The following is a 288358-nucleotide window of genomic DNA, read 5'->3' on the forward strand; positions in this document are numbered from 1 at the left end:
GGATCACTGGCCAGAGCTTGCACAGTATGCAATTGAGCTACTGGCCTGTCCTGCATCCAGCGTTCTTTCGGAACGCACATTCAGTGCTGCTGGAGGCGTGGTAACCGATCACAGGGTGCGTCTGTCCACTGACTCGGTCGATCGACTGACCTTCATAAAAATGAATGAGTCTTGGATCACCACCAGCTACCAAGCACCTGATGCTGATGTAACCGAATAATTTTTTTTAAAATCTCAGATCCCTTCAAAGACTGCCTATGCTGATGCTGAGTGACTATCCCTGAGTAATTATCCTCTTCCTCCTCAATCATCACGCTGATAGCTTGTAAGAACATTTTTGGTTCTGGGTGCCACCACCAGTGCCTAAGGCACAATTTTTCAGCCCCTGTTTAACAGGGGCGTGTAATTACGATTTTTGATGTAATACTTTGCAGCAGGGCTCGTTCCTGCATTCCAACTAGAGTGTCTGTGAGGGGTTGCAGTGTTGTGGCACCAGCACCAGTGCCTAAGGCCCAATTTTTCAGCCCTTGTTTAACAGGGGCGTGTAATTACAATTTTTGATGCAATACTTTGCAGCAGGGCTCGTTCCTGCATTCCAACTAGAGTGTCTGTGAGGGGTTGCAGTGTTGTGGCACCAGCACCAGTGCCTAAGGCCTAATTTTTCAGCTCCTGTTCAACAGGGGCATGTAATTACAATTCTTGATCTAATATTTCACAGCAGAGCCCTGTGAGGGCTTACAGTGTTGTGGCCACAGCAACACCTAAGGCCCAAATTTCTGCTGAGTATATAGGGCAGGACCCTACTTTCAAACAACTAACTTACAAACAACTCCTACTTGCAAACGGAAGGAGACAACAGGAAGTGAAATCTACCCCTAGGAAGGGAAATTCTCTCCTGTAAGAGTTAATATGGGAAAAACATTTCTCCTTTCCACTGATGCTTTCCAATCCATTGGGACAAAAAGTGAGGTGAAATCTTCTGAAGAGGAGGAAAGACAGCAAAACAAATGTCACAGGGGTGATAACCCTTTCCTATGTTTTCCAAAAAGCTTAAAAAAGATTTTTTGGCTGGAGCTAAACACGTTAAAAATGTACCCGTTCAAAATTACAAAGAGATTCTACTTAACAACAAACCTACAGCCTGTATACTGCTGTTCAGAGTATATAGGGCCTGGTGGCCCCACACCTTTCCTTATTTTAATTTGGGTGTGGGGTTCCCCTTAATATCCATACAAGACCCAAAGGGCCTGGTAATGGACTGGGGGGTACCCATGCCGTTTGTCTCACTGATTTTCATCCATATTGCCAGGACCCGACATTACATTAAACCCGCAAGCAGTTTTAAATGAGATTTTTTCCTTTAAAAATGACATTTGGTGCAGGGACTGTTCTAAACACGGGAAACACGCGTCACTTTACAGGCATACTATAGACACCCCTCAGGTACGATATTTAAAGGAATATTTCACTTTTTTTTTTTTACTTTAAGCATCATTAAAATCACTGCTCCCGAAAAAACGGACGTTTTTAAAAGTTTTTTTTGCATTGATACATGTCCCCTGGGGTAGGACCCGGGTCCCCAAACCCTTTTTAGGACAATACCATGCAAATTAGCCTTTAAAATGAGCACTTTTGATTTCGAACGTTCGAGTCCCATAGACGTCAATGGGGTTCTAACGTTCGTGCGAACTTTCGGTCCGTTCGCAGGTTCTGGTGCGAACCGAACCGGGGGGTGTTCGGCTCATCCCTAGTTGTCATGTACCAAATAATTCAGCTGCTTTAGCAATACCATCTTATAAAAGAATGGATATTGTTTTATAATAAAAAGCTACTGAAATCTTTGAAATGTATAATAGTCATTTTGTTTTAGATTTGGACTGAATGTGTAAGGGTTGGATCTTCATTTGTAATTTTTGTACTGCTTGTATTCCTAATTATTTTTCTTAATTTTATTTGTGTTCGTTTTGTTTTTTGGGGGGGGGGGATTTTTTTTGGTGTAATGCGTTATGGTGAGTTTTTGATGTTTTGCCACGTTCCAATACAGTTCCTTGAAGAAAAAATGCAGCATGCTCTACTTCTGTTGAGTGTCCTGGAACACACTGCAATAGTGAGAACTTTGTCATTGGAATCCATGTAACCTACTGTCCATGCCAGTACATCTATGTCCATTTGATGCTGAAAAAAATTACCTGGACTGCATGTGGTGTGAACCAGCGGGGTTCCACCCAAATTTTGAACAATATCTGTATGTATTCTCTTCCTTGCCTAGATGCTGACATGCCGTTTAAAAAAATTTAAATCGCCGTAATTACTTTTTATTTTTCTATTCTTCTTTGCACTTCCTGGTTCTCCTCCCGTGGGAGTAGGCGTGTTTCTAGCCTCTCCCAGACTCCTGGGAGCTAGTCTCAGGCTTCCCAGGATGCCACTGAGCATGTGGGGGAACGAGCAGTGAATGCTGGGAGCACAGCATTCACCACATCCAGGAAATAAATGCTTGTGGGCTTCAAATGCCCACAATGAAGATGGAAACCGCCTGCAGTGAATAATATAAGTTATTCTTTCCGATGAAATCTGACACAGGCAGACATATTACACACAGTATGTGAGTATGTAATGCTGAGAGGAAAAGTTTGTGAATGAACTAAAAAAAAAAAAAAAACGATAGATAGGTGGACCCCCGCTTTAACCAATTTTGGTAATAGTGAACCAACAGAATCCAGAACAACATCAATCAGATTGTCTATAGCAAACAATTGTGTAACTCAAACAGATCCCTCCAGATAACAGTTTTGCTCCTACATAAATTGGAGCTAAACTGGACTTTTTCAAAAATAGAACGGAGGAGCTGAAATGCTATTAATAGGTTAATCCACCAAAAAACTGATATCTCAGTTACAGATGAGAAGGGTCATCATATTCTTGGGAACTCCAGCAGCAACATTTCCCCACCATATCTATTGGTGCCAATTCTACCCACTGCTGGGTGCTCCAACTCTTCCCATTACTTTACCCAAATTATAAAATAAATTAAAACAACTATAGGCTTTGGGGGTATAAAAGTGCACTTTCCCTTTAAGAAACCATTAGGGAGTTCAAAGCCCAATTCTAGACAAAGGGTCCATCTGAAACTAAAACAAATTAGACCTGAACAGTCTACTAAATGCAAAAATATCACTCTTTGAAGTGGCTTTTTCACACTTGTACAAACTTGTTTTTGTTTTTTGCACCAAGTGTTGGAAAATAAAGGAAGACTGTTTTCTTGGCTGAGGATGAAGGTGTCAAGGAGGATGGTAAGATCTTTCTTCACTCTAAAGAAAGACAAACAGGATATACTGTCCAATGCCATCAATCAATGAAGTGACAAACAAAAGGCTGGCTTTAACCTGGTCAGGCAAACATGAAGCTGGAGGGCAAAGTATCAGTATAGGAAGGCCAGTGTAACAAAGGTGCTGGACAGTGTGACAACCAACAGGCATCTGCTTCAGCCTACACCTGGAGTTATAGGAATTATAGTTCACTCATGTTGAAATATTGCTGATCTCCGTCCATGATGATTCTACTACAAATCGCTTTCCTCATCGCTGTGTGTGGAAGGAGCCAAAGCCAAGAGCAAACGTAAGCCAAAATTTCACCTTAAGTTGTTATAGTCTCATTGTTTAGGGCCCATGATTTCAGTGTATCTGTAGCTGTAGCCTTAGCAGACCCATAGATGAGGAGGGGGGGGGGGGGTATCTAGCCATCTATCATAGGTATCATTCATAAGTCAGGAGTATCCACCCATAGGTGAGGGGTATCCACACATAGGTTAGAAGTATCCTCTCATCCGTTACTAGTATCCATCCATAGTTTTGGGGTATCCATCCACAAGTCATCAATATCCACACAGGAGTATCCTTCCATCATTCAGGGTTGTCCATTTGTAGGTCAGGGGTATCCATCCATAGATTAGTAATATTCACACTTAAGTCATAGGTATCCACCAATCATTCATTTGTATCCATCCATAGGTAGGGGTATCAGTCCATGGATTAAGGGTATTCATCCACATGTCAGGGACATTCATCTATAGGTCTGAGGCATATACTCCTAGTTCAGATGTATCCTTCTATAGGTCAGTGGTATCCATCTATAAAAGTCAGAGGTAACCATCCATAGATCAAATCAGGGAAATCCACCCATAGGTATGGGGTATACCACCAATGCGGTATGCCAGGTTGTTATTGTGGGCAGCAGATGTATATTATCTGCATGTACAATGGTTGTTGTTTAATAATGAAGGTTTATTAAAATGTTATCACTATGAGAAGGACTCTTAGGAGGAGATTTACTAAAACTGGTGCACACAGAATCTGGTGCAACTGTACATAGTAACCAATCAGCTTCTAGGTTTAAGGCTCCATTAACTTTAGTGCGTCTCCAAAGTCGCATAATTTCCAGGGTGACTTTGGTGAGCGACTTATGGTGTGACTTTGATCCCACTTTACATTCTCTGAACCAAAGTCAAAGTCGTGCAGTCAAAGTAGTGCAGGCACCTTTTCAAAGTCACTGCAACTTTAAGACACAAAGATTTGAACAGATGCCATTGAAAAAAATGGACTTCGACTTATCATGCGACTTTGATGTCCAAAGTTGCATGACAAGTTGCACAAGTGTGTGAAGGCAAAGGTAGAAGTTTGGTTACTATGCATAGCTGCACCAGATTCTTTGTGCACTCATTTTAGCCTCAAGTCCCCCCATCTGTTGCTTTACAGTGATCCCTGGTTGGTGGCTGTATGACAGTAGGAGCTCTGCTCAAAGCTTCAGTGGGAATACATGGAAATGCTTCCACACAGTGAAGGCCATGCTTGGGAATATTCGCAATTATACTTTTCCTGCATACTAAACTATTTTTTTTATCTTTTATTGACTCCTATAGCTGATATCAGTGCATGCCAAATTATGCTTATGAAACTGGATTCTAATTTTTTATTTTATTTTAAATGCTGATTTTCTATAACTTAAAAAGAGCATTGTGGCAATAATAAGCTGCAAGATTCCATCTGATCTATAGAAAAATAGTTTGTACAGTACTATTGGTCATAACTGAAAACTAATTTTATTTAGTGACTGCAATGCTAGTCCTGCCTTGATGATTTGCCCAGGCAGGAGCAGCATTTAAAAAACAGTTTAGGTTAAAATGAATGCATGCATTGCTTGTTTTGAGACCCGTCCTCCCAGCTGTCTTGGTACAGATTGCCCCTCCAGGCTGTTTGGATTGTGTGCAATGTAGTAACCAGGGTCATTTTTATGGGGTCACAGGGCTGTTGGTAAGGAGTTGATAGGAGTCAGCTCTTCTTGTCCATTAAGCTGGACCTGGTAATCTCAAACCATGCAAAACGTATTACTAATGTTCATATAAAAAACACCCCCTCCCTTTAGAATGTAAGCTCTACGAGCAGGGCCCTCCTATCCTTTCTGTATTGAACTGTACTGTAATTTTGCTGTAATTGTCCGCAAATACAGAGATTGAACTGTTTACCCCATCCTCCAGGTCGTTTATGAACAAATTAAATAGGATTGGTCCCAGCACAGAACCCTGGGGGACCCCACTACCCACCCCTGACCATTCTGAGTACTCCCCATTTATCACCACCCTCTGAACTCGCCATTGTAGCCAGTTTTCAATCTATGTACTCACCCTATGGTCCATGCCAACGGACCTTATTTTGTACGGTAAAGTTTATGGGGAACTGTGTCAAATGCAAAATCCAGATACACCACATCTACGGGCCTTTCTTTATCTAGATGGCAACTCACCTCCTCCATAGAAGATTAATAGATTGGTTTGGCAAGAACGATTCTTGATGAATCCATGCTGATTACTGCTAACGCTACCGTTTTCATTACTAAAATCTTGCATATAGTCCCTTATCATCCCCTCCAAGAGCTTGCATACTATTGATGTTAGGCGAACTGGTCTGTAATTTCCAGGGATGTATTTTAGGCCCTTTTTAAATATTGGTGCTACATTTGCTTTTCTCCAATTAGGAACAATGGTCTGGCAATTACTTGACCGAGTTCCCTAAGTACCCTCGGGTGCAAGCCATCTGGTCCCGGTGATTTATTAATGTTTTAAGTTTCCCAAGTCTAATTTGAATTCTATTCTCTGTTAACCATGCTTCCTGTGATGTGTCATGAGGATAAACACTGCAGTTTTGGTTACTGAAGCCCCCCGATTCCCTTGTGCAGAATGAGGAGAAGAATAAAATCAATACCTTCGCCATCTCCCCATCCTTTGTAACCAGATGTCCTTCCTCATTCTTTAAGGTTGTGGAGAAGTTTAAGGCAAGGTAGGGTTATAAAAAAAATATCCCAAGCTTTGAACATCTCACGAAGCACTGTTCAATCCATCATCCAAAAATGGAAAGAGTATGGCACAACTGCAAACCTACCAAGACATGGCCGTCCACCTAAACTGACAGGCCGGGCAAGAAGAGCATTATTTAGAGACGCAGCCAAGAGGCCCATGGTAACTCTGAAGGTGCTGCAGAGATCCAGAGCTCAGGTGGGAGAATCAGTCCACAGTACAACTATTATTCATCCACTCCACAAATTTGGCCTTTATGGAAGAGTGGCAAGAAGAAAGTCATTGTTGAAAGAAAGCCATAAGAAGTCCTGTTTGCAGTTTGCGAGAAGCCATGTGGGGGACACAGCAAACATGTGGAAGAAGGTGCTCTGGTCAGATGAGACCAAATTTGAATTTTTTGGCCTAAAAGCAAAACGCTATGTGTTGCAGAAAACTAACACTGCACATCACCCTGAACACACCATCCCCAGTGTGAAACATGGTGGTGGCAGCATCATGTTGTGGGATGCTTTTTTTCAGCAGGGACAGGGAAGCTGGTCAGAGTTGATGGGAAGATGGATGGAGCCAAATACAGGGCAATCTTAGAAGAAAGCCTGTTTAGAGTCTGCAAAAGACCTGAGACTGGGGCGGAGGTTCACCTTCCAGCAGGACAACACAGCCTGAGCTACAATGGAATGGTTTAGATCAAAGCATATTCATGTGTTAGAATGGCCCAGTCAAAGTCTAAACCTAAATCTAAGTGAGAATCGGTGGCAAGACTTGAAAATTGCTGTTCATGGATGCTCTTCATCCAATCTGACAGAGCTTGACCTATTTTGCAAAGAAGAATGGGCAAATATTTCACTCTCCTAGATGTGCAAAGCTAGTAGAGACATACCCAAAAAGACTTGCAGCTGTAATTGCACTGAAAGGTGGTTCTACAAAGTATTGACTCGGGGGCTGAATACAAATGCACACCACACTTTTCAGATATTTATTTGTAAAAAATTTTGAAAACCATTTATCATTTTTCTTTGACTTCACAATTATGTGCCGCTTTGTGTTGGTCTATCACATAAAATCCCCCCCCCCCCCCAATTTTTTTTTACCTTTTTGTTTGTAACATGACAAAATGTGGAAAATGTCAAGGGGTATGAATACTTTTTGAAGGCACTGTATTAATAGTAAAAAGGTCAGGTCTGAGCATGTAGGCCATTTACAAAAGTCTGAAGTGGGCGATTGGGGACAAAGGGAAGGTAAATTTATTAAATACCTTCTTCAGCTCTGTGTATATAAAGGAGCAGGGGGGAGCACATGTCCATAATGGGGATAATATTGGCATAGCCCCAAATGTACAACTATGGCTAAAATTGATTATAGTTCAGAAATATTTAGACAAAATAAAGGTGAATAGAGCACCTGGACCAGATGGCATCCACCCACGGATCCTTAAAAAATTGAGCTCTGTCATTTCAAAGCCATTGTTTCTAATTTATAGGGACTTTTTAATGACTGGCATAATATCCCTGGGTTGGCATAAGACCAATGTGGTTCCTATATTTAAAAAGGGATCGAAGTCTTTACCAAGTAATTATAGACCTGTTTGTTTAAAGCGGAGCTCCACCCAAAAGGGAAAGCTCAGCTTGTTTGCTCCCTCCCCTCTATCTTGAAAAGAGATTAAGGGGGATGATCAACATATATAAATACATAAGTGGTCCATATAGTGAACTTGGTGTTGAGTTATTCACTTTAAGGTCCTCACAGAGGAAAAGGGGGCACTCTTTACTCCTGGAGGAAAAACGATTCAATATATGCTCCAAAAACGGAAAGGCTTCTTCACAGTGAGAGCTGTAGAGCCAAAGTTTCACAGTGAGAGCCCTCAAGAGCTGGTTCTGTCCAGCTCAGTAGATTTCTTTAAGAATGGTCTGGATTCTTTCCTAAATGTACATAATATAAAATGTATAGGTAAAATTGATCCAGGGACTATCCGATTGTCTCTTGGGGGATCAGAAAGGAATTTCTTCCCCTGAGGAGCAAAATTGGATCATATTTTGCTGGGGTTTTAATTTGCCTTTCTCTGGATTAACTGTGGGTATAGGATTGTGTATATAGGCTGGTATAATTTTTTTCCCTTTTATTGTTTGAACTAGATCAGGAAGGCAGCAAGTTGGAGCAGTCTCCACTTGTTGCCAAATGTTGGAAACAAGCCTGAGGTTACAATCCCAAAACCAATCCCAATCCCAACCTGACTCTGAGGACCTCCCAGATGTGAAAGCCAAGCAAAGCGATCTCCGAGTGGGGTAATTTTTAGCGTAGGTGGGGGGGTTGAGTGGCCCACAGCAAAAGAATGCAAGTATTGCAGGGAAAGATTGTTTTGTATTGTGAAAAGTGAACTCTGCCCACTGTTCAGGTAAATCAATCGTAATCTGTTTACACAGAGACTGTTTACCTTCAATGAGGGTTCTGATTTAGGATGGCCATACAACAGGAATCAGGCGATTCCTGTGAACTGTCCAAAATTCGAGCTATGAGTGGTGAAGGGGATACCCCAAAACTCATGGGTTTCAGTAAAATTTTGACTGCTGATACCAAATTGAAAAGTGAATGTATTTATTATACAAGCATGTAGTTAGACCTATGTGCAGAGAGAGCAGCATAATACATGGTGTTGGATTCAGTATTGCTCTAACTGTAATTCAATTTATATGTTCTTCAATGGATAGGACCTAGCTATCCAATATTTCTTTGAAGTTCCATCTGTATCTCTGGTGAAACTCACTGGGATGCGAATAGTTGTTCACATAGGCTTGTCACTTCCAGTGGCTCTTAGGGGGAATGTGTCTTCAAAGACCGAGATAGCAATCTTCCCAGCTGGACAAAATATAAATATAAATGTAAATATATATCCAATATATCTACTTAATCAGAAATAAATGTTTGATAAACAAAATGGCTATTCCACTTTCCCTCTCAGTGGCCATACCAACAAGACCCAGATCCACAAATTTCAAATGAGAAATTGATGGGGCCAGGTGGATAAAAGGCAGCTGAATAGAGATTTCAGGTAATCAGCTGCAGTCACTGTCTGGGTATTCTGGCAGCTGTGTTGGCTGAATAGCCAGCAGCGGTAGGCTAAACATCTGCACTGTTTAGCATGGATGGGAGAATCTATGGATTTTTTTCAGCCAGCCGGATGGGAAGAATTCTTTATGGCTAGCTTAACTTGACTGGGTGTATGTCAGGGCTGGACTCAGCCCTTCCTTCTCTGAGCTGGCCGCTCACCTGTCAGCTCATTGTCAGCTCCTATCTCTCCACAGTTACTCAGCTGTTGATGATATCCTCGTCAGTCCTGCCTACTTAAGCCCGTCCAGCCCAAAGGATCTCTGCCTTCACCTTGGTCAACATCACAGAGCCTCTGTCAACATCTCCTGCGTTCCTGTTTAAAGACTTGCTCTGCTGACATCCTTCTGGCTCCAGATCCTGCTTGCTGTTCCACTTCATTGATCCCAGACTTCTGGCTTGGCTGACTATCCATTCTGGTTACTGAACTTTGGCGATGTTTTGACTACCTTTTATTATTAAACAAGTGTGATTTAACTGTACTTCTGTCTCGGTCTATGGTTTCTGACAGTAGACGAAGGCCATGCATTCAGAGGATGCATTCAATCCACTTGTTGGTAATATTTTTTCCAGATTGGATGAACTGGATCACCGCATGGATCAGTTTGCCATGGCGTTACAAACGCTCCTGAGTCGCACGGCTCACCAGGAATCTCCCACTGTTGCCGCCCCGGTACAACCTATCTTGCAGGCTGTCCCTGCTGATGTTCCAGTCTCTGTGCAGGCACCTGCCTCAAGTATTACCTCTATAAGAGGTATGTCTGGTTCCGCTCTGCTTCCCCAGCGATTTGGGGGCGATCCAGTCCAATGTAGAGGTTTTCTTAACCAGGTTGAGATATACTTTGAGAAGCTGCCTCAGGCGTTTTCCACGGACAGAAGCAAAGTAGGTTTCGTGATATCTTTGCTTTCTGAGAGAGCCTTGGCCTGGGAAAACCCTCTAAGGGAGACACAAAAACCTGTTGTCTTGAGTTACCCTGAGTTTGTGGCTTTGTTTAAAAGGGTATTTAACGTTCCTGCACGCTCCGCTTCTGCTGCCAAGTACCTCATGTCCATCGAACAGAGTACAAGAACTGTTGCCGACTACGCCATTGATTTCTGTAATCTGGCAGCAGAGGATGTGTGGACAATGAGACCCTCGTGGCTGCTTTTTCTCATGGTCTCTCGGATACCATCAAGGATGAGATGGCAGCCCGAGATATGATATGATATGATTACGATGGCGCCACGCACGCTACGTCACTTCCTGGTAGAGACAGCTGGAACGCAGGTGGAACGCAGCGCGCTGCTGCTGATTCCACAAACACACACTCAGCGTCCCTTGCTGTGCTAGCCGACACATCTGCCCATTACTACCAGCGGCACTGTGTGCAGCCTGTGAGATACATTTAGGCTATCCAGGAATTTTATAAAAATATATATTTTTATACATACTTTTTAAAAGCTGTTATCGTTTGGATCAAGTTGTTGTGTCTCAAATAAAACCCAGCGTTTTTACTACACTATGGGAGCCTATATCTTTTTTCCTCTATGAGGAGCCAACCACAGAGATAACATCTACAGGAAGGTGAATTACCCCAGACCTCTGGATGAGACCGGTGGAGCAACCGTGGTGGGCCTAAAGATAAGCGCATTGCCCCCGTGGGGGCGAGGGGATCTGGTGAGTGGGGACACTTGAGGGGGAGCACGAAGTCACAAGTGGAATTTTTTGAACACTCACAGTCACCAAATTTTTTGAACACTCACAGTCACCGTGTTTATGTCAACTATTATGAATGGAAATTCAATCTACCTGATGAACTATTAGCTACACACAGGTGCAGCAAGACCTGTTGGAATACTCGCATTCACTAATTTGGGATATTAACCCCGAGGGGGGTTCTACATATAATTATGGACTATCACTAAGTCTTTATGCACTCATAAAAATACTTGTTTATATATATTTTTTATTGCATATGTTCTCACTGCATATATATATTTTTTTCCATATGGTTTATAATTGAGGTTATGTGCTTTATTAAGGTCTATACCAGTATTAATATATAGGACGGGTAACTTGGAGCTAGTAATCTAGCATACACTTAGAGACTTGCACATTAAGGTATATTTACTAGTAGGAAACACTCACTGATTAAAGATGAGTCATGTTTCTGGCAGGATCATCTCGCTAAGTGAAAAACAGCCTGTTTATTAGTCACGTATTCACAGCTCACTGAGCATTAACATAAAAATTTTTAATTTTCTCACCACCTGGCACCCTTACCCAAACTAGGAAGCGCCACTACCCCTCTTCATTCGTATTATTTGCAGCCCGAGATATACCTACTGAGCTGGAGAAGTTGATCACGTTTGCCATCCTCATTGATTTCAGACTCAGAGAAAAACTCTCTTTTAAGGAGCACTTGCGGAAGCCTCCTGTACGTAGGTCTCCGAGCTTTGCAGTCCCACTCGTGCCTCCCTCACCTCCCATGCCTCCTGGTACCGAGTCGGTCAGTGAAGGTGAACCCATGCACTTGTGTTTCATGTGTCTCTCTGCAAATGAGAGAACCTTTAAGAGGTGGGAGAGATTGTGCCTTTTATTGTGGTCAGGCAGGTCACTTTTTGAAGTCTTGTCCTACCCGTCCAGGAAACACCCGAACCTTGAGGTCCTGTCACAGACAGCCCTTAGGTGACGTTGTTTCATCCCCAGTTATCCAGAAGGATAAGCCCCTGGTTTCGGTCACCCTTTCTTGGGCTGAGTCGTCCATCGAGATACAGGCTCTAATCGACTCTGGGGCTGCAGGCTTGTTCATTGATGCTGCCTTTGTATCAAAGCACTCGATTCCGCTGCAGTTGCGTGACACTCTACTTGCCATTGAGGCTCTTGACGGGAGTCCTCTACAGCCTGCCCATGTGACTCATGAGACAGTTCCGTTGTCCATGGTCGTAGGGGCTCTTCACCATGAGATAATCCAATTCCAAGTTATTTCCTCACCTAAGTTTCCGCTGGTTATTGGTTATCCTTGATTACAGAGGCACAACCCCTCTTTTGATTGCCTGCGTGCTGAGGTTCTCTCCTGGTCGCCACAATGCAGTAAGACATGCTTCCAGAAGGTAGCCAAGGTCCTGTGTACCTCTTCACTCTCCTCCCTGCCGGAGGAGTACTGCGATTTTAGCGATACCTTTCACAAAGGTCAAGCCGGTAGTTTGCCTCCACACCGGCTGTATGATTGTGCAATTGACCTTCAACCTTGTGCCATACCCCCTCGTGGCCGGGTTTACCCTTTGTCGGTCTTGGAGGATAAGGCCATGGAGGAGTTTGTTGCAGACACACTTTCTCAAGGTTTCATCCGCAAATCCTCGTCTCCTGCTGGCGCTGCTTTCTTCATTGTAAAGAAGAGTGGTTCACTGAGACCTTGTATTGATTATAGGGGTCTCAATCGTTTCACAATTAAGAATGCCTATATGATTCTGTTGAATTCAGAGTTTTTTTGACCGCCTCAAGGGAGCAACGGTTTTCACAAAGCTTGATTTGAGAGGGGCATACAATCTCGTGAGGAATAAGGAGGGTGATGAGTGGAAAACAGTGTTTAATACCAGAACAGGCCATTATGAGTACCTTGTAATGCCTTTTGGCCTTTGTAACGCTTCGGCAGTTTTCCAGGAATTTATTAACAATGTCCTCTGAGTTGTTGCCGTTATGTGTGGTGGTTTATCTCGATGATATCCTCATATTTTCCAAGTCTCTGGAGAGCCACCACACAGATGTCTGTCAAGTGCTTCAGAAACTAAGAGAGAACAATCTCTATTGTAAACTCAGCCCTTCCTTCTCATAGCTGGCCGCCACCTGTCGGCTAATTGCCAGCTCCTATCGCCCCACAGTTACTCAGCTGTTGATGATATCCTGCTCGTCAGTCCTGCCTACTTAAGCCGTCCAGCCCAAAGGATCTCTGCCTTCGCCTTGGTCAACATCACAGAGCCTATCTCCTGCGTTCCTGTTTAAAGACTTGCTTTGCTGACACCCCTTCTGGCTCCAGATCCTGCTTGCTGTTCCACTACATTGATCCCTGACTTCTGGCTTGGCTGACTATCCGTTCTGGTTACTGAACTTTGGCTATGTTTTGACTATGTTTGTTCTTTTTACTTTTATTATTAGTCCTGCTGATCCCTGTACCCTGCTCTACTGACCCCTGGTCCTCCGTCCTGACCCCTGTACCCTGCCTTACTGACCCCTGGTCCTCCATCCTGCTGACCCCTGTACCCTTCCCTACTGACCCCCTGTTTTATGTCCTGCTGACCCCTGTACCCTGCCCTACTGATCCCCCTTTCCTTCATCTTGCTGACCCCTGTACCCTGCCCTGCTGACCCCCTGTCTTCTTTCCTGATGACCCCTGTATGCTACCCTACTGACCACCCGTCTTCCATCCTGCTGCCCCTGTACCCTGCTCTACTGACCCCCTGTCTTCCGTCCTGCTGACCCCTGTACCTGCCCTACTGACTCCCTGTCCTCTGTCCTGACCCCTGTACCCTGCCCTACTGACCCCCTGTTTTTCATCCTGCTGACCCCTGTACCCTGTCCTACTGACCCCATGTCTTCCATTCTGCTGACCCCTGTAGCCGCCCTACAGACTCCTTGTCCTCTGTCCTGACCCCTGTACCCTGCCATACTGACCCACTGTCTTCCATCCTGCTGACTGCTTTACACTCCCCTATTGACCCCCTATCCTCTGCCCTTGTGATGTCCCTCCTCTACCCTGCTGACCCCCGTACACTGCCCTGCAGACCCTTCTCCTCTGCCATCCCTGTCCACTACACTCCTTAAGCCCCTCCCACTGTTAAGTGTTTGGCCACAACCACACCTTACCACGGCGTGCACAGTGCGCCACTAATTCCTTCCTCTACTAAGTGTCCCTCATTCCAAAGTTCAAATGTTGGGATGTATGGATAAGTAGAGCATTTTATATACTGTACAACTATATAGATCAGATCAAAATGAGGGACAAATGCGGAGGAAAGAGGGACAGAGGGACTTTGTTCAAAATCAGGGAAAGTCCCTAGAAATCAGGGACAGTTGGGAGCTATGCAGCTGGATGTTCACTGTTATCAATTTAGGAAAAAGTTGGTTAACTGTCTGCTCTTTTGCCCAGCTCTCCCTTGCAGTTTAGGCATCTCTATCAGATTTCTATAAATGAATCCATTGGTAACATGTTTTGTTTGTCCTTGTTTTAGAATAGCCTGCGTCTCTGTGTTAGGGCTTCGGAGAGTCAGTGCGCCAGAATACATTTTTCTGTGTGGCCTCGTTATTTCTAATTGGGCATGGCATCAATGTGTTTAGTTGCTGTGACCACACGGTCCACAGAATTCCATTGTCCTTTATGATTAATACTAGTGTCATTACTGGCCCTTATCTTAGATATGCTGTGCTAAGATGGATGACATGTAACAGTTGTTTTTATTGTTACAGGAAATGCTGCCTGCCACACAAATTTATTTAGCTTTATAGGTTGCAGCATGTCCCCCAACAACACTCCATTATAGCAAACGTAACAGATAAGGGCTCAGATAGCATACTGCTCTCGGCTGAGGACTGCAATCACAGAGAACCCCCTGAAAGTATTTAGAATGCGCTTATCTTTTTCATGAAAAATTTCTTTGCCCCAGAAGCGCACTCCTAATTTTTTGTTCACATGCACATTATTCTGTTTTCTCTGTAGGTACCTGGTGACAGGGCCCCGACTATGGAGAATTGGAGCACAGGAAACTGTAGTCATTCAGGCTTTTGGGCAAACTGAAAATTTCCCAATAAAGATTTCATTGCTCAGTTTCCCAGATAAAAGGACCACGTATGCTGTACAGAGCATTGATCTGACTCCAGCCAACAAGTTCCAAGGACTGGTCAACCTTCAGGTATGTGTCTGCTCTGTTCTTTATAACCGATTCAGTTAATTTAAACACATTTGTTGTTGCTAGTATCCCCAACTTCCCAAAAGCTCTAAAGTGGTGAATATACAGCCAGCGTGTTTCCTGATTCCAGTGCCACACTGTCTCTGAGCTCACTGCAATACCCACACAAGAGGCATACAGACAGGATTAAAGCATAACCCCACGAAAAGAAAAATTCTCCAATGCAGTGGGGCTGTGCCCGCACTGCATGGATTAACTGCTCCTTATGTCCTTATGTCGAATGACTATACTTACCTCATCCTTCGATCCTCCAGAAACCCATGCCCCCCACTTCCAGCAGTGCATTGTTCCTGCCCTTCTCAAATCCAGAGTCGGTCTATGGGCATGATGATGACATCAGGATTAGTCTATTCACAAGACTAGCTAGTGGGCAGGGGGGACAGGAGTGCCTGGGACTGGTCTTGCACTTGGAGGATCAGCAGATTGGGTAATTATATCTCCACTCTGAAATCCCTTAGATGAAAACAAGCTGTTAACCCATGCAGTGTGGGCACTGTCCTACTGCACGGGAGAACATTTTTTTTGCCTGGAGCTCTTCTTTAAGAGGTTACACTGTATTGAATCATGCAACAGAAGAATGAATCCCTACGCCAGAAGTATTTTGAAAATCCTGCTTAACTTGCTGCAATGTATTTTTGTATTTATAATACTCAAATTAAAGTATAAATAAACACTCACCTTGTAAAACAAATCATTCAGTTTAAAATAGAAAAAAAATGGCAAAACATTTGTGAATACATAAAAAAATTGTAAAAAACATTATAAATAACTTGTTTCCACTTTTTTATAAGTGATCACATGCCCTCTGTTCTCAGCTACATAAGAGTCCAAATATTAGGGTGATATTACCGCGCCAGCTCCTAGGATTATAAGCAGCCAACACAACAATCAGACAAATTGTATAGTGAGATGTAAAATAAAGGTGTGGCGCTAATAAGTCTAATAATTAAAAAATGATCAGCATGAAAAATCTGTGTGCAAGAAAAGTGTTTGAACATTAAGTGACACTCAGAACCTCCAAACAAAATATATGTTGAAATATATATCAAGATGCAACAATGCACAAATCTCATAAAAATGTGACGTGTAAACAAGTGAATGAATGCGAGGGTATACAAATGCTAATAGGAGTACTAGTGAAATAAATATATTTGAAAAATATATATAGATGTGTAACCCTTAATCACAACGAGTCATACACGATCAAATGGGGAGTTCAAATCCAATTAAATGTGTTATGAATGCACGTGATAAATCCGTAAACTTGAAAATTACAAATGATGCAAAATTGTAAAACAGTGATAAAATATCTAAAGTACAAAGAGTGTAAATATCTACAAACAGCAAAAAATTTTACATATGTTAATATATATAGAAAATCAGTGTTGCTAAGAAAAAAGTGAGTCCATATGTACAGAATTGTTGTGATCTCAAATCTTTTTATGCTTCTCAAGTGGCTCTAGGTAGCGAGCTGATATTCAGGTAAATGCCTTCACAGTGGTAGTATCAAACGGTAAGGAAAGATGAGGTACTCTTACCAGCAATGGTGGACTCACACGCTATAAGTGATGAGTCAAAAGCGCTTATGCCGCCACGCAGTAGATGTAAGTCCGGTCCAAAACGATGAGATATTCCTGCTGGAAGGAGAACCTGGACATCTACTGGCTGGAGAGAGGTGTCCTGAGCCTGAATGCCTGGTTGTCTTGTTTACCGTCTCACTCTGAGGTGTCCATAAACCTCTCAATGAGAAGGCAATTCTCAGAATATAGAAGAAAAAAGAGAGTCTCCACATAGTGTAAATCCAACAAAGGATAAGGGATTTATTGAAAATGTATCTTCCAACATCCAGTAAAAAAGGTCATGACAAAAAAAATTCGATTAATTTGAAGTGATAAAAAGCATAGTAAAAAGTGGCTGGGGTGGGCAAATAAACCCTACACGTTTCGTCCTCAAAGACTTCTGCTGGGGTATGTGCCACCCTGCCACCACCATGCTTATATATGAATAACAAAATAAAAAAAATAAAACACCTGATTCGCCTATGTGCAACCTAACTTCCGGGTTAATCAGCGTGCGTACCAATTGCCGATCAAGTGATACGGTAATGAGCCAATGAAATGCAACCCATATTGACCCGTGACCAAGCCTCTATCTCTTTCCCCAATCAAACACTCCCGGCTGTCAGGCGTATCACCTGCTCAACAGCCAATAAGGTACTAGCAGTGAGTCACGTAGCGCTCACGTGACTGCCGCTGTGCCTCGACACAGTGCATGTCTGGAGCTCCATCATCACTGGGAACTGGAAGCAGGAACACGGTCATAGTAGGATTGGAACGCATATGCGCTTCAAATGGCTCAAAGGAAAGGGAAGTAAACACCAGTTCCATAAATTGGTAATAACATATGTACGATCTATGTTACAACGTTGCAAAAGGTAATATATATATCTGGAAGTCAAAACGCACAAACCAGACAGCAATATAATAAACAAAAATAAAAATTCCAAAATAAAATCAATGTAATCCCACCAATTATATAGCGTAAGGAATATTGAATAAAAAGATAAAAAATCTTTTCTACAAGGAAATTTCTCTTCACTAAACACTAAATGGCTCATAAACAGTGTCTCTATAGAAATGAATCAGAAGGCATGTCTAACTGGCATATTTGACGCTGATCCTAACAGAGGGCAGGATGTCATCAAAACTGGATTGAGCAAGCACTAGAAAAAAAAGAAAGAAATAAAAGTGATCATGAAAGTGTAGGATCAGGATTGATTGATGAAAACAATGATTTCCCAGTCAATGTTAAGTCCATGTGGTGTGTAACATTTTAATTGGTGTATCCAAAAAGTTTCGAGCTTAGACACACCCCTAACATTGGACTCCCCTCTCCAATGGGGCACAAATTTATCTATTATTTGAAACTTGGTCCCCATTGGATTTTGATTGTGGCAAAATAAATAATGTTTGGGTACGCTATGGTTAGTGCGTCCCTTAATGGCTTTTATGTGTTGATTAACCCTTATGGCAAAAGTACGTATCGTCCGGTCCACGTACTGCTTCCCACAAGGACAAGTTATAAGGTATACAATATACCTAGTTGAGCAAGTCACAAAATGCTTCATCTGATACTCCTTTCCAGTAATAGTTGATCCAAAGGTTTCAATTTTTCCAGGTCTGCAAGCACTGTGTTTGCATACATTGCATCTCCGACATAGAAAGAAACCTTTCATGTTGTGGAAAAAAGAGGGGACAATGAGAGGATCTATTATATTGGGTGCAATTTGTCCTTTTAAAGACACGGCACCCCTATAGACTACTCCTGCTTGTTCTGGAAGGATGGGACCTAGTATTGCATCATTCCTAAGCACCTTCCTGATCCTACACTTTCATGATCAGCGTCAAATATGTCAGTTAGACATGCCTCTCTGATTCATTTCTATAGAGACACTGTTTATGAGCCATTTAGTGTTTAGTGAAGAGAAATTTCCTTGTAGAAAAGATTTTTTATCTTTTTATTCTATATTCCTTATGCTATACAATTGGTGGGATTACATTGATTTTATTTTGGAATTTTTATTTCTGTTTATTATATTGCTGTCTGGTTTGTGCGTTTTGACTTCCAGATATATATATTACCTTTTGCAACGTTTTAACATAGATCGTACATATGTTATTACCAATTTATGGAACTGGTGTTTACTTCCCTTTCCTTTGAGACATTTGAAGCGCATATGCGTTCCAATTCTACTATGACCGTGTTCCTGCTTCCGGTTCCCAGTGATGATAGAGCTCCAGACATGCACTGTGTCGAGGCACAGCGGCAGTCACGTGAGCGCTACGTGACTCACTGCTAGTATCTTATTGGCTGTTGAGCAGGTGATACGCCTGACAGCCGGGAGGGTTTGATTGGGGAAAGAGATGGAGGCTTGGTCGCGGGTCAATATGGGTTGCATTTCATTGGCTCATTACCGTATCACTTGATCGGCAATTGATACACATGCTGATTAACCCGGAAGTCAGGTTGCACATAGCCGAATCAGGTGTTTTATGTTTTTTTATTCTGTCATTCATATATAAGTGTGGTGGTGGCAGGGTGGCACGGTGGCACATACCCCAGCAGAAGTCTTTGAGGACAAAACGCGTAGGGTTTATTTGCCCACCCCAGCCACTTTTTACTACGCTTTTTATCACTTCAATTGAATCGAATTTTTATTGTCATGACCTTTTTTACTGGATGTTGGAAGATACATTTTCAATAAATCCCATATCTTTGGTTGGATTTACACTATGTGGAGGCTGTCTTTTTTCTTCTATATTCCGAGAATTGCCTTCTGATTGAGAAGTTTATGGACACCTCAGAGTGAGACGGTAAACAAGACAACTGGGCGTTCAGGCTCAGGACACCTCTCTCCAGCCAGTAGATGTCCAGGTTCTTCTCCCGGCAGGAATATCTCATTGTTTTGGACGGGACTTACATATACCGCGTGGCGGCATAAGCGTTTTTGACTCGCCGCTTATGGCGTGTGAGTCCACCATTGCTGGTAAGAGTACCGCATCTTTCCTTACCGTTTGATACTACCACTGTGAAGGCATTTACCTGAATATCAGCTCGCTACCTAGAGACACTTGAGAAGCATAAAAAGATTTGGGATCACAACAATTCCGTACATATGGACTCACTTTTTTCTTAGCAACACTGATTTTCTATATATATCAACATATGTACAATTTTTTGGTGTTTGTAGATATTTACACTCTTTGCACTTTAGATATTTTATCACAGTTTTACATTTTTGCATCATTTGTAATTTGCAAGTTTACGGTTTTATCACGTGTATTCATAACACATTTTAATTGGATTTGAACTCTCCATTTGATCGTGTATGACTCGTGTTTAAGGGTTGCACATCTATATATATTTTTCAAATATATTTATTTCACTAGTACTCCTATTAGCATTTGTATACCCTCGCATTCATTCACTTGTTTACACGTCACATTTTTATGAGATTTGTGTGACTTCGAGTTTACGCTCAGTCGCATTGTTGCATCTTGATATATATTTCATCATATATTTTGTTTGGAGGTTCTCAGTGTCGCTTAATGTTCAAACACTTTTCTTGCACACAGATTTTTCATCCTGATCATTTTTTAATTATTAAACTTATTAGCGCCACACCTTTATTTTACATCAGCTACATAAGAAGCTCAGAGAGCTAGGGGATGAGAAACAGCAGTACACTGGCCTTCACAGTGAATGACTGTGCAGGTGGGCATGTCAGGACAAGTCTGATCATTGGAGGAGAGCAGGCAGAGTTCTCAGCACAGCTAGAGAATTGACCACACTGTGCTCTCATGCATAGTGTGGTCAGTTTTTTTATAGGAAAGCAGGGGGAAAGCAGGGGGACTGGCAGGAACACCAAGTATTTTACAAAGGAAGCAATGCAAAGAGACCACTATACTTTTTCATACAAGTACATGGTACAGCAGGAACATATCAGGGATATAAAATGTTGAGTTTACATATTCTTTAAATTTTAAGTTTACCTTTATAGGAAATCTGTAAGGTGACCTTACACTGGTCCCCCTCCCCATCCCCCCCCTTCAGTCCTGATGTACTGTAGTCCCGAGATCCTGCTCTGTTAGGGACCGAAAGGCCGCTTCACCTGGTCTGGGAATTCGAAATCCCGTGGCTTATTCTCCTTTCCGTACCTCTCAGCGTGTGCGGACAAGAGACATTCTAATTGGTCAGCACTGTCACACGAACGGCGCTGACCTATCAGAACCCATCTAGCCTGTGCTGTCAGCCCTGCGAGGAGAGGAGAGAAAGGCAGGAGGATTTCAAAACCCTGGACCGGTGAAGCAGCTTTCCTGTCCCTGACAGAGCAGGTTTGTGGGACTACAGTACAGCGGGACTGAGGGGGATGGGATCCAGTGTAAGGTCACCTTACAGATTTTCTTCTTTAAAGTGACCTGAGGGGATTATAGGACTTTAGCCAAGCTGTCAGGTGAATGTGTGAACAATTCAATGATCGGTTGCACTTGGCTATTACAGATATTCATTCAACTATGAATATATATCATTTGCTGACTTCCATTTCTTGTTTTCTGCAGATTAAGCCAAAAGATTTACCGCGGAAAGATGGCGAAATGCAGTATATCTACCTTCAAGCACAATCAAAATCTTTCACCAAAGAGGAAAAAGTGGCAGTTATTTATGAGAATGGATTCCTTTTCATCCAGACTGACAAAGCTGTCTACACGCCTGACCAATCTGGTAACATCATGAAATGCTCCCCTCGCCTGGAGGGAACCTCCTAAATAATCTGTACTCTTATATTTTTATGTATATGTAGACAGGGCAGCCATTTTTGCTCATTTCATATGTAGGCTTTACTTTCTGCCTAGTGATTATACTTTACTGATATACTGACTGTACTGGGTAGTCTGCAAGTGCGCATTACAGATCTGTGTGTAGCATAGATGTGTGCAGCCTATGGCATTAGGGTGTGCACCTCAAAGCTCAAACACACATGCGTGTGTGTATAAATATATATATATATATATGTGGCAGTAGAGCAGTGGACGATGTCAGTAGAGCAGTGGACAGTGTCAGTAGTTCATTTTTATTATTTTTTTTATTATAACTTTTTTACAATTGTATTCTTTTTTACAATATATTTTTTTATTATTATTTATTTATTTTAAAATTTTTTAGTAGCCCCATTGGGGGGCTTTGGTGAAATACCAGGGGTTTAAACAGACATCTGATGTCTCACTTTTGAAATGGAGAAAGGGACTGAGGACAGAGATTCTTCAGTCCCTTTCTCTGCAGACAAGCAGCAGGGGGAATCTGCGCAGCACAGCATGATTAGGGTGTGCTCAGGCACACCTGGCACACCCATGTGCACGCCTATGGTGTGTAGACACCCTGCTCCAAGCAGAAGTGACTAATTAAGTTTAGTTTACTGCATTGTAATCAACCTGAGTTTAATTTATAGTTCTGCTTTCTGTTCATTTCCCTAAGTTTTGGTTATTGTTTGCTTCTTTGTTCAGCTGGGATGTGTCCCCGGCCATAGTGTAAGAAGATCGAATAACCAGAGTTATAAATATGCATATCTCCCTGGCCAACTACTGGGAAGTTTATTGCCAATGGTGCATTCTGGGGAAAGGTATATGGATAGTCAGCCAAGCCAGAGTTCTATATATAGTTATATATATTTGGGGGGACCCAAGTTTTCCAACAAGCCCATTTGACAGTAGTCGATTGTTCTGGGTGCGTTTGCTATATATGTGTCAGAAACTATGAAATCAGGCCGAGACAGAAGTACAGTTAAAATCACACTTGTTTAATAATAAAAGTAAAAAGAACAACCATAGTCAAAACATAGCCAAAGTTCAGTAACCGGAACGGATAGTCAGCCAAGCCAGAACTCAGTGATCAATGTAGAGGAACAGCAAGCAGGATCTGGAGCCAGAAGGGATGTCAGCAAAGCAAGTCTTGAACAGGATCGCAGGAGGTAGTTTTTGTGATGTTGACCAAGGCGAAGGCAGAGATCCTCTGGACTGGATGACTTAAGTAGGCAGGACTGACAAGCAGGATATCATCAACAGCTGAGTAACTGTGGAGAGATAGGAGCTGGCAATTAGCCGACAGCTGAGCGGCCAGCTCAGAGAAGGAAGGGCTGAGCCCTGACAATACGCCCTTATCAGAAAATCCACCAATCAGGAAATGGAGCCTTATGCAGGAGCCAATCAGGAAACAGAGATGTGTTGTTCATGTGGAGGATTTCTGGGCAAGCCTGGACAAGTTCTAACTAACTAGCAAATGCCATGGTCTCTTTAGTGGTGTCTTCAGGTGTATGCAGTAGGCATAGCCCCGCATTGGGCACCAAAAGTGCAGTCGTGGTAGGGTTGAAAACGGACATTTGCTCCATATTTTTGCATTAACTCTTTAGGCACCAAGTGTGGGTCACATGAGAGGACTACCCCCGGGATGGGTTCTTTTGGGCTATGCTAGGCACCTGGAATAGGGTCACTGCATTACACATGGGGTACCTGTGCTCTGTGCCATTTCCATCAATGCCCTGGGACCGGCCGAGATTGGATCCATCTATGGCCGGCTTAAGGTGCTCTGCAGACCTAAAGCACCTTCTGACCTGGGGTGAAAATGCTACCCCTTCATAGATACAGTGCAGTAAGTAGCATTTTCACAATAGGACAGGAATATTGTTATTGGCAGCATCACCAAGTGAAAAAAAAGGAATTAAAAACTATTCAAAAACAGAAATCAATGCAGCCACCCAGGGCTGCTGACAAGACAGTACAGCCAGCCCTCCTATACTGGGTTGGGGCCCCATTAGTTCAAAAGGGGGCCCAGGCACCCGCTGCTCTTCTCCCTCCCCCTGCAGTGCTGCCAGCTTCTATTCCTCTTTCTCCCTCCGGCTACACTGCAGGGGAATTGGTCCTAGCACATTTACCCCTTCCATCTGCTGTCCGGGCCCCTGCCTTTCCTCCTTCCCCCTGCCTTCCCTCCTCTCCCGTCAGCAGCTACTGCGGGCACAAAGGGAGATGTTTCAGGATAGAGAGTGGGGCCAGTAAATATGTAATTTGCTGGCACTTTCCTTTCCTGAATGAACACAGTGAGCGATCAGTACTAATCACTCCTGTGTCCATTCATCACTGAAGCATAGTAAACAGTGTCTACTATGCTTCAGTTTGTGAATGAGCAGGAAGCCTCAGAGCGTTTCCCATTCATAAATCTGTATCGCTGAGGCTGCAAAGAAAGGGATTGATAAATCTATGTCCTCAGTCACTGTCAGCTATGAAGGGGGGGCCCTGTCAGGTAGGCTGTTAGGGACCTGTGATTTCTAACAGCCCTGCAGCCACTACATCTCAGGACTGGTAAACTGTAATGCATTAAACTTTTGTTATATTTAAATATGCTTTTAGATGGACACTACATAGATAATGCCTCAAACGTGAGAGATTTACCAAAGTGTTAAATGGCCTGAAGGAACACAAAGTATTCCCATGTTTGCTTCAAGCATCCAACCAAAAAAGAAAAGCTCTACTATTTTCTACAGCTTATTACTGTTTTTCTAAAATACATGCAGGTTCTCTTGGTTTCATGTTCCCTCACTTGTCACTTTAGTAAATCAGGTCCATAGTGCAAGTCAGATATACCCTTTAATGTCTATTTTTTTATATTCACAGTAAAGATCCGGGTCTATTCCATGGATGAGGAGCTGAGACCAGCCCGCCGCCGGGTCACCCTGACTTTCTCGGTAAATTGTTATGTTGTGTTTATTCATCTCATTGGAGTATAAGCAGTATTATTACAGCTTTGAGCCCTGCTAGAGTCCCCTCCATAGTGGGGCTCAGGAATACCGGCAAGAGCACATGAGTGCAACATGCAAGGGAAGATGGAGGTGACATTTGTTTGCATCACTGTGCAATTCACATTGCTGATGTGCAGCAGGTGATATTTAAACCTAATGCTAAAACCTGATGAAGCCTACTAAAGCATTAAAGCTACAGCCAGCACTTCCAATAAAGTAAACGTTACGATAGAGAGATAGATAGACAGACAGACAGACAGACAAATAGATACATACTTCCTGGCTTTGGCTGACTGAAACCTCAGAAAAGGGCTTCCAATAATAGAGTACTCTTTCCTGAATTTCATCTTGAGCTAGTGAACTCTGTAAGCAACAAGCACTTTACTACAATAGGGAGCAATAGGGAGATTCTACCAAATAGACCTAAAGCTCACCTACTGGCTGAAAAGGAGAATGCAATATAATAATATGCAATATTATATATATATATATAGATAGATAGATAGATAGATAGATAGATAGATAGATAGATAGATAGATAGATAGATAGATAGATAGATAGATAGATAGAGATAGATATAGATATATATATATATATATATATATGAAACTGTAATAAAAATGGAAACCATGTACAAAGCCACTATACAGTCCCTTTGCAATCTTAAAATATCACATACTTTTCCCAAGAATGAGCTGAAAGGATCTTAAAATGCTTCAGAAAAGCTGCTGTTGTTTTGCATCCATTAAAATCAATGAAGCGATATCCATATGTTTAGCCCTTACAGAATGAGTGGAATAATGGAATGTTGACCTGTTAAACTCCCTTTAAAATAGATTGTGTTTATAATTTAATTGACAGGATCCCGAGAAAGTCAAAATGGACATAATAACGCAAGATGATGTCACAGGTGTCATTTCATTCCCAGATTTCAAGATTCCGGCCAATCCCAGGTGATTATTTTGGCATTATCTGCTCAGGAAGATTCAAAAATGTAATTTTATAGAAATATTTTCATCAGACCTGTAAATCTACATAAACAGGTTACCTTCACGTAAAAGGTTACCAGCTAGTGTGCATACATTCCTGTATCTGTGCACAAAATGGGATATGAATATTTCTTTTTACTTGTGCTATGATGTTAAAGCAGTCTACTGCTCTCCCACACTGGCCATTTTATGTTAAAGGTTCCCATACACATGGGATGTTCCTCCTCTGAACTTTTAGATCAACAAACAGGTATAATTTTGGACAATTTTTTAGAGGTAGGCCAAAAAAAAACCCCCACCTCCAAACCCGAAAATTCTTTTTAAATGTCTTTCCTGTGCTTCCCATCAGTGGGCAGCTTTTTGCTTCCTTTTTGCCCACTTCATCATAACCTGTTGTGGTGTTATCAAATGCAAGCTCATATTTGCTGTTGCTATCCCCTGGAGCCCTCTGCCTATTTTACCAATTTCTATGCTCTGCCTTTGCTTGGAAAAACTATCTGTGAAGGTTGTCACTGTATATCTAAGAAAATATTACTACCATTTCTTTACATGTGCGCACTGCACACTGGTCACAATCTGCTCCTATCATATCATACTAAAGGGATGTGTAAGTGGCTATTTAAAAGGCCAACTGCCTTGGGTGGCAGTGTGGCACCCCCTCCCCCAAAACTATTTATGGTGTTAATTGAACCCTACAAACAGTAGTCCTTCACCACGCACGCAAGTTTGCTATTTTGCCAGCACATATGAATAGGGCAATGTCCTATGAATATAAGTTGCACATGGGGGTCTTGCTGCTGATAGGGTTTAATGATCCCCAATAAGTAGCTGGTGAAGGGGGCACTCTGTTGTGGATTTGGTAAGCACTGCTTTCCTTTAGTTCCTTGAGACATTCAGCACTAAGTTCCCACCACCAGTTATGACTCTGTTCCTTACACTTTGTAATTTTTGGTGTTTTTTTAATGTATGTAAAGGTAATGCTTAATTAGTGTTGGATGGAGGAGGTAAGGGTTAGACTCTTTGCTGAGTTTTTATTGATGTCTGAGATGCCACTTGGGAGATTGACTTCTCTATCTGCCCTGGTGAAAATGGTCACAAGACTGTAAGTGAGGGAATATCCAAACATTTTTAGTTGTCATCAGAGCAAGGGCTGAGGTAAAATACTCCTAAAGGGGAGAAATATTCCCAGGATAACTCTCTAAGATGGAAATTAATTTTGTAGAGATTTCCTCTCATTTCCTGTTGCATCACATGGCAGGAAGTGAGGGGAAATCTCCCTAATGGGCCACAGACTGAAGAAAGGAATTTGATAGAGGGTTTAAATTTTGGCTTTACATACCCTTTAACAGGGCTTTTTTTCTCAAACAATAGGTGCTGGAACTCAACCACGACCCCCAAAATCCCTGCCCCCACACACACCCTCCAAATCACATCAAATAGTGGGTGTGGTCATATTTCACAAACAGTAGAAGGGTCTTAAAGGGGCATTAAATATCAGGATTGCATTACATACAGAGTGCAGAGTTCATGGGGGTTACACACAGAGTGCAGAGCTGTCGCTTGTAAACACAGAAACTGGACTTCTGTGTTTACAAGTGATTGTGGTGAGCAGGCACCAAAGGGCCTGAGCCAGAGGTGGTGGAACTGAGTTCCACCAAAAAAAGCCCTGCCCTTTAATAATGGAAATGTACACAACACAAGTATACATGTTGAAAATGTTTGTTTTCCTGCACTGAAAATGTTTGTTTTCCTGCATAGATATGGTTTGTGGAGTATAGAAGCTGCCTATGAATCCGATTATGTAACCTCCAGTTTGGTGAAGTTCGAAGTAAAGGAATACGGTATTTTATTTCTGAAGATCCTGTTAAATTAGAACTGCACCAGTACATCTCAAAGGGATCACACAATTTCCTGTGTGCTGAAACATCATATCTTTCATTCTGGGGTTATTAGGATGGGGGCTAAACGGTCTAGTTTTCCTTGTGTATATACAACATTTGTTCTGAAGCTAATGTGGGCTGCACTGTACATGACTATACGGTACAACCAAGCAAAGGTGATTCCAATGGGCATTATGTACAGATGTAATAGTGGGGTAGGCAGGACATACAAAGGGGAAAAGGAAAGTAATAAATATAATAAGCAGCATGAATGAGGCCCCTTTCACACATACAGACCGTTTGTCGTTTTTTTTATCCATCCGTTGAGTTATGAAAAACGGACATCACTGCATCCTTATGGATAAACAGATGTGAATGGATGATCATCCATTTACATCTGTTTACATTCACTTTACATTCACTTCCGTCAACATCTGTTTTTTGGAACGGATCAAAGCCCTATTTTTTTTCCAGTAAAAAAACCCCTGGATCAGATGAAAAAAAGTTTGTAAATGACAAAACGGTCCATTTTTGCATGAAAAACTGGCTTTGGGACTCAAGTGGCTATGCACTGTAGCTGGCGGACATAAAAGACTGATGTTAAAATGCATTAAAAATAGATAAAAAAACTGATGTAAACATCCATTTTTTTGTTGTTGTTATTTTTTAAACTTGACTGAACTGATCCGCATGTGTAAAAGGGGCCTAAGGGGAACATCAGCTTTAATCACAACCAATAAAAAAATATATTCCATCTCCAAATGATTCTCCTATGAATTCTGTATCCTAACATATCTTTTTATGTCTTGCAGTTCTACCAAGGTTCTTTGTCACCATTAAACCGGAACGCAATTTTATCAGCTATGACACTTTCAACGATTTCTCTATCACTGTAAAAGCAAAGTAGGTTGTGACATTATAACATTGTTTTTTCAGAACAGCTACACTGCTGCCCATAGCTTCAGATTCCATGTGTTATCCTCTTAGTTTAAGTTGAAGAATAAAAGCAAATCTGTTGCTACAAAAAAAAAATGAAAAAAAAAAAATGAACACATGTATTTGTGTGCTGCAGTATTCACAAATCAGCTGGAATGACTCATCACTGCATTTAGGCCCAATTCACACCTTAGCGTTTTGTAGCTCGAAGCGAAAAATCACAATGTTTTAAATGATCCCTGTTCACACCTGGGCATTCAGGAGCCTGTTGCTTGAAAAATTACAGGAGCTTCTTTTCGGGTGTTTTTGGTGTCATAGGCCTCAAGGAGAGCACATGAAAAACATGGATGAATGCGTGTTATGCATATTTTTGGGGTGATCCTATAATCAAAGTTTAGGGGGCAAAAACACATGCTGCTGCCCCAAAGTAGCTCCTGTGGGACACAGCAAAAATCACAAAAGATACTTGAAAATTGCCTGAATATGCTATGCTCCAGTGTGAATGTAGCCTTATTTCCAGTATATCCTGCCATGCACATCTTTTCTAGCACGAGGCTCAGTAATATATGATCATTTACTAACACTGTGAGGTCCTTGCTCTGCCTGACCCTGGTGTGCTCACTAGACATGTGCAGAACGGAAAAATTTGTTTAATTTCGAATACATTCGTTATGTCACTAATTTCGCCTCAACGATACTTTTCGGAATTTGTTTAAATTAGTTTGGCTAAATTTTGTTTTTTATTAATTTTCTAACGAATTCCAAATTTTCTGAACGATTCAAATTCATATTGGTCAAAAATGATCGATCTATCATCAATCACCCAGCCTGCCGCAACTGCTGGACTTGAAAAAAGAAAAAAAAAAAGTCCGGTCTCGTCGAAGGCTTCCGCCGACTGCCAGCTCCTCCGTCTAACAATTCTTAAATAGCTAAGGGGCGGGACTACCCAGCGATGTCACCGGGTGGCCCCGCCTTATTGTGACATCATCGACCAAGGCACGCTGGGTTGTTGATGTCACAAGGGGGCGGAGTCACCAGATGACATCAGGTGACTCCGCCCCTTAGTTATTTAAGAAATGTCAGGAGGAGAAGCAGGCAGTCGGTGGCAGCCTTCCACAAGACCGGAAAGTTTTTTTCTTCTTTTTTTGGGTCCGGAAGTGTGGCGGGTGGGGTGATTGATGATGGTACTTCATCTGGGGACATTGTTTTTTATTTTTTATCAAAGGAATTGTCAAAAACTAGTGTTGTGTCTTTACTCACTTTTACACTTTTTTGGTGAATGGGTAGGGGTACTCTGTACCCCATACTCATTCACATAGGGGGGACGGGATCTGGGGGCCCCCTTGTTAAAGGAAGCTTCCAGATTACGATAAGCTCCCTACCTGCAGACCCCCACAGCCACTGCACAGGGTTGCGGGGAAGAGGCCCTTGTCCCCATCAACATGGGGAGAAGGTGCTTTGGGGGGAGGGGGGCAAAGCCCCCTGCCTGACCTGCCAGGCTGCATGCTCAGATAAGGGTCTGGTATGAATGTTGGGGGGACCCCACCCCATTTTTTTTGGACCCCACCCCATTTTTTACATTTTGTCATGGGGTTCCCCTTAAAATCCATACCATCCCCCAAGAGCCTGGTATGGATTGGGGGGGGGGGCACGCTGTTTGTTTTCTGAATTTTCTATACATTCTTTTGTTTACATTCATCTGTCAGTGGGTAAGCCCACTGACAGCTGATGAGTCATCGGTTGTTAAGGACACAGTGGCCTGGCTTCCTGGCCCGCTCCTTAACAACCAGCTATTCTTCAAAAAGAATTCAAATCGGTCGATCATTTTTCGACCGATCCGAATTTGAGTCGAAATCCGAAAATTTTTAATTAATTAGAAAATGAATATACGAAATTAAATTTAACGAGTTTCAACAAAATTCGTTATGATTTAATTTGGAGATTCGGATGTATCACTTTTCACCTACAAGAGCACATGTAATTGGACTTTTTTTCATTTATTTTATTAATTTTTCCCCTTTTCTTATGGACTTAATGTGGATTTATTGAATATATTATTTTTAATATCTTTATACATATATATTGTATGACATTTGATCTTATCACAGAGTATTTATGGGTTGCGCACTTATATAATTTTTGCATATACATATTCTTACTAATCAAAAAACATGCTTTTATTAAGCCCTCTCTGACCTCTGTAGCTGCAGACACTGTATAACCTTATCCTCAAAGCTCAGAGCAGAAGTGCTGAAGTTGTTCAAGTCATTCTCTCAGCATCTCCTCTCACCCTGCTCCCTCTCCCAGAGCACCTGTCCTGCTCTGTATTTAAATCAGAGATTAGAAGAATGCGTCACCTAAGGCTCCATTCACATCTAGGCATTGCTATATTTACAGCTGTTTTTTCTGGCATTTTTGCAACGTTTTTGCAGCGTTGTGCAGGCATTTTGATTTGACAGGTGACCAATGAAAAGCAGTAAAACACCTGTAATCTGCCACAAAATAAGCTCATGTAATTTTTTGAGCGACGGGCGTTTTGCTTAAGGCGACAGAATGCTCAGATGTGAACAGGGGCCAATAAAATGAATGGGATTTGTCTTGTTGGGCGTTTTTAGAGCTGAGGCTTAGATCAGAAAATCAACCAAAAACGCCTAGATGTCAACGGAGCCTAAGGGAATAGGAGCTGAGCTGTTGGGAGAACTTTAGTATTTCTGCTGTGAAATTTCAGAATGAATTGCTCCACAATGCCACTACTTCAGAGGTTAGTGAGGACTTGCTTCATAGCTAGATTACTGCTTGTTAGGAGTATATAAATACTTTGATGCCCATAGCCTGGCCAGATGTTTACTTTAAGGATTGAACTAGGAGGGATCATTGTGCTGTTGCCTTGTCTTGATTTTATTTATTTTTTTGTGTCACATTCACATGAGGTTATTTCCTCTCATTTTATAGATATTATTATGGCAGAATAGTGGAGAAAGGAAAAGCCTTCATTCGTTATGGGTTACTTATAGGTGGAGAGAAGAAGTTGATGGCAAAATCAATAGACGTGTTGCAGGTAAAAGACAAAATAATTGCTGACCCTATAGTCCAGCAATGCAGTAGGTAAAGCAGAATTACACTGTATCTGAGCAGCACAAACCAAAAATGCTATTTAACCACTTGACCACTTGGCACTTAAACCCCCTTCCTAACCAGACCAATTGTCAGCTTTCGGTGCTCTCACATTTTGAATGACAATTACTCAGTCATACAACACTGTACCCATATGAAATTTTTGTCCTTTTTTCATACAAATAGAGCTTTCTTTTGGTGGTATTTAATCACCGTTGGGTTTTTTATTTTTTGTGCTATAAAAGAAAAAAGACTGAAAATTCTGTAAAAAAAATGAATTTTTCTTTGTTTCTGTTCTTAGCAAATTAGTAATTTTTCTTCATAAATTTTGGCCAAAATTGATACTGCTACATATCTTTGCTAAAAATAAGTACAAATTGGTGTACATTGTTTGGTCTTTGTGAAAAGACAGCCTAATCTAATTTCTTGAGACCCTAACATGCCAGAAAAGTACAAATACCCCCCAAATGACCCCTTTTTGGAAAGAAGACATTCCAAGGTATTTAGAAAGATGCATGGTGAGTTTTTTGAAGTTGTCATTTTTTCCCATAATTCTTTGCAAAATCAAGATTTTTTTTCTTTTTTTTTTCTTCACATAATTGTCATATTAGCAGGTTATTTCTGACACACAGCATATGCATACCACAAATTACACCCCAAAACACTTTCTGCTATTACTCCCGAGTATGGCGATACCACATGTGTGAGACTTTTATACAGCGTGGCCACATACAGAGGCCCAACATGCAGGGAGCACCTTCAGGCGTTCTGGAGCACCCAGGCCAATTCTGACTTTTCTCTCCTACATGTAAAAATCATCATTTATTTGCTAGAAAATTACATAGAACCCCAAAACAAACTTTTTATCTCGCACGGTATTTGCGCAGCAATTTTTCGAACACTTTTTTTTGGAAAAAAAACAGTTTTATGCTTAAAAAAAAAACAAAACAGTAAAGTTAGCCCAATGTTTTTGCATAATGTGAAAGATGAAGTTACGCCGAGTAAATAGATACCTAACATATCACCCTTCAAAATTGCACACGCTCGTGGAATGGCGCCAAACTTCGCTACTTAAAAATCCCCATAGGCGACGCTATAAAAGTGTATGGCAGGGTATTGCAGAGTATGGCAGAGTATGGCAGGGTATTGCAGGGTATGGCAGGGTATTGCAGAGTATGGCAGGGTATGGCAGGGTATTGCAGGGTATGGCAGAGTATTGCAGGGTATTGCAGGGTCTGGCAGAGTATGACAGGGTATTGCAGAGCATGGCAGGGTATTGTAGAGTATGGCAGGGTATGGCAGGGTATGGCAGAGTATGGCAGGGTATTGCAGAGTATTGCAGGGTATTGCAGAGTATTGCGGGCTATTGCAGGGTATTGCAGGGTGTTGCAGGGTATTGCAGGGTATTGCAGAGTATTGCAGGGTATTGCGGGGTATTGCAGGGTATTGTGAGGTATTGCGAGGTATTGCAGGGTATTGCAGAGTATTTAAGGGTATGGCAGGGTATTGCAGAGTATGGCAAGGTATTGCAGAGTATTGCAGGGTATTACAGGGTATTGCAGGGTATTGCGGGGTATTGTAGAGTATGGCGGGGTATTGCAGAGTATTGCATGGTATTGCAGAGTATTGCGGGCTATTGCAGGGTATTGCAGGGTGTTGCAGAGTATTGCAGAGTATTGCAGGGTATTGCAGGGTATTGCGGGGTATTGCAGGGTATTGTAGGGTATTGCAGGGTATTGCGGGGTATTGCAGGGTATTGCAGGGTATTGTGAGGTATTGCGAGGTATTGCAGGGTATTGCAGAGTATTTAAGGGTATGGCAGGGTATGGCAGAGTATTGCAGGGTATGGCAGAGTATTGCAGAGTATTTCAGAGTATTGCAGGGTATTGTAGGGTATTGTAGGGTATTGCAGAGTATTGCAGAGTATGGCAGGGTATTGCAGAGTATGGCAGGGTATTGCAGGGTATGGCAGGGTATTGCAGAGTATGGCAGGGGATTGCAGAGTATTACGGGGTATTGCAGGGTATTGCGGGGTATTACAGGGTATTGCGGGGTATTGCAGAGTATTGCAGGGTATTGCAGGGTATTGCAGGGTATTGCGGGGTATTGCAGGGTATTGTGAGTTATTGCGAGGTATTGCAGGGTATTGCAGAGTATTTAAGGGTATGGCAGAGTATTGCAGAGTATTGTAGGGTACTGTAGGGTATTTTAGGGTATTGTAGGGTATTGCAGAGTATTGTAGGGTATGGCAGGGTATGGCAGGGTATGGCAGGGTATTGCAGAGTATTGTAGGGTACTGTAGAGTATTGTAGGGTATTGTAGGGTATTGCAGAGTATTACAGGGTATTGCAGGGTATTGCGGGGTGTTGTAGAGTATGGTGGGGTATTGCAGAGTATTGCAGGGTATTGCAGGGTGTTGCAGGGTATTGCAGGGTATTGCAGGGTATTGCAGGGTATTGTGAGGTATTGCGAGGTATTGCAGAGTATTTAAGGGTATGGCAGGGTATGGCAGAGTATTGCAGGGTATTGCAGAGTATTGCAGAGTATTGTAGGGTACTGTAGGGTACTGTAGGGTATTGTAGGGTATTGTGAGGTATTGCGAGGTATTGCAGGGTATTGCAGGGTATTGTGAGGTATTGCGAGGTATTGCAGAGTATTTAAGGGTATGGCAGGGTATGGCAGAGTATTGCAGGGTATTGCAGAGTATTGCAGAGTATTGTAGGGTACTGTAGGGTACTGTAGGGTACTGTAGGGTATTGTGAGGTATTGCGAGGTATTGCAGGGTATTGCAGAGTATTTAAGGGTATGGCAGGGTATGGCAAAGTATTGCAGGGTATGGCAGAGTATTGCAGAGTATTGCAGGGTACTGTAGGGTACTGTAGGGTATTGTAGGGTATTGTAGGGTATTGCAGGGTATTGCAGAGTATGGCAGGGTATTGCAGGGTATGGCAGAGTATTGCGGGCTATTGCAGAGTATTGCGGGCTATTGCAGGGTGTTGCATAGTATTGCAGGGTATTGCAGGGTATTGCAGAGTATTGCGGGCTATTGCTGGGTATTGCAGGGTATTGCAGGGTATTGCAGAGTATTGCGGGGTATGACAGGGTATGGCAGAGTATTGCAGGGTATTGCAGGGTATGGCAGAGTATTGCAGAGTATTTCAGAGTATTGCAGGGTATTGTAGGGTATTGTAGGATATTGTAGGGTATTGCAGAGTATTGCAGAGTATGACAGAGTATTACGGGGTATTGCAGGGTATTACAGGGGATTGCGGGGCATTGCAGAGTATTGCAGGGTATTGCAGGGTATTGCAGGGTATTGCAGGGTATTGCGGGGTATTGTGAGTTATTGCGAGGTATTGCAGGGTATTGCAGAGTATTTAAGGGTATGGCAGAGTATTGCAGAGTATTGTAGGGTACTGTAGGGTATTGTAGGGTATTGCAGGGTATTGCAGAGTATTGTAGGGTATGGCAGGGTATGGCAGGGTATGGCAGTGTATTGCAGAGTATTGTAGGGTACTGTAGAGTATTGTAGGGTATTGTAGGGTATTGCAGAGTATTACAGGGTATTGCGGGGTGTTGTAGAGTATGGTGGAGTATTGCAGAGTATTGCAGGGTATTGCAGGGTGTTGCAGGGTATTGCAGGGTATTGCGGGGTATTGCAGGGTATTGCAGGGTATTGTGAAGTATTGCGAGGTATTGCAGAGTATTTAAGGGTATGGCAGGGTATGGCAGAGTATTGCAGAGTATTGTAGGGTACTGTAGGGTATTGTAGGGTATTGTGAGGTATTGCGAGGTATTGCAGGGTATTGCAGAGTATTTAAGGGTATGGCAGGGTATGGCAAAGTATTGCAGGGTATGGCAGAGTATTGCAGAGTATTGCAGGGTACTGTAGGGTATTGTAGGGTATTGTAGGGTATTGTAGGGTATGGCAGGGTATTGCAGGGTATGGCAGAGTATTGCGGGCTATTGCAGAGTATTGCAGGGTATTGCAGGGTGTTGCATAGTATTGCAGGGTATTGCAGAGTATTGCGGGCTATTGCTGGGTATTGCAGGGTATTGCAGGGTATTGCAGAGTATTGCGGGGTATTGCAAGGTATTACAGCGTATTGCAGAGTATTTCAGAGTATTGCGGGGTATTTCAGAGTATTGCAGAGTATTGCAGGGTATGGCAGGGTATGGCAGAGTATTGCAGGGTATTGCAGAGTATGGCAGGGTATGGCAGGGTATGGCAGGGTATGGCAGAGTATTGCAGGGTATTGCGGGGTGTTGCAGGGTGTTGCAGGATATTACAGACTATGGAGGATGGCTGGATGTGACTGCAATTGTCACAGCAGCGCTGTGGGCACTACAGATCCAGCCCACAGTGCTGCTGCCATCCGATCTTTCCCCCTCTCCTCTCACACTGTACCGATCGGTACACAGAGGGGAGAGAGGAACCGGCGTCATGACATGATGCCGATTTGTTTACAAGTGACCGCTCCGTCATTTGATGGAGCGATCACGTGGTAAACGGCCGCTATTAGCGGCCATTTACCATGATCCATGGTGCATCGGGTCCTCTGGACCCGGCAGTCATGGATGTTCTCAGGTGCGTGCCCCAGGGGGCGCGTAAGAGCGGAATTCTGGGAGGACGTCACTGACACTTCCTAGCATTTCTGGCCATGCACATCTTGAATAAGGGGCAGATGAATCATGTAGCATTTACTTCCTGGAATCCATCTGTCCTTAGCTTAGGCATGCAGGCAGGCAGGAGGGTGTGCTCAGCTGAGAAAACCCCTCCTCCCCTCCTAATGACTCCTGGGATGTATGACATAATTTGCCTAGGCATGGAAACCAGGAAGTAACTCAAGAAATGTAAAAAAAAAAGTTTAAAATGGGCAAATATATTATACATTCCTATACATTTTTTGATGCTAGCAGCAAAAGGATTACAAATAGTCAATGTTGATTGAGAGAGTATAGTTCCGCTTTAACCGCTTGCCGACCACCGCATGTACTTATACGTCGGCAGAATGGCACGGCTGGGCAAATGGGCGTACCTGTACGTCCCTTTGAATTTGCCGCCATGCCATCGCGCTCCCGCTGTGAGCTCTGTGAGTAGGATCGCGGGTCCCGCGGCCTCGATGTCCGCTGGGATACCCGCGATCGTCTCACAGAGAGGAAGAACGGGGAGATGCTAATGTAAACAAGCATCTCCTCATTCTGCCTAGTGACACTGTCACTGATCATAGCTCCCTGTGATCGGGAGCAGAGATCAGTGATGTGTCACACACAGCCCATCCCCCGCACAGTTGAAATCACTCCCTAGGACACACTTAACCCCTCCCTAGCCCCCCAGTGGTTAACCCCTTCACTGCCAGTGTCATTTTTACAATAATCAATTTTATAGCACTGATCACTGTAAAAATGACAATGGTCCCAAAAATGTGTCCAAATTGTCCGAAGTGTCCGCCATAATGTCACAGTCATGATAAAAATCGCAGGTCGCTTCCATTACTAGTAAAAACAAAAATGTATTAATAAAAATGCCATAAAACTATCCCCTATTTTGTAGACACTAAAATTTTGCGCAAACCAATCAATAAACGCTTATTGCGATTTTTTTTTTTTAACCAAAAATATGTAGAGGAATACGTATTGGCCTAAACTGAGGAAAAATGTTTTTTATATATTTTTTGGGGATATTTATTATAGCAAAAAGTGAAAAACAATGCGTTTTTTACAAAATTGTCGCTCTATTTTTGTTTATAGCGCAAAAAATAAAAATCGCAGAGGTGATCAAATACCATCAAAAGAAAGCTCTATTTGTGGGAAAAAAGGACATCAATTTTGTTTGGGAGCCACGTCGCACGACCGCGCAATTGTCAGTTAAAGCGACGCTGTGCTGAATCGCAAAAAAGTGCACTGGTCTTTGGGCAGCAAAATGGTCCGGGGCTGAAGTGGTTAAAGGACTGGAAATATATAAAATAGTATAATATGTGATAGCACACTTTAGGCTTGATATAGTAAAATGTGGTAACTCTTACTACATATGTTGTGGTAAGAAAATCCACTGTCTATTTTATTACACAATGGGATTTTCATATTTCTTATAATATAGCAATCCTAATAGAACAAATAAGTACTTTTGCTTTTGTTTAATTCAGTGATCCAGTGACAATTATGCCACACAATAGACCACATAATAGTGCCTAATTCTAATAGTTTTAACACACAGATGACCAATGGGGAGGCTGTATTCAAATTTAACAGTGAGCGCTCGGTGGCGGAGCTACAGTACTCTTCGCTGGAAGACCTGGAAGGGGCTCTCCTGTATATAACAGCAACAGTGGAGGAAGAAGAAGGTAATCAACCTTATAATAATGTAATGTGTACTGAGTAGAGCGGGGAACACCAATAACAGCTGTGACAAACAGCCCCTGTCAGTTGTGGATGGAGTGTATCTGCCACATAGGATTTTGCACTTCATGAGGTAAATGGGTGGCAGTGAGAGGTTTGGAGCACGGTGCAGGCATAGCTCCCAACTGTCCCTGATTTCGAGGGACTGTCCCTGATTTCGAGGGACTGTCCCTGATTTGGAGTAATGTCCCTCTGTGCCTCATTCCTCCTCATGTGTCCCTCATTTTGGTCTGATCTATATAGATGTATATAAAATTTACTCTTCATCTATCAAAAAGTGTTTCCCAGTGCTAAACCTTTCATCCAATTTCTAAATTGCTGCATTTGTAAATTCCAAAAGCCAATATAAAGGAATAGTAGTGGTAAAAAAGCACTTGTGGGTTTAACCAATCTTCATTTTTTGTACAATTCTCCTTTAAGGGGGCATGGCAAGGGGTGTGTCCTACTCTGTTTCCCTGAAAATAAGACTTAGGCCCCTTTCACACAGGACGGATCAGGGTTGATCCGCCCCGTGAACATCCGCTGCTCAGCGGGGATCGCTTCGTTTTCCCCAGCTGAGCAGGCAGATGACAGGGCGGGACCCACACACTGTGCAGGGACCGCCCTGTCAGATCTCCGCTCTCTCCTATGGGGGATCGGAGGAACACGGACCGTCTGTCCGTGTTCATCCGATCCGCTCTGCAGACGGATAGAAAAATAGGATTTTTTTCCGTCCGCAGAATCGGACGAGAGCGGAGCCGGATGACATCGGGTGTTTGCGGATGTACATCCGCTGACACCCGCTATCCCATAGGGATGCATGTATGTCCGTATTTCATCCGAAAACTTAGGCCTTAGGCCCCTTTCACACTTATACAACTTGTCCCACGATTGTGTACTGCAAAATTGTATGACATTCTCCATGATTTTCAATGACTACCATTCATATTGGCACGACTTTAAGTGGTGCCGACTTCAAAGTAGTCCCTGCACTACTTTGGTCCAACTTCCATACGATTTGTACTCCATAGACCTCAATGTTAAACCCTCAAGTAGCATGCAAATCATACCTGAATAATATAGGCACGATTTCAGCACTACTTTGTAAGCACAAGCTGAGAATGGTTAATGCTAAAGTTGTGGCAAAGTCATACAAAGTAGTACTGCTCCCAAATCGCGGTAAAATCACGTCAAAATCGTGGTAAAATCATGGCAAAATAGCAGCCACGAAATCGCGTTAAAATCGTGTGACTTTGAAGTCGTATAAGTGTGAAAGGGGCCTTAGCGTGATTGTCGGTGATGGCTGCACTATAAGCCCTACCCCCCAAATAAGCCCTAGTTAAAGTCCTTGTAGGTCTTATTTTAAGGGTAGGGCTTATTTTCGGGGAAACGGGGTAGGGCTTATTTGGGGGGTAGGGCTTATATTGCAGCCATCACCGACAATCACGCTAGGTCTTATTTTTGGGGAAACAGGGTATGTCTGCATGCTTTTGCTGATAGATGTCCCTCATTCCTATCTCAAAAAGTTGGGAGGTATGGGTGCAGGGGGGATTAGGAACTCTGCACCCCCCCTGGGCTATAACTTGTCCTTGCCTGGGTTAATCAGTTGTTGGCGCTGAGAAAGGAGACAAGCAGGCTGTGAGGTAACATGTCTGCAGATCTGAAGCAGACCCAGTGAGACCTATTTACTAGCCAGGAGACTAAAGCCTCGTGCACACCATAAGAATATCAGGTGAATGATTGTCCGATTTTTTTTTTTGCATGCGTCTCATATCGGAAATGAAGAGGTTACTTAACTTCCCGTACGACAGAATACAACTTCGGAAGTGATGTAATGTTTTGAATTGTATTGTAATATATTCTTTCGTTTGCGATTGTATTGAATTAAGAATTGAGTTATCCAATTAAATTATATTGTAATATATTCTTTCGTTTCCCATTTCAAACTGTACTGATTAAACGAAAATCAGATGTTGTGTTCGCGTACTATAAACATTTTCTAGCCTGCACCTTCAGTTTTTGTTGTCAGAATCGGCTCCCGAAAGCACTATACTGATGATCAGATAGTCGGCAAATTGTTTGTCGTACGGACATTTTTTAACGTTTTTCTTATCGTGTGGATGGGCCTTTGATAACCGTTTTGCTTAAAGTGGTTGTACCTATTTTTAAAACTTTTACCTACAGGAAAGCCTATAATAAGGCTTACCTGTAGGTAAAAAAAATATCTCCTAAACCTGTACGGTTTAGGAGATATTCCCCTCGCAATGAGCCGCTGACTGCAGCGGCGCATGCCCAGCAAACTCCGGACCTTGCCGGAAAGAAGTCTCCCGCACGCATGCAAGGGAGTGACGACATCGCAGCTCCGGCCACTCACAACGCCGGAGCCGCGATACCCGGAAGACACGCTGAGGGGAAATGTCAGCTCCCTCGGCGTGGACCGGGTGAGATACTGACGCCTTGTTCTAAGGTAAGTATCTCATAATGAGCTAGTATGCGGTGCATACTAGCTCATTATGCCTTTTCCCTTACAGGTGTAGGTTTACTACCGCTTTAACTTTTATTTGGACTGTGTTTCTTACCCCTGTGAGGGGATCTCCTTGTTTGCTGTAATTCTGACCAATAAATACAGACAGGAAGCCCTTAAAGTGGAAGTTCAGCCTAAAACGAGTGGAGTTTGGAGTGTGACTGTTTGAGGTTGTGGACAGGTGTCTTTTATACTGATAACAAGTTCAAACAGGTGCCATTAATACAGGTAATGAGTGGAGGACAGAGGAGCCTCTTAAAGAAGAAGATACAGGTCTGTGAGAGCCAGAAATCTTCTTTGTTTGTAGGTGACCAAATACTTATTTTCCACCATAATTTGCAAATAAATTCTTTCCAAATCAGACAATGTGATTGGATTTGTTTCCACATTTTGTCTCTCATAGTTGAGGTATACCTATGATGACAATTACAGGCCTCTCTCATCTTTTTAAGTGGGAGAACTTGCACAATTGGTGGCTGACTAAATACTTTTTTGCCCCACTGTATACTGACGGCGTCAGTAGAGCAGTGGATGGTGTCAGTAGTTTTTATTTGTATTTTATTTTTTATTTTTTACCATTTTTTTTTTTTGGGGGGGGGGGGGCAATAGGGAGCTTTGGTGAAATATCAGGGGTTTAAACAGGGGGAATCTGTGCCACACAGGGTGATTAGGGTGTGCCCAGGCACACCTGGCACACCCTGTGAGCACGCCTATGTAGATAGATATATAGAGTGAGTAAGCATTGTCACCCTAGGACAGGAAGCATGTTATTGGCGGGATCACAAGGTAAAAAAAAAAATGAATGCAACCACCATATCTAAGGACTGGTAAGCTACAATAACATTACATTGTTCTTCTTCAGTTTAGAAATATGTTAAGCTTCTTTTTGCAAAATGACATATACATTTCCTAATTACTGGTCTGTGCACATTCAGACTAGTCATTTATCAATGCTTATAACAGTTATAGCATTAGAATATTTCACGCTGTAAACCTAGCTAAGCGTATATTATCTTAATTATTAATGTATCCACCAGGTGCCCAGTCCGAAGAGAGTGAGAACTCCAATGTCAAATATGTTTTAACGCCCTACAGGCTGACACTTATAGCAACACCTCTGTTTGTGAAACCAACACTGCCCTATCATATAAAGGTGAGTGCTACAAAAAACTGTCACTGATTAAAAATAAACATTTTCATAAATGTATATGATTTCAGAACAATGTATATACATTGGCAGCGTTCCTGCCACTTCTGAAATGTGTCCCTTGAAGGCTTTTTTTTAAGCGGCGTCAGGTAACTTCTGCGATTCGCGCTGGATCTCCACAATGGTGTGTGAAGTGAGAGCATGTTGTTTCTGGCAAGAAACTCACTTGTGAGGAGAGCTTGATGACAGGGTGCATTGTTGTCCTGGAGCATCTCATTTTTCCCGTTTGCTCTTTGTTCTAAAGTGGCCAGAATAGCAGCAGTTGCACAGCTCCTGATGTATGCAGATTAGCAGCAGTTGCACAGCTCCTGATGTACACAGGACAGTGTCTTTTGGCACACTGACTTATGAAGGCCGGTGCTCCCTGTGACTGTGCGTGCAGTCTTGTGCTGCCATCTGTTGGCATGTTAAAAAGCTAGTCTAGAAAACTTTCTGATACCACTTCCTACATATACACCAGTAATTAACAACACAATACCATATAAAGAAAAATAATCGGCTGTCCTCCTAAAGGAGTGGGAGGGGACGTACCCCCCTCCCACCGCCTTTCACCGCTCTTCCCGGGCTTCCCATCCCACCAGGAGACCTGGGCCACCATTCGGCGCATCTGCCGCCTAGGCTGAGACTCCAACGAAGCCGGATTTGGCTCTGATCGGGTTTCCGATGTAAAATTCCGTAAGCAACGTCACTTCCAGTTTACTTGGCTGCCAATGGTACCGATTTTAAAAAATGACCATATTGAGAAATGCAGATTTTGCTGATCTGAATACTTTTAAGTGCAAAGGAGCGATTTGGGGTCCCCCGATTCCTCCATAAAGAGTACCTGTCTCTGCCTATTACTGTCACAAGAGATGTTTACATTCCTTGTGACAGCAATAAAAGTGATCAGATTTTTTTTTTTTAAAGGGACAATGTTAAAAATAAATAAGGGAAATTTTTTTTTTTAAAGCACCCCCATCCCCGTGAGGTCGCACAGCAAAGTAAACGGTGTTGAAATAAAACATGTGAGGTATAGCCGCGATCGTCAGAGTGAGAGCAATAATTCTAGCAAAAAACCTCCTCTGTAGCTCTAACCTGGTATCTGTTAAATTTTTTTAAAAGCGCTGCCTTTGGAGATTTTTAAGTACCGTAGTTTGTCGCCATTCCATGACTGTGCGCAATTTCAAAGCATAACATGTTAGGTTTACTATCTATTTACTCGACGTAACATCATCTTTCACATTATACAAAAAAAATAAATGGGCTAACTTTACTGTTTTGTTTTTTTTTTATTCATAAAAGTGTCTTTTTTCCCCAAAATTTGCTTTTGAAAGACCTCTGCCCAAATACCGTGTGACAAAAAAAATTTGCAACGATCGCCATTTTATTCTGTAGAGTCTCTGCTAAAAAAACATATATAATGTTTGGGGGTTCTAAGTAATTTTCTAGCAAAAAATTTGTATTTTAACATGTAAGCAACAAATGTCAAAAATAGGCTTAGGCATGAAAGGGATAAAGTAGAGTGATTATTAACCACTTCAGTACAGGACACTTAGGCTCGATTCACACCTATGCATGTTGCTTTTGAGCGTTTTTGGAGGTTTTTTTTTCATGCTTGCCACATTTTTGAGCAGCGTTTTTGCGGCGTTTTTGCCGCGATTTGCGTTTTTTTTGTTTTTGTTTTTTTTTTTACAGTTTTTTTTTACAGTCTAAAAAAAAAAATAAAAAAAAATAAAAAAAAAAACGGCAAAAACGCATCAAAAACACTGCAAAAACGCTGCAAAAACGGTGCACTTGCGTTTTTGATGCTTGTCCATTGAATTCTATTACATGCAAAACGCTGCATTTTGCATGAAAAAAAGTCCCTGACCCTTTCCAAAAATGCAGAGAAACAAAAAGGCATTGATGTGAACATGTTCCATAGGAACCCATGTTAAAAAATTCCCGTGCATTTCTGCAAAATGCAAAATGCATCAAAAAACGCCCTAGTGTGAATGGAGCCTGATACACCCTTCCTGCCCAGACCAATTTTCAGCTTTCAGCGCTGTCGCACTTTCAATGCCAGTTGCTCAGTCATGCAACACTGTACCCAAACAAAATTTTTTAAATTTATTTTTCACACAAATAGAGCTTTCTTTTGGTGGCATTTAATCACCTCTGGGTTTTTTATTTTTTTGCGACATAAGTGAAAAAAAGAGCTAAAATTTTGAAAAAATAACACTTTTTTTAGTTTCTATGATAACATTTTGCAAATAAGTAATTTTTGTTCATAAATTTGGGCCAACATTTATACTGCTACATATCTTTGGTAAAACATAACCCAAATAAGTCTGTGTGAAAGTTATGGAGTCTACAAGCTATGGTGCAAATCATTAAAAATTGATCACACCTGATGCACCGAGGCCCTGAAATGTCAGGAAAATAAAAAAACAAAAACAAACGACCCCTTTTTGGAAAGTAGAAAGTCCAAGGTATTTAGTAAGAAGCGTAGTGAGTTTTTTAAGTTGTAATTTTTTCCCACAATTCTTGAGATAAGGAAGAAAAGATTTTTTTTGTTCACAAAATTGTCATGATAACAAATTATTTCTCACACACAGCATATGCATACTTCAAATTACACCCCAAAATACATTCTGCTACTCCTCCCGAGTATGGCAATACCACATGTGTGACTTTTTTACAGCCTGGCCACATAGAGAGGTCCAACATGCAGGAAGCACCGTTAGGCGTTCTATGAGCATAGATTGCACATAAAATTTCCTAGCTTTTGAATGTCCTGGAGCACCAAGACAATTGAATTACCCACCCCAATGTATATTCTATGAGGCATTATGAGTCTTTTGAATGGTTCATTTTTTTCCAAAAGTCTTCGAAAAACGTAGAAAGAAAATGAAAATTTTTTTCTTTTACACAAAGTGGTCAATTTATAAGATATTTCTAACACACAGCATGTACATAATAGAGCCTGCTACTCCTCCTGAGTATGGCAATACCACATGTATGAGACTTTTACACAGCCTGGCCACATAGAGAGGTTCAACATGCAGGGAGCACCGTCAGGCGTTGTGGAACATAAATTACACATAACATTTCCTAACAACCTATTACACTTTCGAAGGCCCTGGAGCACCAGGACAATGGAATTACCCACAAAATGACACCATTTTGAAAAAGCAAACACTCCAAGGTATATTCTATGAGACATAATGATTCTTTTGAATGGTTCATTTTTTTTCCACAAGTCTTCGGAAAACATGGAAAGAAAATGAAAACTTTTATTTTTTTTTACACAAAGTTGTCAATTTATATGATATTTCTAACACACAGCATGTACATAGCAAAAAGTACACCCCAAAATACATTCTGCTACTCCTCCTGAGTATGGCGATACATCATGTGTGAGACTTTTATACAGCCTGGCCACATACAGAGGTCCAACATTGAAGTAGTACCTTCAGGCGTTCTAGGAGCATAAATTACACATATAATTTCATTCCTTCCTATCACACTTTTGAAGGTCCTGGAGCACCAGGACAGTGGAATTACCCACAAAATTACTCCATTTTGGAAATCGAACACACCAACGTATATTCTATGAGGCATGGGCTGCAGATAGGTACTCGGGTACTCTGATGAGCTGCATATAGTTACCCGGGTAATCTGATGGGCTGGAGACAGGTGCTCGAGTAATCTGATATGCTGCAGATAGGTACTTGGGTACTCTGGGCTGGTGACAGGTATTTGGTTACTCTGATGGTGACAGGTACTCTGATGGACTGGTGACAGGTACTCGGATACTCAGATGGGCTGGTGACAGGTACTCAGATACTCAGATGGGCTGGTGACAGGTACTCGGGTACTCTGGGCTGGTGACAGATACTTTGATGGGCTGGTGACAGGTACTTTGATGGGTGGTGACAGGTCCTCATTAATAGGGGGGGGTTTACACTGTAAGTGGTAACGAGCTGTTGCCACAACCTTCTCCTCACACACGATCAGTGTGTGAGGAGGAGAACCCGGTAACAGCTCGTTACCGCGGTTTGTTTACATTCTGTGACCAGCTGTGATTGGACACAGCTGGTCACGTGGTATAGAGCCAATTTCATCGGCTCTTTACCGCGATCGGGGATGGGCTGTGTCAGAGTAATAAGCCTTGTCCCCGATCGGCACTCTAGGGGAGCGCACGAGCGCCATGCACGAGGACAGTGCATGTGACCGGCTGTGGTTGGACACAGCCGATCACGTGGTAAATAGCCGATTTTTATTGGCTTTTTACACTGATCTGGGATGGGCTGTGTCCAAGGGACACGCCTCATCCCCGATCACCGTGCTGCGGACCCCCGAGGGCCCGCAGGAGCGGTGAATAGCAGAGGACGTCATATGATGTCATATGACGTCATATGACACCTGCCCAGGATGGCAGAGTGCTCCTGCGGACGTCATATGACTATAGGCCACTAGGGAAGTGGTTAAAGAAATTAATGATAAATGTTTTTTATTATCATATTAGAATATTGTATTCCAATATTAATCACTGTTGTATACGTATAAGTATTATTGGGAAGTAAAGTAAAGTAGTAAACCGCAAAACAAAAAAATCATTTCAATCCAAATCATTTAGTGGAGGGGAGATTATGGTGTGGGGTTGTTTTTCAGGCCTTGGCCCCCTTAGTTCAAGTGAAGGGAACTCTTAAGGCATCAGCATACCAAGACATTTTGGACAATTTCATGCTCCCAACTTTGTGGGAACAGTTTGGGAATGGCCTCTTCCTGTTCCAACATGACTGCTCACCAGTGCACAAAGCAAGGTCCATAAAGACATGGATGAGTGAGTTTGGGGTGGAGGAATTTGACTGACCTGCACAGAGTCCTGACCTCAACCTGATAAAACACCTTTGGGACGAATTAGAGTGGAGGCTGCAAGCCAGGCCTTCTCGTCCACCTCACAAATGCGCCTCTGGAAAAATGGTCAAACATTCCCATAGACACACTCCTAAACCTTGTGAACAGCTTTCCCAGATGAGTTGAAGCTGTTATAACTGCAAAGGGTGGGCCATCTCAATATTGAACCCTATGGACTAAGACTGGGATGACATTAAAGTTCATGTACGTGTAAGACCTTTCACACTGAGGCGCTTTTCAGGTGCTTTTACGCTAAAAAAAGCACCTGAAAAGCTCATGAAAAACTATTTCAATTCAAATCAATGAATGCTTTCACACTGGGGCAGTGCGCTGGCAGGGCTGTGAAAAAACGTCCCCTCCCCATTGAAATGAATGGAAAGCTCTTCAAATACGCCTGAAAAGCTCTTCAAAAGCGCTAATTTTTTTTACTGGCAGTTTAGAAGTGCCTCGGTGTTAAGGGGCCTAAAGGCAGGCATCCCAATACTTTTGGCAATATAGTGTATATTGAGCAGTTATTGAGAACATAGTTTAGGGTGTAGCTGTGCAGGAGTAAAAATGGTTTCTTTATTTCAGAACAACAGATGCCTTGAACCTTTTGAGCCCTTTTACACTTAGACCGGTCGCGGTAAAGCGCCGCTTGTTTTAGCGGTGCTGCAGCACCGATTTGCGGGCGGAAGTGTATCGCTTTTCAGGCACTTCAGCAGCGCTGCCCATTTATTTCAATGGGCAGGGGCAGTTTAGGAGCAGTGTATACATCGCTCCCAAACTGCCCCAAAGACGCTGCTTGCAGGACTTTTTTTCTGTCCCACAAGCTCACCGCCCCAGTGTGAAAGCACTCGGGCTTTTACACTCTTTACAGGTGCTATTTCTAGCGCTAAACGCCTGAAAACTGCCTCAGTGTGAAAGGGGTTTTAAAGTGAACCTTTCATCATGCTTCATAGTTTTCTGCTGGAGGCTGCTTTGTTTCACTTACAAACGGCATACTGATTCCAGGGAAGTGACACTACAAGTCAAATAACAGCCTAAAATGACTCAACTGAGGCAGTGGCAGACAAACAACTATATGCTTTTATGACATGTAACCTTTTTTATATTAAAGAAAAATGGGAATAGAATAAGCGTTCTATGGAGGAAACAAAACACCTGTGTGACTGGTTCACTTCACTTTAATTGTGTCTAAAATTCACTAAATTGTAATTGTTAGATTGGCTGGAATGCTTTGGAAATTCAGAACACAAATGTAATATATGGAGTACAGTGTAAGTAAGAAATTCCTTCTGTGCAGAGAAAGGTTAGCACTGTATGCAGTAGATAGGTGATCTCATGGAAAGTAGAGTTGGACCCCTTTTTAGAATCCACTTTGCTCAGCAGGGGATCTGTTCACTGATCCCCTGCTGAGCAGAGAAGAGCGGTTGGATGGCAGGTCTATGTCTGCTCCGTTTATGCAGAGCAGATATGCACACAGCCTGCTCTGCTCTATGGGTGGTCAGGTGTAAATGGACCGGCTGTCTGTTTACGCCTGGCTGCCCTCTGATCCAATCCACCTAGGCGGAGGGGAACTGATCCCCTATTTATTTACTTTTTTAGGGGACTGGATTGAATTGGAGGTAAGCGGGTGTAAACGGACACAAGTCTGTTTACACTCGCTGGTCCATAAGAATACATGGACCATCCAATCAGGTCCGCCTGAAAAACTGACAGGCAGACCTGATTGGATCACCCATGTGAAAGTGGCCCTAGTGTAAGTGGTATGTACAGTCATTACTGCATGGAGTAGAGAGATGGGCCCTCATGGGTTTAAAGATGTTTGGTTTTGTAAGCCATAGACAGTTGGTATTGTGGGGAGTGAAGAGTTGCCATAGTTTATAGTAGAGCTGCTATTGCATGGAGATGGAGTAGAGAGAGATGGGGCATCATGGGATATAGAGATGGTTGGTTCTGTATGAGTTGAGAGATGACACTGTAGAGAGTAGAGTTAAAGTGTGGGCACCATGAAAAAATGTTTATTGGTACTGTATGGTAATGAGTTGGCACTGTTCATCTTGGAATAAAGTTACTTTATATAGATTAGAGAGACAGTATTGCATTTTGTAGTTTTGGTAGCGGATTGCATATATAATAGAGTTTTCTGATGATCGGGAAAAAATGATACCAGGGTACACAGTGTACAGAAATGACAAATTAAGAAGGGAGATGGAGTTGTCATGTACAGTATCTCACAGAAGTGAGTACACCCCTCACATTTTTTGTAAATATTTTATTATATCTTTTTATGTGACAACACTAAAGAAATGACACTTTGCTACTTAGGGGTGTACTCACTTTTGTTGCCAGCGGTTTAGACATTAATGTCTGTGTGTTGAGTTATTTTGAGGGGACAGCAAATTTACACTGTTATACAAGCTGTACACTCACTACTTTACACTGTAGCAGAGTGTAATTTCCCTAGTGTTGTCACATGCAGAGAATGATTTAAGTTACAAAAATAACTTTCTGCCATTAGAACCAATTCAACTAGGGTTTTTAGACTGTGCTTACAAACAGGAGTAGAGTTATGTTTGACGCACTGATCCAACCAGGGGAGATCATATTATAAATCTACTACTGTCAATATGAATCAGTTGTGTGATACTGGGGTGGTAGAAATTTTTGGTTCTAGTGATCACTTGTGTCTTTGAATTGATAATAGAACAAAAACTGTAAACTTGTAAAACAAATGTTTACATTTCAAAAGGACAAATTTTGCTGTAGAAGTAAAAGGGACAGCAGTTAGTAATAGGTGGGCAGGCACTATCAAAGTCTAAAATCCTGGAGGCAAAAAGATTATATGTCAGGCAAACAAGTAAGACTAAATAGAAAGGAAAATGATTATGGTTCAATACAGAAGTATGTAGGATAGTAAAGAGGAACATATAGAACATACAAGGTAACAGAAAGTGTAACTGATAGCTGATAGAAATGTATATAAAAGAAGATATAAAGAGGCCATACATTTTATTAGAACTGCTAATGGAAAGAATAGGAAATGGCTAAATTCGTTGAAAAAAGAGACACAACTTTTTTAGGTTTATCATTGACAGAAGAAAAGATACTATGGGATTACATGAAATAAAAACTCAGAACAATATTACTGCAGGGGGAAACCTGGATGTAGGGTATAATACCATCTCTCTGGGCAGTGTAGAATAAACTCCAAAGTAGTGTAGCAGACCTTGCGTTTAACTCTCAGGATTAGCTTATGGATGGGGTACAAGAAAAGTTGGACACCAGTCACTTTAGTAATTTTAATGGTTTGTGTGGTAAAAGAACTCTGGAAAGAGGGTTAGGGGCACAGGATATCCAAAAATTGAATACAGTAGCTATGATTTTCTAGTTGCAGTTAATGTAGACATTTAAAGAAGTACAGCCAAAGCTTTTTTGGCTATACTTCTCCTATAGATCACAGGAGTGCAGTTCGTTCGGCACTCCTGTGATCCGTTTTCAGCTGACAGCGGGCTGAAACCTGCTGTCTGCTGATGTCACAGAGCCGATCTGAAAAGATCCTCGACCAAATGTTTGGGATCCACCCAGGAGCCTGGACCGCCACCTGGCTCAATCTTCCAGCGATCCACTGAGAGCCTGAGCCAGCCTCTCCCGCCCCCTCCACAGCCCAGTGCTCCAGTGAGCCCTGGAGCGGCAGAGCAGAGAGCCAGAGACTGACAGTACCAGCTTTCTGCTCAAAGCAAAGGGGAGAACTGAGTGATCATCAGTTAGTTCTCTCTGCAGAGCTGGTGGGGGATAGATGCGGCATTAGGAGCAGAATTCAATGAATCTATGAGATCAGGCACTGTCTGTTGTTAAAAGTCGATAAATCATCTTTCTTCAAGCAGATTCTCAGCTCTTGACCATTGGCAAGTAGTTACAGGTTCCTAAATTGATACGCAGATGAACAGTGTCCACTGGTAGCAACTTCTCCCAAGAGCTCAAGGACAGGATTCCTCCAAAGATGCTCTATACAAGCAGCCATCATCCTGCTTTTCTCCCTATGAATTATACCTGTAGCGCTGACTCCTGGAGGGGCTACTGGAAAACAAATATGTCTCCCTTACCTATTTAGAGGCTGCCTGTCCTGTGTTCAGTCCTAGTAGCACACTCACAAAATTCAGGTTCAGGCTAGGGGTGTCTTTTTGAAGTTTTATTGAAGTTTTATTGAACATAGGCAGGAAAGAGGGATGAGGGAGCACACACAGGTATTTGAGGACAGATTCCTTTAAAAATCCTGTTTCAGAAGCATTGGACCCTATAGCAGCAGCCTCACAGTAATGCTGATAGTGAAGGATACAGCCATTCAATCTGAGACCCTATGCAAACAGTCACAGCCCTTAGCAGCAACCTCTGGTGTTTAACCCTCTAACGCTTGCACACCTGGAGCTATAGGCGAAAGGCCCTACCCACAATCATAGCTCCCAACTGTCCCTGATTTCAAGGGACGGTCCCTGATTTGGAACAAAGTCCTTCTGCCCCTCCTTCCTTCTCATTTGTCCCTCATTTTGGTCTGATCTATATAGATGTATATAAAAATGCACTATTTTTACAAAAAGCATTTCTCAATGCTAAACCTTTCATCCAATTTCTAATTTGCTGCATTTATAAATTTCAAAAGCCAGTATAAAGTAATTGTAGTGGTAAAAAAAAGAACTTGTGGGTTTAACCAATTATTTTTTTTTTTTGTATAATTCTCCTTTAAGGGGGCATGGCAGAGGGTGTGTTCTATGCCTACTAGGGATGAGCCGAACACCCCCCTGTTCGGTTCGCACCAGAACATGCGAACAGGAAAAAAGTTTGTTCGAACATGCGAACACCGTTAAAGTCTATGGGACACGAACATGAATAATCAAAAGTGCTAATTTTAAAGGCTTATATGCAAGTTATTGTCATAAAAAGTGTTTGGGGACCTGGGTCCTGCCCCAGGGGACATGGATCAATGCAAAAAAAGTTTTAAAAACGGCCGTTTTTTCAGGAGCAGTGATTTTAATAATGCTTAAAGTCAAACAATAAAAGTGTAATATCCCTTTAAATTTCGTACCTGGGGGGTGTCTATAGTATGCCTGTAAAGGGGCGCATGTTTCCTGTGTTTAGAACAGTCTGACAGCAAAATGACATTTTGAAGGAAAAAACTCATTTAAAACTACCCGCGGCTATTGCATTGCCGACAATACACATAGAAGTTCATTGATAAAAACGGCATGGGAATTCCCCAAAGGGGAACCCCGAACCAAAATTAAAAAAAAAATATGACGTGGGAGTCCTCCTAAATTCCATACCAGGCCCTTCAGGTCTGGTATGGATATTAAGGGGAACCCCGGCCAAAATTTAAAAAAAAAAATGACGTGGGGTTCCCCCTAAATTCCATACCAGACCCTTCAGGTCTGGTATGGATTTTAAGGGGAACCCCGCGCCAAAAAATAAAAAAAAAACGGCGTGGGGTCCCCCCAAAAATCCATACCAGACCCTTATCCGAGCACGCAACCTGGCAGGCCGCAGAAAAAGAGGGGGGGACGAGAGTGCGGCCCCCCCTCCCTCCTGAACCGTACCAGGCCACATGCCCTCAACATTGGGAGGGTGCTTTGGGGTAGCCCCCCAAAACACCTTGTCCCCATGTTGATGAGGACAAGGGCCTCATCCCCACAACCCTGGCCGGTGGTTGTGGGGGTCTGCGGGCGGGGGGCTTATCGGAATCTGGAAGCCACCTTTAACAAGGTGACCCCCAGATCCCGGCCCCCCCCCTGTGTGAAATGGTAAGGGGGTACATAAGTACCCCTACCATTTCACGAAAAAAGTGTCAAAAATGTTAAAAATGACAAGAGACAGTTTTTGACAATTCCTTTATTTAAATGCTTCTTCTTTCTTCTATCTTCCTTCATCTTCTGGTTCTTCTGGTTCTTCTGGCTCTTCTGGTTCTTCCTCCGGCGTTCTCGTCCAGCATCTCCTCCGCGGCGTCTTCTATCTTCTTCTCCTCGGGCCGCTCCGCACCCATGGCATAGGGGGGAGGCTCCCGCTCTTCTCTTCTTCTTTTCTTCTCTTCTGTTCTTCTTCATTTTCTTCTCCGGGCCGCTCCGCAATCCATGCTGGCATGGAGGGAGGCTCCCGCTGTGTGACGGCGCTCCTCGTCTGACAGTTCTTAAATAACCGGATGGGCGGGGCCACCCGGTGAACCCCGCCCCCCTCTGACGCACGGTGACTTGACGGGACTTCCCTGTGACGTCACGGGGAATGCCACAGGGAAGTCCCGTCAAGTCACCGTGCGTCAGAGGGGGGCGGGGTCACCGGGTGGCCCCGCCCCCCGTTATTTAAGAACTGTCAGACGAGGAGCGCCGTCACACAGCGGGAGCCTCCCTCCATGCCAGCATGGATTGCGGAGCGGCCCGGAGAAGAAAATGAAGAAGAACAGAAGAGAAGAAAAGAAGAAGAGAAGAGCGGGAGCCTCCCCCCTATGCCATGGGTGCGGAGCGGCCCGAGGAGAAGAAGATAGAAGACGCCGCGGAGGAGATGCTGGACGAGAACGCCGGAGGAAGAACCAGAAGAGCCAGAAGAACCAGAAGATGAAGGAAGATAGAAGAAAGAAGAAGCATTTAAATAAAGGAATTGTCAAAAACTGTCTCTTGTCATTTTTAACATTTTTGACACTTTTTTCGTGAAATGGTAGGGGTACTTATGTACCCCCTTACCATTTCACACAGGGGGGGGGCCGGGATCTGGGGGTCACCTTGTTAAAGGGGGCTTCCAGATTCCGATAAGCCCCCCGCCCGCAGACCCCCACAACCACCGGCCAGGGTTGTGGGGATGAGGCCCTTGTCCTCATCAACATGGGGACAAGGTGTTTTGGGGGGCTACCCCAAAGCACCCTCCCAATGTTGAGGGCATGTGGCCTGGTACGGTTCAGGAGGGAGGGGGGGCCGCACTCTCGTCCCCCCCTCTTTTCCTGCGGCCTGCCAGGTTGCGTGCTCGGATAAGGGTCTGGTATGGATTTTTGGGGGGACCCCACGCCGTTTTTTTTTTTTTTTTTTTGGTGCGGGGTTCCCCTTAAAATCCATACCAGACCTGAAGGGTCTGGTATGGAATTTAGGGGGAACCCCACGTCATTTTTTTTTTTAAATTTTGGCCGGGGTTCCCCTTAATATCCATACCAGACCTGAAGGGCCTGGTATGGAATTTAGGGGGACTCCCACGTCATTTTTTTTTTTTAATTTTGGTTCGGGGTTCCCCTTTGGGGAATTCCCATGCCGTTTTTATCAATGAACTTCTATGTGTATTGTCGGCAATGCAATAGCCGCGGGTAGTTTTAAATTAGTTTTTTCCTTCAAAATGTAATTTTGCTGTCAGACTGTTCTAAACACAGGAAACATACGCCCCTTTACAGACACACTATAGACACCCCCCAGGTACGAAATTTAAAGGGATATTACACTTTTATTGATTGACTTTAAGCATTATTAAAATCACTGCTCCTGAAAAAACGGCCGTTTTTAAAACTTTTTTTTGCATTGATCCATGTCCCCTGGGGCAGGACCCAGGTCCCCAAACACTTTTTATGACAATAACTTGCATATTAGCCTTTAAAATTAGCACTTTTGATTTCTCCCATAGACTTTTAAAGGGTGTTCCGCGGCATTCGAATTTGCCGCGAACACCCCAAATTGTTCGCTGTTCGGTGAACTTGCGAACAGCCAATGTTCGAGTCGAACATGAGTTCGACTCGAACTCGAAGCTCATCCCTAATGCCTACATACTTGTGCTAATAGGTGTCCTTCATTCCCAGCTCAGAAAGTTGGGAGGTATTCTCACAATGTCCAAGGTCAGCTTCTGCCCAGCATTCCTACAATACTTTTCAGTGAAAGGGTTCCATCTCCAGCCCAGCTTCTGCATGTAGTGTCTTCAAGCATGTTTCCGTCAGTCCAGCTTCCTTCAGGCCCTCAGCCTTAGCACCTGCCGAGCCCTAACAGGAGTACCTCTTCTGTATCACACACATGCTACCTCCTGGGGTGGGGAGATCCCAGGAGAGAGAGCCCCGATCAGACGCTCCCAAATATTTATCTTCTCCCCAGCCACAACATCTGGGTAGGCCTCCCAGGGATTGGCTAGGGTCCAATAAACCTCCATAATCCAGTGATTGATCCTCTTACACTATTTCTGGAGCATTCTTCCAGAGGCAGGCAGAGGTAATCAACTGCCAGGGGATGAACTTTATCAGACCCAACAAGCATATTGCAGCTCAGTTGGCTACAGCAGCATAGCTCTCAACTGTCCCTGATTTCAAGGGACCGTCCCTGATTTGGAACAAGGTCCCTCTGTCCCTCATTCCTCCTGATTTGTCCCTCATTTTGGTCTGATCTATGTAGTTGTATATAAAATGTACTATTTATCTATCAAAAAGTGTTTCCCAGTGCTAAACCTTTTATCCAATCTCTAAATTGCTGCATTTGTAATTACTAAAAGCCAATATAAAGGAATAGTAGTAGTAAAAAGCACTTGTGGGTTTAACCAATCCATTTTTTTGTACAATTCTCCTTTAAGAGGAAGGGGGGGGCGTGCCTACATACTTTTGCTAATAGGTGTCCCTCATTCCCATTTCAGAAAGTTGGGAGGTATGCAGCAGACCTATATGCCAGCCATAAAATTAGCCAGCCCAGGGCAGTTATCACCTCTCACACTAACTACTGGAGACAATTTAACAGCAGAAATAATCAATGTTCCTAACTTAGGAGAAACCTGTCGAGCACAGAAGAAATAGACAGCCACTGTTGCAAATTCACACTAAATTTAACTAGGGTCCTTACAGTAGTAAACTGTGTGAACAATTATTTCTGTTCAGTCTTCTCAAAAGTAAATGGCATTTGAAAATCTAGTTGAAGGATCATATTAGTTCTAGCAGTAAAGGTTAATTTTCAGAGTTTCTAGAGGCAGTGGGATCAGATTGTGGGTAGGGTGCAGCGTACTGTTCCAGCAGCAAGAATACACTCAGAGGCCGAAGTGGATGAGAACAGTACATTGTGAAAGTTCCAACAATGTATAAACAGGCCTGTTGGGTAGGCACAACTGACCGGAGCCCATTGCAAACAGTAGTAGTTATTATGGAAAGATACCAACAGCTTCTGCGGCGAGAAGAATGCAGCCTGGCTGGTCCACACCCAAATGGGAGGCTTCCTAAAAGGGGATAGAGTAGTCCCTGCGCTTTCCCTACTCTTCAGGAACCTTTCCCTGCCACTAAGCACTGTTCCTGCCAGACAGGGGACCTGTCCCTACACTAGCCACTCGCATAAATCGTGGCAAACCTTAAATCTTAAATAGACTCTGCCTGACCCAAGATGGCCATCGAAGACACGTGGGGTGCCAGTGTTCCGTCAGATATGGAGACTCGTCAGAATTGGTAATGGAAGTGACGTTCCGTCGCCACCATCTTGCTACACCCCGCACAGTAACGATACACCGAGAAGGGGGCAAGCGGACATCTTGTTACCAACACCGTAGTTTTAAATTTTACAGTTATTTTTAACAGGAAACACAGCTTATAAGGTGAAATAAAGTATATAGAAATCCGACGGACTGTTTAGATGTTGAATTTTAAAAGCAGCGGCAAACCTGCTGATCTCACGGGTTTGCTAATATGACAGAACACCTCTGCTTTTATAATTCAACATGTAAACAGTCCGATGGATTTCCAAACACTGTATTTCACCTTATGTGCTCCATTTCCTACACAGTGCTCTGTAACTGTGTGGAGCTGGTACTGTTACCACCATTATGGTATGCTCTGGTGTGCACTGTCAGTATGTTAAGAGAGAGCTATGTGGGACTGCAGGACAGGTAAGTAGTGGATTGTTTTTGAGTGCCCCATTAGACAACCAGGATATATAAGGGAAATTTGCCCACTAGACTGCTAGCATTTGTGGTTGTTACAGGGGTCCCAACAGAAGAGCCATAGGGGGGCTTGCAATTTCTGATGGCAGCCCTAGTTATAGCCAGCCATTGACCATCCATATTTGTGGCTGAAATGTTTTTTGTCTCAACAGTTGATGGTTACTAGTGCTGCCCATACACTAATAGATTTTCAGACATTTGATGACTTGACAAAATTCAATTGAATGTATTTCAGAAAATGTTAGTTTTTGAACATTTTGGAGTGAATGGACAGTCCCTGTGAAAAATGTGTTCATTCAAGAACAATTTTCTACCTGTGCCTTCTTATTTTCTTACCACCATGGTTGAAAACAAGCATCAATTTGACCCCATTGACAACTGGAAAATTAAACAAACGTTCTTAAAACTTACATTTTTTTTTAACAAAAATTCTACTAGTATATAGCCAGCTTTAGTAGTCACTGACTGTTTTATGAAGTTAGACTCTCACTTGTGACCCAGTAATTAAAGCATAGAGTGTGGGAAGAAGGACTGTGGCATATGTGTGCCATGTATTAAGCGAGTAGAATTAGGGTTTATTTAACCAGGTCCCTTTTAGACCCTCCCAACGCAATTTGTTTACCCCTACCATTTAGCATGGCATGCTTTACCACTGTCGTCCGGGACACAGGAGAGGGGGAGTGAATACCTGCTCCTATTCTCTGACAATAAAAAGTTCTGACAATAGGGTAAATATTCCTGGAGGTGTTTGTAACATGGAACATGATTTGGCATTGCTAGAAGATTGGTCAAGAAATGGAAACTAAAGTTCAATTTGTAATGTATCTACAACATAAATGCAAAGTAATGCACTTTGCCTCCTCCGATAGAGTACAATGGTAAGCAGTAGAGACAGCAAATAGTTTTCTGGGAAGCATCACTAGAGGATGAAGGAGGAAGGAGGTATTGATTCCCCCTAATATAGGTCTTTACTTAGGCTGGACATAATTAATCTTTTTTTTCATTCAACCAGTGGGTTGAATGAATAAAGAATGAGCTGATTCCCCCATCCACACAGTCGATGAGGATGGGGGAAACCTTTTAGCTGAGCTATTGTATTCTGACTGTGGGGAGTTTTCCCATTGTCAGAATACAGTGATCAGCGTTGCCGGCTACAGTCGGCAGCATTGATAGATCAGGACAAACCCAACAGGCTGGTTGTACATAAGTTGATTAATACTGTAGGTTGACTTGTGTACAACCAGCTTGCCTATACATGGATCAAAATTAGTTTGGTCCCTGCTGAACCGGCCGAATTTCCTTCCATGTATGATTACCTTTAGATCTCATTTAGAACACTGTGTCTAGTTCTGGAGACCTAAAAAGGATTTTGATAAGACCCAAGTCAAGCAATAAAAATGGTGAATAATATACATATATACATATATATATATATATATATATATATATATATATATATATATATATATATATATATATATATATATTAGGAGTGATTGTAGGAACTTAATATGCACAGTCTTGAGGAAAAAAAAAGGAAGACATGATTTAAACCTTTACATTAGTGGTTTGAATAAGGTTCAAGAGGGCAGTATTTTCAATACAAACGTAAGATCAAGAACATAGGGACATGACCCCAAACTAGCAGGAGGAAAGTTCAAAGCTACTCTAATGCCTCGTACACACGATCGGACTTTCCGACAACAAAACCGTGGATTTTTGTTTGAAGGTTGTTGGCTCCAACTTGTCTTGCATACACACGGTCACACAAATGTTGGTCAACAATTACGAACGTGGGAATGTGGTGATGTACTAGACGTACGATGAGCCGATAACAAGGAAGTTCAATTACCAGTGTGCCAACCTTTTGGCTCTTTCTGCTTGATTCCGAGCATGCATGAACTTTTGTGTACACACAATCGGAAAGTCCGACAACAAAGTTTTATTGGCGGAAAATTTAAGAACCTGCTAGCCAACATTTTTTGGCAGAAAGTCCGACAACAAATGTTCGATGGAGCATACACATGGTCGGACTTTCAGCCAACAAGCTCACATCCAACATTTCCCATCGGAAAATCCGACCGTGTGTACGTGGCATTAGAAAAGTATTATTTTATTGAATGAGTAGTGGTAATTGAAGGCCACTTGGTCTTTTTCTGCTGCCCCTCTTCCATACAACTTTATTTCTATTATGACACAGATATATTAATGACTACAAATATGGACTTTCGTAGGATCTGACACATTACGTACCTTATGAGCACCCACTGCTGCCTCCCAGTGATGGTGCGCTACCTTTAATTCTAGTTTTTATTATGACACAGACTGATGTTGCTCAACTCCAGTCAGCAAGGAACCCCACCAGTATATGATTCTCATTTCTCTTTCCTATTTATAAATTCAAGGAGGAGGTATTTACTGCAGTTCTCTTACACAGGTTATTATTAATGTAGCTGAGCCCATACCTGGTAGTCAGAAAACTTTGCTCTGTTAGTGGGCTTTGGAAAGCAGAGAACCATTGGTGCATACATCTGGTCAGTATGGTGTAAGGAGATGGAATAGAATGGCATACACATTTGGCATGGTATTGTGCAGAAAAACAGGGGTGTATTAGGTAGTCTGAACAGTCTGGGGCAGAGCACTGGTACAGTACAGTACATATACCCTGTGCTTATTTGTGGTACTGTTCACACACTTCTGTCTCATCAGGTTCAGGTAAAAGACACTTTGGACAACCCTGTATCAAGGATTCCCCTTGTTCTAACTGGTGAGTTCACCCAAGAAAATGGTGAATCTACTCCTGTTGATAACGGTGAAGCAATAACACAAATGACTGACATCAAAGGGACATCTATGTTTGTCATCAACATCCCAGTAGATGTCACAGCCCTGGAGTTTAGGGTGAGTCTTACTAGATCATAAATAATAAGGGGACTGCTTTCAAAGGCTTCTATAATACGTCTTCTTTTCTTCTTCTCCAGATCAAAACAGATGATCCAAATCTTCACGAGGAAAACCAAGCACTGGCTAAGTTTGAAGCCACGTCTTACAAGTCACTGACTAAGAGCTACTTGTACATTGACTGGGCAAGAGAGAGTAAAGTCCTCCAAGTCGGCGGTTTTCTAAATGTCAATATATTTCCAAAAAGCCCTTACCTACACAAGCTAACACACTACAGTTACTTGGTATGTCTTAGATAGATTTAAAAGACTTGTAAAAAGCCAGTTAATTTGGAGACTTGAAGGAACAAACTTGCTTCACATATTTATGTAGTACACACACGCTCACCCTCTCCATCACAAAGGCCTGCCAATACATATTTTGGAGCAAACTGACACAAACAGATAATAGTAAGAGCAACTGAACCAAGGACCCTAGCACTGCAAGTGCAGGTTTGCACAGTACAATGAGGTTTTATGCTTGATGATTTTAAACTAAACCTTTTTAAGGACATATCACTTTGTCCAAAACCTGTTGAGTTGCACACAGCCCAATCTGCAGCAGCCAAGTATAAAGAACATGGAAGTTAGGTAGGGGATATATGGCCATATAATGTGGAGGCAACTGCATTGGTTTTGTAAGAGCTGTATACTGAGCCATACAGCCCTTAGCTGACTGCATCTACCATCCTGCATATGTGACATTCACAGGAAATCTGAAGACCTTAAATTCTGTATTAATCTATATACCAAGCAGTTATTGGAGGATACAGTAAGTCTTGTATAGTCTTTCTTGGCCAATGTGTGGTCACCGTTACCTGTACCAAACAAGAAAAATTATTCTTGAAGCGCGCATTAGATTACCTTTTTACTTTCCAGTAATAGGACCATATGCTTAAGAGTAATTGAGATTTAATGCCATTTCTGTTATCAGTGCCCAACATCAATAGCTAGTTGTCAGATAATTCTATCTTTTAGCTTTCTGTGTCAGATTATAAAGTACAACTAGAAATTATTGATTAATGCCTCCATACATTTTCCTAGTCTGACAATGAACAAACTAGTCTTATGAAGTTATCAACTCATTATCTGCCCTGATATGATCTTTTTACATGCACAGATGGTCATGAAAAATGGTTAGAATTTTTAATATAAAATGCTTATTTGTGTTATGGCAGTCAATAAGAAATCAAATAATTGAAACTGACAGCGAAAGAGTGATCACATTTATTCCAAGCCAAACCGTTCCTCTGCTTAGTCATCACAAGCCAAAACCCACATTTTCTCCATAAGATTTCTATAATTTGATGACTGGTGTGCCTCTGCCTTCATAGATCATATCCAAGGGGAAGATCCTCAAATATGACACAGTGGAACGGCTTTCTGGCTCTGTCTCCCAGTATCTAAACATCCAAATAACAGCGAATATGGTTCCATCCTTCCGTCTACTTATATACTATATCGTTACTGGAGAATCAACTGCTGAGCTTATTGCTGATTCCATCTGGGTGGAAGTCCAGGAAAACTGCCTTAATAACCAGAAGGTAAGCCAAAAGTATAGAAGATAATCACATCACAAGTTTATAGCAGAAAATGGGATGACATGGCATGCTACTGCTTGTAGTTCCTCTCCAGGCTAGGGATGAGCCGAACACCCCCCTGTTCGGTTCGCACCAGAACATGCGAACAGGAAAAAAGTTCGTTCGAACATGCGAACACCGTTAAAGTCTATGGGACACGAACATGAATAAACAAAAGTGCTAATTTTAAAGGCTAATATGCAAGTTATTGTCATAAAAAGTGTTTGGGGACCTGGGTCCTGCCCCAGGGGACATGGATCAATGCAAAAAAAGTTTTAAAAACGGCCGTTTTTTCAGGAGCAGTGATTTTAATAATGCTTAAAGTCAAACAATAAAAGTGTAATATCCCTTTAAATTTCGTACCTGGGGGGTGTCTATAGTATGCCTGTAAAGGGGCGCATGTTTCCTGTGTTTAGAACAGTCTGACAGCAAAATGACATTTTGAAGGAAAAAACTCATTTAAAACTACCCGCGGCTATTGCATTGCCGACAATACACATAGAAGTTCATTGATAAAAACGGCATGGGAATTCCCCAAAGGGGAACCCCGAACCAAAATTTAAAAAAAAAATGACGTGGGAGCCCCCCTAAATTCTATACCAGGCCCTTCAGGTCTGATATGGATATTAAGGGGAACCCCGGCCAAAAAAAAAAAAAAAAATGACGTGGGGTTCCCCCTAAATTCCATACCAGACCCTTCAGGTCTGGTATGGATTTTAAGGGGAACCCCGCGCCAAAAAAAAAAAAAAAAAAACGGCGTGGGGTCCCCCCAAAAATCCATACCAGACCCTTATCCGAGCACGCAACCTGGCAGGCCGCAGGAAAAGAGGGGGGGACGAGAGTGCGGCCCCCCTCCCTCCTGAACCGTACCAGGCCACATGCCCTCAACATTGGGAGGGTGCTTTGGGGTAGCCCCCCAAAACACCTTGTCCCCATGTTGATGAGGACAAGGGCCTCATCCCCACAACCCTGGCCGGTGGTTGTGGGGGTCTGCGGGCGGGGGGCTTATCGGAATCTGGAAGCCCCCTTTAACAAGGTGACCCCCAGATCCCGGCCCCCCCCCCGTGTGAAATGGTAAGGGGGTACATAAGTACCCCTACCATTTCACGAAAAAAGTGTCAAAAATGTTAAAAATGACAAGAGACAGTTTTTGACAATTCCTTTATTTAAATGCTTCTTCTTTCTTCTATCTTCCTTCATCTTCTGGTTCTTCTGGCTCTTCTGGTTCTTCCTCCGGCGTTCTCGTCCAGCATCTCCTCCGCGGCGTCTTCTATCTTCTTCTCCTCGGGCCGCTCCGCACCCATGGCATAGGGGGGAGGCTCCCGCTCTTCTCTTCTTCTTTTCTTCTCTTCTTCTCTTCTTCATTTTCTTCTCCGGGCCGCTCCGCAATCCATGCTGGCATGGAGGGAGGCTCCCGCTGTGTGACGGCGCTCCTCGTCTGACAGTTCTTAAATAACGGGGGGGCGGGGCCACCCGGTGACCCCGCCCCACTCTGACGCACGGTGACTTGACGGGACTTCCCTGTGACGTCATGGGGAATGCCACAGGGAAGTCCCGTCATGTCCCGTGCGTCAGAGGGGGGCGGGGTCACCGAGTGGCCCCGCCCCCCGTTATTTAAGAACTGTCAGACGAGGAGCGCCGTCACACAGCGGGAGCCTCCCTCCATGCCAGCATGGATTGCGGAGCGGCCCGGAGAAGAAAATGAAGAAGAGAAGAAGAAAAGAAGAAGAGAAGAGCGGGAGCCTCCCCCCATGCCATGGGTGCGGAGCGGCCCGAGGAGAAGAAGATAGAAGACGCCGCGGAGGAGATGCTGGACGAGAACGCCGGAGGAAAAACCAGAAGAGCCAGAAGAACCAGAAGATGAAGGAAGATAGAAGGAAGATAGAAGAAAGAAGAAGCATTTAAATAAAGGAATTGTCAAAAACTGTCTCTTGTCATTTTTAACATTTTTGACACTTTTTTCGTGAAATGGTAGGGGTACTTATGTACCCCCCTACCATTTCACACAGGGGGGGGGCCGGGATCTGGGGGTCACCTTGTTAAAGGGGGCTTCCAGATTCCGATAAGCCCCCCGCCCGCAGACCCCCACAACCACCGGCCAGGGTTGTGGGGATGAGGCCCTTGTCCTCATCAACATGGGGACAAGGTGTTTTGGGGGGCTACCCCAAAGCACCCTCCCAATGTTGAGGGCATGTGGCCTGGTACGGTTCAGGAGGGAGGGGGGGCCGCACTCTCATCCCCCCTCTTTTCCTGCGGCCTGCCAGGTTGCGTGCTCGGATAAGGGTCTGGTATGGATTTTTGGGGGGACCCCACGCAGTTTTTTTTTTTTTTTTGGTGCGGGGTTCCCCTTAAAATCCATACCAGACCTGAAGGGTCTGGTATGGAATTTAGGGGGAACCCCACGTCATTTTTTTTTTTAAATTTTGGCCGGGGTTCCCCTTAATATCCATATCAGACCTGAAGGGCCTGGTATAGAATTTAGGGGGACTCCCACGTCATTTTTTTTTTTAAATTTTGGTTCGGGGTTCCCCTTTGGGGAATTCCCATGCCGTTTTTATCAATGAACTTCTAAGTGTATTGTCGGCAATGCAATAGCCGCGGGTAGTTTTAAATGAGTTTTTTCCTTCAAAATGTCATTTTGCTGTCAGACTGTTCTAAACACAGGAAACATGCGCCCCTTTACAGGCATACTATAGACACCCCCCAGGTACGAAATTTAAAGGGATATTACACTTTTATTGATTGACTTTAAGCATTATTAAAATCACTGCTCCTGAAAAAACGGCCGTTTTTAAAACTTTTTTTTGCATTGATCCATGTCCCCTGGGGCAGGACCCAGGTCCCCAAACACTTTTTATGACAATAACTTGCATATTAGCCTTTAAAATTAGCACTTTTGATTTCTCCCATAGACTTTTAAAGGGTGTTCCGCGGCATTCGAATTTGCCGCGAACACCCCAAATTGTTCGCTGTTCGGCGAACTTGCGAACAGCCAATGTTCGAGTCATCTCGAAGCTCATCCCTACTCCAGGCTATTAAACTCTGATCTCCTATACCTGTTCTGTATCTTTCAGGTTAAACTGAGCGTGCCCAGTGATACCTTCAAGCCGAAAGAAAACGTAACGCTTAATGTGAATGCCCTAACTGGTTCCATAGTGGCATTGTCTGCTGTTGATGTCTCTATTTTTGATGTCACAAAAAAGTCCCAGAGACCTCTGGAAAGAGTTAAGTAAAAAAAAAAAAAAAAAAACTAGTATAACTGCTTATGCTCTGCAGAGACAATTACATAGTTACATTTTCACTGGATCAACTTTACCTATATATGTTAGTACCCAGTTATATTATGTACATTGAGGAAAGAATCCAGGCCTTTTTAAAGAAATCTACTGAGCTGGACAGAACCACCTCTGGAGGGAGTCTATTCCACATTTTCACAGCTTATACTGTGAAGAAACCTTTCTGTATTTGGAGATGAAATCTTTTTTCCTCTAGACGTAAGGAGTGCCCCCTAGTCCTCTGTGATGACCTTAAAGTGAATAACTCAACACCAAATTCACTATATGGACCATTTATGTATTTATACATGTTGATCATATCCCCCCCACCCCCCACCCCCAATCTCCTCTTCTCAAGAGTGAATAAATTCAGTTCCTCTAATCCTTCCTCATAAATGAAAAACAGCAAATGAAAAAAAGACAAAAGCTTACACCACACAGTCTTCAAACAGAATCAGGGGCTAAATTCTACATTGTCTGCAGCCTTGGTAGTACCTTCCCCCTATTCTTTTCCTTGAAAGATTGTAAAACTATAAAAGTTGCCTATTATCAGCAATGTTGATTTATTGCTTGTGTGTGTAACTGCTCCTCATGATCTGGGTGGTGTTTCAGAAGAGAAACTGGTTGGCATCTCTATCACCCTTATGGTTGATAATTTACCTGGTTTATGTGTTAACATCTTATTCAGCCTAGTATATGTAGTGGCTGGTTTATTAGGAAATTGTATGTATGGTGCTATTTGATTGGGGATACTTAAGTATTAGGTGGCTGGAAGACAGAATCTATTAAATGCCTGGACGTGTTTGTGTATTAAATAAGGAGAGCATTACGAGTAAATAATTTCACCATAAAAATCCCTCATTCCCAATATGAAACCACTCTATGGTGACGGAAAGCTCTGCTCCCTGTATTTTGCTGACTTGGCCCTGGCAGTCACCATACAACGGCAGCTTTTATTGCACATGGATGGAGCTTGTATTTTACTTGTCATGTAATCTTTCACTGTCACTGTTAATTTCTCAGCCATTAGCATCAGTTAGGCTGCATTATGTGGCAGGCAATAATTATGGTACAGCCACAAATTGCTATGTTGACATCTTTCCATTGTGGCAGGTTCTACGCAAAATAGAGGAATCGGACTTGGGCTGCGGTGCTGGGGCCGGCCAGAATAACGTGGATGTCTTCCAAACAGCTGGCCTTACATTTTTAACGAATGCCAACATCCAGGCTACTCAGAAATTGGGTAAGGGTGAAGTACAAGAGCAAACCGCAAAAGTCAAATAATTTCTATTGTTACATGAGCATCTATTTTAATCTATTTTTTTAATGTTCACCTTTATGGCTGTTCCACAAATGTGTGTGAATTAGGCATCTGAAAATTGTAACTCACATATGTGCATTGGAGAAAATTGGAGCATATGGATAGGTTATCTATCTCTAGAATTATTTTCTCCCTCATTGTACAGTATACAGTACAGAACCGCCTTACACTTGCCCCTGCACCTGTCTCCCACTGTAGAGATCTTGAAAAGCATCATCTTCCCCCTGCATCCATTTCCCACCCTGGAGGCATTGAAAAGTATTACCTACTCCTTACACCCATTTAAAAACAATTTGAGCAAAGTGGCGCACTGAGCTAGATGGGAAGGAGTAAGTGAAGAGGGTATAATTGTTAATACAAAGGACTAAGGTAAGTCCAATCGGTTACAGTCTTTGATACTAAAAGGGAGGGGGTGGGGGAGGAGAAACAGTCCTTGAAGAACTCATCCAAAAGGTTACACTTATTGTGCAGAGTATTGCAATAAGCGCTGGAAGCTTCTTGGATGCAGTAATACAGCTTTACTTTCATCAAGAAATATATTACATGTCTTACAGCATGGAGAAACATGAACAGGAAGCAGGAATATACAAGTACATGCACTGAGATAGACAATACATCCTGTTATATAATAGAAAACATGAACTATACACTATAATACAGCGCCACCTGCTGCATAGATAGGTATAATGTATACAGTATTGTCAGTTTATTAACAACTTTACATTAGATGATGTTGTTCTTTTCCAACACCCCTTCTCAACAGCATGTACTTTGTCAAATTATATTCAGCTTCTTCTGGATATAACTGTGACGTTCTTTCAATAAAGGCTTGGTGAATGCATCAACAGTCATCGGTCATTGGTTTTGACATGTCTATCCCAATGTCCACAAAAAGTTGACGAATCCATATTGCTTCTTGACATGCGTGTGCTGCTGCAATGTACTCTGCTTCAGTTGAAGATAGAGCGACAGTTGTTTGCTTTGGATTAGACCAACTTATGGTTCCTTCCCCATACTGGAAGATGAATCTGCTTGTGGATTTGCAGGCTATACAGTCCCTGGCCCAATCAGCATCCACATATCCAACCAGTTTTGGATTTGATGTTGCTGGTAACCGTATCTTCCTCTGAATTGTTCCTTTGAGGTATTGCATCATTCTTTTTACTGTGTTCCAGTCACGCTGACAGGGAGCTGAAACTTTCCTGCATAGTATGCCCACTGCCGCGGCTATGTCTGGTCTTGTCACAGTGGCAACATATAGCAGCTTACTGACTGCTCTGCAATACATATCATTGTTGGGTAGCAAGTTTTCTGCTTCATTGCTCTTTTGATGGCCTGGTTTCATAGTTTTCACTTCCTTTGCATCTTGCATATGGAATTGTTCCAAGATTTCAAAGATTTTCTGAGATTGGTTGAGAAGATAATTTCCATCTTCTTCTCTCTCTATTTGGATTCCCAGATAGTAGCTAATGTTCCCTAGCTCTAGTTCACCAAACTTCTGGGAGTAACCCTTGGCAACTAGTCTGGCTTTGTATTTGTGGATATTCCCTTCTGCATCTGACTTTACTTTGAAAGTCCACTTACTTAGTATAGTTTTGCTGTTAGGCCGGAGCTCTGTGAGTGTCCAGGTTTGTTTTCTTGAAGTGACTTTAATTCTTCTTCTGCTGCCTTTCTCCATTTATTGGCTGCACATTTTGGCAGTTTCTCTATGTCTTCCCAGGATGTTGGTTAAAATATGTTGTGTGTTTTGACAGTGTATGACAGCTTGCGGGGTGGTATCCCCTTTGTAGTCGAGTGGATCTTCTGACTTCAGGCATTTCAGCAGAATCTGGTGGGGAACTTGATTTAGGCAATGTGAGTTCCACCTCTTGTTCTGACTCCTGCAAAGGTTTGCTTTGGTCAACCTTTTCTTCTGGTTTGCTTGGCAAATTAACTTCACAGCTTTCAGGGATCAGTGTGTCTAGTTATATAGTTACATAGTAGGTGAGGTTGAAAAAAGACACAAGTCCATCAAGTCCAACCGATGTGCATGATTATATGTCAGTATTACATTGTCAATCCCTGTATGTTGTGGTCGTTCAGGTGCTTATCTAATAGTTTTTTTAAACTATCAATGCTCCCCGCTGATACCACGCCTGTGTAAGGGAATTCCACATCCTTGCCGCTCCTTCAGTAAAGAACCCTCTACATAGTTTAAGGTTAAACCTCTTTTAATCTAATTTTATTGAGTGGCCACGTGTCTTGTTAAACTCCCAGTACGGTATTTGTAAATTGAAATCATATCCCCTTTCAAGCGTCTCTTCTCCAGAGAGAATAAGTTCAGTGCTTGCAACCTTTCTAATATCCTCCAGACCCATTATTAGCTTTGTTGCCCTTCTTTGTACTATTTCCATTTCCAGTACATCCTTCCTGAGGACTGGTGCCCAGAACTGGACAGCATACTCTAGGTGCAGCCGGACCAGAGTCTTGTAGAGCGGAAGAATTATCGTTTTATCTCTGGAGTTGATCCCTTTTTAATGCATGCCACGCCATCCTAGATTCCCCCAGAGGTTCTCCGGTCAGTGTATAGCTTGCATTCATATTTTTGCCAACCAAATTAATTATTTTACATTTTTCTACATTAAACCTCATTTACCACGTAGTTGCGCACCCCATTAATTTGTTAAGATATTTCTGTTTAGCTTAGTATCGTCTGCAAATACAGAGATTGAACAATTTACCCCATCCTCCAGGTCGTTCATGAACAAATTAAATAGGATTGGTCCCAGCACAGAACCCTGGGGAACCCCACTACTCACCCGTGACCATTCCGGGTACTCCCCATTTATCACCACCCTTTGAACTCGCCCTTGTAGCCCGTTTTCAATCCATGTACTCATCCTATGGTCCATGCCAATGGATCTTATTTTGTACAGTAAATGTTTATGGGGAACTGTGTCAAATGCTTTTGCAAAATCCAGATACACCACGTCTACGGGCCTTCCTTTATCTAGATGGCAACTCACATCCTCATAGAAGGTTAATAGATTGGTTTGGAAAGAACGATTCTTCATGAATCCATGCTGATTACTGCTAATGATACCGTTCTCATTACTAAAATCTTGCATATAGTGCCTTATCATCCCCTCCAAGAGCTTGCATTCTATTGCTGTTAGGCTAACTGGTCTGTAATTCCCAGGGATGTATTTTGGGCCCTTTTTAAATATTGGTGCTACATTGACTTTTCTCCAATCAGCTGGTACCATTCCAGTCAGTAGACTGTCAGTAAAAATGAGGAACAATGGTCTGGCAATTACTTGACTGAGTTCCCTAAGTACCCTCTGGTGCAAGCCATCTGGTGATTTATTAATGTTAATGTTAAGTTTCCCAAGTCTAATTTTAATTCTGTCCTCTGTTAACTATGGAGGTGCTTCCTGTGACGTGTCATAAGGATAAACACTACAGTTCTGGTTACTGAAGCCCCCCTATTCCCTTGTGAAGACTGAGGAGAAGAATAAATTCAGTACCTTCACCATCTACCTATCCTTTGTAACCAGATGTCCTTCCTCATTCTTTATGGGGCCAATATGGTCTGTCTTCCCTTTTTTTACTGTTTACATACTTAACCGCTTAACAACCGCGCTATAGCCGAATGACGGCTACAGCGGGGCTCGATAACTCTGGGAGGGCGTACATTGAAGTCCTCCCAGAATCACGCCCCCTGGTGCGTGCACGCGGAAGTATCCGTGACCGGACCCGGTGCATCACGGATCACGGTAAATGGCCGCTGACAGTGGCCATTTACCACGTGATCGCTCCGTCAAATGAACGCTTGTAGTATCCTCTTCAATGCCTCTGGGTGCTGCTGGGTGCCTGGGACCCATAACCTATTGTGGAGAGTATTGCAATCTTGGACACAGTAATACGGCTTTGCTTTCATGGAGAAATATATTACATGTCTTACAGCATGGAGAAACATGAACAGGAAGCAGAAATATAAAATATATATATATATATATATATATATATATATACACACACACACACACACACACACACACACACACACACACACACACACACACACACACACAATATATCCTTTTATATCATAGAAAACATGAACTGTACACCACCTGCTGCATAGATAGATAGATAGATATAATGCATACAGTATTGTCAGTTTATTAACAACTTTACATTACAAGCTGTTGTTCTTTTTCAACAACACCGTGTCTGATAGCTTATAGGAGTAGAATCAACTCTGTAGGAAATCAAGGGAAGAAAATCAGTGCCTACTAAGTGTAGTATTGTAGCACAAACAGGTTTATTCTGAAAGTAAACAACTCATATGTTAAGGATCTTGGACATGGCATATAATGGGGAACCACATCCCCCTGACTTCACTTCCAAGTCCACGTCTGAAGCTGTCACTGGAGTGCCAGCGTCTGACTGCTACTAAGCCGGGGAGCGCCGGGAACCATTGGCGCGGCCGCAGCTCCTTACCAGTTCACCTGAGATACAGCAAGACTGACCAAAGACACAGCAGGATAACATTATTATATGCCATGTCCAAGATCCTTAACATGTGAGTTGTTTACCTTCAGAATAAATGTGTTTGTGCTGCAATACTACACTTAGTAGGTGCTGCTTTTCTTTCCTGAAATTCCTTACACCCATTTGCAACCTAGGTGGCAAGTGTCATCTGCCCTGTAGCCTTTTCCCACCCTGATAGCAATAAAAAATATAATCTGCCACTTCTCATTTGCCCCCTGCCCCCTCCCCCCCCCCCGTATCTGGTTTCACTGCAAAGCATCATCTGCTCTCTGTACCCTTTTCCCACCCAGATGGCACTAAAAAGCATCAACTGCCCCAGCACACATCTCCCATCCATGCACTGAATAGCACCACCTGCCTCTATACTCATCTTCCACCCAAGCAACTTTCAAAATTTGGCCATAAAAAACAGATATCATTAATAAATAATTCTCACTGGAAAGCAATTGTTTAATTTATTAACCGGAAATCTTTGTCTCATGCCATCCTTGGGGCTTGTTAACATGTGAGGATGGGGGATGGTAAAACCCCACAGTTGAGCCACGCTTTTGCTGCCTCCCCACCCTTCCAGCCACTACCCCTTGTAGCTGCAGAGGCCTTGGGAGCACACATGCCTCTGCCGCAAAGCTTTGCTGCGGTAGGAATTTTACCCCCTATAACTTTTGGATGGCGTAACACCCGCCGAACGTGACCTATTCAAGTGAATGGGGCCTCTCTCAACCTAGCAGTTGCAGCACACTAGTGCAGTGACCAAAGGGGGTTAAAGCAGACGGTGAGGAGGTGATGCAACAGCTCCACCCCACCTTTTAAATGCTCTCTGAAGATGGTTCTCTCCTACAGAATAGGATTATTTATGTTGTACTGGGAGACAGCACAAACCATTCAAAACCCAGACTGCCCTCCATTGGCACCCCCAAACCGCCTCATCTGAGCCCCCCCCACTCCCTGCACACCTCCTAGGTCCCACTTAAGTAACTTGTGGATCGGGAGTAGGTTCAATAGGCGCCCAATCAAAGTGTAAACCACATTGAGCGATAGTGAGGGATGCCTAAGAATACCCACCCATGGGCACCTCGGAGACAAAAATCAATAATACTAAGCAGGCCCTTGCTCAGCTAAACTGTCCCAGAGTCCATGCATGTGTATTGTAACTGTATGCTGACTATGCAAGTACCAGTGCTAGAGGGTCAACAGCTGATGAGTAAAAAGAGGGTCAACAGCTGACAGTAAAAAGTTTGCAGTGGATGTGTTTGTATAGCCTATACTTTACATAGCTCATGGCGAAATAGAGGGCAAAAGGTACCAGGATATATTGCCGGTATTTGCTCTCAACAGGGCCTCCGGTCCAGCCTGTGCACGGTATAAGTCCCACATGAATTATGTAAGCACAGCTGTTATGACCAGTAATCAGGGAGCCTTAGTGGAACCAACTGGTACTTGCAGATCCATAATGTCTGCCTGACATCTGTAGCTATATATCAGAAAGTCTGACTGTCATCCGCAGTGTGCTGAGCTGCTATTCCTCTGCTATTCCTCTGGTAACGGCTCCGCTGCCGATGTCCCACATCTCACACGCTACAGGGTGTGGGCCAGGAACCTTAATTACCGGTTGGCTCCACTGGGGCTCCCTGATTACTGGTCACATCAGCTGTGTGGGGGTGGGGGCAGTCTGGGGTTGGAAATGGGGTGTGGGGGTCTTCTGGGGTGTTTGGGGAGTGTCCATGTGTGTGGGTTGGTTGGGATTGGCGGGGGGGGGGGGTACGGGGCTTGTGATGCCATTGTTTTTTGATGCATACAAGTAAAATTAATTACTAAGAGTGGTAGCTCTTTGGATGTTTGTTAGTTTGTTATTCTGTCCTTTTCTTCTTTTGTGCCTATGTAGTCTTGGTCATTATTTAAGGAAGCACCACTAGTTTATTGATATTTAGGTGGGATTCCCTGGACCAACACATCTTTTTGCTTGCATAGTGCTTTGGTTGTCATTCTACCCACAATTCCATTTAATTTTCTCAGATTGGAAGTGTGATGCAATATTAAGAAGCAAAAGATCGATGGAGGATGAAATCAAGAAAGAAGGTAATTTGTTTTTGTTTTTTTGTTTTTTGTTTTTTTGTATACCAAAAGAGTGAGAATATATTTATTTGCTCCCCCTAATCCCCCCCCCCCAAAAGGGAAAAAAACCCCACAAAAGGAACCCAACCCCTCCCACCCTCCTCCCATCCCCTCCCACCCTCCTCCCACCCCCTCCCACCCTCCTCCCACCCTCCTCCCATCCCCCTCTCATCCCCCTCCCATCCCCCTCTCTCTCCCTCTCTCTCCCTCAGCCCTCAGGAATCCATGATTATCATGTATCTCTCCGTGTTCCTGAACTTAAGCCATTTCGCCCAGGTCCTGAGGTATTTTTCCCGTAGGCCCTCCGTCGGGTGGATTGATTCTTCCATTCCCCTTACCCATTCCACCCTTGTTATCCACTCCCTTAACCTTGGGGCTTCCGACCCCTTCCAGCAGCACAGAATTAATGCTTTTGCCGCATTTAGGAGGTGTGGGACCACTGACTTGCCATATTGGGGTGTCTTTTTCTCCGAGTCGTGGAACAAACACGTCCATGGGTTCTTATTAACCTGCTCCCCCGTTATTTGCCGGATTTCTCCCAAAATTTCCTCCCAATACACCTGTATTTTGGAGCATTCCCACCAAATATGCGCAAAAGATCCGGTCGCCCCACACCCCCTCCAGCAGGTTGGGGGGGTCTCAGCGTCATACTCGTGCACCCGCTGGGGTGTCCTGTGCCACCTCGTTATCACCTTATAGGCCATTTCATATGTCCGGGAGTCTCTTGCCGTTAGATATACCATTTTAAAGATCTTACTTCTATGTTACTCGTCTTTTAGGTATCCTATTTCTCTTTCCCGCTTCTCCAGAAAGGCAGGGTATCCTTTACTCGCTTCCCCCCTTAGTACTCTATACACTTTGGATATACTACCTTTCACACTAGTGGGGGTGCTTAATAATTTTTCTATAGCTCTTAATTGGTCTCTTCCTCTCAATGGTTGTGGTAATGATTGTTCAAAGTGCTGTATCTGGGCATACCTCCATTTGTCCAGTGGTTTATTCCCCCATACCCGTGTAATTTCTGTGTAAGTGCACAATCTGTTTCCACTCATCACATCCTGTAATTGTATCGCGTCTTTTTTCGCCCACCTCGTGAAATATAAATACTCCTCGTCCCCGGTAAAAAATAATTGGTATGCAATAATGATATCAGTGGCGAGTTATATTCCCAGTGAAATCTCTTACTTACCCCATCCCATATTTTAAATGTGTTCCTAGTCAAAAAATTGGCTCTATTTCCCAGCTCCCGAAATTGTGGAGGAATCCATATAAATTTTTCCCCCACTCTGTGCAATTTCTATATTCACCCAACTTTTCTCCTTTTTACTATATAACCAATCAGTGATCCTGGAAATAACAATAGCTTGATAATATTTTTTAAAGTCCGATGCTCCCACCCCTCCCTGTTGTTTTTCCTTCACCAAAGTGTCGTATGCTATCCTAGGACGCCTTCGTGCCCAAATAAACCTTAGAGTTATAGTCTGTAATTTTTAAAAAAACGTGGAAGGGAGAGCTATTGGGGTCATTTGGAAGGTATAGATTAGTATGGGCAGGACAAACATTTTTACCGTGTTTATCCTGCCAATCCACGACAGAGCTCTATACCTCATCCTGCCTAATAAATCCTTAATTTTATTAAAGTGGGGTTCCACCCAAATTTTGAACAATATCTGTATGTATTCTCTTCCTTGCCTAGATGCTGACATGCCGTTTAAAAAAATTTAAATCGCCGTAATTACCTTTTATTTTTCTATTCTTCTTTGCACTTCCTGGTTCTCCTCCCGTGGGAGTAGGCATGTTTCTAGCCTCTCCCAGACTCCTGGGAGCTAGTCTCAGGGTCCCAGGATGCCACTGAGCATGTGCAGGAACGAGCGGTGAATGCTGGGAGCACAGCATTCACCACATCCAGGAAATAAATGCTTGTGGGCTTCAAATGCCCACAACGAAGATGGAAACCGCCTGCAGTGAATAATATAAGTTATTCTTTCCGACGAAATCTGACACAGGCGGACATATTACACACAATATGTGAGTATGTAATGCTGAGAAGAAAAGTTTGTGAATGAACTAAAAAAAAAAAAAAAAAACGATAGATAGGTGGACCCCCGCTTTAAGTAAGGGAATGTAGTTAGCAGCAAACAGATCCCCCGGTGTTGATGTTAATTTTATACCCAAGTACCCTAATTCCCTCTCACACCATGCAAAGGAAAGTCCCGATTGAATTGCTTTCTGCTCCCTCCTAGGGATTGATATGCTTAAGAGCTCTGATTTACTCATATTTATTTTAAAGTTTGTAAATCTTCCATAGAGCTCTAACTCCTTGAGCACCATGGGGATTGTTATTCTAGGGGAGGTAATGTAACAATAAATGAATGCCGCTATTTTATACTCCCCTCCACCCACCCTTATTCCCTTAATGTCTACATTTTTGCGGAACGCCACTAAGAGTGGCTCCAAGGTTAAAACAAACAGGATCGGGGAGAGGGGGCAACCCTGTCTTGTCCCGTTAAATAACTCAAGGGGAGAAGACAGGGTTCCATTTACTCTAATTCTGGCCTTCGGGTGTCTATATAACGACAGAATCCATTTCATCATCCTCTCCCCGATCCCTAAATGCCTCAGAGTTTCAACCATGAATCCCCAATCCACTCTATCGAAAGCCTTTTCGGCATCGATTGACAATAGGGCCGCTGGTATGTTGCTCCTAGATACTTCCTGCATTAAGAAGATTGTTTTCAGGGAATTATCCCTCCCCTCCCTACCAGGTACAAATCCTGTCTGATCATTGTGTATCCACTGCTTCAACCCATCTTTCAACCTATCCGCGAGTATTTTGGTGAAGATTTTTGTATCTACGTTTAATAACGATATTGGCCTATAGCTTCCCGGGGATGTTGGATCCTTACCTTCTTTCAAGATTAGGGTGATATAAGCTAAAAGGGACTCTTCCCGAGTCTCTTCACTCTCGCCTAGGGCATTTAGATGCACAGATTGCACAGATTGGGTACCAAAATTTAGAAAATGTTTTATAGTATGCTATGGAGTATCCATGGGGGCCTGGGCTCTTTCCCAAGGCAGTGTTTCTTATCGCTTTTTCTACTTCATCCTGTGTTATAGGAGTCTCAAGGAACTCCACCTTCTCCCTTTCTGCCCTGGGAAGGTCTAGTCCCCGAAGGTACTCCCTTATCCTTTCCTTCTTAATTTCACTCGTCTCCTCTTTCCTTCCTACTTTATATAGGGCCCTATAATAAGAATAAAATATTTTGGCAATCTTAGGGGAGGAGAATTCTAAGTTCCCCTCCTCATTTCTTATTTTAGATATAAAAGTCCTACCCTTTTTTTCTTTAACCCTTCTTTCCATCCACTTTCCTGATTTATTACCCTCCTGGTACATATCTCTGTTGATCGTGTAGAAAGCGCTCCTCCTTTCCTTATCCAATAGCTCTTCCAATTCTCTTCTTTTCCCTATTAACTCTTGCTTTTCTGGGATCCCCCTGGGTCTTGTACTCTGCTCTAATTCCTGGATCTCCCTATATAAGCTTGTCCTCTTTTCCCCCCTTTCTTTTTTTTCCCCGCTCCAATGGCAATCAAGATTCCTCTTACTGTATATAACTCTTATGCGCTTCCCAAAGTGTGGCCCTAGATATATCCTCTGTGTCATTTATCTCAAAGTAGCTCTTCAATTCCTGTTCTATTTTCTCTGCTGAGTCCGGGTCTTGGATAAGAGAGTCATTCAATTTCCAATTCATCCTAGTCTGTGCCGCGCCAGCGATCTCTACCTGGATTTTCACCGGCGCGTGATCTGACAGGGTGATTGCTTTAATTTCTGCTGCCTTCAAGTGGGGGACCAACTAATGTTCTATTAATATATAATCTATTCTCGAGAATGATCTATGTGCAAAAGAGTAAAAGGTATAATCGCGTTCCTTTGGATGACATATTCTCCACGCATCCATTAACTATAGACGCATTAACATTTTTTTTTAGTGTCTCACCTTTTGTACTGGGCTTTGTTACGCCCCTTGAGGTGTCTATCCCGGGGTCTATGCGTCAATTAAAATCCCCTGCCAATATTAGTTTACCTTTTTTAAAGGTCTCCAGCTTCATCAAAACTTTTCTTAGGAATCTCTCAGGGTTCCTATTAGGAGAGTAAATATTCGCGACTGAACCACGTATCGAAGAGTTTCCCCTTTATGAAAAGGAATCTGCCCCCTGTGTCAGCCAGGCGCCCATCCTCTACAAACATCACTGTCTTATCAAACCCAATAGCCACTCCCCTTGAATGTGTTGATCCTGCATCCCCATAATACCACTTTGGAAATTGGTGTGATGCCAATCCCCCTCCTGAGTGCTTAATATAGGTTTCCTGCAGGAACACCACATTTGCTCCCAATAACTGCAATTCCTGATTAATTTTATACCTTTTTTTTGCTGTATTCAATCCCTTCACATTATAGGTAACAAAATTTACTACTCTCATGTTTCACCTCGAGAAAGAGCGTCCGGCTGACCCCGTGGGGCAAACCCCGGAGAGGAAGAGAGAAGGGGAGAAAAAAAAAAAAAAAGAAGAAAACCCCCCCCCCGGTCTGAAACAGGTCGCCTAAAGCGGCTGGACAGACCCCTCGGTTCAATATATGGGTCGGGTGGAGTTCATTGACTTGATGCCACCCTACCCCCATATTTCCAAATGGGCTTACGACACCTGTGCCCCCAGGCCCACCCCGCTCCCCCCCACCTCCCCGTCACACTCAGTTCGCGCTGGAGGCTTCCCATATTCCCATATCCCCTGGTCTCAATACTACATAGATTCTGCGTTGTTTATTAAGAGTCAACCCTTCTCCAACCCCCTACTCTTCTTGCGGGTGCACCTCCCTCCCCCTCCCCCCAACCTGGGAGAGGTGGGGGGGCAACACCCAGCCTACTGCAGAAATCTTCCAGATCTTCTGGGAATCTCAATACTGCTGTTTGCCCATTTTTCTTCCCAATTAAGCAAGCTGGAAACCCCCATTGATAGGATATCTCTGATGTTTTCATTAGCCCAGTCAATGGCGTGCGATCCTGTGGGCTCTGTCTTTTTTTCAATGGGTCTGTTATTTCCTTTTCCAATAGGGGGTTAAACAGTTAAAAATAGTGCCTGTAAAGCGCCTGAAAAACGCCTCCCCTGCAGCCCCAGTGTGAAAGCCCGAGTGCTTTCATACTGGAGCGGTGCGCTTGCAGGTTGTTAGAAAAAGCAGCATCTTTGGAGCAGTTTAGGAGTGGTGTATACACCGCTCCTCCATCGCCCCTGCTCATTGAAATGAATAGGCACCGCTGCCGAAGCGCCTGCAAAGCGCTTCTGCAGCGATGCTTTTCAGACGCATTTAACCCTTTCTTCAGCCACTAGCGGGGGTTAAAAGCACCCCACTAGCGGCCGAAAAGCATCCACTAAAATTATGGTAAACCGCCTCTAAAACTAGCGAAGCTTTACTGCTAACGCGGGCCGCTGGCAGTGTGGAAGGGGTCTCACAGATCCCCGCATTCCCCCCCCCTCCCTGTCAGAATATAGAGATCAGCACTACAGCCATTGACTGCATGCACTGATCGATTCGTTCGACATAAGCCAGTTATCAAACCTGTCTCTGTTGAACAGAGAAGAGTATACACAGACTGAAATTTGGCCAGTTCAGCTGGATTTTTGGTACATGTGTAACCAGCTTTATAGAGGTGAGGGGTGGGAGGATAGATAAGCAGGGGTTTGTGTTCTTTGTAATTCATCTGAAATGAAGTGGGCAGGGCTAACAACGCATGCTTAGGAATTCAGAGCCAAACATACATTGGAGTCGATTTATTACAGGCAAATAAACTGCACACTTTGCATAGCTTAGTGAATGTGATAAAGCTCTACTGACTTCCATTATCCAATCACGTGCAAGCAAAAATAGTGTTTTTTTAATTTTTCTTGCACCTGGCTGGGCATTTGGAAACTGAAGCTTTACGACCAGGGCTTTTTTTTAGCGGCAATGCAGGGGAACACAGTTCTGGCATCACAAGCACCACCAGCATTCAATGTATGTAATGGCAAGGGGTGCTGGGTTGTGCTAGAGAGTCTATTGTAGCTGGCTGCTGGGGGATCTATTTAGCTGGTAGGGATCTTTTTTGCGTGGGGGTCTATTGCTGCTGGGTGGGGGCTGAGGTGGATAGCTGAGTGCTGAAAGGCACTTCACTGGCTGGATGTGTTCTTGAGTCAATTCAAACCGGTACATTTTCACATTCCATGTTTTCATATCTGGATGTCCTTTTTGAATTCCTAAATAAATGTACATGTTTTCCACTTACAGCCAGCAAATTCCAGAATGAAAGTGTTAAAAAGTGCTGCATGGATGGTGGGTTCAATTTAATAAAGGAAAATGAGTGTAAGAAAGGAGTCGAGCGAGTCCAGAAACTGAAACCAAATTTCCAAATCTGTGCGAAAGTGTTTGCAAAATGCTGCAAGCTGGCCGAAGGGCTGAAAGCAAACCTAGACAAGGAGAAAAAAGAACTACAACTTGGAAGAATGTGTAAGATTTGTCCTACTGTACCAGATTATTGTTATTATTGTAGGTTTGTATAACTAACACATTCTGCAGTACTGTACAGAGCACAATATCCTCTTCACATACTGTAAGTCTCTAAAGCAGAGGAGCTCTTACTGTCTACAGTCATACTCTATGATTAATTTATGAATCTTTGACATAATCTGCAGTGCTGTACAAAAATACTAAGCCATTCTCATCAGTCTTTGCACCAAAGGAGCTTACACTCCAATGTTCCACCACAGTTACACACTAATATTATTATACATTTATATAGCTCTTACACACTAATATTATACATTTATATAGCTCTGGCATATTCCACAGTGATGTGTTAAGAACACTAAAGGATTCCTATTTATCTCTAAATCAGAAAAGTTTACACTCTAATGTCCACACCACAGTCATTATACATTTACAGTATATAGCTATTCACATCATCCTCTGCAGAGGGCCATATATATTAAGGTCTTTACCACAGTAGAAGCTACAGGTATATTGTATTCAAGTTTAAATATTGCTTTCTCTTTCAGATATCAAGACAATCTTCAATTTGGATGAACCAGAAATTCGCAGTTATTTCCCAGAAAGTTGGCTGTGGGAGGAGCACGCCATTACGGACAGGTACTCAATGTGCTATGTACACAAAATCCTGAAGGATACTACAGGTTTTTAAGACATTGAATAGAAAGTCCTGCTATGTGTTATCCTCAGTAGTGTATATAAAAATAGCATCTACATGCCTGTCAAGTATCTGCAAGCTATACCACAATGATACACTGTGCCAAACATAGGGGAAACAATTGTAGATTCCCTGAAAATACATTGTTATTCTTCTTGTGATCAGTTTAGGCATACATGTTGCGTAGCAGAGCTCTGCCTTAAACTCATTATTCATTATGAAAATCTGTGACAGATCATACCTTTATGAAATAGGTTGTATTGTTAATATTGTTATATATTCCACTCTAAATTCATAGGATTGTCTGTTTCCCACTAGAAGTAGCAGTAAGAAAGTGGATATAAGTCTTCCAGACTCTCTCACTACATGGGAAGTGCAAGGAGTCAGCATGTCTGATAAAGGTAAATGTCTGAATCTCAGTATATGGACCTCCTACTGGTGAACTACACTAATACTCCATTTGGATATTATCTTCTAGGTATCTGTGTTGCTGATCCGCTGACATTTACCGTATTTAAAGACTTGTTTTTGGATGTGCAACTTCCCTACTCCGTTGTACGAGGGGAGCAAGTTCAGATCAAAGTGATCGTTTACAACTACCAACCTTACAAAGTTATGGTAATGATGGCACACATTTTTATTTTAACACTGGACAGACCTGACATCTCCTTCATGGTTACATCCATAAAAGTTTCTAAAAGTAAACCTGTCACACCAAAAGAGTTTAAAAAAAATAAATGAAATTCCAAGCAGATGGCCCTACAGGGCACCCTCATCCCCCACACTATCCTGCAAACTGTTATCCTCAGTTGGCAATTAAGAGGTTCCCCGTTTGGTTAGAGGATTGTGTTACTGGGGTGGGGGAGTCAAGAACTTTAAGTAAGGAATTCCTGAACATCTGGGGGCTCCCAGGGAAGTAGCCTCCATTGGGGTACTAATGCTATGCTACACATAGCCACACACATTGGCGAATGACTGACCTCAGATCTGATTATTCCCTTAATGAGTATGACCCACCATACGACATAATGATCACTTTTTATTTCAAATTGGATTTTATTTGAGAATGTTTTTTCAGTAATATAATTTTCTATAAAACTACTTTCATTAATAAACAAAATGCACAATATTATTAAAAAAAAAGAGAATATGAGTTCGTTCAGTCACAGATACAAATCATTGTTTCATGAAAATGTCTAGAAATTTTTTTTGTCCAATCGATTGGGCTTGTTCCAAAACAAAGACAAGGACAAAAAGCGGTGCCTTCTAAGTGCAGCAGTTAAATAGTTTTAATGATGAAGTAAATGAATGGCAAATACACTCACAAACAAACAATGGAAATGGGAATGTCACATAGTAACGATGGAAATGGGCATGTCCCAAAACAAATACAACCAGTCTACACATCCATTTAATATCATCATTATGTTTTTTTGTTGATGGCATTAGTTTAAGATGCTTCTGAGATTAGTCAGAATTCATTGACAGGTGCACAGTTAACCTCCTTCTGACCTGCTTCAAGCCGATTTTCCATTCCCCTAATTTTTATTAGAATGTAACCATTAGGCTATATAATACTGTTTATCTAGGAAATATACACATTTTCCAAACTTAGCATGACAATATTGCCATACTCTCTTTCCGATGCCAAGACTTGTATGGGAATGTAAAAACTGCTTGAAGCAAACACAAGCCCGCTGACACAGGTCTATAGGGACTTTTGCCAACAGATTTTGATGGGCAAATGCAGAGTGCTTTTGACATAGGGTTGAGGTGCTTCTGAGATCATTCAGAATTCATTGCAGATGCATTTGACCTGCTCAAAGATCAAAACCTTTTGAGCTCTTGGTAAGATTCTCTAAGTGAAGGTATGTTACTGTTTTGTAGTTGTCAGGTACAGTCTCACTGATGACAGAACTAGCCTGGGGTTGCAGCTGGTTCCCTGTGAGCCACTCTGTAGCATCTACAGAGATAGATGTTGATTTAGGGTCACCAGTTTCACATAGTATGAACTTATGAGTATTGTAGTACAAGATCTCCCTCTTACCTGTTGAAGATTCGGTCCTGCTACCATGAATAGTAGTTATAGATGTTGTTTCACTGACGCTGCTGTAAGATGATTCTGTGATGTAGGCTTAATCGCTCAAAGAAATTTTCTTTGTCAAAATGGGTATCTCTTTTGAGTTACCAATGCATGAGCTTTTGCGAGATGAACAGATGTCTCAAACTCTCACAACAATATTTTTACAAGTATGCATTCTGTTTTATATGTTTGAGTGAATTGAATTAACCCAACACCTGCTCAAAGGTAAATAATATACAAATTATACAATGTAAATAAGAGCTGCATGTTATAAAGCAAAAAGCTTGACAATGAAGAAACTGAAAATTAATTAACCGCGCTCAATAAAATATAATATATAACGTGCATGTGCATCCATAAAACCATTAGTATTGTGATAAGTGAATAAAGTGCTATAAAGTTCCAACAAAATCTCAAAGAATCTCAACAAAGGTAAAAAAGTGATGTCCCATAGACACTCTGTGTAATGCAGCAAACACTTCTGTGTTCAGAGACACCCGTGTCTAAGTGTATCTTCTCTCCGCCAACAATCATATATGCATCCTACTCACCAGAGCGTATTGACCCCCATTACAGGTAGTCAAAAACAGCATGTGTGATTTTTTTTTTTCCTCTCCTGCTCCAGTGGCATCAGGAGGATGGTCCTCAGTGGCAATTTTGGGGCACACCCCAATGGAAACAAGACAAGCCACCAAGAAGCACCAGAGGTTGTAGAGGGGGGAGAAAGAACAATAAGGAAAAGAGATCAGTAGGACAGGGTATTTGCAATTTGAGTGACACCACATTTACAGACCATGAACTAAAAATACTCTAATTAGGTCTACAGTTTGCCCCAGAAAGGTTCTTAACAAATTTAATGCCTTTATAGACATAGAAAAATTCATAAGGAAACTTAATATCAAGAAACATTTGGAAGAGAAACCTACTTTAGGGGATACATCCACCAGGGTGTATAAGGATAGTGGTTTGAGAACTCAATCTACATTTAACCCCCAAAAAAGTCCAATCAATATTTAGAAGTTTTTAAATCTATGGTAGAACAGGACATTAGAATGGTTAAGAACTAATAGGAAAGGCAACATCTCCAAAGGTATACAAGCTTTAGAAAAAAGGAAAAATATAGTAATTAGGATGGCTGACAAAGGGGGGAGAATTGTGGTTCTCTACAAGGCTGATTATGTTAAAGAATTAGATAGATTAGTAAGTGATTCCAATACTTATAAGAAGTTGAAAAGCAACCCAACCAATAAACTTAGACTTTTACTAAAACGATTGGTAAGAAAAGCTCATAAAGAAGGAATACTAACTAAGGAAGCCTGGTGTGCCCATGTTACTGGTATTGTACCAATTGCCAAAGATTCAAATAAAATCAACCCCCCGGGAGACCAATAATAAGTGGCATTAATTCACTGTTCTCACGTATAGGTGAATATGTGGATTTTTTTAAGCTGGTTTAGCCACTGGTACAGGAATACCCATCTTACCTAAGGAATAGTAAGAAATTAATGAATTTACTGGAAGGGGCTCCTGTGGGGGAGAATACTCTAATTGTAACCATCGATGTTGAATCATTGTACATCAGTCTGGGACAAAGGGACATACTGGCCACCACTAAGAAGGCTCTAGACAATAAGTCAGAGTTTAGAACTAAGCAGAAACAGTTTCTGGTAGATGCCCTAGAATAGGCTATGGCCAACAACTATTTTTGGCATAACTGTTCATATTTCAATCAAATAAGGGGTGTCGCAGTGGGCGTCAAGTATGCGCCCAGTGTGACCAACTTATTGCTAAGTCAATGGCGAGAAAAGGAAATCTTTGGAAGTTACATACCAGAGATGACCTTTTATAAAAGATATATTGATGACCCTATTGTTTTATGGGAGTGTACAGAAGACAGCTTGATTCATTTCCTAGAGAACAGCAACAAAAATGCATATGGCCTAAAGTTTACTGGTAGTTAAGATAGATACACACAACATTTCTTAGATTTGGTTTTTGGTAAAACATAGTGGATATATTAGTACAAAAACCTTTTTCAAAGAGACAGACAGGAATAGCTATATTCCTACAGCTAGCTGCCATCACCCTAAATGGATAGGTGGTATACCTAAAGGGCAACTGATGCGCATTAGGTTTAATTGTACAAATATAGATTATGTGGAATAGTCGCAGGTACTTGTCATAGGTTTAAAGAAAAGGGTTATAATAATAAAGATATTTTAATATCTACCCAAAATATGGTTAAAGATATGGATAGAAATCCATTGTTAGCCTATAGACCAAAAAAACTTAGGGGGAAGGAGAGTTGGCCTTTATAACTAATTTCAACCAAGATTATAGGTCATTAGAACATATAATCAAAAAACACTGGCCAATCCTGCTTAGGGATAGGACTCTTAACAGTATCCTGCTCAGGAAACCAAAACTTGTATATCGGAAAGCTACTAATATAAGGAACACGCTAGCCCCCAGGGGTCAAGTCCTGGGAAAAGAAGTGTGGGAACCCCCCCAGACCCCCCCCCCCCCCGACAATGTAAAAAAGTACCTAAAATGTCTGTATCTTTGCTAAACAGTGCAAATATCAATGTTTAACTATAAACATGTAGCTAGTGCTATTAGCAACGTGTTTAAGTTAAAAAAGGTCAAAAACCATATTTCTCCATTTACATGAAGGTCAGGTTAATATAACCCAGCAAGCACAGCGTTCCCCCATACATCAGAGTCTGTAGGATCTCCCTTACAGTGCAAGGGAACTCTGACATAAAGGGGAATGCTGCAGATCATGATCTAAAGGGGAACTCTGATATAAGCGGGGGGGGGGTTCTGGTGAACAGAGACCACCTAATATCAGAGTCCATTGCATTCCCCTTTACATCAGAGTTACCACTTACATCAGGGTCTACAGCATTGCCCTTTACATCAGAGTTTCCCTTCACATCAGCGTCCACAGAGTTCCCTGCTGCACTGTAAGGGGGAATCCTGCAGACTGATGTAAAGGAGAAGGCCAGGAACTCTGATGTGGGGGGGGGCTCTGGTGACCAGAGACCACCTTCTGCAGAGTGAATCCACTAAGGTAGGGGAGTCCTGATACAAGGGGGAACCTTTATATCAGTGACCCCCCCCTCAGACTGGCCTGGCGGCGCTGTCACTGACCTCCTCTCAGGTGCACCGTGCTGGACTCAGTCAGACGGCTCCAGCTTAGCGGCTCTGGCTTTCTACTATAGTCTCCTCTTCACAGTCCACACATGTCTGACTCCTCCCATAATCCCCATCCGGACGACACTTCCACTCTTGACTTCTCTCCAGACTCCCCCTCAGAGACTGCAGACATGATAAAAGACAAGAGATGGTCAGGGATTGTGGACATGATGGAAGAAATGGTTATAGGCTGTGGACATGTTATGGCCAGAGGCTGTGGACATGATACAGGAGGTGGACAGAGGCTGCGGACATGCTATGGCCAGAGGCTGCGGACATAATACAGGGTCGGGGCCCCCAGGCAGCCAGGCCGCAGGCAGGAGGAGGAGAAGTCGAGCACTGCGCTGTGGGCAGCCGTGGATCTGAGCCAGCCAGCACTGCAGAATGCCGCCAGGCCAGAGAAGGAAGTGGGACTCATGGGGTGGAGACTGGAACAGAGTGAAGAAGATCAGTGTGAGTCCCTGGTTGCAAGTCCGCCGCGTCCGGAAAAGGAGAGGAGGTGGGTGGACTCACAGCACTAGTGCAGGGCTTGCTCTTCTCTGCCTCACTCTGAGCCTCTGAATGCAATGTCATTGGTTGCATGACGCCGGGGGGGGGGCGGCCCTAGCAACCAGTTCTGGCAATCAGCTAGTAGGATGGCTGTGTGTCCTCATTTCATTCCGGGACGCTGTATTGTCCCGGAATGGAGGTGACAGGACACACATGTGATATGTGGGACGTGGCTGCTAATGAAAAAAGTGCAGGAACACCGTTCCCGTGTGTTCCCGCAGGACTCAAGCCCTGCTCGCCCCAAATATTCCTGATGCACCAACAAAAAAGGTAACATTTTTAGATTTGACAAGTTTTTTTCATTGTGAAAAATGGAAGGCATGTAAAACTATAAAAATAAGAGAAGGAAAGTGTCATCTTTTAAATCAAACAGTACAGGGAAAGAATATAAAATAAATACATTTATCACATGCCAATCCACCTACGTTACCTATTTAATTTTATGTTTATATGGATTGCAATATATTGGCCGAAACCACAAGGAAGCTAAGTATTAGGATTATTGAACATGTGAATAATATTAAAAATGGATTCCTCAAACAAAGTCTGTCTAACCATTTTAGGCTCCATCATAATAGAGATCCTAGTTTAATGTATTTTTGTGGCATCGATAGGATTGAACAACATTGGAGAGGGGGGTAATATGACACAAAGGATCTCCCAAAATGAAACAGAATTGATTTTTGAGATGAATACATTATATCCTATGGGTATTAACATAGATATTGTTCTAAACTGTTTTTTTTTCCATCTATTAATTGCATTTTGTAAAAGGTGCTCCAATAGAACTCAATCCTGGTATATGTATTAAGATTACTGGCTGGTGTATACAGGCAGACCCCTAGTTACAAACATCCGACTTACAAACGACTCCTACTTACAAACGGAGGGAGACAACAGGAAGTGACAGGAAATCTAGAAAGGGAAATTCACTCCTGTAAGGGTTATCATAGGAAAAAGGTGTCGCCACTGAAGCTTTATCATCAAGGCTTGTTTCCACAACAACCCAAAATTTTCAAAATCCAATTGTCATTGGGACAGAAAGTGAGGTGAAATCTTCTAAACAGGGACACAGACAGCAAAACAAATGTTACAGGGTGTGTACCCTTCCCTATGCTATCCAAAAAGCTTAAAAATATTTTTTTTGGCTGGAGCTACACTTAAAAATGTACCTGTTCCAACTTACATACAGATTCAACTTAAGAGCAAGCCTACAGACCCTATCTTGTTTGTAACCCGGGGACTGCTTGTATGTGGATTTATAATATTAGTTTCTGGGTGACTGGAAGTTGATTTTCTAGTATATTTATGAAGTGCCATATGAGAATTTAATAACAGGACTCAGGTGCGCTACTGATGTCTGTCCCACCCGACTACAGGAAAAAACTTTTAGCCAAGGTGTGTGTGTGTGAATAGTGTCTTACAAACACATATACAAAAAAATTATAATTAATAAACACAAATAAATCATTATCGTGACAAAGTCCCCTTGAGGAATGGGTGATGGAAAACTAATAATTCAAATGGGTGCTTTTCCTAGATAGAGGAGCCTCCTTTCCCAGCCGATGCCTCTTATGGAGAAACGCCAGCGTAGGGTGGAGCTATGAAGCCTGACGTCACCACACAATAGCAGTCTAGCCTCAACAGAGTGTACTGCTCCAGCATCCGTTTTTTTGATTCTTTGCCAAATGTTTTGATGCCGATCGTGGTTTTAATAAAATAAGTTTTTATCTTACTGCACCATGGAGGCTTTTTTGTTCTTCTAATCCCCTCTCATACATGCGGAACCGAAGCCGGCCGGCTACCTCGATTTCACAGTGCATGTGAAAGAGTGCAGTTTGTGCAAACAGATCAGCTGTTCTTCCGATCAGCTGTTCCAGCTCGGATCAGCTGTTTCAGTCCACTGGACATCGCCTATGCCAGTAGAAGTTCATATACGGATGGATACCTGAGTTTGGAGGATTTTCTTCAGCTGTTCCTGCCTGTAGGATCCACTGAATCTGAGCCTGTAAGACCCCCGTAATAGGGGTCCCACGCATCTGGTAAGCGGCCGTCCTTTTTCATTTCATCCTAGGATCCTAGTACCTTTTGAAAGAAAGTTTCTATCTAGGAAAAGCACCCATTTGAATTATTGGTTTTCCATCACCCATTCCTCAAGGGGACTTTGTCACGATAATTATTTATTTGTGTTTATTAATAATAATTTTTTTGTATATGTGTTTGTAAGACACTATTCACACACGCACACCTTGGCTAAAAGTTTTTTCCTGTAGTCGGGTGGGACAGACAACAGTAGCGCACCTGAGTCCTGTTATTATATTGTTAAAAATGAAAATTCTTGTTTTTTTTGAAGGTTGCAGCACTTTAGTCTTTTGTTTCAATTTTTTCTTTAGATAAATTCATCTAAAAACGGCAACATTGTTTATATAGATTTTTGTTTCACATTAGTTTTTGTAACAATATTTTTATTGTTATTTCACTTCAGGTAAAAGGATAATAATTGGGGTTAGCGCAGATTACATGTGTTACACCATATGAGACTTCATGATTCTATTTTTATTTTTATTTTCCTTTTCTAAATAATTACCTGCTCTGGACACTAGAGGTCTCATTCGAGCATAAACAAAGAAACAAATAAATAATACGTTTGTAATTGAGAATTTATATTTAAAATAAATAATTTAAAATTTTTTAAAGTTGCAGCAATATTTGCTTAGAAATGGTAGGATAATAACTTTACAATGTCTTCTCACTAAACATGGCAGAGTTTCCCTTTAACAGTTTGTTGATCATATATATATGGATTGAGAGCATATTATAGGTGTGGATGGTTAATAATTATTTTTATGGGAATGGAGAATGAAATCCTTTTCTGCAGGGTTGTGTCAGCGTGTCGGTGGGTAAAGAAGTCTGTCTTGTGAGCGATTCCTCCTCCAGTCGTTATGGAAGTCCAAGAAGTTGTCGTGATGAAATCCATCCGTTGTCTCCAAAGACATATACGTACAATCTCCTCCCTCTGGAGCTTGGACTTCATCCCATCATCTTCACCCTGCTGGCTTCCAAGAGGGAGATTGTGATCAAGAATCTGCGCGTGGTGGTAGGTGCTTCATTGGAAAATAGTTCCCCTTTTTCCCCCAAACTTCATAAACACATTCTTTTAATGTGAATTCACCCTGCTACAAATCAGCCCAAGGTAAACTGATCCTATGACAAAACAATACATAAGCAGAGGTGACCTTCAGTGAAAGTACACATAGAAATCTTTAGTGGACCCAGAGGTGTAAGCAGCTGTAGTTATGTACAAATCTCCTAAGCAATTTGAGCCCTAGTTCAGTAACCAGTAGCATTGTCTCATTCTTATTGTTTTATGGCAGTCCTAAAGTGAGACAATGTTCCAGGGCAGTGAAGAGGTTGAACCAAACATAGAAGGTTAGCAGGCATTGTTTATACGTGTTTAGATCTAGATGATAAACATATACATGTTTTTGCTCCTTTTTTATATGCTTTCATTATTTGGATAATACTGTAGTGTTAAACACCCATTACATTTTTTTCTTCATGACCTGGAAATTCTTTAGCTAGGTAACACACCGAAACGCAGAGAAGAATAATGCAATTTTGCCTCATAGATCTCTGATTTTAACATATTAGTTAGAAGCAATGACTTATGCCCCGTACACAGGATCGGATTTTCCAACAACAAATGTTGGATGTGAGCTTGTTGGAGGAAAGTCCGACAGTGTGTATGCTCCATCGAACATTTGTTGTCGGACTTTCCACCAACAAATGTTGGCTAGCAGGTTCTCAAATTTTCCGCCAACAAATGTTTGTTGTCGGACTTTCCAATCGTGTGTACACAAGTCCACACATGCTCAGAATCAAGTACGAGCCGGATATATAACTAGCGTTCATAATGGAGATATCACGTACGTCTTGAACATCACTACGTTCGTAATTGTTGGCCAACATTTACCTGTGTTTGCAAGACAAGTTGGAGCCAACATCCTATGAACAAAAAATCCACGGTTTTGTTGTCGGAAAGTCCGATCGTGTGTACGGGGCATAAGACTGCAATCTATGAACAGTCTGGCATAGATATACAGTATGAACAATATAGACATTGATTTCATCCTCATTTTCTGAACATTGTCTCTCCTCATTAGACAGGCAGAAGGAACTCTGGGTCTATTTTCTGCGTTGTCACACTAGTCTGCCATCATTTCAATTCCACATTTTGCAGAAACATTTACAATCAGAATTGGTCTAGTAATAACTGATTGTGACTCTTCTCTCTCAAAACAGCCAGAAGGAATTCAAGAAGAAAATAGTATGGGATTTACTCTGGATCCACAGGGAGTTCGCGGTATGTTCTGACATATGTCTTTTTGGAATTTTCCTAAAGTGGTCTTCCCAGTCAAAAGGTTATTTCAGTTATGGATAGATGGAGTCACCTTGCCATAGATTCTGGCATGTTTCTGTCCATCGTAGGTACTCCAGCTACTCCTGTAACATTCTCTATAATATAAAATAAAAACCCAGAAGGGATGGGTGTGAGATAATTGGTGTAGGCAGGGCTTTTTTTCAGTGGGAACGCGGGGGAACGCAGTTCCGGCAACTCCAGCACTGAATGTATGTAATAGCATGGGGTGTGGGGTGTGCTGGAGGGTCTATTGATATTGTCTGCTGGGGGATCTATTGTCACTGGTGGGGATCTGATTTTGTGTGAGGGTTTATTGTTGCTGATGGGGAATCTCTTGTTGCTTGGGGGGTCTTATGTTACTGGCTGCTGGGAGATCTGTTGTTGCTGCTGGGAGGGGGGTCTAATGTTGCTTGGGTGGATATTTTGTTACCGGGTCTGTTATTTTGTTGTGGGTGGTTCACTGTTGCTGCAGGGAATCTATTGTTGTTGGGGAAGTCTGTTGTTGCTGGCTGCAGGGGATCTATTTTACTGCTTTTCTTTTTATCATTACCATGTTCCATATAAATGATTTAGCACCACAAAATGATACTTGGTTCTGTATTCTCTAAAAGGGGCAGTACTGGTAGGAGGGGAGAGGGTGGAATCAAGGGACAGTGGTCAGAGGTGGGGGGGTAGGCGTAGGGGGCAGAGACAAGGGGTGACTCAGACGGGGGGAGTTCCTGCACCTATTCTCAGAGAAAAAAAGCCCTGGGTATAGGCGATGTGCAGAGCCAGGACTCAGCACAGAAACCCCACCAACAGAGTCCCTGAGATACAGAAGAAACTTATTTTTATTTCAGGAGCTTCCGCCATGTTTGTTTTTGTGGTCATTTTCATTTTTATGGTAACTAAAAACATCCTATGTTTTCATTTGCATTCATTCAGGGGGTTAGATTATGTACACTTCATATACAATTAGAAAGTGAGATAAGTAGTATCTGAATGGATCTTCAAGGGAATCTGTGCTTTGTCAATGCAAGGCAATGTAACCGAATTAATTTAATGGTGGCCAATGCAGCTGCACATACTCCCATTACCTTCATCCCCCTTCAAATTCACTTGGACTGTGTGAGCACAAAGAAGAAATAGTGTGTAAGGACAAGGTTTTGAGTGGCCATTAACCAAAGACCACATGAAAGTGAATCACATTCTTCCCACACCCAGAAGTACCAGCTATTTTCTTTGATCCAGATGCGAATACTGGGTATATAAGAAAGAGCAGGGCAGGTAAGTATAAGCAGCTAATGGGGTTGCAATTAAAGCTATAGTGCTTTGTACTGCAGCTAATTGAGAGAGGATGGAGTAGCAGTCTGAGCCAATCAGCTCATTATTGCTTTGTAAAGAGCTGTCGGAACACTTTCTGGAGAGATCACCAGAACCATGTGAATTAATCAGTGTACTGCTGCCCCTTCATTGTTCATCTTAGGCTGGGGTTGGGTTCTGGACCAGGCTGTACAATAAACTGCAGTGTAGTTTCCTGGGAGGTCCAGGACCTGGCTGTGCTGTCCAATAGGGGTGTTTTGATTGCAAGACTGAACAAAATCAACAAACCTTGGTGGGTAAAATACATCACCTATATTTAATTTAGAGCTGTTTGCTTAGAATTTGAATTATACAGAAATCAGAGAAATTCCTTTATAAAGTCACAGTAAGGAGTCACAGGCAGCACCACTCAAAAGTTCTGATCTTCACTAATAGGACCCCAGCCTGGTCCAATCTGACATATACTGCTATATAACACAAATTGTCACCCAGACTCTTTAGCCTTTTCTCTTGCCTAAGGTCAGCTAAACTTCCTTTGTATTTTAATAATTTCAGGAATAATGAAGAGGAATCAAGACGTGGCCTTCAAGGTTCCATCGAGCATTGTGCCAAAATCAAAGATCAGCCGCATCCTCTCCATCAACGGTAATCCACCTATTGCATAATTTCCAAACGTTTGGCCTAACAGCTGTTGAATTACCAGTGTAGCGCTACCCCCATAGGAGCCGTAGAATAGTATAGGACCTCTGTGCCTACTCTGACCTTCAGAACAGTTCGACCCTTCTGACACTTCAGGTTTAGTAATGCGTCTTGCAAGCACACTAAAGAAATTACTAAATAAACTAGCTTTTAGTGTAAAATAAAAAAGCATTAGGTAAAAGTAATAAAATAGAATTCTGCTGTATTGACACGACTCAACTTAGTGACAATGTCAACAATCAGGTGTATCAACCGCTGTAGACAGGTAGATAAACAGCTACAGATGATAACCGTAAGGTAACTGCCATAAAATGAACTAGCTAATCGGACTCAGCTTAACTGTAACAATAGCCCCAACTATGGCAGCTTGAAAGGGAAGTTACTGCATCAGGAGGCTATGCTGCCACAGAGCACCCAGGGATTTGCTAGGCTTAGGCTGTAGTCAAGGAAGAAAAAGGGAAGGAGGATAGCAATTCTGAGGAATGACAGTACCCTAATGTCCTTATAAATAATCTGCAAGGGGATTATAGATCTTTACTGGCAACATCGGGGCCCTATTATTATCTTGGAGGCACTTTGCGATAATGCTGATGGTTCTGCTAGCAGAGAGGTATTTATGAATAATGTATAGTATTCCACTGGGTGGGGTTCTGTTCTCAGAATACAAATAGTACAACTGGGCTTGCTCTCAGATTGATGTGATATGACTGGGCGCACGGCCCTCTCACCAATCCTCAGATGTGGCAGTAATCCTGCTGAAACTTCTGTGCTGGTGATGATGGTCGCTTTGTAACTGAAGACATACACTGCTGCACCGCTGAAGATGTTTACTGGTGTGATGACAGCTGTGTCGCTGGAGAACTGCAGCTGAGGAAGGGACAGTCGCTGTGTAACTGAGGGCCTTCCCCTTGTGAAGACGCTGTTACACACTGATGTGCGCACTACGGCCCCGCACTGCCAAGTGAGCAAACCTATCCATCACAATTCCTTATGAGGCCTCCAGAGCCTCTTTATGCCACAAGGCTTCCTGGGAGTTGCAGTTTAATTGGGCCATAATACAATGTTAGAAGGTAGTTTCAGTCCTACAAGTCCCGTAATCCTGTGCTTCTTATTCAGTGGTGATCCCCCTCTAGTGATGAAGAAAAGGCACTAGAGTATTAAAGCAAAGTGAAAGTCACTGGGCACAGTAGTGTCTCCTCTTCTCCATACCTGTGTAGCCCAGTACCTAGCTACGCCAGGATAGTAGAATGGCCCCTGAGCTCCAACATATGATGTACAGTATATTATAGGCCTATTACATCCCGAACGGCTGATGATATGAATAACTGTCATTGGATTTGAGCAATAAGGTTAGAAAAAGCCCATTAAGTTCCACCTATTCCACATTTTAGACTGTTCTGTACTTTTTATACTGTCCCAAAACACCATTAAAAACATTCTTCATAGTTTTAAGTGGAATGTAGAAGGGCTGAATTATCTAAATATTTTTTGTTGCTATCTGTGTCCCCATTTTAAAGATTTTCCTTTACTTCACTGTCACTGTGACACCCTGTGTATGGGGGTGTGGCTAGGTGTCACCAAGAAAAGAAGTGATAAGCAATCTCCCCAAAGGGACACAAAGATCAATACAAACCTGGTCAGGAATCTCACCCTTCATCACTCCATCTCAAGCTTTAAAATAAAATGAACTGCAATTGGGCTTTAACAACAAAAAATAAGTGTGATTCATCTGCCCCTTGTTAATGTTATGGACTACAGGTAATATTCTGGGCGAGGTGATCGACACCATTGTGAGTGGAAAGAGCATACAGACTCTGGTCAGCATTCCGAAAGGCAGCGCAGAGACAGATCTGATGAGAGTGGCGCCCATCTTCTATGTCTACCATTATCTGCAAACAAAAAATGAATGGAGCCTGTTGGGCCCTAACACCTTCATGATTCAGATAGAGATGCAGAAGAAACTGAAGGATGGTAAGTGTGCTCAGCACTGTGCTGTGTGTTTTATTGTCTTCCATATCCACACTCTATTCATTTCTTCCTTCCAGGAGTTTCCAGCATTCTTGCCTTCCGCAACGGTGACCATTCCTACAGCCTATGGAGAGACAGCGACCCTAGCACCTGGTACGGGATAATGTCCATCTTTATGTCTAGATTGATTGTTTTCTTTTTAAAAAAAATAAATTTCAATGCGCAAAACAGAAGGACAGAAACAGAAGGACAAAATAGCAAATAATTGCTGTTGTTCTATAATAGTTTCTGATGTACAAAATACACAAAGATATGAATATTAATCAGCCCAACATTCAACTTTACAGTTTGCATCTTGTTACATGATTCCAACCTTACAGTCATGCTGCAGTGTTTGAGTAAGTCTGCAGATAGCTCAGAGAGAGACCAAAGCTGGAACCAGGGAACACACTGACTGCATCTCCACAGGCTGATATTGAGAGCTTGTTAAAATAAACAGTCAATATTACTAGCACAGACTATAACAATACCATAGCACACACAATTTTGTTACATTGAAGGCCATAGGTGTGCACAGCCTATTGCTTTAGGGTGTGCACCCCAAAGCTCAAACACATGTATATGTGTGCATGTGTATATATACTGATGGTATATAGTAGAGTACTAGACAGTAGTAGTAGTACAGTAGAGCAGTGGACAGTGTCAGTAGAGCAGTGGACAGTGTCAGAGCAGTGGATGGTGTCATAAGGCAGTGGTTCTCAACCTCAGTCCTCAAGTACCCCCAACAGGCCATGTTTGCAGGTTTTCTTACACAGGTGCTTTAAATCAGAGTCAATGGCTTGGTATTTTGGACAGCTATTTTATATAATTCTTAATAGATATTCCCAAAACATGGCCTGTTGGGAGTACTTGAGGACTGAAGTTGAGAACCACTGGCATAAGGGAAAATATTGGTGTCAATGGGGCAGTGGATGGTGTCAGTAGTTTTTATTTTTATTTTTTTACATTTTTTTTAGCAGAAAAAGGTATTTTTTTAATTTGGTGAAGTAAAAGGGGTCTAAACGGGGGGAAAATGTGCCATACGGAGTGATTAGGGTGTGCCAAGGCACAATGGCACACCCTGTGCACACACCTATGTTGAAGGCAGAATATTATTCAGTGAAACATTATTAAACAACAGGGAAATCACATTTTATTTTTTTCAAGTTGAAGCTCTGGACATACCAGCTCATTATTCAAAATAGCACCACATACCTGTACCTCCCAACTTTTTGAGATGGGAATGAGAGACCTCTATTAGCAAAAGTATGTAGGCATAGGACACACTCCCTGCCATGCCCACTTAAAGGAGAATTAACCAAAAAAAAAAATTTGTTAAACCCACAGATACTTTTTTACCACTACTTTTCCTTTATATTGGCTTTTGAAACTTACAAATGCGGCAATTTGGGAACTGGATAAAAGGTTTAGCACTGGGAAACACTTTTCGAAAGATAAATTGTGCATTTTTTTTACAACTATATAGATCAGACCAAAATAAGGGACACATGAGGAGGAAAGAGGGACTTTGTTCCAAATCAGGGACAATCACCCGAAATCAGAGACAGTTGGGAGCTATGGCACCACATAAACTGAAAAAAATATATCACATTCTAAACCTAATCCAGACACTGACACTCAGAAAAGTCAGAAACAAATCACACATTACTTGATCTAGTTTGTGAACTGCTGCATGTCCACACTTGTAGGTGACAGGTTCCTTTTAAAGGGTAACCACTTTCATGGGGAAAAAAATTGCAAATAAAAAAAAAATAATATAGTGTATACAATCGCGACACAAATCATATTGTAATTGAATGTTATTAAAAATTACCTTTCCTTTTCAATCTGCTGCCGCTGTAATTTTCTATCAAATGCAATGCAATAGGGCTGCCTGTACTGTAGGTGTTCTGTACATAGAATGTTTACAGAACTCCCCCCCCAGAAACATAATTTCCTGCTTGTGTGATTGGCTCATTGATTTTCCCCAAAGTCTGCACTAAGACACAAGTCAGATTTCAGGCATCCCCTGCAACTCCCGGTCATAGCTGTTCCTACCTGAACGGCGGCTCATAACAGGGCTTTCACTTTACATGATCATAATCAGGTTTCTGAATTGCCTATATACCCTGACTACCAGCAATTTGGCTATGCTGTAAAATCCTCCTTTTAAACTATTGTTATGGGATTTGTTATCCCTGCTGGAGGCTCTTTCTGCTTTAAAGTTTTCCTTACCCAGGAACTTTTTTTAGGCTGGATTAATCCTGAGATACTTGTTTTACTACTCCGCCAATCTCTCTGGCGGTTACCAGTCATCTCAACCTGTATTGTTTATTGATACACCAGGTTTTACCAAGATCACCAATTACTTCATGGTCAATTGTCTCACATCACTTTTTTGTATAGTTAATATAGCGTCTACTCTATAATCTATTTTCATAATATCGCTAATATTCACTAAGTCTTTTTGATGCTCCTGAAGAAGGCGCGTAACATGTAGAGCCCAGGATATGAGTATCATCTTAACCTGTTGCATAGCCTACTATTGGAATCCAAAACTTGACTGTGGAATGAGTGGTTCTTCACCTCCAAGTTGCTTATGCTAGTTCCTATGGCTATGTACAGTATATACCATTCAAACCTGTTATACTGACTTTTTCTATTGATATATTTTTTTTAGTTTTTTTCTATGTATAATAAATGAAAAAATTTCATTTTGGTGAGATACTCCCAAAAGGAACATGTCTAAAGGGATGCAGACCCAGCAGCTTTCCACATTAGAGCCCTGCAGGTGCACAGCTGATTGATAATTATGAAACCACGCCCATTAGACTCACTTTCCCACATGGGCACAGACAAACACACAGGGATTTCTTAAGAATAACAAAAGGTAGGAATCTGCAACAAAGTTTGTTAAAATTCTTATACTGTACATAAATCACCCAGGGGGAATGTTTTTTTCTCAACAAAACTGGAATTGCGTTTTAACAAGGGCTGTGATCACACTTCATTTATTTCTCAGGTTAACGGCCTTTGCTCTGCGCACCTTTGGAGAAGTTCAGAAATACGTATCCCTGGATCACATGTCTGTTTGTAACAGTCTGATCTGGCTGATCGAGAAATGCCAATCCAAAGACGGATCCTTCCAGGAAAAGTCATCATCAAACCCTATCAAACTGCAGGTGACAAAACACTAGCAATAAACCTTTCACTGCCCAGGGGAAGAGTAATATCTGTCTATTTCTTTTCCTCTTTATCTGGCGTCTAACTATCTGTGTCTCGCTATCTGTATGTCTATCTATCAATCTACCTATCTACAGTATCTATCTACCTGATGTAGCACTTACCCCTCACAGGAGCCGCTGGTAATGAAGGGTCCTCTGGTCTGGATCGACTCTCTCTTAAAGAGGAAGTGAACCCATAAAAAACTGTTACATTTCTGGCACATGCAGTGGATGCCCACTGACACACTTGGTTGTAGACTAAGGGCCAGTTCACATCAAAGAAATGCAGTCCAGATGCAATCCAGAAGCATTTCTGCATACGCGTTTTTGATGCGTTTTGGATGCAGTCCAGTGCATTTTTTCCCCCCTCTTTTTTTTAACCTTAAATAAAGACATGTGTGTTTCAGTAAATTTTTTGTGCTGTCCAGTGCATTTTATATGCGTTTTACTGCATTCCAGTACAGTCCAGTGCAAGAAAAATGCATCATGTTCTACTTTTTTTCTGGAACTGAAACACCCTGGAACTGACTGCACTGGTGTGAACTATGCCATTGGAAACCATAAAACCTACTTTATATGCCTTTTTAATGCAGAAAAAAATGCACTGAACTGCATGTGATGTGAACTAGCCCTAAAAACTATTTACACTTGTGTGTCTTTAGAGTTAGTAAGTTACCAATAATGCACATGAATAAGGTAATGAGCAACTCGTAGGTGAATTAGGTAAATTAACTAAATCTATTATGACAAATGCAATCAAACAAGGCATAAATCAATGAACAGATAATTACACAGAATTAGGGGTACTAAAATGGAAGAACAGTCAATATCCCACTGTCTGACAACTCGAAACACTATAACAAAGTCAAGTTGAACTATAAAGGGTGCAACTAGATTCTCTAGAACAGTATGAACTAACTCAGAGGAATAAATTGGCCTTGTGTGTACCTTCTACATACAACCCCAATAGCGGATGGGCATATGCCTTTCTAGTAAAAGGGGTACCCCTGAAGGTCGAGGAGAGTATCTGGCACCTAATAGTCAACATTGGCCAGCTTTCTTTAGGTGGCGCATGTGCGCAGTCTCTTTAAGAGTGCTGGCTATGAATGTACAGTATATGGGCGGCTGAGTAATTGACAAAGGAGCGCGCATGCCCATTGGGAGCCTCGCGCATGCTCGGAAACACGTCGTGTATCCCCGTCCATCTGAGCCATCCTGGTGACGTCACACGCTCACGAGCGCCTTGCTGGAACGCGGAAGTGCCGATCCAGCTCAGCAGCCCAGCAGCCTGCTTCTCCGTGTGGAGGTCTGCGGCCATCCCCTCGGAGTCACATCGCAGCCTACTGCATATGGACTCAGGACTAACCCAGGATGGTCTCTTCACTGATAGCTGCAATCAATTTACTTCTATGTAAGTGTGAATATGTGCCTTTTATTCTTTATTAAATACTTGCACCCAGAGGCGCTTTCTTTTGGTTTTTTTTTTACACTCATATTTGGCCATGGCTAAAATCCATGGGGGCGTGGCCTTCCCAGACCCCCTTCAATACTACCAGGCAGTCCACCTTGCCAAGGTATTAGCGTGGTGTAGAGACGAGGGATATAAAAATGTGGGTAACGATTGAACAATCCCGTGCTGGGATCCCTTTACAATGTTTGCCATGGTTACGCCCAAGATCTCTTGAAACCTTGTGGCACTATCCCCTCATATGGGCAACCCTTCAAGTTGTACAACAAAGCCATTTTTTTCTCCAAGTCAGAACTGGAGATTACTGGGCTTTACCCAGTATTGGGAAATCCAGCATCCCCCCGGCCATACTGATAGCCGCTTTAAACAAATTTTTGGGCAAGGTAAGTTTAGTCTATGTGCTTACCTTGTAGACTCCAGGTTGAAGACAGTGTAAATTTGCGGCCACCTCAAAATAACTTAACACACAGCCATTAATGTCTAAACCGCTGGCAACTAAGTGAAAATGTCCAAATTGGGCCCAATTAGCCATTTTCCCTCCAGGTGTCATGTGATTCATTAGTGTTACAAGGTCTCAGGTGTGAATGGGGAGCAAGTGTGTTAAATTTGTTGTTATCGCTCTCACTCTCTCATACTGGTCACTGGAAGTTCAACATGGCACCTCATGGCAAAGAACTTTCTGAGGATCTGAAAGAAGCGTTTAGTTCAACCTTTCTGGCTGTGGATCCCCTTGAGGATGATACAATGTAGTTCTTTATTTCTGAACTCCCAGCATGTCAACTAGCTGCTTAATGAAGCCGCTTTCAAAGCTTCTTCCTTGATCAGAGTGAACTCTTTGAGGCAGTCCATAGTGTACAAAGAATTTCTCCACTAGCACTGTCACCGCTGTGACAGCTCGTTGATCTTTTGTGGGTAAGGCTTGGGCGTAGCGTGTGAAGCGATCTGTCACTACCAGTATGTCCCCTTGGCCATTAGTGTCAGGGTCCAGAGTAGAGATGTAAAATTTCTGGACATTCTAAAGTTTTGAGAAAAAACATTTTCCCCTTTTTTTTTTTCTGAAAGAAAATAGAAAATTTCATAAATTAAAAAAAAAATCAGTATGGAGTAGTTTTACAAACTGTAATTATTTTGATTTTCAGGTGTGATTTTATCTACAAATTAAAGTATTGTATATATTTGTGAGGCAGCAGTTTGCACCACTTCCTTACTTGAAGATGCTGCTGGTTCATCATGTAAACTCTTCAGCATTATCTCCCTATACTTCTCGGGAAGAAACAATTGCCATGTCTCCTCCAGCTCGTCCAAGGCGCCCCTTTAGTAGACCACCTTGTCCCGCAAATGCAAATGATCCCACTGTTTTTGGAGTAACCTGGCTTCTTTCGAAGAGTCTGTAGCTAGTAGGAGCTTTGGGTGGCTTTTTTGTAAGGCTTTCAAGGTTTACCCACAAAGAGGGTCTCCTTCTTGCTCTTTCCTCAAGTCTCTCTTAGAGAAGGTTGTCAATCCTTCATCTCTCACTTGAGTTAGCTCGCAGTAACTTTGGGACTCCATCGGTGGTGGCTCCAATGGCTTCAACCCCGGCTGCCCCTTCTGCTTTGTCTCTATTCCTTGACACCACAAAGCATGAACCCTCTCTGGGTGTAATTCAGTCTAGTCGTCTTTGGGAGTCACTGGATTGTGAAACCTTCTTGACAAAGTGTTCTTGATTCCAGAACAATATATTTTTTTCCAAATAGTTTTTATTGAGAAGTTTTTTCTAAAGTTACAAAACACTCAACAAAACGCATATGTAATGCCCGGTACAAAAGGATTCCAGCCACGACATCTGTTCCCTATTAACATCAAGTATTGGTGTGGAAGACTTTGGCAAGGTAAAGCCAAGAAAAAGAAAGACATACTGTATATACAGTGCTCCGCCAGCACATAATGATATCATTCGACCACATTCTCCACTCCTCACTACTGACCTGTACCACGTCACACAATCCTATGTAACATATAATGTATACTGGTAAGGATAAGCTTGAGTACTCCTATAGTGCTCGTCTATAACTCCCCGAGTCAACATTGCAGTAGCCTGAGTGAGACAAGCAATAAAGGAGCTAAACCCAGTACCGCTAACCATGGCTCCCATAGTTTAAAGAATTTATCGGGGTTAATCCCTGCATTGGTACACCTGATGCTCCCTCAACAATGCAGTATTAACTTGTGTTTGACAGTCTTCAAATGTAGGGTAACTAGGAGACAACCATTTCATAGCAATCGTTTTTTGAGCAATAAAAAATAATTGAGATAATCGTTGGGTAGGAAATAAAGACACTAAGGGTACTTTTTCTAAGATGTTCTGCCAGGAGTCATCGTATACAGCACCTAGATCCCTTTCCCACCCACTTCGACCTGGGAGAACGAAATGAGCAAGGAAATTACCTAAAAGTTGTTTGTACAAAGTAGATATAAGGTCTTTCTTTGTAGAGGTTCTTGCAAAGGGCATAGATTGTACATTAAGATTTATTTTCTGAGATTGTGTGGCTAGTGCTTGCCTTAATTGGAGAAATTGGAAAAAACGGGAAGCCGGGAATTGATATGTTTCTTGAAGATCCTGAAATGGGCGTAAAGTATTTTGATTATATATTTGTTCTACAAACCGTATTTCTTTAGTATACCAGTACCCAAACCTCTCTAATTTGCAAAATTCCTCTAATCTGGGATTGTCCCATAAGGGCATATATACTGAAATGCCATAGTTATTCATAATACATTTCTTTTCTTGCCAGACCTTTGGCCTTTCCAAACCAGGGTGCGAAAAATTACATCTACTGTTCAAAACCACTTATATGGTATCTAAATGGGCGAGATGTGTAAAATGTAGTAGTTGTGGAGCCCAAAACATTTTTACAATGTTTGGACACCCAGCTATGGACAAGGGCCATTTCGTCCAAATCTTACTTTTGGTTTTAATTTTTTTTTTTTAAGAAGTGGGACAAAATTACACTGTAAATAGTCTTCCACTTTGGAGTATATCCAAATTCCAAGATATTTAAAAGATGATACAAACGCAATTTGATGGGCACTCGGTGGGAGGACCGAAGTTGGATTGTCCAGAGGAAAGAGAACGGATTTGTCCCAATTATTAGTAAAACCTGAGAATGATCCAAAGGTTGGGATCAGGAACATAAGAGAAACAAGCGAATGATCAGTATCACCTAAACATAGACGGGCATCATCCACATAAAGCGATAACCCAGATAGCAAGCAATTGCTGTAATTTGCAGGCTTCACAAGTTCGTTGCACAATTGCAGCAAGTCCGCATTGCATGACTCCAGATCAACTTTCTTTGCAAACATTACGCAAGTCTGCTGCAACTTCTGTTTCACTTATGTTATGCAATAGTTATCCCACCACAGGGGTCACTGTGACTTGCAGAGCTCTTGCTGTAGACTCACCATTGCAACTTTGCTCTTGCTAGAGACTTGCCACACAATATTGCTACAAATTGGAAAGAACTAGAACTTGTGCTTGCTAGTAAAAATGTGCAGCAAGTTAACAAGACTTACAATTCAACACTGCCCACAAATTTGTGGCAAGATATCCTTGCTATCTGGGAACTTATCTATCTTTTTACCACTTCGAAATCCAGCAATGGAATCTGATTGCCGTATTGCTGCCACCAATGGCTCTAATGCCAGGCAAAGAGGGGTGGGGACAGAGGAAACTCCTGTTGGGTGCCTCTGACACAGAACCATTAATCTGCATACAAGCACTCTGTTTTCATTGCAGTCTAAACCATTAGACATGGCTATAACAGTGAGCTTGTGAGCCTGTGAGCACTTACAGCATCTGATCGTAAGCCCCCTTGCAATCTCCCTGACACACACCCTGAGACGGGCTGATTACTCCACACAAGGTTTGCCATCGAGTTCCTCGATGAGGAGCGAACTTCAGCTGAGGAAAACTTGGATTTACACATTTGCAGTTGCCCTTTCCAATCTCAGTGACTATCAGCAGTGACACGGACACGTAAATATGTCATATACATACTGCACACACCTGCAAAGCTACGATCTGTCTCCACAGAATTAGCAGGTGAATCTGTGTGTTCTGGCGAAGTGATGTGTCAGTCAGCTGATGTCCATTGCATAGACTCTTCCGCAATATGCTGGAGCTAGCACCAGTGCACGATATCGGTCAGTCTATCATTATCGGACAGACAGGGTCTGCTGCTACATGCACGTTATATAGCTGATCTAGTTCCACACTGCTGTGATGGCAGCCAACACACCCATCTCAGCATTGAGGTTTAAATGGGGTCACTTTCTAAAGACTGCATTCACCCCTGCATCTCCTTTGTTGAGTTGGTCTGCGTTCCTTGGGACTGTTTTTTACTTTTTTTTTGCCAACCAGGGTACTTCCACTTGCTGGACCACGTGACCTTGCATCTATGGTACATGTAGTCCTCCCCCCCATTATCATTGCCTCTGTAGACATGCAGTTATGTGGGTGTATGTGGATGCAAGAATGATGTCATGACGATCACTATGGCTAGACAAGGTTGTCTGTTTTAGATGGTGGAGGATTTTATTTATTTATTCTGTTTTTGCTACAATAAAGTTTTTGAATTCAATTTTAGAACTGTGTATCTGTACATTAATTTTGGTACTATATCCCTGAGGCTCATTATAGTGGTACTTTGAACTATTCCTTCTTCTAGTCTAGTTCCATTGTTACAATCTGCATACAAGCCCTGGGGGCAGAGTAAAACAGTTTAACCCATCTAATAAAGGGACTGCCTAATCCGAACAGTTCCAAAACTTCCAACAGGTATGGCCATTCTACGCTATCAAACACTTTAGCAGCATCCAGGGATAAGAAAGCTTTGTCACCAAAAGTTTCTGTGGGGACCTGAAAGCTTGGAATCTCCTTAAATTGATGGCTGTGGATTTGGTGGGTATGAACCCCCGATTGATCTGGGTGCACTTGACTCTGCATAACAGTGCCCAATCTGGTTGCCAGTAATTTGACACCAGTGTTTAACCACTTGCTGACCAGCTCACGTACATTTACTGGGGCAGGTTGGCTCTCCTACACGAAACGACATACCTGTACGTCGGTCTGTGCAAGGAGGATAGCGGGTGTGAGAACGCCACCGCGGGAGCGCGCCCGTAAGTCCCGCGGACTCGATGTCTGTTGGCGACCCGTGATCAATGTGCACAGAGGCAGAACGGGGAACTGCCTATGTAAACAAGGCGATTCCCCGTTCTGCCTAATGACATGCCAGAGATCTTCTGTTACCAGTAATCGGGAGCAGTGATCTCTGTCATGTCCCAGTGAGCCCACCCCCCTATAGTTAAAACACACCCAGGGAACACACTTAACCCCTTGATTGGCCCCTAGTGTTAACCACTTCCATGCCATTGTCATTTTTACATTGATGAGTGCATTTTTATAGCACCGATCAATGTAATAATATCACTGGTCCCCAAAAAGTGTCATTTGGGGTCAAATTTGTCCACCACAATGTCCTGCTAAAAATCATAGATCGCCACCTTTACTAGTAAAAACAATAAAAAATAAATAAAAGTCCTTAAATCTATCCTGTAGTTTGTAGACGCGATAACTTTTGCGCAAACCAATCAATATATGCCTATTGCGTATACATATAGAATACATATCGGCCTAAACTGATGAATAAATTTGCCGTATCACAAAAAATGGCCTGGTCATTATGGGGGCAAATCCTTCCGGGGCTGAAGTGGTTAAGAGAGACTGGTCGGTACAGTTTCAGGGATAGTTTATCTTTGCCTGGTTTCAGTAGTACAACAATATTCACACCATTCATAGATGCTGGTAGTATAGCAGTTTTAAAGGGCTGTTTGAGAACTGATAGTAGCTCTAGAATGATATTTTAGGCTTAAACAAAACCCAGCGACAGCCGCCAACCAGCGATGTCCTGTGGCATCAAACTTGGCCGTGATAATGACATACATGAGCAGATTGCTGCCAGTTTTAACTTCAAAGTCAGACCCAAACAGATACCCTTTTCAGCTTGTCTAATTCTAACGTGATTGGGTTGTTTCTCTTAGATCGATCTATCTATCTATCTATCTATCTATCTATCTATCTATCTATCTATCTAATAAAAAAATAAATGAGGACTTGGTGGAGATACAAGCACTTATAGTTATTATTTCCTCTGTGGTTTGTATTTCAGGGGACGATTCCCAGAGAGGCGGCTGAGAAGACATTGTATCTGACAGCATATGTCATAATTGGAATTCAAAAATCCCTCAATATGTGTCCACTCGCTGTAAGTCCACACTACTGAGTCCAGAGCAACAAAAACTACCTAAAGGGTTTAATAAAATGATACAATAACTGTCACAAGCTGGGTTAGGTAAAAGAGGTTTTTCATAAATTCAGTTTCCAGAATTTATCAAAGGTGAAGGTGTTTGTGTTGAAAGGGCTATAGTGGGGGGAAGTATTTCTAAAAACACAGCTGACTTCCTGTTCCCGATTCCCATAGATGAAAATTACTTGCTGATATTTAGATAAAGTAGAGAATGCTAGAGACAAGCATAGGAAGTAAAAGGTAGTCTTTTGAAAATGAAAAAAAATTTACCTTGAAAAACAGCCACTTGAACACGTGTCCATTGGACGATTCCCCTCTGTTTCTCTTCCAGTGACAAATTTAAGATTTTGAATAGATATGCGCACTACCGAAAAATTTTTGTTTTGTTTTCATTTCATTCATTTTTCTTTTTTTTCGTTTATCGGATCATTCATTATGATCTGCTTTCGTTACTTCGGATCATTCGTAACTTCAGATGCATTCGTAACTTCTGATGCTGCATTCGTATTTCTTCCGTTCTATTTGTTTAGATGCGGCATTCGTTACTTAGGATAATTCCTAACTTCAGATGCATTCGTATTCGTTATGTTCACTAACAGTTACTTTAGCCAAATTTGAAAGGACGTTCCAATAAAAATTTTAATCAAATCTATCCCAAATTAGCTGCTATGGCGCAGAGACCTGAATAGAAGAATTACTGACTGATTTATCACCATGCAATATGTACAATACATTATAACAACCAAAATAAATCCTAAAAGAACAAATACAAAAAATGAAATTATCCAAATAATAAATATAATAATACATTTGTTAAACTCTTAGGTTGAATCGTTTTTTGTTCTTTCGGATTTTCGTTCTTTCGGGTTTTCGTTCTTTTTGACAATTCGTTTTCGTATGCATTAGTCAAAAGAGTCTTTCGTTCATTCGGATGCTGCCGAATGACCGAATATGTCGAATTTCGTCCAAAAACGAATTTGTAACGAAACTAATTGCACATATCTAATTTAGAATTTTTATCATGTTCTTTCTAGTTACAACAATAAAAATCTGACAAATTCTCACCCTTCCACATTCCATCCTCCCATATTGAAGTTCCCATTATGCACTATTGTAGTTTAATTTCATAAAAATGTCTATGTCTGTCTTTCTATCACTGTGTGTGTGTAATGACTTTTTTTTTTGCTATATCCCAGCAAATAGGTGATGCCCTGGCACTCGCAGTAGACTATCTCTCCAAACAGGCATCTAGTGCTCAAAGCATGTACACTATGGCGGTCTGTGCATACGCTCTTCATATTACAGATACAACACTACAGAGTAAACTTCAAGTAATGACAAAGATAAAAGGGGAGGCGCTCACCAAAGGATCCAGTAAGTCAATGTTATCGTCATCATCAGAATTACTATGTGTCTTGCTCAGTGCTTGTGCCACAGTAAAAAGCATGGGAAAGCATGCTCACAGGGAAGATTGATATTCCAATGAATTTATAAAACCTCTTTTAGGTGCATGTTGTTGTATGGAAAAGGCAACAATAAACACAAGCCTGCTCTGCTCTATACTTCCCAATTCACACGCACTGTCCTCCTATCAAAATGCTTTGAAAATCCATGTCAGCAGCAAAACACAAATGATTTTGTATGGAAGCGCTTAACCACTTGACCACTGGGCACTTAAATCCCCTTAATAACCAGACCAATTTTCAGCTTTCAGTGCTCTCACATTTTGAATGACAATTACTCAGTCATGCAACACTGTGAGAAAATGTGTGGTGGGGGGGCGCTAGGTCCGTGTTGCCAGTGAACAAAATTACATATACGGTGTTACAATTTAATTGTAACATCATCTGGTAAGTGGATATCCATTTACAGAGCACATTGGGTGTATAATACAGCTGGTGAAGGTGGTCTATCTACACAGAAAGACATCTCACATATATTGATCTGTGAAATTTAATTTTTATCATGGAGGATTCACATATATTGATCTGCATAAGAACGTTTTATTGCACGTAGTCTTTTACATGTATTTTTATGTTTTTTTTTGTAGTCAATCTTTTTCATATGGTTTTTCACAAGGACATTACAATTTTACATTTTTTCATAAATGCAGGGATTGCATGATTGTGAATAACGTATTTTTGGAATTTATATATTCACTTAGGATTCTTGTATGGCACATAGTTGTTTATTTAAATATTCGGTTAAATTGTAACACCCCCCACCCCACATTTTCTCACTTGCACTAGAATTCTCATCTAGTTTGGGGGATAGCAGCTTTTTATTTGTATATTCACTAACAATTTAATTCAGTGGCGCAAGGTTTACAGAAACATTTTTTCATGCAACACTGTACCTTTATGAGATTTTTTGCCTTTTTTTAACACAAATAGAGCTTTCTTTTGGTGGTATTTAATCACGGCTGGGTTTTTTAAATTTTTTGCGCTATAAAAGAAAAAAGACTGAAAATTCTGTAAAAAAATGAATTTTTCTTTGTTATAAAATTTAGCAAATTAGTAATTTTTCTTCATAAATTTTGGCAAAATTTATACTGCTACATATCTTTGGTAAAAATAACCCAAATCGGTGTATATTATTTGGTCTTTGTAAAAGTTATAGAGTCCAAAAGCTATGGTGCCAATATCTGAAAATTGATCACACCTGAATTACTGACGGCCTATCTAATTTCTTGAGATCCTAACATGCCAGAAAAGTACAAATACCCCCAAATGACCCCTTTTTGGAAAGAAGACATTCCAAGGTATTTAGAAAGATGCATGGTGAGTTTTTTGAAGTTGTAATTTTTTCCCACAATTCTTTGCAAAATCAAGATTTTTTTTTTCTTTTTTTTCACAAAATTGTCATATTAGCAGGTTATTTCTCACACACCGCATATGCATAGCACAAAATTACACCCAAAAACACATTCTGCTATTACTCCAGAGTACGGCGATATCACATGTGTGAGACTTTTTCACAGCGTGACCTCATACAGAGGCCCAACATGCACGGAGCACCTTCAGGCGTTCTGGAGCACCCAGGCCAATTCTGACATTTTTCTCCTACATGTAAAAATCATCATTTATTTGCTAGAAAATTACATAGAACCCCAAAACATTATATATGTTTTTTTAGCAAAGACCCTAGAGAATACAATGGTGGTCGTTGCAACTTTTTATCTCACACGGTATTTGTGCAGCAATTTTTCGAATGCATTTTTTTGGAATAAAAAACAGTTTTGTGCTTTGAAAAACAAAACAAAACAGTAAAGTTAGCCCAATGTTTTTGCATAATCTGAAAGATGAAGTTACGCCGAGTAAATAGATACCTAACATGTCACCCTTCAAAATTGCACATGCTCGTGGAATGGCGCCAAACTTCGCTACTTAAAAATCCCCATAGGTGACGCTTTAAAATTTTTTACTGGTTACATGTTTTGAGTTACAGAGGAGATCTAGGGCCAAAATTATTGCTCTCGATCTACCGATCGCAGCGATACCTCACATGTGTGGTTTGAACATAGTTTTCATATGTGGGCGGGACTTATGTATGCGTTCGCTTCTGCATGCGAGCACACGGGGACAGGGGCACTTTAACCACTTCAGCCCCGGAAGGATTTACCCCGTTCCTGACCAGAGCACTTTTTACAATTTGACACTGCGTCGCTTTAACTGCTAGATGCGCAGTCATGCAATGCTGTACCCAAACGAAATTTGCGTCCTTTTCTTCCCACAAATAGAGCTTTCCTTTGATGGTATTTGATCACCTCTGCGATTTTTATTTTTTGCGCCTTAAACAGAAAAAGACCGAAAATTTTGAAAAAAAATGATATTTTCTACTTTTTGTTATAAAAAAAATCCAATAAACTCAATTTTAGTCATACATTTAGGCCAAAATGTATTCGGCCACATGTCTTTGGTAAAAAAAATGTCAATAAGCATATATTTATTGGTTTGCGCAAAAGTTATAGCGTCTACAAACTAGGCTACATTTTCTGGAATTTACACAGCTTTTAGTTTATGACTGCCTATGTCATTTCTTGAGGTGCTAAAATGGCAGGGCAGTACAAAACCCCCCCAAATTACCCCTTTTTGGAAAGTAGACACCCTAAGGAAATTGCTGAGAGGCATGTTGAGCCCATTGAATATTATTTTTTTTTTGTCCCAAGTGATTGAATAATGACAAAAAAAAAAACAAATATTACAAAAAGTTGTCACTAAATGATATATTGCTCACACAGGCCATGGGCATATGTGGAATTGCACCCCAAAATACATTTAGCTGCTTCTCCTGAGTATGGGGATACCACATGTGTGGGTCTTTTTGGGAGCCTAGCCGCGTACGGGGCCCCAAAAACCAAGCTCCACCTTCGGGATTTCTGAGGGCGTAAATTTTTGATTTCACTCCTCACTACTTTTCACAGTTTTGAAGGCCATAAAATGCCAAGATGGCACTATCCCCCCCCCCAATGACCCCATTTTGGAAAGTAGACACCCCAAGCTATTTGCTGAGAGGCATGTTGAGTCCATGGAATATTTTATATTTTGACACAAGTTGTGGGAAAGTGACAATTTTTTTTTTTTTTTTTGCACACAGTTGTCACTAAATGATATATTGCTCAAACATGCCATAGGCATATGTGGAATTACACCCCAAAATACATTCTGCTGCTTCTCCTGAGTACGGGGATACCACATGTGTTGGACTTTTTGGGAGCCTAGCCGCGTACGGGGCCCCGAAAACCAAGTACCACCTTCAGGATTTCTAAGGGCGTAAATTTTTTATTCACTCCTCACTACCTATCACAGTTTTGAAGGCCATAAAATGCCAAGATGGCACAACCCCCCAAATGACCCCATTTTGGAAAGTAGACACCCCAAGCTATTTGCTGAGAGGCATGTTGAGTCCATGGAATATTTTATATTTTGACACAAGTTGCGGGAAAGTGACAAATTTTTTATTTTTTTTTTGCACACAGTTGTCACTAAATGATATATTGCTCAAACATGCCATAGGCATATGTGGAATTACACCCCAAAATACATTCTGCTGCTTCTCCTGAGTACGGGGATACGACATGTGTTGGACTTTTTGGGAGCCTAGCCGCGTACGGGGCCCCGAAAACCAAGTACCACCTTCAGGATTTCTAAGGGCGTAAAATTTTTATTCACTCCTCACTACCTATCACAGTTTCGAAGGCCATAAAATGCCAAGATAGTACAAACCCCCCCCAAATGACCCAATTTTGGAAAGTAGACACCCCAAGCTATTTGTTGAGAGGCATGGTGAGTATTTTGCAGCTCCCATTTGTTTTTGAAAATGAAGAAAGACAAGAAATGTTTTTTTTTTCTTTTTTTAATCTTCAAAACTTTGTGACAAAAAGTGAGGTCTGCAAAATACTCACTATTCCTCTCAGCAAATAGCTTGGGGTGTCTACTTTCCAAAATAGGGTAATTTGGGGGGGGGGGGGGTTTGTGCCACCTGGGCATTCCATGGCCTCCGAAACTGTGATAGGCAGTGAAGAGTGAAATCAAACATTTACGCCCTTAGAAAGCCTGAAGGCGGTGCTTGGTTTTCAGGGTCCCGTACGCGGCTAGGCTCCAAAAAAGTCTCACACATGTGGTATCCCCGTACTCAGGAGAAGCAACAGAATGTATTTTGGGGTGTAATTTCACATATTCCCATGGCATGTGTGAGCAATATATTATTTAGTGAGAACTTTTTAAAGACCCTAGATCTCCCCTCTGCCCTCAAAGCATCTGACCACACCAAGATCGATGTGATAAAATGCTTTCCCAATTTCCCAATGGCGCTGTTTACATCCGGCGAAATCTAAGTCATGAAATGCTCGTAGCTTCCGGTTTCTTAGGCCATAGAGATGTTTGGAGCCACTATGGTCTCTAATCAGCTCTATGGTCAGCTGGCTGAATCACCGGCTGCATTCTCAGGTTCCCTGTTGGGACAGGAGAGCCAGAGAAAAACATGGAAGACGGTGGGGGGGGGGCATTCCCTCCCACTGCTTGTAAAAGCAGTCTAGAGGCTAATTAGCCACTAGGATTGCTTTTACATGAAAGCCGACCGCTGGCTGAAAAGAATGATACCAAGATGATACCTAAACCTGCAGGCATCATTCTGATATAACCACTCAAAGTCCAGCAACATACCAGTACGTTGCTGGTCCTTGTTGGGAATATATTGTAAACTTTTTTTCATGCAGCCTGTGGGCTGAACGAAAAAAAGAGATTGATCGGTGGGTATGCCCATCATTAGAATACCTCCCTTCATCCACCCACTTCTAATGATAGGCATACATGCACCGTATATATATGCCGAAGGGGGCATCCTCCCGCAAATGATAGGAGCAAATCGCTCCTCCGCCCTCTGCTGCCCCCACGCTTCGGCATATATGCTGAAGTATGTAACTGTGGTGGTGAAATCACCTCCAACAGCGCTGGAGTCACGGCTTTATGTATCGTGGGAGCAAACGCTGTTGCTGTCAAGATAAATAAATCCGCGCTGCAACTGAATGGCGTACCTGCTAAGCAAATGATGGTTAACAATAAAACAAAGTAACATTACAGTATAACAGTAAGACTTACCATACCTGCAAAGCAAATACAAAAAAAACAAAAATAAAACATTTAACGCAACCTGTGCCTAAAATATATATATGCTGAAGCATGGGGGCATCCTCCCGCAAAAGGTAACAGCAAATCGCTCCTCCACCCACTGCTGCCCCCATGCTTTGGCATATATGCTGAAGTATGTAACTGTGGTGGTGAAATCACCTCCAACAGCACTGGAGTCACGGTTTTATGCATCGTGGGAGCAAACGCTGTTGCTGTCAAGATAAATAAATCAGCTCTGCAGCTGAATGGCGTACCTGAAAACAAAAAAATGGTTACCAATAAAACACAGTAAACAGTAAAGTATAAAAAAATTGCATATCTGAAAAGCAAACATGGTAAAACATAATAACAATAAAACATTGCAGAATAGAATACAGTAAAAAAGAGAAGAACAATAGAGCGAGAATACAGAGAGAGAGAGAACAATAAAACGACAACTATTTTTGTTTTTTTATTATATATTTTTTTGTGTTTTTATTTTTTTTACGTTTTTTTTTTTACACTTTTTTTGCAACTATAACTTTTGTAACTGGTACCAGGTTCGGGTCTCTCAAAGTGCGATGGCATCTTGGGAGACCCTGTGTTAGTGTGCCTAGTCTGTGCAGTGCTGTACCCTATGCTAATACTCAACTAGTGAATGGTAGCGTTCAAAACATTCACCAATGCATAGACCAGGATTGTCAGGACAGGAGGGACAATAATACCGGGTGTCATGCCTATATCCGCGCTTGCTGCAGACACGACATCTTCTTTGGGGGGCTCGTTGAGTAGGGGTACTCGGGAGGACATACGGAAAATGCCTCTCATGCAGCCGGCTTACTGCATTTGGTTGGGGAAGGTGAGGTGGAGCACCGTCTGGATACAGAAGGGCTCTGACGATCTCTTGCTGGAATTTAAGGAAGGATCCAGTCCGTCCTGAAGCTCTGTATAGCACATAAGCGTTCAGCAAAGCCAATTGAAATAAATAAACAGACACTTTCTTGTACCAGTGTCTGGCCTTATGGGCAATTAGGTATGGCGCCAACAACTGGTTGTTGAGGTCCACCCCTCCCTTATTTTGGTTATATTCGTGGACACAGAGGGGTTTCCCCACAACACCAGTCGCCGTAGTAATTTGGACCATCGTGTCTGCATGAAGGGAGGTAAGAACGAAAATATTCTTTTTATCCCTCCACTTCACAGCGAGCAAGTTATTACACTTGAAGCAGGCTCTCTCCCCCAGCCTAAGACGGGAATCTACAAGCCGCTGGGGAAAGCCCCAGCGATTAGGTCGCACAGTGCCACATGCTCCAATCTGTTGATCAAAAAGGTGACTAAAAAGTGGCACGCTTGTGTAATAATTGTCCACGTACAAGTGGTACCCCTTTCCGGATAAGGGTGACACCAAGTCCCACACAATCTTGCCAGCGCTTTCTATGTAGTCAGGGCAGTTTGTCGGCTCTACGTGACTATCTTTGCCCTCGTAAACCATAAAACTACATGTATAGTCTGTGGCCCTGTCACAGAGCTTATACATCTTGACCCCGTAACTGGCACGCTTGCTGGGAAGGTACTGTTTGAATGACAAGCGGCCAGAAAACTTAATCAGGGACTCATCAACGCAGACAACTTGATGAGGAGTAAACAAGTCTGCAAAACGTTTGTTGAAGTGGTTTACGAGGGGCCGAATTTAGTAGAGCCGATCGTATTCAGGGTCTGCACGAGGACGACAGAGTTCATTGTTGTTGAAGTGCATGAACCGCAAGATCTGCTTGTATCGTGCCCTGGTCATGGAGGCAGAGAACAAGGGCCTATGGTGAATTGGGTCAGTGGACCAATATGACTACAACTCACTCTTTTTAGTTATGCCCATGTTGAGGGAAAGGCCCAGAAAGAGCTTAAATTCGGAGACCGTAATTGGTCTCCAATCTCTGGCAAGGGAGAACTGGGGAATAGTGGCAATGTGTTGACCAGCGTACAAATTGCTTTGGTCCACAATAGATCTATAGAGATCTTCGGTGAAAAACAGCGAATAAAAATCCAGTGGCGTAAAATCAACTGTTTCCACATGAATGCCGGGTTGGCCAGTGAATGGGGGAAGTACGGGTGCTGCAGAAGTGGTGGGTTCCCAATTCAGATTGGCGAATGCAGTAGGAAGGGCACTATGGGCACGACGGGCCTGTGTTCGTCTTCTTGGTGGCAGCGGGACACTACTTGTGCTTGCCACCTCGCCAGCTTGAACTGCACTTATGGGACTCGCCACGTCACCAAGTGTTACTGCAGTGCTGGATGTACGACCAGGGTGTACTAGGCCGCTGGTGCTTGCCAGTTCACCGGAAGGAATAGCGGCGCTAGTACTGCTCTGCTCCATACGAGGGACCTGCGGTTCTTGCACATCAAGTACAGAAGAAGAAGTTCGGGGTCTGGTACGCCTGACCTTGGCAGGGACCACAACTCCGTCGTCAGAGCTATCTGTCATGGAGCCGCTGTCCTCTACAGGATCGTATTCTGAGCCTGAATCTGACAGATGAGTGACTTCCTCTTCACTATCTGTCATGCTCAGAAACGTGTAGGCCTCTTCACTAGTGTACCTTCAATTTGCCATTTTGGGCTCTAAATTTAGTGGTACACTAGTGAGACTCACAGGCAACAAAGCTCCTGACTGTTAGCGACTGTATCAAAACGCTACCAACAAAAACTGTTAGCGATCGCAGGGATCAGGCCTGACTCTGCGAATGCTGCAGTTATGTGTGTTTAGTGTTTTGGTAAGTGACAGTGATCGATTGATACTGCACTTGGGTGGGCTGGGCAGGGCTGGGCCAAGGGGCAAAACGCAGGTGCTAGCAGGTATCTGGGCTGATCCCGCTAATACTGTTTTTGGGAACCCTAAACTGCTGGGGACACTAGTATAGATCTGATCGGATCAGATATTGATCCGTTCAGATACTATACCACTAAGGGAGGTGTATGCTGCGTGCGTGGGTGTTAGCGGTACTGGCGCTAACCTGACGCTGCCTGGGGCGACGCAGACCTTATCTGACCCTAAAACTTAACTTATATCACCGCCGGGCGATTAGGGGGTTAAACCTTTATAAGGTAATAAACGGCGGGTGCCCTGAAACTATAATAAACAAACTAACTAACCAGCATCACCCGTAACAGTTATACAGTGATCACTGGTGAAAGGGTTCACTAGGGGGCAATCAGGGGGTTAAAACCTTTATTAGGTAGTATATGGGGGTCCCTGTCGCTATAAAACACTGACGGCGAAACCTATATACTTACCTCCCTAACTAGCGTTACCTGTGTCACTAATACAGCGATCAGAAAAACGATCGCTTAGTGACACTGGCGATGGGGGGTGATCAAGGGGTTAACCTTTATTAGGGGGGGTTAGGGGGGTATCCTAGACCTAAAGGGGGCTACCACTAACTGCCCTACCACTTATAACTGTCACAAACTGATACCAATACAAAAGAAAAACTGCTATTGGTGTCACTGTGACAGGGGGTACATGGGGGTGATCGGGGGGGTGATGGGGGGTGAAATGTGTGCCTAGAGTGTTCTACTGTTAGTGTAGTGTTTGATGCACTTACTTGATGTCATCTCTCCTCGGCGCCGGAACGAAAAGACCGGCTCGAGGAGAGATGACATCACTTCCTCTGCCGCTGTTTACATTACAGCAGCAGAGGAAGAACATCATTGGCAGGGAGCGATCGTGAGGGGGTGGCCACGAATGGATGGCCTCCCCCTCACCTCTGATCGCTCTGGGAGAGAAGCCGACCGCCTCGGGCACCGGGGGGGTCTGATCGGACCCCCCGCCCGCGGGAGGCAAGTAACGTACCCATACGTAACTTTGCCTGCCCGTGCCATTCTGCCGCAGTATATCTGCGTGAGGCGGTCGGCAAGTGGTTAAAATTTAGGTTAAGCCACTATGATCATTCCTATGGTGTAGGGAATCGCCGGCTGAAAAAGCTGATATCTGAATGATGCCTGTAGCTGCAGGCATCATTCAGATAACAAATTCAAGGACGTCATATGACGGCGGGCGAGAAGTGGTTAAAACGCATTTTTTTTTAACACAAAGTTGTCCATTCATACAATATTTCTAACACATAGCATGTACACATACCAAAAATGACACCCCAAAATAGATTGTCCTACTCCTGAGTACGGCGATATCACATGTGTGAGACTTCCACAGCCTGGCCACATACAGGGGCCGAGTACAGCCGAGTATGGCTGAGCATGACTGGGTATGGCTGAGTATGGCAGGGTATTGCAGGGTATCGCTGAGTATGACTGGGTATGACAGAGTATGGCTGGGTATGGCCGAGTATTGCAGGGTATTGCAGAATATTGTGGGGTATTGCAGAGTATTGCAGGGTATTGCAGGGTATTGCAGGGTATTGCAGAGTATTGCGGGGTATTGCGGGGTATTGCAGAGTATTGCAGGGTATTGCAGAGTATTGCAGGGTATTGCAGGGTATTGCAGGGCATTGCGGGGTATTGCAGAGTATTGCAGAGTATTGCGGGGTATTGCAGGGTATTGCGGGGTATTGCAGAGTATTGCGGGGTATTGCAGGGTATTGCGGGGTATTGCAGAGTATTGCGGGGTATTGCAGGGTATTGCAGGGTATTGCGGGGTATTGCAGGGTATTGCAGGGTATTGCGGGGTATTGCAGGGTATTGCAGGGTATTGCGGAGTATTGCGGGGTATTGCAGAGTATTGCGGGGTATTGCAGAGTATTGCAGAGCATTGCAGGGTATTGCAGAGTATTGCAGGGTATTGCACAGGGTATTGCACAGGGTATTGCAGAGTATTGCACAGGGTATTGCAGAGTATTGCACAGGGTATTGCAGAGTATTGCACAGGATATTGCAGAGTATTGCACAGGATATTGCAGAGTATTGCACAAGGTATTGCACAGGGTATTGTAGAGTATTGCACAGGGATGGAAGGATGGATTGTGGTTCTGTGTCACCGAGCAGCGCTGTGGGCACTACAGATGCAGCCCACAGCGCTGCTGCCATCCGATCCCTCCCCCACTGTATCGATTGGTACACAGAGGGGATAGAGGAACCGGCGTCATGACATGACGCCGGTTTGTTTACAAGTGATCGCTCCGTCATTTGACGGAGCGATCACATGGTAAACGGCCGCGATCAGCAGCCGTTTACCGTGATCCGTGATGCGCCGGGTCCTCTGTACCCGGCGGTCACGGATGTTGTCGGGTGCGCGATTGGAATTCTGGGGGGACATCATAGTACGCCCTCCCAGAGTTAAGCAACCGCCCTGTAGCCGTCATTTGGCTATGGGCCGGTTGTTAAGTGGTTAAAGCAGAACGGCCAGATTTTATTTAATTTTTGGATTTGAATTGAAAGGAGAAAGATGAAAATTGAAAAATATATCAATTACTCACCATCATTTTCCTTTCCTGGTGCCAATGATGGCAGCATACCAGTGATAGTGCTCTATGGACTGACACCAGGAAAGGAAAATTACGGGAGCCTTTCCTCCTGTCTCTGCCCTGGTAGAAGGCTCTGGAATCTCTTGACCTTAAATTTAAAAAAAAATCTTTCTGAAGAAGTTATTGTGGCAACAAAAGGCCTCAAAGGGTGGAAGTCTGAATTCAGCGCAGATGGCTGGGGAACTGTCTGTGTACATTATATACAAGCAGGGTGCCCGCTTGGGATTAATAGCAATTGTGTTTATATGTGCTGCATTTCGGGTTGCCACTTTTTCTTCAATCCAAACCTGAACAGTTTAGCGGCGCACAGCAAAAAATGTGGGTTTTTTTCAGCCTACACTATAGGATTGTAAAAAATGTTTGAAATTAATTTATTCATATTGGTACATGTCTATATAGGCTTGGGCCCTGTTCACACCTGAGCATTTTTTAGCTTGTAAAACGCTCAGCTTTGAAGCTCCAAAACGTCCAACAAGCAAAATCCCATTCATTTCAATGGCCCCTGTTCACATATGAGCATTTTGTCACCTGAAGCAAAATGCCTGAAGCTCAAAAAAGTATGTGAGCTTCTTTTTGGCAGATTACAAGCGTTTTTGGCCCCATAGACTTCAATAGAAATGACTGACTTGAGCAGAAATACGCTTGTAAAACGCTCAACTAGCACCTCTCCCTCTCTACCCCCTAGTGCTTTCTATTGGCTAAACAAAAACATCTGAAGCTGTAAAAAGCTTGTAATACACTTATGAAACACTTTTAAAAAAGCTTGTAAAAAGCTGCAATAAAAGATTTAAAAAACGCCAGTAAATCAATACGCTCAGGTGTGAATGGAGCCTTATTGTTACCAGGTTATACCTAATCTGCATACATTTAGCAGAACTGGATTTATTTTTTGAAATAGTGTGATACCTAACTGGGGGTTAGATAAACACATCTTTATTCTCAGCTAAAATAACTATCAATTAAATCCAACATTAAAGCATCGCCCAGAGGCAGAAATCCAAGTCAGCCAACCTTAAAAATAAAAATAAAGAGGTGAATACATAGACAACTGACGAGTATCAAGTACTAACTGTATACCCATTTTCGCTTGAAAATGTAATTCTGTGTTAAACCCCTTAGGGACCAGGGAGTTTAGTTTGTAAATCCAATACTTCTCTTCATTTAAATTATTACTGAGACTGTTTACAGTGCCCCTCTTCCTGTAATTAGGTGATACTAAAACAGGGGATGGCATTTGTCCCAGGAGATGAAATTGATCAAAAAATCTGGTCAGCCTTCACTAAGAAAACTACAGTAACGTCAGACACTGGGGAGGAAGTTAAGCAACTATTTAGAGAACATAAATAACTTTTGGTAAAACATCTTAATAGGAAGTGGTATATCTAATTTCTTGAGACATACATTGAACACAGAATAGTACCAAGAGGTCTCTGTGATCGGGTGACACCAACGGAACAATTGCATAATGACTGCTTCCTAGAGAAGTGGAAAAATCTGCATATAGACCATGGGATTAATGTATTGTTGCTTATTGTGACAGAAAAAAAAGATACAATCAGTTCTGCTAAATGTATGTATATTAGGAATAACCCAGTAACCCTGAGCCTAAATGCCTCTATAAACAGTAAAGGAGGGAAGCTGTCCTAAAGAAGCTGTCATGTGACAGCAAAACGAGTTGACATCATCGCGCACGTTTTTATGCTGGCAGAGGTGTTCACTGGAGGTGTTCCACAAAGGTAATCCTGGCGGGAGACGAGCAGAAGACGAGTGTAAGGCAGGCGGCATGCAAAGGAAAAGCGTGCATATCTGTACGGTGCAGTCTGACAGAGCAGACGGAGGGCCTAAACAAGGAAGCCAGTGGCAGCTGGTGCTCAAGATTAATTTTTTTTGGGGGGGGGGGCGCAAACAAGCTGAAAAATTCTGAAAAATACTTAAAAAAAAACATCAATTGCAGCCTCACTATGCCTATCAAATACAGCCACTGTGCCCATCAATTGCAGCCCCTGTGCCTATCAAACACAGCCACTGTGCCATCAATTGCAGCCACTGTGCCCATCAAATGCAGCCTCTGTGCCCATTAAAAGGCAGCCACTGTGCCCATCAATGATCTGGACCAGTGCACAAAGCAAGGTCCATAAAGACATAGATGAGCAAGTTTGAGGTAGAGGAACTTGACCTCAACACCTTTGGGATGAACTGAGCGGAGACTGCGAGCCAGGCCTTCTCGTCCACATCAGTGCATGACCTCACAAATGCTCTTCTGGAAGAATGGTCAAACATTCCCATAAACACACTCCTAAACCTTGTGGACAGCCTTCCCAGAAGAGTTGAAGCTGGTATAGGTGCAAAGGGTGGGCCATCTCAATATTGAACCCTACGGACTAAGACTGGTATGCCATTAAAGTGCACGTACCTGTAACGGCAGGCAACCCAATACTTTTGGTAATATAGTGTGTGTGTGTGTGTGTATGTATATACTGTATATATATTTACAGATTTACTGGATTTACCAGCTCATCTGCACTGCCATGACCTGATGAACATTCCAACCCACCTGACACTCTGGGCTCAGACATCTTTGCACCATGTTAAGCGCCTGCCACCCGCTGGCCGTCATATGATGGCCAGGCGGCGCGGCTCTTGTTCTGGGCGGACGTTATATGATGTCCGTCCTTTTAAACAGGGCATGCACGCGATTGTATGCGCGCAGCTCTGTACCTTCGGTGGCGGGATGTCACGGAGACCGCTCGCCACCGAGGGGGGTGAACAGCCATTGGGCATGGCTGTTTACCACGTGATTGGCCGTGATGAAGTCACGGTCGATCACAGATGGTACCGCCCCACTTTGCACGGCACGTGCGCATGATCTCGAGCGCGCTATGCGTGCACGCCAGTGGCAGCTTGTTACCGGGAACACTGCTTGTCACCAACGCTGGTAAACAGCCATTGGCCGGCGGCTGTGATCCTTTCACAGCCGATCACTAAATGTAAACATAGAACGGTAACGAGATGTTACCGGGTTCTCCTCCTCACACACCGATCGTGTGCGAGAAGGAGATTGCGGTAACATCTCGTTACTGCTTACAGTGTACACCAATCACGCTGATTGCCCCCCCAATAAAGAGGACCTGTCACCACCCATAAAAGTACCTGTCACTGTTCATCTGAGTACCTGTCACACACAGTTCATCCAAGTACCTGTCACAGTCCATCTGAGTACCCGCATACCTGTCACAGTCCATCGGAGTACCCGAGTACCTGTCACAGTCCATCTGAGTACCTGTCACAGTCCATATGAGTACCGGAGTACATGAGTACCTGTCACAGTTCATCTGAGTAGCTGAGTACCTGTCACAGTTCATTTGAGTACCTGTCAGAGTTCATATGAGTACCGAGTACCTGAGTACCTGTCACCACCCTTCAGAGTACCCGAATACCAGTCACCAGCCCATCAGAGTCCCCGAGTACCTGTCACCAGCCCATCAGAGTAACCAAGTACCTGTCTGCAGCTCATCAAGTTACCTGAGTACCTATCTGCAGCCCATCAGTGTACCCTACCTATCTGCAGCCCATGCCTCATAGAATATACGTTAGGGTGTTTGCTTTCCAAAATGGGGTCATTCTGTGGCTAATTCCACTGTCCTGGTGCTCAGGGACCTTCAAAAGTGTAATGGGTAGGAATGAAAGGAGATGTGTAATTTATGCTCCTAGAATGCCTGAAGGTACTACTTCAATGTTTGGCCTCTGTATGTGGCCAGGCTGTGTAAAGGTCTCACACATGTGGTATTGCCATACTCGGGAAGAGTAGCAGAATGTATTTTGGGGTGTAATTTTTGCTATATACATGCTATGTGTTAGAAATATCTTATAAATTGACAACTTTGTGTAAAAAAAATTCATTTTCATTTTTTTTACACATTTTCCAAAAACTTCTGGAAAAAAATGAACCTTTCAAAAGACTCAATATGCCTCATAGATTATACGTTGGGGTGTTTGCTTTCCAAAATGGGGTCATTTTGTGGCAATTCCATTGTCCTGGTGCTCCAGGGCCTTCAAAATGTAATAGGTGGTTGAGAAATGAGACGTGTCATTTATGCTCGTAGAACGCCTGAAGGTGCTACTTCAATGTTGGGCCTTTGTATGTGGCCAGGCTGTGTAAAAGTCTTGCACATGTGGTATCGTCATACTCGGGAAGAGTAGCAGAATTTTGTGGTGTAATTTGTTGTATACATATGCTGTGTGTGAGAAATAACCTGATAATATGCCAATTTTGTAAAAAAAAAATCTTCATTTTACAAAGAATTGTGGGAAAAAATTACAGCTTAGAAAAACTCACCATGCTACTTATTTAATACCTTGGAATGTCTACTTTATAAAAAGGGGTCATTTGGGGGGTATTTGTACTTTCCTGACTTGTTAGTGTCTCAAGAAATAAGATACACCTGATGTACTACTGAATGGCCTGATCAGATGTGATCAATTTTCAGTGATTGGCACGATAGTTTGTAGACTCTATAACTTTCACAAAGACCAAATAATATACACTAATTTGGGTTATTTTTACAAAAGCTGTGTAGCAGTATATATTTTGGCCAAAATTTCTGAAGAAAAAATAATAATTTGCAAAATTTTATGACAGAAACAAAGAAAAAGGCATTTTTTTTCCACAAAATTTACGGACTTTTTTATTTATAGCACAAAAAATTAAAAACCCACTAGTGATTAAATACCACCAAAAGAAAGCTCTATTTGTGTGAAAAAAAGGACGCAAATTTCATATGGGTACAGTGTTGCATGACTGAGTAATTGTCATTCAAAGTGTGAGAGCGCTGAAAGCTGAAAATTGGCCTGGACAGGAAGGGAGTGTAAGTGGTAAGTATTGAGGTTGTTAAGGCAATAAGTCAGACAACTCTGTGCATTTATGTTTGGATAATGTTTACTAGAACAGTTCAAAGAAGATATTGTCACAATGAGGCGGTAATAGATCTGCTGAGTTTTAGGCAACAGCGCCAACTCAGCAAAGGAATTCCTTTAAATAACACAAGCCAAGATATTTTCAGGTAAAACAGTCTATTATATACACATGTACAGTGAAGTTCTGCTTGCACCTGATAGGATAAACAAAGTTAAATGGTTAAACAAAATATAGGTGTCTTGCGAGCCACAGATGGACTAATGCCTCTAAGGAGTAAACTATTTAAGCTGCAAGCACTGAACCACGTTTCATTGCGTGTAAATAGATATAAAATAGTAAATGTGCCCGCGCTAGTATAGTGTCACATATAAAATATATAATATATATAAAAAAAAAAATACTTTCACATATAAAACACATATAATGTGATAAATAAAACCATACAGGTAAAATATAATGCAAATAACTATAAATGATAAACCACCAAGTGCATATAAAGGTGCAATCGTGGTAAAAGTTAAATGGTTATACTGGCAGATTTCTAAAGGGGAAAACCTTAGCCAGCCTATAAACCCTTAACCCTAATGAGAGGTCAGACTTAATGGCAATGGTATAAGGACCCTTGTAGCAATAATGACAGCAATGTCCCCCTGTTGCAGATCTGATGGTCTTCACTGGCAGTAGGAGCTCATTAATTGTATCCAATAAGGTGTAATAGCAAGCAATAAGGTTTCTTGAAATGGTAGAAGCGTGTGTCACGGCAACCAGGTGAGGAGTACAAAGACAAGTGTGTCTTGTCTACAGTCAAGCATGGTGGTGGGAGTGTCATGATCTAGGGCTGCATGAGTGCTGCCAGCACTGGGGAGCTACAGTTCATTGATGGAACCATGAATGCCAACATGTACTGTGACATACTGAAGCATGATCCCCTCCCTTCGGGGGGAATGGGCGGCAGGGCAGTATTCCAACATGATAACGACCCCAAACACACCTCCAAGACGACCACTGCCTTGCTAAAGAAGCTGAGGGTAAAGGTGATGAACTGGCCAAGCATGTCTCCAGACCTAAACCCTACTGAGCATCTGTGGGGCATCCTCAAAAGGAAGGTGGAGGAACGCAAGGTCTCTAACATCCACCTGCTCCGTGATGTAGTTATGAAGGAGTGGAAGAGGACTCCAGGGGCAACCTGTGAAGCTCTGGTGAACTCCATGCCCAAGAGGGTTAAGGCAGTGCTTGAAAAAAATGGTGGCCACACAAAATATTGACACTTTGGGCCCAATTTGGACATTTTCACTTAGGGGTGTACTCACTTTTGTTGCTAGCGGTTTAGACCTTAATGGCTATGTGTTGAGTTATTTTGAGGGAACAGCAAATTTACACTGTTATACAAGCTGTACACTCACTACTTTACATTGTAGCAAAAGAAAAAAAAATGAAAAGATAGTGTACTCACTTTTGTGATTCACTGTGTATATAGTACATTTCCATGTAAATAATATGTCAATGTTTTATAAACACTTCTAAGTATGTAATTAGCAATATTTGTTTATAATCTATACAGTCTCTACTTTTACATAGTAGCAGTGTGCAGTGATTCTGTAAGTCTATGGATAAGGCTGTGCTATTACACTGAAAAGGAAATACACTAGCTGCTTTATTCTGTAATGGAATTTCTCAGCTGGTAAGCAAAGGTGCTGATTGCACTGCCACAAAAAGTACCTGCAGATCTTTCTATAAAATATACACATACATGTTTATTTATCAACTCTAAGAAAATGTTTCTTTAAAAATCCTTTAAAAGCAAAAATACTTGTTAAATAGCAGTCAGCAACAGATGGCGTCCTGTTACAACTTGCTGTGCAGATCTTGCACCACTGCCACTGCGGCTCCTTGGGCTACTGTGTAGTAGGAAATCTCCCCACTATACTTTATTTGATATTTTTTTGTTCTAATAAAGTAGGACAATTCTTTGTATGTATCCCTGAGAGCTATTGATAACTTGTTCTACATGAACTGAATTATCATTTATATTAGAGACTATTTACCATTTTCTCAGCTCTGAGTGTAAAGTGGTAGGTCATGGCACACTTCACGTCTGAGAATTAGTTACAATCTTTGCAATCAATAATCTCATGTTTGTAGGTTTTCCACCGGTTTATCGATATTGGAAAGATACACTGAAGAAATTTGACCCAGTTACACCTAGTACAGAAACTGCAGTGATGGTGGAGACAACAGCTTATGCTCTGATAGCTGTACTGAAATCCGGTGATTATGAATATGCCAAACCAGTTGTGCGATGGCTGAAAGAGCAGCAGCGGTATGGTGGAGGATTCTTTGGAACCCAGGTATGGATGCCATCAGACCATCAAATAGTTGCTTAATTATTTTTATTAGGGTTGCACCGATACTAGTATCGATATTGGTGCCAATACCGAGTATTTGCACAAGTATTAGAGTTGCCACCTCATTCCTTTAAACCCGAACACATATAAATTACACAGGTTCTGAGGATAATTAAATGCAGATAAGGCACCAAGTGAGTTTAATTACCACCTTATTCAGCCACAGAACCTGTGTAATTAATACAGTATGTGTTTGGGTTTAATGGGATGAGGTGGCAACCATAAAAAGTATCGGTACTTGTGCAAATGATACTTGAACCTGATACTTTCAGGCTCGTTTCTTTGAGCTGTCAGTGGGTCTCCTCTGTTGACAGCTGAAGTGTTAAAGAAGTTCGGTAATTGGAGCTGTCAACAAAAAAAAAAGCAGCCGGCAATGTTTATTAACAACATTGCTCAGCTGCTGAAACACTAAAATATAAAGAAACATTGTTTCTTTTTGTATCTTTCTGTTTCTTCATCTGCAGATCAAAGGGATGAACAAATGTTCCGCTGTTTAACCGCTTATTAACCCCTAATTTACTCTAATCAGCCTTAATTAACTCCCTATTCTCTTCCATTTAATTATTGTTTTCCTGTTTTTTCTTTTTGGTTCACGTCTATTTTATAAACGATAAACAAATAAAACTTTTTTTTTTGTTTGCTTTGTTAGTGAATATTTTTACATATATATATTAACCTATATTTACACATTTCACAGTGAAAAAGCGCAAAATTAAACAAATAAATTTATTTCATTTGTAAATAACTTTTCAATGCTTTGTACCATTGCTGACAGCTGAAGTGAAAACAAAACAGTTGCGGTAGGTATCGGTAATTGGTATTGTCGAGTACTAAAGAAAAAGTATTGGTGCTCGTACTCATAAAAAAAAAAAAAAAATGGTATTGGTGCATCCCTAATTTTTATAATGGGGATAGGGATGCCATCACCTGATGTTATCACTTGACATATTCAGGGCAGCGTAAGGAGAGAAGAATGATCATGTATTCACATGATAAATAATAAGGGCTTCACACACAACATAAATACAATTAATCTATGTTATCCCTTTCTTTTCCAGGACACTGTCATGGCCCTGGAAGCGCTGACAGAGGTTGCCATCTTGGAGAAGAAGCTCAACTTAAACATGGATGTGACGGTCTCCTACAGAAGAGCCGGGCTATTCAAGAACTACCAGTTGACCGAAAGGAATCCTTTCACAAAACCTGTTGAGGTAAAAACTGAATGGGTCCTCCAAGGCAGTGGCAAGCTTCATCTTCCTGCGGGAAAGTCAAGAGACAACACAGCATCAAGTTTAATTAAAAAGGGGTTATGGGAAGGAAGGCAAATCTAATGGTCATAATGGTTCAGCAGCTTTATCTTCCCATAGGATAATTATGCGAGTTTTTTCTCTCTAATAGTGGATCATGTCATCTATAATATGGATGTTCTTATCTTCCCCACAGGTCCCCATTTTAGAAGATCTACTCATCAGTACGAGGAGCGCCTATGGTATTGCTACAGGAAACGTATGTACATAATGTATAAGCAAGGGCAGACAGAGCTGCATTCTCAGCTGTTTGATTGTTTACATGCAAATTGTTCCGCATCATGCTTATTATTTAAAGGAAAGCAAAACATCTGTGTGATTAGTGAAAGCAGCCTCTGACTCATGCCCCATACTAGTTCTGGGGCAACGATGGTTATCCTGTCCACTGAGTCACTGCACTGTGATACGTATACAGCATGAGGCAGAGGCTGCCTCTATGGGAGCCTAATCACACAGGTGCATTGCTTTGTGATAGAATCAATGTAAAATTGAGTCAAAGTGGTTCTAAATTCAACACTTTTTTTTACCTTAATACATTCCCTGCATTAAGGTAAAAAAAAAAGTCCCCACTACCTGTACTACCTCCCCATCCCTAAACACAACCTGACTCCTCTCACCGTTCCAGCGCTGTCCTGTCTGCAGCACTGCTCCTCTCACTTCCTGGTCTCACAAGAGACCCCGAGAGCAATCAGAGCTATAGATTCCTGCTGCTGTCATTCATACTCCTAAGAGATACTGGAGAAAAAGCAGCAGATATTGGAGTGCTGGCATAATCTACCATCTGTTACAAGGACCAAACAGTCTTCATTTAAAGGAATGTTCCACCCAGACAATGGAATTTCATTGGTGGTGAAGGTTGGGGAGCTGGTGGGTTGGTCAGCCCACTAGCCTCCCCAGCTAACTGAAATATCAGCATCTGGTTAGATCACTTCTTTACATACACCTCCCAGAAAATTAGTTTGCTGTAGTCACCACTCCATCCCACCTTTTTAGCTTGCATATTCCTTCAGGAGCAGACAGCCATCTCCTCTTCTTGGATGGTGCAAAGCTCTCAGCCCTAAACTTAATATTAAACAGCAGTTTTTAAACTAAATTGCCAGCATCCATCCAACATGGAAATACAGTATGATGCCCCGTACACACGGTCGGATTTTCCGATGGAAAATGTCAGATCGGAGCGTGTTGTCGGAAATTCCGACCGTGTGTGGGCTCCATCGGACATTTTCCATCGGATTTTCCGACACACAAAGTTGGACAGCAGGAGATAAAATTTTCCGACCACAAAATCCGATCGCGTCAATTCCGACCGTGTGTGGCCTGTTCCGACGCACAAAGTGCCACGCATGCTCAGAAGAAATTCCGACACGGGACAGCTCGTTCTGGTAAACTTAGCGTTCGTAATGGATAAAGCACTTTCGTCACGCTGCAATGTAAAAAATGGTTTAATATAGCGCACTCTCTTCTTCTTTATAATGTGACAAGAATTAAGTCGTTTTGATGCTCATATTCACACACACTTCTCACAAACTTTTTTCGTTACTATTTATCGGGATTCCCTCAATATATTTTGATTTCTCACATCTGACAACATATTTTTTATTTTATTTTTTTTTACTTTAATGTAGAATCTTTTTTTGTGTTTCTCTTTTTATTTATTTTTTTTTGTTGGTGATTTTGATTTGTACTCCCGAAAATGTTTGTGTGTTTTTTGTGACAAGTTCCCACAACACCATTGATATGTTGTTCTATTTAATCTGTAGGAGGAGATTGTTTGGTGTTGTTGTCCCTTGTTAATTTCACATTGTACTTTAGAAATGTACCTGAATCGTCACCAACAAACTGTCCTTTTTGGATGAAAACACACACAGGAGAGTAGAATTTACCTAAAAATATTTTATTAAGGGGTCACAACTATAAACAAAGAGGGAGGCAATGCAGGAGAAACTGCAGAAGTGGGCGAAGCCTTGGACCCCCAGGGCAGACATCAATTATTTAAAAGCAAAATTGGTGGCCTGAGGAGTCCATATCTAAGGGAGGGCAGTCTGGTCCAGAAGTCCCAGAGATCCGGAAAGCAGCAGATGACATCTGTGTCCCCAGGCTGTGGTCATACGAGAGACTGCAGCTTCTGTCAGACCAGACTGAACCCAGGGCAATCACTCTTTGGTCTTCCTTACACGCTTCCTTACAGGCTTTGGCTGTGGTGGTGGAGTTGTGGCAGCAGGAGGAGGAGGAGGAGGAGGAGGAGGATCGTCCCTCTCCATGACATCCGTCTTGGGTGTCAGTTCCCCACTCTCCCCCTTACGAAGGACTTTATAAATCAGGTCCTCAGAGATCTTGCGTTGACCCTCCTGCATGCCCTGCAATTTGGTGGCAGCCATGCAGGCAAAGGCCTCTTCAGGACTGGGGAAGGCTCTGAGGGACGCCGAAGCCTCCTGGATCAGCCTGTATGCTGAATCCTGCACAGGACTGGGAGTGGCCTTCCTGGCCCTTTTATATGGCAGGCGGAGGGGAGGAACCTGAGACTCAGTCAGGCTGCGACTTGTCCCAGGCTTCTCTTGGCTGCCACTTAGCCCCGCCTCCTCCTGGCTGCCACTAATCCCCGCCTCCTCCTGGCTGACACTAATAATCCCCGCCTCCTCCTGACTGCCACATTCCACAGCCTCCTCCTGGCTGAGGTCTTCCTGTGTATGAAAAAGGGCCATAGTTTTAGTATTGTTTTCATCAATTACACACAATTTTCACCTCCTGACTGCTGCAAATTGAATGTTAACAAATATAACAGACTATCCTTCTGAGCCCAGCATTTTTCATTCTTGTCCCAATTTTGGGTGCCCACTACTGTCTATTGATATGTAAAACACTTTCAAGCAGCAATTAGTGATCAATAATAACATCTAGTAAACATCATTTCTTTATTGCCCAGAAATCTGTAGAAGAATGCTATACCTGACTCCAGCTGGGCTCCTCCACTTCTTCCTGGCTGGAAGGCCCAGGTTGGACATCGGAAGCCTCAGCTGGGGTGGAAGGAAGAGTGGAAGGAAGAGTAGAGAGGGATTCCCTGACTTCAGTGTGGTCTGACAGAAATCGCAGTCTCTCATAGTACCAGAGCCTGGGGACATAAACGTCATCTGCTGCAGCTCCTGATCTCTGGGAATCTGTGACCTTCTTGCGCTCCCTAAGATAAGTGCTCCTCAGGCCCCCAATTTTAGCTTTTAAATAAGGGATGGTTGCTGTGGGGACCACCGGCTTCACCAACTCCAGCAGTTTCTCCAGCGCTGCCTGCCTCTTCTGTTTGTGATTATAGTGGGGGTGTCTCACTTGCCACAGACAGGGCAGCTCCCTGTACTTGTCTATGAACAGGGGCAGGAAATTGTGGTCGTTGAACCCATCCATTTTCTCTGCAAGACACAACACAAGACAAACCCTAATGTCAGGCCAAACTCCCCTAATCTTGTTACAATATAGGCTTCCATTTCGAAGCAGTATAGGCCCAAGTTTAGATCCTACCTTCGTTAGCACGATCGGCGTCTCCGATGCTCCTTCCTCCGCTCACAGATCGTACGTAAGACGCGCGCGTTACGATTTATACACACTGCGCATGCGTATAACTCCGCCCGCCCCTGACGTTCTTTCTATTCTATTCCCCACCCCTTTTCGTTCGGCGCAGTGGAGGAAGAGCACATGGCGGATAGACAGCAGGATCGTGCTATTTACAGCAACGAGGAGAAGGAGGAGGAGGAAAGGCTGGAGCCTGAAACGTCCCGATCCAGAAGGAGATTAAAGGACTCAAATATGTCCTTTGGGGAGATGTTGGAGATGGTGGACATCCTGAAGAAGGCCGACTATGATGGAAAGTATGGGCCTTACCCCAACCACAATGTCCGAAAGGCCAAGATCATGGGGAAAGTGGTCAGGAGTCTGCACCGGAAATTCGGGGTACGACGATCGAAAGATCAGCTCAGGAAGCAGTGGTCAGACCTCAAATTACGAGAACATGAGCAGTACAGAAAGATCCGGAGAGTGCTGCAAAAAAGTAAGTAGTTGTGCTGTGTTCCTATTCTTTTTATGTTTCTTACGTTCGTGCTGCTCCATGTGCTTTTAGGAACTGTTGTACAGTTTAAAATGGCAACTTTCATGTTCATGGGCACATTATTCGTTCGGATCACACATTTTTTTTTCGGACTATAAAACACCATTGTTTAGCCCATATGCATTTGGCCACCATTTTGAGGCCCTATACTTGTCTTCAAAGAATTGGGTTGTGTAGATGGCTTTGTTACTAGAATGAAATGCAAACTAGATTGTGTGTAAGGAGAGGACACTCAGCAGCTGTTTTCACATCTGGACACTGGCCCTATACTTGTCTTCAAAGAATTGGGTTGTGTAGATGGCTTTGTTACTAGAATGAAATGCAAACTAGATTGTGTGTAAGGAGAGGACACTCAGCAGCTGTTTTCACATCTGGACACTGGAGCACTAGTGTGGGACCCCAGAACACCATTTTTATTAGGGGGGCCACACAGGTGCTCCAGTGTATACTATAGGGGGGGCTACATCTGTGAAGCTTGTACTAAACAGGTAAAGTATTGCAGCTTGACAAAGGACACTAAAAAAGCTACATCTTGGAACTCTGCTAAAATAGACAATTGTACCCCACTTCCAAGCAATGTTTCATCTTTAGAGTTCTGCCATCAAATATCTGTGTGCTAATTATACCATTTTTGTTTTACATAGGGGAGAAAAGACTCGGAGGACACCCCTCATCCCAGGAGACCAGAGCCCCCCCCCCCTCTGGAAGAAGGTGAAATCCCCCCAACACAAGCTGAGCAGGAGGAAGAAGATGTGGTGGAAGTAGTCACCACAACAGGTGAGTGTCTGCGACTACAGGCTCAGATAAGAGATGGATGGCGGCATTTTTTTTTTGACCTAATTTATTTTGGGGTTCCTTTCTTTTTAGGTGATCGTGAGGCTGTGGATGAAGATCCTTTCACATCCGAAAGTGCCCAGATCCTGATCGGGGAGATCATGGGGTGTAATTTACAATTGGAAAACATCAAGCAAAACATCAATGATGTTATTCCAAAATATAAAAACATCATTGATGTTTTGGGGCGAGTTTAAAGCCCCTCCAAATCACTTTCTTCTTTTGTGTGCTACAATGTGCTAAATGTTTTTGTGATTTTTCCCAAAGCCAAATTTGGAGGATGCACACAGTGTGCCAACATGTGCTATCTGCCATCACGGGAGATCAATGGACGCGTTTTGGGGGTGCAACCCCTTCCTCAATTATAAAGTAGCGGTGAGGAAGGGCTTTCTCCCCCAAAACACGTCCCTTGATCCCCCGTGATGGCAGATAGCACATGTTGACCTTGGGAAATTTGTGTGCATCTTCCAAATTTGGCTTTTCCAGGGGTGATTTCCCCCATCTGAACGCAATATCAAACACAGTTCCTAAATACTCATGTCTGATATTGCCTTCAAGTTCTACCAAATGTGAACTTTGTAAGATCAAGATTTGTTTCTTTCTTGTTGGTTTTACACAGGCCTGTTTTCTATAAAATGTACTTTTTGATTTTGGATAATGACACCACAAAATATGTTATACAATAAACATGTTGGTTTGTCAGAAAAACCTTTGGTAAATGCACATGTGATCGTGCAGGTATTAAAAAGATTGTTCATCAAGAATGTGTGGATTATTGTCTCAACGCTACAACACTTTTGGGGTGATGTAATTGTTGTTTGATGAGAAAATGGGGGTTATTTCCTAAGGGCAAATCCACTTTGCACTACAAGTGCAGTTTCAGGGCAGTTGCAAGTGCACTTGTAGTGAAAAGTGTCTTTGCATTTAGTAAATAACAGCCAACAGTGCTTTGTATAAGGTTACACAATCACGCCATTTTCTGGACTCCACACATTTCTGTCAGGGTCAGCTAAAACAAACACAAGCAGTAAATGTCCACAAAGAAGAGCCTGGGGGGAGATGCCTGTCGAGAACTTGAGGTCCTGCAGACTTCTCCCTGTGGCCAAATACCGCAAGGTAGCAACCAACCTCTGCTCCGGAGTGATGGCTTGCCTCATGCAGGTATCCTGCCTGCTAATATAATGGGTCAGCGAAGCCAACAAACGGTGAAACACGGGGTCCGTCATCCTGAGAAAGTTCCTGAAATCCTCAGGATTCTTCTCACGGATCTCACGGAGCAAAGGCATATGACAGAACTGGTCACGCTGAAGCAACCAATTCTTGTTCCATGAACTCCTCCCCACCCTGTTCATGGACTGGACTTGTGTCAAGGTCAGGACCCCAACACCAAGCCCCCGCACAGCACGAACTGTACGAGGAGTACGCATACGAAACATGGCTAGAAAACGGTCGGCTGCTCAGAACGAAGTAACAGAACGCACTGAAGAACAGCAAGGCCTGTGAAGAGCGACCTGAAAAACAGCAACGAGCGGACAAGATCGCACAGAAAACTCCGATACGAACTGACTGCACGCACTGAAGAGCAGATACAAACCCACAAGCACAAACTGAACGGCAGAAAACGATCTGAAAGCCACGAGTCTGAAAAAGCGCGAATCGTCTCTCACCAAACTTTTACTAACACGAGATTAGCAAAAGGAGCCCAAAGGGTACTGCGCTTGGTTCTGAACCGGCCTTTTCTAGTCTCGTCGTACGTGCTTGACGTCACCGCGTTCTTGGCGATCGGAAATTCCGACAACTTTGTGCGACCGTGTGTAGGCAAAACAAGTTTGAGCCAACATCCGTAGGAAAAAATCCGAGGATTTTGTTGTCGGAATGTCTGATCAATGTCCGACCGTGTGTACGGGGCATGAGTTTGTATAAATAGCTGTCTATGCGTGCCAGGCTAAGTGTCTTATGTATGTACTGTACGAAATAACAATCATATTTTGAGTGTGGCCGTATCACTAATTACAGCCAATATTTGCATCTTGCAGGTAAAAACTGTCTATAACATCATCAGCCCCCCTCAGGAAAACTGCCGGTTTGACTTGAAGATTCAGAAGAGACTCCCGTGTATGTTTTATGTGAAATGTTCATCCTGCATACATTCAGAGCTGCTCCAGATACTAACACAGTACCTTTAATGGGGTCTACTGTTATTTTGGAAGATATAACAGGAGACTGCATAAAAGATATTGGCGGTGGCACTATTATTAAATTTGGGGGTGAATTACTTCCTAACACAAATGATGCATATTTTTAATTGTGTGGAATTATCCACTCAACAGACTTGTCTAATAATTTATTTCTAATCAAGATCTGCTTGTTTTGGTTCTTTGGATTAAATTTCTCTCTGCTGCCAGGTATGGATTAAGTCTTTGGCTGGGTACACATGGGCCAAAAATCGTGTAAAAATGGTTGGTTCAGCAGGAACTGGCTGACTTTTGGGCCATGTATAGAGCTTCCTGTCCGACAGAAGCCGGTCTCACGATGGGCTTCTGTCAAACGAGCATGCTGAAAAACTAGCATCCGATAAGCGCTTGCAGAGCCATTGGCTGTGAGCGCTGATCAGTTTGTTCTGGTAGGGACAGAACACAATAGTTCAGCGGGGGGAGATCGCCGCACTAACATATTTACATGTGTCAGTACAGAGATCTGTAAGTTTTTTTTCATTCAGCCCAGTGTGTACCCAGCTAAAGTGGTTGTAAACGTTTGTTTTAAAAAACAAAACAAAACATGCCTATACTTACCTGCTCTGTGTAATTGATTTGCACAGAGCAGGTCTGATCCCCTTTATCTGGGGTCCCCTGCTGGCGTTCCAGGCCCCTCCTCTTCATCGGGTGCCCCAACAGAAAGCTGCTTTACATGGGAGCACCCATGCAGGCTCGCTCGTGAGTCCTGCTGCTGTGTCCATTGACACAGACCGTGGGACTCGGCCCTGCCCCCTGCTCCCGTGTCACAACCTTTGATTTGGCATCAGCGGGAGCCAAAGGCTCCTGCTGCTATCGATCTGTCCAATGAGGAGAGCGACAGTGGCTGGAGCTGCTGCACTCACGCACATCGCTGGATCGGGCTCAGGTAAGAAAAAGGGGGGGGTCTAGGGGGAGCTGCAGCACAGAAGGTTTTTCACCTTAATGCATAGAATGCATTAGGGGAAAAACCTTAAGGCTTTACAACCACTTTAAGCGTAGACCTGCCATTCAGAAGAAAAAGTGTATTTTTATCAATGAACACAGGGCTTCAAAGGGCACCAATCAAAGGAAGCCTTGTATTCATTGATAAAAATGCAGGGCTTCTCCGAAATAGTGGGAATATGTTAAGACCAACTAAAAGCAGCCACCTGAACCATTTCTCCAATCACAGTCCTGGGTGTCCAGCATGTCACAATCGCTCAGTCGTTACTGCATGCACTAATGTTTCCCTTTTCTACTTCCACCATGTTTAGCAGAAGACCAGTCGATATTCAGCGACGATACCTCACAGGCACTGCTCCTGGAAGCCTGTGCAAAGTAAGCTTTTATAACTAGTAACACATTCAATAATTACAAGAAAGCAAAAATATTTGGGACTTTTGAGGTGCGATTACATCACAAGGACACTGGATACAGTAAAAATCCATCATTTATTTTAAACATCATTAAAAAAAATGTTAATATAGTATATATCAACAAATAAATGAAAAAATCCATCAAAAAGTAATCTTATACAGTTCCTGTTTAGCATGGTTGGCAGAATCCCGACATGTTTCGCTGAGTTGGGCTTCCTTTAGGGCAGTGGTTCTCGACTCCGGTCCTCAGGACCCACTAACAGGCCAGAATTTAAGTATTACCTTGGGGAGATGCAGACTAGAATACTGCAATCACTGAGTAGCAAATTATATCACCTGTGATGTATTTCAGTTATCCTGAAAAACCTGGCCTGTTAGTGGGTCCCAAGGACAGGAGTTGAGAACCACTGCTTTAGGGGATGTGCCATTCCCCTAGTGCTCAATATACTACTACTACCCAAGCCAGGCTATGTGGGTGTATGTAGGTAACTCAGCAGCACAAGGTAAGCCCCTGGAGGCTATGTAAGATACCTGCCATGGTGTGACTACAATGATTTGACTTGTAGGACATAAGTATACCATACAGTCGTTAACTAACTGCCTACAGCTGCACTGCCTTAAGTTAGAATCTTTGATCTCCAAGCTACAGGGCATCTGCCACTCACGTGCATTTGTCCTTTGTGCCGTTTACCTGGTCCTTGTGTGTTTTCTGTGATCCCACTGAACTCCAATATTAGGCTGGACGATAGCAACCTTTTTTCAAGCTATTTTCTTGAAGTAGTATATTGAGCACTGGGGAAGCCCAACTGGGGGAAACATGTTGGGATTCTGCCAACCATGCCAAACAGGAACTATATTAGATGGCTTTTTAATGTATTTTTTTGTTTATTTGTTGATATATACTATATTAACATTTTTAAAATGATGTTTAAAATAAATGGCAGATTTTTACTGTATCCAGTGTCCTTGTGATGTAATCGCACCTTAAAAGTCCCAAATATTTTACTGCTTTCTTGTTAAAACATATGGGATATGATGCTTGAAGTGATTGGCGATCCACTCATACATACTTCTCAATTAAAATATTACAGTACAATAATTTCTTTGGTGCTGTAATCCGTACTATGCTGAACCTAACTGTTCTCAGCTGACTTTTTTTTTATGAATAATGATGTTGGTAATATAAACATTCTGGCTTTTTATGCACTGTAAACTTTAGTTAATTAGTAGTAATCATAAGTAATTTCTAGAATGTTCCCTTAAACGCTGTCTTTATTAGTAACAAAAGTTACCAACTGCTCACATGTCTTCAACAATGGTGCTCTTAATCATAAATAAATCTATACAATAATAAAGTAAATATGGTAAATATATAATGACTGGTGAATGAATGGATGATTGAGAGATGAATTGATAAATGATTGATTAATGAATGGAAAATGGAAGGATGAATATGGGGATTAAATAAAGGATGGATTGATAATTAACTTTGGAAGGGTGGATGGTGAATGGATGATGAATGATTAGGTGAATGGATAGGTGATAGATGATGGAAGGTGGATTGATGTATGGATTGATAATAGATACTAAAAGTTGGATGAATAGATGGTGGATGACTGAAGGTGGATGAATAATTGATTAATGGATTCATGTTGAAAGAATGGATAGATAATAGTTAGATGGATGGATGGAAGAATGGATTTGCAGACGATGGTCGGATGGATGGTAAATGGATAGATTCAGTTTTGGATAAATGGGTAGTGGATAGATTATTGAATTGATAATGGTTAAATGATGGAGGATGAATAGTGGATGGATAGATTTTCGTTGGATGAATGGATGGGTTATGGATGGTAAAAAGATACATGTTGGATGAAGGTATTCATAGTGGATGAATAAATGGATGTTGGCATGGATATATGGATGGGTGAACAGATGGATAGAGCAGACACACAAACATAAAATGATTTACACACACACATTTTTGTGCACATTTTGTTCAGCTTGTTGAAGTTAAGTATAATTGTCTTTTAGGTATAAGCCAAATAAAAATGAAGATCCGGTCTCAGGTCAGGCGGTCATGGAGATTACTCTGGTTACTGGCCTCTTAGCTGATGAGAAAAACTTAAATGAGGTGATTATTTTCAGATAAGTATTAGCAAAATAATATACAATAAAACATTCAAAGTGGCTCATAATCTATTAGCATAAGTATGAAGTTCCAGGAAGTAGGAAATTAACAATTTGCCATGTACGGAGGGGGTAGAGTAGAGGTACATAATTTATGAGGGTTTTTTTATTGGCTGGTCTCACCTTTTAAGGAAAGGAGGAAAAAAATGGTCTTAGTTATTTCAGTAGATACAAAGCAATTACATTTTAAAATCTTACTTTTGCATTGGAAAAGAGTTTACCTGTAGAAAAGCAATCTGAAATTTCATTGGTTACTCATGACTTCAGCAGCTTCTCCCTTAAGAGCCCTTTCACACCGGGCCGCCCATAGCGTCGGTGGTAAAACGCCGCTATTTTTAGCGGCGTTTTACCGTCGGATTAGCGGCACATTCCGGCCGCTAGCGGGGCTCTTTTACCCCCCGCTAGCGGCCGAGAAAGGGTTAAAACCGCCCGCAATGCGCCGCAATAGCAGCGTTTTGCCGGCAGTATCCCAGCCCTGCCCCATTGATTTCAATAGGGAGCAGCGGTGGAGGGGCGTTAAACACACCGCACCTTCACCGCTCCAAAGAAGCTGCTGGCAGGACTTTTCCTGATGTCCTGCCAGCGCAGCGCTCCAGTGTGAAAGCCCTCGGGCATTCACACTAGAGACAATGCTGCAGCTGTTTGAGGGCAGATTGCAGGTGCTATTTTTAACGCTAAAGCCCTGCAAAACGCCCTCGGTGTGAAAGGGGTCTAAGGCCCCTTTCACACTGGGGCGGTGGGGGCGTCGGGGGTAAAACGACGCCTTTTTTTGCGCGGATTTACCATCGTTTTTGCGGCGGTATTCGGCCACTAGCGGTGCGGTTTTAACCCCCGCTGGTGGCCGAAAAAGGGTTAAAACCGCTCGCATAGCACCGCTACAGCGGCGGTATAGCAGCGGTATAGCCGCTCTGCCCCATTGATTTCAATGGGCATGAGCGGTGAAGGAGCGGTGAATACACCGCTCCTTCACCGCTCCAAAGATGCTGTTTGCAGGAGTTTTTTTTCTCTCCTGCCAGCGCACCGCTTCAGTGTGAAAGCCCTTGGGCTTTCACACTGGAGAAACAGCAGCGGCAGTTTTAGGTCGGTTTGCAGGCGCTATTTTTAGCGCAATAACGCCTGCAAACCGCCCCAGTGTGAAAGGGGCCTAACAGTACTTATAATGTGAAAGGATTTAAAGATTACATATAGCTAATTTAAAAAATATATATAACATATACAATTAATGTATAATATAACATTTACAAACATTTAATTTTCTGTAACATTCAATGCAATATGGCCTGCAGGCCTTCTGTATATAGTTAGTGTACAGAACTCCAAATTTTAGGCGTTCTCTGCAATAGGAGTTACAATTTTGGTGAGATACTCTCTAAGGGTTAATTACTTCCACAGGGATGCAGACACTGTAACTTTCCTCATTAGATCACTGCAAGTGCATCAGCTGGTTAATTTAAACACAGACACTCCCATTCAGGCTTCAGTATTCCAAGGATACAGATGAACATACAGCGTTTTTCAAGAGTTACTCTTGAAGTGCACTCTTTTCTGTCTGTTTGCAGCTTGTGAACAGAGTGGATCAGTTTGTAGTGGATTACAGTCTGGAAGATGGAAAAGTTGTTCTTCACTTTGATTGGGTATGTCATCTTCATGGGTAAAGCCAGTGTCAGCTTAATGTTCCTCATAATAAATCTCACTGTTCTCTCCGCTCTCTCTGACACAGATCGGATCCGATGAGTTTGTCTGTGCTACTCTGCTGGTCAGGAAAATGTTCAAAGTAGCTTTGATAAGCCCTGGGATCTTTAAAGTGTATGAATTCCGAGCACCAGGTAAGTGGAGTCAAAGGAAATATGTATAGAGCAACTCTATGCATCAAAGCAACACAGGAGACTGAGAATTGAGATCCACTGAGTGGGCTCCTTACCTTTTTTAGAATGTCTCCTGGAAAGAGCTAATCATTCATTGATTGACTTACTGAATGCTACTTTCTGACTACCATTTTATTCACTAACACCAAATGCAGTGTGATCATCTATAGTAACAAATCATATTTCAGTGCTCTGATCACTTAGGACTGATGAAAGGGGACTTTGTATTTTCCACATTACTTTTACTGTGTGAACTGCCAGATTGAATAATTTGATTTCCACAACTTCCTGCTACATGTCTCTCTTTATCTTGTGGTATTAGATCAGGCGTGTACAGCCTTCTACAATCCATATGCTGATGACAATCTGGTGAGAGTTTGCACTGGGGAAACGTGTAAATGTATAGAAGGTAATTTTTTCTTTAAGTAGAAGCTGTAAGAAATACATGAGACACAGAGCCCATTCTATATTAGAAGTCATAATCTTTTTCCTGTCTGTCCTTTGCAGGTGAATGTCCCAAACTGAAAACCAAACTGGACATGGCAACCACAGAGGATCAAAGAAAGAATGCTGCATGCGAGGGTGATATCACATACGGTGAGAACAACTGTTAGGTGGCACACATGCCTATATTGCACTAAAACATCAGCAATTAAAGCAGCTTTTACATCCACACATCAGATATGTAGGGGAGTAAAGATATCACACAGTGGCAGAAATGCTTTTTTACCACTGACATTTCTCACTATTTTGAGTGACTGATGGACTGTTCTCAAAACTTCAACAAGGCCAGCTGGCTTGTCAGACTAGGGCAGTTTTGGGGGTGCCTACTGACAATGTCTGGTTGTCTATCAAGTAAAAATAAAAGGGGAGTGGGAATAGGACCCAAGGTGTCCTTACCTCCAGTGAAGGTAAGGACACCTTGGGTCCTATTCCCACTCCCCTTTTATTTTGACTACTTCTCTTATTCTGATAAAGTACACCACCCTATTAGGTGAGCCGGTAACCTGTTACCTGAATTGACCAACGATACTGGTCATCAGGACCCCGCCCATTGCGTTTTTTACTACGATTTGTATACCAAGTAAAAAGGTAATAAACAATTTTGTGTCCCCCAACCCACCACCATGTATGAATATAGGTACTCTGTCATGATATTCCAGATAAATAATTTGATCCATATCAATCTCAGGTCAGGTGTAGATTTTCTTTCTTGCAAGTCATATCAATAAATTATGAACATATAGCTAGATAACATGCAGCGCTTGATAAAAAGTATATTGATAAAAAGAATATATAACAGTTTATAAAAATGTCCTTATGAAGAGCCAGCCAGAAGAAGGAATATCGTAGCACCAGCTTCAGTATGACTGAACCACACAACACCACTGTGATAAGGCAATTCCCCTTACTGGACAGAGTGAACCCTCAAATTATAGAGTGGTCAAACGTGCATTGTTGTCAGCACATGGAAAACCTCAATCCAAAGGAACTGTATCCATATCACATGGAAAAATCCCAGCAGGATGTTAAGGAGACAGTACTTTAAGGAAAACCATGTAAAATTCCAATAGCCAGCACCAAAGCACACGTCGTTATCCAATGTTGGTACGGATTACCATGTCCAACCATACAACATCAGGCCAACCCGGAACTCAAACAGAAGCCTACTAGAATTATGATTATACACTGTTATCCTCATTGTGTTAGAATTTTATTTTCTTTTATTCATTTTTCATACAGTATATAAAGTGCAGATTGTCCAGTTGGATGAAGATGGAGATTTCGTGAAATATACAGCAAAGATCTTGGATATATTCAAGGAAGGTGAGAACATTGGGCTATAAATGAGGACAGAAAGCAAAACAGATACTCAATAACAAAGTTTCATTAATTTTATGAAAATTTTATTTTTTTCTGCTGACTTTTAGCCAACTTTAAGTTTGGTCAGATCTTCTCAACATAGCCACCCACAAGCTTTAAACAGAACTTTACCCATAACAGTTTGATAATTAATGTTCTTTAACAGAAGAACGTACATTCCACATTTAAGCAGTAATAGACCCAAAAACAAAAATGTATTAGGTTGTAGCTAAACAAACATTAGATGTGGTGGCTGATTCAGTTTTCTTTTCTTTGTCTTTTTCTCTCTGTTTTCACCTGCTGATCTGGCCAGTAACATACCGTCTGTATTGGTGAGACAACACTCTTAAAGTTCCACTTCAATGACATTTTAGTCTCTTCTCCCAAAGTTTTTATTCTAAGCTGATAACTAGCAGTGATCAGGTTTTCCTAAACCAGGCTCTGCTTTGTTGGTTTCCCGGTCCATTTCATAGAAGCTTCTTTCCTGGTAAATGTGCATTTTGTAAAGTCTGCACACCCTTTGCCACACACAATGTTTACTCATTACATTGAAGGAATAGACTTACCCACATGGTGGACATTTTTTAGCCTAAATAAGAATCCTTTAGTTCCTGTTGGAAATATTGTCTTCAGTTGAGATTAAGGCTGGGTTCACACTATCTTCGCATGCGGCTCACAACAGGGGTCCGGTGCGCCCTTGTTCACCGGTTCAGTTCCAATTTCAGCCCGAATTTTTGGCTGAATTCGAACCTGAAATGGACCAAAAGACACACAGGGCTCCTGTGCAAATTCGCACCAGAGCCCCAGCGGAGATATGTGAACCAGCTCTATAGAGAGCCGGTCAAAATCTCCTGCTATTGCGAATTGGATGCAGTAACCCGCATCCAATTCGCAATAGTGTGAACCCAGCCTAAGGGGGCTTCTATCACCATGGATGCTAAAATGTCCATATTAAATTAAAACTATAGGCAAAGCTTTTTTGTTTTCATTTTTGATAGAGTAAGAGAGGGGTATAACCCCTGTTGATGTATTTTTTACCATTTGTGCCCCATTAGAGAGATTTACCTTCACTCCCTGTCCCATAGCCAAAACAGGAAGTGATAGGAAATCTCTGCAAATTAAGGGAATCTCTTGGGGACCCCTAGGTCACCGAACTAGTGTCCCCATTGGAAGATTTCCCCTCCATTACTTTACTGGGGACAACCTCCCTAATGAGGACACAGACAGCAATAAAAATCTGACAGGGGTTCAAATGAATCCCCACTCCACCCAAAACTAAAGAAAAAGTTTTGCCTTTAGTTATACTTTAATGTTTGTTAACCACTTGCCGACCGCCTAACACAGATATACTGTGGCAGAATGGCAGGGCAGGCAAAATCACGTACCTGGTACGTGATCTGCCTCCCGCGGGCGGGGGGTGCATAGCGCCCCCCCGGTGCCCGAGGCGGTCGGCTTCAATAGGGGAGCGATCCAGGCTGAGGGGGAGACCACTCATTCGTGGCCACCCCCTCGCGATCGCTCCCAACGAATGAGAATGTTGCTCTGCTGCTGTATAGTAAACAGCAGCAGAGGAAGTGATGTCATCGCTCCTCGGCTCAGTATTTTCCGTTCCGGCGCCAAGGAGAGAAGACATCTGAGTAAGTGCACCAACACAACACACACAGTAAAACACACCAGGCATACTTTACACCCCCCATCACCCCCTAATCACCCCCCCCCCCCGTCACAGTGACACCAAGCAGTTATTGTTTTTTTTCTGATTACTGCATTTGTGTCAGTTTGTGACAGTTAGAAGTGGTAGGGCAGTTAGGGTTAGCCCCCTTTAGGTCTAGGGTACCCCCCTAACCCCCCCTAATAAAGTTTTAACCCCATGATCACCGCCCCGTCGCCAGTGTCACTAAGCGATCATTTTTCTGATCCCTGTATTAGTGTCACTGGTGATGCTAGTTAGGGAGGTAAATTTATAGGTTCGCTGTCAGCATTTTATAGCGTCAGGGACCCCCATATAATACCTAATAAAGGTTTTAACCCCTTGATTGCCCCCTAGTTAACCCTTTCACCAGTGATCACTGTATAACTGTTACGGGTGACGCTGGTTAGTTAGTTTATTTTTTTTATAGTGTCAGGGCACCCGCCGTTTATTACCTAATAAAGGTTTATCCCCCTGATCGCCCGGCGGTGGTATAAGTTAGGTTTTAGGGTCAGATAGGGTCTGCGTCACCCCAGGCAGCGTCAGGTTAGTGCCAGTACCGCTAACACCCACGCACGCAGCATACACCTCCCTTAGTGGTATAGGATCTGAACGGATCAATATCTGATCCGATCAGATCTATACTAGCGTCCCCAGCAGTTTAGGGTTCCCAAAAACGCAGTGTTTTGCCCCTCCGCCCAGCCCAGCCCACCCAAGTGCAGTATCAATCGATCACTGTCACTTACAAAACACTAAACGCATAACTGCAGCATTCGCAGAGTCAGGCCTGATCCCTGCGATCGCTAACAGTTTTTTTGGTAGCGTTTTGGTGAACTGACAAGCACCAGCCCCAGGCAGCATCAGGTTAGTGCCAATAGCGATAACACCCACGCACGCACCATACACCTCCCTTAGTGGTATAGTATCTGAACAGATCAATATCTAATCCGATCAGATCTATACTAGCGTCCCCAGCAGTTTAGGGTTCCCAAAAATGCAGTGTTAGTGGGATCAGCCCAGATACCTGCTAGCACCTGCGTTTTGCCCCTCCGCCCGGCCCGGCACAGCCCACCCAAGTGCAGTATCGATCGATCACTGTCACTTACAAAACACTAAATGCATAACTGCAGCGTTCGCAGAGTCAGGCCTGATCCCTGTGATCGCTAACAGTTTTTTTTGGTAGCGTTTTGGTGAACTGGCAAGCACCAGCGGCCTAGTACACCCCGGTCATAGTCAAACCAGCACTGCAGTAACACTTGGTGACGTGGCGAGTCCCATAAGTGCAGTTCAAGCTGGTGAGGTGGCAAGCACAAGTAGTGTCCCGCTGCCACCGAGAATAAGACAAACACAGGTCCGTCGTGCCCATAATGCCCTTCCTGCTGCATTCGCCAATCCTAATTGGGAACCCACCACTTCTGCAGCACCCATACTTCCCCCATTTACATCCCCAACTAAATGCAGTCAGCTGCATGAGAGGCATTTTCTTTATGTCCTCCCGAGTACCCCTACCCAACGAACCCCCCCAAAAAAAGATGTCGTGTCTGCAGCAAGCGCGGATATAGGCGTGACACCCGCTATTATTGTCCCTCCTGTCCTGACAATCCTGGACTTTGCATTGGTGAATGTTTTGAAAGCTACCATACACTAGTTGAGTATTAGCGTAGGGTACAGCATTGCACAGACTAGGCACACTTTCACAGGGTCTCCCAAGATGCCATCGCTTTTTTAGCGACCCGAACCTGGAACCGGTTACAGTTATAAAAGTTACAGTTACAAAAAAAAGTGTTAAAAAAAAAAAAAAAACACAAAAAAATATATATAATAAAAAAAAACACAAATAGTTGTCGTTTTATTGTTCTCTCTCTCTCTATTCTCTCTCTATTGTTCTGCTCTTTTTTACTGTATTCTATTCTGTAATGTTTTATTGTTATTATGTTTTATCATGTTTGCTTTTCAGGTATGCAATTTTTTATACTTTACTGTTTACTGTGTTTTATTGTTAACCATTTTTTTGTTTTCAGGTACGCCATTCAGCTGCAGCGCGGATTTATTTATCATGACAGCCATAGCGTTTGCTCCCACGATATATAAAGCCGTGACTCCAGCGGAGGTGATATATGCCAAAGCATGGGGGCAGCAGGGGCGGAGGAGCGATTTGCTCCTAACTTTTGGGGCGGATGCCCCCATGCTTCGGCATATATAAATGGTGCATGTATGCCCATCATTAGAAGTGGGTGGATGAAGGGAGGTTTTCTAATGGTGGGCATACCCACAAATCAATCTCTTTTTTTCATGCAGCCCACAGGCTGCATGAAAAAAAGAGATTACAATATATGCCCAACAAGGATCAGCAACGTACTGGTATGTTGCTGGATTTTGAGTGGTTATACCAGAATGATGCCTACAGGTTTAGGTATCATCTTGGTATCATTCTTTTCAGCCAGCGGTCGGCTTTCATGTAAAAGCAATCCTAGTGGCTAATTAGCCTCTAGACTGCTTTTACAAGCAGTGGGAGGGAATGACCCCCCTCCCACCGTTTTCCATGTTTTTCTCTGGTTCTCCTGTCCCAACAGGGAACCTGAGAATGCAGCCGGTGATTCCGCCAGCTGACCATAGAGCTCATCAGAGACCAGAATGGCTCCAATCATCTCTATGGCCTAAGAAACCGGAAGCTACGAGCATTTCATGACTTATATTTCGCTGGATGTAAACAGCGCCATTGGGAAATTGGGAAAGCATTTTATCACACTGATCTTGGTGTGGTCAGATGCTTTGAGGGCAGAGGAGAGATCTAGGGTCTAAAAGACGCCATTTTTTTCAAAAAAGAGTACCTGTCACTACCTATTGCTATCATAGGGGATATTTACATTCCCTGACATAACAATAAAAATGATTAAAAAAAAAAATGAAAGGAACAGTTTAAAAATAAGATAAAAAAGCAAAAAAATAATAAAGAAAAAAAAAAGCACCCCTGTCCAACCCTGCTCTCGCGCAAAGGCGAACGCAAGTGTTGGTCTGGCGTCAAATGTAAACAGCAATTGCACCATGCATGTGAGGTATCACCGCGAAGGTCAGATCGAGGGCAGTAATTTTAGCAGTAGACCTCCTCTGTAAATCTAAAGTGGTAACCTGTAAAGGCTTTTAAAGGCTTTTAAAAATGTATGTAGTTTGTCGCCACTGCACGTTTGTGCGCAATTTTAAAGTACATCGTCTTTTTTATTTCATCAAACATTTGGGCAATATAGTGTGTTTTAGTGCATTAAAATTTAAAAAGTGTGTTTTTTCCCCCAAAAATGCATTTGAAAAATCACTGCGCAAATACTGTGTGAAAAGAAAATGAAACACCCACCATTTTAATCTGTAGGGCATTTACTTTAAAAAAAATATATAATGTTTGGGGGTTCAAAGTAATTTTCTTGCAAAAAAAAATTATTTTTTCATGTAAACAAATAGTGTCAGAAAGGGCTATGTCTTCAAGTGGTTAGAAGAGTGGGTGATGTGTGACATAAGTTTCTAAATGTTGTGCATAAAATGCCAGGACAGTTCAAAACCCCCCTAAATGACCCCATTTTGGAAAGTAGACACCCCAAGCTATTTGCTGAGAGGCATGTCGAGTCCATGGAATATGTTATATTGTGACACAAGTTGCAGGAAAAAGACAATTTGTCACTAAATGATATATTGCTTCAAGCATGGGAATATGTGAAATTACACCCCAAAATACATTCTGTTGCTTCCCCTGAGTCTGGGGATACCACATGTGTGAGACTTTTTGGGAGTCTAGCCGCATATGGGACCCCAAAAACCAAGCACCGCCTTCAGGGTTTCTAAGGGTGTACATTTTTGATTTCACTCCTCACTGCCTATCACAGTTTCGCAGGCCATGGATTGCCCAGATGGCACAACTCCCCCCCCCCCCAAATGACCCCATTTTGGAAAGTAGACACCCCAAGCTATTTGCTGAGAGGTATGGTGAGTATTTTGCAGACCTCGCTTTTTTGTCACAAAGTTTTGAAAATTGAAAAAAGAAAAAAAAATACATTTTTCTTTTCTTTCTTCATTTTCAAAATCAAATGAGAGCTGCAAAATACTTACCATGCCTCTCAGCAAATAGCTTGGGGTGTCTACTTTCCAAAATGGGGTCATTTGGGGGAGGGTTTGAACTGTCCTGGCATTTTATGGCCTTGGAAACTGTGATAGGTAGTGAGGCGTGAAATCAAAAATTTACAGCCTTAGAAATCCTGAAGGCGGTGCTTGGTTTTCGGGGCCCCATAAGCGGCTAGGCTCCCAAAAAGTCCCACACATGTGGTATCCCCATACTCAGGAGAAGCAGCAGAATGTATTTTGGGGTGTAATTCCACATATACCCATGGCATGTTTGAGCAATATATCATTTAGTGACAACTTGGTGCAAAAAAAAAAAAGTTTGTCATTTTCCCGCAACTTGTGGCAAAATATAAAATATTCCATGGACTCAACATGCCTCTCAGCAAATAGCTTGGGGTGTCTACTTTCCAAAATGGGGTCATTTGGGGGGGATTGAACTGTCCTGGCATTTTATGGCCTTGGAAACTGTGATAGGTAGTGAGGAGTGAAATCAAAAATTTACGCCCTTAGAAATCCTGAAGGCGGTGCTTGGATTTCGGGGCCCCGTACGCGGCTAGGCTCCCAAAAAGTCCCACACATGTGGTATCCCCATACTCAGGAGAAGCAGCTGAATGTATTTTGGGGTGCAATTCCACATATGCCCATGGCCTGTGTGAGCAATAGATCATTTAGTGACAACTTTTTGTAAATTTTTTTGTTGTTGTCATTATTCAATCATGTGGGACAAAAAAAATTAATATTCAATGGGCTCAACATGCCTCTCAGCAATTTCCTTAGGGTGTCTACTTTCCAAAATGGGGTCATTTGGGGGGGGGGTGTACTGCCATGCCATTTTAGCACCTCAAGAAATAGGCAGTCATAAACTAAAAGCTGTGTAAATTCCAGAAAATGTACCCTAGTTTGTAGACGCTATAACTTTTGCGCAAACCAATAAATATACGCTTATTGACATTTTTTTTTATCAAAGACATGTGGCTGAATACATTTTGGCCTAAATGTATGGCTAAAATTGAGTTTATTGTATTTTTTTTATAACAAAAATTAAAAAAATATTGTTTTTTTTCAAAATTTTTGGTCTTCCGTTTATAGCGCAAAAAATAAAAACCGCAGAGGTGATCAAATACCATCAAAAGAAATCTCTATTTGTGTCAACAAAAGGACGCAAATTTTGTTTGGGTACAGCATTGCATGACCGCGCAATTAGCAGTTAAAGCGACGCAGTGCCAAATTGTAAAAAGTGCTCTGGTCAGGAAGGGGGTAAATCCTTCCGGGGCTGAAGTGGTTAAGCACTTGATCCTGTACAAATCGGTTGGAGGCTAATGCTCAGTCTTTCACATACAATGTAATTGCTTTCCATCTCAGCTGAGATTACTGACACTATGGGGTTTATTTACTAAGCTGGAGAGGGCAAAAATGAATCACAATTCTGCAGAGAAATCAATCAGCTTCCAGGTTTTATTGCTAAAGCTTAATTAAACAAGCTGTTAGGTTAGAAGCTGCAGAATTGTGACAAATTTTGCCTTCTCTAGCTTTAGTAAATAAACCCCTATCTGTCCTAAGTGTAACAACTAAGTTCCTTAAAAAATGGGACTTTAATGGACCAGAAATGCTCAAGGAGTAATACTAAATTTAATACTAAATACTAATTTATTACAACATGTCGGCAAAATTATACAGTTGACACACATGATAGTAATGAGAATACACAAACAATACAAATAATACAAAAAAGGAAGAGAAAAGCCCAGATCAAATGTCAGAGAGACAGAAGAAATTCAACGCATTTTGATAAATGAGATAAAGGTCTTCTTCAGGGTAAGTGGGCTGACATTTTACAGATCAATACATACAATCTATAATAGCAGTAGATACAAAATTACAAATGCATGTCAAAGTTCATGATATGACATAACTTATAGCATAAAAGTTATAACAGAAGAACAGAATGTGCATACAGGTATCCATACTGACTTCACGTGTCTTATGTGTCAATCAAAATAGATTCCTAGCTCAACAGATAGAAGGAGACTAGAATGCCAGTAGAATGCCATGTAGCCAAAGCAGGTGGAAAAGCTGAGCTGTGGCCCCATGACAGATCCCCCCGTGTTCGCCTGAACCTGCTTCCCAAAAGGGGGCCTGAGCAGCGTCAAAGGAAGATCCAACAAAAGTCTAGGTATATGCAAAAGCAAAAAGAAAAGAAATAAACCAACAGTGAATAGATTATACTATAAAAGATCATACTATAAAACAAAGACTTTAATAAACCAAAACAATGGACACTCGGTAATGTCAAAAAGAGGATCCGCACTCCAGTGATTGCTCTTAAAAAGTGTAATATTTATTGACAAGCCACAGTGACCAAACGCAAATGAGAACAGTTTGGTCACTGTGGCTCGGTAATGTCGTCCAAGCAGGTGATAATGATAAGCATACCTATCATTTAGAGGTTTGTAAGATTAATCTATCACCATGGAAGTTGCTCCATAGCGCAAAGACAGATCCCACTGTAGAGGGCCACTCGTAGTTGAACAAGGCTGTGCCGCATGTGGGGTTTGAGAGCAAATAATGCTCACAAGTATCCAAGGAAAGGCTGAATAAACAGCAGCCAGACCTACAATCAAAAAATATTGTTAATTTGTATTGTACCAAGGGACCAGAAAATTAATCCGAAAGTACACATAAATTAGAGGATAATAAGCCCCAAACAGCGGAAAATATCGTATACCTGGTAAGCTTTATTGATGTCAAGGGTGTGGCAGTTTCTCATGTCTCCAAGGAGCTACCAGGAGCATATGAGGTTGCCTGTTTATAAATAGTGACCACAATGAGAGAGGGAGATGTGGTGAATGATGTCATCAATTGCCGCTTCCCGAATGCAGCCATACGATTGGCCCCCTGAGTCGATGGCGCACCGTACCACGCCGCTGACCCAGGTGTATCCGGTCACCGAGACGCTGGGCCACAGCGTCGCCCGCAAATCAAGTCATCGCGATAAAATGATGCAAGTGATGTCACTGTGGGCAGATGTTGGATCCAATCATGTGATGGCATGGCGTGCTGCGCCGCCCGCCCACTGATGCATGAAGTGCAAAGGCACATGGAAACAGACCATGCATCAAAGCCCGAAAAAGCCGCCGTAACAGCCACTCGAGGGGGTGGTCCGTGTGGCCTGGGTGCGCCAGCTGGGAGAGCAGAACAAATGAAAACAAGGGGAAGGAGGAAAGAGAGGGCTCCAGAGGGCTATGGAAAACCATGGACAAAAATGTATACAAATGTGTAATACAAAAACATTAACGAGAGCAGCCATCGGAAATGGGAGTGCATTAGCCACATTGGGTGCCAATACAGAAAAATGATGTGGAAAAGAAAGAGGAAAAAACAAAAGAAAAGAAAAAGTAAATAAATTAAAAATGTTGGAGAAAAATCTATATGTAGACCAAAAAAACAATATTGAATATATTGTCAAAGATGGTGCAGATCATTATTACAAAACTTACACACATGGGGGACTAGTGTAGTAACAAATAAATCTGAAACAGAACGGTTAAGGGAGTTAGTCATTTTCTGGACCACCCGAGACAAATCCCTCCAAAAGGGGTTAAAAGGATATCGTCTCGTTTAGGCCAGGAAATGTGGTAGCATTGAATTTAAAGATCCAGCGTTATTCATAAAAGGGCGTCAGACCCTAGACCAAATTCGTAGATCCATAACCCTAATTTCTGCAGTAGGGTCCAACTGGGACGCTCCACTTACCTGGGAACTTTTGCTCCTTTCATTGGACCTTAACAAGGCTTTTGATAGCCTAAATTGGGATTACCTTTTTATTACTCTTGAAACCCTAGGATTTGGCTCTACATTTATCTCTTTACTAAAAACGCTATATTGCTCCCCAATAGCCCAAGTTTCTATTAGAGGTCATAAATTGCCATTATTCCCTGTCCAGCGAGGTACGAGACAGGGATGCCCGCTCTCCCCTCTACTATTTGCATTAGCAATAGAACCTCTAGCTATGGCAATCCGTTCCCACCCCGATATTTATGGCATACATTGTGGCCAACAGGAACACAAATGTGCATTGTTCGCTGATGATGTTCTAATGAAATATTACCAAACCCCAAGTAACTTTACCCAACTTGCTATCCCTCCTAGATCGTTTCTCACAACTTTCCGGCCTATGTCTGAATTCCCAAAAAACAGTCGCTTTTAACATATCAATACCCACTGCTGAGGTGCAGATTATCCAAAATAAATTTAACTTTAAATGGAATCTTGGTTCTCTTCCGTATCTAGGAATTCAATTGACTTCATCTATAGAAACCATATATCGGGCAAATTATCCCCCATTATTTAAAAAACTCAGGGAGGATCTTCGTTGTTGGGCAGACTACTCACTCTCATGGTTTGGAAGAATCAATTCAATAAAAATGACGTGGTTACAGAGACTCCTTTACTACTTTAGGACTTTACCGGTGGCGGTCCCGAGGGGAGATATACAGCGTCTACAGGCTGAGGTTATGCGGTTCATATGGGGTCATACCAGACCTCGCATACAAAGACGTACACTTTACACACCAAAACTTATGGGGGTACTTGGACTACCCAACCTGCAGGCATATTACCAATCGGCTCAAATAGCCCAATTAGCCTACACTACAGCTAAGGGTTCGACTCCTCTTTGGGTCTCTATAGAAGCACTTGCCTGTAATCCACTGGCTATAGGGTCAATAATGTGGCTTCCTAACCGTTGTCACCTATCTATATTATGCCCCACCTTATCACATTCCCTAGCAATATGGGACACAATCGTAGTTCCTTATCATCTCCTCACACACCACTGGCTCCCATTTTCTGCAATCCGGAGTTTTCACCTGGTTTGACCCCACAACTGTTTCAGTGGTGGCTCAATAAAGGGCTACTGAGAATTGGAGACTTCCTGAACGGGAATCAATTACACACGATACAATATTTTAAAGATGAATTTCTAATGCCCCCTAGTGAAATTTTTCGATATAATCAAATTGCATTGTTTGCCAGATCCAAACTTAACCAAGTAGTGGGCCCCCTTACATTTACAACATTTGAATTAACTTGTCAAGCCAGAGGCTTTCAGAGGGGCCGGATCTCTGCGATATATACTTCCCTTACTGAACCAGATTCAAAACTTGCATATATGGTACAATGGGAAAGGGATTTGAATCTAACTTTTGACCTCACTGAATGGCAGGATCTTGCTTTTCAGTTATCCAAAGTCTCAATTAATACTACTCTGATAGAGGCTAATTACAAAACGCTTCTACGTTGGTACCTGGTACCCACCAGAGTAGCTAAAATGCATCCTTCTACTTCACCAAACTGTTTCCGACGCTGTGGTCAGTTGGGGACGATGTACCATATTTGGTGGCAATGCCCCCTCGTAACCAGATTTTGGATTTGAATATTTAACTTGATCAATTCAGTGATGGGGGTAAACATTCGTAGATCTCCTACAGTTGCCCTTTTTCATAAATTGCCTGATGAAACACCCAAACATTCAGTAAAGCTGATTACATATATATTACTGGCAGCAAGAATTACAATTGCAAGACATTGGAAGCAGTTGGTTATCCCTCTTGACCAGGTTAAGAATAAACTTAATTGGATTGTAATCAATGATAAACTCACTCACATTCTCAATAATAAAATCAAGAAATTTAATAGGATATGGGACCCATGGATTGACTATATTTCTACTCCATAGCGAACTCCAGGACGACCCTCTCCCTCCCCATTTCACTTTTCTTTTTTCTGTTTCTTTCTTTCTCCCCTCCTCTTCTCTCTTTTTTTTTTTTTTTTTCTTTCTCTTTTTTTCTCTTATTATCATATCCATGGAAATTCGGATACAATATAAATGATCTTATATATGATCCTCTATGATTATGAGATCTGGAATTGTCCCAAAGACCATGTCCGAGACCCCCGGGACTCTAGATCTGTGCTATTCCCTCACAAAGGACTTATCCAGCTCATGATTGAGAGGTTATGGTTAAACTCCACCGATATCTGGATGTTGACTGCATTTTTTATGTTATGTTCCCATAGCAGGTGGAGAACAAGTAATACGAATTTATCTTAATTATTTCCGTATTGGAATGTACTGTTTTGATAATTTAATATCAATCTGCCTATGTGACTGGCTATTATGTACATTGTTACCTACTTTTTCAATAAAAACATTGAAATATAAAGATCCAGCGTTGTTCACGTTGCAACAGTGTCTTATTCCAGTCCCCGCCTCTAGGGCCTGGGTGTACTCTATCAAGTATTAGGAATTGGATCCGTGGGAAAGAACCTCCATGGAATTGAGTCACATGTCGACCAAGTTACAAATCTGCATTGCATGATTGCATGCTACGAATATGACAATATGCTCTCTGCCAGAATTCAATTTTGGTCTTGTCCACGTAAAAACAGGAACAGTCACACTGCAACAAATAAACAATGTTTTGTGTTAGGCAATTAGCATAATGCCTGGGTGTGAATTTATTCCGATTAGGTAAATCTGGGTGCGTGGAAGCGTTCATATAGTGACAATACCCACACCCCCCACATCGAAAGATAACCAACCTTTTGCATGGATCCCCACTGCCACCTTTAAACTCACTTGAGACCAGTTTGTTTCTCAAAGACCTAGCTCTCCGAAATGTAAAAGCCGGACGTTCAGGAACACAAGATCCAGCTATCGGGTCAAGTGTTAAGATGTGCCAATATTTGTTAATATATTTTTTTTAATATTCCTGCTGGTTAGAAAATAGAGTGGTAATCCTAAGAGGGTTAGTGTCAAGTTTCTTGGTTTTGTTTTTTATAGAGCAACTCTTGTCTAGTTTTTAAAGTAGCTTTTTTTAAAGTTCGCTTTAGACACTTATTAGCAATCTTGCCTGCAGTTTGTCTGCTTCCTCTTTGAATGTATTTTCATTTGAACAGTTTCCTCGGATCCGAAGATACTGGCCAAAAGGGATGGATTTAACCAAACTGCTAGGATGGAAACTAGCGGCATGTAAAATGCCATTACTAGCAGTTGGTTTATGGTAAAGACTACTAGACAAAAAGCCATCTTAATCAATGTGAATATACACATCTAGAAACTCAATTTTAGCTGGATCACAGGACAGGGTGAAACTCAAATTGAAAGTATAATGCTGCGTACAGACGATCGGACATTCCAACAACAAAATCTTGGATTTATTTCCGACGGATGTTGGTTCACACTTGTCTTGCATACACACGGTCGCACAAATGTTGTCGGAAATGCAGAACGTCAAGAATACGTACAACACGTACGACAAGCTGAGAAAAATTAAGTTCAATAGCCAGTGCGGCTCTTCTGCTTGATTCCGAGCATGCATGGAATTTTGTGCGTCGGAATTGTGTACACATGATCGGAATTTACGACAACGGATTTTGTTGTCGGAAAATTTGAGAACCAGCGCTCAAATTTTGTTTGTCGGAAATTCCGACAAAAAATGTCCGATGGAGCCTACACACGGTCGGAATTTCCGACAACGAGCTCACATCGAACATTTGTTGTCGGAAATTCCGACCTTGTGTACACGCCATTAGTGTTCAGACACTGCACAAAAGTATGTAGAAATTCATTGAGGCCACTCCAAACCATGAAAATGTTGTCAATGTAACGGATCCAAAGAACGGCATGATCAAGGAATGGAGCCAAGTCATTAGAGGCATTGATCATACATTCCCACTCCCCCAGGTACAGATTGGCGTAGGATGGGGCACAACAAGTCCCCATCGCTACACCCTGTACCTGAAAGAAGTGGGAACCATTAAAAGTAAAATAATTGTGACATAAGATAAATTTGAGTGCATCATTAATGAAGTCATTAAACTTACGCTCAAAATTACTCTTCTCTGATAACACTCGTCGAATGCAAGCCAAACCCTTGTTGTTCGGAATAGAACTATAAAGCTACTTTAAAAACTAGACAAGAGTTGCTCTATAAAAACAAAACCAAGAAACTTGACACTAACCCTCTTAGGATTATCACTCGGTTTTCTAACCAGCAGGAATATTTTAAAAAAATTATTAACAAATATTGGCACATCTTAATACTTGACCCAATAGCCGGATCTTGTGTTCCTGAACGTCCGGCTTTTACATTTCGGAGAGCCATGTCTTTGAGAGACAAACTGGTCTCAAGTGAGTTTAAAGGTGGCCGTAGGGATCCATGCAAAAGGCTGGGTACCTTTCGATGTGGGGGGTGTGGGTATTGTCAATATATGAACACCTCCACGCACCCAGATTTACCCAATCGGGTTAAATTCACACCCAGGCATTATGCTAATTGCCAAACAAAAAGCGTTTTTTATTTGTTGCAGCGTGACTGTTCCTGTTTTTACATGGGCAAGACCAAAATGGAATTCTGGTAGAGAGCATATCATCATATTTGTAGCATGCAATCGCGCAATCCAGATCTGCCACTTGGTTGACATGTGACTCAATTCCATGGAGGTTCTTTCCCACGGATCCAATTTTAAATACTTGATACAGTACACCCAGGCCTTAGAGGTTGGGACTGGAATAAGACACTGTTGCAATGTGAACAACGCTGGATCTTTAAACTCAATGCTACCACATTTCCTGGCCTAAACGAGACGATATCCTTTAAGCCCTTTTTGGAGGGATTCGTCTTGGGTGGTCCAGAAAATGACTAACTCCCTTAACCGTTCTGTTTTAGATTTATTTGTTACTACACTAGTCCCCCATGTGTGTAAGTTTTGTAATAATGATCTGCACTATCTTTGACAATATATACAATATTGGTTTGTTGGTCTATCAATTGTGTTGTATGATGTGTAGTTACTCAGTTATCTGACAAATTATATTGTCATCAATGTGGTTGGGTTTCCATATGGACCATACGTGACAATTGCCATTATACTATAATTACATATAGATTTTTCTCCAACATTTTTAGTTTATTTACTTTTTCTTTTCTTTTTTTCTCTTTCTTTTCCATATCTTTTTTCTGTATTGGCACTCATTGTGGCTAATCTACTCCCATTTCCGATGGCTGCGCTCTTTAATGTTTTTGTATACACATTTGTATACATTTTTGTCCATGGTTTTCCATAGCCCTACTGAGCCCTCTCTTTCCCCTTCCCCTTGTTTTCTTTTTGCTTTTGCATACACCTAGACTTTTGTTGGATCATCCTTTGACACTGCTCAGGCCTCATTTTGGGAGGCAGGTTCAGGCAAACCTGGTGGGATCTGTCATGGGGCCACGGCCCATCTTTTCCTCCTGCTTTGGCTACATGGCATTCTACTGGCATTCTAATAATTTGGCAATAACCCCCCTTTCTTGTTATACCTATCTGTCCTAATGACAATTGAAGGAAATAATATAGAGATATCATATATTCAGGGGACTGATGTATTAAGCTTTCAAAGTGACACGTTGATAATACTAGTGGATACAATTAATCACAAAAAAGTTTTACACAATACCACTCAACCTCAGTCCATCCTTTGTCTGCATTGCAGCATATTATTCATTATAGCATTGCTATCCTAATGCCATTTCCAGCCATGTCAATTACCACAGAATATGTTTTTCTGAGGCATCCAATGCCTGCTCCAGAGCACTTACTCTGCCATTTATGTTCTCACCTTCAGTCACTGCACTGGTCAAAGTAAACAAACAGATTCGCTTCATCAAGAGGAAAACATGCAGCAAATTTGATCTAGAGAATGGGCAGCAGTACCTGATCATGGGGAAAGGCGGAATCCAGATCCGGGAAGAGCGAGAGTTCAAGTAGGTGGTTTTTTTTTTTTTGCCAAAATACCTGAAGCATAATTGCAGACCTGCTCCCCACTGCCTGCTCTGAATTCATGTGTGGCTATCAGCTCCCTCTAGTGTTGTTCATGGCAGCCCATCAGTGCTGTCTGTCCGCCACCTGCTGCATGGCATCCTTCTTTGAGAGAGAAGTCACACAAGAGCTTTGAATGACCTTGATTTGACTAAGGGGTTAGTGATATTTCAGTTACAGGTTTGACCTGCTGGTTTCTTATATCTCTGGGGTCTCTGGTGGTGTGATCTCCCTGTTATGTTCATTCTCAAACCACCTCCTTACCTAACAAACTGTAGAACAGGCATGTAGACAGGTTTCAACCTCCTGAATAAGTGGCACATACACTGAGTCAGCCATATTAGCACTGGACCTAGACACAATCTGGTCCTTGCAGTCTCTCCATTATACTTCCAAGGTCTTCATTCTGATGTGGGGTGGGTGCAGCTGCTGACACCCGCTGTGGTCACTAACATTTTCCAGTGATAATGATAGCTTGGAGTTGCTCTAAGATCATTGCTGCACAGCATATTTTTCAAAAGCGTTTCAGAATTGTTAATTGTTGTGGACCTAATGTGTGTGTCCAGCACTATGAAAGAGGTTTGATTCTGCTATATAAAGCTTTGCTAAACTGGACCCATTTAACTATCTGTAATATTGCAGGTATGAGTACCCGCTGGATTCCAATTCCTGGATTGAGTGGTGGCCAGATGCTTCTTGTACCAGCCGGCAGTGTAAGCCTTTTGTGGATTTGCTTGAGGGCGTCACAGAGAGTATTTTGCTGGAGGGATGTCAGTAACCTTCTTTACACACCCTGACGAGTTACTATATCATATATCTCACTTTCTCTGTTATGTTCTTCTATACTGTGGTACAAACCATTCATCTATTGTATTCTATCTGGAAACAAATCAGATTGGACAGTATAAATAATAAAGATAAACGTTCCAAATGCTTGTTTCAGTCCACATTCTGTTATGGGCCCACAGATCGGGTTATCTTTAAAATGTGGTGGTGGGGGGGGGGGGGGGTGGCCGACGACAAACATACAGATTCAAGAGTAAAAAGTCACTCTCACAGAGTAAATGTTGACAAGCCTAGTAAAGCCAGCCATAGATGATACAATTTTCTTTCTTGTTACCAAGGGTGAGTGTTGATGGGGGGGATCTATCCCATGGAGGAATTGTTTTCTACTGGTGGGAGAGGCTAGGGGGCCATTCCTGCCAGAGAACACAACGATTATTGCTCATGGCTATAGTCACTGGCAATTAGGGATGAGCTTCGTGTTCGAGTCGAACCCATGTTCGACTCGAACATCGGCTGTTCGATCGTTCGCTGAATTGCGAACGATATGGGCCGTTCGCGCCAAATTCGTGTGGCGCGTCACGGCCCATAATTCACTGCGGCATCGCAGTGCATTGCTTGCTGATGATTGGCCAAGCATGCACTATGACCCGCATGCTTGGCCAATCACAGCGCCGCCTTAACAGAGAGCCATAATTGGCCAAAGCCAAGGAGGCTTTGGCCAATTATGGCTCAGGGGATTTAGTACACGCCCCACACTATATAAGGCCGCCTGCACGGCGGCCCTGTGCAGTGTGTTCCGGTGTGCTTAGAGAGAGAGAGAGACAGTGTCATTTCATTTGAGTTAGCTAGATTAGGCAGGACAGTCAGTCAGTTAGCTGCACTTAAAGTGTATTGTGTATATATATGCATCCCAGGTGTTGCGCATATATATATATATATATACACTGTATTCAGTTTAGCTAGATCCTTTCCTGTTATTTTCTAGACTATTTACATTTAGTGCAGTGCGTCCTGTTCACAGTGTTCAGCTAGATCCGTTCCTGTTATATTCCTACTGACAGGCAGGCTTGTCTTGTTACAGTATTTTGAAGAAAATTACTGGTGTTCTTTTGATCCTATTAGTACCACAGTCAGGCAGCTAGACTATTTACAGTTAGTGCAGTGCGTCCTGCCCACAGTGTTCTGCTAAACCTACAAGTAAGTGGGGTGCGTCCTGCTCACAGTGTTCAGCTAAACCTACAAGTTAGTGGGGTGCGTCCACCTCACAGTGTTCAGCTAAACCTACAAGCTAGTGGGGTGCGTCCTGCTCACAGTGTTCAGCTAGATCCGTTTCTGTTATCTTCTTACTGACAGGCAGGCTTGTCTTGTTACAGTAAATACAGCTACCTGAAGAAAATTGCTGGTGTTCTTTTGATCCTATTAGTACCACAGTCAGGCAGCTAGACTATTTACAGTTAGTGCAGTGCATCTTGCTCACAGTGTTCTGCTAAACCTACAAGTTAGTGGGGTGCGTCCTGCTCACAGTGTTCAGCTAAACCTACAAGTTAGTGGGGTGCGTTAACCTCACAGTGTTCAGCTAAACCTACAAGCTAGTGGGGTGCGTCCTGCTCACAGTGTTCAGCTAGATCCGTTTCTGTTATCTTCTTACTGACAGGCAGGCTTGTCTTGTTACAGTAAATACAGCTACCTGAAGAAAATTGCTGGTGTTCTTTTGATCCTATTAGTACCACAGTCAGGCAGCTAGACTATTTACAGTTAGTGCAGTGCGTCCTGCTCACAGTGTTCTGCTAAACCTACAAGTTAGTGGGGTGCGTCCTGCTCACAGTGTTCAGCTAAACCTACAAGTTAGTGGGGTGTGTCCACCTCACAGTGTTCAGCTAAACCTACAAGCTAGTGGGGTGCGTCCTGCTCACAGTGTTCAGCTAGATCCGTTCCTGTTATCTTCTTACTGACAGGCAGGCTTGTCTTGTTACAGTATTTTAAAGAAAATTGCTGGTGTTCTTTTGATCCTATTAGTACCACAGTCAGGCAGCTAGACTATTTACAGTTAGTGCAGTGCGTCCTGCTCACAGTGTTCTGCTAAACCTACAAGTTAGTGGGGTGCGTCCTGCTCACAGTGTTCAGCTAAACCTACAAGTTAGTGGGGTGCGTCCACCTCACAGTGTTCAGCTAAACCTACAAGCTAGTGGGGTGCGTCCTGCTCACAGTGTTCAGCTAGATCCGTTCCTGTTATCTTCTTACTGACAGGCAGGCTTGTCTTGTTACAGTAAATACAGCTACCTGAAGAAAATTGCTGGTGTTCTTTTGATCCTATTAGTACCACAGTCAGGCAGCTAGACTATTTACAGTTAGTGCAGTGCGTCCTGCTCACAGTGTTCTGCTAAACCTACAAGTTAGTGGGGTGCATCCTGCTCACAGTGTTCAGCTAAACCTACAAGTTAGTGGGGTACGTCCACCTCACAGTGTTCAGCTAAACCTACAAGCTAGTGGGGTGCATCCTGCTCACAGTGTTCAGCTAGATCCGTTCCTGTTATCTTCTTACTGACAGGCAGGCTTGTCTTGTTACAGTATTTTAAAGAAAATTGCTGGTGTTCTTTTGATCCTATTAGTACCACAGTCAGGCAGCTAGACTATTTACAGTTAGTGCAGTGCGTCCTGCTCACAGTGTTCTGCTAAACCTACAAGTTAGTGGGGTGCGTCCACCTCACAGTGTTCAGCTAAACCTACAAGCTAGTGGGGTGCGTCCTGCTCACAGTGTTCAGCTAGATCCGTTTCTGTTATCTTCTTACTGACAGGCAGGCTTGTCTTGTTACAGTAAATACAGCTACCTGAAGAAAATTGCTGGTGTTCTTTTGATCCTATTAGTACCACAGTCAGGCAGCTAGACTATTTACAGTTAGTGCAGTGCGTCCTGCTCACAGTGTTCTGCTAAACCTACAAGTTAGTGGGGTGCGTCCTGCTCACAGTGTTCAGCTAAACCTACAAGTTAGTGGGGTGCGTCCACCTCACAGTGTTCAGCTAAACCTACAAGCTAGTGGGGTGCGTCCTGCTCACAGTGTTCAGCTAGATCCGTTTCTGTTATCTTCTTACTGACAGGCAGGCTTGTCTTGTTACAGTAAATACAGCTACCTGAAGAAAATTGCTGGTGTTCTTTTGATCCTATTAGTACCACAGTCAGGCAGCTAGACTATTTACAGTTAGTGCAGTGCGTCCTGCTCACAGTGTTCTGCTAAACCTACAAGTTAGTGGGGTGCGTCCTGCTCACAGTGTTCAGCTAAACCTACAAGTTAGTGGGGTGCGTCCACCTCACAGTGTTCAGCTAAACCTACAAGCTAGTGGGGTGCGTCCTGCTCACAGTGTTCAGCTAGATCCGTTCCTGTTATCTTCTTACTGACAGGCAGGCTTGTCTTGTTACAGTATTTTAAAGAAAATTACTGATGTTCTTTTGATCCTATTAGTACCACAGTCAGACAGCTAGACTATTTACAGTTAGTGCAGTGCGTCCTGCTCACAGTGTTCTGCTAAACCTACACGTTAGTGGGGTGCGTCCTGCTCACAGTGTTCAGCTAAACCTACAAGTTAGTGGGGTGCGTCCACCTCACAGTGTTCAGCTAAACCTACAAGCTAGTGGGGTGCGTCCTGCTCACAGTGTTCAGCTAGATCCGTTTCTGTTATCTTCTTACTGACAGGCAGGCTTGTCTTGTTACAGTAAATACAGCTACCTGAAGAAAATTGCTGGTGTTCTTTTGATCCTATTAGTACCATAGTCAGGCAGCTAGACTATTTACAGTTAGTGCAGTGCGTCCTGCTCACAGTGTTCTGCTAAACCTACAAGTTAGTGGGGTGCGTCCACCTCACAGTGTTCAGCTAAAGCTACCTGTAGAAGGTTGGTGGTGTTCTCATACTACAGGCAGGCAGTTGATTTTGCTAGCTGCAGTATCAGTACATATATATATATATATATATATATATATATATATCCCAGCTTAGTGCAGCTACAGGCCATTAGTATGTCTGGAAGGCCAAGAAGGAGAGGCAGACAGTCACAAGCCAATAAGAGAGGGCAAGCAGGCTCTGTGTCTAGTGCTGGTCGTGGAGACGGTGCATCCTCATCAGCACGTGGCCATGGGACACGCTTGGCCTTTTTTTCGGCAGCTGGCCATGTTGAGCCGCAACATGCGGAAGACTTGGTCGAGTGGATGACCAAGCCGTCCTCATCCTCCTCATCCTCTCTCACCCATGCCCAGGGTACTTTGTCTGGCAAAGCAGCGGCCTCTTCCCTCGGCTCAATGTCATCAGTGACTCCTTCCCTAGCCCCACCATGTCCTCCTGAGGAGTCCCTCGAACTGTTTGACCACAGTGTTGGGTACATGCTCCAGGAGGATGCCCAGCGTTTGGAAGGCTCTGATGATGATACTGAGCTCGATGAAGGCAGTAACACGAGCACGGACAGAGGGGGTGCCCAAGAAGGACAGCAATCTGGCAGTCATGCTCCCCCTGCTGCAGCATACTGCCAGGTTTGCTCCAGTGATGAGGAGGGAGGGGATGATGAGGTCACTGACTCAACGTGGGTGCCTGATAGGAGAGAGGAGGAGGAGGAGGAGGAGGAGGCGGCACATCACCAACGAGGCAGGATGCCCTCCAGGGGCCAGCCTAAGGGCAGCACATTGACTGCATCACACCCCAAAGCTCCACATGTGCAGGGCGCTGCAGTCTCTGCGCGTTATTCAAAAAGTTCTTTGGTGTGGGCCTTTTTTGAGACGAGTGCATCAGATCGCACCGCTGCTATTTGCAACATATGTCTCAAGCGTATCTCGCGTGGCCAAAACATCTCCCGCTTGGGTACCACATGCTTGACCAGACATATGTTGACCTGCCATGCAGTTCGTTGGCAAGCGTATCTAAAAGACCCACACCAAAGAACAAAGAGGACCTCTGCTTGCTCCTCATCAGCTGAGATTTCCAACCCCACTAGACCTTCAGTCCTCTCTGAGACCTGCACTGAGAGGAATGAAGGTGTAGAATTAGGTGTGTCACAGCCACGTACTTGTGGGCAATCTGATTTTGGTACACCGACGTCAGATTGTACCAGGCAAATTTCCCTGCCCCAGCTGCTGCACCGCCGAAATAAGTTTGCTCCCAGCCATCCACATGCCCAACGGTTGAATGCTAGCTTGGCAAAATTGCTAGCACTTCAACTGCTGCCTTTTCAGTTGGTAGACTCTGCCCCCTTCCGTGAGTTTGTGGAATGTGCGGTTCCTCAGTGGCAGGTACCCAAACGCCACTTTTTCTCACGGAAGGCGATTCCGGCTCTCTACCAGCATGTGGAAGGCAATGTCCATGCCTCGCTGGACAGGGCGGTCAGCGGTAAGGTGCATATTACCGCTGACTCATGGTCCAGCAGGCATGGACAGGGACGTTACCTAAGTTTCACGGCGCATTGGGTGACTCTGCTGGCAGCTGGGAAGGATGCAGGACAAGGTGCAGTAGTGTTGGAGGTTGTTCCGCCACCACGCCTCCAAAATGCTAATGATTGTGACACACCTCTCTCCTCCACCCCCTCCTCTTCTTCTTCCTCCATGGCCTCTTCCTCGGAACCAGCGGTGCTCCGTAGTCGTTCAAGGGGCTACGCAAGTACGCAGGCCAAAAGATGCCATGCGGTGCTTGAGCTGGTGTGCTTGGGGGACAGGAGCCACACTGGGGCAGAGGTTCTGTCAGCTCTGCAGGGGCAGGTTCAGAGGTGGTTGACGCCACGCCAACTTAAGGCAGGAATGGTGGTTTGCGACAATGGCACCAACCTCCTCTCTGCCCTCCGACAGGGACAAATGACCCATGTGCCCTGTTTGGCTCACGTCCTTAACTTGGTGGTGCAGCGGTTCTTGGGCAGGTACCCGGGCTTACAGGATGTCCTGAGGCAGGCCAGGAAAGTCTGTGTGCATTTCCGCCGGTCATATAATGCCAGTGCTCGGCTGACGGACCTCCAAAAGGAGTTTAACCTGCCCAAGAACCGCCTAATCTGTGACATGCCCACCAGGTGGAACTCAACGTTGGCCATGCTGCAGCGGCTGCACACGCAGCAGAGGGCCATCAATGAGTACCTGTGCGACTATGGCACCAGGACAGGGTCAGGGGAGCTTGTTTTTTTTTCCCCACGCCAGTGGGCCATGATCAGGGATGCATGCACTGTCCTGTCACCATTTGAGGAGGCCACGAGGATGGTGAGCAGTGACAGTGCATGCATCAGTGACACTGTCCCCCTTGTCCACCTGTTGGAGCACACGCTGCGTGGAATAATGGACAGGGCACTTGAGGCAGAACAGAGGCAGGAAGAGGAGGACTTCCCTAGCTCTCAAGGCCCCCTTTATCCAGACAGTGTTCCTGCGTGCCCGCCGATCACACAGGAAGAGGACGAGGAGGAAGAGGAGAAGGAGGAGGAGGAAGATTGTGTCAGTATGGAGGTGGAGCCTGGCACTCAGCATCAGCAGCAGTCTTTAAGGGATCAGTCCCAAGAAACACATGGACTTGTACGTGGCTGGGAGGAGGTGGCTGCGGACCATGTCGTCCTTAGTGACCCAGAGGACTCCGGACCGAATGCCTCAGCAAACCTACGCTGCATGGCCTCCCTGATCCTGCAAAGCCTGCGTAAGGATCCTCGTATTCGTGGTATCAAGGAGAAGGACCAATACTGGCTGGCAACCCTCCTTGATCCACGTTACAAGGGTAAGGTTGCGGACCTTATCTTGCCATCGCAGAGGGAGCAGAGGATGAAACATCTTCGGGAGGCCTTGCAGAAAGGTCTGTGCAACGCGTTCCCAGAGACTGGGAGGTTACAAACTCCTGTTTCTGGACAACGTGTTGCTGAGGCTTCGGTCAGTCAAAGAAGGAGCGGTGGAGAAGGTGGCCGTCTGACCGATGCGTTCAGACAATTTTTTGGTCCGCAGCCCCAAGGTATGATCGGTTCCAGCAACCATCGCCAGCGTCTGTTTTACATGGTGCAGGAATACCTAGGGGCAAGATCAGACTTGGACACCTTTCCCACCGAAAATCCTCTGGGTTACTGGGTCTTGAGGATGGATCACTGGCCAGAGCTTGCACAGTATGCAATTGAGCTACTGGCCTGTCCTGCATCCAGCGTTCTTTCGGAACGCACATTCAGTGCTGCTGGAGGCGTGGTAACCGATCACAGGGTGCGTCTGTCCACTGACTCGGTCGATCGACTGACCTTCATAAAAATGAATGAGTCTTGGATCACCACCAGCTACCAAGCACCTGATGCTGATGTAACCGAATAATTTTTTTTGAAATCTCAGATCCCTTCAAAGACTGCCTATGCTGATGCTGAGTGACTATCCCTGAGTAATTATCCTCTTCCTCCTCAATCATCACGCTGATAGCTTGTAAGAACATTTTTGGTTCTGGGTGCCACCACCAGTGCCTAAGGCACAATTTTTCAGCCCCTGTTTAACAGGGGCGTGTAATTACGATTTTTGATGTAATACTTTGCAGCAGGGCTCGTTCCTGCATTCCAACTAGAGTGTCTGTGAGGGGTTGCAGTGTTGTGGCACCAGCACCAGTGCCTAAGGCCCAATTTTTCAGCCCTTGTTTAACAGGGGCGTGTAATTAAAATTTTTGATGCAATACTTTGCAGCAGGGCTCGTTCCTGCATTCCAACTAGAGTGTCTGTGAGGGGTTGCAGTGTTGTGGCACCAGCACCAGTGCCTAAGGCCTAATTTTTCGGCTCCTGTTCAACAGGGGCATGTAATTACAATTCTTGATCTAATATTTCACAGCAGAGCCCTGTGAGGGCTTACAGTGTTGTGGCCACAGCAACACCTAAGGCCCAAATTTCTGCTGAGTATATAGGGCAGGACCCTACTTTCAAACAACTAACTTACAAATGACTCCTACTTGCAAACGGAAGGAGACAACAGGAAGTGAGAATAAATCTACCCCTAGGAAGGGAAATTCTCTCCTGTAAGAGTTAATATGGGAAAAACATTTCTCCTTTCCACTGATGCTTTACAATCCATTGGGACAAAAAGTGAGGTGAAATCTTCTGAAGAGGAGGAAAGACAGCAAAACAAATGTCACAGGGGTGATAACCCTTCCCTATGTTTTCCAAAAAGCTTAAAAAAGATTTTTTGGCTGGAGCTAAACACGTTAAAAATGTACCCGTTCAAAATTACAAAGAGATTCTACTTAACAACAAACCTACAGCCTGTATACTGCTGTTCAGAGTACAGTATATAGGGCCTGGTGGCCCCACACCTTTCCTTATTTTAATTTGGGTGCGGGGTTCCCCTTAATATCCATACAAGACCCAAAGGGCCTGGTAATGGACTGGGGGGTACCCATGCCGTTTGTCTCACTGATTTTCATCCATATTGCCAGGACCCGACATTACATTAAACCCGCAAGCAGTTTTAAATGAGATTTTTTCCTTTAAAAATGACATTTGGTGCAGGGACTGTTCTAAACACGGGAAACACGCATCACTTTACAGGCATACTATAGACACCCCTCAGGTACGATATTTAAAGGAATATTTCACTTTTTTTTTTTTTTACTTTAAGCATCATTAAAATCACTGCTCCCGAAAAAACGGCCGTTTTTAAAAGTTTTTTTTGCATTGATACATGTCCCCTGGGGTAGGACCCGGGTCCCCAAACCCTTTTTAGGACAATACCATGCAAATTAGCCTTTAAAATGAGCACTATTGATTTCGAACGTTCGAGTCCCATAGACGTCAATGGGGTTCTAACGTTCGTGCGAACTTTCGGTCCGTTCGCAGGTTCTGGTGCGAACCGAACCGGGGGGTGTTCGGCTCATCCCTACTGGCAATACTTGCATACTAAAAATCTGATATGCTGGATGTATCTAAAGCTGGCCATTGACGTTTTGACACAAACTCAAATATTCCGCGCCTAATACAATATTTAAAGAGAACTGCAGCCCCCCCAAAAAAATGGAAAAACACCGAGGTGAAATCCAAAAAGACTAAAAAACTCTCGTGGGGAATGTGGCGCTGTTCAAAAGTGAATGGAATTAAAATGGTACCCCAAAAAAATGTTTTTGTTACAATATGTGAGAAGTACTGTAAAAAAATGTGTAAATAGTAAACAAACAGTATGTCATGTGTAAATGCCACATGTATAAAACATCACGTAATATTATAAAGTCAAGTGCAAATAAATATAGGTTAAGCTGGAGTATAAATAATCCTAAAAGAAATACATGCACCCAAAAATGAACATACCCTGTTTCCCCGAAAATAAGACCTAGCGTGATTGTCGGTGATGGCTGCAATATAAGGCCTACCCCCCAAATAAGCCCTAGTTAAAGTCCTTGTAGGTCTTATTTTCAGGGTATGGCTTATTTTTGGGGAAACAGGGTAGGGCTTATTTGGGGGGTAGGGCTTATATTGCAGCCATCACTGACAATCACGCTAGGTCTTATTTTCAAGGAAACAGGGTATCAAATATATAAATGTGTGCATAATATTAGTGCTGATTTAAAAAATCCCCCAAAAATATAAAGTATACCCAAAAAAAGCACAATTAGAATCAATGGTGTAATAAATAATTGACGTGATAGTGCACCAAGATTATCAAAAATAAGATCCAAATGATATAAGTGTCCAAACAAAAATAAAGTTCTATATATGTAAAAGAGAAAAAAAGAAAAAATCTGTGAGAAGTGTCTTTGCTTCCAAAGGATCCCGTGTGAATTGTTGTGGTTGTAATGTGATCTCCTCCTCCGGAACCCCCAATTGTGTCCCCACTCACCGAAAAGCCCAACCCCTGCAGGGGTAATGAGCATATGAATGTAAATCCATTGGCAGAAATCGATCGGTGTCCCCCTCTGTGATTCCATGATCTCCTTCCTGGTTGGATTACCGCTAGTCCTTTAAAAAAGTCCACCAGAGCGTATCCATATGTATGGAGAAGAGAGGAGCCTCATAGTGTAAATCCAAAAATTGTATTATTTAGCCAGTCAGCTTACATTAAAACAAAATAAAATCAGTAAAACGAATGGTATCTGACTGAGAAGTGACACTGCTCCGCCGGCTAGTGAAGAGCCAATAGCCGAGACAGTAGCGAGGCAGCGGCGTGCATTCCACAGCCGGACTGCTGAAAACCGGAAGTAAGCGAACAACAGCTTACAGCGACGTATGCGTACCAACGTGACCACGACTTACGCGTTTCGTCATCAAGACGCCATCTGAGGCGCCGATCGATTTCTGCCAGTGGATTTACATTCATATGCTCATTACCCCTGCAGGGGTTGGGCTTTTCGGTGAGTGGGGACACAATTGGGGGTTCCGGAGGAGGAGATCACATTACAACCACAACAATTCACACGGGATCCTTTGAAAGCAAAGACACTTCTCACAGATTTTTTCTTTTTTCTTTTTTTCTTTTTTTCTTTTTTACATATATAGAACTTTATTTTTGTTTGGACACTTATATCATTTGGATCTTATTTTTGATAATCTTGGTGCACTATCACATCAATTATTTATTACACTATTGATTCTAATTGTGCTTTTTTTGGGTATACTTTATATATTTTTGGGGGATTTTTTAAATCAGCACTAATATTACGCACACATTTGTATATTTGATATGTTCATTTTTGGGTGCATGTATTTCTTTTAGGATTATTTATACTCCAGGTTAACCTATATTTATTTGCACTTGACTTTATAATATTACGTGATGTTTTACACATGTGGCATTTATACATGACATACTGTTTGTTTACTATTTACACATTTTTTTACAGTACTTCTCACATATTGTAACAAAAAAATTTTTTTGAGGTACCATTTTAATTCCACTGACATTTTGAATCTCTGCTATTTCAGCAGGGACCCCGTCAACACTGACTGATGGGGGAATCAAATATCAAGCTGTCTATGGCCAGCTTTAATAAGGGACAGCTGCGTTCACTTCAATCACCCAATCATAGACAGTAAAGATAAAAGCGTACCTTCAGTCATATTTTCAACTTTCCATCTATTAAATCTTCTGCCCTTGTTTTTTTAACTTTGGATAGTAAAACATTTTTTTTCTGCCAGTAAATACCTTATACAGCTCGTGAGAGTTTGCCAGGAAGGGAGGGGTAGATGAGTCATAAGAGGGCCAATGAGAGCTGCAGAGCTGGAGGTGTGCCTTCTGTGTGTCTGTGTAAATCCAGGAAGTGAACAGGCAGCAGCTTCAGCTGCCCACAGTTAAAATAGTTGCAGCCAGTGGAGGGAGATTTCTGCAGCATATTTGGTAGGTACAGAAACACAGTATATATAAAATAATATGCAAAGTGGTTGGAGGGAAGCTTCAGAATGGCAAAGATGTTTTTATTACAAATTATGTGAGCAGACTGCAGTTCCTCTTTAACCTTCATTGGTCAGGTTTTTTCAGATATGGCGATGTAATATCGAACTTGATCAATATCTGTATTTTGTGCGTCATTTAGGTATCAAAAGGCAGCAAAAGCTTTGTTTGCCATCACTGAAATCTTCACATTTGCCCTTCAGGCGTGTCTGGTATGGGGATCTTTGTCAGTTAATTTACTGCAAAGTGCAATATTTATTACCATTACTGTACTAAAAGTTTGGCTTGAAGGGTTCCAACGTATTAGAAACAATAATGTTGTGTATGTGTACAAAGAACATAAATTGCTTAATAAATACCAGGTCAGCTTGTAATGGGCATGCAAGCTTTGTAAAGCTCACAAAAGAACAGCATATTGTATTTTTAAAATGATACAATCCTCTATCTACCATGGAAAAATCCTTCAAAATGTAAAAATCATACTGAATACCGAACAAAAGCAAAAACAACTTCCGTTATGATGTGGTTAAAGATGTTAATCTGAATCTTTTAAAAAATAACAATCTGTCATTTGCCTCCAGATGGCAGTATCTTCAGTTTTGTTGGGAAGCCAAGGAAAGTTCATATTTGTAAACTCCGTTGCGCCAGCGTTTGGACAATTTCCAAAAATGTTCAAAACTGAAGATATATGTAAATTGTGCTCAAAAGTACTCTATTGTACGCTAGTCCCCCTATGACCATTTATTATACCCCAGTACCCCACTCTCTTTTCCCATATTTTGCTCACATCCTCCTCTCATTCCTCATATTACACCAGTATCCCTTCTGCCCTTCTGTTGCACCCCACATTCCATCTGTCACTTAATTATACCCCAATCCCCTGCTGTTTTTTTACTTTATTCCACCCTCTATTCCTGTATGGTCCTCACAAGTCTTTCTCTATCCTTATATTGTACCCCAATGTCCCTCTGTCATACCATAATCCATAATCAATCTTTCCTTCTATTCCACCCCAAACCCTATCTGTCTCTCTTTTGTACCCCAAAACTCTACTGTACCCCAATCCCCTCCATCCCTCTATCATACCCCAATGCCTTTTTGTTTACCAGTGATAAACCTTTTGTCTCTCAGTTGTACCCCAATTCTCTCAGTTAAGGTTTTATCTCAGCTGAAAGACGTTCTGTACGATAACCAAGTACGCTGAGTAGAAACAGAGAGCCAGCTATTGGCGCAGTTACACTTCTTAAAATTACTTATGATTATGACCTTTGTTTGCACAAAAGGGGCATTTAGGTTGCTGGATATGAATGTGTTTAATTTTTAATAAATAAGATATTATTTTAAAGCCCAACTCAGGAAAAATGTACAATTACCACTTGCAGTGGAGCTGTACCCACATTGCAAGGGTTGACTGCTCATTTTGTTGTCTAGGGGAGAGGCAAAACACTTTTAACTTGCCTAATCCTCTGGCAGATATCACATACCAACCCCCCCCCCCCCCCCCACCAACCCCACACTCCAGAGATGGACTGTCTCTTGGTGTCAATGCATCTAGTGCAAGGCTACTGACCCTAGATTGGTCTTGATGATGTCAGGATCCTAGACAGCTGGAGCGTGGGGGAGAAGATGCTGCAGTAACAGTGGGGAAGGGCTGAAAATCAGGTAAGTAAGTCTGCTTTTATTGTTCCACTAGACCTAAATAAGCAATTCAAGTGATATTAAAGGCAAAATATAAAAAAAATAATGCCAATTGCCATGCCTTCCTCTCAACTAAAAGCACTCCAGAGGAGCTTTCTAAAGTTCATATGTGTGATAGGGCTCATCGCATAGCGAGTTCGGTGGTATTTGCCCCAAGATCCAAAGGGGGATTGGTCGCCCCGGACATTAGTAAATAATACTACGCCTCACATTTGAGGGCTATTGTTTCATGGTCCTCCTTACATGCACCAATTCAATGGACAGCCATTGAAAAGGGAGTGTTATATCCAGTTCACCCATGTTCCTTAGTTTGGGATACCCTCCCATCCCCAGATCCTTTTTTTAAACGTCAGTGCACTGCTCCAATGACCTTCACTTTAACCATATGGCGTAAATGCCTTAAAGGCTTTCTTCTCGCCTCACCTTGCTCTCCTCTTGTTAATGTGCTGTTTATCCCAGTCATACCAGATAGTTTGTCCCTGGGTAGGGTTTTCCCATGGCTTAATGTCCCCCTCTTTCAGCTCTGAAATTTGGTTCATCCTACCACGCGGAGATTATATAATTTTGATACTCTACGTGAGAAATATGATATACCCCCTCAACTTTTTCATTTTTATTTACAGGTCAGACATTTCTTTCGTTCCAAATCTCCAACCCTGACTCTCAATAAACCAACCGCCAGGGCCGGTCCCAGGCGGGTGCACGGGGGGCAGTGCACCCAGGCGCCAGAGAGGTGGGGGCGCTGAAGCGCCAGAGTGCTCCCCTCCCTCCTCCGTGTCCAGAAGTAGCTCTGTCCGCAGCAGCTCACCGCCTTGGAGCGGCCGCGCCGGCGCCGCTGTGCTTTACATTGCTAGAGCGAGCCTGTCCCCCCTCCCTCCTCCTCCTGTCAGAGGAGGGCAGCCGCCGGAGATCGGAGCGGCTGGTCTCTGTGTTGAGACAGACCAGCCGCACAGTGACTTCGCTGGGGGGAGGGGGGCGGCCCGTGCCTGCAGCCTGACACAGGTTCTCTCTCTCCTCCGCTGTCTCTCACTCTCGCTCGATCTGTTCTTCACCCGGGCGGCGCGGCTGCACACTGTCCTCTCTAGCTGCTGCCCGGGTGTCAATGTGTCTGTCTGATAGAGGGAGGTTTGTCCCTGGGGCGGTCTGTACTAATGGGGGGGTTGTCCTGGGGGGGCGGTCTGTACTAATGGGGGGTTGTCCTGGGGGGGCGGTCTGTACTAATGGGGGGGTTGTCCTGGGGGGGCGGTCTGTACTAATGGGGGGGTTGTCCTGGGGGGGCGGTCTGTACTAATGGGGGGGTTGTCCTGGGGGGGCGGTCTGTACTAATGGGGGGTTGTCCTGGGGGGTCTGTACTAATGGGGGGGTTGTCCTGGGGGTCTGTACTAATGGGGGGGTTGTCCTGGGGGGTCTGTACTAATGGGGGGGTTGTCCTGGGGGGTCTGTACTAATGGGGGGGTTGTCCTGGGGGGTCTGTACTAATGGAGGGGGAGTTGTCTTGGGGGGGTCTGTACTAATGGAGGGGGGATTTGTCCTGGGGGGTCTGTACTAATGGAGGGATTTGTCCTGGGGGTCTGTACTAATGGAGGGGGGTTGTTCTAGGGGGTCTGTACTAATGGAGGGGGGGTGTTTGTCCGGGGGGTCTGTACTAATGGGGGGGGGGTCCTGGGGGGGGTCTGTACTAATGGAGGGGGGTTTGTCCTGGTGGGGGGGTCTGTACTAATGGAGGGGGGTTTGTCCTGGTGGTGGGTCTGTACTAATGAAGGGGGGATTTGTCCTGTGGGGGTCTGTACTAGTGGAGGGGAGGTTCTCCTGGGGGGGCTGTAGTAATGGAGGGGGTTTGTCCTGGGGGGTCTGTACTAATGGAGGGGGGGTTTGTCCTGGGGGGGTCTGTACTAATGGAGGGAGGGTTTGTCCTGGGGGGGTCTGTACTAATGAAGGGGGGATTTGTCCTGTAGGGGTCTGTACTAGTGGAGGGGGGTTCTCCTAGGGGGTCTGTACTAATGGAGGGGGTTTGTCCTGGGGGTCTGTACTAATAGAGGGGGGGTTTGTCCTGGGGGTCTGTACTAATGGAGGGGGGTTGTCCTGGGGGGGTCTGTACTAATGAAGGGGGGCTTTGTCCTGGGGGGGATCTGTACTAATGGAGGGGGGGTTGTCCTGGTGGGGGTCTACTAATGGAGGGGGGGTGGTTTGTCCTGGGGGGGTCTATACTGATGAAGGGGGGTCTGTACTGAGAGAGGGGTTTATACTTAGTGGGGGTCTATACTTAGTGGAGGGAGGTCTGTACTGAGGGGCGACTAAAGTTGGTGGAAGGAGGGTGACACCATGTTATACCGCACTTGGTGACACCAACCCTAGTGACGTCACTGCAGCTGCAGGCTCTTCTTTCGCCCCTTCCCCTCCCTCTCCCTCTCCTCCGCACGTGCACTGCTATACTAGTGAGCGGCGCTGACCAGCACAGCCTCCCACTATGTTTCTTCCCCCGCCTTCATATCAGCCAGGGAAAAATAGAATAGAAAAAGGAGAAGAGGATTGTGGAACATGTAGTCCTGAGGACTGGCAGCCCCACTGTAACACGGAAACTGCAGTCCACGCAGCATGCTCAGCTAAATGGGAGAGAGAGAGATACAGGAGCCTGGGAAAGCTTTCAGGGAAGTACACCCAGGACTCCAGAGGGAGAGGGCAGTGCTCAGGGAACACCATCAGAGAGGAAACCCCGCTGCCCTGCGCCACCAGAGGGAAAGCCACACAGCCTGGTGCCATCCCTGGCGGAGAAAGGAATGGAGTCATTGCCAGAATACAGATCTGGGTGCTCCCCAGCGGAGTCACCACGGGCAATTCAGAGTGAGCTTACTCCTGATCAGAGGAACCATCGCTGGGTCAGGTGAGAGGGCCAATCGGCCATTATCTACTAATGTCCATAGGAACTGCAGTCTCTGACCATCTCCTGTATTATATCTGCAGTCTCTGATCATCTCCTGTATCATGTCTGCAGTCTCTGATCATCTCCTGTACTATGTCTGCAGTCTCTGACCTTCTCTTGTATCATGTCTGCAGTCTCTGACCATCTCCTGTATCATGTCTGCAGTCTCTGATCATCTCCTGTACTATGTCTGCAGTCTCTGATCATCTCCTGTACTATGTCTGCAGTCTCTGACCATCTCCTGTATTATATCTGCAGTCTCTGACCTTCTCTTGTACCATGTCTGCAGTCTCTGACCTTCTCTTGTATCATATTTGCAGTCTCTGATCATCTCCTGTACCATGTCTGCAGTCTCTGACCATCTCCTGTACTATGTCTGCAGTCTCTGACTGTCTCTTGTATCATGTCTACAGTCTCTGACCATGTCCTCTACTATGTCTGCAGTCTCTGATCATCTCCTGTACCATGTCTGCAGTCTCTGATCATCTCCTGTACTATATCTACAGTCTCTGATCATCTCCTGTACCATGTCTGCAGTCTCTGATCATCTCCTGTACTATGTCTGCAGTCTCTGATCATCTCCTGTACCATGTCTGCAGTCTCTGATCATCTCCTGTACCATGTCTGCAGTCTCTGATCATCTCCTGTACCATGTCTGCAGTCTCTGATCATCTCCTGTACCATGTCTGCAGTCTCTGATCATCTCCTGTACCATGTCTGCAGTCTCTGATCATCTCCTGTACTATGTCTGCAGTCTCTGACCATCTCCTGTACTATATCTGCAGTCTCTGATCATCTCCTGTACTATGTCTGCAGTCTCTGATCGTCTCCTGTACCATGTCTGCAGTCTCTGATCGTCTCCTGTACTATGTCTGCAGTCTCTGATCATCTCCTGTACCATGTCTGCAGTCTCTGATCGTCTCCTGTACTATGTCTACAGTCTCTGATCATCTCCTGTACCACGTCTGCAGTCTCTGATCGTCTCCTGTACCACGTCTGCAGTCTCTGATCGTCTCCTGTACTATGTCTACAGTCTCTGATCATCTCCTTTATTATGTCTGCAGTCTCTGATCATCTCCTGTATTATGTCTGCAGTCTCTGATCATCTCCTGTACCATGTCTGCAGTCTCTGATCATCTCCTGTACCATGTCTGCAGTCTCTGATCATCTCCTGTACCATGTCTGCAGTCTCTGATCATCTCCTGTACTATGTCTGCAGTCTCTGACCATCTCCTGTACTATGTCTGCAGTCTCTGATCATCTCCTGTACTATGTCTGCAGTCTCTGATCATCTCCTGTACCATGTCTGCAGTCTCTGATCATCTCCTGTACTATGTCTGCAGTCTCTGATCATCTCCTGTACTATGTCTGCAGTCTCTGACCATCTCCTGTACTATGTCTGCAGTCTCTGATCATCTCCTGTACTATGTCTGCAGTCTCTGTCCAGCTCTTGTATCATGTCTGCAGTCTTTGACCGTATCCTGTATTATGTCTGGGGACTCTTTCTAACAGAAGCCCTCTCTGTGTGCATCAGAGAGGTTCCCCTCCAGGTCTCATTAGTGTTCTCTCTTCCTGTATTTTCTTTATTGTTAAGAGATCATGGGAGGATTTCAGGGTAACAAAGACTTCTTAGGGGAGCAGCTCTGTATTTGAGTCCTTGCCATAGAATCATTTGTAAAGGGGTGGAGTTGGTAAGATGACCACGCCCATGTGGGGGCGCCAGAAATATTTCTGCACCCAGGCGCCGGTGACCCTAGGATCGGCCCTGCCAACCGCTTTCGAGTATTTATGCACCCAGGGTCCTCACCAACTACATTTAATTTCCTCCATCCACCGTATCCTCCATTAATCGACCCCTATTACCGAGACCACACATCACTACATGAGGAGATGGTCTCATTTAATAGGTAGACCTATTACAGTCCAGGTATGGGACAGGGTCTGGCCCTCTACTTTTATGTTCTCTAAATGTGTAACCCAAAGGGAAACATCTATTAAGGTTCTTATGTTTTGGTACAAAACCCCTGATGTCATTCACAAATATGATTCCACAGTTTTGTCACGTTGTTGGCGCTGCGGGACTGACACAGGTTCCTTATTTCATATTTTTTGGCAATGTTCTATGATACAGCCCTTTTGGCATGAAGTAGGGCTTCTAATACAAAAGGTGGTAGACATGTCCCTTCCGCTTGATCCCGTAAATTATCTACTGGGTCTTCCTTTTTCAGGCATAACTAAAAAAATTTTCCTATAATTTCCTATATTTTGCTAGCTGCCAAAAGGCTTATTCCATTGTGCTGGTTGCCTAACACACCTCCTCTGTGGTCCAGATTTCTCCACCTGGTGGCTGAGATTCGGAGGATGGAATATCTAACGGCCTCTGTACATGATACTATCTCCCAATTTAATAAAGTCTGGGAACCTTGGGATCAATCGGAATATGGGACCCCTATGCCAACTGTCACATCATAAGTTGTATTAATATTGTACTATCCCTGATCATGTCGCCTCCCTCCCCTTGTTTCTGTGTGTGCCATTTGGTACCTTCCTGAGTCGTCTGTTTCTAATCATATACCCTCTACAAAAATCCTTTTGTATTTTTACTTTTATGAACATACTTTGTTTTTTTGATTCCTATTACTTACCTGTGAGCTGTGCAGATCACCTCTGTGCTCTGTATGTATGGATATTGTTTATTGGTACCTTTTATTTCTTTGTTTAATATCATTATGCTTTTTGATATTCGTGTACTCTACACTATGTAACAATTTTACATTTGTTCTTTTAAAAACTCAATAAAAAATACAATTTTGAAAAAAAATAAAATAAAAAATAAACATGTCATACTTACCTGCTCTGTGTAGTGGTTTTGCACAGAGCAGCCCAAATCCTCCACTTCTCGGGCCCACCGCTGGTGCTCCTGGCCCCTCCCTCTTATTGAGTGCCTCCAGAGCAAGCTGCTTGCAATGGGGCACCCATGCAGGTACGCTCCTGAGCCTCTGCTCTGTGTGTCAATTCAGACACTGAACCACGGCTCGGCCCCTCACTCTCCTCATTGGCTCATTAGCTGTAATTAACAGCAGTGGGAGCCAATTATAGCCTTTAGAACCACTTTAAGCCTTGAATTGAAGGCACAGCACCACTGCGAGGGATAGCTATTAAATTGCTTGGAGTTGGGCTTTACCTTTAAGGGCTTGTACATGCTATTTGCAGTGACCTGTGTTTTTTCCACACTGGATATCAGCATGTCACGGCTGAGACACATAGAAGACAACTGATCCTATGTGCCCATTCACACAATGCTGGTGTGATGCACAATGCAATACAGTGCAGAAAATTTCAGCATGTCTGTATTTTTCCTGCACTGCAAAGGAGGGTACCGCGCTGCGGTGAAGTGACATACAGTGGGGACGGAAAGTATTCAGACCCCCTTAAAATTTTTCACTCTTTGCTCTTTGTTATATTGCAGCCATTTGCTAAAATCATTTAAGTTCATTTTTTTCCTCATTAATGTACACACAGCACCCCATATTGACAGAAAAACACAGAATTGTTGACATTTTTGCAGATTTATTAAAAAAGAAAAACTGAACTATCACATGGTCCTAAGTATTCAGACCCTTTGCTGTGACACTCATATATTTAACTCAGGTGCTGTCCATTTCTTCTGATCATCCTTGAGATGGTTCTACACCTTCATTTGAGTCCAGCTGTGTTTGATTATACTGATTGGACTTGATTAGGAAAGCCACACACCTGTCTATATAAGACCTTACAGCTCACAGTGCATGTCAGAGCATGCTCAGGACCTCAGACTGGCCTGAAGGTTTACCTTCCAACAAGACAATGACCTTAAGCACACAGCTAAAATAACGAAGAAGTGGCTTCACAACAAATCCATGACTGTTCTTGAATGGCCCAGCCAGAGCCCTGACTTAAACCCAATTGAGCATCTCTGAAGAGACCTAAAAATGGCTGTCCACCAACGTTTACCATCCAACCTGACAGAACTGGAGAGAATCTGCAAGGAGGAATGGCAGAGGATCCCCGAATCCAAGTGTGAAAAACTTGTTGCTTCTTTCCCAAAAAGACTCATGGCTGTATTAGATCAAAAGGGTGCTTCTACTAAATACTGAGCAAAGGGTCTGAATACTTAGGACCATGTGATATTTCAGTCTTTCTTTTTTAATAAATCTGCAAAAATGTCAACAATTCTGTGTTTTTCTGTCAATATGGGGTGCTGTGTGTACATTCATGAGGAAAAAAATGAACTTAAATGATTTTAGCAAATGGCTGCAATATAACAAAGAGTGAAAAATTTAAGGGGGTCTGTAAATGGAGTGACACTAAGTTGAAAAAAAAACAAAAGAAGCGGTGCATTGTGCTGAAATGCATCACTCTGCACTAGTAATGTTACAATCTTCACTAAGTAGCCAAACCAGATTGGGGTTTGATATTATTTTTATTCCCCAAATAGAGGCTTCAGATTAAATTAGAATGCTTTTTTGTTAATAGTACAAAATGGCAACATATTTAAAATGACGATACCTCCTTATATACTTTCAATGACCAGATTGCAGTGAGTTGGATAAAATAAATGTATCATGTAAATTGGACGTTCCCTCGAATGTACAGCAGTCCCGACACATATGTTAGTAATCAGAATCTTACATTGCTTTCCTCCAATGTTTCATCTGATCCCTCAAATGGCTACAATGGCTTTATATTTTCCATGGTTTTATCAATGTTTGCCAAACCACAACTTAATAAAAAAAAAAAATCCCCCCCCCCCCATCCAGGCATGAGATCCACTTGGCAGTCTATTAGTCTATTCAAGGCGCTATCTGAGCTGAGCTGGTACAACCATCACTAGAGTATCACTGGGATGGCACATGATGAGGAAAAAAGACTATTAACAACACGGGAACCCATGTTTACATTTGACTGGGTGCCATAAAGTAATACAAATAGCTCCTATTGAGACATAAAGGACATTTGTGTGTGTTTCACAAATTGTAACTTACAGTAATTTCAAGTCCGTACATTTCTGACATTTTACACTATATCTATTCCAGATTATGCCGTCATTCTGTTGCTGACACAAGGAAGTATTTCCTCAGTCTCCTCTTCCACAATAATCATTCAGACTATACATTATAATATATTATATATAGTATTTTGTAGCAAGATGAGAGGTTGAAGCAGGGTGCTGATCTGCGTCAGACATTATTAAACATCCAACTGCTGCTCAGGCACCAGGGTTTACATGAGGCATTTCTGAGCAACATCCCAGTTCAGGAAATAGATGATGACATTGGATCATGCCTGAACAAACATGGTACCTGAACAAAAATGGTGCCATACTTCTGGAAAGATAAAAAGATCAAGACATTGTAAGCAGGACTACTGTGATTTCTGTTTCTGATACTTAATTCCCGAATTGTTATACTTACATATTACTTAGCATGCATGAGCATATTCCTGGCACTAGGTCTGTTTGAAAATTTCAGGTATTGTGCTTTTAGGCAGAGTTGTGAAATCAGTAAGTACAATAAATATGATAATATGCAAATCCATAACCCTTAAAGTTGAAGTTCAATCTGCTTATATTTAGCCTTCTCTTATTCTTTGACTTTATAAATGATGTGACCATCTACCCACTCAGTCCAATACAACGTGATGTCTGACACAGCTAATGCAGGAGCAGAGCAGTTACAATGTATCTAAACCCAAAAACAAAAAAATGTAATTTATACTTATGATCATGCCAGTAACATACTTCTTGTCCTAGGGTGACAACTCTCACTCCTGTCACCCAGGCTAAAAGTCAAACATGTCTGCCTTTCTTCATCCATATTAAACAGGGACACCTAGGATAAGTAGTTCACAGAAGTGAAAATAAGAGAATTTTGACAAGAACACTGCATTTGCAGCAGGGTTACAGGTATTTTCTGTACTTGCTGAAAATGTTCCCAGCCTGAAAAATGAAAAGTGATGCAGTCATCACATCTAGGACTGCTAGACTACAATATATTACATTTTTGTTTGTAGGTTTAGTAATGCTGTAAACAACCCACTGTTTAGCTTTCTTAAAGTGTTTATAAAGGCAAAACGTTTTTTACCTTAATGTATTTCTTGCAATAAAGTAAAAAAAATGCCCTGACTTTTTCTGCCCCCACACTCCTTAAATACTTACTTGACACCCCTCAGGATCCAGCGATGTCCCCGCCTTCATTCTGGAGTCACAGGCTTCACTAAGTGTGGCTTCCGCTGCTGTCGCTCAAAGCCTGTGAGGAGAGAATGGGGGGCATGGCCATGTTGTGCAGCGTGTGTCTATGGATGCACACAGCCTGGCTCAGGAGCGCACCTGCACAGGTATGCCTTGGCTTTGCTGAGTGGGCACCGGGAGGAAGAAGGAGAGGACAGTGCCAGCAAGGACCACCAAAGAAGAGTTAAAAGACTGCTCTGTGCAATACCACTGCACAGAGCAGGTAGGTACGTAAAAAAAAAAAGAATAAATAAACTTTAATATCACTTAAACCTTTTTCAGTCATGATATGTTGAGACAGAAAAGTGGTTGCACATGAGAGCTGAAATTCAGACAGGGAAAGACATTTTACCATGGAGAGAGATTCCCACAAGTTAGGGTTCAAGCTGGATAGATTGCAAAAGGGATGTTAGGCTTGCTGGGTCTAGTGAAGGTAGGGCATCATTGAGTCATGGGTCCCAAGTTTTAAGGAATTTTGGCTGAGGGTAGTTAAGGATGCTGGACATCTTTTCATGAACCAGCATTAAAGTCATGCGGTCTTTGACTTCCTGAATGGAGGCTGAGGGCTTCTTCCAGGCCTTGACTATTGTTTGGCAGCCAGAAAAAGGAATATGGCTCGATAAGGTGGAACAAAGTGTGAAGAAGCCCAAAGACTCACGACCAAAAGGAGAGTATTTCTGGGCAGGACCACCATGTGTGTAATTACGTGACAGATCTTAACATTTCAAACAAGAAAAAAGCTGGTGTGCTCTATTTGGCAGTGCAAAGTGGTTGCAGAGTCTTTCCTCACAAAGTTACAACGTAAAGGTAATTTGGAACACAAAGAAGGGAATTGTGGATATCAAGGAGAAAGTGGGAATGACGTCTGCAGAAACAAAAACTTCTGACTTGTTTTATAGAGTTAGAAAAATCTCAACCATTTACAAGCTGTCTCTACGGTAATTCTCAGGAGCTGTAATGCGGAGTGCTTCTCATCAATGGCACAAATATATATGGTTGGTTGTTTAGAACATTTCCCTATAAAATTTAACAGAAGTTTTTCCACATCAGCACAAAAACCAGGCTGGAGGTCCAGGAGGGTCCTTGCTTTGGTGTTCAAAGAATGGTTATTTGCTGAAAACATGAATTACAAAGCAGATGGCATTAATAAACTGAGGATTTATTGGGTGGTTTTGTGAGCTACTGAATAGGGCTCTGGATTGTAAAACTGACAAAGAATCGGAGACCTAGTTTCATTCTTTACTTTTTTTCCTCGTTGACTGTATATATGGAGGAGATCATTAGCACTTACTAAATATCCTAATTTCACTCAAAGAATCTGTTCTATAATGTATAGATATTCTCACATCAGAGAGAGGGGCCCCAGGCACCGCCCATTCCTGATTTTCAATGCCACACCTTAGGCAATAATAGAGTTGCTGTATATGTACATTCATATATATTATTCACTGCTGACCAGTTCCTGTATTTTTGAATTGTTTTTGTTACTCTAGTTTGTTTTGAAAAATACCAAACACAAAACGCAAGTACAGAAAATACCCATTGATCATGCCAGAAATGCAGTGTCCTTATAACTTTCTTTGAATAAAACAAAAATTTCAAACACTGTTCCTTCCAATTATTATTATTATTATTATTATTATTATTAATAATAATATTATTTTGTAACGTATGTAATAGAGATGAAGAGAGGGGGATCTGTTTGTAGTCCAAATTAGTAGAACAGCCTGGGTGACAACCATGGCTCCCCAATAAATTTAGTGGAATAAGTGAGTGTTATTCACAGAATTGCAGGTGAAAATAAAGGAAACCAAGCTTTAAAAAAGATAACAAATGCATTCACCACTTATAAGGACTGGTAGATGGTAATAAATCCAATTATTGTTTTTGGGTTTATATACATGTACATAACCTTTACTTGCTGATAAATGTAAAAGATACTGCACTGAATTTATATATGTGTAAGTGGACTATATCAAGAACTCACATAAGGTAAACAATGAAGTGTTCATAAATAACATAAACAAATAAGTAACAAAAAAATCTTTAAACCAGTGATAATGTGAATCTTGCATGGGCAATATCAATTTAGGACATTGAAAAATCCAAAAAGAAACAGTCCATACAGATGGCAGAAATCTGCTTGGTGTATCCAAGTGATGAAAAGTAAAGTGCTCGAAAGGGAAAAAAAATGCTAGCAGCACCACCACCCTTAGGAATGAAGCTTACTGGAACTCACAGACCCGAAGAGGCTTATACCTCTCAAGTCGTGAATAGCTTGTAATTGGTATCCAAAAGGGTGCAGTTGGTCCCTGCTCCAAAACGATCACCAAATGCTTCACACGGTGTAATGTCAGTGAGGTCTCAAGGGGTGTACAACAAGGTCAGAGGAGGAAGGGGGGCGGTCATCAGATATTCACATAGGCATGTGTTGAAAACCATGTCAGAGAGAACACCGCATAGTGTGATATCATCAAGAGATATTTATTCATAAAAAAGGGAAAAGGGATTAAAAACACTCACATTTGTGTAGTTGTAAACAGACTTGTAGAAATGCTAGGAATAGTGTAATGTTGTTGGTATGGTCCACCCAACGCGTTTTGTCCTCATAGACGTCATCTGGGCTATCCCTTTTTTTATGAATAAATATCTCTGGACGATATCACACTATGTGGTGTTCTCTCTGACATGGTTTTCAACACATGAATGCGTGGATATCTGATGACGGCCCCCTTCCCCCTCCGACCTTGTTGTACACCCCTTGAGACCTCACTGACGTTACACCGTGTGAAGCATTTGGTGATCGTTTTGGAGCAGGGACCAGCCGCACCCTTTTGGATACCAGTTACAAGCTATTCACGACTTGAGAGGTATAAGCTGTTAGTTCCGGTAAGCCTCATTCCTAAGGGTGGTGGTGCTGCTATCATTTTTTTTCCCTTTTCGAGCACTTTACTTTTCATCACTTGGATACACTAAGAAGATTTCTGCCATCTGTATGGACTGTTTCTTTTTTGGATTTTTCAATGTCCTAATTGATATTGCCCATGCAAGATTCACATTATCTCTGATTTATAGATTTTTTTGTTACTTATTTGTTTATATTATTTATGAACACTTCATTGTTTACCTTATGTGAGTTCTTGATATAGTCCTCACTCACACATATATAAATTCAGCGCAGCATCTTTTACATTTATCTTTTTGCTGTTTGTCCTTTGGCGATGTTTGCTGCTCTATTTATATGCCTTTAATTACAGCGCAGTATATACCCACACTTTTTCACTCTTGCTGATAATTGCTGTGGGACTTTTTCCTTTGTTGCTGCTGTATTTTCCTTCTGCAGTGTGGGCAGGGTTAAACTGAATATTCAATCATGCAGAAGTTTCAGGAGATCATTTTGCACCGCTCATCTATGTAGTGTCTCCAGTGCAGAGGGCAGGTATATTGGCTGATTCTAGCTCCAGCTTGGAGGACAGTGATCGGCTGATGCAACAGAACAAAGAGAAGTGTGGTTGGCAAGCTGCTGAGAGAAAAGGAGAGGACTGTATTGAAACAAGCAGGTGTGTGGGGAAAAGACTGGGCTGCTGCTGGCTGAACAGAACTCTGCCATAGCTGACCACAATCGGGACAGACTGCTCAGTGTGAGGTGTGAATTGGCAACCTGGTGTGATCAGACTGTACTGGAGAGCACTCCCACCACTTGTGAGGAAGGAAAGGACGGGCTGTCTCAGTAGGTTTGAAAGAGAGACATCACAGTATATGAGTATTCCTATTTCACAAATGTCACATTTCTTTTTACATTTCTCTTAACACGAGCTATTCTGCAATTCAAAGCATGTGACAATGTTATATTTGCTGGTGGTATAGAGTATTATCTTTATCACCTCTTTCAGTTAGAAATCCATAGAAGAGGGAAGTAGAAGTAGAAGCTGTGACTTAATGTCCTGTACTCACTTTTCACAGCTAAACACGCACAGCGTGTAACATTACATAATAGTACACAAGAGGCTTCCTGTCTGAAACATGTCTAGAATGACATCACTGTAAACTTGGACAGTGTGCTCAGACTTTGCAGGCCTCAGTGTTGTATCAGAAGCGTCATTTGCACATCAGCATTTTGCAGCATTTCAAAATGTTATGAGTCATTTTGCAACAAACTTACAGGAACAAAATAACTGTCATCAAAGGGCCTTTATGGTCACTGAGGGAAGACATTTTCAGCAAACAGTAATTTTATAGGTCATTGGCTGGACTCTGCAAATATTTAGATAAGCGGCATCCACAATTTAGGACTCATGTCATGTTGACAGACTTTCTTGTCAAATGCATCCGTTTCCATTTGAAAGCAGCTGCATGCATTTTAATGTTTCTGACTAGGATCCGAACTTGACTAAGCTCATTCCTAGAAAACAGCACCTATGGCGTTGCTAATAACACAAGGGTATAAAGTTCTGCTCACATTCATAAAACTAATTTTCACTTTAGCAGTAAAGACGGTCCATTTAGCGTAGCCTGTTATAGGGATTCCTGCAGTTGGGAGGATTCCTGGACTCCTCCTATCCCTACTCACAGAACTGATTGATTTCCAGCTCTGCTCCAGATTTTCTTTGGAATGAAATTACAGTCTCTGATTTCTTCTGAATGTCTCTTTTTCCAGGAAACAAAGATGATTCATCTTCATTAAAGGCCTCAACACAAAATCCATTGAGATTTAAAAGTGAAAAACATTCATGCAGAGGCTGCAGGGATGATGTAAGACAGCACTGGAAACCCCCCAGGGATACTGAGCCCCCAAATCCCGGCAGAGGTGCCAAAATATTTCCAGTAAGACATGTTTTCACAAAGCGTTTATTTTATTTCAGCTTCCATCACAATCATATATTAAGGATTATTTTGTAGATATTTAGTTATTATTGTGCAAGAGCCCATTCAATGATATATAAATAATATTCTAGAACCCCTCATTGTCATATTAAAGAGGCGCTCCACCCAAAAGGGGAAGTTCCGCTTTAAGCATTCCCCCCCCCCCCATGCCCCATTTGGTATGTAATTTTTTTGGGGGGAGCAGGTACCTAGTTTTGACAGGTACCTGCTCCCACTTCCGCTTGGCCCGCCTAGGCGACTGCAGTGGAAGTTTCCCTCTCCCCCTCCCTCCCTGCAATATTCTGGGACACATCACAGGTCCCAGAAGATTGCCCGACCATTGATGAAGCACAGAGTGACTCGCGCATGCGCAGTGCTCTGAAGCCACAAGCTGTCATAGCCGGGTGCCCACACTTGTAATGCCGCGTAGAGAAGCGAGGGTTCAGGTGGCTGCATTGCTGGATCGTGGGACAGGTGAGCATGTGTTTATGAAAAGTCAGCAGCTACACTTTTTGTAGCTGCTGACTTTTAATAAACACAAAAACGGCTTTAAAAATAGACTGAGAGTATAGACCAAACTGCCCTAACCACTTGCCGTACAACGGATACACATTCCACTTGCTGGAACGTTCTGGACAGCAAGTGGTTATACCAGGATCATGTCTGCAGCCACAGCCATGATCCTGATCAGCGGATCAGGACCAATTTATAAATTGACCTGGGGCCCCCCCACTACCACTCGCTGTTTAAGCCATGCACCAAGATACTCCAAGTGGCTAAAGAGTTATTTCAGATCTTTATTTACATATTGAGAGGGTCGTTCAAAGGTTTTTTGAGAAACATTTTGACATACCTCTCCAATTATTTTGCATACCCTGGATCAGGCGTAGGCAACCTATGAGCGGTGGAGCTCTACCTGAACAACTTGAAAGAGAATCAAAGATCACTGGGGTTTGATGGCCTTTTTTTTTAAAAGAAATTAACTAACGAGGCCTAACTAAATGGGACAAGGATGCACACAGGGGGCCTGGGCAGCAGAAATAAGAATAACCTGGACAGGAGGGGCTGCATATTCAGGAACCAATCCCCTCCATTTTCTTCCTGCAGCTGATGAATGCCAATGGAGGGAGGGAAAAGAGGAGAAGCAGGCTTTCAGTGGCTGCAGGAGGAAAATGGAGAGGATCAGTTACAGTTAATGCCGCTCCCACCGCCCCTCCTGTCCAGGTGTAAAACCATATGTGACTGGGAGGTGCATGGGCAGGGTCACCATTGCGACCCCTACAACCTCTAAAGCTATGCCAGTGAAACTGGTAGTGTTTTTTTCATCAGGCAATCAGGCCCCGCCCCCTCTCCCCCCTGATTGGCTGACTGACTTTGACAGCCGTGGGAGCCAATGGCGCCGCTGCTCTGTCTCAGCCAATCAGGAGGAGTGTCCTGGATGGCTGAGGGGATTGTGGACATTGCTGGAGAGAGAAGGGGCTCAGGTAGGTAACTAGGGTGGTGCTGGGGGGGCTGCTACACAGAAGATTTTTATCTTAATGCATAGAATGCATTAGGATAAAAAAACTTTCTGCCTTTACAACTCCTTTAAGAGGGAGAATGAGAATCTTCTGCTGCTGAAAAGGTACAAGCTAAATCATACATTACTATGCTATATGTTATAAGATAATAATTTATTATATATCTATGTACTGTGAAATTACTGGTTTGAAGTTATAACTTCAAACTTCAGTAATTTGTCTGTTAAGCCACCTGCTTGAGTACAGTTTTTGAAAATATAGTAAATTACCTTAAAAATAATATATAATAATTGTTTGTATATTATTTATGGTAATTAACCCCTTGTCACCCATGCCAATTCTGACACTTCTCTCCTACATGTATAAAATCACAATTTTTTTTGCTAGAAAATTACTCAGAACCCCCAAACATATATATACATATTTTAATGCATGACATGTTAGGTATCTATTTACTTGGCGTAACATCGTCTTTCATAGTATACAAAAAAATCGGGCTAACTTTAGTGTTTTTTTCAATTTTATTTTTATTCATGAAACATTTTTTTCCCCGGAAAAATGCGTTTAAAAAATTGCTGCGCAAATACCGTGTGACATAAAGTTGCCCACCATTTTATTCCCTAGGGTGTCTATTAAAACAATATAAATATATATATATATATATATATATATATATATATATATATATATATATATATACTGTATATATATATATATATACTGTATATATATATATATATATTTATATTTATATATATATATATATATTTATATATATATATTTATATTGTTTTAATAGACACCCTAGGGAATAAAATGGTGGGCAACTTTATGTCACACGGTATTTGCGCAGCAATTTTTTAAACGCATTTTTCCGGGAAAAAAACAGTTTCATGAATAAAAATAAAATTGAAAAAAACACTAAAGTTAGCCCGATTTTTTTGTATACTATGAAAGACGATGTTACGCCAAGTAAATAGATACCTAACATGTCATGCATTAAAATTGCGCACACTTGTGGAATGATGGCAAACTTCAGTACTTAAAAATCTCCATAGGAGACACTTTAAAATTTTTTTACAGGTTACATGTTTAGAGTTACAGAGGAGGTCTAGTGCTAAAATTATTGTTCTTGCTCTAAAGTTAATGGCGAATGTAACCTTTGTGTATCTGGCTCTGATACTAGCCAGTGCCTCACCAGCCACTGACCTCACGGCACGTCCCTGCCCCACATGTATTGTGCCCTGCTACTGCCCCCCATGTACGATGCTCTGCTATCACCTCTTACTATGCTCTGATGCTCCTACTCCTATATAATGTGCCCTTCTGCTGCCCCTCTTGTAACATGTCCTGCTGCTGCCCCCCCCATGTAATGTGGTCTGCTGTCATTCTATATGTAATTTGCCCTGCTGTCCCCTTTCCTATATCTATGTAATGTGCCCTGCTGCTGCCCCCTATGTAATGTGCTGTGCTGCCCCCCCTTGTAATGTGCCCTGCTGCTGCCCCCCATGTAATGTGCCCTGCTGCTGCTTCCATGGAAAATTACCTGCTGCCCCCATGTAATGTGCCCTGCCGCTGCCCCCCATGTAACGTAACCTTCTGTTGCCCCCCATGGAATGTGCCCTGCTGTCCCCATTTAAGGTGCCCTGCGGCCCCTATTTAATATATCCTACTGCCCCCCCCCCATTTAATGTGCCCTGCTGAGCCCCTGTGCTCTGCCCTACTGACCCCCTACTGACCTCCAGTGTCCCACTCTGCTGCCCCCTGTATACTGTTTATCACAAGTTTGACCCAGAATTAAGCAGCTGTACAGAAAAAGACAACACACATTATATAGGTATTTTTTAATAATTATTTTATTATTTAATGGTATTTAACCACTTCAGCCCTGGACCCTTTGGCTGCTCAAAGACCAGAGCGTTTTTTGCGATTCGGCACTGCGTCGCTTTAACTGACAATTGCGCGGTCGTGCGACGTGGCTCCCAAACAAAATTGATGTCCATTTTTCCCCACAAATAGAGCTTTCTTTTGGAGGTATTTGATCACCTCTGCGGTTTTTATTTTTTGCGCTATAAACAAAAAAAGAGCGTCAATTTTGAAAAAAGAGCAATATTTTTTACTTTTTGCTATAATAAATATCCCCAAAAAATATATAAAAAAAATGTTTTTCCTCAGTTTAGGCCGTTACGTATTCTTCTACATATTTTTGGTAAAAAAAATCACAATAAGCCTTTATTGATTGGTTTGTGCAAAAGTTATAGCGTCTCTAGGGGAGACGTTATAGTGTCTCTAGGGGATAGTTTTATGGCATTTTTATTAATATTTTTTTTTTATTAGTAATGGTGGTGATCTGCGATTTTTATCGTGACTGCGACATTATGGCGGACACATCAGACACTTTTGGTGCTATTTTGGGACCATTCACATTTATACAGTGATCAGTGGGATTAAAAATGCACTGATTACTGTGTAAATGCGACTGGCAGTGAAGGGGTTAATCACTAGGGGGCGCTGCAGGGGTTAATTTTGTCCTAGGGAGTGATTCTAACTGTGGAGGGGAGGGGCTACGTGTGACATGACACTGATCACCGCCCCCAATCACAGGGAGCTGTGATCAGTGTCAGTGTCACTAGGCAGAACAGGGAAATGCTTGTTTACATCAGCATTTCCCTCCATGAGATGATCGTGGGTATCGATGTCCGCAGAACCCGCGATCACACTCACGGAGCTTGCGGCAGGGTCGTCTGCGCGACCACACGGCGGCAAATTTAAAGGGTGGTACCTGTACGCCCATTTGCCTGTCCGTGCCATTCTGCCGACATAAATGTTTGTGCGGCATGTTCGTGCAGCGGTCGGCAAGCGGTTAAAAAAAACATTTTTGTTACTGTATATCAATGACTCGCTGATCACACCAATGTTCCATGAGTTGTAGATCTGAACATTATTTCAGGGGCTCCCCGAGATCTCAAACCTTTTCCCAAGGATTCCTCTAAGGTAAAAAGATTGAAAGACCCTGCACTACTGTATCATTTGCAATATCCTAATTCTTGTGTAAAACTCTGGACTGTACTTTTTGTCTCTAGTATATTTTGGCCTATCCTGGCTACTTAAAAATGTCCTGCTGCTGGCAAATGTTACACTGCTGTGTCAAGTGTGGTTTCCTAAATCATGTAGTAAAACAACTGCTTGTACATACTGGTACATTTCAGTCCTCATTAAATTTTCCTTCATTAAAGTGACTGCAAAGGCAATGTTTTTTGTTTTTTTATAATTAACAAACATGTTATACTTAACTTCACTGTGCAATGGTTTTGCACAGAGCAGACCCATCCTCCTTTTCTCGGATCCCCTGCCAGTGCTCCTGGCCCCTCCCCCTTGCCGAGTTTCCCCATATCAAGTCGCTTGCTATGGGGGCACATGTGCATGTTCACTCCCAAGCCGTCTATGTGTATCCATAAGACTCCACTACTTCTGGCGTGGAGTAAACTCACTGTTTGGCGCTACAAATGAGCTACAAATTCCCCAACTTGTCACAATTTGTGGAGAATGAGGGCAGAAGATGGTGAAATGCGGATCCTCTCATGACAACTGAGTTGCCGTAGACTGTCTGTTTGTGCTTTGCTGTGTGAGCAGCTAGATGTGTATTGTCTTGCAGCCTTAAAGAGACAGTAGGCCAAAAAATTGTTCTAGAGAACTGTGTGTCCATGACTGCAAAAATAGGTGCTGTTGCCTGTGTCAATGAAGGAGGGTTCTTTGCGGCTGACTTCATATGGTCTATAATACCTGATGAGGATTTTGAGGACTTCCTGTCTGAATTTGAGAATATGGCTTCATACAAAACGTGGCCCAGAGGGCGCTGGACTGAATTGCTACAGCCTTTCCTGCAAGTGAAGTTCCAGCAAGTGTACCAATTGATGGACTATGACAAGGATAACTATGACAGGTACAAAGAAAAAGTCCGGTCTGGAGAGAGCTGGGAAAGCTCTGCTGGGAGTGCATGGTCTCCCATGGCAACAAGAGAGGAAGTGTCATCAGGTGGTGGAGCTGCAGTGAAGAGGTGGTGCATCATCGGATGTCTGTAAGCCTGTGAAACCTAGCTGGGTATCTGTGGTTTCATCCAGTGGCTACGTGGGGAGATACACCCAGAGAAACACCAAATGGCGTGGTAAGACTGTTAGTGATAAAAATGTAAAAGGTGCAGACTGGTGCATGCTGGGTTTGTGACATCAGAAGGGGTGGGGGGTGACGTATCTAGGTGGCCCCGCCCCTTACCTATATAAGAATAGTCAAAGCGCAGAGCAGACATTTGGCGGGAGGCCTCCCAGGAGGCAGAAGCGTTTTTGATTTTTTTTTTCGGGTTGACGGGTGGCGTGATTGATGATGGATTTACTTTGAGGAACACTATTTTTTTATTTTATTATTTTTGAATAAAGGAATTGTCAAGGCTTGTCTCTTGTGTTTATTACTTTTTGGTGAATGGGTAGGGATGCTATGTACCCGATACTCATTCACACAGGGGTGGGGGCGGGATCTGGGGACCCACTTGTTAAAGGGGGCTTCCAGATTCTGATAAGCCCCCTGCCCGCAGGCTCCCTACAACCACCGGCTACGGTTCTGGGGATAAGGCCTTTGTCCCCATCAACATGGCAGAGCCCCCCCACCCCAAAGCACCATCCCCCCATGTTGAGGGCATGTGGCCTGGTATAGTTCAGGAGGGGGGGGCGCTCGCTCGCCCTTTCCCCCTTTCTTGACCTGCTAGGCTGCATGCTCAGATAAGGGTCTGGTATGGATTTTGGGGGGGGGGCCCCCATGCCTTTTTTTTTTTTAATTTTGGCGTGGGATTCTAGTTAAAATCCATATCAGACCCAAAGGACCTGGTATGGACTGGGAGGGGAGACCCAACGCTGTTTTTTTAAAACATTTCTCTATTGTCGGGCAATGCCGGCATTCTTTTCTTTACATTCATCTGTCAGTGGGAAAGCCAGCTGACAGATGATGACTCATGGTTGTTAAGGACGCGGGCGGCCAGCTTTCCGGCCCGCTGCTTAGCAACCAGCAATTTCTTCACACAGAATTAGAATTGGTTGATAATTTTTCGACCAATTCAAATTCTAATCATTCTGAAAAGGTGGAATTCATTGGAAAATGTATAAATAAACACATTTTTAACGAAAACTAAACAAATTTGAATGAAAACGAAACAAAACTAAACTAATTCTGAAACCAAACTAAACGAATTCTATAACAAAACTAAATTAGTAACATCTATCTATCCAAAGCTAAACTAATTTTTCCGTTCTGCACATGTCTACAGCGTGCTAAAAATGCAAATGTGTATATAATGCATAAAGCACTGCCAGTGCACAGTGGTGAAATGGTGGTATTGCAATCAATGATGTCTGAAGATGTGTGATGTGTTAATAGCATCTTAAAACAGACTGATATAAGTGGTGCAAGGAAGTACTTGCGTTACTGGACAAAGTGTCTGGGTATAAAAGTGAGGTGGACGCTATTGCTGCTGTGCCAGGAGAAGGGTCTGCTCTATAGCCTATAGACCAGGGTGCGTTGGCTGCTGCAGAAGGTAACCCTATCATGACAGAAGCACTGAGTGAGCATGAACACACAGCAGAAATTTTGCCCACAATGCATAAAGGAGTTGATGATGTAGTGTATCTTGTTATGACAGACATACTGACAGAAATGTTAGAATCGTGGAGTGTACAGCCAGTGTATATCTTGCCATCCTCTCCTGGGTCAGAAGAACTTGTACCACAGGGTACTGCTGATTGGACCTGGATATTACAGGCTGTACTGGACAGAGATAGCCAATAATGGAGTTTTATGATGCAGTGTTTGGTGTTAATGTTGACCCCATATAACCGAAGGGGGAGCTAGGTTTTTAGCTGGGTTGGGGAGGGGGATATAGAGGGGGGGGGGGGGTGTCAAGCATTAGGAGTGGGGTGGGATTTCTGGGGTGCGTGAAGGGGGAATGTGGAGAACCAAGGGGGGGCCCGGGCGGTGGGGGAGCACCCCAAGTTTTAGGGGGGTTTTGCCTATGCCACATTTTTTTCCTTATTATGTGAATGTCCAATAAATAAATGAATTCTTCAATTTGTAGCCTTGGTAGGTGCTGTTTTCTTTGTGGTGTTTTGGTATGTAGTAGTCTTTGGAAGCATCTCCCCTTATCCCGTGTACACACGACCGGACTTTTCGTCGAACTGAATTCCGAAGGACTTTTCGACGGAGTTCCGACGGAGTTCCAACGAAACGGACTTGCCTACACACGATCACACCAAAGTCCTGTCGTTTCAAACGTGATGACGTACGACCGGACTAGAATAAGGAAGTTCATAGTCAGTAGCCAATAGCTGCCCTTGCGTCCTTTTTTGTCCATCGGACTAGCATACAGACGAACGGATTTTTCGATCGGATTCGAGTCCGTCAGAAAGATTTGAAACATGTTCTATTTCTAAAGTCCGACAGATTTTTCGACAGAAAAGGTCTGATGAAGCCCACACACGATCGAATTGTCTGACGGATTTGTTCCGTCGGACCATTTTGGTTGAAAAGTTCGGTCGTGTGTACACGGCATTAGACTTTGGGTATAGGCACTAGTTCAAATACCACTCCCAGAATTCTTCTGTGGGGGTTTTTTGTAATTAATGTGGAAAATTGTCCCACAGTGTGCTGGACTGCTTCACACTGATGTGTGTGAGAAGCACTCTGGAGCACTGTTGGACAGATCAGAGGTATTGAAAGTACCAGAGGTAACAAAAATGGTTAAAGAGATTAGTGTGAAAAAATGTTCATTGGTAGGAAAGTCACTATTGGAGTGTTGGTTGCTAAAGGTAGCAAGAGGGGTGGTAGAAAAACCAGTGGGGCTCCAAGGCCTCATGCGCACAGGGCATGTTTACAGCTGCTTTTAGCAGTGTCAGACTTTTTTTGCAGCTTAACCGCTTGCCGACCGGCGCACGCCGATGTACGTCGGCAGAGCGGCACGGCTGGGCAAATGGGCGTACCTGTACGTCCATTTGAATTTCCCGCCGTGCCCGTGCATGCGCGCCACCGGCGGCACGCGCGCGCCGGCCGGGAGCTCCGTGAGTCAGGTCGCGGGTCCTGCGGACTCGATCGCCGCGGGCATACCCGCGATCGCCTCACGGAGCGGATGAACGGGGAGATGCCGTTGTAAACAGCATCTCCCCGTTCTGCCTAGTGACAAGTGTCACTCAATCTCTGCTCCCTGTCATCGGAGCAGAGATCAGTGACGTCACCCACACAGCTCATCCCCCTACAGTTAGTAATCACTCCCTAGGTCACACTTAACCCCTCCCCGCCCCCTAGTGGTTAACCCCTTCACTGCCAGTGTCATTTACACAGTAATCAGTGCATTTTTAATCGCACTGATCGCTGTATAAATGACAATGGTCCCAAAAATGTGTCAAAAATGTCCGACATGTCCGCCATAACGTCGCAGTCACAATAAAAATCGCTGATCGCCGCCATTACTAGTAAAATAAAAAATTATTAATAAAAATGCCATAAACTATCCCCTATTTAGTAAACACTATAACGTTTGTGCAAACCAATTAATAAACGCTTATTGCGATTTTTTTTACCAAAAATATGTAGAAGAATACGATCGGCCTAAACTGAAGAAAAAAAATGTTTTTTTTATATATTTTTGGGGGATATTTATTATAGCAAAATGTAAAAAATAATGCGTTTTTTTCAAAATTGTCGCTCTTATTTTGTTTATAGCGCAAAAAATAAAAATCGCAGAGGCGATCAAATACCACCAAAAGAAAGCTCTATTTGTGGGAAAAAAAGGACATCAATTTTGTTTGGGAGCCACGTCGCACGACCGCGCAATTGTCAGTTAAAGTGACGCAGTGCCGAATCGCAAAAAACGCTCTGGTCAGGAAGGGGGTAAATCCTTCCGGGGCTGAAGTGGTTAAAAACGTCTCTCCATGTTATTCTGTGTCCATGCACACACAGGCTTTTAGAAACTGTAAGTGGCATAGGCGTTTTCAAACTGCAAAAACAACTCAGGGCCAGCGCATTCTGAGGACCGGCATTACAGCTGTAAACTAAACACAGCTTACCGCTGGATACAGCCTCATCAAGTGTTTGTTTTTTTTTGACATGTCAAAATCAATGGTTCCCTATGAGAGCCCATTAATTTGAATAGAAGTCACACCAGAAGTCAGATCATGATGCTCTAAGGATCTTGAAGGGGAACCCTGGCCAAAATGGAAATAAACTGGCCTGGGGTCCCCCCCTAAAACCATACCAGACCCTTTATTCTGGTATGGATTTTAAGGGGAACCCCCACGCCAAACAAATGATTGATGTCCCGGGCTGTGACATCACAAGGGGGCAGGGCCTCCCGATAACGTCACCGGGTGGCCCTGCTCCATGCGGCAGAGGGAGAAGACAGCGGAGAGAGGAGGACCGGCAGTTGGAGAAGACAGCAGAGAGAGGAGAACCGTCAGCGAGAGAAGACATCAGCGGAAAGGAGAAGAACCGGAGGATAAAGACATCGCTGGAGGGAGAAGAAAATCGTAAGGAGAAGAGAGCTGCTTTAATAAATTACTTTGTCAAAAACCTGTGTACTGTTTTTATTTTTGACACTTTTTTTTGGGGTGAATGGGTAGGGGTACAATGTACCCCATACTCATTCACATAGGGTGGGGGGCCTGGATCTGGGGGCCCCTTGTTAAGATCCCGACAACCAACGGCCTGGGTTGTCGGGAAGAAGCCCATGTCCCCATCAACATGGGGACAAGGTGTTTTGGGGTGGGGGGGACGCAGACCCCCTTGCCCCAAAGCACCAACCCCCCATGTTAAGGGCATGTGGCTTGGTATGGTCCAGGAGGGGGGCGCTCACTCTCCCCCCCCCTCCTTTCCTGACCTGACCTGGTGTGGGTGTTCCCCTTAGAATTCATACCAGACCGAAGGGTGTGGCATGGTCTTGGGGGGGAACTCCACGCCATTTTTTTTTTTCATTTTAGCGAGGGTTCCCCTTCAAGATCCTCAGAACACAAGCCGCACCGCAAGTCTGATTATAATGGCACTGATAGGCAGCATTGATGGACACTAATAAGTGGCATTGATGAGCACTGATAGGCAGCACTGATTATCAGTGTAAACAGTTTACTGACATTGTTGGCAGTTAACGCCTCTCCTTTCCTTACATAGACACAGCATTGGAGGAAAGGGCTGCCGACACCCAGCAAGTCTGTTTACATGTGATCAGCTAATCACATGGTAAAGGGCCGCCAAGATTGTGCTGGATGCACGTCCCAGGGGGCATACGGGAGGCAGAGTTCTGAGAGGATATCCATGGACACCCTCCCAAAATTGGAAGCCCAGGGGTCGGATGGAGGGGGGGGGTCAGGGTGGCCCATCATGATTTCTTGCACCGGGGCCCTGAAGGTTCTATTTACACCCGTGCATGGAGGGAAGCTTCTGTAAGCTTCATGAGGCTATGTACATTTTGATCGAGGCCAAGTCCATAGTGCATTGGGCCAAAAGACAAGGACCCTGCCGCTCAGAAGGGCCAAATATACAGCCACTACTCCACTCTTCCTACAAAACCTTTTCTCTCTCCTGAGCTGGCTGCTCATCCTTCCCTTTTCTTCTCACTCTTTACTACCCAGAAGGTTGATGGGTGATCACTCTGTTCTCCATTCCCATTCTCTGTAGGAGCAAACTCTCATCCTTTTCACAAGTAATTCAGACCAGATACCGTTACTAAATCAGAACTACCTTTTCTTGAATCAAAGGCACTAGGATCAATATTTCGACTGAATGATCACCATAGAGTTCTTTTAGTTGTTACATGAATGAGGCAAATGATTTGCTGCTATTTTGCTGTATTTGCATAGCTCCCATCTGTCCTTGCTTTTGAAGGACTGTCCTTCATTTTCAACAAAGTCTCACTGTCTCTCTTTCCTTTTCATTTGTCCCTAATTTTTTGTCCGATTTATATAGTTGTATATCAAATGCACTATGTTTCTATCAAAAGTGCTTTACAATGCTAAACCTTTCATCCAAAAGAAAGTTGGGAGGTATGTACTTGGGCTGTGGTGCTTGTATCTTTAGGTTGTGCTAGTTCCCAACAAGTAGTGGTATGGTTTCACCTCAGTACCGCTTCAGGGTCCCGCTAAGGGGCAACCCCATTCTCTGTGCAGCATCTACGTCTCCACGTGTATGGTCTCTATCTGATTCCCATGACCAAACACCACACAGGCCCAACCTCCTCCCATCTATATATCCTCTCTACAGGAAGCACCACAGACCATAAAGGGTGAACACACCACAGCATGTTAATCCCTCAATTACTGAGCATTAACCCAGATTGCCTATACTGTTAACATTCTAGGCACCTGCCTACTAGTGTTCTCTGTGCAGCACCATGGATTATGTCAGAACTATAAAAATGTATAATAAAAATAGTGTATGTCAGTGATGGGGGCTTTAAAGTGTTACTCAACTCACAACAGTAAAACCAGTCTGTATATGCAGTAAAGCATGCTTGTTATATGCACTGTGGAGCCTAAGGGGTTAATCCTGTGAATTGTGTAAAAAGGCTGTTTGATCCTGTCTTCTCTGATCCTCCCCTCCTTCCACTGTCACCTATAATTTCCTGATAACACAGAGTCTATGGGGTGAGGCTGCACATGCTCAGTTTGATGTGTATTGCTAGAGAGGTTTTTTTCTTCTTGGGAGGGTGCATGTGATCAGCACAGGGCCATTCAGCACTGTCCAGACAGAGGGTCAAGGGTCTTGCAGTCTCATGGGATAGTCAGAAAACTCCTCCAACAAACTTTAACCAGTTCTTGGCTGGACACTGATAAAAGTCAAAAGACTGCTCTAACTGCTGATGAACAAAAGGTATTTATCAGTTTATATTTACTAAAAAAAATTGCATTTCCATGTTCTGTGTACTGTGGGAGACCAGATATAGTGAATGCAGGCTCCTGAGTTTAGTAACACTTTAAATTGTATGCTTCTCTGGTGCAGAGACTGAAGTAAATGGATTATGTTTTATGTACAGCATTGTGTATAATCAACACTGTATCTTGGCCTAAGCCTAGGGCGGCACTTTGTAGGGGGGCATCAATAAAGCTCACTGGGTTGGGGGGGGGGGGGGCAGGGTCTAGAGGCAATTTGGTCTGGCGCCCTATGGCCTGTGACTGGCCTGACGCTCGGACAGACCAGCAGCCCCACTTAATACAACTGGCGGCCCCCAATACTAGTAAGTGTGGCACTGGCAGCAGGGCTTAGCAGCCTAATGCTTTGCCTACCCTCCTCCACGGCATCCTTGGGAGGAGGTTACGATATATATAATGTAGCTGAAGAGGGCATTTAGGTGGCTTCTTTCCTGCTTGATAACTTTGAAGAGATATATAAAGTGAATACGGGATTATTTCCTTGTGAGTCATACTTTGAGTACTAATGAATCTTACCTGTTGTCCTGATATTGATAGGGTTAAATCTTGAGAGCTCCGGTGTTGGTGTAATGAAATTACTGGGCTTTTGTAGTGCTCTGGGTGAGAAGTAAAGCTGGAACGTATACTTTTTTGATCATGGTTTTTGCAACCTGCTGATTTGTCTTAGGTTTTTCTCAATAGCAACATCTTTAATTCCTGTTCTATTTAGAAAAATGTATTGTAATTAAACATACACATGTTACATATCTTTCAGTCTTTGTGTTGACATATTTTGGGGTCATTTTTGGCCTGATTGAGTCCTAATTCTTTGACTATGAAACTGGTGTCACATGATCAACATCAAATAGAACATTAGTTGTCCCCATCCAAGGTGTTCTTCCTGGGATAAGTGGTACCTACAGCCAAGAGCGGTATCTGTGTGGTCAGATCAGCATTGTATGTCCAATAATCCACAAATATGGATTTAGCCCAACCCTATCTGCTAACTAGGGATGAGCTGAACACCCCCCAGTTCGGTTCGCATCAGAACATGCGAACGGACCTAAAGTTTGCGCGAACTTTCAAACCCTGTTAAATCAAAAGTGCAAATTTTAAAGGCCAATATGCAAGTTATTGTCCTAAAAAGGGTTTGGGGACCCAGGTCCTTCCCCAGGGAACATGTATCAATGCAAAAAAAAGTTTTAAAAACGGACGTTTTTTCGGGAGCAGTGATTTTAATGATGGTTAAAGTGAAAAAATAAAAGTGAAATATTCCTATAAATATCATGCCTGGGGGGTGTCTATAGTATGCCTGTAAAGTGGCGCGTGTTTCCCGTGTTTAGAACAGTCCCTGCTCAAAAAGACATTTCTAAGGCTCGATTCACACTAGGGGCGGCACGACATGCAGGTCGCCTCACCTAGGCGACCTGCACACGACAGGGGCGGCGACTTGCAAAACGACTTCTATATAGAAGTCTATGCAAGTCGCCTCAAGTCGCCCCCAAAGTAGTACAGGAACCTTTTTCTAAGACGGAGCGACTTGCGTCGCTCCGACTAGAACGGTTCCATTGTACAGAACGGGTTGCTACTTGTCGCCTGACAAGTCGTCCTAGTGTGAACCGGCACTAAAGGTAAAAAAGTCATTTAAAACTGCTTGCGGCTATAATGTCATGTCTGGTCCCAGCAATATGGATGAAAATCATTGAGAACCCCCCCCCTCCAGCCCATTACCAGCCCCTTTGGGTCTTGTATGGATATTAAGGGGAACCCCGCACCCAAATAAAAAAAAGGAATGGAGTGGGGCCCCCAGGCCCTATATACTCTGAACAGCAGTATACAGGTGGTGCAAACAAGACAAGGACTGTAGGTTTGTTCTTGTACATTTTCCAGCCAAAAAATCTGTTTATAAGCTTTTTGGAAAACATGGGGAAGGGTTATCACCCCTGTAACATTTGTTTTGCTGTCTGTGCACCTTTTCAGAAGATTTCACCTCACTTTCCCAATGACAATTGGATTTTGAAAATTTGGGGTTTTTAGTGAAACAGGGAACTCTTACAGGAGAGAGTTTCCCTTCCTAGGGGTAGATTTCCTTTCACTTCCTGTTGTCTCCTTCCGTTTGCAAGTAGGAGTTGTTTGTAAGTTGGATGTTTGAAAGTAGGGGCCTGCCCTATATACTCTGCAGAAATTTGGGCCTTAGGTGTTGGTGTTGCCACAACACTGTAATGCCGCGTACACACGAGCGGACTTTACGGCAGACTTTGCCCGGCGGACTGGATTTCGTCAGACAATTCGATCGTGTGTGGGCTCCAGCGGACTTTGTTTTCTCAAAAGTTGGACGGACTTAGATTTGAAACATGTTTTAAATTAATCCGTCGAAATCGAGTCCGGTCGAAAAGTCCGCTCGTCTGTATGCTAGTTTGACGGACAAAAAGCCACGCTAGGGCAGCTATTGGCTACTGGCTATGAACTTCCTTGTTTTAGTCCGGTCGTACGTCATCACGTACGAATTCGACAGACTTTGGTGGATTGTGTGTAGGCAAGTCCATTCATTCAGAAAGTCCGTCGTAAAGTACGTTGAAAAGTCCGCTGGGCAAAGTCTGCCGTAAAGTCCGACCGTGTGTACGCCGCATAAGCCCTCACAGTTACTCTTGGTGGGTGCAGGAACGGACCCTGCTGTGAAATATTAGATCAAGAATAGTAATTACATGGCCTTTTTGAACAGGGTCAGAAAAATTGGGCCTTTGGTGGTGGACGGTGTGCATAGTTGCCAACTGTCCCGGATTTCCCGGGACATTCCCGGGACTTGGACTCCATTCCCGAATTTGTGGTGTCCTGGGAAATGTCCCGAGAAATCTGGTTCTCGATTTTCGCCGCTGCTAGAGGTCCGTGGCCGGCGGAGACATTGTCTCCGCCGGCCGCCATCTTAGAGAAGTTCAGGAAGACGGCTGGGGGGGGGCTAGACGGAGCTCCTGCGTCGCCGCCCACCCTCCGCCCTGCTCCGCCTCACCCCGCCTACCCCCCGCCCTGCTGCCAGCCAATCTGTTATGGAAAGGGGCAGGGTTCTAGCCATGCGGTTGGCGGACACAAGGACACCTCTGAGGTGGGGGGGCGCACCACCGCTGTGGGAATCTGATGTGAGGGGGGCTCTGCCGGGGACACCTGATGTGAGGGGGGCTCTGCCGGGGACACCTGATGTGAGGGGGGCTCTGCCAGGGACACCTTATGTGAGGGGGAGCTCCGCTGGGGACACCTGATGTGAGGGGGGCTCTGCCGGGGACACCTGATGTGAGGGGGGGCTCTGCCGGGGACACATGTGAGGGGGGGCTCTGCCGGGGACACCTGATGTGAGGGGGAGCTCCGCTGGGGACACCTGATGTGAGGGGGGCTCTGCCGGGGACACCTGATGTGAGAGGGGGCTCTGCTGGGGACACCTGATGTGAGGGGGGGCTCTGCCGGGGACACCTGATGTGAGGGGGGCTCTGCCGGGGACACCTGATGTGAGGGGGGGGCTCTGCCGGGGACACCTGATGTGAGGGGGGCTCTGCCGGGGTTACCTGATGTGAGGGGGGTTCTGCCGGGGACACCTGATGTGAGGGGGAGCTCCGCTGGGGACACCTGATGTGAGGGGGAGCTCCGCTGGGGACACCTGATGTGAGGGGGGCTCCGCCGGGGACACCTGGTGTGAGGGGGGGCTCCGCCGGGGACACCTGGTGTGAGGGGGTGCTCCGCCGGGGACTCCTGGTGTGAGGGGGGCTCCGCTGGGGACATCTGATGTAAGGGGGGCTCCGCTGGGGGCACCTGATGCAAGGACGGACTCTGCTGGGGGCACCTGATGCAAGGACGGACTCTGCTGGGACACCTGATGCAAATACGGACTCTGCTGGGACATCTGACGCAAGGACGGATGGCTGTTGGCAGGCGACGTGGCTAGTGACACGCTCAGGGATCTCACTAATTCTGCATTATGGTGAGTTGAATGATTTCATTTTATATTACAATGTAATAATAGAAATAATGCACTTCAATCATCCTGACACCATAACAACCATGGTGCCGGGATGATTGAAGTGCTAACACCAGGTGCTTGGAGTATCTTTATCTGCTGATTGTTAAACTTTCTAGAATACACATATTTTTATTGTGTAAGATCTGGGGCTGCTGTCCCGTCATTTCCCTCTCCCCCTCTCCCCCTCACCCCCTTTCCCTCTCCATCCCTCATTCATCTCAGACTCTAACCACACCCTCTTGAGCTACGCCCATTTAAGCCACGCCCACTATGTCGCGTAAACCGCGCGCGCCGCACGTGTGTATTTTTTCTAAACCACACCTACAAACGAATGCCCCGCCCCCTAATTATTGTACGGCTCCGCCTACAGCCACAAAAGTGTCCCACATTTTTTTTTACAATGTTGCCAACTATGGGTGTGGTGGTGTTGCCACAACACTGTAAGGCCTCACAGTTACTCTTGGTGGACACAGGAACGGGCCCTGCTGTGAAATATTAGATCAAGAATTGTAATTAAATGCCCCTGTTAAACAGGGGCTGAAAAATTGGGCCTAAGGCACTGGTGCCACAACACTGCAACCCCTCACAGATACTCTAGTTGGAGCGCAGGAATAAGCCCTGCTGCAAAGTATTGCATCAAAAATTGTAATTACACACCCCTGTTAAACAGGGGCAGAAAAATTGGGCCTTAGGCACTGGTGCTGGTGCCACAATACTGCAACCCCTTACAGATACCCTAGTTGGAGTGCAGGAATGAGCCCTGCTGCAAAGTATTGCATCAAAAATTGTTCTTACAAGCTATCAGCATGAACATTGAGGAGGAAGAGGATAGTCACTCAGCATAACAGGATAGTCACTCAGCGTCAGAATAGGCAGTCTTGAAGGGATCTCACATTAAAAAAAAATTATTCGGTTACATCAGCATCAGGTGCTTGGTAGCTGGTGATCCAAGACCGATTCATTTTTATGAAGGTCAGCCGATCGACCGATTCGGTGGACAGGCGCACCCTGTGATCAGTTAGAAAGCCTCCAGAAGCACTGAATGTGCATCTCGAAAGAACGCTGGATGCAGGACAGGCCAGTAGCTCAATTGCATACTGTGCAAGCTCTGGTCAGTGATCCATCCTCAAGACCCAGTAACCCAGAGGATTTTCGGTGGGAAACGTGTCCAAGTCTGATCTTGCCCCTACGTATTCCTGCACCATGTGAATCAGACGCTGGCGATGGTTGCTGGAACCAATCATACCTTGGGGCTGCGGACTAAAAAATTGTCTGAACGCATCGTTCAGATGGCCACCTTCTCCAACGCTCCTTCTGTGACTGACCGAAGCCTTAGCAACACGTTGTCCAGGAGGACCAGGAAATTGTAACCTCCCAGGCTCTGGAAACGCGTTGCACAAACCTTTCTGCAAGGCCTCCCAAAGATGTTTCATCCTCCGCTCCCTCTGCGACGGCAAGGTAAGGTACCCTTGTAACATGGATCAAGGAGGGTTGCCAGCCAGTAATGATCCTCTCCTTGATACCATGAATACAAGGATCCTTCCGCAGGCTTTGCAGGATCAGGGAGGCCATGCAGTGTAGGTTTGCTGAGGGATTCGGTCCGGAGTCCTCTGGGTCACTAAGGACGACATGATCCGCAGCCACCTCCTCCCAGCCATGTCCAAGTCCATGGGTTTCTTCAGACTGTAAATGATCCCTTGAAGACTGCTGCTGATGCTGAGTTCTAGGCCCCACCTCTATGCTGACACAATCTTCCTCCTCGTTCTCTTCCTGTGTGATCGGCGGACATGCAGGAACACCGTCTGGATAAAGGGGGCCTTGAGAGGTAAGGAAGTCCTCCTCTTCCTGCCTCTGTTCTGCCTCAAGTGCCCTGTCCATTATTCCACGCAGCGTGTGCTCCAACAGGTGGACAAAAGGGACAGTGTCACTGAAGCATGCACTGTCACTGCTCACCATCCTCGTGGCCTCCTCAAATGGTGACAGGACAGTGCATGCATCCCTGATCATGGCCCACTGGCGTGGGGGAAAAAAAAAAAACTCCCCTGACCCTGTCCTGTTGCCATAGTCACAGAGGTACTCATTGATGGCCCTCTGCTGCGTGTGCAGCTGCTGCAGCATGGCCAATGTTGAGTTCCACTTGGTGGGCATGTCACAGATGAGGCGGTTCTTGGGCAGGTTAAATTCCTTTTGGAGGACAGCCAGCCGAGCATTGGCATTATATGACCGGCGGAAATGCACACAGACTTTCCTGGCCTGCCTCAGGACATCCTGTAAGCCCGGATACCTGCCCAAGAACCGCTGCACCACCAAGTTAAGGAAGTGAGCCAAACAGGGCACATGGGTCAGTTGTCCCTGTCGGAGGGCGGAGAGGAGGTTGGTGCCATTGTTGCAAACCACCATTCCTGGCTTAAGCTGGCATGGCATCAACCACCTCTGAACCTGCCCCTGCAGAGCTGACAGAATCTCTGCCCCAGTGTGGCTCCTGTCCACCAAGCACACCAGCTCAAGCACTGCATGGCATCTTTTTGCCTGCGTGCTTGCGTAGCCCCTTGAACGCCTACAGAGCACCGCTGGTTCTGAGGACAAATCAGCACAGGAAGAGGCCATGGAGGAAGAAAAAGAGGAGGGGGTGGAGGAGAGAGGTATGGCAGAATCACCACTAGTAGAATTTTGGAGGCGTGGTGGCAGAACAACCTCCAACACTACTGCACCCTGTCCTGCATCCTTCCCAGCTGCCAGAAGAATCACCAAGTGTGCGGTGAAAGATAGGTAACGTCCCTGTCCATGTCTGCTGGACCATGAGTCAGCGGTAATATGCACCTTACCGCTGACCGCCCTGTCCGGCGAGGCATGGACATTGCCTTCCACGTGCCGGTAGAGAGCTGGAATCACCTTCCGTGAAAAAAGTGGCATTTGGGAACCTGCCACTGAGGTACCGCACATTCCACAAACTCACAGAAGGGGGCAGAGTCTACCAACCGGAAAGGCAGCAGTTGAAGTACTAGCAATTTAGCCAAGCTAGCATTCAACCGCTGGGTATGTGAAAGGCTGGGAGCGAACTGCTTTCGCCGGTGGAGCAACTGGGGTAGGGAAATCTGCCTGCTAGAATCGGACGTTGGTGTACCGATAGCAGATTTCCCGCAAGTACTTGGCAGTGGCACACCTAATTCTACACCTTCATTTCTCTCAGTGCAGGTTTCTGAGAGGACTGAAGGTATAGTGGGGTTGGAGATCCCAGCTGATGAGGAGAAGCAAGGAGAGGTCCGCCTTATAAATAAGGAAAAGCCTTGCGAGCCACAATGGTATATTGCTTCAAATGTGGAAAACACCTAGCTGCCCGCGTAGAACACGTTTCATATGCCACGCATTATAATATATACAGGAAATACGCTGCGCTAAGGCGAAAAATTTAGATCTGGAAAATATTCAAATACTAAAAATGATGTATAAATGATATGCTGAAGATACCGTATAAATGGCCTTTCCAGCCTCAGTATATAAATACAATAAAGAGCAATGTGCTTAAAGTGCAATTTGTGAGTGGTATGCTGAATGTATGATATCCAAACAGGAATAACAATCATTCAACCAGTGCCAATATATATAATAAATGAAAAATCCTATATATATCTACTTACATGAGACAAAAAATATGATATGCAAAATAATTTATCACAGTAAAATATGATAAGTGCAAAATCCAAAGAAAGTGCCAAGTGTCACACAATGAGTGTAAATATCAGATCCAAAACCAATATAGCACATGATTAATGAGTCCAATATATTGAAAAATGAATATATGTAAAATCCATAAAAACAGTTTATAGAAAAAATCCAACGTGTTTGAATTAATCTTAGTGCTTGGTGCTCAGAATTCCATGCTCAAGTGCCATCCAGTGACCCCCCGGGACAGCCGCTCACCTCAGAGCATGTGATTCACCTCAGAGCAGTGAAACTGAGTCTAAACACACTTAGGAGCCATCCCACAGCTCAATGATGGTATCCAGATACACAGTTATTCAGCAGCAACTCCACAATTAAGAGGAAGAAAAAGGAAAAAACTGGATAGTGTGATATCGTTTATAAAATTTTATTGCAATAAAAAGCTCCCCACAGTAGATTACTCACATTTGCGAGGTGCGTAAGTGCACCAATCTAACAATAGCCTCCAAAGTTTGTCTGTCCGAAGGGATAAGTTGTGCATCACATCACAGTGAAGTGAATAGCTCCGTGCTATTCTTTCTTTTCGAGAGGTCCGCAGCAATCTCCTCACAGCTCATTTCTCCTCGGAGTACAGCCGCGCTTTAATTTCCTCACATGAACGCCCGCGTCTTTTCCCGCAATCTGATTGGCTCCTGGAGTGTGTGGCACTTGGCACTTTCTTTGGATTTTGCACTTAGTTTACTGTGATATATTATTTTGCATGTCATAATTTTTGTCTCATGTAAGTAGATATATAGAGGATTTTTGAATTATTATATATATTGGCACCGGTTGAATGATTGTTATTCCTGTTTGGATATCATACATTCAGCATACCACTCACACATTGCACTTTAAGCACATTACTCTTTATTGTATTTATACACTGAGGCTGGAAAGGCCATTTATACAATATCTTCAGCATATCATTTATACATCATTTTTAGTATTTTTGAATATTTTGCAGATCTACATTTTTCGCCTTAGAGGTCCGCCTTGTTATTTGGTGTGGGTCTTTTAGGTAGTGTTGCCACCGGGCCGCATGGGAGCTCGACATATGTCTGATTAAGCATGTGGTGCCCAAGCGCTTGCTGTCTAGTCCACGCTTGATACGCTTCAGACATATGTTGCAAATAGCAACAGTGCGATCTGCTGCACACGTCTCAAAAAAGGCCCACACCGAAGAACTTTTGGAATGGCTGAGTCACCAGTGCCCTGCACATGCAGAGCTCTGCGGTGTGATGCAGTCGGTTGGCTGCCCTTAAGCTGGCCCCTGGAGGGCATCCTGCCTCGTTGGAGATGTGCCTCCTCCTCCTCCTCCGCCTCCTCCTCCTCTCTCCTATCAGGCACCCACGTAGAGTCGGTGAGCTCATCATCCCCTTCCTCCTCATCACTGGAGCAAACCTGGCAGTATGCTGCAGCTGGGGGAACATGACTGCCAGTTTGTTGTCATCATCGGAGCCTTCAAAACTCTGCGCATCCTCCTGCAACATGTACCGGACACTGTGGTCAAACAGTTCGGGGGACTCCTCCGGTGGGGCTAGGGAAGGAGTAACTGATGATGACCTTGAGTCCAAGGAATAGGCCGCTTTGGCACCTGCATTGACAGCCAAGGTAGCCTGGGTGACACAGGATGAGGAGGATGAGGATGGCTTGGTCATCCACTCTACCAACTCTTCGGCATGTTGTGGCTCAACACGGCCAGCTGACGAGAAAAAGGACAAGCGCATGCCCCACGGCCACGTGCTGATGAGGATGCACCGTGTCCATGACCAGCACTGTTGCCTCTAGACACAGAGCCTGCTTGCCCTCTTTTATTGACCTGTGACTGTCTGCCTCTCCTTGTTGGCCTTCCAGACATACTGTCTTTGATGTATCGGAATAGCTACACAAGGAATGGCCTGCAGTGAAATGTAGCTGCAAAAAGCTGGGATGTATATATATATATATATATATATATATATATATACTGATTATACTGCAGCTAGCTGAATCACCTGCCTGTAGTATTATTAGAAAGAGAACACCAGCAATTGTCTGCAGTTAGCTTTAGTTGCACACTGTTACCAGTATACATAACACTATTATACTGCAGCTAGCTGAATCAACTGACTGCCTGTGGTTTTATTAGGAAGAGAACACCAGCAATTGTCTGCAGTTAACTTAGTTGCACACTGCACAGGATACAGTACACTGACTGAATATACTGCAGCTGCCTGCCTGAGGTATTATTAGAAAAAGAACACCAGCAATTGTCTGCAGTTAGCTTTAGTTGCACACTGTTCACAGGATACAGTACACTGACTGAAAATACTGCAGCTGCCTGCCTGAGGTATTATTAGAAAGAGAACACCAACAATTGTCTGCAGTTAGCTTTAGTTGCACACTGCAAAGAATACAGTACACTGACTTAAAATACTGCAGCTGCCTGCCTGAGGTATTATTAGAAAGAGAACACCAGCAATTGCCTGCAGTTAGCTTTAGTTGCACACTGTGCACAGGATACAGTACACTGATTGAAAATACTGCAGCTGCCTGGCTGTAAGTATATTAGGAAGAGAACACCAGCAATTGGCTGCAGTTAGCTTTAGTTGCACACTGTGCGCAGGATACAGTACACTGACTAAAAATATTGCAGCTGCCTGCCTGAGGTATTATTAGAAAGAGAACACCAGCAATTGTCTGCAGTTAGCTTTAGTTGCACACTGTGCACAGGAAACAGTACACTGACTGAAAATACTGCAGCTGCCTGCCTGAGGTATTATTAGAAAGAGAACACCAGCAATTGGCTGCAGTTAGCTTTAGTTGCACACTGTGCACAGGATACAGTACACTGACTGAAAAAACTGCAGCTGCCTGCCTGAGGTATTAGAAAGAGAACACCAGCAATTGTCTGCAGTTAGCTTTAGTTGCACACTGCACAGGATACAGTACACTGACTGAAAATACTGCAGCTGCCTGCCTGTAAGTATATTAGGAAGAGAACACCAGCAATTGGCTGCAGTTAGCTTTAGTTGCACACTGTGCGCAGGATACAGTACACTGACTGAAAATACTGCAGCTGCCTGCCTGTAAGTATATTAGGAAGAGAACACCAGCAATTGGCTGCAGTTAGCTTTAGTTGCACACTGTGCGCAGGATACAGTACACTGACTGAAAATACTGCAACTGCCTGTAAGTATATTAGGAAGAGAACTCCAGCAACTGTCTGCAGTTAGCTTTAGTTGCACACTGCACGCAGGATACAGTATACTGACTGAAAATACTGCAGCTGCCTGCCTGAGGTATTATTAGAAAGAGAACACCAGCAATTGTCTGCAGTTAGCTTTAGTTGCACACTGTGCACAGGATACAGTACACTGACTGAAAATACTGCAGCTGCCTGCCTGAGGTATTATTAGAAAGAGAACACCAGCAATTGGCTGCAGTTAGCTTTAGTTGCACACTGTGCACAGGAAACAGTACACTGACTGAAAATACTGCAGCTGCCTGCCTGTAAGTATATAAGAAGAGAACACCAGCAATTGGCTGCAGTTAGCTTTAGTTGCACACTGTGCGTAGGATACAGTGCACTGAAAATACTGCAGCTGCCTGCCTGTAAGTATATTAGGAAGTGAACACCAGCAATTGGCTGCAGTTAGCTTTAGTTGTACACTGTGCCCAGGATACAGTACACTGACAAAATACTGCAGCTGCCTGCCTGTAAGTACAGTGGGGACGGAAAGTATTCAGAGCCCCTTAAATTTTTCACTCTTTGTTATATTTCAGCCATTTACTAAAATCATTTAAGTTCATTTTTTTCCTCATTAATGTACACACAGCACCCCATATTGACGGAAAAACACAGAATTGTTGACATTTTTGCAGATTTATTAAAAAAGAAAAACTGAAATATCACATGGTCCTAAGTATTCAGACCCTTTGCTCAGTATTTAGTAGAAGCACCCTTTTGATCTAATACAGACATTAGTCTTTTTGGGAAAGATGCAACAAGTTTTTCACACTTGGATTTGGGGATCCTCTGCCATTCCTCCTTGCAAATCCTCTCCAGTTCTGTCAGGTTGGATGGCAAACATTGGTGGACAGCCATTTTTAGGTCTCTCCAGAGATGCACAATTGGGTTTAAGTCAGGGCTCTGGCTGGGCCATTCAAGAACAGTCACAGAGTTGTTGTGAAGCCACTCCTTCGTTATTTTAGCTGTGTGCTTAGGGTCATTGTCTTGTTGGAAGGTAAACCTTCTGCCCAGTCTGAGGTCCTGAGCACTCTGGAGAAGGTTTTCGTCCAGGATATCCCTGTACTTGGCCGCATTCATCTTTTCCTCGATTGCAAACAGTCATCCTGTCCCTGCAGCTGAAAAAAACACCCCCACAGCATGATGCTGCCACCACCATGCTTCACTGTTGGGACTGTATTGGACAGGTGATGAGCAGTGCCTGGTTTTCTCCACACATACCGCTTAGAATTAAGGCCAAAAAGTTCTATCTTGGTCTCATCAGACCAAAGAATCTTATTTCTCACCATCTTGGAGTCCTTCGGGTGTTTTTAGCAAACTCCATGTGGGCTTTCATGTGCCTTGCACTGAGGAGAGGCTTCCGTCGGGCCACTCTGCCATACAGCCCCAACTGGTGGAGGGCTGCAGTGATGGTTGACTTTCTACAACTTTCTCCTATCTCCCGACTGCATCTCTGGAGCTCAGCCACAGTGATCTATGGGTTCTTCTTTACCTCTCTCACCAAGGCTCTTCTCCCCGATAGCTCAGTTTGCCCGGACGGCCAGCTCTAGGAAAGGTTCTGGTCGTCCCAAACGTCTTCCATTTAAGGATTATGAAGGCCACTTTAAGTGCAGCAGAAATTTTTTTTGTAACCTTGGCCAGATCTGTGCCTTGCCACAATTCTGTCTCTGAGCTCTTCAGGCAGTTCCTTTGACCTCATGATTCTGATTTGCTCTGACATGCACTGTGAGCTGTAAGGTCTTATATAGACAGGTGTGTGGTGTTGCTAATCAAGTCCAATCAGCATAATCAAACACAGCTGGACTCAAATGAAGGTGTAGAACCATCTCAAGGATGATCAGAAGAAATGGACAGCACCTGAGTTAAATATATGATTGTCACAGCAAAGGGTCTGAATACTTAGGACCATGCGATATTTCAGTTTTTCTTTTTTTAATAAATCTGCAAAAATGTCAACAATTCTGTGTTCTTCTGTCAATATGGGGTGCTGTGTGTACATTGATGAGGAAAAAAAATGAACTTAAATGATTTTAGCAAATGGCTGCAATATAACAAAGAGTGAAAAATTCAAGGGGGTCTGAATACTTTCCGTCCCCACTGTATATTAGGAAGAGAACACCAGCAATTGGCTGCTGTTAGCTTTAGTTGCACACTGTGCGCAGGATACAGTACACTGACTGAAAATACTGCAGCTGCCTGCCTGTAAGTATATTAGGAAGAGAATAACAGGAACGGATCTAGCTAAACTACATACAGTGTATATATATAGATAGATAGATAGATAGATAGATAGATAGATAGATAGATAACACCTGGGATGCATATATATATATATATATATATATATATATATATATATATATATATATACACAATACACTGACTGAAAATACTACAGCTGCCTGCCTGTAAGTATATTAGAAAGAGAATAACAGGAATGGATCTAGCTAAACTGAATACAGTGTGTATATATATATATATGTATATGTATGTATATATATATATATATATATATATATATATATATATATATATATATACAACACCTGGGATGCATATATATATATATATATATACACAATACACTGGCTGCAGCTAACTGACTTGCCTGCCTACTCTATCTAACTCAAATTAAATGACACTGTCTCTCTCTCTATCTCTCTCTCAGCATGCCAGAACACACTACACAAGGCTGACTTCCAGGCGGCCTAAAAAAGTGTGGGGCGTGTACTAAATCCCCTGAGGCATAATTGGCCAAAGCCACCCTGCCTGAGGCCAATTATGGCTCTCCATTCTTACCGCGCTGTGATTGGCCAAAGTATGCGGGTCATAGTGCATGCTTGGCCAGTTATCAGCCAGCAATGCACTGTGATGCCGCAGTAAATTATGGGCCGTGACGCGCCACTCAAATTTGGCGCGAACGGCCTATAATGTTCGCAATTCGACGAACGGTCGAACGGCCGATGTTCTAGTCGAACTTACGCTCGTCTTGAACTCGAAGCTCATCCCTACTGCTGACCCAATGTGAAGTAATTTAGGGGTATTTTAGCAGGTGAATATGAGCACTTGTTATCCCTTAGCACTTCCATTTGTTCTGACATCAGTTTGAGATGTTTCAGTGATCATTCAGAATTCATTGAAAGGTGCACTTGACCATCTCCTGACCTGCATTCACCTGTGCTTCATGCAGATTTTTCATTTCAATAGACTGGAGGTGGAGCTCTAATGCCGCGTACACACGAGCGGACTTTACGGCAGACTTTGCCCGGACTTTTCAACGGACTTTACGACGGACTTTCTGAATGAACGGACTTGCCTACACACAATCAACCAAAGTCCGTCGAATTCGTATGTGATGACGTTCGACCGGACTAAAATAAGGAAGTTCATAGCCAGTAGCCAATAGCTGCCCTAGCGTGGCTTTTTGTCCGTCGAACTAGCATACAGACGAGCGGACTTTTCGTCCGGACTCGAGTCCGTCGGATAGATTTGAAACATGTTTCAAATCTAAGTCCGTCCAACTTTTGAGAAAACAAAGTCCGCTGGAGCCCACACACGATCGAATTGTCCGACGAAATCCCGTCTGCCGGGCAAAGTCTGCCATAAAGTCCGCTCGTGTGTACGCGGCATAAGAGGAAAATGTGGAGCCTAAAGATGAAGGGGTGTGGTTTACAGATGACAGGGTGGGTCTTAAACAGGAAGGGTGTGGCATTGACAGGGAGGGGTGGGTTATATTTAAATTAGGGGGTGCATGAGTTCAGTCGGGCCTAGGGCAGCACAAAACCTAAATTCACCACTGTGTATAATGATAATAGTGTGTGACTGTGGTGGGAAACTAAAGTGTAAGATCAACTGGTGCAGAGACTGATGCGAGTGGTACAATGCACTCTGTACAGCACTGCCACACATTTTATAGATATAGGAATGTATAATAAAAATAGTGTGTGATGGTGGTGGGGACATTAAAAGGTAAGTTCCTCTTATGCAGAGACTTTGAGTGGAATCATGCAATGAAAATCAGGAGGAAGAAGGGGAAAGAGGTGTACATCAAGACAAGATAATTCATGTGAAAGCAACAATGATACTTGTAGGCTCGCCCCGTATCCCCTCCTGTATAACAAACAGCCAAAACACAGGAAAACCACAAGTACAGCTATAATGTAATCATGTTGACACTGCACATCTATTCTTCATCTCTTGTTTTTTTAAGTTGTGAGTCATTAAAAAAATGAATTTGACTTGTATATGCAATAATCTATTGCCAGCTTAACATGAACCTGTCACAAAGCCAGGCCATTTGAACTGCGCATTTGATAAAAACTTACAACTGCAAGACCCCATGGGGTTTATTTACTAAAACTGGAGAATGCAAAATCAGGTGCAACTCTGCATAGAAACCAATCGGCTTCCAGGTTTTATTGCCAAAGCTTAATTGAACAAGCTGAACTTAGAAGCTGATTGGCTACCATGCACAGCTGCACGAGATTCTGAGTGCTCCAGTTTTAGTAAATCTCATTCCTTGAGTGACTGCCACACATGAAAACTATAACTAGATCCAGAGGTACAGGCAGCTGAAGTTACTTACAAATTTTACCTTTTCATGTAATAGATGATTCAATGTACAAACAGATATTATCAGCATAGGGCCCAATAGGAGCACTGATGGAATTGTGCACATATACACAGGTATATATAGTTACCTCCAGTTTAATATTTGCAGCAAAAGTCTGTTGCAGTGGCCCCTGAGGATGGTGCAGCTTCTGTCGTTGTGTCAGAGACCTGAAAACAAGATCTTTGGTGATAATGAGACCATCCAGCTGTTACCTTACCAGCCTGAAACGCAGGCCTAGTTATCTGGCAATAATCGTATCTTCTGATTTGGTATCATTGGCATAGACAGGACATGTGGCTGAGACCTTCCTTCCTTCCACTTCCACCTTCCAGGATCTTTTCCCAACAACTTCAGTGTCAGGAAGTGTCATACATAATTGCAGTATACATTATAGTGTTATTCTAGCAGCTGACAGTAGAGGGCAGTGGATCCCCACAATAGCATAGGGTAAGGCTACCGACAACCAGAGTGCACACAGAAGTCAATCATGGTGGTGGTATTTGAAACCTGGACTGTAGCCGATAACTGGCTGCTGCGAAACCTATTACTTTGTTGCTGCTGTATTATCCTTCTGCAGTGTAGACATGGTTAAATTGAATATTCAATAATACAGGAGCGCAGCAGCCATCTTTAAGGAGATCACTTTGCAATGCTGTCAGAAACCATGAAATCAAACCGAGACAGAAGTACAGTTAAACCACACTTGTTTAATAATAAAAGTAAAAAGAACAAACATAGTCAAAACATAGCCAGAGTTCAGTAACTGGAAAGGATAGTCAGCCAAGCCAGAGGTCAGAGATCAAAGTAGTGGAACAGCAAGCAGGATCTAGAGCCAGAAGGGATGTCAGTAAAGCCAGTCTTTAAACAGGAACACAGGAGATGTTTGTTGTGATGTTGACCAAGGTGAAGGCAGAGACCCTTTGGACTGGATGGCTTAAGTAGGCAGGACTGACGAGCAGGATATGAACAACAGCTGAGTAACTGTGGAGAGAGATGAGAGCTGGCAATTAGCCGACAGCTGAGCGGCCAGCTCAGAGAAGGAAGGGCTGAGCCCAGCCCTGACAAATGCTTATCCATGGAGTGTCTCCAGTGCAGGGTGCAAGTATCTTGGCTTGGTCTGTTTCCAACCTGGAGGTGATTGACTGATGCAACAAAGCAAGGAGAAGGGGTATGCAGGCTGAGAGAAAAGAAGACAGTCCTGGAAGCAAGCAGGTGTGTGGGGAGGAGACTGAGCTTTTGTCACTGACTAAACAGAAGCCTGCCATAGCTGGCTACAATAGAGAGAGAGACCTGAGAGAAGGTTTCTCATCACGCAGTGTGAGGTGTGATTTGGATGCCTAGTGTGACCAGACTGTACTAGAGAGTACCCCCACCACTTGTAATGAAGGAAAAGAGGGACTGTTTCAGCAGGATTGAAGGATAGAGATCACAGCAGCTTCTATTCCTGTCTGACTTAAACATTTATTTTTACTGAATCAGATCATGTGTCCGAAGACCCAGAAGAGGGTACCCTGGGTCTGGTAAGAGACTAACTTTCTTCAAGGGCCCCAACTTTGCCGGTTAACAGCTTTCTTTTTTTTTTCATCACTCACTGGCCTGTGTGACAGTTAGGCAAGTTAGGACTGTCTTTATATACTGCTGCTAGGTAAATGCAATTCAGTTCTATTAACTACTGTTAGTCAGAATACTGGAGTTGTTTAACCATATCCCTCAGAGTAACGTTATTGTCTTATTGATTGTTTGTAGACTTGTTTATCCTCTCTTAGTTTAGGCTATGCTTAGCCTAGTAAATTCTTTGAAATACCTCAGGGTGTGTCAGTAGGTGCTGGGTGATCGAGGTGTGTCATCTTCAGGTGTTTAGAGAAATTACAAAATTCAGTGGCTCCTCTGGGGATAGGACTACACATTTATCAAGGTACAAGTGTTTTATGGCTGTTTAATTTTCATTGAGCAATTCTAGGTTGAACTTCAACCTTAACTAGAGGTCCCAATTGTGTATTTTTCCATATTCAACTGACTTGAATTGTAAAAGCCTATCATCTAAATATAGACATAAGATAGTGTTCCAAGACCCATAGCCAATTCTACACCCTGCAAAATTTCATGCAAAAGATTGCATAACATTTACTTTTTCTACAAATAAAATTCTACTTGACAAACACATAACATCCAAACAATACATCCAGCCACAGGAAATGCAAGTTGAATGATTGTTGGATTATTTTACAATGGTTGAAGTGTTGTGGATACTTCCAGTAGCAAAGACAAGTATACTGATTGTAAGATTGCCCCATACTCCCTGTTCAGGTGACAACTATAAAGCTGGGTACACACTAGTTTTTTTTTTTCGTGTAACCCAGTGGGTTGCATGAAAAAAAACTGACAGCTCTGGTTTGAGCCTATGTACTAACCATGCAAGGTTAGTTCAGAGATCTCCTCTGCTAAGCTGCTGTGTTCTGCTCAACCCCCCCCCCCACCAGGACACTTTGATCAGTGCTTTCTGCCAATGGCTAATCGAGAGCTGGTCGGCTGCTGGTTTTCCAACATGCACCACCCACAGAAGCCGGCCAGACAGACAGACATACACACGGGCCAAATGTCGGCCATTTTTTTTAACCAGTCTCCCCACATACGATCCGTGTGTACGGGGCTTTAACCTCCCTGGCGGTATGATTATTTCAGATTTTAGGTGCTGAAAGCTGTACCAATATTTTGCATGGAAATTTGGCGTTTTATATTGTAGGCCTGTAGTTCTTAGGAATAACTCACTTAAATCTGTCCAAACCAGAGTCTAGTAGACATCCCGGGTATGATAAAGTTTGAAACACAAAATCATAAATTATAATATAATAAATAACCATAAATAATAACAAATAATAATATAATAGTAATAATAATTTTATTCAATGAATTTTAGTAAATAATATAATCAAAAACACTGACATTTTTTTTTTGGCCAAACAAGAGTGCAATATTACATAGTTACATAGTTAGTCAGGTTGAAAAAAGACACAAGTCCATCCAGTTCAACCATAAAAAAAAAAAATTTAAAAAAAAAAAATCGTACAATCCAATATACCCAATACTATACCCACAGTTGATCCAGAGGAAGGCAAAAAAACCCAGCAGAGCATGCTCCAATTTGATACAGCAGGGGAACAAATTCCTTCCTGATCCCCCAAGAGGCAATCGGATTTTCCCTGGATCAACTTTACCTATAAATGTCAGTACCCAGTTATATTATGTACATTTAGGAAAGTATCCAGGCCTTTCTTAAAGCAATCTACTGAGCTGGCCAGAACCACCTCTGGAGGGAGTCTATTCCACATTTTCACAGCTCTTACTGTGAAGAAACCTTTCCGTATTTGGAGATGAAATCTCTTTTCCTCCAGTCGTAAAGAGTGCCCCCTTGTCCTCTGTGTTGACCGTAAAGTGAACAACTCAACACCAAGTTCACTATATGGACCCCTTATATATTTGAACATGTTGATCATATCCCCCCTTATTCTCCTCTTCTCAAGAGTGAACAAATTCAGTTCCTCTAATCTTTCCTCATAGCTGAGCTCCTCCATGCCTCTTATCAGTTTGGTTGCCCTTCTCTGCACTTTCTCCAGTTCCCCGATATCCTTTTTGAGAACTGGTGCCCAAAACTGAACTGTATATTCCAGATGAGGTCTTACTAATGATTTGAACAGGGCCAAAATGATATCTCTCTCTCTGCAGTCCATACCTCTCTTAATACAAGAAAGGACTTTGCTTGCTTTGGAAACCGCAGCTTGGCATTGCATGCTATTATTGAGCTTATGATCTACCAAAACCCCCAGATCCTTCTCCACTACGGATTCCCCCAGTTGTACTCCCCCTAGCATGTATGATGCATGCATATTCTTAGCCCCCAAGTGCATAACTTTACATTTCTCAACATTAAACCTCATCTGCCACATAGACGCCCAATTAGACAGGGCATTGAGGTAGCTTGTAAATTATAGACATCCTGTAAGGACGTTATCCCACTGCATAGCTTGGTGTCATCTGCAAAGATAGAAATGTTACTTTTGATCCCAGACCCAATATCATTTATAAAGATATTAAAGAGTAAGGGTCCCAGCACTGAACCTTGGGGTACACCACTGATAACCTTAGACCATTCAGAGTAAGAATCATTAACCACTACTCTCTGAATTCTGTCTTTTAACCAGTTTTCTATCCATTTACAAACTGATATTTCCAAGCCTGTAGACTTTAACTTACACATGAGCCGTGTGTGCGGAACTGTATCGAACGCTTTTGCAAAATCCAAGTATACCACGTCCACAGCCACCCCTCTGTCCAAGGTTTTACTTACCTCTTCATAAAAAGAAATCAGGTTTGTCTGACAACTTCTGTCTTTCATGAACCCATGCTGTCTGTTGCTTAAAATGTTTTTGTCCAGCAAGAACTCATCTATGTGGTCTTTTATTAAATGCTCCAGTATCTTCCCGACTATAGAAGTTACTAACTAACAGGTCTATAGTTACTTGGTAAAGACTTTGATCCCTTTTTAAATATAGGCACCATGTTCGCCCTGCGCCAATCCAGTGGTACTATTCCCGTCATTAATGAGTCCCTAAAAATTAGATACAAAGGCTTTGAAATTACAGAGCTCAATTCTTTTAGGATCCGTGGGTGGATGCCATCAGGTCCAGGTGCTTTATCCACCTTTATTCTGTCTAAATATTTCTGGACCATATCCCTTTTGAGCCATTGTGGATCATTGGGGTCTGTGTCAATACCACCCCCTTATGGACATGAGCTTCCCCATGCTCTTTTGTATACACAGAGAAGTCATATTGCTTCAGTAGACTCCCGGTATGGAAAATTTTAATACATGGTACAGCACAAAGTCCGACGTCACAGTCAGGACAATAGAACCTTGTTTCTTTTTTGATTTTCCTTCCAATGACGTCACGCTTAGAGCAGCAAACCACACACATCCTTGTGGGTGCTGACTTCTTTTCCATTGGTGGAATGTGGTCCATAAAGTGACGACCAGTCAGGCGTTCCGGGTTCACAATGCCAGCAGCATGACTTCCAGATCTATTTTCAGTGGTTGGTGTTTGGTGCTTGAGAAATATAAGTTCGGCAACTTTCCATACAAAGTCCGCATGAACCACAGGCCTGTCACTCTTTTTTTTTTTTTTTTTAGAAGAATGAACGCATTCCATAGGCACAGTTCAAGAAGATGCCTGAAGATTTTTTTGTAATATTTTTTTTGTTGCTTTCTCATGGCAGGATAAAATGTAATGGCCTGGTCAGCTCCGTCAACACCTCCCATGGTGTTGTTGTAGTCCATCACGACTTGTGGTTTCATTATGTCTTTTCCACCTTTTGTGTGTACCATGACAGTAGAGGTGTTGTGAATGGTATTCATTAGGCACACATCTTTTTTGTCACGCCATCTCAGTGCCATCATTTTGCCTTTCTGCCAGGCAATTTCTCCTGCCTTAAGCTTTTTATTGCTAAAGATTGGCGGCATGTCACGCCGGTTAGCTCTAACGGTCCCATATGCATCCGTCTTGTGCTGTAGAAGGAACTCATAGAGTTCTGGAGAAGTGTAAAAATTGTCTGTGGTTACACAGTAGCCCTGATTCAGCAATGGCTCAATCAAAGTAAGAACTGAAGCAGTTGCCATTCCTAATTACTGAATCTTTCTTTAAATTTGATTCCTTTCCCGGTGTAAAGGACCAAATTCCATATGTAACCAGTGCTGGATTCACAGAGCATGAATGATTTTATGCCAAATCGTGCTCTCTTAGACGCGATATACTGTATCCAACTGAGTCTTCCTTTGTAGGCCATTAGACTTTCGTCGATAATCAAATTCTTCATTTTTTTAAAAGTGCAGATATTTCATTATCAGAGAAAATTTATACTCCGACATGACCGTGCCAAAAAAAGGAGTGGCTAGTAATTTGTTGGTTGTCCAGTACCACTTCTGCAGGGGTTTCCCCACCACTCCCTGAAGAATAATTAGGCCCAGAAACTTCCAGATGTCCTCTTTGGTCACTGGTTCTCACTTTCTGCTCCTTGAAAACCTCTGAGGTATAGCAGCTTATTGCTCCTGGTACCGATTTGTCTCTGTAACAATTTTTTCTATAACCTCATCTGTCAAAAAGAGTTGGAGGTATCCCAAGGGGTTGTCATCTTCAACCTCCACTTTGATACCGGGTGCTACGGTAAATGGAAATCTTGGGGGCGCTACATACTCCGTACCGCAGTCAATCGAGCACCAAGTCCGCACATCACTGGGCACAGTCACAGGATCATCGTTGAAATCGCTTTCCGTGCCTGATGACGAACTTCCCCACGAATCGCTATCACTCAATTCTGCAAGCAATTCTGTATCACTGACGCTGTTTTCCAGCGGGTCATATGCTGCTTTTGAAGTAGAGGCACACTTTTTTGATGCCATGGTCATTCTGCAGTTTCTGGACAGTAAAACTGCAGGCAAGGGCACTGGATAAAGCACTGGGGGGCAAACTAAGGTCAATTTTATTTTATTTAGTAATGTAATCCAATAGGATTACAATGTATCAGTGTGTGTTGTGCTTTATACATTTTGAATTTGCCACTGGTTCCACCCTCCTGCGTCACGACACTGGCAGGGAACGGAAGCCAGGGCACACAGAGCACACAGTGAATCGGGCGGAAGATCCGGCCGCTGTACACAGTTAATCGCGGGATTCCGGGGACAAGGTATGTAACCTCTCTCAGGATCCAGCGATGCGATCCCAAGTGTGGCTCGGGTTTACCGCTACTGGTACTGAAATCTCACCCCGAGCCACACTCAGAAATACCGCCGGGGGGGGGAAATATTTGATTACCTGTTACTGTCTGTAACAGGGACAAAGGTCAGGACAGAGAGGATGGTTCTTCCCAACTGCAACATATGTGACCCCGCTTCCCTTCAACCAGCAGGTTTGCCAACGCCTCAGAACCTGCAAGCACTATCTAGAAAGTGTCTTAAATAGGAGTGTCTTGCATAGTACAATACTGTCAGGGAAACATCTTTTATCGAGAGGCCTCTCTATTACCGGTAGCTCCAGGCAGTGCACAAGTCGCTGACACTCCACCCAGGCCAGTAGGGTGCTGCAGACTCAAGCAGTTAGCCTGTCCCGGTTAATGGTGAACCCAGAGCTTAGCTCCAACACAGTGTCCTCTCTTGTACAGGGCAGCAATCCCTTCTCACAGAGCTTATTATCAGACCTATGTGATTCTTCAGATATAAGCAAACTGCTCACTCAGAGAAAGAAGAGAGAACGCTGTCCCACGTAGTGGTTTGCAAACACGTTTTACTGAACATTAAACACAACAATTATATTTCACAATGCTTTAATGCAGTGGGCGCACGGGCGCCGCCCCCATCCATGCGCCCGGCCCCTTTCAGGACGCTGGACGCATGGGTTCCTATGGCGGCTCTAATAGGCTTCAAAATAGGGTGGGCTCGGGGCGCAGAGAGTGCGCCCTGATCCCACCCAATTGTGTGACGATAGCAAATTAATTTTCGCACTAATCTTCCTCCCCGCCAATCAGGAGGCAGGGTGTCAGACCTGTTTCCTGATTGGCCAAAGTGCCAGGCTACTCTATTGGAGTGGAGGAGACACACGCTGGAGTGGAGGTCGCCGCCGCTCTGGTGCACTTGGAGAGGAGCTGCTGCCTGGCGGTAAATGCCTGACCACAGGGGGTTTGTCAGAGCCACGCGCGGGGAGGTTGGGGGTGTTGCCAGAGCCATGAGCCCCATGATGGGGTGCTGTTAGAGCTGCAAGCTTCAAGGGGGGCTGCCTCTGTCAGAGCCCAGAGACGGGGGGCAAGTGTGCTGTCAGAGCCACGAGTCGCGCAAGTGGGGGGGTTGGTGGGCACAGTGGCTGCATATGATGGGCACAATGGCTGCACATGATGGGCATAGTGACTATATTTGGTGGGAACAGTGGCTGCACATGATGGGCACAGTGGCTGCACATGATGGGCACAGTGGCTGCACATGATGGGCACAGTGACTGTATTTGATGGGCACAGTGGTTGCATATGATGGGCACAGGGGCTGCATTTGATGGCAAAGTGTCTGTATTTGATGGGCACAGTGGCTGCATTTGATGGGCACAGTGGCTGCATATGATGGGTACAGTGGCTGTATTTGATGGGCACAGTGGCTGCATATGATGGGCACAGTGGCTGCATTTGTTGGGCACAGTGGCTGCAATTGTTGGGCACAATGGCTGCATTTGATGGGCAAAGTCGCTGAATTTGATAGGCACAGTGAGGCTGCAATTGTTTTTTTTTTAAGTATTTTTCAGAATCCCCCCCCCCCAAAAAAATTTTGAGCACCAGCCGCCACTGTGTTATCAAGGAACTAAGTATCTTTTCAAAGAAAACAGGGCTAGTCCCCTATTAGAGTGCAAGCATTAAGCATTCCATGACTGGGCATTTCACCTACAACTTCTAATCCAGTCTTCATGGTGCATTACCTTACATTAGAAGTGGAACCACATCTGGTTATTTTACCTCGCCTGGTTCATATCTGAATTTAAATCGTTTTTTGCACTTGACTCTTCATTCCCCACAAAGGGGTATCTTCCTTCTGGCTTTCCCCTGAAGAGTGTGAATACATGAGCACTAATTCTTGTCGGCAGCCTCTGTTCAACCAGATTATAATAAAGTTTTTTTCATAACAATCATAATTTTTCCACTATCCTTCAGACACTCCAGAGCTTAACCAATTGAATGCTTGTCACAGATAAAGTTCATTTATTTCTCCATTTCAAATCTTGGGGTGAGGATGTGTTAATCTTTGACTTTCCTTGCTACTCCCACTGAACCAATTATATGTAGCAACCTGTCTTAACCACTTCAGCCCCGGAAGGATTTACCCCCTTCCTGACCAGAGCACTTTTTACAATTTGGCACTGCGTCACTTTAACTGCTAATTGCGCGGTCATGCAATGCTGTACCCAAACGAAATTTGCGTCCTTTTCTTCCCACAATTAGAGCTTTATTTTGATGGTATTTGATCACCTCTGCCGCTTTTATTTTTTGCGCTATAAACGGAAAAAGACCGAAAATTTTGAAAAAAAATGATATTTTCTACTTTTTGTTATAAAAAAAATCCATTAAAATCAATTTTAGTCATACATTTAGGCCAAAATGTATTCGGCCACATGTCTTTGGTAAAAAAAAATGTCAATAAGCATATATTTATTGGTTTGCGCAAAAGTTATAGCGCCTACAAACTAGGGTACATTTTCTGGAATTTACACAGCTTTTAGTTTATGACTGCCTATGTCATTTCATGAGGTGCTAAAGTGTCAGGGCAGTACAAACCCCCCCCCAAATGACCCCATTTTGGAAAGTAGACACCCCAAGGAAATTGCTGAGAGGCATGTTGAACCCATTGAATATTTATTTTTTTTGTCCCAAGTGATTGAATAATGACAAAAAAAAAAAATACAAAAAGTTGTCACTAAATGATATATTGCTCAAACATGCCATGGGCATATGTGGAATTACACCCCAAAATACATTCAGCTGCTTCTCCTGAGTACGGGGATACCAAATGTGTGGGACTTTTTGGGAGCCTAGCCGCGTACGGGTCCCCGAAAACCAAGCACCGCCTTCAGGATTTCAAAGGGCATAAATTTTTGATTTCACTCCTCACTACCTATCACAGTTTTGAATGCCATAAAATGCCAAGATGGCACAAAACCCCCCCAAATGACCCCATTTTGGAAAGTAGACACCCCAAGCTATTTGCTGAGAGGCATGTTGAGTCCATGGAATATTTTATTTTTTGACACAAGTTGCGGGAATGTGACAATTTTTTTTTTTTTTTGCACAAAGTTGTCACTAAATGATATATTGCTCACACAGGCCATGTGCATATGTGGAATCGCACCCCAAAATACATTTAGCTGCTTCTCCTGAGTATGGGGATACCACATGTGTGGGACTTTTTGGGAGCCTAGCCGCGTACGGGGCCCTGAAAACCCAGTACCGCCTTCAGGATTTCTAAGGGCGTAAAGTTGTGATTTCACTCCTCACTACCTATCACATTTTTGAAGGCCATAAAATGCCCAGATGGCACAAAACCCCCCCAAATGACCCCATTTTGGAAAGAAGACACCCCAAGCTATTTGCTGAGAGGCATGATGAGTCCATGGAATATTTTATATTTTGACACAAGTTGCGGGAAAGTGACATTTTTTTTTTTTTTTGCACAAAGTTGTCACTAAATGATATATTGCTCAAACATGCCATGGGCATATGTGGAATTACACCCCAAAATACATTCTGCTGCTTCTCCTGAGTACGGGGATACCACATTAGTGGCACTTTTTGGGAGCCTAGCTTCATACGGGGCCCCGAAATCCAATCACCGCCTTCAGGATTTCTAAGAGCGTTAATTTTTGAGTTCACTCCTTACTACCCATCACAGTTTTGAAGGCCATAAAATGCCAAGATAGCACAAAACCGCCCCAAAATGACCCCATTTTGGAAAGTAGACACCCCAAGCTATTTGCTGAGAGGCATGGTGAGTATTTTGCAGCTCTCATTTGTTTTTGAAAATGAAGAAAGACAAGAAAAACTTTTTTTTTTTTTCTTTTTTCAATTTTCAAAAGTTTGTGACAAAAAGTGAGGTCTGCAAAATACTCACTATACCTCTCAGCAAATAGCTTTGGGTGTCTATTTTCCAAAATGGGGTCATTTGGGGGGAGTTTGTGCCATCTGGCCATTCCATGGCCTCCGAAACTGTGATAGGCAGTGAAGAGTGAAATCAAAAATTTACGCCCTTAGAAAGCCTGAAGGCGGTGCTTGGTTTTCGGGGTCCCGTACGCGGCTAGGCTCCCAAAAAGTCTCACACATGTGGTATCCCCATACTCAGGAGAGGCAACAGAATGTATTTTGGGGTGTAATTTCACATATTCCCATGGCATGTTTGAGCAATATATCATTTAGTAAAAACTGCAAAAAAAAAAAAAAATTTGTCTTTTTCCCGCAACTTGTGTCACAATATAAAATATTCCATGGGCTCGACATGCCTCTCAGCAAATAGCTTGGGGTGTCTACTTTCCAAAATGGGGTCATTTGGGGGGGTTTTGAACTGTCCTGGCATTTTATGCACAACATTTAGAAGCTTATGTCACACATCACCCACTCTTCTAACCACTTGAAGACAAAGCCCTTTCTGACACTTTTTGTTTACATGAAAAAATTATTTTTTTTTGCAAGAAAATTACTTTGAACCCCCAAACATTATATATTTTTTTAAAAGCAAATGCCCTACAGATTAAAATGGTGGGTGTTTCAATTTTTTTTTTCACACAGTATTTGCGCAGCGATTTTTCAAACGCATTTTTTGGGGAAAAAACACACTTTTTAAAATGTTAATGCACTAAAACACACTATATTGCCCAAATGTTTGATGAAATAAAAAAGATGATCTTAGGCCGAGTACATGGATACCAAACATGACATGCTTTAAAATTGCGCACAAACGTGCAGTGGCGACAAACTAAATACATTTTTAAAAGCCTTTAAAAGCCTTTACAGGTTACCACTTTAGATTTACAGAGGAGGTCTACTGCTAAAATTACTGCCCTCGATCTGACCTTCACGGTGATACCTCACATGCATGGTGCAATTGCTGTTTACATTTGACGCCAGACCGACGCTTGCGTTCGCCTTTGCGCGAGAGCAGGGGGGGACAGGGGTGCTTTTTTTTTTTTTTTTATTAATTTTTTGATTTTTTATCTTATTTTTAAACTGTTCCTTTCATTTTTATTTTTTTTTAATCATTTTTATTGTTATCTCAGGGAATGTAAATATCCCCTACGATAGCAATAGGTAGTGACAGGTACTCTTTTTTGAAAAAATTGGGGTCTATTAGACCCTAGATCTCTCCTCTGCTCTCAAAGCATCTGACCACACCAAGATCGGTGTGATAAAATGCTTTCCCAATTTCCCAATGGCGCTGTTTACATCCGGCAAAATCTAAGTCATGAAATGCTCGTAGCTTCCGGATTCTTAGGCCATAGAGATGTTTGGAGCCATTCTGGTTTCTGATCAGCTCTATGGTCAGCTGGCCGAATCACCGGCTGCATTCTCAGGTTCCCTGTTGGGACAGGAGAGCCAGAGAAAAACATGGAAGACGGTGGGGGGGGCATTTCCTCCCACTGCTTGTAAAAGCAGTCTAGAGACTAATTAGCCGCTAGGATTGCTTTTACATGAAAGCCGACCGCTGGCTGAAAAGAATGATACCAAGATGATACCTAAACCTGCAGGCATCATTCTGGTATATGTATGACAGTAATTCCGCGCTTAGGATAAGAAGAAAAGGGACTGCTGCCCCCCTAATAAATGAATATCACCGAGGTGATATCTAAAATGGATAATATTCTAAGCAGGGGAATTGGCGCTGTCCAGCTATATGTGCATAGAAGAATATAAAACGGAAATACTTGTAAAAGAGGTGATGCGTGTGAACAATACGTAACAAGGGCTGTGGTGTACCAAATATAAACAATACCCTTAGTAGATAATAATAAAGTGCAACGGGCTCCTAAAAATATGCCTTAATACCAATTAATCAAATGCCCATGTGTGCGTGAAGAAATATACCCCAAATGTAAAGTGTATAAAATACAACCAGTAACCCTGGCAGAAAAAGCAGTAAAGTGCAATAGTGCTTCTAGACAGATATGTAAATGTGCTTTAACCTCAAATAAATCAACTTCCATATGAGTATATAAAAAAGAAATAAATTATGCCCGCAAGTGGATGAACAATTGTGACAATCAAAATATTATTGGCAAGTCAGGTAGACAATTATAGCATAAAAAATAAAAGAAATCCCCAGCAAGTGTGCATAAAAATTGAAAATTAAAAATGTATATAAAAAGTGTGAAACATAAATGTCCAAGTTCCAAGTCCCAGAGATGTGTCCTTATGGTGGAAAAAACGTGATCTCCGCTTTAACTGATATAGTCCCCGTCCTCCATTACACCCCCACTCGTGCTTGCACTCACCGGACTACCTCACCCCTGCAGGGGTAAAGGCATGTATGGAAAAATCCCGCGGTGGCGAGTCCAAGGAGCGTTCCTCCGTCCAGGGGTATAGTATCCTTAGTAATATCCCCAGTAGCAAACATCCATATAAAGTGAGGAAGAAGGAAACTTCATAGCGTAACTCCACAAAAATACGATTTTATTAAAAGTCCTTGACAAACGTAGTAAAAAGTATAAAATCAGTGTAGAAAGCACCAGAGCTGACAATGCTCCAGATCCCGGATCTCAGCTGTTGAGCAGCGTGGTGTGGCGTGCGTTCCACCGCCCACAGCTGGAAACCGGAACAAACACAAAGAGATAGTGACGTGTACGTATCACAAGGCCACGCCTTATGCGTTTCGTCATCAAGACGTCATCCGAGGTATAACCACTCAAAGTCCAGCAACATACCAGTACGTTGCTGGTCCTTGTTGGGCATATATTGTAAACTTTTTTTTCATGCAGCCTGTGGGCTGAACGAAAAAAAGATATTGATCGGTGGGTATGCCCACCATTAGAATACCTCCCTTCATCCACCCACTTCTAATGATGGGCATACATGCACCATTTATATATGCCGAAGCATGGGGGCATCCTCCCGCAAAAGGCAGGAGCAAATTGCTCCTCCACCCACTGCTGCCCCCACGCTTCGGCATATATGCTGAAGTATGTAACTGTGGTGGTGAAATCACCTCCGACAGCGCTGGAGTCACGGCTTTATGTATCGTGGGAGCAAACGCTGTTGCTGTCAAGATAAATAAATCCGCGCTGCAACTGAATGGCGTACCTGCTAAGCAAATGATGGTTAACAAAAAACAAAGTAACATTACAGTATAACAGTAATACTTACCATACCTGCAAAGCAAATACAAAAAAAAAACATAGTAAAAAATAAAACATTTAACGCAACCTGTGCCTACCTAAAATATATATATGCCGAAGCATGGGGGCATCCTCCCGCAAAAGGCAGGAGCAAATCGCTCCTCCACCCACTTCTGCCCCCACGCTTCGGCATATATGCTGAAGTATGTAACTGTGGTGGTGAAATCACCTCCGACAGCGCTGGAGTCACGGCTTTATGTATCGTGGGAGCAAACGCTGTTGCTGTCAAGATAAATAAATCCGCGCTGCAACTGAATGGCGTACCTGCTAAGCAAATGATGGTTAACAAAAAACAAAGTAACATTACAGTATAACAGTAATACTTACCATACCTGCAAAGCAAATACAAAAAAAAAAACATAGTAAAAAATAAAACATTTAACGCAACCTGTGCCTACCTAAAATATATATATGCCGAAGCATGGGGGCATCCTCCCGCAAAAGGCAGGAGCAAATCGCTCCTCCACCCACTTCTGCCCCCACGCTTCGGCATATATGTTGAAGTATGTAACTGTGGTGGTGAAATCACCTCCGACAGCGCTGGAGTCACGGCTTTATGTATCGTGGGAGCAAACGCTGTTGCTGTCAAGATAAATAAATCCGCGCTGCAGCTGAATGGCGTACCTGAAAACAAAAAAATGTTTAAAACACAGTAAACTATAAAAAAATTACATACCTGAAAAGCAAACATGATAAAACATAACAATAAAACATTGCAGAATAGAATACAGTAAAAAAGAGCAGAACAATAGAGAGAAAATAGAGAGAGAGAGAACAATAAAACGACAACTATTTTTGTTTTTTTTTTATTTTATATTTTTTTTGTGTATTTTTTTTTTTACTTTTTTTTTTTATAACTGTAACTTTTAAAACTGTAACGGTTCCAGGTTTGGGTCTCTCAAAATGCGATGGCATCTTGGGAGACCCTGTGAAAGTGTGTCCTAGTCTGTGCAGTGCTGTACCCTACGCTAAAACTCAACTAGTGTATGGTAGCGTTCAAAACATTCACCAATGCAAAGACCAGGATTGCCAGGACAGGAGGGACAATAATACCGAGTGTCACGTCTAAATCCGCGCTTTCTGCAGACACGACATTTTCTTTGGGGGGCTCGTTGGGTAGGGGTACTCTGGAGGACATAAGGAAAATGCCTCTCATGCAGCCGGCCTACTGCATTTGGATTGGGAAGGTGAGGTGGAGCACCGTCTGGAAACAGAAGGGCTCTGACGATCTCTTCCTGGAATTTAAGGAAGGATCCAGTCCGTCCTGAAGCTCTGTATAGCACATGAGCGTTCAGCAAAGCCAATTGAAATAAATAAACAGACACTTTTTTGTACCAGCCTCTGGCCTTACGGGCAATTAGGTAGGGCGCCAACAACTGGTCGTTGAGGTCCACCCCTCCCATATTAAGGTTGTATTCGTGGACACAGAGGGGTTTCTCCACAACACCAGTCGCCGTAGTAATTTGGGTCATCGTGTCTGCATGAAGGGAGGTGAGAACGAAAACATTCTTCTTATCCCTCCACTTCATAGCGAGCAAATTATTATACTTCAAGCAGGCTCTCTCCCCCAGCCTAAGACGGGACTCTACAAGCCGCTGGGGAAAGCCCCGGCGATTAGGTCGCACGGTGCCACATGCTCCAATTTGATGATCAAAAAGGTGACTAAAAAGTGGCACGCTCGTATAATAATTGTCCACGTACAAGTGGTACCCCTTTCCGAATAAGGGTGACACCAAGTCCCACACTATCTTGCCAGCGCTTCCTATGTAGTCAGGGCAGTTTGTCGGCTCTACGTGACTATCTTTGCCCTCGTAAACCATAAAACTACATGTATAGCCTGTGGCCCTGTCACAGAGCTTATACATCTTGACCCCGTATCTGGCACGCTTGCTGGGAAGGTACTGTTTGAAGGACAAGCGGCCAGAAAACTTAATCAGGGACTCATCAACGCAGACAACTTGATGGGGAGTAAACAAGTCTGCAAAACGTTGGTTGAAGTGGTTTACGAGGGGCCGAATTTTGTAGAGCCAATCGTATGCAGGGTCTCCACGAGGACGACAGAGTTCATTGTCGTTGAAGTGCATGAACCGCAAAATCTGCTCGTATCGTGCCCTGGTCATGGAAGCAGAGAACACGGGCATATGGTGAATTGGGTCAGTGGACCAATATGACCGCAACTCACTCTTTTTGGTTATGCCCATGTTGAGGGAAAGGCCCAGAAAGATCTTAAATTCGGAGACCGTAATTGGTCTCCAATCTCTGGCAAGGGAGGACTGGGGATTAGCGGCGATGTGTTGACCAGCGTATAAATTGCTTTGGTCCACAATAGATCTATAGAGATCTTCGGTGAAAAACAGTGAATACAAATCCAGTGGCATAAAGTCAACTGTTTCCACCTGAATTCCGGGTTGGCCAGTGAAAGGGGGAAGTACGGGTGCTGCAGAAGTGGTGGGTACCCAATTCGGATTGGCGAATGCAGCAGGAAGGGCACTATGGGCACGACGGGCCTGTGTTCGTCTTCTTGGTGGCAGCGGGACACTACTAGTGCTTGCCAACTCACCAGCTTGAACTGCACTTATGGGACTCGCCACGTCACCACGTGATACTGCAGTGCTGGATGTACGACCAGGGTGTACTAGGCCGCTGGTGCTTGCCAGTTCACCAGAAGGAATAGCGGCGCTAGTACTTCTCTGCTCCATACAAGGGACCTGCGGTTCTTGCACTTCAAGGACAGAAGAAGAAGTTCGGGGTCTGGTACGCCTGACCCTAGCAGGGACCACAACTCCGTTGTCAGAGCTATCTGTCATGGAGCCGCTGTCCTCTACAGGTTCGTATTCTGAGCCTGAACTTGACAGATGAGTGACTTCCTCTTCACTATCTGTCATGCTCAGAAACGTGTAGGCCTCTTCACTAGTGTACCTTCGATTTGCCATTTTGGGCTCTAAATTTAGGGGTACACTAGTGAGACTCACAGGCAAAAAAGCTCCTGACTGTCAGCGACTGATTCAAAGCGCTACCAAAAAATTGTTAGCGATCGCAGGGATCAGGCCTGACTCTGCGAACGCTGCAGTTATGTGTGCTTAGTGTTTTGTGACAGTTATCGATCGATACTGCACTTGGGTGGGCTGGGCTGGGCTGGGCTGGTCCGAGGGGCAAACCGCAGGTGCTAGCAGGTATCTGGGCTGATCCCGCTAACACTGCGTTTTTTTGGGGGGACCCTAAACTACTGGGGAGTATAGATCTGATCGGATCAGATATCGATCCGTTCAGATACTATAGCACTAAGGGAGGTGTATGCTGCGTGCGTGGGTTTTAGCGGTACTGGTGCTAACCTGACGCTGCCTGGGGCGACGCAGACCTTATCTGATCCTAAAAACTTAACTTCTATCACCGCCGGGCAATTAGGGGGTTAAACCTTTATAAGGTAATAAACGGCGGGTGCCCTAAAACTGTAATAAACTACAAAAAACAAACCAACTAACCAGCGTCACCCGTAACAATTATATGGTGATCACTGGTGAAAGGGTTAACTAGGGGGCAATCAAGGGGTTAAAACCTTTAGTAGGTAGTATATGGGGGTCCCTGTCGCTATAAAACACTGACAGCAAACCTATATACTTACCTCCCTAACTAGCGTCACCTGTGTCACTAATACAGCGATCAGAAAAACGATCGCTTAGTGACACTGGCGACGGGGGGTGATCACGGGGTTAAAACTTTATTAGGGGGGTTAGGGGGGTACCCTGGACCTAAAGGGGGGTAACCTAGACCTAAAGGGGGCTAACCTAACTGCCCTAACACTTGTAACTGACACAAACTGACACCAATGCAATAAATCAGAAAAACCTGCTATTGGTGTCAGAGTGACAGGGGGTACAGGGGGGTGATCAGGGGGTGACTGGGGGGTGACAGGGGGGTGACAAGTGTGCCTGCGTGTTCTACTGTTAGTGTAGTGTTGGTGCACTTACTTGGATGTCTTCTCTCCTCTGCGCCGGGATGAAAAGACCGGCTCGAGGAGAGATGACATCACTTCCTCCGCTTCTGTTTACATTCACAGAAGCCGAGGAAGCTTGTCATTGGCCAGGAGGGATCGCGAGGGGGGAGCCACGAATGAATGGCCTCCCCCTCACCTTTGATCGACCCTGACCTCGATCTGACCGCCGCTGGCACCGGGGGGGGGGGTCCGATCGGACCCCCCACCCGCGGGCAGGCAAGGACGTACCTGTAAGCCCTTTTGCCTGCCCGTGCCGCTCTGTCGACGTACATCGTCGTGCGGCGGTCGGCAAGTGGTTAAAGTGGATGTAAACCATCTCCTATACCCAGTGAAGTTAACAGCCTCAGATGATACACAGAGATGAAACAAATCCTCCTGCATAAATTTTACTGCTGTCTTGAGCTTTAAATACTGTTTAGAAAGCGAATGTCCTGTTAGAATGTTCTTTTCCTGATTCACCTGTGGGTGTAGATTCTTGCCATACACTGCAAGACTACTGTTTGGAGGAAAAGTCACCCGCCCCTCCACATAAGCAGAGACTTGCAGAGCAGTGAATAGACCAACTCTCTGCTAATCTATTTATAGCACCCACCCTGACACAAATTTCAGCTTGGTTTTATCACAATTGATGGACAACTTGTCAGAAGTTATCATGCTGATAACAGAAGAACGGAGCAGGAGAAAGCCACGTGGCTTAGTGTTTTGAAGAAAGATAGGAAAACACTGCAGATGTATGAGCCCAGGTCAAATTTCATGAATGGGGCTTACATCCACTTTAAGTAAGGGCTATTATTTAAATTTAGTCATGCTGGGTGGTAGTTAGCCCAGACTGATTTATAGTTTATTTGTTCATTTCGTTTTACCCCTAAACTCAGTGGTGCCATGGTTTCTCTATGCTGCCAGTAGGTGTCACTAATACCTATGGCAATAGTGTGAGATGCTACAGTAAGACTGAGTTATGAATATTTATGTTTCCCCTAGTCAACCAGTAGGAAGTGTATTACCACTGGTGTATGCTGGGGGGAGTATAAATATCTGGGGAGGGCCAAGCGATCTCCCTTTCCCCCCAGGCAATGGTTTGGAGAGAGTGTGTGAGAAGCAGTTGAGCTGAGGCCTATGCTTGGAGCTGAAGCCTGGGAACAGAAGGAGCCTGCCTGTCCAGAGCTTCTTTTTACTTGTGGGCCTGAGCTCAGAAGCCTTGCAGAGGACAGGAGAGGAAGAGACAATGGGGTTTATTTATTAAAGGCAAAACAAATTTGCACTACAAGTGCACTGCAAGTGCACTTGGAAGTGCAGTCTCTGTAGATTTGAGGGGGACATGCAAGGAAAATAAAAAAAATGCATTTTTGCTTGTACATGATTGGATAATAAAATCAGCAGAGCTTCTCCCGTTTTCAGATCTTCCCCTCAGATCTAAAGCGGCCACACTTCCACAGAGGTAATGGAAAACACAGTCTTTTCCAAATTAAACAAGCACCCTGGAGTCCCTCAACCTGCCTAGTTGACAGTCCTGGGCGACATACACCATCCCAGTTAACTGCACTGTCAAATTTTATATATAACATTTTTGTAAATATTTTATTATATTTTTTCATGTGACAAGTAGTGAGTGTATAGCTTGTATAACAGTGTAAATTTGCTGTCCCCTCAAAATAAATTAACACACAGCCGTTAATCCACTGGAAAGAAAAGTGAGTATACCCCTAACTGAAAATGTCCAAATTGGGCCCAAAAGTGTCAATATTTTGTGTGGCCACCATTATTTTCCAGCACTGCCTTAACCCTCTTGGGCATGGAGTTCACCAGAGCTTCACAGGTTGCCACTGGAGTCCTCTTCAACTCCTCCATGACGACATCACAGAGCTGGTGGATGTTAGAGACCTTGTGCTCCTTCACCTTCCGTCTGAGGATGACCCACAGATGCTCAATAGGGTTTAGGTCTGGAGACATGCTTGGCCAGTTCATCGCCTTTACCCTCAGCTTCTTTAGCAAGGCAGCGGTCATCTTGGAGGTGTATTTGGGGTTGTTATCATGTTGGAATACTGCCCTGCGGCCCAGTCTCTGAAGGGAGGGGATCATGCTCTGCTTTAGTATGTCACAGTACACATTGGCAATCACGGTTCCCTCAATGAACTGTAGCTCCCCAGTGCTGGCAGCACTCATGCAGCCCCAGACCATGACACCCCCACCACCATGTTTGACTGTAGGCAAGATTTCCCCAAGACAACTTCTGGATATGACGCGCACTCAACTGTTTTGGTTGACCATGGCGAGGTCTGTTCTGAGTGGAACCTGTCCTGTTAAACCGCTGTATAGTCTTGGCCACCATGCTACAGCTCAGTTTCAGGGTCTTGCCACTTGCCACTCTTCTTATAGCCTAGGCCATCTTTATGTAGAACCACAGTACTTTTTTTTTCAGATCCTCAGAGAGTTCTTTGCCATGAGGTGCCATATTAAACTTCCAGTGAACAGTATGAGAGAGTGAGAGCGATAACACCAAATTTAACACGCCTACTCCCCATTCACACCTGATCCTTGTAACACTAACGAGTCACATGACACCAGGGAGGGAAATGGCTAATTGGGCACAACTTGGACATTTTCACTCAGGGGTGTAATCACTTTTGTTGCCAGCGGTTTAGACATTAATGGCTGTGTGTTGAGTTTTGTGGGACAGCAAATTTACACTGTTAGACAAGCTGTACACTCACTACTTTACATTAAGGCAAAGTGACATTTCTTCAGTGTTGTCACATGAAAAGATACAATAAATTATTTACAAAAATGTGAGGGGTGTACTCACTTTTGTGAGATACTGTATATATATATATATATATATATATATATATATATATATATATGCCTTATACCTAAAGGAAACATGCAACCCATTACCCATTACACAGGGACAGCAATAAAAACTGGACAGGTGCTTAAATCTTTCCATACTCCATTCAAAATTAATTAATAAATTGGCATATATACACTGTAAGATAACTCCTACATAATACAGGGTAATAAAAAAAACTGTTCTAGATTCCCCAAGTAAGTACAGCGCACCTGCGCCAATCCCCTCCCAATATAGTCGATAATCGGGAGACTACTACAGATTCCTTCCCTCAGGTTCCAGCACAATGTGTGTAAAAGTCACAAAACTTCAGCTTGTCATTTGCTGTATGCTTACTTCCTGTTAGAGTGTGGAGTGTACCGAACAAGGCGTCTGGGGAAATCACACTCGTCAGTCAGTGAGTGAAGTAATCAGGGGAATTTCTAGCTGGTTTCCCCAGTACAGGACATTGACTGGGAGGGAGCTGCCACAGCTCGCAGGTATTAAGTCTTGTGTGACATCTGAAAGTATTCACACAGAAGAAGGAGAGAGACACGCAGCAGCCGGTAGCCTTCTGGGGATCGTATACCATGGCGAAACTAAAGAGTGGTACATCTTCTTTGCCAGATGAGAACGTGTTTGTATCCGGCTACCCCACCAGTATCTGCGACCTTGCACCTGGAAACAAATACCTGTGCTGCAATTGTAACAATGTCCTGAAGAAGGCACAGCAGACGCTTTGCGGACACCGATACTGCACGCCATGTCTGGCCTGGATTATCAGGTCAGTCATAGATGTGGTCTGTCTGTCTCCCCTACACCACCCCTGATGTTCCTGTACAATTTATGCTGAGTGGCGAAGAGGAAGGGCTCACTGTTAAAGTGTTAAAGTGTCCAAGATCTAGAAGAAGCAACAGGTTGACTCAGCCCACCAGGCTTCACCTGGTAAAATATCACTTTTTGATGGACTGGTCCTTTAATATAATATTATGTTATCATTCTTGATGGGATGGCTAAATGAAGAGCAATAGCTAACTAAAATATTTATATTTTTGGTGGGGGGGATTTTGCTCCATGGTTCCTCCTGTCCTGGTCATGTGACCACAAGCCTAGGCATTCGTTCCTGTGATCACTGATGTTCAGTGGAGCTGTTGCTTAACACCCTTGTGTACATAAAAAGATTTCCAAAATTGAGAGCTCAGATCACTCAATGGAGGAATACAATGTTTTGTAGATCTTTAGGGGCTCTTCAATTATGCGGTATTTATGGCATAAAAAGCACCACATCCGGTGGGATTTAGGTTTCCTTCCGATCAACACCCTTCCTGCATGTTGGTGGGCAGACAATTGGATGCCATAATAGCTTAATTTTAGTGTTTAGGAACAGAAAAACATTTCTGATTATGATACTGTCACCAATCTAGCAGTAATTTGGAATTGGTGTTCCATAAGCGAATGGTATAGATTTAGAAGGGCTTCAACTAAGAAAGAATGGAGGACTCAAGGCTGTAGATAAAAACACATATACAATATGTAATTCATTTTATTACTCCTTCTAGCTTCATTTAGGTAACATCCACATTTTACTGTAAAATTTGAAAATGACAGAGCGTAAATCAAAATTCCCTTTTTAACAGTAGGGAAATAATCAGAGTTATACAAAAAATTGTCATCTGTATGTTTATCTGGACAGGAACCACGAAAGTCCCATCTGTCCCAAATGTAAACAAGGGGGCCCAGAAGCATTGACTGAGGACAGCTACCTATCAGCAGACAGGGTAAGTAACAGCAATGCGCCTTCTCCCCTTAAACAGTTTTGCTACAATGTGTAACAAGCTCTACCCAGAACCGAAATATCACTTGCGTGGACTTACCCTTTAACTAAAAAAAAGTGATACTTTCATTATGTTTAACACATTGGAATTTTTCTGTTGTGGTTTTGAATGTAAAAGGTGAGAAATTCCCCCAACCTATTATTCATCTGATTTTATTTCAGGCATTCAGTGATGCTGCTATCAATAAGGAGATCTCAGAGCTCAGGGTTCATTGTGTGACAGAAAACTGCAACTGGAGTGGAGTGCTGAGAGACTATGAGGTATGTTTTATACTAATCTCATTTCTGGATGTGTAATATAGTTTTACATTTTGTTAAAATTGTAATAATATGTAATTTCTTGTTTATAATTCTCAGTATGTGCTCTAATGCCCCGTACACACTATGAGAAAATTGAAAAAGAAAAATTCTGTATGAGGCACAATCGTTCGATCCCAGTACAGTATGTACATGACTTTCGACATCCGATTCTGACTTTGCAAACGAAAATGTCCAAAGGGACAAACTCAAAAAATGTTCTCGTACATAAACAGAACGATCAATTTTCATTTAATGTGTACCATTTTCATAAGAGAAATATCAGATATGAAAGACTGCGTGTGATCAGAAACAAATAACCCATAAAAAGCCTTTGTCGTACGAGAATTTTCATTCATTATTTCTATCCTCAGTTCAGACTTGCTATGAAACAGCAATTAAACCCAGGCGACGGTTCGCCCGATTTTCTTATAGTGTGTACCCCACTTTTGGATCCGTTCACATATGTGCAAGCTTGTGTTATAAGTGAAGGCAGCCCATTCATTTCAATGGGCTGCCCTACCTGCAGAAACATGGGGAAAAAAAGTCCCTGACCCTTTTACTTTAAAACACAATGCACTGAATCACATGGTGCTGTGGCACCATGCAGATTTGAGCATTAAAAAACAAGCCACGGTAAACAGCATTGCATTTCTCTCATGTGTTGGGAGCATGCGATCGATCGTACATGCATTTCCGAGATGCAGCATGATCCTAAGCTTATTCTGTATGAATGGACTTTAAACAGTAACCCATTCTCTTGTTCTGTATACTTGGATTCTGCGCAGTACCACTTCTCTTGCTCTGTATATTTAGACTCTGCACAGTACCACTTCTCTTGAACTGTATGCTAGATGCAATTCTTAGTACCTGTTCTTTTTTGTACATATTAATGGTGCACATCATCACTGTTGGATGATGCATAACGCCACTTCTCTTGTTCTGTGTAATTCTCAGTATCTGTTCCTATTCTGTATGTGTGGACGCTGAACAATGCCATTTCTCTTGTCCCAAATGCTTAGTGTAGTTTTCAGCAGGGGCGGACTGATAACTCATGGGGCCCCCGGGCAATAGGAGATTATGGGGCCACACAGTATACACACACACAGTATACAATCACACAATATACACATACATGCACACACAGTATACACAGACAGATGTAAAAAAAACACAGATTTATACCTACTGTCCCTTGTTTTACTGAGGCTGGCAACCCTGATGGGGCCCCCTAGTGGCCCAGGGCCCTCGGGCAGTGCCCGAGTGGCTCAATGGTCAGTCCGCCCCTGGTTTTCAGTATCTGTTCTTATTCTGTATGTATGGACACTGCGCAGGACCCCATTCTATTGTCCTATTGCATATTCTGATGTACTATAACTCTTAGTATTTGTTCCTATTCTCTATGTATGAATGCTACACAGTTCACTCAATCTGTATGTTGGGTGTAATTCTCAGTATATGACCTATCTGGGATAATCACTTTATTATGGAAAGAAAAGCTCATCCATGTTTTGGTCAATGACTGGAGACCCCTTAAGAGAATTCCTTTGCTATCTCTTCCTGCTATGTTTGTTTGATGTATCTCTACAAATTCACTGTTAGAGCAGGAAATGTTGGCACTTATCTAAAGAGTTTACAATATTCGTAAAGACAGCATCGCCAAACCAGTTGCTGTGGAGAAATTTCAGCATCTGCATCATATGACTGTCTTGAACTCCAGAGAGTTTTGCGATAGAGTTGTGTTCATTGCCAGGTATAAAAGGTTGTCCAATCTGAGCAATTATTTTAAGACATAGATGCCTAATGTGCCAGTTTGTTGGGACAGTCTGGCTTTTTGGACCTCAGTCCCAATGATGCTGTGTCCCAGGGTGTTAGGTATGTAGTTCTCACTTTTTAGATTCAGAATACTTTATTGATCCTAAAGGGAAAATGAATGCAACACATGACACACACAACAATGACAACACAAGATCACAACAATGAACAGAGCAAGACACAAGAACATAACGAAATTTCCAATAACAGCCATTAGCACCAAATAAAACAAATTAAAACTACACTCTAATAAATCATCCATACAATTAAAAGACAAAATAGAATAAATAACACAGATTAAGAAATAACAGAAAATCAAACTACCAAAATAATACAATACCTTTCTTTAGCATTACCCCAAATAATAATTAACATAATACCAACATACTATAAAAATTACATAAAAATCCTGATCGTAAACCATATTTACATCTTCATCTCCAGCCCTCACAGGGAATAATTATATAACTTGATGGCCACGGGCAAAAATGATTCCCTGTGTTGCTCTGTAGTGCATCGTGGTTGTAACAATCTGTCACTGATGGTACTCCGCAGACTGACCAGTGTATTGTGGAGTGGGTGGGAGGAGTTTCCAAGGTTGAACGTACCTTGAACAACATTCTCCTCTCCAACAATGTTGTTAAAGATTCCAGCTCCAATCCAACAACATCACTGGCTATGCGAACCAGTTTGTTTTGTCTATTGGTGTCAGCCACTCTATACCTGCATCCTTAGCATACCACTGCATATAGGATGGGGGTTGGCCACCACAAAATTATAAAACAACTTAAGCATTGTTCGGTAGATGTTTAAAGACCTCAGTCTCCTCAAAAAATAGAGGCGGCTCTGGCCCTTCCTAAAGAGCACCTCAGTGTTCTTGTCCCAGTCCAGCTTATTATGTATGTGCACCCCCAGATAATTGTATCTCTCTACTACATCCACATCCACTCCCCAGATGGAAATGGGAGTCACTGGTGCCTTTCTCATTCTCAAATCCACAACCAGCTCTTTTGTCTTTGCCACATTTAGATACAGATGATTATCCTCTCTCCATGTGACAAAGTTCTCCACCACAGTCCTATACCCAGTCTCTTCCCCAACCCTGATACATCCCTCTACCGTAGAGTCATCAAAAAACTGTCTCTGTCTGGTAACTAAAATCAGTGGTATAGACAGTAAAAAGAAAGGGAGAAAGAACTGTCCCCTGTGGAACCCCAATATTGCTGGTCACCCTGTCCAACACTGGTATATTGAATTGATAAGTTAACAGTAATGAATAATGACAGTTCTTGAAGGCACTGATAAAAGGCAAAGCAGCAATTGTTGATTTAGAAGTATTACCAGGCTTTGGGGATGTACAACCGAAAGACAGCTTCCGCTAGAGGGGTGGTGATTTGTGGTGCACTGGACAGCACTGTACAGTTGCTAAGGAAAGCCCCATGTGGCTATTCTAAATACCAGAATGTTCCTTTCTGCAGGTGTAGTCCTTGGTTTGACCCTATTCGCCAGGAACCTCTCCTTGCACTAATTACTTATTCTAGCCCAGTGATGGCGAACCTTTGTGAGCCCGAGTGCCCAAACTGCAACAAAAAACAACTTATTTTTTTCAAAGTGCCAACACCGCAATTACACCTGAATAACGAGGTTTTAGTTTAGAAAAAACAACTCGTACAGTTGTCCAAACTAATTAACAGCTTTTGTTTAAAAAGAAAAACACAATAACAGAGCTTTCCATTAAACATTGGAAAGAGTATGGAAAGAGTACTGCAGAGTATGGACAGCGTATGGACAGAGTACTGCAGAGTATGGGCAGAGTACTGCAGAGTATTGCAATGTATGGGCAGAGTATTGCAGAGTATTACAGAGTATGGGCAGAGTATTGCAGAGCACTGCAGAGTATGGGCAGAGTATGGGCAGAGTACTGCAGAGTATTGGCAGAGTACTGCAGAGTATGGGCAGAGTATGGGCAGAGTATGGGCGGAGTATTGCAGGGTATTGCAGAATATGGGCAGAGTACTGCAGAGTATTGCAGAGTATGGACATTTCACAAAAAATATACATAATAAAACACAGAATTGTAGAAAAGCAACTCACAGTTTTGTCCAATGTCCTGTGAAACCGCTGACACCGCTCTGCTGGGTCTGCTGTAGATACAAAGGGCTGGAATGAAAAAAAAATTGTCATTGTTGTCCATAGGCCAGGACACAGGTTCAAAGTACTGCAGAGTATGGGCAGAGTATGGGCAGAGTACTGCAGAGTATGGGCAGAGTATTGGCAGAATATGAGCAGAGTATGGAAAGAGTACTGCAGAGTATGGACAGAGTATGGACAGAGTACTGCAGAGTATGGGCAGAGTACTGCAGAGTATGGGCAGAGTACTGCAGAGTATTGCAGTGTATGGACAGAGTATTGCAGAGTATTACAGAGTATGGGCAGAGTATTGCAGAGCACTGCAGAGTATGGGCAGAGTATGGGCAGAGTATGGGCAGAGTATGGGCAGAGTATGGGCAGAGTGTGGGCAGAGTATTGGCAGAGTACTGCAGAGTATTGGCAGAGTATGGGCAGAGTATTGGCAGAGTACTGCAGAGTATGGGCAGAGTATGGGCAGAGTATGGGCAGAGTATGGGCAGAGTATGGGCAGAGTATGGGCAGAGTATGGGAAGAGTATGGGCAGAGTATGGGCAGAGTATTGCAGAATATGGGCAGAGTACTGCAGAGTATTGCAGAGTATGGACATTTCACAAAAAATATACATAATAAAACACAGAATTGTAGAAAAGCAACTCACGGTTTTGTCCAATGTCCTGTGAAACCGCTGACACCGCTCTGCTGGGTCCGCTGTAGATACAAAGGGCTGGAATGAAAAAAAAATTGTCATTGTTGTCCATAGGCCAGGACACAGGTTCAAAGTACTGCAGAGTATGGGCAGAGTATGGGCAGAGTATGGGCAGAGTATGGGCAGAGTACTGCAGAGTATGGGCAGAGTACTGCAGAGTATTGGCAGAGTACTGCAGAGTATGGGCAGAGTATTGGCAGAATATGAGCAGAGTATGGAAAGAGTACTGCAGAGTATGGACAGAGTATGGACAGAGTACTGCAGAGTATGAACAGAGTACTGCAGAGTATGGGTAGAGTACTGCAGAGTATGGGCAGAGTACTGCAGAGTATTGCAGTGTATGGGCAGAGTATTGCAGAGTATGGGCAGAGTATGGGCAGAGTATGGGCAGAGTATGGGCAGAGTGTGGGCAGAGTATTGGCAGAGTGTGGGCAGAGTGTGGGCAGAGTGTGGGCAGAGTATTGGCAGAGTATGGGCAGAGTATGGGCAGAGTATGGGCAGAGTATTGCAGGGTATTGCAGAATATGGGCAGAGTACTGCAGAGTATGGGCAGAGTACTGCAGAGTATTGCAGAGTATGGACATTTCACAAAAAATGTACATAATAAAACACAGAATTGTAGAAAAGCAACTCACGGTTTTGTCCAATGTCCTGTGAAACCGCTGACACCGCTCTGCTGGGTCCGCTGTAGATACAAAGGGCTGAAATGAAAAAAAAATTTGTCATTGTTGTCCATAGGCCAGGACACAGGTTCAAAGTACTGCAGAGTATGGGCAGAGTATGGGCAGAGTATGGGCAGAGTATGGGCAGAGTATTGGCAGAGTACTGCAGAGTATTGGCAGAGTACTGCAGAGTATGGGCAGAGTATTGGCAGAGTATTGGCAGAATATGAGCAGAGTATTGGCAGAGTACTGCAGAGTATTGGCAGAGTATGGGCAGAGTATTGGCAGAGTACTGCAGAGTATTGGTAGAGTATTGGTAGAGTATGGCAGAGTATGGCAGAGTATGGGCAGAGTATGGGCAGAGTACTGCAGAGTATGGGCAGAGTACTGCAGAGTATGGGCAGAGTACTGCAGAGTATGGGCAGAGTATTGGCAGAATATGAGCAGAGTATGGAAAGAGTACTGCAGAGTATGGACAGAGTATGGACAGAGTACTGCAGAGTATGGACAGAGTACTGCAGAGTATGGGCAGAGTACTGCAGAGTATTGCAGTGTATGGGCAGAGTATTGCAGAGTATTACAGAGTATGGGCAGAGTATTGCAGAGCACGGCAGAGTATGGGCAGAGTATGGGCAGAGTGTGGGCAGAGTGTGGGCAGAGTGTGGGCAGAGTATTGGCAGAGTATGGGCAGAGTATTGGCAGAGTACTGCAGTGTATGGGCAGAGTATTGGCAGAGTATGGGCAGAGTATGGGCAGAGTATGGGCAGAGTATGGGCAGAGTATTGCAGAATATGGGCAGAGTACTGCAGAGTATGGGCAGAGTACTGCAGAGTATTGCAGAGTATGGACATTTCACAAAAAATGTACATAATAAAACACAGAATTGTAGAAAAGCAACTCACGGTTTTGTCCAATGTCCTGTGAAACCGCTGACACTGCTCTGCTGGGTCCGCTGTAGATACAAAGGGCTGAAATGAAAAAAAAATTGTCATTGTTGTCCATAGGCCAGGACACAGGTTCAAAGTACTGCAGAGTATGGGCAGAGTATGGGTAGAGTATGGGCAGAGTATGGGCAGAGTATTGGCAGAGTACTGCAGAGTATTGGCAGAGTACTGCAGAGTATTGGCAGAGTATTGGTAGAGTATTGCAGAGTATTGGTAGAGTATTGGTAGAGTATTGCAGAGTATGGCAGAGTATGGGCAGAGTATGGGCAGAGTATTGCAGGGTATTGCAGAGTATTGCAGAGTATTGCAGAATATGGGCAGAGTACTGCAGAGTATGGGCAGAGTACTGCAGAGTATTGCAGAGTATGGACATTTCACAAAAAATGTACATAATAAAACACAGAATTGTAGAAGAGCAACTCACGGTTTTGTCCAATGTCCTGTGAAACCGCTGACACTGCTCTGCTGGGTCCGCTGTAGATACAAAGGGCTGGAATGAAAAAAAAATTTGTCATTGTTGTCCATAGGCCAGGACACAGGTTCAAAGTACTGCAGAGTATGGGCAGAGTATGGGCAGAGTACTGCAGACTATAGACAGACTATGGGCAGAGTATGGGCAGAGTATGGGCAGAGTATGGGCAGAGTACGGGCAGAGTACGGGCAGAGTACTACAGAGTATTGCAGAGTATTGCAGAGTATGGGCAGAGTACCGCACAGTATGGGCAGAGTATTGCAGAGTACTGCACAGTATGGGCAGAGTACTGCAGAGTATTGCACAGTATGGGTAGAGTACTGCAGAGTATGGGCAGAGTATTGCAGAGTATGGGCAGAGTATTGCAGAGTATGGGTACTGAGCAACGCTGTGGGCTGGATCTGTAGTGCCCACAGCGCTGCTCAGTAACCATACTCTGCAAACAATCTCTCCTCCTCCCCCTCTCCCCTCACACTGTAGGATGCGTGGGAGCAAGATTCTGGGAGGACATCCATGGAAGCCCTCCCAGAATAAGCCGACCACGCTGTAGCCGTCTTTCGGCTATAACGGGTCGGCAAGTGGATAATAACTCACATTTGTCTCGTTGAAATCTGGGCTGCAGTGTGGGGTCAGTTCCCGGGCGCTCCGGTGGTGTCCGATGAAGAGATTTCACACAGCAGGTGCATCAGCAGGGAACGTCAGAAAGAGACGTCAGATAAAAAGAACAGGGGGCGTGGCTTCAGCGCTCTCGTTTGGAGCGTGCATCACGCCCAATCGGACACATCACCAGCCCCATAGAACTGTGGGAGATGTAGTTTGCGGGTGCGGTGTCGACGATTCCAATGATGATTTGTCAGTGTAATTTCTCAATTGTCACGGTGTGCCCACAGAGACGGCTCGCCGTGCCGGCAGCGGCACGCGTGCCATGTGTTTGCCATCACTGCTCTAGCCAGTGCGTATTGTCTGCCCTAGCACTAGCTCCAGGCAAACCAAAATGGCTCAGGAGACCCTATATATAAGGTTCTCAGTCAAGATGGCTGCCTGAAGTCTTAAGAGGTTTCAGCATCCAGTTTAACAGCTGGCTTCCCTGAGGCCTTGATGCAGTCCATAAGGAGACAATTTCCTAATCAGACACCTCTCCACCTGTACCAATAGCACATGCCACCTACAGCCTCAAGGGGAACCTGCACCTGCCTATTCTGTATGTCTTTAGTTCTATAATTGAAATTTGTTGTCAGGGAGGTTCTTCTCTTTTGTTCTATCAAGAGAGGGGAGCCAGGCATGACACCATGACACTGAAATGTTGGTAAATATGATATTATGATGATTGAATTGTGCACAGATAAGATTACAGCAGGATTATCAGGGAGATGAATAGAACAGGCTATGCAATTTAAAGTGATATTAAAGTCTCAATTTGTTTATTAAAATAGAAAAGAGGTTATATTTACCTGTTCTGTGCAACTATATTGCTTATTGTCCCTTGCCTCCTCTTCTGGATGCCCCCTGGTGGCTCTCTTTGCCTCATCTTCATCCGGGTGCTTCCATAGCAATCCAGGTACTATGGGGGCACCCGTGCAGGCACGCTCCTGAGCCAGGCTGTGTGCATCTTTAGACACAGAGTGGCTCAGCCCCACCCCCCCAGCTCCCGCCTCACAGGATTTGATTGACAGCAGCAGAAATGTATGGCCCCCACTTCTGCCTGAGTCTCATGTGAGAGAAGGAAGTGAAGGGGGAAGAGCTAGGAGAGGATTAAAACCACTGTCTTTTGTTTTTTTTGCAATCTGAGTCTCATTAGGTATTTTCCCCTTTACTTCCCCTTCTGCAGACTCAATGGGAAGTGAGAGGATTTTTCTTTTAATGTGACAGAAATCCCCTTGGACAGTTGTCACAGGAATAAGTGTCCCTATTGCAAGACTTCCCCTTTATTTCTGTCCTGGTGACAACTGACATTTTGAATTAACCCCCACTGTAATCCTGATGACTTTGGTGATAAAGACAATTCGAAAATCTGAATCTCCCTAACTGAGGAACAAACAGCGATAACAACTCAGTGGTTTTAACCCCTCTTTAGTTATACTTTAAAACACTGCTACAATCGGTTTATAGTCAGTAAAATGTAAAGCTTGTATTTGCAAATCAGAAATGTAAAATTCTAATTGTCTCATTGAGATACTTTTCATGTGCCAAAAAATTCTGGTACACTAAACACCAGAGTTATGTAGAAGCAAAAGGGAATTTCCCAACCTGTCTCGCTGTTTCCTCCTGATTTGGATCCAAAAAAAAATGTGCAAGTAACAGAAATTTCCCCTATCAATTGTTTATTGAATAATATCAGAGTATTAAACAGTCTGCTTACCAAACTATCCAACTGAAAAGGGCATGGGCACCTTCAATTGTTCATAGAATAATGATATTGTAAACATTTATATGTTGAGCGTGCCCAGGCCCAAGTGGCCATACATAGCGGGAATTTCAGCAGATTCTTGCTAAATCAGCCAAAATTTTGATCTGTGGGTGACTGTCTGCACCACCTGGATTGACAAATTTTGATAGAAGAATCCAAGGAGCCAGGTAGAAAATTGTCAGCTGAACAGTGACTACATCCTATCACATGCAGTCACTGTTCATACATTTAGGGCAACTGCAATTGTCATGCTTTCTAAAATACAATTGCTGACAGCACAGATTCCCCCATTCATGCTGTTCAGTGTGGTTTGGGAAATCTTTGTGTGTATGGCTAGCTTAGCACATTTACATCTTCCTGTGTACGTGACCATTCGACAGGACAGCCAATCGCTGCTCCAGTATACTGTAATATCATCCTGGGGAGAGCGCATCTGCCTGGCACCTAACAAAATTCCTGCCCCCCTTCCCTAGAGTGTTTCTGAAACGATAATATGATATCAAATTTTTACATCTTGTAGGAACACCAAAACCTCTGCGACTTTGCCCAAATTCTGTGCCACACTGGCTGTGAACGGACAGTGCAGCGGAGACACCTTGCCGACCATTTAGAGACCGAATGTGTCAATAATACAACAGTCTGCCCCAAATGCTCGCTGAGAATCTTCAGTACTGATTTCCTGGTAAGAATAATATATTTAAAGCTTCTAAACAGGTATAATCAATAACACTATGTAATATGTAATCTATTTATCAATGTTTTAATCCAAGATTTACATATTTGCACATATGTTTCAGTTAGAAAATGTCTGAATCTTGTAGATTGTGGCCCTGGCCCTGACCTTCCTTTCTTCTCCTCTTTTTTCCTCTTCGTTCCCTTCTGCCTCATTTCTTCTTTTTTTCTCGTTTTCTTCATGAAATACTTGGGGTCTCCCCCTGAGTATATTTTAGGACCTTCCGTCCTGGTCAACCATTTGGCATTATATTTCCTGATTACTGGACCAATATTATGTGTGTTTTTGGAGGCTTTTTGCCCCCGTCTTCTCAATCCACAGCCAATTGCTGGATTACCTCTTTTCTTTACTTTGTCAGATTTCTTAGACTCCTTGACACGACGTATGTACATTTTCTCTAAGTATCACTCATATTCACTTGCCTCTCTGGCGCTATTGTTGTTTATGTAACCATTATAACAGCTTCAATAAAAATATTGAACAAGAAAATGTCTGAAACTTGGGTGAAAGTTGTGGGAATCTTGGGTGAAAACAATAAAAAACAGACCCCATTCTGTGTTTTGCTTCACAGGGCCTCTGATCACTTTGGAGGATGGGTCTTCTTTTTGACATTTATTTGACATTAAGTTTTTGTATAATGCTTAAAACTTTGCAATAAAAGATATTGAAATAGAAATAATCACACAGAGTATAAATAAGTATATACATATACACTTATATTACATGTATGGTGTGAATATTTATGTAAGTATAATAATATCAAGTACATAAACAGTTATAACAAATTACTAGTATATAAATACAGTAGTTATACACTAAACACAAATATAATATATGTCTCTCTAGCTGAAGAAAACGTACCCTTTTTGGTCTCATTTTGATTTCTTCCCAAAGTAGAGGATCTGTGAAACTTTTGTCTATCAAAAGCGAAAGCAGTATCGTTCATGACAAGGGACATTAAAAGCTTTCAGAAAGATATTTAAGACCTTGGAAATAACTAAAGCTGAGTTACTAAAGGTTAGAAGTTTCCACCTGGGACTTACATAAAAAATAAATAAACGCACTTAACCGATAAGCCAAGCAATTACAAAATCTGGAAACACTTCCATTTCAAAAAGGAAAAAAACAAACAAACAGCATTTAAAGAGCAGGTTCCGGGACTGTCTGTCGTGCGTGTGCACTTTACAAATAGTTACATAATGTGCATTTACAATCAGGAAATATCCTTCTTTTCAGAAACACAAATGTGAGAAAAGGTCCCCAGATGATCAAATGCAGAACAAAAGTGGAATGCTGGCAAAGGGGAAGGTAGGACACAGTTCTGCATTTTAGACAAAACCTTCCAATAGAGAACTGAAAATGATTCTTTACTTTTATTGAGAAAATCCTTCTAAAGCCAGTCATTATTTATTGCAAGGATTTTTTTAAGTTAAAGTCAATGTATTTTCTTTGCTACTTCTGCTTTGTAGATCTAATGCCTAACGCCGTTCATTTACTAACAGAATAGTTTTCTTTTAACTCCCACAACTAACTAATGTCATTAACTTCCACATTGATTATTATTACATTACATTATTATTATTAATTATTACAGAACCAGAGTTCCGTTAACAATAACTGGAAGGAAAAATGTCGCTTTTCCTTGCTGGGCTGCACATACAAGGTAAGTGCGATGGACAATGAACAGAAAAACCTATTTATTCCAACTGGTGACAATTTAATGCCCAATTCTAACCGAAACTTTGCTGTTATGCCGTTAGATCCTCTGTCTGTGTCCCCATGGTGGAGATTTACCCCTGTGTTGGTGCTGGATGTCAGACAGAGCAGAAAAAGAAGGGAATTTTAAAGGGAAAGACAGACAGCAATAAGAACATTATTTTAGCAGAGGGGAAAGATTTTAAGTGGTTGTAAAGTAACGTGTATTAATTACTTTGATTCTCTCTGTTTTAGTTCCCTGTTCAGTACAGAGTGCATGATTTCCTAAAATTATAATGCTGGCAGAGCTCTGCTATCCTGTCATGTGACCTCCCTCTGCTTCCCTTCCCGCGGAAGTACAGAGGGAGTGGCTGAGATTTCTCTCTGATAAATGCAAGCTAGCAGAGGGAGGTCACGTGTCTGCACAGCAAGGCTCTGCAAAGAAGGCATTTAGCATTATAATTTTAAGAACACGCTGTACTGAACAGGGACCTAAAACAGAGAGGATCAAAGTAATATATTTGTTTCTTTACTTTACAAGCACTGAACCAGCTGCAAGGAATAGAATTGCACGGAAAGGAGAGGGGCAGGGAGGAGAATGGCTCTCACACAAGTTATGGAAGAGATGGGAAGAAAGAGTGGGAGGGGGAGATACAAAAATGCTGAGGAAATAGCTGGATGAGCGAGGTATGTAAACTGACCACGCTATCAGAGATCAGCAGCCATGATAAATGTGGTCAGTTTACAGAGGGGAAGACAGGAACAGGCAGAATCAGCCAGATATTGTACAACATGGATTTAGTTAAATAGAAAAATGGACTTTTGAGGCACCAATTATAGAAAAATATATATAAACTTTATTACACACATAATACAAAAAATATTAAAATATTGCACATAAAAATGCAAGAAAGTAGCTAAACCTCTCCAATATGGATCATATAAATCAATATCATATCAATACAGACGTGTATCCCTGTATTGAATTATGACATGCAAGAAAGCTCTACATGTTTCGAGAGTGATCGCTTCTTCAGGACCTTGATAGTTAAAGCGGAGTTCCACCCTAAAGTGGGACTTCCGCTCATCGGATTCCCCCCCCCTCCGGTGCCACAATTGGCACCTTTCAGGGGGGAGGGGGGTGCAGATACCTGTCCAATACAGGTATCTGCAGCCACTTCCGGGCTTAGATAGCTGCAGAATATCTGCAGATGCCTGCCCCCCCCCCCCCCCCGTTGTGTTCTGGGAAACACACAGTTTCCAGAACACAACGGGGACCAGTGCAGAGGCGCAGTGCGACTAGCGCATGCACTGTAGGGAACCGGGCAGTGAAGCCGCATCGCTTCACTTCCCAATTCCCTGACCGAGGATGGCGGCAGGGGCAGCCGAGAGCCGAGCGATTGATCGGCTTCGGCTGCCGACATCGCTGGACCCTGGGACAGGTAAGTGTCCATTTATTAAAAGTCAGCAGCTGCAGTATTTGTAGCTGCTGGCTTTTAATATTTTTTTTTAAGGTGGAGCTCCTCTTTAATCTTGGTAGAAAGACATAATTGGCAAAAGCCTGTATAAATGTTGTATATCCATAAGCTTTATGCTTAAGGATTGGAACTGTGTTTGGCAGTAAACACCGCCACCTTGTAATAAACAATTGTGTATATATGCTGTATCAGGGTAAGGGGAGGTTGTATCATTAATGTACCACCAACAGTCGATAGCTTGATGTAGATTTGTTAAAAAGGCAGCATAATAAGATTTGCAGGGATCAGTTCCATAACATCTTGTCAAAGTAGATATATAGGTGATAAGCAAAAAAAATTTCCACAAACGGACAGCCGTCTGGAAGGGATGCCGTCAACATGTACAACATTGTACAACATGGAGAGGGACAATTGACATGGCAAAATCACTGTGCTATATTTCATGCCTTAAAGGGACAGGAAGGAGCATTTGGGTGTTAGAAGAGGAAGTAAAGAGAAATCTCTCCAATGGGAATATGGACAGGAGTAAAAACCCAGTAAAGGCATTTACCGCACCATTTAAAACTAAAAAAAAGCTTGACAGGAAATGGCCTTTAACTTTGTATTTTATCAGACAGCCAGTATAAGTATAATGCCAGCAGTAAGCATACAGAAGCCCTAGCAGAAACAAAATCTAATTTTCACTTCTTGCACTTCACTTCCTTAAAGTAGAAATTAACACTTGTTTTTACATTTTGAATAGAGTAAGGGAGGATTATCAACCCTGTCAGTTTTTTGCCATCCCTATGCCATTGAGGAGATTTCTCTTCACTTCCTGTGCCATAGCCAAAACAGGAAGTAAGAGGAAATCCCTCCAAAGTAACGGAATCCATGATTGTCACCAGGATCACCAAAACAAGTGTCCCCATTTCAAGATTTTCACTCTATTCTTGACAACCCAAAATTTGGGATTTTCTTTTACTTTCAGTCTTGATGATAACAGTAAACAAGACAAATAAAGAGGGCAGACAGTTACTGAAGAGCAGAAAGAATAACTGGATTACGAGGGTGCTCACCAGCGCTCTCACAGTTCATGGAGAACTACAAGCAGTCTGCTGTGGTGGCAAATGGGTTTTGTTTGTTCATTCATAGATCTTTGTGACAGAATGACGTGGCTGAGTGGGTGGACCACAGGAGTGCAGAACAAAATGTACTCTTGTGATCCATAGGAGAAGTAGGGCCAAATTAAATTTGACCATACTTCTCCTTTAAGTACTGAAGTATTTTGAAAGAGGTCAGATGCATGTGAATTATTCTAAGACGGCATCTTGCTGTTATCTGTGTGCCTTACTTCTCTCCATAGGCTGCAGTGTCTTCCCACATCATTCCTCTTCTCTCCTTGGGATTGCCTAAGCTTAGAAGCATATTCAAAGGGGTATTCGGGGGGGGGGGGGGTCTACATTTGGCAGCTGTGAGTAACACTCTTATGCTTCAATCTCCAAATCATTAACAGCAAATGGAGGTGGTAGTTCTGGACCCTGCAACTTATTAATGTTGAACTAAACCCTCCTATCCTCCTATCCATTACAGCCAAGGAAGCTGATAATTTAGCCTCTGTTTGATCTGCAGTTGCCATGGTGCTGCACATGTAGTCAGCTATGATACCATCCATTTAATGGCTTGACAGTTTGACCTAGAGCTGGCATAAGCACACTAGTAACTGTAACAGTAATCATGCAAGCCATGCCTCAAATGTTAGGCTACATGCACATGGACGTTTTTACAGCCGCTTTTTTGAGCGTTTTTTGCAGCTTAAAAACGCCTCTCCATGGTAGTCTATGGCCTCATGCCCACCATGGTGTTTTTGAGCTGTAGATGGCATAGCCATTTTTAAGCTGCAAAAAAAAACCATGACCAGTGCGCAAAAACCCATGACCCCGCAAAGATTCTTAAAAAAATTTGCGTGAGGTTCCCGCCTAAGACGATACCAGACCCTTCGGTCTGGTATGGATCTTAAGAGGAACCCCCACACCAAAAAAAATGGCGTGGAGGTTCCTCCAAGATCCATACCAGACCCTTATCTGAGCACGCAGCCCTGTAGGTCAGGAAAGGGGGGCGAGTGTGCGCCCCCCCTCCTGGACCATACCAAGCCACATGCCCTCAACATGGGGGGGGTTGGTGCTTTGGGGCAGGGGGGGCCCTGCGCCCCCCACCCCAAAGCACCTTGTCCCCATGTTGATGAGGACAAGAGCCTCTTCCCGACAACCCCTGCCCGGTGGTTGTCGGGGTTTGCGGGGTTTGCGGGGTTTGCGGGCGGGGGGGCTTATCGGAATCTGGGAGCCCCCTCTCATAAGGGGGCCCCCAGATCCCGGCACCCCACCCTATGTGAATGAGTATGGGATATATCGTACCCCTACCCATTCACCTGGGGGGGAAAAGTGTCAATAAAAAAAACACACTACAAAGGTTTTTAAAGTAATTTATTAGGCAGCTCCGGGGGTCTCTTCCAACTTCGGGGGTCTCTTCCGACTTCTCCGCGCTCTCCGTCCTCTTCTCCCGCTGTCTTCTGCCAGGCTCCTCCGAAATCTTCTGCTCTTTTGCCCGCTCTTTTGCTAGCAGTGGCCCGGTCTTCTCAATCATCTTCTTCCCTCCGGTCTCCCTCCAAAGTTGACACAACGCTCTCTCTCTCGCTGTAATGCCATGTGTGCAGTGTGCAACGACTTATATAGGCATGGCATGATGTCATCCGGTGACCCCGCCCCTTATGACATCACAGTCCCATCATGCCCTGGGAGGGTGAGGTCATAAGGGGTGGGTCACCGGATGACATCACACAGTGACCCCGCCCCATGCCTATATAAGTCAATGAGCACCGCACACACAGCATTACAGCGGGAGAGAGTGTCATGTCAACATCGGAGGAAGACTGGAGGGAAGAAGACGACAGAGAAGACCGGGCCACCACTAGCAAAAGAGCAGGCAAAAGATCAGAAGATAGCAGAGAAGCCTGGCAGAAGACAGCAGGAGAAGAAGCCAGAGATCGCGGAGAAGTCGGAAGAGCCCCCCGGAGCTGCCTAATAAATTACTTTAAAAACCTTTGTAGCGTGTTTTTTTTAATTGACACTTTTTCCCGCAGGTGAATGGGTAGGGGTACGATGTACCCCATACTCATTCACATAGGGTGGGGAGCCAGGATCTGGGGGCCCCCTTATGAGAGGGGGCTCCCAGATTCCGATAAGCCCCCCACCCGCACACCCTGACAACCACCGGGCAAGGGTTGTCGGGAAGAGGCCCTTGTCCTCATCAACATGGGGACAAGGTGCTTTGGGGTGGGGGGTGCAGGCCCCCCCTGCCCCAAAGCATCAACCCCCCCATGTTGAGGGCATGTGGCTTGGTATGGTCCAGGAGGGGGGGGGGGGCGCTCACTCGCTGCATGCTCGGATAAGGGTCTAGTATGGATCTTGGTGGGAACCCCCATGCCATTTTTTTTTTGGTGTGGGGGTTCCTCTTAAGATCCATACCAGACTGAAGGGTCTGGTATCGTTTTAGTAGGGAACCTCACGTAAATTAAAAAAAAAAATTTTTTACGGGGTTCCCTCTTCAAGATTCTCAGCACAAAAGTCGCACCGCAAGTCGAATCATCTTGATCCGACTTCTAGTGCGACCTATATTCAAATCAATGGGCTCCCATAGGGAACCATTGATTTTTGAATAGAGACAGAGAGACGTGGCTGAAAGCTAGCGCGGCTTAACGTGCATTGAATTCAATGCAAAACCCTGAAAAAAAATGTTTTTAACACTGCTTTTTCCTGGCATCTGTACTAGCTTTACAGCCCATTTTTTAAAACGTCCGTGTGCATGTAGCCTGTTTTGGGAAAAATTCATTAAGGTGAAATTAAAGTCACAGTTTTGAAAAAACACTGACAGACAGGGTTTTTATAACTGAAGAGACCACTAGGGGTCTTCTCCAGGCCTGTCAGTAGTAAGGTACTTTAGGCCACGCATGCGCTGTTCAGAGTACATTTATGGCACAGATCTGTGTCATGATAATGTGGGATGGATGTCACCATGGCCTGGCCATTCAAGTGGCTGAACTGAGCAAACCCAGAAGGAAGAAGATGGAAGAACCCAGGACCAGCTGGTGCGCTGACAATGCTGGAGGGCTTTGTTTGACATATAAGTCTGCCATAATGTGGTATTAGAACTGCATACTAGCACATTATGGCATAAAGCTACTGGGGGCCCATTAAAGTAGAAATAGCAGAATTAAATTCCACTTTAACTGCCTAGGAGTTAGCATAGTTTTAGTGAAATTTTAATCTGGTGGGCTCGTTGGACATGTTACTTCATCCAGTCAGTAAACTGCTTCAGGTACTGATATTGTTTAAAAAGGGTATTCCTTAAATAAATGGGATTAACATTTTTCTTTCCCCCTGCAGGGCAGCAGAGATAAGATGAAAGAACATGAGAAATCCTCTGTGGTGGCACACCTGTCTCTGGTCGCCCCCATTTTAATGCAGATCAAAGAGAGTCTGCCCCTGCCAGAGCCAACTGAGAATGGATTCCAATACCCCCGGCAGGATTCCACCGCTCAGGCTGTTCGGAAAGTGCTTTCCAACCTACCAAATGGTGAAGTAAAGGCTGTGAATGGTGACATTGCCACAGACTGTGGCTGTTTGAATGGAGGCGGCTCCACAGGAACAGATCCCCATACTAGACTGGCCATGCTGGAGGCCAGGACACAAGTTTTTGAAAATATAATTTCCGTCCTGAACCGTGAAATGGACAGTGCCAACGGCAAACTGGCAGCAGCACTGGAGCAGAAGAATGAGGAGCAGCAGAAAGTAAAAGCCTGTGAACAAAAAGTAAGGCGCCATTACTATCTTTGCTAAAATGAAACACAAAAGCGGAAAGAGGCCGATTGTGGCCACAATGCTGTTGAAAAGTAAAGCCCTGGTAGGCAGAGGATGCTGGGATTTGCAGTTCATCACTAACTGACATATGCTATAATAATTAGCATGTCAGCTGCCCCACTTGGGAGCTTAAATTACTTGTGCATTTCTCATGGATGCTTTTTGGGCTCACAACCTAGAAGTGTCACCTGTCCCAAGGCCTTTTTACTGGGGATTCCCTGATTAGACCTTGTGAAAATTCCAGACACCCATAAATATAGGACAGTGAGCTGCAAATGAATGATTTGTCCATTGACAACAGCAATCTATTGAAAAATACACATGCCAGCAGCAGCCAACAATGATTGAAGCTTCCAGAGATGGGAAATGACTGTGTGTACTGTAGTCTATGCTTGTTCCATTATCTTAAAGCGGAGTTTCAGTCCCCCAATTCTTTTTTTTTTTTCAAATACTCCACTTTATTTGGCTCCAATTCAAATTTAACATTTAGATAATGACAATAATGTTGTCCTTTTAGTTAATGTTTAAATTGTTTAAACCTGATCTCGGAAGTAGACGGGGTCTATCTGTGCTGTGGGCATCTGAAGCCATCTCGTATTAATTTCAGGGATTCAGTGCAGCTGGCTACCCAGCATGCACCTTCCGATCTCATATCAGAGCCTCCAGCAAGGAGAACAGTGATCAGCACCACAGTGACATCAGCAAATTCTGACTCTAAATCCTGAGTTTAGCATTCAGAGGCATCAGTGCCTTAGATCTCACACTTCAGATATATAGCTGAGAGGCTGCAGGAACAGACGTGACTAGGCACACTCACATATCAGAAACCAAGGAGAAAATAAAGAAGAAATATACATATTCCGAGTACTGCTTAGGCACAGTTAACACTTTTAAATGTTGCCTGTAACATAGCAAATCCCTTTTTTGAGTTCACGTCCACCTGAAGTAAGGCAGGGAGTTACTACAGTCATGTGTTTATGGCATGAAAATCAATACTCTCGACTAAACCATCCTCATCTTCTTGCAGATCACTGACTTACGTTGCACATTGGCCACAAAGGAGCTGGCAATAAATGAGTTGCACATGCGTCTGTCAACTCTTGAGCAAACCTCATATGATGGTGTGTTTCTATGGAAGATCAGCAACTTCACACAGAAAAGTCATGATGCTGTGACAGGAAGAGCTATCAGCCTTTATTCGCCAGGTACATCATCCTACTACACTTCCACCTATAGCTAAACAACAAATGGGTAATGGACAATAGCAACCGGCTAACTCATATCGCGGCAAAATGAATTCTGACTTGACAAATGCATTTTATAATTATTTATTATATTCACTTACACATCACTATTTCCTCACAGCTCAAATGTCACCCACTATTATTATTATTATACATAGGACATGCTCGTCCCCTCCAGTCATACACTAATTGTATCCATTTATATTTATATGAGTGTATGCTATCCTGTACCACTATATAGAATACATAAACATATATGCTTAAATTATGTTTATGTCATTGTTATGTGGTCAGTTTGAATGCACACCGAATGCAGTGGAAACATTTACATGAGAAGCTGAACATAGAACAGGAAAAACTCCAAAATTGTGGAGCAAAGTGAAAGTAACAAAGTCATGTTAAGTGCACATTTCCCAGCTTAATGATTTAAATACAACCATTTAATTACAATAAGTACTTGGCAGTATTTAGTTACGGACGGGGGATTGGGAGCACTGCCCAATTCTGCGGTGATACTTTAAGTTGTTAAGTGTTTCTAAGAATGACTTCAAATCCCATAATTGCACTGAGTCATCCGCCAAGTGAAACTGATTTGGATTTTTCAGGGTTTTTTTCAATGTTGAGGTCAGGAGAGACATGACTGTTACAGAGAAGATGTTGTGTTTGTGTAAATGCTAAACGCAAGGGAACTACAAGTCTTAGAATGCCTTGACAGCCAGAAGAAGAAGGGTGTGTGTGCTGCGGGAGGTTTTTGTGCATACTACTTCTAGTTACATAAACTGCACCACAGTCATGGAGGTTTGGCAGATTCGTCCTTTTATAAGACCCCATACACACTATACAACTTTTGTTGTCTGATTTCCTTTACCAAAACTATGTAGTGCAAGGGCCTGCCTGATTGCATACAAATTTAAACTCTTACGGTTTGACCGCATATTATATGGTTTTGGTAAATCTGAAGGAAAAAAAATCTACAGAAAATCTAAAAGTGTGTATCCAGCTTAAGGCCTCATTCACACGGGCGTACCTAAAATTACACCCTTGTGAGGGCCTTGTTTGCCCACTCAGGGATGCACAGGTGTTCTGTGCAACCTTGTGCAGGCAGTCCCATACACTTAAGTCTGCTCATGTGAATGAGGCCTTAAGCTGGATACACACTATAGAATTTTCTGTAGATTTTTTCCTTTAGATTTACCAAAACCATATAATATGAGGACAAACCTTTTCAAATCTTTCCGACGGATTCGAGTCCGGTCGAAAAATCCGTTCGTCTGTATGCTAGTCTGACGGATGAAAACCGATTCTAGGGCAGCTATTGGCTACTGGCTATGAACTTCCTTATTTTAGTCCGGTCGTACGTCATCACGTACGAATCCGTCGGACTTTGGTGTGATCGTGTGTAGGCAAGTCCGTTTGTTCGAAAGTCTGTCGGAAGTCCATCAAAAGTCCGTCGAAAGTCCGTCGGAAAGATCGTCGGACTTTGATGCTGAAAAGTCCGCCCGTGTGTACACGGCATTAGAGTTTCAATTTGTATGCAATCAGGCAGTCCCTTGCACTACATGGTTTTGGTAAATCTAAAGGAAATCAGACAACAAAAGTTGTATAGTGTGTATGGGGTCTAAAACTGTCCTGGCTGTGACCAGTTCTCCTCCTGGAAGGAGGTGCAATTTGAAATACTGTACAGCCACTGTGAACTGCCAAAACTAACTGCTGTGGTTTTCCTTATGTATTCTTTTACAAGAAGCAAAATGTCATCAATAACAAGACCATCCAATCAAAGATTTGCACTGATATAAGAATTTAATAAGGGATCCTATGGTGTATATACAGTAAGTGCAGAGCAGAGGGTGTCATGCCAAGGAGATAAGTAGGTTGACAATGGTGGTTTACTGTAACATTACATTATGCCAGTCACAGTGAAGTGGATCATTGCGCTGTCTACAGCAACTTTCATAATGGAAGTATATGAACCACCAAAACCAGCTAGCCCTTCCAGACTTCACTGGTAATCCTCCCCAGGTGTATGGAAGCTACTGGCTTGCTTATGATGCCACTTTTTTCTGCATGTTATGTGCGTGATGAGATAGCAATAGAGTCTCCCGTCACCATTATAAACTTTATTTTAAGATGACATACTGTCTGCAGGCCTCAAGCCTATGTATAAGGTTCCCTGGTCCCTAGCTGGTTGCCCACATTGCCATTATAACAGATTTTTCCCTTTTTTGCTCCTTTGTTGTATTAGTGTCTGTAATGATTATAAGAAAATGGGGCTACATTTGCAAACCCCCAAAGTTATAAACAGGACAGATTAGGCTTTTGTAACAGATGTGATGGGGCCCCAGGTTACATTTTGCTCCAGGGCCTGAAGTCTTTTAATCACACCTGCAGTGACTGAATACCTAATTTCTTCTTCTTTACAGCCTTCTACACTGCCAGGTATGGATATAAGGTGTGCCTGCGTATTTATTTAAATGGGGATGGAGCCGGCAAGGGAACACATGTCTCCCTGTTCTTCGCCATCGTGAAAGGAGAATACGATGCTCTGCTGCCCTGGCCCTTTAAACACAAGGTAACATGTCTACCCCCAGCAGACATTTACAAGCAATGAAAATTGTGTAATCAGAGAATGGAGAACCATACCTTGCTTTCCTTCCATATGAAGATAATTACTACAACCATTAAGCAGTGTTTACATTATGTCACTAACATCAGCATGACACAGAGGGGCATCTGATGGGTATGTAACGCCAAACACTAGGAAAACTGATGAAAAAACACATCTGAAATATACGGTATATCGGGTAGCTGTTTTATCTGCCAAAGGATTTGTATTTCTGTCCATTTAGTCTTAAGATTTACACAGCTCTGCCACACAGCACAGCGCTGTCTGGCAGGGCAGAGGACCGGAATTTTCTCTTATGAAGTTCCTCCCACAGCCTGTGATTGGACAGTGAGGAGCAGAATTTTCTCTTATGAAGTTCCTCCCACAGCCTGTGATTGGACAGCGAGACAAGAAGCAGCACACTAGGCTTTTCTCTTTGCCACACTCTCTACTCCTAGCTCTGTCTATACCTGAACACTGCTTGCATTAAAAAATACATGTAGGATATATTAATTAATACAGAGCTGCATGAGCTTGTCTCTTTTCTATGTACCTGAGGTTTAGCTTTAAAGAGGAACTCCAAACTTATAAAAAATAAGAATTGTTTCATTATCAGTGCAAGTTTGATGATGTCTACTGGCCATCTATTTTGTCACCGTTTTTTGCTCCTTCTACAGAGTGGTCCTTTAATATACATTTTTAAACACTGCAAGAAATCAGTCTAAAATCTAAACTACATAAGTGATTTTTAACTAGTTAGGGACTTTGGGTGTGATTTTGAAAACCATGTCTCACTTTGTCTTTCGGGAACTGCTGTGATAACTTCTATGTAAATGATGCCTGCAACCAGTGTTTGCAGGCATTATTGATAAGTAACCCACTTAACCTGCACTCAGCTCTACTTCCCCAAGCTGCTAGTAAAATAACACCCCTGGTGTTTCAACTCACATACATCCAGAAACCAGTACTAAAATATTTAAAAAATTACACTTCTCTTGTGAAATAAACAGTGTCTAATTAAGTGAAATACAATAATAATAAAGTCCCATAAACTATTGATTGGAATCAAAAAGAAAATATACCCTATATAACCACAGTCTTGTTTTCTCCTTTGCAAAAGATCTTCAGATATATTAATCCTTTTACCACCCTTATCCCTCAAGTGGAAAGGAGGCTTACCAGAGTTTAACAACCTTTATAAAAAGTGAGTCATGCGTCGTTTTTTGGTATAGTCTCAACTCGCTTAAACTCTTTGGGGATCCTTTCTTCAAGATACTTCTTTCACTCTACAACTCTGTCACAATGAAATCTACCATAAGAAGAAAAAGGACCTCATAACATAGTAAATCGATTTTCAAATAAATTCAAACATACAATTTACTTACAAGAATAGGCCATTCACAGTTTTCAACCTCTATATAACCAAGCAGGTAGAACACTCAGTAAAAAAATTTTACCCACCATACATGCATAGGTCAATAACGAATCCTCACCAGAAATATATGACCCACTCTTTAATTGCAGGTCAATTTAATGTTTTAACACAAATCCCCTCCAGTCAGCTCCAGTTTCTTCAGTAAAGGTGTATACAGTAATAATGGGGTATATATGGTGCAATAGGTGCTGTGCGTACATAAAGATCAATGCAGAACAGAAAAAAATTCATAGAGTCCAATTGGAGTAGTCAGGACAACTTTCTGCTGATATCAATGCACCAGATGCAGCACCTCTGAAGAGACTGAAGTATCTCTAGGCAAACAGATAGGAAGAAGAACAGCAGTGTGCAATCTAAGTGTAGTATATTAACAGATTTATTGTTGTGAAAAGACAAATGGCAACTCACATTGTGACAGTTAAAATCATGCTCATCACATAGTAAAGGCTTCCGATGGACAGTCTCACAACAGCAGGAAACCCCAGACCAAGATAGGAGTACTGGGTGGATACACCTGCAGGACCAAGAGAACATCCTGGGGGGCACCAAACTAAGTGCAACATTAATAGTATTGACAAATACACTATATTGCCAAAAGTAATGGGACGCCTGCCTTTGCACCCACATGAACTTTAATAGCATCCCAATCTTAGTCCGTAGGGTTCAATATTGAGTTGGCCCACCCTTTGCAGCTATAACTCTTCTGGGAAGGCTGCCCACAAGGTTTAAGAGTGTGTCTATGGGAATATTTGAATATTCTTATGGAAGCCAATTGTGAGGTCAGGCACTGATGTTGGATGAGAAGGTGTAGATCCCACACTTCAATCACCACCAAACATGCTCTACCACTCCCACTATAAGTTTCACTCATCAAATACTTATGCCTCACAAACTAATGTTTGGCATAAATCACTTTAATAGCACAGTTCCCACTGGCATTCAGTAATAAAGCATCCAGTGGTTCCTCAAATGTTAAGCAGAAAGAAAACTCGAATGGGCCGTACACACGATAGGGTTTTCCCACAACAAATGTTCGATGTGAGCTTGTTGTCAGAAATTCCGACCGTGTGTATGCTCCATCGGACATTTGCTGTCAGAATTTCCAACAACAACTGTTTGAGAGCAGGTTCTCAAATTTTCCGACAAGAAGACTTGTCGGAAGTTCCGAGCGTGTGTACACAATTCCGACGCACAAAAGTCCTCACATGCTCAGTATCAAGCAGAAGAGCCGCACTGGCTATTGAACTTCATATTTCTCGGCTCGTCATACGTGTTGTACGTCACTGCGTTCTTGGCGTTCGGAATTTCCGACAACATTTGTGTGACCGTGTTTATGCAAGACAAGTTTGAGCCAACATCCATCGGAAAAAAATCCACGGTTTTGTTGTCAAAATGTCCGATCATGTGTACACGGCATAATAGTGCATTACCATAAAGCCACTTAAAATGTATTAATCATTATGTAAACTACTCATTAACACAATAAAAGTAAAGGGCATATCAAATCACACAGCATTGCAGGTTAATCAGATTATCCAACAGGCCATCTGTTTGTGTGCCAGTAACCCAGCGTTTTACCCGACTCCCTAGCGTGTCTGAGCTGTAACGTCACTTCCAGGATAAAGATCAGAAGCTGATATTAACTTCCTATAACCTAGAGGTCCAACATCTCTGATCTCTATCCTGAAAGTGACGTCATGGCTCAGACATGTTGAGGAGTCGGGTGAGACGCTGGGTTACCGACACACAAACGGATGGTGTGTTGGACAATCAGATTTGAATTTATTTGAAAATCTATTTACTACACTATGAGGTCATTTTTATTCTTATGATATATTCCATTGTGACTAAGTCGAAGAGAGAAAGAAGTACCTTGAACAAAGGATTCACGTACAGTTTGTAGTAACTTGAGACTATACCGAAAACCGTTGTATGACCCATTTTTTATAAGGGGTTGTTAAACTCTGATAAAACTCATTTCCACTTGAGGGATAAGGGTGGTGAAAGGACTGATATATCTGAAGATTTTTGGCATAAGAAAAAACACAGGACTTTTATTGTGGTGAGGTGATGTTGGGTAGGGGACATTTTATCATTGATAAGTGCATTGTAAATGTATCATGGTTTCATTGTATTTATTTAGTTCATTTAAATGCAGATTAAAGTGATATTAAAGGTTTCAGTTAAAAAAACAAAAATGTCATACTTAGCTGCTCTGTGCAATAGTTTTGCACAGAGCAGCCCCAATCCTCCTCTTCTTAGGTCCCCCTCCTGGCTCCTCCCGCTTGCCCAGTGCCCCCAGTAGCAAACTGCTTGCTATTGGTGCATTGGTGCATGCTCGCTCCTGAGCCCTACTCTATACACCCATAAGACACATAGAGCCTCAGCTCGGCCTGCTCCCCGCTCTCTCCTTATTGGCTCGCTGGCTGTGATTGACAGCAGCGGGAGCCATTGGCTTCTCGGCCAATGAGGAGAGAGAGACCCGGGACAGACAAGGCTCCCATGCACATTGAGTATTAGGGGGACTGGGGGGGAGGGGAGCAGCACATGGAAGGTTTTTAACCTTCATGCATTGAATTCATGAAGGTAAAAACCTTCAGCCTTGCAAACCAGTTTAAAGTTCTTAAAACATTCTTAGACCTGCACACAACCTCAGCTAAAGCAACTTCAAAAATGAACAAGCAATATATTTTATTTTTAACCATCTCAGCTTTGGGACCTGTATATAGTAGGTCCAAAAGTGGACAAGTGATGTGTAGTAGAGCTGCCATAAGTACAGAACAGAAGTTATACCCCCTCCTTCTTCTTATAGGTGACATTTATGCTACTGGACCAGAGTAACCGAGAACATGTGTTTGATGCCTTCCGCCCTGACATTACCTCCGCCTCCTTCCAGCGACCAGTCAACGACATGAATATCGCCAGCGGCTGCCCCTTGTTCTGCCTCCTATCCAGACTACAGTCCTCCAAGAACAACTACTTAAAAGATGACACCCTCTTCGTCCGCTGTATCATCGACGCCAGCTCTTCATAGGTGCCATGCAGGAATATGGATCCAATGCACAAGACTGACAGTGTTATGAGCACAGATCTATATATTAAAGCACTATTTATAACTGAGCTGACCAGATAACATAACCAGTCAAGTGTCAAACACTGCTTATGAGGTTCCCATACCTTTAAAATGTAAGCACATGAGATAAAATATGAATACACTTTCCTCTGGCCAGTTGATCGGCACACAATGCTATAGCTGAGCAGAGCTGATCCAGGAAAAAAGACTCAGTTCCCATGATGCAACAGATTCTTCCCTAAGCTTTGCTGGCAGAGTGATGTAGAGGAAGAGGGTGGTTCTGGACTTGTAGTCCATGTCAGGCCTATAAACTGGTGCAATGCTACTGTGCTATAATAATGACATCATTTTTAAAATACAATATATTGTTTTATTTACAGTTTTTTTAAACCTTTGTAGGAGGTTAGAAATGGATTCGCTACTAACAGTCAATTGAAAGTACATACTGGGTTTTCATGTTTTGCTACAGGCAGCTGCTGCTTGGTGTATTATTTTTTATCAGTTGAACACATAGTGACCCAATACTCTCGAGAACTAATTCATGTTGGTTTCTAAGGGGACCGTATAATCTGTGTATATTTATATGATCCCAAATGTCAACCACATCATAACAGGTCTGGATATGCTGTACAGTGAAACTGCATGAATATGTACACACCATGCAGTTCCTCTAAGAAAGGTAGAACGTGGTTCAGCATGCGGTCACAGCAGTGCAAACACAGTTTCCAGAAACTGCACAGGAAAACCCATTTGCGTATGTGCGATAAAGGGGGGGGGGGGGATGTAAATATTTCTGGTGAGAATTCTATGTCAGAACTCTGGAAAGCTGATTAGGTAGAAACAGAACAAACTTTATTTTATACTTGATTCCATAATGCATAAAGCCAGTCAGTTCATTAGGATCTAGTGACATTGGTGTTTATAATGATATATGTAATATTTAATAAGTTATTTGTACAATCTCTAATAAACCGTCTGAAGCTGTGACAGGAAAGGAAGATTATGTTTATTTTTTGCATCTCTCATTATCCTGTCTGGGAAGTTATTCCTGCTGCTGAATGATATCTCAGCCAAGTCTGTAATTCAATAGATGCATAAAAAGATTGTTGTATTTAGTAGGGTGAACCTACTAATTATTCTCCTTAGCTCACATTAGTGTGTTGATGTTATGTAGAGACAATAGTCTTTTTATTGCTTGCATTTCTACATCTTCCTGCTGCAAGCAAAATGACAGTTGACAGGGTGCACACATAGGATTGAATAGAGTTTTTTGAAGCAGTCTTGCTTCAGAAGCCAAATGCAACCCAACTGTCATTTTTACTGAGCTAGGTAAAACAGGTAGATTAACATTCCATTTGCCAGGATCTGGCTGGGAGAAATTGATCGGTGGTACACTTCCGTCACATAGAAGCAGTGCTCAGCTCCAGCTACTGAATGCCCATTAAGATTATTATTATTATTTTTTTACCAATCTCTTGTTTTTAGCATGTACAAAACAAAACCGAGGTCTGGTAGCCCAGCCCACACATGGAGCAGGCTATCCAGAACAAAACAAGTACACAGTACTGACTAAAAATTCTCAAAATAAAAGAACAAAAAAAAAAAAAAAAAAAAGGTAGTAGCATTAAGAAAGGCGTGTATATGGCTCTTGTTAGACCCCCTGGGAACATCAATAATAACAGCCCTGCACAGGTCTCCACAAAGACATGATACAAGGAATGTGTAGTCCAGTTATTCCCTACACTCTGGCCCAATCCCAAATACCAGCGGCAAACTACGCAGTAGTGGCGTGTTCTAGCCACTTTGCCCAAATTATGTCAAATTTACGAATGCAACCCCTATATGAGTAAGTAGCTGTGTAAAGTACCATTTGGGAATTGACTAATTGTTTGTAGTATACAATTGTGGGAAACAAGGGTTTTTCCAGTGAAGTGTGAGTGCCTTTCTTTCATAGAATAGAAACAGTCCAAATAGTGTCCTACTAGCAGTTGTATTGGAGATGCCCTCAACAAGGCCCAACAGGCAGATTCTTGGAGAGGGGGTAAATGGAATCTGAGCTATTGTGCTTATAATGCTAACAACATACTCCCAGAATAGCTGGATGACTGCTTGGTCACATCGCCAGCAGGTTGGGGAGATAGTGGAATTAAGCCAGTGGATCCTGCTTAGGATGTAGTAGGCTCTGTGTAATATCTTGAAATGTATGAGTTGGTTCCAGAGTGAACCACTAAGATAAATTTAAACAGTCAATGCGAACTGTAGGAGATTCAACAATCTTCCTTCAGCTCCACTCTGGGATTGATAAATACAAATCCTAAAGGGAATGCAAGATGTAGCTTTAAACGATCTTAAAGCAGGACTGGAAGCTCCAGCCAGCTCTCCTCTTATGATGTGTATTCAGCAGATATGAACAGTAAGATGCTCTAAAGCAGAGATATGCAAATAGGGGACCTCCAGCTGTTGCCTCTGGGTGTCATGCATGTGGCTGTCAGAGACTTGCTATGCCTCATGGGACTTGTAGTTCTGCAACAGCTGGAGTTCCGCTAATTGCATCCCTGCTCTAATGAGTTAAAGAAGACCTTCCATGCAAATGGAAAGTCCACTTCCCTACCAGCCCCTCACCACCTAAACAATATTGGCTGCAAAAAAACTTTAAAAATAAAGATTTCAGAAAAAAAGATTAAAAAATCCTAATCTCATCACCACGACTCTCTCCTGAGACAGGGGGCATATTCCTGTGGGATTTTGAGTGCCCAGCTATCCCAGGAGGCACTGATAAGACATGATTATGTGACCTGCATCCTCCTGGAAATGTTGGAAGCTGGGAGTGAGGTAAATATTTTTTTTTAATTTCGAAACATTTTTATTTTCACAAGTTTTAGTTCAGTCCATTTTTTTTAAGTGTATATATCTTTTTAAACTGTTTGTTTTCTTTTCTGTTTATATCAAATAATTTAACCTCTTCAGCCCTGGAAGGATTTACCCCCTTAATGACCAGAGCACTTTTTTACAATTTGGCACTGCGCTGCTTTAACTAGTAATTGCACGGTCATGCAATGCTGTACCCAAACAAAATTTGCATGATTTTTTTCCCCACAAATAGAGCTTTTATTTGGTGGTATTTGATCACCTCTGGGATTTTTTATTTTTGCGATCTAAACGAAAAAAGACCGAAAATTTAGAAAAAAAATTAAATTTTCTACTTTTTGTTATTAAAACAATCTAATAAACTCAATTTTAGTCATACATTTAGGCCAAAATGTATTCAGCCACATGTCTTGGCAAAAATGTCAATAAGCGTATATTTATTGGTTTGCGCAAAAGTTATAGTGTCTAAAATTATGGTACATTTACTGGAATTTACGCAGCTTTTAGTTTATGACTGACATCTCAATTCTTGAGGTGTTAAAATGACAGGGCAGTACAAACCCCCTCCAAATTACCCCTTTTTGGAAAGTAGACACCCCAAGGAATTTGCAGAGAGGCATGTTTCGCCCATTGAATATTTTATTTTTTGTCACAAGTGATTAAAAAATGACAAAAAAAAAAACAATTTTTACACAAAGTTGTCACTAAAATGATATATTGCTCACACATGCCATAGGTATATGTGGAATTACGCCCCAAAATACATTTTGCTGCTTCTCCCGAGTATGGGGATACCACATGTGTGAGACTTTTTTGGAGTCTAGCCGTGTACAGGACCCCAAAAACCAATCATCACCTTCAGGATTTCTAAGAGCGTAAATTTTTGATTTCACTCCACACTACCTATCACAGTTCCGACAGCCATGAAATGCCAAGATAGCACAAATCCCCCCCAAATTACCTCAGTTTGGAAAGTAGACACCTCAAGCTATTTGCTGAAAGGCATGTTGAGTATTTTGCAGATCTCGCTTTTTGTCACAAAGTTTTGAAAATTGAAAAAAGAAAAAAAACATTTTTCCTCGTCTTTCTTGATTTTCCAAAACAAATGAGAGCTGCAAAATACTCAACATGCCTCTTAGCAAATACCTTGGGGTGTCTACTTTCCAAAATGGGGTCATTGGGGGGGGGGGGGTTGTGCTATCTTGACATTTCAGGGCCTCCGAAACTGTGAAAGGTAGTGAGGCATAAAATCACCATTTAACTCCCTTAGAAAGCCTGAAGGCTGTGCTTGGTTTTCGGGGTCCTGTACACGGCTAGGCTGCCAAAAAGTCCCACATGTGGTATTCTCGTACTCAGGAGAAGCAGCAGAGTATATTTTGGGGTGTACTTTCACATATAACCATGCCATGTGTGAGCAATATATCATTTAGTGACAACTTTGTGTTAAAAAAAAAAAATGTAATTTTCCCGAAACTTGTGGCAAAATATAAAATATTCCATGGACTCAACATGCCAGTCAGCAAATAGCTTGGGGTGTCTACTTTCCAAAAAAGGGTCATTTGGGGGGGTTTGAACTGTCCTGGCATTTTATTCCGAACATTAGAAGCTTATGCCACACATCACCTACTCTTCTAACCACTTGAACCACCATGTCCTTTCTGACACTTTTTGTTTACATTAAAAAAATTTTTTTTTTTTGCTAGAAAATTACTTTGAACCCTCAAACATTACATATTTTTTTTAAAGCAGAGGCCCTACAGATTTAAATGGTGATGTTGCAATTTTTTTTTCACAAAGTATTTGCACAGTGATTTTTCAAATGCAATTTTTTGGGAAAAAAAACACTTTTTTGAATTTTAATGAACAAAACAAACTATATTGCCCAAATTTTTGGTGAAATATAAAAGATGATCTTATGCCGAATACATAGATACCAAACACAACATGCTTTAAATTATTCACACCCGTGCAGTGGTGACAAACTATATACATTTTTAAAAGCCTTTAAAAGCCTTTCCAGGTTAACACTTTAGATTTACAGAGGAGGTCTACTGCTAGAATTACTGCTCTCGATCTGACGTTCGCAGTGATACCTCACATGCATGGTGCAATTTCTGTTTACATATAACAAAAGACCAATGCTTGCGTTCACCTTTGCGCACGTGCACGTGGGGACAGGGGTGCTTTTATTTATTTATTTATTTAATTATTCATTTTGCTATTTTTTTTTTTTTTACACTGTAACCCATATGATACCAATATGTAGTGACAGGTACTCTTTTTTGAAAAATGTGGGGTCTATTAGACTCTATTAGACTCTAGATCTCTCCTCAGATCTTAAAGCATCTGACCACCCCAAGATCGGTGTGATAAGATGCTTTCCCAATTTCCCAATGGTGCTGTTTATATCCGGCGAAACCGAATTCATGAAATGCTCGTAACTTCCGGTTTCTTAGGCCATAGAGATGATTGGAGCCATTCTAGTCTCCGATTAGCTCTGTGGTCAGCTGGTGGAACCACCGGCTGCATTCTCGGGTTCCCCAGTGGGACAGGAGAGCCAGAGAAAACCATGGAAGATGGGGGGGGGACAACGTTCCCTCCCACCGCTTGTAAAAGCAGTCTAGTGGCGTATTAGCTGCTAGGATTGCTTTTACATGAAAGCCGACTGCCAGCTGAAAAAAGCGATACCAAGATGATACCTGAACCTGCAGGCATCATTCTGGTATAACCACTCAAAGTCCAGCAACATACCAGTACGTTGCTGGTCCTTGCTGGGCATATATTGTAATATTCTTTTTTTTCATGCAGCCTGTGGGTTAAATATAAAAAGAGAAACCAACAGATTCCTCCATTCACATCGATCGATCAGTGGTATGCCCACCATTAGCATATCGCCCTGCAGCCACCCACTTCTAATGATGGGCATACATGCACCATTCTTTTTTTCGTTCAGTCCATGGGCTGAGCGAAAGAAAAAAAGAACCTAACAGATTTCTCGATCAATCAATGTGGATGAAGAAATCTCTGCCAAGAACGGGAATGCATGCACCGTTCTCTTTCAATTCTATCTATCTATCTTTCTATCAATAAAACAACTTTCTTTTTTATTGCAATTTGTGCCAAAAAAATAGTAAAAATGCCGCAGCATAGGGGCAATCCGCCCCTAATGTCCACCCCTGTCCCCATGCTTTGGCATATATGCTCTATTTTTTAACTGTGGTGGTGAAATCACCTCCTACAGTGCTTGAGTCACGGATTTACGTATCGTGAGAGCAAACCCTGTTGCTGTCAAAATAAATAAACCCATGCTGCAGCTGAATGGCATACTTGCAAAGCAAATAATGGTTAACAATAAAACACAGTAATATTACAGTATAACAGTAGGACATACCTGAAAAGCAAACACGATAAAACACAGTAACAATAAAACATTACAGTTAAGCATAAAATACAGTAAAACAGAGCAAAACATCAGAGAGAGAACAAAAGAGAGAGAAGAGCAATAAAACGACAACTATTTTTGGCTTTTTTATTTTGTATTTTATTTTTTTATGTTTTTAAATTTTTTTTTTTTTTTTTACACTTTTATTGTAACTATAAACATTTCAGCTTAGGGTCTTTCAAAATGTGATGGCCATCTAACATCTTTTGAGACCCTGTGTGATAGTGTGCCCTAGGATTGTGCCGTGCTGTACGCTATGCTAATACTCCACTAATGTGTGGTAGCGACGGAAACAGTCACCAATGCAGAGACCAGGTTTATCAAGACAGGAGGGACAATAAAAGTAGGTGTCACGCCTATATCCGTGTTTTCTACAGGCACATCTTCTTTGGGGTGTTTTTGGCAGGGGTACCAGGGAGGACATCCGGAAAATGCCTCTCATGCTGCCGGCTCACTGCATTTGCATTGGGAAGTTGGGCCATAGCACCATCTGGAAACAGATATGCTGTGATCTGTGCCGGCCCAAGACATGGTGCTGCCTGGGACCAAGAATGAAATGCTGTGTCCCCCCCCCCCCCAAAAAAAAAAAAAAAATCACGCCCACCAAAAGGCCCCCACATTCATTATTTTATATCATATATCTATAGAAGGTGTGTGTATATATATATATAGATATATATATATATCTATATATATATATATATATAAAATGTATAATGTGGTGATTGGAGGCAGGGCTCAGAGCGGCCCCATGGGGTGCCCATCTCTCTCCAGCTCCCGCACACACACACTGGCTCTGTCCCGGTGTACTGAGCGGCACTAATAATGATGAGGATCGGATGGATGGATCGGTAGAGGGGAGATGCCGACGAGGTGGAGCCCACCTGAGTCCCAGGTCAAACATTGTACTGACCACTTGATGTGAAATAGAAGCAGGGAGCCGTGTGGCTGCTATTATAGGGGGAGAGGTGGGAGGAGGAGGAGGATGTGATGATGATGAAGAGCTTACAGGCTAACGCGTTTTGTTTATAGGCGTTTTTCATTTTTGTCTATTTTGAAAAAAAAATAAAACATTTTTTCTTCAAACGCTTCTAAACGCAAACGCAGAAAAACCCAGCTAAACGTGGCATGTAAGCGAGGCAAAACTATTGTTTTAAACGTGGGTTACTATCTGTCAAATTAAATCGTTCAGGAGAGGTTGTAAAAACGTCCGTGTACATTAAGCCTTACTGTACTACCATACTTGTAGACAACCTGCCTACGTGTGCAGTGCCATTCATTTTAAATAGCACCCCCAACACACTAAGGCAACGTAGCTCAGGGCAGGCCCACCTGCATTGCGCAGCACTACAAAACACAGTGACACTACCATGCGTTGTGGTGCGCTGAATCAAAAAAATGTTGTAGCCTACAAAAACAAAGATCTCTCTCTTTGATTGAAATTTAGTATTGAGCAGTGGTGTAACTAGAATCTTCAGGGCCCTGATGCAAGAAACCATGAAGGGCCCCCCTGACCCCCGGACAGGGCCCTGTCCCATGACCCCGGTGGGGGAACAACAGGGCCCTGTCGCAAGTGGGTGGCTGCATATAAAGGAACCGATCCCCCCCCCCCCCCGCCGCTTCTCCTCCTCTCTCTCCCGCAGGCATTCAGTGGCTGCAGGAGGAAAATGGAGAGATTGGTTCCTCTGTGCCAGTGTTCCTCAATCTTGTTCCAGTCAGGGCACCCTTGAAGTATACCCCTAGGTGAATGGGGCTGCATTGCAACCACCCTGCAACTGTGTGCATTGCATGCAGTTGCAGCATAGTGATGATGTATTTAAGGGGTTAAAATAGGCGGTCAAGAGGCAGCATATTGCCTCTTTACTGGCTGTCAAATTCCACTGAAAAGCAATTTGAGCATGGGTCGCTTTTTAGAGGAACAGCATTTTTTTGCTGGTACTATGAACAAGCAAGAAAAAAAAATCAGTTCTGATTTTTTAATCCTAATTATAAATCTATTTACATCTTGCATAGAGTATTTCCCCAAATTTCTGGTACCAAATATAAAACAGGAAGTGAGAGAAAATAAATGAATGTGAGGGAAATAACCTCTAAAGCCCCATACACACGATAGGACTTTGTACAAACTTTCCCTTGGATTTTTGTACAAAGGGCGTTGCCGAAAAGTTTGTCTTGCATACAGACGACAGGACTTTTCCAGCCAACTTTCACCATATCACGTGGTTTTTCAGCTCTTTACCACCACCCTTTGGTCAACTTCTGTATTGTTGTCTGATATTGTGTCAATCTCGCCACTTTTTTTGGCGAGATTCACACCTTGCGAGCCGGGTTGACACTGGTGCGGGGATCTGACTTGGATCCCCGCCAATGCCAGGCACTGTGTTTGGTATGAATCTTGAGGGGGAAGTCCATGCCAAATTTTAAATAAAAAACCGGCATGGGTTCCTGGTATGGATATTAAGGCGAAAAAACGGCGTGGGGGTCCCCCCCGAATCCATACCAGACCCTTATGCGAGCACGCAGCCCGGCCGGTCAGGAAAGGGGGTGGGGAGGAATGAGCGCCCCCCCCCCCTCCTGAGCCGTACCAGGCCGCATGCCCTCAACATGGGGGGGTGGGTGCTTTGGGGGATGACATGACCACGCCCCCTTATGACCTCACAGTCCCAGCATGCCTCGGGACTGTGATGTCATAGGGGGGCAGGGTCACTGCCTATATAAGTCCGTTGCGGAACGCACAGAGTGCATTCCGGCTGGAGAGAGCGTCGTGCCAACATCTCTGGAAGAGAAGAGGGAAGAAGACGATCCAGAAGTCTGGGCCACCGCTGGCAAAAGAGCGGCAGAAGATAGCGGTGGAGCCGGCAGAAGATGCGGACACCCGGAGAAGACGCCGGAGAGACCCCCGAAGTCGGAAGAAGACCCCCGAAGTCGGAAGAGGACACCCGAAGTCGGAAAGGACCCCCGAAGTCAGAAGAAGACCCCAGAGCTGCCTAATAAATTACTTTAAAAACCTGTGTACTGTGTTTTTTATTGACACTTTTTCCCTAGGTGGATGGGTAGGGGTACGATGTACCCCATACTCATTCACATAGGGTGGGGGGCCGGGATCTGCGGGCCCCCTTATTAAAGAGGGCTCCCGGATTCCGATAAGCGCCCCGCCCACAGACCCCGACAACCAACGGCCAGGGTTGTCGGGAAGAGGCCCTTGTCCTCATCAACATGGGGACAAGGTGCTTTGGGGTGGGGGGCCCGCAGGGCGCCCCCCTCCCCCAAAGCACCCACCCCCATGTTGAGGGTGTTATGGAAATGATTAAGAGCTCCAATCGAGCCCAAGGTTATCTGCTGCTGTCTCTAATTTTGAAAGTGTTGATATGCATGCATATAAAAGTAAACACTCTGAGACACGCTCACAGTATTACTGTTACACTTCTAATTTATTCAAGGCGGTGTTAATGTTTTATACACACAAATACGTCATTGCTATGTCAGTCTAATAGGTACATCTCATTGGTTAAGAAGATAAAGAAGATGGAGAATTTTCATAACGAGGTTTGGCTCTCTTTGGTTTTATCTCCAGTTCCGCGTTCTTCTGATGTGTGGGAGGTAGGGGGTACGCGCCATCTTGAGAAAATATAGGAACAGAGCTAATCTGTATACTTATATAATGAGTAAGGAGAAAAATATGTATGCACATAAGAAAATAGACATTTTCAGATTACTATTATTATTATCTACATCACATTCCTTCACAAGGGCATGCGGCATGGTATGGCTCAGGAGGGGGGGCGCTCGCTCGTCCCCACCCCCTTTCCTGACCGGCCAGGCTGCGTGCTCAGATAAGGGTCTGGTATGGATTTTGGGGGGACCCCCATGCCGTTTTTTCGGCGTAGGGGTTCCCCTTAAAATCCATACCAGACCGAAGGGCTTGGTATTCCCCCAGAGGGGAATTCCCTCTCGCTCCCGCCGCAGTAGGAAAATGTGTTTTTCCGATTGCAGTTAGCGCGAGATGTACAGTACCCTGCCGCCGAGAACCAGCGCGATCCGATCGCGCTGGAAACATTCTCACGGCTGCGTACTGTAGTTTGTACAAAAGTCCGATGGCTTTGTGCACACACGTTCAGACTTTGCTCTATCGGACTTTTGTTGCCGGAAAGTTTGTCCGTTCGCACGGCCAACAAAAGTCCGATGGAAACTGAAAAAGTTTGTCCGATGGAGTGTACACACGGTCGGATGTTGCTCCAAAACAGCTAATTTGCATGTTTGTTGTCAAAAAGTCCAATCCTGTGTACGGCCCTTTAGACAGTTGTCAGCATAACTGGTGCCCTTTTGGAGGACTGTTCTATACTAGAACTTCCTATTATAGTGACAACTGTTAAATGTCGGATTTCCCATATCTTTTAACCCCAATGAAAAAGGCCACTGAGAAAAATAGTGTGGGTGAACCTCCTTAATGTGACAGAAAAAGCAATAAAGCCCCAACAGGGATTAAAACCCTTCCCCACTCCATCAAAAATAAAATAGGAAAATGTTTTGGCTTTAGATAACCTTTAATGGACACCATCTGATAATGAGGAACAATGTTCTGTATAAATCTGCTATTTCCATAGATTCCCTGTACTATGTCTTAGATGTAAACCTATGTTATTTTAGCCATTGTGAGATTAGACGGTGACTCACCAGCATCTACTGCCATGTAACAGATCCGCTGTGCCAGCTGTTCACATTATCCACCACCCCGCAATATGCCAGTATATGGTCTTGGCTTTCATTACCTTACAAAACAAGCCAGCAGGACAGGAAGATGTCAGGCACACAGTATAATCCATTACAATAAATTGAATTAAAACTTTGGCTCTCCTATTGGTTCAGTTACATGCAGTGGATCAGACGGATGGAATAAGATTAGGCTTGAGTAGAGATTAATACAAAATAAAATGGTGCATCACAAGAACTGTTTGAAACATCCACATTCTTAAAGGGCAGCTTCACCCAAAAACCACTGGCGCATCTTGAGTTTTAACAAGTGCAGAAAACGCTGAGCAGAAGAAATCTCCCCTCGCTCCAAACTTTTTCTGCAAAACTCCTCCCTTAATACTACACATAGAACCCATCTGTGACAGGTAACACCATTTGAGATGTTCTATTACTGGAGTCAAGTTTATAAGTGTTTTTAGGACTTGCAGTGTGATAGACTTCATCAACAAAAATGGTTAATGGCCTTTCACAATAATACAAGCTCATTAAAAATAAACATGGTGACTGCTGAAAGGTTGTATGATCAACTAAGGCCTGGTTCACACCTATGCATTTTTAGTGCGTTTTCAGTCTTACAGAAACACACTACAGTCCATTTACCTTGGTTTCCTATGGGTCACGTTCACATCTATGCATTTTATGGAAAGGGCCAGGGACTTTATGGATCAAAAATGTGTATTGAAAAATGCAAAATGCATCTGGAATATCCAAACTGCAACCTGCATAGGTGTGAACCAGAAAAAGGAGAGGGAGTGTAGCGCTATAAACAAATAAATACCAAGAATGTAATTGTCGACAATGATGTCACAATAAAAGAAGTGAAACAATATGCGAACAGTGACATAAATATACAGTAAATAAAGTGACATATGACCAGTATAAAGATCAATAAAAATAAATGTCCATATGTGATGAAAAGGGACCACATATAATGGTGAATTCCTGTGGTGAGTGATCCAAAACAAGCATGTGACGATCATTAAAATCTCGAGCAGACATCAATTATAACCACGAAAAGACCACCACCGAAAGTAATAGTCTCTTACCAGAAAGATTGGACTTGTACAGGTGTACACCTGACAAGCCAATCAAGCTTGGAAGGTAACCAATGAGGCACCAATTCAATGTATGGAATACAGCGTCTGGATGGACGTTCCGTTGAATACAGCAGAGTAGACACAGCTTACGTGCAGATGCAAATCAGCCGTCACATGCTTGTTTTGGATCACTCACCACAGGAATTCACCATTATATGTGGTCCCTTTTCATCACATATGGACATTTATTTTTATTAATCTTTATACTGGTCATATGTCACTTTATTTACTGTATATTTATGTCACTGTTCACATATTGTTTCACTTCTTTTATTGTGACATCATTGTCGACAATTACATTCTTGGTATTTTTTTGATCATTTTATTTACATTGTCGTGTTGGCTGCTTTTTCACGTTTTTTTTTTTTGACAGCGCGGTACACTATTTTAACTTTAAAGTATGTTGTTTTGTATGACGGTAAGAGTTTGGATAGTGGCAGGAATAAAATGGAGCATGTAAAAGCCTTGGCAGAAATAAAAAGTATTTTTTTTTGTTAATTTTTAACAAGAGATAAACTCACAATGAACAGGCTGCATGTAGTCTGTCTTGCTCTATTGGCTCCATCTGTGTGACTCATTTCTCTCCACATACAATGTCCTGCTGTAACCTTCCCCTTCCTTCCCCTGTGATTGTATTTGTGGCACGTGGGGGGCTTGTGGTGACTATCCATCTGCATTAACATTGTGAAAACAGGCACCAATGAGTAAAATATACATCTCTGGATGTGTCAACCCTAAAACACTGCTGAAAGTGAGTTAACATTTTGCTTTCACTTTAAATAAAAAGTATATAACATCATTTTTTATTTCAGTCCTTAGCACAGCACTTGTACAAGATGTATAATGACTTCTACAGAGAGAGTGCTCAACATCGCACGAGGAATACATAATTATCTCATTAACACTTCGTTTAAGGCTTCCTCCAGACTTGGAAACAGCCAGATCTACACAAAGGATCAGGCCTGGTGCCCGGCGGGATATCTAATTACTCCATGAGAGCCATCGTCCCAGCACAGAAAGTGCAGACAGCCAGTGTATTGATCAACCTTAGAAAACCAGAAGACCTTCTGAACGCATTACTCCCTGTGAAAGAAATGAACAGACTTTTGTTTCGCATGTTATTTGGACAAGACCAGCCTTTTATATGTCTTTTTTTTTTTTAAATGTGCCGCACTCTTTTCAGAACAGGCAGAAATAGGGAGATGTCTGGAAATAGCTGCAATGACATGGTACCTGCGGTAGGAAGGGGGTTCTATTAGGGAGGCTGTTAAGGAAAACTGTAATGTTTCCAGTATAGTAGGGCTGAAGTCAGACGTGAGGATGTCACAGATCCCCTCTTTACAGCAGGGGCCGCCCATCCTTTCCGATGCTGGGCACCTGAATTACAGCGGCGGGGGTGTTTATTTGAAGTACCTGACTAGAGCCATAGGCTCTAATAGGCTTCAAAAAAGGTGGACTGCGAGCGCAGAGCATTGTGCTCACAGTCCACCCAGGTGTGTTAGAAAAGCGAATGAATATTCGCTATTCTAACACTGCACCGCCATTCAGCCAATCAGGTAGCGTGGGTCTAATACCCGTTACCTGATTGGTTGAAGGCAGAGGTGCTCCGATTGGACGCCTATCAAAACGGAAGGAGAGAGAAGGGGGAAGCATGGAGGATACAGGAGCTGTCACACACTGCCTGACCCACCACTAAGATGGGGTAAGCGCCAGGCAGACAGCGGGTGGGCGGAGGCCACAGTGGCGGCATTTGATGGGCACAACTGGTGGCATTTGATGGGCGCAAGTGGCTGCATATGATGGGCACAAGTGGCTGCATATGGGGGGCACAAATGGCTGCATTTGATGGGCACAAGTGGCTGCATATGATGGGCACAAGTGGCTGCATATGACAGTCACAATTGGCTGCATATAATGAGCACATGTGGCTACATATGATGGGCACAGTGGTTGCATATGATGGGCACAGGTGGCTGCATTTGATGAGCACAAGTGGCTGCATTTGATGGGCACAAGTGGCTGCATATGATGGGCACAAGTAGCTGCATTTGATGGGCACAAGTGGATGCATATGATAGGCACAAGTGGCTGCATATGATGGGCACAGTGGCTGCATATGATGGGCACAGTGGCTGCATATGATGAGCAAAAGTGGCTGCATTTGATTGGCACAATGGATGAATTTGATGGGCACAATGGATGAATTTGATGGGCACAGTGAGGCTGCAATTGATGTTTTTTTTTCAGTATTTTTGTTTGCGTCCCCCCAAAAATTTTGAGCACCGGCTGCCAGTGCTGTACAGTAAAGCCTAGTCCACATGGGCCGAATGTTGGGTGACATTTGCGGGTTCAATGAAAAACGGCCGACATTCAGCCCGTGGGTATGGCAGCCGAGCCAGCTTCTGTCGGAAAAGCATGCTGGAAAACCAGCAGCCAACCAGGCTCCCGATCATTATTCTCAGCCAATGGCTATGAGCGCTGACCAAAGTGTTCTGGTAGGCATCCCTCTGTTAGAACACAATAGTTTAGCAGGGCAGATCGCTGTACTAACGTCAGATTGTTAGTATAAGGGCTCCAACCTAAACTGTCAGTATTTTTTCTTAAAAAAAGACAGTGGTGAGTACTAGGCTTAAGAAGCATTTGCTTGGCTGTCTTAGCAGTGTAGATTTATGACCCTCAGAGCTTCTGCTACAGACTGAAGTGAACCCCGTATGCCTAAAGCAGGCCATACACTAGTAGAATTTTGAACAAACATTTGTACGAAAATTCTCATGCGTTCATTCCATGACTTCACAAACGTTTTAATTTACTTTGCTTTTACATTTGATTATGGTATGAATAGAATTTTCCAAATAAAATAAAACTGATTCGAGAAAAAATTTCCATTCTGCTCCTAATGCCGCGTACACACGAGCGGACTTTTCGATGGACTAGGTCCGGCGGGCCGGACTCCGTCGGACAATTCGATCATGTGTGGGCTCCAGCTGACTTTTTTTTCCCAAAAGTCCAACGGACCTAGAAATAAAACATGTTTTAAAACTTTCCAACGGACTCAAGTCCGGTCGAAAAGTCCTCTCGTCTGTATGCTAGTCCGACGGACAAAAGCAAACGCTAGGGCAGCTATTGGCTACTGGCTATGAACTTCTTTATTTTAGTGCGGTCATACGTCATCACGTACGAATCTGTCCTACTTTGGTTGATCGTGTGTAGGCAAATCCATTCATTCGAAAGTCCGTTGGAAAGTACGTCGAAAAGTCCGCCGGACCTAGTCCATCGAAAAGTCCGCCCGTGTGTACGCGGCATTAGAATTTTTTTGTCACTCTGGTTAAAAACGAATGGTGATTTGATCAAAACAACAATTAGAAAATGAATGAATGAAATGAAAATTCCTGACACAAATGTTTTCAGACAAAATTCTGGTGGGGGAAGGATAATAATAACCTCAGAGAAACTATTCTGTTTGATCATTTTATTCACCAATAGTGGTCAGGCTCTTTTGGTAGCTGCCAGGGATGAACCCCTTGATCACTCCTAGATGTTAAACCCTTTCCAGCCAGTGTACAGTGACAGTGTATAGTTTTAGCACTGATCACTGTAATGCCCCGTACACACGGTCGGACTTTGTTCGGACATTCCGACAACAAAATCCTAGGATTTTTTCCGACGGATGTTGGCTCAAACTTGTCTTGTATACACACGCTCTTTATTTATTCTGAGCATGCGTGGCACTTTGTCCGTCGGATTTGTGTACACACGATCGGAATTTCCGACAACGGATTTTGTTGTCGGAAAATTTTATCTCCTGCTCTCCAACTTTGTGTGTCGGAAAATCCGATGGAAAATGTCCGATGGAGCCCACACACGGTCGGAATTTCCGACAACACGCTCCGATCGGACAATGTCCATCGGAAAATCCGACCGTGTGTACGGGGCATTACAGTGTCATTATTGATGTCAGTATCAGGTAGGCAATTAGTGTACCCCAGCTAGTGTTAGCTAGTGTCAGATTACCTGACATTCTATCCACAGTTCCACTTTAAGTTGCTGATCACTGCGATTTCTAGTATAAAAAAAAAATTCAGTATTTATACAGACGCTATAACTTTCACACAAACCAAATAATATATACTTATTGGGATTTTTTTTTACCAAAAACATATGATAAAATAAAATTTGGCCTAAATTCATAAGGAAATTGGATGTTTTTGTTTTATTTAGATATATTTTATAGCAGAAAATAAAAAATATAGGTTCTTGTTTCATAATTTTCCATCTTTTGTTTATATCGCAAAAAAAATAAAAAACCCAGTGGTGATGAAATACCACTAAAAAAGCTCTATTTGTGTAAAAAAATTACATAAATTTAATTTGTGTACAGTGTTGCATGACCGCACAATTGCCACTTAAGGTAGCACAGTGCTGAATAGCAAAAAATGTTCTGGTCATGAAGGGAGTAAAATCTTCTGGAGGTCAAGTTATTTATTATTTTTTTTTAAATAACAAACATTTTACATTTGCCTGCTCTGTGCAGCAGCCATGATCCTCCTTTTCTGGGGTCCCCCTGTCTGGCTCCTTCTGTCTTCGAGTCCTATCCCAAGCAAGCCACTTGCTAGGGGGGTTCTTATGCGGGATTGATCCCAAGCTGTACTGTGTGCATCTATTCACATACACAGTGTGTCTCGGCCCCGCCCAATGCTCCTCCGTCACTGGATTTGATTGACAGCAGCAGGAGCCAATGGCCCCTTCTGCTCTCACTGAGTCCAGTGAGGAGGGAGAGAGAGAGAGAGCAGCACTGCTGAACTGAGATGGGGCTCAGGTAAGTATTTGGGGGCGCTGCACCCAAAATGTTTTTTACCTTCATGCAGGGAATGCACAAAGGTAATAAACCTTTAGACTTTACTACCACTTTAAGTTTGTTGGCAACTTACGGGGGAACAAATACATGGATAAAATACATACATAGAAGCAGTTTTCCTTGCCAAAGGATCTGTATTTCTGACCATCTACTCCTAAGATTTACAAAGCTCTGCCACACCCCACTGTGCTGTCTTATAGGGTAGAAGACTTGTTTTCTTTCCTCTGCCACAGTGAAAAAAGACTTACAGCTCTTATCCCTTCCCCTGCCTTTGGCGGGACAGTAAAAAGAGAAGCAGGACATTTAGAAGCTCAGTTTTTGTCCCTCTGCTTTCTCCTCCTATCAGCATGCTCCTTGCCTTGGTGCACAACTTTTTGGCTCCTTGTACTGCTTCTCCTTCCCCCCCCCGGCCTAAACTCTGTAGTACAGTGAGCGCAGAAAGCTACTACCAAGTCAATCTCAGGTACTAACATTGCTTACATTAAAAAACTCAGTTTTGTGAATTCAGTCTTAGTTGTTTCTGTGAATTGTACAGATCTATGCAGTCCTGGCTTAGACCCCTCTTTGGCTGCAGTCCACTACCCTCCTAAATTATCCAATGGAAATAATCTCATCTGACCACATGAGCCCCCTCCCGCTACAGGAAACCTCTTGGCCAGAAGCTCGAAAATAGTTTGCAGAAGTTTATAAACAAGTTTAGTGTTGTCTCCTCCTGGAGTGGAAACGAGATTCCTGTAGAAAGTTTCCCGGCTTTTCCCAAAATGTTTCTGAGATTCTGCAGATGCCGCAGAGGAGCTTCTGGAATTTCACCAATGTGCTGAATTCAGTATTTTAATTGAGGTAAAACCATCTGCTGACTTCTATTAAAGATGAGAAAGTGTCATTTCACCCAGAAATATCTCTTTTCATCACTGTATGTGGTCTATAGGTGGAGGATATGATAATGCAGCTGTCATACCGGAACTGCAGATGGCAAGTAAATTGAGTGTGTGAGCAGTGCCTGATTTATAAGGGGGCAATTGCCAGAAGGGGCCCCTCTCTACGCAAAATATAATAATTACATTTTTTGGTTTATTCTTGCAAAGCAATAGTTTGCCTGCAATCACCTGTTAAGGATTTTACTCTGGCCTAATATTTTGTATCAGTTTTAGGGCTCATTCACATGGCTGTTCCTGGCTGTACACCACCCGGATCAGTGCATTTCAGCGGCAGATACGGCCAGGCATGTACTGGCCATTGGGACTACAGGGAGTTTCCCGGTGGGCCGATGGCTCAGTGGGCCGATTTCAGTGACAGTGGACCGCTGCCTCCCTCCAGTCCTCTGTCCCCCCCGCAGTGCTCACCTCCTCTCCCTGGCTAGTTATGCAGCGCGCCTGAATACAGACATGATGCTCAGGAGTCAACACTTAGAAGCTCATCATACGATCTGGAAGGAGGGCGGCCTCACTTTCCTGCCTAATCTTGTTCCATTGGGGGGGGGGGCGCCAAACTGATTCTTTGCCCCAGGTGAAATAATGTCTAGCTTCCCCACTGGTACTGCCTATAAGAGAAATAATGTAGAACGGCTAATAGCTGGGGGGGGGGGGGGCTTGGGTGGCAAGCCGGCATGGGAGAGACCTGTCAAAGTGGGCCAGTCTGGGTGAAGTCCAGGGCCAAATTTTTGTCCCAGTCCAGCCCTGGATACGGCCAGTCGTTTACATTGAGCTGTGGCTGTTTAGCCAGTACAAATCAATGACAGGCTGAGAATGTATGCAGATGTCTGTGTGCAATCACACATAGAACAATGAGCGGCCCTGGACGCAAACAGCCTACGTACAGAGCTACTGAACTTGTAAGGTTACATGTGAACAGTCTGTCATTGATTTGTACAGGCTTCCTATCTGAATGTAAACACCTGGTCGTACCCCTCCTGGGCCGTACCCCTCCTGGGCCATACCCCCTATTCTGGGCTGTGTATGGCCATGAATGATCATGTGAATGAGCCCTTTGCCATCTTAAACGAACTACACATTGAACGTTTACATCCTTAATCAGTGGATGCTAGCGTTACAAATATATACAGGTTACAGAGGGGAATTCCTCGATGGAGCTTATGTTTGTGCTGGAAGTGTTCTCCAGCACCAACAGCTCTGTTTCTCTTATTAATGATGGGGGGGCGGGAGGACTGGTGATCCGTTAGATTAGGCGACCCGTCGGATTTCGTAACGGAAGTGATGTTCCGTTACGATCATCTTGGTACACCCCACACTCAGCCGCAGTAAGCCTACAGTCTGAAGTCGGCAAGCGGACTACTTTTTACACCCACCAAAGTTGCATTACACACCTATTTTTACCACTAAACTGAGCTTATATTGTGAAATACAGTATTTAGAAGTCCGTGTGACTGTTTTGATGTTGAATTTTTAAAGCAGCAGCAAGCCTGCTGATCTCACATGTTTTCTAATGTGACAGAAGACCATTGCTTTTGAACTTCAACATCAAAACAGTGTCACGGACTTGTAAATACTATATTTCACAATATAAGCTCAGTTTAGTGGTAAAAATAAGTGTGAAATGCAAGACTTTTGTGGGTGTAAAAAGATATCCGTTTGGGGACTTCAGACTGTAGGATTACTGCGGCTGAGTGCGGGGTGTACCAAGATGGCCGTGGAGGAATGTCACTTCCGTTATAAGTTTTGACGGGTCGCCTAATCTGACGGAACACCGGCTCCATATTACATGATCGCTGTGAGAACCTGTGATTGGCTATCACAGCACTCATTCTGTAAAGCAGGGCTCTGTAAACTTTTTCTTCTCTGAATGGAGAAAAATAATGTAAAAAAGCGGGTAAAAAATACTAATAATAATAATGAATAAATAAATATAAAAAAGCTAGACCAGGGCTTGATCTAGGTCAGTGTCAATGGTCAGGGTTGGGGTCAAAAGTCAGGGTCAGTGTGTATAAGGTAAGAATAACCCCTTCACATCTAAGGGTAAAACAAATCCTAAGCACAATTTTGCAACTTTGACATGCGTCAGTAAAACTGTACATATCAACCCAACTACTTTGTGCATCCAGGTGGATTATACCGTGTTTTTTTTTTCAAGACAAATTGGGCTTTCATTTGGTGGTAACTTGCAATTGATATCTCCTGATATTTTTATTATCAAAGGAAAACTGGCCCAAAATAGTTAAAAAAAATACATTTTTTTAAAATATGGCTGTATATTTTTTGCTACTATCATAACCTTCCACCAAAGAGCAACCTAAATTAAACTCTGCTGCTCCTGACGATCGCAGCTAAACCACATATGTGTGTGTTGGTTCCTGTTTGCACCTGTAGTACAGCCAGAAATAATAGTACGCATTTTGCTTTTTTTATCCTACCTAAAACACACTGAAACTTACTGATACTAATTTAAAAAAAAAATCCTGTCCAAAAAATACTGACCCTGCTCTTTGACCCTGACCTTGACCTTTATCCAAACACTAACCCTGACACTGACCTAGATTAAACCTTTATCTAGGTTTTTTTTGTTTTTTATTTTTTATTTTTTACACATACTTTTTTTTCTCTGCAAGGAGAGAGAGAGACACAATGTATCTCTCTCGCCCATTCACAGAGAAAGAAAACACGGGGGTGGGCTTTACAGTGACTGATCACAATCGGAGGCTATCACAGCGATTAGGTGACCCGGAATCGGGAGTTCTGAGTCCCCGATCGTCAGTACGCTCCCAGCACAAGGGGAGATACACAAATATGCGGCCCCACGGAAAAAAGCCCAGTCCAATTGGTCAGTCAGTCGGGTCTCCAGTACCCTCCCCCCCAGTTGGTCCATTGGTTCCTGCACTTACCCCATCTACTGTAGTTCGTGGGCTTCCTCCGGGTGGCGGGCGGCAGCTTCACCTTGCGTCTCCTCCTTCCTCGACTTCATGGCGGCGCAGCTTGCCCTGTGTCTCTTCCCACCTCCTCCTCGGCGGCCAATAGGATCGCTTCTCCTCTCGGCCAATTGGGTCTCAAGACCCGCTCCCTGAGCCGGGACATGCGTGTGGCACCCTGCACGTAAATTAGGGTCTGGGAGCATGGATTAGGGTGGGGGCACCCCTGCACCCCATATGGATGAGACACCGCTGCATGCTGGTTTCATATGGAAAAAGAAGAGTTTACTAAAGTTACGAAAATTCTTGCACGACAGAACAAAGGAGTGATGTAATGTGTTATATTATTATACAGGATTGATATTGCGCCGACAGTTTGCGCAGCACCTTACATTAGGGCAGACAGTACAATTACAATACAGTTCAACACAGGGGAATCAGAGAGCCGTGCTCATTAGAGCTTACAATCTAGGAGGGAGGGTCAAGTTATACAAAAGGGTAATAGCTGTGGGGGATTAGCTAATGGAGAAACTAATGCAGTTGTCAGATGGAGGCAGGATAGGCTTCTCTGAAGAGGAAAGTTTTCAGGGATCGCCTAAAAGTGGATAAATTTGGAGACAGTCTGACAGATTGGGGTAGGGAATTCCAGAGGATGGGCGAGGCTCGGGAGAAGTCCTGGAGGCGGATATGGGAGGAGGTGATGAGGGAGCTAGAGAGCAGGAGGTCTTGGACAAGTTGAGTTGAGGAAGTGGTGTGACATCCATACAGATATGTCTGTTAGTAAGTTAGTGATGTGTGAGGAGACTGATGGAGTGAGTTGAGGGGTGGAGAGATAGATTTGGGTGTTGTCAGCGTAGAAATGATATTGACAGCCATGAGAGGCTATCAGCTGACCCAGGGAGGGGGTGTAGATTGAAAATAAAAGAGGTCCAAGACCTTGGGGGACCCTGACGGAGAAGGGAAGAGGAGTGGAGGAAGTAGAATTGTAAGTGACACTGAAGGTGAGTTGGGATAGGTAGGATGAGAGCCACTGAAGAGCACAGTCATGGACACTGAGGGAGTAAAGTTTTTTGAGGAGAAGGGGGTGATCAACCGTGTCAAAGGCAGCTGAAAGGTCCAGAAGTAGGAGTACAAAATAGTGTCCGTTGGTTTTTGCAGTTAGTAGGTCATATGTGAGTTTTAAAAGAAAGTTTCTGTGGAGTGTTGACGGCGAAATCCAGACTGAAGGGGATCAAGAAGGTTAATAATAATGAGGTGGTCACTCAGTTGGTTGTAAACCAAGTGTTCAAGTAGTTTAGAGGAAAAGGGGAGCAAGGAGATAGGGCGTAGGTTGTTAAGATTGGTATTCCAGCTCCCATATACTTCAAATTGGGCCAAGAGTAGCTTCTCCAACTGTAAGTTCCTCCGCTCAGCCATCCCAATGCACTCCAGTGCATTAATGCAGCAGTGATGGGGAAGAAAAAGAATAAAGTGCCTCCAATAGTGCAGTAAGGTTTTACAAGGATAGGGTGCATTTATTGGTAACAATTAGGTGGACTCTAACATATATAATAGTTAAAACAGGCAAGAACAGTTTAAAACCGGTGTTTTTGGCACCTCCTTATGTCTCTTCCGGTGCACGTCTGACTCCAGCCACTCCCTACGCGTTACGTCACGTGACTTCATCTGGGGAGTGGCGTAACGCGTAGGGAGTGGCTGGAGTCAGACGTGCACCGGAAGTAATATAAGGAGGCGCCAAAAATGCCGGTTTTAAACTGTTCTTGCCTGTTTTAACTATTATATATGTAAGAGTCCACCTAATTGTTACCAATAAAAGCACCCTATACTTTTAATACCTTGCTGAACTATTGGAGGCACTTTGTTCTTTTTCTTCTTCATCACTGCTGCATTAATGCACCGGAGTGCATTGGGACGGCTGAGTGGAGGAACTTACAGTTGGAGAAGCTACTCTTGGCCCCATTTGAAGTGTATGTGAGCTGGAAAAAGAACTAAAGGGAAGCGGTGGAGAGTTTTATTTATTCAATCAGGCAATGTAATACAGTATATGAGGTGAGAGTTCTGTGAGACTGACTTGTTAAGAAGTAACTTATGAAGTCATATATGGACACTGATGAGCATTGATTCGTCTTTCCATTATTATACCATCTTTGTCCACCACTTTATGAACATTTATTCCTTCTGTATTCACTATTCACCGTGGAAGATTAGAAGATATTGATCTTCTGTCTTTTGTAGCGAACTGTTTTACACATGTTTATTTATGAATTTTTTCCTGCTATTTTTTTGCACGAGTATTTTTTCTTTTTCTTTTTTTGCACATGAATTGGACACCTGCTATCACCTTCCTGCATCATTTTCGATGTCCCTTGTTGGAGTCAATTTATCCTTCTATTACAGATTTTTTAACCTTTATATATTTGAGGTTTACCCCACTCCCATTGGTTGCACATTGCACTTTATGTGTTTGTAAGATTATTTGTAATTCTGCGCGAGATCACTTTTATACATCATTTTCTACATATTGTGACAGCATTTAAATAGTCATTGCGCGGAACCAGCTTTAATAATCTTTTTAGACCAATGCTTTTGCCTACACTAGAGGGTGCTACACTAACGATCAGATTATCGTACAATCACTTTGAAAGCGGTATTTTCGTGCGATTTTCTGATCATGTATACGGGCCAAAAGGAAACATTTTTAGAACCTTTCTGTATTCATTATGCCGCGTACACACGAGCGGACTTTCTATCCTACTTGGTCCGGCACACTTTCCGACGGACTTTGTCCGCCAGGTGCGCCGGACTTTAAAACGGACGGACTTGCCCACACACGCCGGGACTTTCCGGCGGGCTAAGTCCGCCCGTCTTTCCGACGGACTTTCGCCGGAGTTCCGGCGGACTTTCAGAATGAACGGACTTGCCCACACACGGACAAGTCCGTTCATTTTGAACGTGACTCAGGTGCGACGGGACTAGAAAAGGATGTCAATCTTGCCGCTTTTATCGGCGAGATTGACACCTTACTAGCCCCGTCGCGGGGCATACCAGGCCCTTAGGTCTGGTATGGATTATAAAGGGGAACCCCGCTACGCCGAAAAAACGGCGTGGGGTCCCCCTAAAATCCATACCAGACCCCGATCCGAGCACGCAGCCTGGCCGGTCAGGAAAGGGGGTGGGGACGAGCGAGCGCCCCCCCCCCCTCCTGAACCGTACCAGGCCGCATGCCCTCAACATGGGGGTGGGTGCTTTGGGGGAGGGGGGCGCCCCCCCCCCCAAAGCACCTTGTCCCCATGTTGATGAGGACAAGGGCCTCTTCCCGACAACCCTGGCCGTTGGTTGTCGGGGTCTGCGGGCGGGGGCTTATCGGAATCTGGGAGCCCCCTTTAATAAGGGGGCCCCCAGATCCCGGCCCCCCACCCTATGTAAATGAGTATGGGGTACATGGTACCCCTACCCATTTACCTAGGAAAAAAGTGTAAGTAATAAAACACACTACACAGGTTTTTAAAATATTTTATTAAACAGCTCCGGGGGGGGGGATCTTCCTCCGGCTTCGGGGGTCTTCTTCCGGCTTCGGGGGTCCCTCCGCTTCATCTTCTCCCGGCGTCCGGTTGGTTCTTCTCCCGGTGTTCCAGTTCTTCGGCCGGCTCCTCTGCTGTCTTCAGGTAGCTCTCTTGCCAGCAGAGGTCCGGACTTCTGGGCTTCTGGGCTTCTTCTCTTCTCTTCTCTTCTCCAGATGTTGACACGACGCTCTCTCCGGCTGGACTGCTCTCCGAGGGCTGCGTTGTGACTTATATAGGCGGAGACCCCGCCCCCTTTTGATGTCACAGTCCCTGGGCATGCTGGGACTGTGACGTTTTAGGGGGCGTGGTCAACATCACCCAGTGACCACGCCCCCTAAAACGTCACAGTCCCAGCATGCCCAGGGACTGTGACATCAAAAGGGGGCGGGGTCTCCGCCTATATAAGTCACAACGCAGCCCTCGGAGAGCAGTCCAGCCGGAGAGAGCGTCGTGTCAACATCTGGAGAAGAGAAGAAGCCCAGAAGCCCAGAAGTCCGGACCTCTGCTGGTAAGAGAGCTACCTGAAGACAGCAGAGGAGCCGGCCGAAGAACTGGAACACCGGGAGAAGAACCAACCGGACGCCGGGAGAAGATGAAGCGGAGGGACCCCCGAAGCCGGAAGAAGACCCCCGAAGCCGGAGGAAGATCCCCCCCCCCGGAGCTGTTTAATAAAATATTTTAAAAACCTGTGTAGTGTGTTTTATTACTTACACTTTTTTCCTAGGTAAATGGGTAGGGGTACCATGTACCCCATACTCATTTACATAGGGTGGGGGGCCGGGATCTGGGGGCCCCCTTATTAAAGGGGGCTCCCAGATTCCGATAAGCCCCCGCCCGCAGACCCCGACAACCAACGGCCAGGGTTGTCGGGAAGAGGCCCTTGTCCTCATCAACATGGGGACAAGGTGCTTTGGGGGGGGGGGCGCAGGGCGCCCCCCTCCCCCAAAGCACCCACCCCCATGTTGAGGGCATGCGGCCTGGTACGGTTCAGGAGGGGGGGGGGGCGCTCGCTCGTCCCCACCCCCTTTCCTGACCGGCCAGGCTGCGTGCTCGGATCGGGGTCTGGTATGGATTTTAGGGGGGACCCCACGCCGTTTTTTTCGGCGTAGGGGCTTCCCTTTATAATCCATACCAGACCTAAGGGCCTGGTATGCCCCGCGCTCGCCGCAATAGGAAAATGTGTTTTTCCTATTGCAGCGAGCGTGAGATGCAATACCCTGCCCTCGTGTTGTATCTGGTCCGTCGGACCAGCCTACACACGAGCGGGCTTTCCGTTGGACCAGCACACACACGAGCGGACTTTCCGCCCGAAACTGAGTCCGGCGGAAAGATTTAGAACTTTCTTCAAATCTAGGTCCGGCGGGCTTTTGGGAAAAAGTCCGCCGGAAAAGTCCGCCGGTGCCTACACACGGGCGGATTGTCCGGCACACTCTGGTCCGCCGGACCAAGTATGCCGGAAAGTCCGACCGTGTGTACGCGGCATTAGGCTTCAACAGACTGGAAACCATCCTTGGTACTGTAGTTAGGTGAAGTAGTATTGTGTTGGATTCAACTTCAGTGTGTTAAGCGTTAAGAAGAGTTAAACTGCCTATGGATGGTTCAAAGTCAGCAGATAACAATGCTGTCTGGACAGATTGGGTCTAAGGATGTACTGTATGTCAATGCATAAAGCAGCATTTGAAAAAAAACAAGATTCATGTATGGCGATTAGAATCTGTAGACATTTTCTCTTCTATCCATGTCTGGGCAAACTGGCCTTTACCAAAAACATTTTTCTACTGCCTGGGATGCAATTTGGGCTCCTATGCAATAGTCCTGCATGAGCTGGGCTGTCAGTCCATACAAGCTACTAAAGAGGTCATGAACAGAGACCCTTTGCGAAGGAGTCAGGCAGTGGGTGCTTATATTAGCTGCTCTTCCACTGCAAGGAAAAAGTATATTTAGTGATTCTGTTTGTTTTTTTTCTAAATATGCTGCAATATTTATTCACACTTTCCTGGTGGAGGTTACCTCAGTAAAATGCTAAATATTTGTGTTGAAAAGTCAAATGATCCTGTGTGAACGAAGCACTGCAGAGGTCCCACGTAGAAGAGAACCTGTCATCCAAATTATATTGTGATACCGCGATCCTGTGAGAAAACAGCGACCTTGCTTCTGCGCTTTGTTATTAAGCTGTGGATAGTCTATTTTCAGCAACAGCTCCTGAGAAGTGTGATACGTTATGGCTTGTTCAGACTGGAAAAGATCTGTAATGAGGGACGGGGTGTGTATCCAGACAACCACTTAGGCTTCATTCACACCAAACAATTTTTCATGCTTTTTGCAGAAATGCAGGACACTTTTTTATGGGTTCCTAAGGAACATCTTCACATAAATGTGTTTTTGTGCCTCTGTGATTTTGGAAAGGGTCAGGGACCTTTTTAAAATACAAAACAGTGCTTTTTTTTTGCGTTTTGCATTTTTAAACTTGTCCAACATCAAATCCCCCCCCCCCCAAAAAAAAGCACAAAAAACGCAAAATTATTTTCACAGCAAAATCACAGTAAAAACGCGATAAAAACAAAGCACAGCAAAAAGCGCTGCAGAAACGCTCAAAAGCAACATGCATAGATGTGAATCAATCCTTAGTGCTTGTTTACACCAGGTGCATGGATGAACGCAGGCTCAACGCAAAGCCACATAGATAAATGTTCCCAGCATGGATGTGCATTGTGTAAAAAGCGGAACACACAAAACGCATGTTAGTGCACCGAAGCATAGAGTTGAGTCATCTTTTTGACTATTTGCCCAGGTTCACACTGAGCTGCGAGAGTGAATTTCACTCCCGCATGTCAATCCAGATTTCAGCTGCGATTTCAGAAACATCTGTGCTGGTTTCTGCACAGATGTCAATGTAAATCGTAGCCCAAAATTGCAAAAAGTAGTACAGAAACTACTTTTTGAAATCAGTGCGGCGCCGCAAATGCAGCGTTGCACCAATTAGGACGGTGCCATTGCCGGCAATTGCCGCTGATTTGACATGCGATTTGACATGTCAAATCGCATGTCAAATCGTACCAATGTGAACCAGGGCTTTGAGTTAAAAAAGAAGATAAAGCAAATAAAAGGAAATGAACAAAACATCTCACAGCCTCTACACCAGGGTTAGGCAACCTTTAGGGCACAGTGTGCCGAAAAATGTTTTCAAAGAAATTGAGTGTGCCGATTTTATAACAAAAAAT

At 43.2% G+C, this 288358-nt stretch overlaps 2 protein-coding genes across 2 annotated transcripts; both read left to right on the forward strand.

Moving 5' to 3' along the window:
* The first annotated feature begins 3408 nt into the window (after positions 1-3408).
* On the forward strand, positions 3409-156560 carry C5 (complement C5). The gene is made up of 41 exons (XM_073599551.1): positions 3409-3615; positions 15139-15331; positions 21508-21670; positions 24610-24680; positions 25597-25688; positions 27483-27565; positions 28417-28507; positions 31493-31598; positions 37872-37998; positions 41594-41709; positions 59251-59442; positions 59523-59726; positions 60815-61024; positions 64135-64284; positions 65449-65578; positions 72206-72268; positions 78622-78840; positions 79389-79479; positions 79856-79938; positions 80016-80155; positions 88246-88464; positions 89670-89730; positions 91645-91734; positions 93547-93759; positions 93834-93909; positions 96818-96977; positions 104694-104789; positions 106028-106205; positions 123968-124173; positions 125289-125441; positions 125674-125736; positions 132498-132576; positions 133949-134012; positions 136085-136184; positions 137800-137874; positions 137961-138066; positions 138428-138514; positions 138613-138702; positions 139849-139932; positions 155436-155574; positions 156272-156560. Exons 1-41 carry the CDS (start codon positions 3548-3550, stop codon positions 156405-156407), a joined length of 5067 nt encoding a protein of 1688 aa, XP_073455652.1. The 5' UTR covers positions 3409-3547; the 3' UTR covers positions 156408-156560.
* A 76074-nt stretch (positions 156561-232634) lies between these two features.
* Positions 232635-261695, forward strand: TRAF1 (TNF receptor associated factor 1). The gene is made up of 10 exons (XM_073599552.1): positions 232635-233066; positions 233976-234060; positions 234279-234377; positions 244070-244231; positions 245519-245590; positions 245877-245945; positions 251874-252299; positions 253375-253552; positions 256012-256160; positions 260441-261695. Exons 1-10 carry the CDS (start codon positions 232873-232875, stop codon positions 260660-260662), a joined length of 1656 nt encoding a protein of 551 aa, XP_073455653.1. The 5' UTR covers positions 232635-232872; the 3' UTR covers positions 260663-261695.
* Positions 261696-288358: the final 26663 nt, after the last annotated feature.

This window comes from Aquarana catesbeiana, linkage group LG09 (genome assembly GCF_042186555.1).
Source record: "Aquarana catesbeiana isolate 2022-GZ linkage group LG09, ASM4218655v1, whole genome shotgun sequence".
NCBI lineage: Eukaryota > Metazoa > Chordata > Amphibia > Anura > Ranidae > Aquarana > Aquarana catesbeiana.

Coding starts and splice junctions, on each gene's coding strand:
- C5 (XM_073599551.1), top strand. CDS start 3,548: ATGATGATTCTACTACAAATCGCTTTCCTCATCGCTGTGTGTGGAAGG. Junction 93,910..96,817: donor GACAGCGACCCTAGCACCTG/GTACGGGATAAT, acceptor TTTATTTCTCAG/GTTAACGGCCTTTGCTCTGC. Junction 125,737..132,497: donor ATGGTATTGCTACAGGAAAC/GTATGTACATAA, acceptor TGCATCTTGCAG/GTAAAAACTGTCTATAACAT.
- TRAF1 (XM_073599552.1), top strand. CDS start 232,873: ATGGCGAAACTAAAGAGTGGTACATCTTCTTTGCCAGATGAGAACGTG. Junction 233,067..233,975: donor TGTCTGGCCTGGATTATCAG/GTCAGTCATAGA, acceptor TTATCTGGACAG/GAACCACGAAAGTCCCATCT. Junction 256,161..260,440: donor CCTGGCCCTTTAAACACAAG/GTAACATGTCTA, acceptor TTCTTCTTATAG/GTGACATTTATGCTACTGGA.